Source organism: Numenius arquata, chromosome 12, assembly GCF_964106895.1.
Source record: "Numenius arquata chromosome 12, bNumArq3.hap1.1, whole genome shotgun sequence".
Taxonomy (NCBI): domain Eukaryota; kingdom Metazoa; phylum Chordata; class Aves; order Charadriiformes; family Scolopacidae; genus Numenius; species Numenius arquata.
Window position 1 is genome coordinate 39,019,680 of NC_133587.1, and position 259,428 is coordinate 39,279,107.

The 259,428-nt window shown below is 41.9% G+C and overlaps 1 protein-coding gene across 1 annotated transcript; it reads right to left on the reverse strand.

Annotated features, from left to right (window-relative positions):
- Positions 1-22,426: 22,426 nt before the first annotated feature.
- Positions 22,427-240,189, reverse strand: LOC141471274 (sodium channel protein type 5 subunit alpha-like). The gene is made up of 28 exons (XM_074157715.1): positions 239,997-240,189; positions 197,794-198,112; positions 195,969-196,087; positions 190,512-190,601; positions 186,837-186,965; positions 182,246-182,337; positions 173,896-174,126; positions 158,923-158,986; positions 145,615-145,756; positions 143,955-144,152; positions 139,966-140,148; positions 137,177-137,578; positions 128,448-128,580; positions 124,735-124,973; positions 119,736-119,909; positions 117,950-118,306; positions 97,535-98,005; positions 82,928-83,074; positions 75,310-75,430; positions 65,861-66,015; positions 61,833-62,006; positions 46,189-46,311; positions 39,766-40,047; positions 32,183-32,236; positions 30,577-30,718; positions 29,737-29,837; positions 28,982-29,252; positions 22,427-27,230 (listed from the first exon to the last, which is right to left on the reverse strand). Exons 2-28 carry the CDS (start codon positions 198,058-198,060, stop codon positions 25,996-25,998), a joined length of 6,096 nt encoding a protein of 2,031 aa, XP_074013816.1. The 5' UTR covers positions 198,061-198,112; positions 239,997-240,189; the 3' UTR covers positions 22,427-25,995.
- Positions 240,190-259,428: the final 19,239 nt, after the last annotated feature.

Here is a 259,428-nt window from a genome sequence, read left to right on the forward strand (position 1 = left end):
ACTCGTGTTTGTGAACCAGGCAGGTTGGTTTCTATCCTCAGAAGAGCATGTGTCTGTCTTTCTTAACAGAAAAATGACAGGAAGAAGCACTTATGGATAACATACATGGAGAAAGGACTCACTTGGAAGCCATAGGCATGGAGCTCTTGCTATGGGGTAAGTAAAAAAGATGCACTGTGATCTGCCCCAGCTATGATTTATGTCTGTGCCAGGGTCTAAATCACCCTCTAAAAATGCTCTAAATCGGTGTATCTTCCCTGAAACAGCTTTCCCAATATTGTTAGTTAGTTAGTTAGTTTGTTTGTTTTTTTTTCTCCCAGTAGGAAAAACACATATGTCAGACCTTTCTTAAATTGTGTTTGGACATACCCTGTTAAACAGGTTCTCTGACAGGGCCGATATTGCAATTATGGCATGTGTTGTGCAGTAGCCCTTCCTAGTCATTCCTGATATGCTGGGCAGGAGGGGTAGGGAGAAGCTGTCAGTGGTGGTGTGCAGCAGCATAACCCAGCTCCCTGGCTGCCAGCCAGGGCGGATAATAGACATTTATGTGGTAGGTGTTCCTCTGACAGGACCCAGAGAAACTTCCTGGTGCGTTTGTGGCACTGGAGCAGCAGTTTGCACCACCTCCACTGTCTATAGGTACTGCCAAACCCCTCTTGCAACACCCTGCTGCCACCTCACTTTGGTGTACAGACCTCCAGGTCTCACACACTGCACAGCGAGGGCCTCACCAGCCACCCCTCTCCTCCAGCGAGGGCAGTCCTTCTTGCATCTACTCAAGTGGTCCTTGCTTGAAGATGTGGACTCCAGCCAGAGCATGGATGAGTTTCCCTAGCACTGTGGATTTATTGCTTGAACGGGTTGCATGCCAGAACCCGTTCCTACTACAATTAACAGGCATCGGTTTAAAAGGACTAAAATTTGGCCTTTCTCACTCTTTGGTGAATTTCAACAGGAAAATTCATCTGATAGTAGTTTATAGCACACCTTCTCTGCACGGATTGCTCCTGCACAGGGAAAAATCCCTCTTCCACAGGTTCCTCAAGGAGCACCAAATCACACCAAGCTCTCAGACCTTGTCTCCAAGTTGCTAGCTGTTTCCTCCTCCTCTCAGAGGTCCAGAGGTCAGACGTCACCAGCTGTGCTCTCAAGGCATTGCAGAGCTGTCTGTGATAAGGGTGATATTCACACATGCATGAGGAAGAGCTGCAGTGGATGCCAAGCCCATGTTCAGAAGGGGTATAACCCAGGAGCTGATGGCCACCTCAAACCTCAATGTCTTCTGCTCAGAGCATCCTTCACCTTGACTTTTCCACAGCAGCAGGTACCCAAACCCTGCATTTGGTGTCCTCAAACACACTTGAGAAAAACCCGATGCCGGTGTTGTTGGGGCAGCTCTGTGTGGGTGAGAGCCACTGTGCTGATAACGGTTAATGAGTTTACAGAGTGTCTCCAGCATAATAGCAGCAGCTGCAGCAGATCCCAGGGACATTCCCCAGCCACTCAGTGAGTCGTCAGAATTGTTAATCCTGTGGTATTAGTGATCTGAGGAGGAAATGATGGAAAAGACACAGGCTTCTGCTTGGCCAGAGTCGTGGGGGGTGTCTCCCCTCAACATAAAATTCAAATACAGGAGCTGCAGAGGCTCTGCATGTGATAAGCTTGGGAGGAGTGACTGCAAACACTATACTTGCTGCTTTGTCTTGGTTTCTCAAGCTTCTGTCAGATTCAAGAGAGGATTTTGTGGGGTAAAGGACTGATTCGGGGAGGTGAGTTGTCCAGGGAATGTCCAGACCCAAAGTCTAGGGAAGGTAGATGTGGATGTTGACTGTGACTAAGGTCTTAACTACAGGTCTTGTGATACCTTCTGCTGTTCCCTGACTTCATCTGTAGTTTCAAAAGCACCGCTGCAATTCCTATCCTCTCCTCTTACATCCAGGGCTCTGTTTCTGCATTTCAATGACTACCTTAGACACCACCGTTAAGTTTTGAATTCTTCTTAAACACATTTTCCCTTCAGGAAGCTGATACACGTGGAAGTGTCAGAACAGGCACTCTTTTCCCACAGGTCATGCTAATGAGCATCGCTGAAATATCTTCACCATTGAGCCACCCCAGAAGGTGACTTGCCATGTTAAGTAGTATCATGTTCCGCAGTAGAAACAGGTGAGAGCCAGGACAGCACATAACATTCAAGTTAACGTATTCTATCTTCAGCTGATCTTCAGGACACCCCTAATAGCCCATGGAACAATGCTCTGTGATGCATGCTTCAGAGATGCTGTAGCCTCTGCTGTAATCCGAACTATTCCCGGCGTACTTCTTAGGTAAAGCTTAACACTTTAGAGGATGCCTGCATGGTGTGGCTCTACCACAGCTTTCAATTTCACCAGGTGTGGCATCTATTTGACAATTTATTTTATGAAAAGCCTCAATCATTTCAAATCCTAGGGTGCTGCAGAAAATAACTAGGTGGTGTGGTTTTTTTCTTTTTTTCTTTTCTATGGATAATTAAACTTTGCTTTATTCAAAGCCTTTCAAAGAACAGCTGGCAGAAAATAAACCTTCAAACTCCAAGAAATGAAGGAAGGGTTGCTTTTACAGAGACATCTAAATTACACACACTTCAAAAACAGAGCACTGGAACCAGCAAAAAGGAGGCATTTATATAAGGGTCCCTTGTTCTGTGGTTGCTAACAAAGACATTACTGTTACTGGACAGTGTTGCAAAGCCCTTTTTTAGCTCAACATAAACAGCCTCTTAAAATCCAAAGAAGGCTTTAAAAGATTGTTAAGTTAAGAGAAAAATTGTAACTACATTACATTGAAAGCTGCTCTACAAGCCAAGGGGAATGTCTCATGGTTTTGAATGTATTTGCTTCTGCCATCCTTACTGTTCATTTCTGGCTTACAGTTAGTTGTGCTGGGATGCTGTTCCTACCAGATGCATCTGCTGACAAGAAACAAACGGGAAGGTCTTCCCCTCCTGCAGAGTGCCCTAAGGATAACTTGTCCTCTTGCTATGCAAAAGGCAACATCACCATTTTTAGCTAATTCCTGGCTTTTGAAAACTCTGATGGTGTTCACATCAAGCTGGAGGAGGAGGAGGTGTACTAGACACAGGCTTTTTTTTTTGTGGAAAGGATTCTCCAACCTCGTGAGCCTCTGACCCTTTCCATAGTTGTGTCCCACAACTGACTCATAACAACAGGTAAGGAGCATGGAATAGATGTTCAGTCACACAGCCCAGCTTGATTTAATTAGTGGCATTTTTAATTAAACTTTACCATTAAAGTTGTAGCAGGAGGATGCTTATATAAAGACCATTTAATGAAGATTTCCTTGGCATCAAAGAAGAAAGGTGTGACTTCAGCTTAATTACTTAGACCAACAGAGGTGGAACGTGGATGTATCTGAGAATAGGTTGCAAACAGTGTTCATAATTCAACCACCAAATTAAGGCTGCAAACAAAGGCATTTGCCGTACACCCCGTAGCTGTCCTGCAGTGTTTATTAGCATGGTGGCTGTACAATTTGATGACAACTGAGATACAGCTCTGGGGACATTTTTACTGTTTACATTAAACAATTGATTAGACGCACAATTATACTGTGATAATTGCTAGCCAGGAAGAGAGACTTCTGCACTAAGCAGGCAGGTAACAGGACATACTATAATATTAGGTTTCCTTGAAATTCTCAACCCAAGAACCAGATTTATGAGTTGCCCAAATCTTGCTTACATGGAGCTGGGAAATTTGAACCTCATGGACCATGACCAGGGTCCGTTATCTCTGTTGGAGGGCCCTGTTGCAGAAAAGGAGGAGTTATTGAAGTTCCCTCTTCCTGGTTCTCCTTCCAGAAAGTGGACGCTTGTCTGGTTTGTGAGTCATTGCATGCTTGGAAGTAATGTCTGATTTGCCTGATCATTGCCAGACACATCCCCAAGCTCACCATTTTCTACGAGGAGGCAGAGAGAACAGCCATTAAACCCAGCAGTGAAAGAAGAAAATCACATGCACAATTTGCTGCCTGTGCCTCTCCCCTGGGACTCCAGGGTTTAATGCAATTTGGTGTATCCCAGCCAGTGGTGCTTGGCTGCTTTTAATTAAAAAAAAATTAAAGGATTTATGTTGGGATTAAATGGGATAATTATTGATTGATCTCTGCCTTCTAAATTGAAAAGCATTTGGATTAATCAGCTTTTAAGGAGGAAATCACTTGGCTCTGGACAGGATGCCAGCCTCAGGCCCTGCACTTTGCCTCTAGCAGGGCTTTATTTTGTCCTCTTCCCCCAAACCCAATGGGAAATATTTTCCTTTCTTCTCTTCTTCTTTGTTCATACTCCCCCCTCAGAAGAAAATTGCTTTCGTTGAGATGGCCTCTAGGTCACAAATGTTAAGATCACCCTACCTTTGCAGGTTACCTTGCTCTACCCACAGAGAACACCTGCCAGCCTCTGTAGCATCCCAATGCATCTGGCCAGGACGTCTCCCATCCTCCAAAGCCCTTATGCTGGGGACTGAGCAACCCACCTCCTCCTCCCCAAGTCAAGTCATCACTGGAATACTCCATGGGTGGAAAGAGCAGATTTGTACCAACATTGGTGATGGTAGATCTGTCTTGTAGGTCAAGCAAAGCACAGCCAAATAGTCAGCTCAACAAACAGAAAGGACTTGTAAATAAAATGGTGTAAAGCTTGCTCTTGGTTTAGTTCTGTGACTGTGTATATCACCCCACCTACACAAGCAGCTGGAAATTAGGTTAAGCAGGTGAGGAAGGTGGTAGGGCAATATGAACTAAAAATAATAATGGCATACTCAAAATAATACTGTTCTCCCTCCCCAGCTGCAGAAGTAGGCTGCTGAACTAAGCACTGTGTGTTCACGTTTCTGCATTTATTCTGGAGCAGAAATAGTGTAGTTGTGTGACCCTCATCTCCATTTGGATTATTCCACCTGCATGAAAACAAAAGTCATGTTAACTCTCAGGAAACACCAAATGGAGAATTTGGAAGAAAAGATTTGCTATTTCAGAAGAAATATTATTTTAAAAACCAGGGAGTTTCAATGGAATTTTTCAGCCTCTGAATAAAATTCCCAGTTCCAATGAATCATGTTTCCAATGCTAGAACTTAGAAGCAAGTTTTAACTTTACCCTTTGTGAATGAGGAGAGTAATGCCCACATCGCAGTCTTTGTTTTCTAATTTATATAATGTTGGAAAATTTTCCTATTTTATTTTAAAAGGTTCCTCCTTCCTCTAAAAAAATAATTCCCTTTCAAAACATTTTTGTTTTAAGATTCCCCATCAGAAGAAAGGAAGATGCCCATCCAGAGAGAATACGTTTTTCTAGGATGTATTCATGTACATTTGATGTATTCGAAATGAATACATTTTTGCTGAAGTCCTCCAATCACTGCCATGCCGATCCAGCATTGACTCATGCAGGAACCTCCCCCACAACTAATCTACTGGAGGTAGGTAACCTGGCAGTATGGGGGCAGATTACATCCCTCTGCAGATGTAAAGTAATTCATACTTGAAAGGATGATTTGAGTTCCTCACACAGTAGTCAGCTCTATATTAATTGGAACAAAAGCCCTTTCTTCAGCTCTGTGAAAGCTGCTCCTCCACAGGCAGCCAAGCTCGGAGAGCAAAGTACACATGTTGTTTCATTCTCACTCTCTGAGCATCCTGAAATTATAACCACCCTGGCCATAACTCCTGAATGATCCGTCTTCACAGCTTCAGTAGGAAGAGCATACTCAGAGCTGATCAGCCTAACTCCCAAGTGTGTCAAGAGCTACTGATGTGATTAGTTAATGATGACATAAAAATGGGTGAACTGTTATTTGAATTCTGAAGTTACTTGTCTGATCTCAATTAGGGGGAACAGTTAGTGCATTTTCTAAAGTGGCCTGATCCTCAGACATGTCTTGGGTACAGGGCTCCCATAGGATGCTTTCTAATGAACATCAACAAATGAATGAGCTCCACCAAATGTTGACCAGCTCCAGCGTGGCCATTCAAGGCTCTCTGCACCATACTCCTGGTACATCTACTGGTCTGTATTTGGAGATGACAACAAGGGAGAGCAGTTTCATCCACATGTACGTGCAGGCATATATGTAAAAGCCTATGTGCACAAGACTATGCAAGTGCATGAGAGTCATGAGGAAGGGTGGGTACACGCATTCCTGTGCGTGGTCAGCACATCTCTCCACCATGTCCTCTTAGCTATTTCCAGACATGATTTGATCAGATGCAGCTCTTGGGCACAAAGCTACACTTGTCTGTGTCTACAAAGTGCTGTTCTCCCCTGGTGCTGTAGAGCCTGTGACATGGGATGCAGACTCAAGGGGGGTCTGCAGAAGTCACTCCAGACTTAGGAGGACTTGTTGGGCCATGTCATACCCCAGATCCTTCTGCACAAAGCAGTTCAGGTATTTTCAATATTTCTGTTTATCCCAGGTGATACATGATAGTGGAAAACAAAGGGAATTTGGTTGTCTTTCTAAGAAGAGACTAAGTAAAGCAATGAGGCACAATAAAATGATTTGGTTAGAGAACATAACTGAATGTGATTTTCTGCATAAGACTCATTACATAAAAAATATATAAGAGCCAGTGACGTAAAAAATCAAAGACTAGACACTAGACAACCTACTTGGAATGCAGGCAAGAAAGTGAAAAATCGACTCTGAAGGAAGGAGCTGAAGTGCTCCTTAAAATCTTGGTTGGATCTGCCCTGAGACATAGGAGACTGGGACTGAGTTTTACTTTACCAGACAATGTGTAGTAGACTATTTTCCTTAACAATATCCTAAGACATATTTTGCCCTTATCCTTCAGTTAATGTGCTTACTGGGAGCCTGGTGTTGTCACCTCAAAAACAGGAAGCATAATCCTACCAGTCAATCAATGACCTTTTTGAATTTCCTGCTTTCCGATCTCAGAAGCCACACATACCAGGCATCAAGTCCCATTTAAAAGCCTGCTCATGTGCCAGATATTACTTTCCCTGGAAACCGAGGGGAGCAGACAACATGCTGGAGGTCAGTGCTGCCATTCAACCAGAGAAATGGGCAGACGGGAACCTCACAGATTGCAACAAGTGCAAATGCTCTTGCAATTTGCTCAGCCAGAGCAAATGCCCCAGTCCTACACCTGGGGCAGAATAATCAGACCAGCTGGGGACTGATGAGCTGGGGGAAGGCTTTGCAGAAGGGGTCCTGGTGGGTAAGGAGTTGAACAGGAGTCTATAGGGGTCCCTCATGAAGGTCTACCACATGCTGGGCTGTATGACACAAGTGTCTGGGGATGTAATTTCTGGGGATGTAATTTTTTCCTTCTCTTGAGCTTTATAAGATTATCTGGATTACTGTGTCCAGTTTCAGGCTTCCCAATTCAAGGGAGATACAACAAACTGGAGCTTGTCCAGTGGAGGGCCAACTTGATGGTTGGGGTGCTGGAGGGCACAGTGTGTGAGAAGAGGGGGGAAAAGCAGATCTTCCTCAGCCTGGAGGGAAGAAAAGGCTAAGAGGGGACCACACTGCTGTTTTCTTCTACCTGATGTGGGATCAATGAGAAAATAGAGCCGTATTTTTTTCCCAAGGAGTATAGCAAAGCAGTAAGAATCAATGGCATAATTTCCAGCAATTGAAATTTCTATTACTTATAAGGGAGGGGAAAAGTCCCCAAAAGAGTGATGCAGCCTGGAACAGGGACCCAGGGAGGCTGTGCCATTTCTGCCCTTGCTGATATTCAAAACCTGAGCAGATAGGGCTCCGAACAACCTGATTTAACATCAGGCTGCTTTGAGCAGGGCATTGGACTTCCAGAGGTCCTTTCCAGCCTAAATTATCCTATGATTTTATGGCACATTACTAACTTCCACTGGAGAAATCAAAGTTATAAATGACGGATTTTATTCTAAGAGCTCCAGGCAATCTTTCAGATGCCTTCAGCCCATGCTTTTAAATGCATGCAAGGCAGGGATGAGAGACTGTGAATCTGATTTGATATTCCCCGGGCAGCGGGGGAAGCAGAGGAGACCTCACATGTGTCCAGGATCTGGTATCACCAGGGAGATGTGTAGCACACTGCTGCCTGGGATTTCCCAAGCTTGGCAGCCCATGTAGCAGGCGTCTTGCACTGTGATAGCTGACAGGTAATAAGAAATGTTAGAAAATAAGCTGCATCACTCATCAGCAGAATGGAATATTTGGGGAGGAGACAGCAGAAAGACTGAATTTCTGGGCGACGCTTATAGAAGGTGTTGGTCGTGGTAGGAGGACACCGTTCCTCATGCCCGAGGAACCTTTAAGGTAGCAGCTGAGCCACCCCTGCAAGAGGCTGTAGCATCAATAACCCCTTACCACCTCCTTGCAGGCAGAAATTGGGGCAGGCAGCAGGTACTAATGTCTCTCCTGCCCACATCACTGTAACCTGGTCAAGCAACTGCCTCTGCCTTTAGAGCCAGCCCCGGTACAGGGTGACTGGGCAAAGAAGGTAACCTTCACCCATCTCCTAGGAGCCTCACAATGCATTTCTTTCTTCTCCTCCCCCATCGCTTTTCCCTGGAGACTGTCAGAGTTTTGAATGATTTATTCCAGCAAGGGCAAAAGCCCTGCAGAGCCCAGCCCCTTCTTCTCAGCGGCTGCTGGCTGCTTGGGACAGCTCAGGTCACCAGAGGGTGCTGCTGGGGCCCTCCAAGAGCCAGCCTGGCAGATTGAAAGCAAAATAAAGGTGCCCTTCTGCCCCTGCTCCCTTTTTTCTGTGCGGTGATCCGTGTATTTTCAGGCAGGTTGGCCTTTTCTCCTGTGCAGTCCCTACTCCTGTGAAGGCAGGCTGTGAAGAACCACCTTTCTTTGCAATGTCAGGGTTGCAGCATCCGGGGGAGAGGTGGTGTGTGCTCTCCTGAGATTTTGCTCATGCTCATTCACAAAGCTGTCTGGCAGCCCCTTGGTGCAGGAGGAGCAGGAGGGTCTGTAAGGCTGAGAGGCTGACGATGGTTACAGGTTAAGAGGGTCTTCCACCACCCCAGAGAGGAAAGGAGAGGATGTGTGTGTATCTGCGTACATTTGACCATGTGCACAAGCACGCACAGAATCCCTTAAAGCCAGTAAAAGCCAACGCATTAGTTTCATGGAGCAGCAGGGAAGTCCGTCTGGACCTTTTGGCTTCTGGAGCCTAAAGCTGCTGTTGTGACAGATTATCCTACCAGTTTCTGAGGAATCCTTGAATTTAGTCTTACATGTTTCTTTGCTATTTGGTTTCAGCCAAGTTAATCCTGGCTGTCACTTGAGTACAGTTAATGATGTTCCACTCAGAGATTTGCAATTGTGCATAATGGGGCTAAAACCCCTCCCTGTGTTCTTCACGCTGCTTTCGGAGAGCTTCTGTCGGGCACGCAGGAGTCACCGAGCAATTTTACAAAGGAGTGCCTGAAAATGAATTCTGCAGTCCTAAATGAGCTGCTTTATAATCCTTCTATCTGCTTCAGGCTGCCTCAGATTAATACTATTTGCCAGTCACTTCCCCCCCTCTCTCTAAAAAAGGCACATATTTTTAGCCTCTCAACAAATCTGACACATTGGAGTTTCCCTTGCGTGTAATCCCACTGTCACCACTTCTAAGTAATTTTTTTTTACAAGTCTTCTTAAATTCCTTGTAGTCCAGGACTGGGAATTTAAGATCAGTAGTGCAAGCAGCTAGTGCCTATGGATACATGTGCATTTATAATACTTGCAAGAGAAAGAGCCCCAAATTGCACCGGGGAGGGTGGGGGGGGGAATACAACATAGGTTTGTAGAGTCACAGAAAGGCTCTTACTAGACACAAGCTCTGTGGTTGGGTCAATGGCTCTCTCCTGCCCACGGTTTTAACGTGTCCTGCACAGGCCAATTGTGGTTGTATAATACTGGCTCCGGAGCAGATGCTGCCGTGTTGGGGCCGGCAGATTATAGCTGGCACGCACGACTAATGGAAGCTTTCTGACAAATGCAGCCATCCCCGTCGGGCAGGGGGTGGCAAAGAGGCAGCCACTCTCCAGCCTCTGGCTCGGCGCTTCTTCCCTGCCATCCCGTGCAGGGATGGGGAAAGAGACCAGAGTGAAGGATGCGATGGGACCTGGTGCTCTGCTGGGAGCAGGCAACCTTCCAAAGCAACAAAAAAACCCCCAATAAATTCAGAAAATACTCTCCCGCTCGACCCATGCATGGCTGGAGGTGACTACGGGCTGTAACTGATGGACTGTAACAGTTGTCCGGCACGGGTGTCTCGTTCAGAGGAAGATGATATAGTGCGTCCAGGATGGTTAGTGTCCTCCTGTGGTTGAGTATCTGATTGAGTATTTCTTCGTGTTCCTTTGTGATTCACCACGTTCAGTATATCGAGTGTCTCATCACCTTTTTCAGTGCCGTGACTTGGCGTTGTGGCATGTGCAGCGTAATGTCACCACGAAAATGGAACGGGCCCTTATCGCAGTGTGCTGGACACAGCTCCGAGACAGGCTTTAACACTTAAGTATCGAAAGGCTATTTTAACAATCCCAAATCTGCTCTGAGTCTGCTTCAGAGAACCCCACGCATCACCTTTTGGTGGCACGGGCTTTTTTCCAGGCAGGTAGGAGAGAGGAGGGGAGCAGAAGCAAAATCTCCAGCTGCTGTTCACAGGGGCGCTGCTCCCATCCCCACCCTTGAGAGACTTTCTATGTCTGACTGATCAATGCCAACCCCTTGGTATCCCCGAGGGGCTGCAAACGCAGCCTCCCAGGCATCCTGCAGTTTGACAGCCGCAGCCGCTGCAGCCTGCTGACGTCCCTCCCAAAACCCCGGGCTGCTGCATCGCGTTAAAGTGATGGACGAGGAAGATCTGTACCCAGCGGATTCAAACCACTCCTTGTTAATGCTTAAAGGTTGCTTCACATCTGGATCCCATTAAAAAAAACCTATCCGGTTTGGTTACCAAATAAAGCTCATCCAGGCATAAGACTAAATGAGCAAGCATTTCCAGTAAGACCAGTATTGTCTGGTTTGAGATATGTGCCACCACTGATATCCTTATGCTACCTTTACAGAAAAAGCTAAGCCTTACTAGGGATAGGATCCAACTGGACCCTTTTCCTTACAAAATAAAACAATCAACAGGCCACCTCCTACTTATCCCCATTTGGCCATTTTCAGCTTCACCTCTTCTGTTGTGTTCTGATGTCTGGCAAAACAGGCCTTTTGCTGTTTCCACCTGCATCTGAATCACGCTGGTAGATGAGAGGGGTGATACATTCCCATGGCTTATACCATGGGACATCCCATCTGTCCATATGGAGTTGTAGGAGAGCTCCCAACTCACCTCAGCCATTTCCTAAATCCTCACTGAAAAGGGGTATTTCTGAGAAGACGAGCAAAAGGAGATCTGAAAGGTATACAAGTGCTTTAAATTTGCCTAATAAAGTCCCTTGGGAAGGTCTACCTAGGAGATTCTTCCTACCTTCCAGTCTCAGCTGAGTTAGCCACCTCTCCATGTGGAGTCTTGAACAGTGAGAGGTCAGATGTGTCAGAGCCTCAACCAAGGGAGGATTGGACCTTGCTGGGCTGCAGACACACATATTAACTTCTAATTAACACTATTTGTTCCTTTTTTGCCCTTCCACCATCTCTGTGCAGACACACTCCATCCATCCAGATTCCTCAAGGAGTTAATCTGCAATGTAACCCTTTGGTTGCACTTCAGGATCTTCTAGGGCTAGGTACCAGGGGTACCAGAGCTCGCTATGAGCCTGCTGGCTTGGAACAATCTAGTTAAACAGAACAGAGGTCCAAATGGGCTGCATAATTTACCCAAGACAGCAGATGAATCAGTTCACAGAGGGCTCCGTGCTCATGTCTGTGGTTACGTTGCCACCAGCACCTGAGCTGTATAATGCCTGTCTTGCAAAGACCTGTCTACATGATGCTACAGCTCCCAGCAGTGGTGTTACCAGAATAAAATCTTGGGCTCCAGCCACTGTCCAAACCACAAAGCCTCCCTTCCCTCAGTAAACAGCAGCTGCTTCTCTTCCCAGAAGTGACCACATTTCAGCGATGGCTGTCGCAATGTAAATATTTTCTAACCCACCAGAAACACGTGGGCAGACTGTACTTAAGGGTTTGCGTTCTTAAAGTGAGAGATGCAAGCGTGGAGCCGGATGGTCTTACTGGGTTTATTTGTTCATAGGGAGTGCAAGAGCAAATGATCACGTATTTGCTGTTTAAGAGCAGTGCTGTCAGCTGAATCCAACCACAAATGGTTCACTCCGTTACTTACACAAGAATATTAGAAGCACTGAACCGCAGGAGGAACGGCAGTGATCTTCTCAGCAACCTAACTGTGGCAGAGGAGTGGCAGCTCCACGGCGCCAGGTGTGCACAGCACTGCTGGCGCTGGGGAGCCCATGCCACACGTCTGCACCTCAGCTCCCTGTGCTTCATTTGGAAAGCAACAGGAGATGGAATTGCAAGTCATCGTGACTGCACAGTACCTGACGGTCCCACATTCCCAGCAATATCCAGAGAGGCCATATTTCACTGTGTAGCTGGAAGGACGCTATGGAAGATATTTTTAACATGACCACTACCACCAGAATCTTCTAGGAATGTGGTCATTTTCTTAGGCTGCTCTGGGGAGAGGAAACATGATAGAGGGCCAAAAAATGCTATGGTAAATCAAGCAGGCTTCAGGTAACAGCTTTCAGTTGCTGCTTTACAGCAGGATACTTCTGAACCCCCTTTTTCAAATTTGCATTAAGTTGGACATAGTTCAATTGTTAATGGCATATGAAGAATATCTGCAGTCATTTGAAGAGATATTAGATGACCAAAGAGGTTGTGGAGTCTTGTTCTCCTGAGATATTCAAAACCTACCTGAATGCATTCCTGCTCTAGGTGAACCTGCTTTGGGAGTGGGGTCGGACTAGATGACCTCTGGAGGTCCCTTCCAACCCCTGCCATTCTGTGATTCTGTGACCTTGGTTCTTCACAGCATCAGCTACCTAAGGCAAAGGCTGTCTTTATTCATGGCCCGGGTTGGGCTTGACATATGGAGTCCAGCAATGCATTTGCAGAGGAGCCATCTAGATCTGGGAAGATCTGGGGTAAAAACCCCAATGGGCAATGGAGACTCTCACCTCCAGGACAAGGTACAGCTTCAGGCTGTAGTACTACTAGAGAGGAATTAAATTTGTAGCACCGAAAGTAGTGCCAGGGACATCTGACATGAGCTGGATGCCCAAGCCTGACCAAGGCTTGAAATTCTTGTAGCCTGAATCTTAATGAAACAAAAGGCAGATAAAGAAACAGCGCATTCAGAGAGAAAACTGCAGAGTCCAAATATCTGAGCATGGTACTTCAATGTGATGTCTTCAGTCAAAGCTGCCCTTAATAAATATACATGTAGTTTTTGTTCAGTCAAAATGTTTAATATAAAGTTTACCAAAACATTTGAATTTGGGACTTTGTTCAGCTGTTGAAAGACAAACATCTGCTGGCTGCACTACTCTCACTGAAAATCAAGGAAAGTCCTGGCAGAAAATCATTATTTACCAGCAATGAGCTGGAGACCTCCATGCTGAGAGATGAGATGGAAAGAGAAGAGGAGCCATGGTGTTTCTGGAGGGCACGTCAGCGTGGCTGATACCCCTGGACTGACGTGTGGCCTCCTATGGAGCGTCCTGTGGCCAGTTAACCCTTGAACACTGGCCACGAGCATCACGGGACATCAGTTGTCAGTGCTCTTTGGTGCGTCTGCCCTGTGGCTAGAGGAAATCTTTGTGCTCTTCGGTGTTCTTCGGAAGGCATCTTGTATAGAAAAGGGGAATCCTTGACTTATTTCCCCCTCTCAGAGACCTGGCTCTTGCCGATCATGCAATCTTTATAGACTCCAAGCGTCAGCAGAAACCTAACTCCTGGAGCTTGCCCACTGCTTCTCACGCTGATTTGTGGCAGAAGATTACATGTGCTCTACATAAAAGCCTTTGCTTGTGCACAGCTGAATGATTACCCATTTTTAATGTGCTATGACAAGGACGACTGGGTCTTGAACCTTTCGGCCCTGCTGCAAGATCACTTTTAGCCTGCAGAGCAGTTTGAGTTTTCCTGCTGAGTGTGGCAGGAGACATACCAAGATTTCTCAGATGCCTTTTTGCTCTGAACGGAGGGACAGCTGCTGTTACGAGAGATGCCCAGAGCATCCTTTATGGATCAGCAGTAGTCATGCTGCACGCAGGGAGAGGAGGAAAGCTGATTTACTGCTGACTCAGATGCATTTGTCTCACTCTGGCCTTGGGTCCTGTGACGATGTCGCTGTCACTAGCCTGATGAGTTGTTTCTAGCTCAAGGAACCTCCTGCCTGCCTCCGTGATCCCCTATAAACAAAAAGGAGGGATATTTAGCAAGCAGGAAGCAACAATAACAGCAAACTGCACTTACATCTTGGGTCGTCAGCTGCTTGGGGCAGGTTTCTAGCCCAGCAGGTTTTCTCCCCAGGAGTGGTGACAGCAGTAGCCAGACTGTGCTTTGCATTCCTTGTGGTCATCTTCTTGCAAGCCAGCAGACATTTGAACTCCACCAATATTAGATTTTGTGGTCACTTTGTAATGCAAGTGTAATTGAGCCCTTCTGTGGTTTTGGCTTCATTAACGTTGCACTCATTTTTAGAGTATGAAATAGCCTACCTTCTCCATTCTCTAAAAATGAAGAACGTTTTGGCTCAGACAAATATCCTCAGAAGCCCAGGATGGAGACATGGAGTCCTCTCCAGGTAAATTGCTCTCAGAAATTCCTCCTACAGCTGTGTATTTCCATGCACACACACACGCAGAACTTCGCTTTTCTGCTTTTCTGGTTTTATTTTTTACAACATGATGAGATTGGTTAGACTTGTGAAAAAAAAATAATAAAAAATCGTCAGACATCCATTCCCCAAAGTCCTCAATTCCTAGGAGCCTACCAAGGAAAACTCTCAAACCGGAATATACCACACTTTTTGGTGACTTGACAAATCAGCCCGGTTTCTCATCGGGACTGAACAGATGGAGCAGCAGCCTGTCTGGGGAACTTCCCGGGTTCCTCCCCAGATGTGCGAGCCCTTTGTCAAAGTGATTATTCACATACCACTAAACGAGACATGGCCAGGCACAGACCTCAGTGCTGGCACATTATCATCTTCACAATAAAATTGCTCTGAGCCCTGCACTGCTTGCTCCCTCTGTGCTTTATGGTAGTTGTAGCAGCTTGGTGGTGTCTCCAGGTCATCCTGTGCCACCCATAGTCAGTCCCCTGTATCCTCATGCCCCTTCTCTTTTCTCACTGATATTCTCCCATAATCAGTTGCCTGTCCTACCTATGTTTCTTTTCCCAGCAGCTGTTTCCCCTCTTGGAAGGTCTTGAAGCTTTGGTGGAAGCTGGTCTAGCAGCAAGCCCTGATAGGTGAACAGTGAAAGATCCCTGGAATAGTTCTGCTTGGGGTCAACCTGCACCTCCCAAACATGTTTTTCAGGGTTTAGACTGGCTAAGGGCTGCTCCAGCTAAGCAGGTTGGAAGGTGAGATGTCAGAGTTCAGTTCTGCCATGCTGTTTAGCCTCTGGGTAAGAAGAACCAGCACAGATGTTAGCTGTATGAATTGGAAACACAGCCCAAGATGTGGTCCAAAACTATTGATGTCTGAGGTTAACAGGGAGCATGTTTTCATTGTGCTCACCTAAATCCTACAGCAAAGTGTGTGTGTGTGGGGGGGGGGGGGGGGCGGTGGGGAAGGAAGTCAGAAATTAATGTAAATGCTTACAAAAAGGGAAATCAGCAGAAAACTAGTTCTTGGAATCAGTGTAGGGAATCTCAACCATTTTGGAGGGGTGGGGAATGAAGTGTGTCTCATGCTGGATGTGTGTCATTGCCTTGTGCACGATTGTATAGCAAATGCTGTAAGCCAAGGAATGCTTGATTCATAGTGAAGGGACCACCTTCTCATAGCTCTTGTCAGTGACGTGACACCCTTAAGAAAATCCGTGTCTTGCAGGCAGACCTGTCTGACCCCATTAGCTTGGGAGGCAGATGAGTGTTTGGAAATGGAAACTCTTATCTTGACTCTTTCGTAGTCCAATAAGACAGAGCACCAAGGTGCAAACATCAGAGTGACTCACAGCAAGTTGAGCTGAAATAGAGATGATATCGAAGCATTAATAACAGCATCTTTGCACCACAGCGTTTAGAAAACCAGCTTTTGTGATGGCAAAGCAGAGCAGAAGCAGACATAGAGGGTAAAGAAGCTGGTTATAAGTGGGTATGACTGGAGAGCATGAAGTCTCCCTCTTTCAATAAAGGGATTTATTTGCTGAGTAGGTGATAACATCAAACTGACACTCCTGGAGAGAGAGCATCCCAATTTAGGATAACATCACGAGTATGTTTTGCCAGTCGCTATGAAGGTATTTACGTGCATTTAATCCATGCAGTCAGCTGGTGCAAGAGTCAAAGCTCTCAAATTAGAGCTGGGTAAGGAACTTAAGCTTCGGGCTCCAGGGATTTGGACACAGCTCTGAGACCAGAGCCGTGAGACTTGCAACCATCAACTACCTACTACATCAACTACACCAAGAACGAAGAGGATTACAAAAGCTCGGATTGTTAATTGCAAACATCGTCAGATAAAAAGAGTCCTACAGGATCATGTTTTACTTCATTCTTTACTCTGGGAAGCTCCCTTTAACTTTATTTGGAGTTTGGTCCAGGACAGTTGCCACATCCTGGTTGCATTCGTGAAGGTGAATAATATGGCTTTACTGAGAATCCCCTGTTTTGCCCCACACCAGTTCTGAGCACGTGGACTAAATTCCTTTAAGAGGAAACTAAGGAGGGTGGCCCACTTCAAGCATGAAGGGGTGTGCTTTGTCCACCTTTCCCAATACACATTTTGACACTGAACTGACTTGAGAGGTGTAAGCCAGCAAGTCACCCCCCACTCCCCCTGTCACGTACAACCTTATAAAGCAACAGCCCTACTACCCCTGTTAGATTTGGATAGGGGCCATGTTTACCACCTTCTGGAGCTTCAGTAGCTCTTCACCTTCCCCCTGTCAGTGTCCAGGAGTGTTTCTATGCCAAACACTCCAAGAATGTGAAGGCTGACTAATCTTCAGGCTGATCTTCCCACCCTTCCCAGGGAGGCTGAGGTGTGAGGAGATCGCAGCTGCCGGGTAACAGGTTCACACTCTGGCCCCCAAAGCTGTTAAGTCCTTGAGATCCTACCCCAAAATAAGCCCTGCAGCCTTTGTGGATTATGATTCCCAGCATATGCACACCATTTGTGAAATGCAAGACCTTTTCATGGTCTTGCAAGATCACGGGTCAACAGGGGGGTGACAAACTGGGGCTTTATCCTTGGTGGTCACACCCGACCAGCTTCCCCTTGCACCATGCACTCCTGTTTTTCACCAGGGACAATTTATCTTCAGCTACGCTAAGGCAGCCCAATGTCAGGGTCAGAAAGCCCACTTCACCCAGTGAGCATTTCCCTTTCTGGTTAACTCCTAAAAGCTTGCAGCAAAATGAAGAAGACCTTCCTGGAGCCTAGTAAGCCTCCATGTGAGAGAAGTTGGGTGGTTTCTCTGCTGGCCTCTGTTGTTCTCAGTAGAGAAAGTGGAATCATTCATTTAGCCTGGTTCTATTGCAAGCAAATAGCTGCAAGGAGCTACTACAAGGCATGCTCTTGGCAAAAGAAGTTTCACCACGGCTTGAATGACAAAACATTTAGGTCTTAAACTAGGGCATTTTAATTGTGGTTTTTCTTTCTTATCCTCTATCAACATCCAGCTGTGCAGTGTGCCCTATTTTATGGAAAGGAGAGAAACAGCTTGTCTTACGACTAACAGGGGTAGCAGCACTGGGGTTGAATAGTACACGGTTTCAGAGGCGCTTTCCTCCGACAAAGACAAGAACAAGGTCCTCAAGAGGACTTGAATCCAAGTCCCCCAACACAGCTCTGAGTTTAAAAAGCAAAATAATGAAAGAGGATCTTCTTTCCCGTGGATGTATTTTCTAGCCCACCTCACCTTCTCTTTTGACTTACTGTGTCACAGTGCTTTGTGATACACTTTCTGGGAGGTGAATCCAACCGTTGGAGCCCCACGTGCAAGAGCATGTCCAGATTGCTGCCCTCTGCACCTCCCTGGGATAAATGAATACGGAAGCACCAGCCTTGCAGATAAGCAGTTATCTGCGCTGCTCACATGGAGGCACCCGTCGTGGCGCTGCAGGCAACCCTGAGCTGCTTACTAATCTGCATCACCCCTGATGCTATCGAGATGAGCGTTGCCTGTTCCAAGAGATTTATGCCAATGTCATCACCCCTGAGCTTACTCCCGCACCCACCCAGCCCACTATTCAATAACTGCTCCATAACTGCTCCTACCAAAGAAAATCAAGGTACTTGTATACTCCTACCCCCCACCTTGCTTCTCCCGATATTTTCTCAACTTCTCAAACTTCTGATGAGAAGCACTGCACTGAAGTGGAGTGGGGGAGGGCAGTACAGGGCTGATCTTACTTCTGAGGTGCATAGCCATCTTACCAGCTCCTCATGGAAAACAAAAAGTACAATAACTTCTGTCTCAAACACCTTCCAATTCGACAGTGAAGGCAATCCGAACAAATCTCAAAGCAACAGAACTAACATCTGATTTTCCGTGTTTCTTGCCATGGAATTGATGGTCCCTGGTGGTTAAGAAAGTGCAAATTAATTTTTCCCCCTACAAATTGAGCCATTTATAAGATCTGCCCTCTCTATGAAAATGTTCTGTCTTTCCTTGAGACCTGAGCTCTTTTTACAACCTTTCCTGTTTGCTGAAGCCTCACAGTGGATATCTCCCCAGCCACTTATTTTCACAAAACTTGTCGGAATTCACTTATCTTTGAGGGTCTCACCCCTCCATCAAACCAAACTGAAACAGGCCAGGGGAGAGACCCAGATGCCCATGGACCCTGTGAGCACATTGTGTCCAAGGAGAGCCAGCCAGATCCTCAGAGGCACCTGCCCTTCTTTGATGGCTGATATCACCATCAGTCTTCTCCTTCTGGGTAAGGGGGTCCCTTCTCTTGCTGCACAGGGGAAACAGCTATCTTCACCCCATTTCAACCACAGGCTTTAAAGAAGACCCCGCACATCTGCAGCACTTCAGCACAGCGCTGATGAAGCACTTGTCGCAACTACAAACCTCCTCCTGCACCACCTCCTGACTTTTCTGGTCCAAAAAACCCCCCAAAATTCCTTTTCACTCCAACATATCACTGAAGCCAGCAAGGGCTGAATTGTCCTATGCTGCATGGGGGCCCCTGACTCCAATTTTGTATCCTCTGTAGAAACCCTTATCACCTGCACAGCTTGTCCCCGAGCTAAAAATGCAAATTATTTTATTTGTGCTTTGTCTGCAGGTTTAAGAAGATTAAAAATTAAGACAAATGTGAGCAACCGGGACAGTCTATATGAAAAAAAAGGGCTGGAAACCTGTCTCCCCTAAGCGCAATTGCTAAATTCCCTTTGGCTTTAGAGTAACCAGGATTTCGCAGAAAACACAGATGTTTTAAAGTAAGGTACATGGTTCAAGTCATGGTTCAAGGTTTTAGCAGAGAATCACATTTCAACTCCTTTTAGTTTTTAGTCCTTTTAGGTTTTATCATAAGTTAGAATCACAAAAGTTAGAATCATAGAATTGTCTAGGTTGGAAGGGACCTTTAAGATCACTGAGTCGAACCATTAACTACTCAGTCTTTGGTCTTTTCCTCTTAAAGTGCCAGGTTTTATCCTAACGTAGTTGTTAGAAACACAGAAAGTTTGAAAATATGACCAGGACATACTTTTGTAGTTTGGGGGAAATAAAAATATAGTAGTAGTAATAATAATAATAATAGTAATAATAATAAAACGCCTCAAACTAAGAGATATTCCTTTTGAATTAAATTCTCACTTTTTAAGACATTCTGGTGGTGGTTACGCACTGGATCCTGGTTTCTGGGACTGCGTAGTATTCAATATAGTCATTTTCTAGGGGCAAAAAGACCCCCTGGTGCCCTGGCCTGGCAGGGACTCACTGCCCGACGTAAAGCAGTGAGACTCTGGGTCCCAGAAACTTTGCTGCGGCAGAAGCACGTGGGTCCAGGAGCGTTCAAAGCCCTGTTTGTCAGCTGGCTAAAATAGCTCGCGCGGAGGTGCTGACAAACCCATACCCACACCACAGCCCGACACCTCCAGCCCTCGCGGGGTTATCGGTGACGTTTGACTCCGAAGCATCTTTTTTTCTTTTTTTTTTTTTTTTTTTTTCCCCGCTGGCTGCCAATAGCTATTCCCCTCAGACTATTTGCTTTCGCATGCTTTCCCTTTGACACGGCTGCTATTTCTTTGCAATATGTAAACACTCAGAAGGATTTCCATGTTTGTTCTTCGCCCGGCGCGGCCAGGCTTTCACAGTTCGCTGGGAGAATTGACATGAAGAAGCAGCCGTTTCGCAGGCGCCTTTTCTTTTTTTCCTTCTTTTTTCCTTTTTTTTTCTTTCCTTTTTTTTTTTTTTTCTATGTACTCCGCTCCTGTCTGTTTTCTCTTGTTTTAAATCCAGTCCTGCTCTCGTCTCAGCACCCCGGCACACAGCAGAAAAATGCATTGCTCTTGTCAGAAATATGACACTTATTGTCATCTTACATGGGTGTCCTTTAATACTAGCACCCAGCAGAGGCTTTGCGCTGTAAAGCATTTATTTTTTTATTTCTCCTCTTCCTACAGCAACTTGTGATGATTATAAAAATTCTCTTTAAATCCAAAGCAAGCTGCTATTGTGTGGCTTTTTCTAAGAAAACTGCCTGAGTTTCCTGCAGCCTGTGCTGTTGTAATGCTCTGTCGTAACACAAACTTGTTTCCAAAATGATCCTGGCATTTAGTGAGACAATTTACATCAAAAGTAAGAAGGAGCTGAAACCACTAAAAAATCTCGAGATGAATCTGAGAATTGCAGGCCTTGACTCCAGTCTCATGGATTTCACAGGAGTTTGATTTAATAGATCTGTGGCTTTATAAAATCAACATAATTTGACTGATGTAAAAAAACAACCTATAAAAACTTGTATTTACTGAGGAGCCTGTCCTGCAGGTTCCTTGCTAGGGCTGAAAAAAAAGAAAGCCCTTTGGCAAAATATTTTAAAAATTTCATCCTGAAAAATGAAAAATCCGAAAGCCTTTAGAAACTTCTCCAAGATCTTCATGAAAATAGGGAGACTCCTGTAACCCAAAGCAGCCCCTAGCACAGTGTATAGGAGTTATGCAAATACATGTATAGGAGTTAAGTGATTCTGAGAAAAATCTAGACATGGAAATTTTCATAGTAGGGATTATGACCTTGAATTTCCTTCCCATGGGAATTTTGACCACAAATTCTAACCAGGAATTTCCTTAACTAACCTGCCATGTCTCCACAGAGAGCTCTCATTTCAGCAAACTGCTCCTTCCAACCAGAGTATCTTGCTGCAAATTTTTCAGACAGATTTATTCTATACACACGATTACTCAGAAGTCATAGTATTGTATGACATATTTTAGCAAATGCTTATTTAAAAAAAAAGTCTTTTCCAGAAGTCAGACTGCCCCAGGTTAATGTAAGACATGATTATAACCTGATTTTATTAAACTAATTCAAAAGACTGAGTGGACTTTTTCATTGCAGTTTAAACCAGCTCAATTTTGTTCTGTTTTAATATGATTAGGAACCTGCCACATTTAAATAGAAATCAGAACGCTGAAACAGGGTAACCAAATTGGTGCTAGCCTGGGTGAAGATAAGACTGATTCAATCATTGCTGATAACAGCTAAGGGTCATCCGTGTCCCCTCTGAAGCTCCTTCCAGGGTTAAGGATGTCACGCTTTGTTTAGTACGAATTTTAACATATAGTTAATAAAATAATAACCCAAATGAAAATCAATATAATCAAACTGGAAAAATAGCCATATTGCTGTTAAGAAAATCTTGTTTATATATATGTATATATTTTAATCTCTAGGTGGGATGCCATGTTTCCAGTAAAACCTTTCCTCCTCCAGCTAATTCTACTGGGCAGGATGGCTTGAAATATCAATGCTGGGCTTATCCAATAAATTATTATCTTTGAAGCGAAGCCTTTGAGTCTGCTTCAAACTCATCTGAAGTACCCAGAAATTCATCCTTTAATGCCTTGTAGCTAGCCTTACAATGCAAGATGATCTGGAGGGGTTTTCATTGACTGGCCTTCTAACAAAAGTCACCATGCACTTCCAAACAGATGTGCTGAGAAAGAGTCAAAGAAATCATAACATAAATGTTGATAAAATAATAAAAAAAATATATAAGGCACAGGAAATATTTGTTATCCTTATTTATTTAATAAAGAAACATAATAAACTTGATTTTTTTCCAGGTACAAACAGCTTAATATGTCCTATGATATTGGCTGATATTTTCCTTGCTCTTTTCGTAGCTTGAGTGATTCATGTGGTAGCCTTTATTGAACAAATCAACAGAAAAAATGGTAGCACTCACCATGCTTATAGACAGTGTGGGCCAACTATCGAGTTAGTGTCTTTAACTAAATCACTGCACCGGGAGGTTGTACCACTGCTAGATTTGGATCGGCATCTCCATTAATAAAGATCTGCAAGTGAGGTTATTTGAAGTTTTTGAGGGGTGTTCTGCAAACCATACAAAGATACCATTCCCTCTTCAGTTCTAAAGAAATGTCCCACAAAACAATAGAAAACCCAATAGAAACTCAACCTTCCAGTTACAAAGGTTTTGAAAGTAATTTACATTTCAGTTTTAGAAAGTTGCACTGTAAACATCTACAGTTAAGACCCTCTTTCAGAATTTTTTGCATTATGATTTTTTTTACAGGTTTTTGGGTAGAAGACAGAACCGTTTGTGATTGCACCAGTACTATAGGGTCTCACAGTAAGGACAATAAATTGTTCAACTCAAGGGTGAAATGACCAGAGGAAGAGCTCTTCTCTAACATAATCAGTGACCAGCTAATCGTCCCATTACATCCCATTCATCACTGGGCCTGACTCTTAATAAGAATATCAGTTGAATATTTTCTAATACAAATTGCAAATAATCAAAATATTTTTAAAACAGCATGACCGACACTGCTCTGCTGAGTGCAGGCTGGGCTTTGCCTTGGGTTTTGAACAGTTTATATTGTATGTGAAAAAAATCACATAAGAAATGCTTCTTTTTCTTAGTACTTTTCCCTCTTTTTTTTTTTGTTCTAAAGCTTTGAAAGGAAAATAATTTTACCAGTTGTCAGCCAATAAATGCTTGTTCAGCGAGCAATGAATGTACTATTTTCTAATTAAACAGTTTCATTATAGGCAATAGCTTGTTGCTAATGATCAATAAATCCCATTGAGAAGAAAACATTTTAATCAGTAAGTCGTGTCCTCTGAGTGTCAGCCACTCCATAAACTCACAAGATACATATATATGTATAGATATAGGTATGTGTGTATATATATATGCATATAAATATAAAAATCGCATACTCTTTCTGGGTGATATGTACAGTCAGAATAATATTACAGCATAAATACACAGGGAATCTGTATAAAGTTTCTCTAATTTGAGAAGCCTTGAGCAATTTCTTTTTTTGGGGGGGAGTTAGGGGTGGGGAGGGAGGAAAGAATTAGTGTTTTCACTTTAAGGAACGCAGAGTAGTTCCCTCAAGTTAGAATCTAATTACATACAAGATTTAGAGGCAACAAAATCTCCAGAGGAACAGCCCTATGTTATACACCACAGACATGGGGTTAAAAGGGCAAGAGAGCATGATTATAATAATACTTATATAGTACGTTTCATTCCCTTATAGCACTTTGCAACCAGAAAGTCTTACAACACCCCCGTGAGGTAGGTAAGTATTATTATCCCCATTTTACAGATGGGTAAACTGAGGCACAGATGGGTTAAATTATTTGCCTAAAAATCGTGTAGTAAGGATCAGGAATAGACCCCAGGAATCCTGATGGCAAATCCTCTGAATTAACCGATAGACCACTCTCAAGTGAATGCCTGAGACACCTCTCAATGAATGGAGAGAATATATTAGCCCGTATTTACACAGATACATCGTTGTCCTTTTGACATGTTGTCTTTACATATTCTGACTTGTTTAGAGGACAGATAACAATGGCCGTAGATAAACTTGACTGTAACACGTCGCTTTAATTCTTGTTGCCAACCCCATGTGGATTTTGACTCTTTTACAACCTGGGATGTAACTAAATGTCAGTGACAATACACCTTAAATACATTCTTGATATCTTTGCTTCTCCAAGGTGAAAAGCACAATTACTCTTCCTTAAAGTGCAATGGCTCATTACAGAAATCTCAGGATTTTCCATGAAGCCCAACCAAACCCAAATACAATCAGTCTGAAAGTGAAAAAGAAATAACTTGTCTGTAATGATGGAATTGTCTCTATATTCCATAAATGCTTTCTCACATTCTATCGAGGCTGAAAGTTTAACAATAAATAATAATCTATGTTAGTATGTAAAACCTCTAATACTTTTCTATAGCCTCACATCCACCTTTCACCCCATTGTCATTTCTTTGGCCTGAAGCTGATGGACAAATCAACTGTAAATATTACTTTGCCTACAGAAACAAGGATATATCTATTTTCTAGTAGATTCTTTTTATTGGTTCCTGTATTTCTTGTCTTTCCCCAGTAATTTAACTGTACCATCTGAGAAAATGAAAGATGAACACTGAGTAGAAAGGATTCAAAACCTCAAAATTCACGTACAGATCCAGAGGCAATTCCCCTCCCACCTTCTTGGTCACACTGTCGCAGCCGCTCTGCACGATCCAATTGCCGTTGGTTTTATTATTAGTAGTATTAGTATTATTTTTTGAGTAATATTGATGCTCAGAATTTCCAATAAGGCTGCTTAGCTCAGTGTTCCTGGGGAAAACATATATCCTATCCCACTACCCTAACAGAAACTTTGCCAGCGTAGATGGTGCTTTGGAGCACTACACACAAACGTGATGCACTACTTCTATGGCGAGTTTGATTGTGGTATTCAAAGCAGATTCTTGAAACATACTAAAAAATTAGTGCTTTTATTAACAGTTTTACAAACAGAATCCATTACTGTCTAGTTTCCTGAAGGATAGAACAAGCCATTTCTCTCCTTATTTTGACATTATTTCCTTCTCTCTTTTTTTTTTTTTTTTTTCTATTTCTGCTGATGAGCAGTTGCAAGTCCCAAGAGGGAGGGCTTAGTGTAATAAACAGTTAAAATGTTGCTCATTTGATAGTTTACTTTGCAACAACTTTCCTCTTCAAACGATGGGAATCCCGCAAGTTCCTGTTACCTTGACTCAGAGTTCATCATGAAGAGTGTAAGGATCATTAATCTCCATGGAAAAAGAGAGTTTTTTTTTTTTTAAGTAAAAAAATATCAAATATAATAAATTTATGAAAGACCATTCACAACATATACAGTAAGTGTTACATTTTGCTACAGCAGCTGTGATATTTTTTTTTTTTCTTTTTAGAATGCAAGGTCATACATTGCCATAAGTAAACACACTAATATGAGTAAGACCTTAAATGAATGTATACAGCCAGGCTTTATCTGTGGATAGATATACACTGTGTTTACTGTTTTACAGTCTAGCATATTCTTATTCACACCATTGATATAACAGCTATGACCCTGCAAAGATTCTTCCTGTGCATATATAAATATAAATATTGAGCCAAGTCAAAAAGAGCAGGGTCAAAGGTTATATGACTTATTAGACTCCTGTAGTTAAGGGTAAAAACTCCATTTTTTCTTTTGCAACTAACTTTTAATAAGAAGGCTGCTTCAATCATTGTGTAGTTACAGCTTTACATTCTGTAAACAATATTTTAAAGCATTCTAAACAAACATTTAAACAATTGATTCTTTATCCTTGTCCGGTGAGAGAAGACAATCTATAGCCTCATCACTTTTGCTTGAGTCCGTCATCTTCAGCTGGAGATTATCACTCGTGCCTCTGGTGACGCTGTCGTAGGATGGAGGGAAAGACGTGGAGGACAGAGTTTCTGATTTGTCTATTGGCCTGCCGTAGTTTTCGTTCATCATGAACGCAATAAGACCCTCCTTCTCGGGTGCATCATCCTCGAGGATGCTGCCGTCAAAAGTTCTGTGCCGATACAAGTAAGACGCCTGCTTCATGGAGCGCCGAAACAAATGTCTCCTGTAGGCCCGCTGGATGATGATGGCGGAGACCTCTTCTTGTTTCCGCCTGAGAGTTGTTGTAATCGGTTCATAAGAGATCTTAGACGGATTTGCCGCCATGAACTTTTCTTCCATCTGTATTTTAAGGGCATCCATCTCTCCGGATTCTCCTAGCACCCTTTTTGTAAAAGCAAACAAAATATCCAAGCAATGGATCCTGTCTCCACTGACCATGGGCAGGTCCATTGCTATGAGTTTGATTTTGTTTGGTTTCGCTATGCGCAAAGGTTCTGACAGCGCGTCTGCAAAGTCTGAAAGTGCAGAATACTCAATAAACTGAGTGGCTTCAGGGTCAAACTTCTCCCAGATTTCATAGAACATATCAAAATCATCCTCGCTTAGAGGCTCTGTACTTTCCTCAGTGGCTACACTGAAGTTCTCTAAAATAATGGCTATATACATGTTTACAACAATGAGAAATGATATAATGATATAAGTTACAAAGAATAAAATCCCTACGGCAGGGCTTCCGCAGTCTCCCTTTGAACCATTTGCATTCGGAAGGTTTGGGTCACAATACGGTGGTCCGGTGTTTAAAATAGGATTGAGCAGACCATCCCAGCCAGCTGACGTGGTGATTTGGAAGAGACAGAGCATGCTGTTAGCGAAGGTTTGGAAGTTGAACATGTCATCGATCCCATACTCCTTCTTAACATAGGCAAAGTTAGCCATGCCAAAAATGGCATAAATGAACATAACCAGAAAAAGCAAGAGGCCAATGTTGAACAGAGCAGGTAGGGACATCATTAAGGCAAACAGGAGAGTTCGAATTCCTTTGGCTCCTCGGATGAGTCTTAGGATTCGGCCAATCCGAGCCAAGCGAATGACTCTGAAGAGTGTGGGAGAGAAGAAATATTTCTGAATGATGTCAGAAAGTACAGTGCCTTGAAAAGAAGAGAGACAAACAGCGAGTTAGTACATGGGAAATAACCCCAAGCTTCCCTTTAAAGCAAACACAAAGGATTATGGAAAAAATCAATGAAAAGTTCCCTAGATTGGAAGACCCACGATAAAGGGAATGGCACCATCCTTAGTGTTTTCATGCCCATTTAATCCATGCAAACTTTGTTGAAACTATGAGGAAAAGTGTCAATGGTAGTGGCAGTTTTACTAAGGGAAAGCTTGTCTGTTGGGAATGAGAGACCAAGATCCACTCAGACAGGACACAGATATCTGCAGCTTTTGGCCATGATCCTCCTGAGAAATTTACCCTGACTATAACTTGTCAGTATCTTACTAATATGACAATATTTTTGTCTGTAAAACATTAGCGAACCAGCACTGAAACGCTACCACCAGAACAGTGCAGGTTTCTACCAGAAATTGTCCTGTTTGGTTGTTTGCTTATTGATTTTTCCAGTTTCCCTGATGGGCTGGGAGGGAACTAAGGGCTAAGACTAGCAAGGAAATGAGCTTCCATCCCTGTAGCTAAACTCTTCCTGCAGAAACAGAGCAGCTTGCTCCAGATTGTCTAATGCCTGCAGTTCTGGCTGCACTGAGCTGCCCTGGGCTCATGTCTCCTAGCCCAGCCTGGGAGAGGGCTCACTGGCATGGCCTGAGTCCTCTGACACTGAAATGACCTGGTTGATCACTGGGCAGCACTATGACCAAAGTGACAGCTCTGGTTAACCGGCTGCTATGGGCATAGCCAGAGCGTCCAGCATCAAGGTTCTAATGACAGCTGCATTGTAGTGGTGTTCCTGGGTGACCCATGTCTCTGAAATCTGGGTGATCTTGGATGATTGAAGGCCCCCAAAACACAGCCTGCTCTCTGGGCACCAGAGATCTTGTGCACTGGGACCTTGCAGGCTCCCCAGTCCACCAGAGACATTTTAGAGCAATAGGAGCATCAGTCAATAGGGAGATGGCTCTGTTTTCCTAACATGACACTTTTTCATTCACCTATTCCCTCCTTCAAAATGGAAGCTTTATTGGAAGAGACAAATTTCTGACTTCCTTCTGCTCAATGGGTCTGTTGAGCATCTTCCAGTTGCTCCTTTATTTCCAGCTTTAATGAAAACTCTTTTGGCAAGGTTTCAGATTCACGTTTGACCTGCATTTCTGTAGCACCTCACATATGATCTATGGCTGGGGCCGCAGGACAGCAAAAGGCACAAATTAACAATAAACCTGTGTCTCTCTGTTTCACCCTTGGGTAGATCAGGATTCGGAGCTCCAGAGACAACAGGGCCGAGAACAGCCAGACCCACTGCACCAGCCCACAGCTGCCCTGAAGGGCTATTTCACACTGATGTAATAAAACGTAAATAGCAAAACAACATCACTCGGCATGTGTCCTCTTCACGTGTCTTTTTTACTTCTCTGTCTTTCGCTGTTATGCAGAACTGGGGTTAAGTGTATGGTGCCAGTTCTGGACCACGTTTTATCACCAGTAACCTCTAAATGTACATCGAAACCCATACTGTGGTGTGACAAACCTCATCATTTCACTGATCACACAAGTTATTGTTAGGCAGTATTATGAAGTATTATTTAAACTTTAAAAAAAATGCTTAGGATCTAATTCTCTGAGCTGAAAGTGTATTTTATTGCATGAAGCCTTCAACTTTTCCTAGTAAAATTTATGTCTGCCTTTTTAACTTTGGAGCTTGGGTGAAAATTCAGATTCACCTACCTACGATAGACAGAATCACGACAACGAAGTCAAATATGTTCCAGCCATTGGTGAAGTAGTAGTGTCGCAGAGCCAGCATTTTGATGATGCACTCCCCAGTGAAGATGGCAACAAAAAGCATGTTGATTTTGTGGAGGATGTTCACTTTTTCTTGACTTTGGTCATCTGTTTCCACCATCATGGTGATCATGTTAAGGCAGATGAGAATCATGATGGAGACATCAAAGGCTTGTTTTGAGACAACATCAAAAATAAAACCTTGGTATTTGTTCTGGAGGAAAGAAGAAGATTTAGTTAGGAAATTTGAACACTGTCAAAAGCTGAACATTATTGTCTCCTGATTCATCAGAAAGTAAAGGAAAACACACAATGTATTGCTGCTGATTAGAACTTCATAAAGAAGATGAAGAATGGCTGGATGATAGTGTTTTCAAATCCATTTACTCATAATGTTTCTTGGAATTACTGAAAAAAAGACCTTGCACTGGGGCCATGAATTCATTCAATGCAGGCATGTGGGCACTGCCACGACTGCATATGTAAATTGGACTTTCAGTCAATATGGCAGAACAGTGGGAATTCTGTACCACAGAGGTCACTGCACTTGCAAATACTGTCCAAAATCAAAACTTGTAAATACTAAGTGGCTTTCACCTGGGAGTGATCAGCCTTCCTACACTGGGAAGTTGAATTGCATTCATTCTATTAGATAAATATTCAGCTCACATAATTCAGCTGAATTATGCCATTCTTACCAGTGGCCTTGGGATTGGCTTTTGAGGTTTCTTAGAGCCCAGCTTTTTCATTGCATTATAATACTTTTTCTGTTCTTCTGTCATAAAGATGTCTTGGCCACCTAAGTATAGGGTGAGAACAAAGCTATTACTTTTGATGAAAAGAGCTCCTTTGTCTCCATCCAAAGTTCAGGGCTGCATCTTCTTTGATTTTCTTATTTCCCTTTTCATGTAGCTTTCACCAAAATATCAAAGAAAGGTTTGAAGAGATGCAGTGCTGGGAGCTGCTTATTGCATGGAAATGAAAGGCAGGAGACACAGAGCAGTGCAGAGAACTGAGGAGGAGCAAGACTCAGGTTCTGTCTGCACTGGAGGTAGGTCCAGGTTGAGAAGGGTAAATATCAGAACTCAGCCCTTTGCTTAGAGCCTGAAAAGCAGTGAGAAACACAGCTCTTGGGCTGCTCTTCCCTGGCCCTGGCTGCACCCTGGGGTGGGGAGGTGATGGGTTGAGGACAACAGGTTGCACCTCTCCAAAGCATGGTGGTGTTTGTGCACGGGGGACACCAGGGCGGTCTGCGTCTCTGTGGCAGAGTTTGTGCCAGAGATCCCATCTGCGTGGAGCTGCTTCACTGCTTTCTGTGGGGGATATAATCCCCCAGCCTGTATTTTCAGGATGCTCACCCTATGGGGAGATAAGGGGCTGCTACAATTGTGCTCATGTAAAAGTCCTGCAAGACGGTTTCTGTGGCTTTTCTGTCAATACCAATCTCAAGGCTAATGTGGCAAAACCGCTGCCTATAAATCTATCCCTTGTCCTGGTCTCTGCAGCAATCACAGGGTGATGTGTAGTATATGCACTACTTATCTTTTTCTTTTGTTGGTTAAAATTGTCAATGATGACACCAATGAAGAGGTTCAATGTGAAGAAAGACCCGAAGATGATGAAAATCACAAAGTACAGGTACATGTATAAATTACATTCCCATTCAGGCTGCTCCTCACACTGCAAAGGGAAAAGGGAAGAGGCGAAAATGACACCATCTCTGCACATACCACAATATTAATGTAGTCAAAAGAAAACTATCCATTGGCAATAACGATTATGAAACAGGAAAAACAGTGTAACTCCCATTAGCAGAGTCAGCGCTCCTCGGTCTCTGAAGTTTACTACTGGCATCTGCAATGCCACGGTCATTTCAGCTGCATTTCACAACACTGCTTCAGAAAGTGCAACTTCAGAATAAATCCTATAAAATGTTCTCAGTCTGAATCCAGAAGGGGAAAAGAATCAATTTTCTGATTATCCCTAATCTTACATGAAGCAATGGTACTTATAAAAAGCAAAAGTACGATCGCAATATAATTAAATGCTACTGAAAAACACTGTATTGAGAGTCAGTGTATTTAGAAGCACAATCTTTCTTTTATGAAGAGTAGAAAATAATAAGATCTCTTGCTGAAGGGCTGAGCAACACAGTCTAATAGCCTCAAATCACAGGTATCAGGTTTGGCAAAACTGCTCAGATTTGCCCCACCAGCTCCAGGTATCTAACCAAGATGCCAGGAGCTTGCATTTCCCAAAATGCTGTATTTTCTTGTGTGTAACCCATGCATTTCATTCAACAGCAAGGATACTATGTAGCATGAGAATAAACCAACACCATGAGTTATGTTGTGCAAACATAGCTCTCTGCCCCTATGATGCCATTTTCCAGCCCTTATTCTTCCGTTTAGGGCTTGACTCCTTGTTACTCAATTCAGCCTGTCAAATTCACAGTGGCTGACAGGTACCTCAAGAACTAACAGTACGTGCAATCTTGTTCCTTTAATATCATTAAAAGAGGGAAAGGAGCCAACAGGTCATTCAATAAAAAATAACCAACCACTTTTTTTTTTTTTTTTTTTTTTTAGGAAACCTGAAAGCTGAACAGGTAAGAACCGGGTGGTCACAAGCACCCAGAGCTCCAGCACACCTCAAGCCAGAGCTGGAAGCAGGTTGCAGAGAAGAAACTCGTTCAAAGTGAAGATACAGGGAGGAGAGAGCATGTGGGTTACAGGGGAATATAATTTAAACCCAGTGCTTTTAAAGGGGTTCTATTATCAGAAGTTAGATCCGTGGAAAATATGGCAGTCAACAGGGAGAGTGGAAGAAAAAGAGAGGACAATTTAGGGTTTTGGTGGACTCAGTCTCAGCCTGGAGGTGCCGCTCTGTGCTGGGAGTTTTGCAGTATGAATAGATAAATCAGTAAATCAGTTGTGTAGAACTGAGGGCTACCTTTGTTTTAATCTCAGGGTCATGATGCTTCAGTATCAGCTGCAAAAAATAAAGGTCTGCAACTGTCTCAAACAAAGTAAGACAGGGACTGGCAACCTGCGTGTATTTTTTTTAAATTGCAGTTGTTAAACACTGTGAATGTTACAAAAGTCATTGGAAAAGGAAATTATTCATTTCCTTGGTGTGACCTACCTCTCGTGAATCCACTGCTGCATACATAATATCCATCCAACCTTTAAATGTGGCCTGAAAAACATCCCACAAAATACATAATTAAGCGTATACAACAAGCATATCTTGAAATTATGATATCATCTTTGTGATGAGCTTTCAAAATGCAATGTTGAGCACGTTCTTCACAGTTAAGGAATTGCCTCTCCTTTAAAGCAATATCTATATGTGAATTTATGTTCATTTAGACATTTAAATTCAATCCAGAATGGTTTTCTCCTGGAGTCTGTCTTTCATGTTTTCTGATTTTCTGCAGTTGTAGAGAGAAAACAGAGGTTTTTTAAAGAGATTTTCAAGAGGAGAGAAAACTTGGCAATTAAATCTTTGGAAATTTTGACCTTAAGAATTTCAAGTAATGAAGAGAGACAGCTACACAAGACAAAGACTGCTGTCCTGTGCAAGTCTCGGACCAGGTAGGGATGGATCCCATCCACATTCCTTGTTCAGACTGATGGGCAGTGACTACACTGTAGGATCCCACTGAAGCTTGGATTCTGTCCCCTTTTAAAACAGGGTAAATCAAGGCAAATGTCAAAGCCCAGGGAGTCACATAAATCACAGCTGACTTGAAAGGAGCAAAGGCAATCAACATCTGCTGTGAGCCTGGCCTTGGAAACTCAATCTTCTTTACTGTTCAGATTTTATTTTTTTAAAAAATCAAGGTTTTTAATTTCTTTTTTAAAATCGTTTAAACAAGGAGAGTTTCCACGGAAGTCAGTGTCTCTTACTGGAACCTGCCATGGAGAAAGGGCAGTGACAACATTGCTAGGAGAAACAAGAGCAATTTTTACTATTCTGTAGCAAAAACATGACTCTTTGCTCTCCATATATGCCTCTCATTAGAAACAGCCTGATGCCAAACGTACCTGACTTTAGGTCTGACTCTGGCCTAAGCTACATTACCTTTGTATTAGTTCTCTGGGGTTATTTCTCATTTGACTACTGACCCATTTAGACTTACCCTGGATTTCAAAATCTGTGTTAGCAGATAATGAGGCGTTTTTTGATTTATTTTTTTAATCAGCTTTACACTAGCGTGCATGAAAGACCCACGCCCAGTATTTTTTTTGCATCCTACTGACACTTAGGTTGAATTTTCTCCTGGTGTTTAGGCACGCAATTCCAGATAACAATGATAGGAATTTGGCCAGTGGTTCCCAGGAGAAATCCAGGTATTTGTGTTGAGCTAGGTAGATCCAGTGGTTTTAGAAATGCTCCATTATACACTCTCTATTATTAAATTAAATCCTGGACGTAATGCTGCTTTCCCATTTCCTTCTGAAGGCTACTGAGCCAAAGGAAAATGTAGTACAAGAGGTAAACCATATTTTTCATGAAAGTTTGTATTAAATAATGTTTGAAAGGTTGTATTCATTTTTATCTACTGGTTGAAAGAGATTAAACTCCCCAAATCAGAACCCTTTGGAAAATCTATTCCATGGTACTGCATGTTAAAAACCACTTTGGATGTAAAGTGTTTATGGGAATGATCAGCAGTTTTATTGAAACAAATTATTTGAACGTGTCATGCTGATCCTCCTTAACTGTCCTAATATTTTCCTTTTTTGCTGTTCTCTCTCTAATCTGATGAAAGATTTTCTGGTGACATTACAGTTGCTTGCAGCTTCCAGTTCAAAGTGTTGTTCAGGGGTGCTGGACAGGATGGAACAAGAAATCCTTTCCCTGTGGCACAAACCGATATGATCTTAGCCTGTACTTTTCTCCCACTTGGGAGGAAATCTTTTCTCTTGAATAGCTATTTTACCCCTTGATGTGTACCGCAGACACGAGAGACTCTACTGCAAGGCACAGTGGTTTATAGTGCTAACAGATGATGAAGTGATCTGTCAAAAATAAATATTAAGAGAATGAAGTACTGTGATTTTCTGTGTTTCCCAGATGTCCAGAAGTAAGAGAATTAAAAATCTACAGGGCTTCTGGAAAGCTTCCCTAGACACTTCATCTGCAGAGGGTAAAAGATACTGAGAATGAAAGAAATATAACACTGGGGAAAGAAATTATTTATCTGGAATTAGTAACCACTTACACTCTGGATAAGGAAGTGACAAAATCTTCATGGGAGTGTTTGTGATATTATCCTGCCTGGAAGCCATCCAGTGAAACACCATTTTCTACTGAAACTGTCATGTGATGAGATTATCTACCGATAAACTCATTTTGGGATGGGATTACATTTTGTTATTTGACTGGTGGTTAGAGCTGCAATGCAGTAAATCGGTGGGGAGGAGGATAGGTGGGATGACACTAGCTGCCCTCAAACCATTTATTGTATAACCAAATGGTGCCTTAAAATAAAACAAGCCTTTAAATCTGTGAGAATCTGCAAGGTTTTTTTTTGGTTTTTTTTTTGTTTTTTCCTAGAAAAGGTCTGCAATAGTGCAACAAAAATGGCTGCTTTTGATGGCACAAATACTGGTCTTCGCACTTCTGAAATCACAGAATGACAGAATCACAGAATGATATGGGGTTGGAAGGGACCTCTGGAGGTCATCTAGTCCAACCCCTGCCCCTGCCAGAGCAGGTCCACCCAGAGCAGGTTGCACAGGAATGTGTCCAGGCAGGTTTTGAATGTCTTCAGAGATGGAGATTCCACCACCTTTCTGGGCAGCCTGTTCCAGAACTCTGCCACCCTCAAAGTAAAGAAGTTCCTCCTCATGTTTAGATGGAACTTCCTATGTTCAACTTTGTGCCTGTTACCTCTTGTCCTGTCACTGGGCACCACTGAAATAAGACTGGCCCCATCCTCTTGACACCCACCCTTTAAGTATTTATAAGTATTGATAAGATCCCCCCTCATTCTTCTCTTCTCCAGACTAAAAAGACCCAGGTCCCTCAGCCTTTCCTCATGAGAGAGATGTTCTAGTCCCCTCATCATCTTCGCAGCCCTTTGCTGTACCCTCTCCAGCAGTTCCCTGTCCCTCTTGAACCAGGGACCCCAGAACTGGACACAGTACTCCTTTAAGCATTACTGTTAGTGAGAGAAACTTCTGAAAGCTAGAACTGATTTACGAGCTCAGTCATGACTTTGAGCCTGGCATGAGGGATTGATTTAACTCTACAGCTCCTGATTGCTCTACTGGTCCACTGTTATCTTCCCATTCCTTATCTGGAGTCCCAGAGTGACAAAGAGTTGCAGGACATATTAGATGTAAGTCTGTTCCTGTCTAAGGAGAACTTTTCCAAGCAAACCAGATAGTACATGAGAGACCACTTGTTTTCTTGGTGTTCTTCAACAGATTGCTGAAAGTTCAAGATGCATTGCAGTAAATATGTGGGGGTGATCAAAACATGAAGGGAGGGATTCTGCAAGGGAAATGCAAAGCTCCTACTGGAAATTTAAGATATTTCTTTGTTCAGCTCAAATACAGATTTAGAGAACATAGGTGCTATGATCTGCAAAGCAATTCTGGGAATATAGAAAAAGCATTACTGAAGCACTGGGTTGTAGCAATAATTTTTTCCTAATAGATTAGGGTGTTAAGGGTGTTAAATCCCCAGAAGTGTGAATCATTCTTCTTGCAAATTAAAAAGTCATGATAATAAAGATCCCTGTGAATGATGCATTTCTCTCACTTGTAGAGTGAGCAGAGACTACCTACTATTTTAGTAATCTGTTGTGAGACGGTGCTCTTGTTAGTTCGAGAAGGTTGAAACTTGACTGACCACTTCACACGAGTGTTTTCTCAGACTCATTAATTCAAAGTGGCATCTTCAGAACAACCTGATGTATCCTAAACAAGGTATGAAAAGAGCAAAGGATATTTGGGGAAAATTTCATGCAGTTCTTAACTATGTTGTCAGAAAGTTTGGCTCTGGATAATAGTAAGCCTTAAAGCTTCTGTAGTAGCAACTTCTCATTTCTTTCAAGGATGCTGTAGAAGTGAAGACAGAACATTAAGCAGAAAGATTTGTTTTATGTATTTCCATTTGGATTTTCAGGCACATTCAGGCATCCAAAGGTAACTTCAGAGTCACTTAAAGAGTGTATTGAAGCAGCTGAAAATGTCAACAGTCAAAAGCCAAGCCCCACTTAAAAGCTCATATTTTTGGATCCCGGGGGGTTGTAACTGAAATGCTTATCTCATCATTGCTGCACAGTGCCTCAGCGTGCACATGGATGCATGGATCTTTCTGTCTCTTTAGAAGAGCTGAGCTGTTAACTGATCCCCTGCAATTCCTGTGGTGGTTTGCTCATGAAATGTGACCCCATATGGAGCGTATTTGGCAAGGAGCACCTGTAACCGACACTCCTTGGCTGGAGTTGGGCAAAGGAGATCCAGATGTTTGGGCCCCTTCTCTGTGGGTGTCATCTTTACACTTTATTGCCTAAGACTGCTGTTAGCAGCAGACATAAGAGATCCAGGTGCAGGATGAAAGTTAAAATCAGTCCCCTGACAGCATCTGGCTCCTGTCCTTCCTCCTGGAAGAAGGAGCCAGCATGTGCCATAGAAGCTAAGCGAGGTTTTAGGGCTTCCTCATTTCCTGCCATAATCACTTTGTCCAGCCTGCACAGACTCTACATTTATGGCACTTCTTTTGTACTTCTGCGACTAGAAAACCTACTTCTCTGCTACCCAAGACAGGATCACAGGTTTGAAAGAAACCTGCAGGGTCATCAAGTCCATTTCCAGCTGTAAAACAGACGTGCTAGACCGTTCTTTCATAAAAGTGCTGAGATCCACCTTACGACCATCACTGATCCCAGTAGAAGGCAGTCCCACCTGCTGAATGCAGCCAGCATCACCAGTGCCAAGTTCCCAGGAATTGATATTGCAGAACAGTAGAAGAGACTGCTTCAGGATACTCCTTAGGCAGTGCCAGCTTATGACAAGTTGCAGATTTTCAGAAAGCTGGAGCTTTGAGTCTTATAAAAGAAATGGTGAAGGAATAACTAATACTCTGATGGAGATTTTTTTTCACCAAACAAACTAGGCATCTGCTATGCAGTCATGGAGGAGATAAGAAGCTTCAGGTGAGGCATAGTATTTTAAACCTGGAAATTTTTGCTGAGCCAGATTGGGTGTTTAAATAAAAGACAAAGAAAGCACTATATAGAACAGAAAATCTAATTAAAGACATTCAAAGTGAATTAATCAACCCTGCATGGGTGAGCTGAATATCATAATTATATGCAAAAGATAAAAGCTCTTGCTCTCAGCAAGTTCAGCTTTATGTCATGGAATGAACCAGAAGTGGTTGTGCCCATTCTAACCTTTCTGCTTTCCAGAGAATATGAAAGAAAAGACTCGATGGACAGCAGTCAGAAGATCTCAAACTCAACTGTATGTGTACCAGGAACAGAGTGTGTAAGGATAAGCATTTCTACGAGAAAGGAAAGCTACTTCATGGAGCTATCTCATGTGCCTCTAATAAAGAAAAAAAGATCTGGAAGAAAGCAAATTTGCATCACAGGAAGGAGAAGGGCTGGCAGATCTGATGGGCTACCTGTGGGAGGCTCATGCCCTCTTGGAAGAGCAGCTGGGGCCCTGGGGCCGTACCTTACTGCATTGCAAAGGGTGGATGTCTATATGTGACAACTGAGTTGAGCTCCCAGCATGCAAGTTTCTTTCCCAGAAGCAAGGAATGCCATCAATGGCGCTTCAAGACAGTCACCTCCCTGTCCAAGGACGTAGCAAGGGACTCATTTCACTCTGTGTACATAAAATGCAACACAACAAACACTCCTAGTGCGTATCCAGCCCTTGTCATCATTAGGCTTCAGAGTAAATTAGGAACAATGGAAATAAGTATCATTACCACTATTTTACATGATGACCCCATGGACTTGAAACACAAAACAATTTGTCTAAAATCATTCAGCAGTTCAGCGGCAGAGCCTGGACAAGAAGACAGAGTCTCCTGTGGCTCTATCCGATAGGCTGTGCTGCATCATAGATTCATAGATTCATAGATTGGTCCAGGCCGGAAGGGACCTCCAAAGGTCATCTAGTCCGACCTCCCCGCAGTCAGCAGGGACACCCCCAACTAGACCAGGTTGCCCAGGGCCTCGTCGAGCTTCACCTTGAATATCTCAAGGGAAGGGGCCTCAACCACCTCCCTGGGCAACCTGTTCCAGTGTTCCACCACCCTCATGGTAAAGAATTTTTTCCTAATATCCAATCTAAATCTCCCCTTCTCCAACTTAAAACCATTGCCCCTCGTCCTGTCACTGCAGGCCTTTGTAAACAGACCCTCCCCAGCCTTCCTGTAGGCCCCCCTCAGGTACTGGAAGGCCGCTATGAGGTCTCCCCGGAGCCTCCTTTTCTCCAGGCTGAACAACCCCAGCTCCCTCAGTCTGTCCTCATAGGAGAGGTTCTCCAGCCCCCTGATCATTTTGGTGGCCCTCCTCTGGACCCGCTCCATCAGGTCCATGTCCTTTCTATATTGAGGGCTCCAGACCTGCACACAGTACTCCAGGTGAGGTCTCACCAGAGCAAAGTGGCAGAATCACCTCTCTGGATCTGCTGGCAACACTTCTTTTGATGCAGCCCAGGATGTGATTGCCCTTCTGGGCTGCGAGAGCACATTGCCTGCTCATGTCCAGCTTCTCGTCAATCAGCACCCCCAAGTCCCTTTCCTCAGGGCTGCTTTCTAATACCTCATCCCCCAGTCTGTATCTATACTGAGGATTGTTTCTTCCCAGGTGCAGAATCCTGCACTTGCTTTTGTTGAACCTCATGAGGTTCATCTGGGCCCACCTCTCCAGCATCATGACACAATAAATCTCGGCGCATACAACCTGTTTATCCATGGTTTACATTTGCTGCTGAAAAAGATTGTAAAAGTGGCTTACTTCTGTCTTTATAGATTAAATATTGCCATCATCTTTGAACCTCAATGGTCTTTTCTCCAATATGCTCTTGCCATCTTTCCAGAGAGACCAGGCTGCGTGGAGATACAGCAACCTGATCACCACCACGTTTCATAGTTAGGTTCAACCTGACTCATTATGTTTAGCAGGTGGAAATGAGGTGAGGAACCAAAACGAGAGGCACCTTCTCAAACATCTCCATGGAAGGTGAGCAGAGGACTGTAAATTAAGCTGTGTCTCCAACTTTATGCAATAACTTCAGCTGAATAACTGAAGGTATTGTAACTTCATTTTTCCCAGCAGGGTATAGTGAAGTCTCAGGCTATGAAGTCCCAGGAGATGAAGGCCAGTGCACCCTGTCTGCACAAACAGTCCTTCCTGGACCATGACTTTTTGTTGCTGGAACTGAACTTTGCTGTAGATTACAATATTGACAAAATGATCTTTAATTCACCTCAATAGTCCAATCTCCTCCTGAGGACTACTTTAGTGATGCACCAGAAGCTCAAATTAAAACGAGAAGCTGCCATAAATATCTCTAGGCCAAATTAATATGCCAAATATGACTCATTTACACTTGAGGAAAGGCACTCCCCTGATGGGTAAGACAGAAAACCCCAGAAAAGTATAGAGATTAACCCGAGTCTACAAGCCGATGATTTCAATAGCAAAAAGCAACATTTGCCCGTTAGTTTCTGGTGATCACACTTACCACTTGTAGCAGAGCCAGGTACCCAGCACCAACATTATCGAAGTTAACTTTAACTTTCGTCCAGTAAAATGTGCCTGTCACGTTATAGAGTATACAGTCACTCATGTTGTTAATAATTTTAGGGTCTAAAGGCATATCTCCTTCTGTCTTATTAATGCACTTCCCAAACTTCCCAGCAAAGAGGTTCACTCCCATGATGCTAAAGATGAGCCAGAAGATGAGGCAGACAAGCAGAACATTCATGATGGAAGGGATGGCTCCCACGAGGGCATTGACCACCACCTTGGGTGAAACAGGAGAGAAAAACAAGAGTTAATGTCAGCGCTTACATAGAGACTTTCGCTAACAAGTTGTTGTGCAAACTTGATTAACTAGGCTGAACATGGTGATGGGTGGATAACTACTAACACTACCTAAAGAGTCAGACCACCATTAAAGACTTCACACGTTATTATTTTTTCCTTCTGTAACTGAAGAGGTCATCTGTTGGCATGAAGAGAATTCTTTTAATTCAGGACCAGTCTGCGAAGTCATCATGACCTCTCAGACCCTACTGGATAATACACTTCAGGATCTAAAAATCATATGATTAATTGGAAATGGCCAGGGTACATCACAGGGTCTTCTCAAAATAGACCAAAAAAGATTTCTGAAATCTTTTACTGAACTCAGGCCTCCCTAGTCTTTGAGATGTGAACTCTAGCTGTGACAAATTTTGCTTATTTAAATAATAACTGATTGAGGCATAATGTACTAAAACAACTTCCCCTGTCTGCTCAGTATGCTTGATTAAAATGGCGAAACCATTCTAATTTCACAAAAAAATGCATTATTCTTTTTCCATGACATGCTGCAAAGTTCCTACACACCAACCCGGGCAGGGCTGCAAACCCCTGTGTAAAACCATACATTTTCTGAGGGAAGAGCGCTATCACAAAATGTAGTTTCCCCCTTCCTGTGTCAGCATGGTTTCTCCATATTCACAGCTTTTGGAGATTCTGCCAATGCACAGTCCGGGCAAAGCTGCCTGGTAGCATCGCTGGGGACACCAGCCCCACTATATGAATTTGTCTCCATCTCTGTCTCATGTTTTTGAGATTAAAATCTGGTAGGCAGACACTAGGCTCTTCGTCTTATCCATCTACATTTTTGAAACTGAGACAAGGTGATATTGATCCATAAAAATTAAATTTTATTCAATCGTGAATCTGATTATGGAAAATGTCAGCTCTTGTTTTCTCTCGTATTAGTGTCCAATTTTCTGACAAGCTAATAACATAACATTCGTTTCCCCATCATTTTTGCATTGCTGAGGAAGAAAAACACCCGGAAGAGTGAAACAGTTTTCATGCATGTATAGCAGCAGCTTCATCTACAATATACAATACAAAATTATGTAGATCTTTCAAAATCCAGATTTATATTTTGCGCATTTATGAATGAAGCTAATTTGCACACAGGAAAAGCTGCTTGACCAATTTTTTTTTTAATATCTTTTTTTTTCTGTATAAGCCCAATCCTGATGACTTTTCAATTTCTTTCTTTTTTTTTCTTTTTTCTTCTAATTTTATCCCTTAGGTTTTGATGTTAACCAATTTCTAACTTCATTGTTTTAAGAGCAAAATTATCGTGTTAACCAAAACGATGAGTAATTTCCAAATCAAGAAATTGGATATAGCCTCAGCCCTTGTTGAAGCTTTCATTTGGTGCTCCGTGGGACAATATTTTTGTTCAATCTTAATCTTTGCCAGCACAAAGCCACTGCAATTATGTCGCATATGCTGCCGAACCCAGCTCCCACCCGCAAGCCCTGTGACAGGACACAGACATCCAGGTTTCAGCAGCGCAAGCGATGGCCCTGCCTGCGTCCTGCTTTTTTCCTTCTGCTGAATTATGCTCAATGGCTTGTAGATAACAAAACACGACGTGAGGCTGGAGCAAATCCTGTAACACCTCTCTGAATGAATTATTAACAGGGGGTTTCATTCTTCTCCCACTGCTTCTGCTCTTACACCAAACTTCTTGGTCTCCTGCTTTGCACTGAAATGAGTGAGAGGACTTAAAGACCTGAATACATAAAGGCAAGATATTATCATAAACTCATGCTAAAAGTTCATGCCGCGGAAAGGGCTGAATTTCCGTTGCATCTAGGAACAGCAACAGATATAACCACACACAAGGAAAGGTTTCATACCTCTTGATTTCCATCAATAGCTTTATAGGTGAAACCACCTTCCAGGTGACTTCTTTAGGTGTTGCCTAGAAACAGAGTCACCCTCTGCCCTAAGTCACAGTGGTGCAAATCTATAGCTTGTGGTCCATCTATAAATTTGGTAACCCAGCTCTCCTGATCTCATGGGCCACCTTTTCAGCCAAAGCTGATTCAGATTTTAAGTCCAGGAATGGACTTGTACGATGCGTTAGTCCTCCCCTTGCCACAGCAGAGCCCACCGGACTTCCCGCAGTAATTTCAGATTTCAGGCCCAGGCTCTAACTCCTACTCAAACCTGGGCACAGCTTTCACAAAGATGCCTACTTTACAGTGTCATGATTTCAAATGATGGAGAAATTTTTCTTAGTAGATAATCTCTTCCTGGTGTCCTTTGCCCTCACTGTTAGGAACAAGTGCTGTATTTTTAGGTTGAGTTTGTTGAACTTGAGGCACTAGTCATCTGGTGTTAGACATCTCCTATCATCCCAGCCTTCACTGCAGGTTAGCTGCCACTGAACAGTGCTTTGGATAATTAAAAAACCAGAGCTTCCTTCTGTTGTCATTCCTTAAGATTTCCAATCATTCTACAGAGACTTTCCTGCTTTTAACATCCCATGTCCAGCAGTTTGGTGGAATTCCAGTACTGAAGCACTGCTCTCTCCCTCTGCTTGCTGGGTTACTTCTCTGCATATTGAGGGATTATATTAGTCACGTCATTTATGGGACCTGCCCAAAAGCTTGTGTCCTGTTGAACAGTCATCCCAATCCCTAAGTCCTTCTCAGCTGTTGTTTTCCAAGAAGCATCCCCCAGAGTGACCTACTTTCCTCCTCCCAAGGTGTATGATGCATGTGGTTTTATTAAAATGCATGTTGTACCATTGATCTGTTTTTCACTGTGATCCAGATCAGTCAGTATAATTCCCTTATCCATAATATCACTTACTACTCCGCTCACTTTGTGTGTTGTCAGCAAAGATTTTATATTTTTTTCCAGATGCTGTTAAAATCCAGATTAAGGACAATTCTTATTCTGAAAGATCCCTCACCCTGAGACACTCATCACCAAATTTACAGTGTCATCACTGTTTACAATTACTTTTCGAGATCCATCACCCATTTTAAATTAATTTAAAATATGTTTACTTGTCTTGGTACAAAGCCCATGTTTTCATCACAATGTCCCACGGTATCAGATTCCTCTCTGAAATCTAAGGATATTATATCAGTGCAGTTACCGTCATCAGCATAATTTGTAATCAAATCAAAGGACCATATCGGTTTTACAAGAACTATTCCCATGAAATCATGCTAACTAGCATTAATTATGCTATTTCTTTCCTGCATGTATCTTGTAGCAGCCTCACCATGACTTTGCCTGGTATCATTTTCACATTAAATGGTCTATCATCATCCCACTCATCCTTTTGAAATACTGCAATAACCTCCCTTGCTGGGAAGAAACTTGTAGGGAAGTGGCACCTCTGAAATAATTCCCTGATGGACAACAAATGAAGAGACATGGGAGACTTCATGATTCGGGACAGGCAGACCTAAGTTAATTTATGCTGGGCACTATTATGGCCGGGGAAGAGGTGGGTGATGCAGGGTGGTGGCACGTGCATGGCACCCCCAGGGTCTGCAGTGACTGTCAGGTGGGATACTGGTCTTACTGGGGTCTTTTGGGGGACAGAGGGGCAAGATGGCAACAGTTCAGCCTTATTTTGCCGACCTCTCATTGGATGGGAGCTGCTGAAACTTGTCTCAAACTCAGACAGGTCCCAGCCTGTTTGAAGACAGGGAAAGGGCTGAAGTCTAATGGTAACAGGTCCTCTTGGCCACCCAAGTGCTTCTCTGTGCCCTTGCCTCAGGATGAACTGTTTCCCAAATTTAGGTACAGCGTCGATGAAACTAGTTTCTTACTGCAGTATAAACGAGAATGTGTTCCTCTTCTAGCCTTGCAGAAATCTTCCAGTTATTCAGGAAAAAGACATTATGATAGAGCAAACTATTATTATTTTCTTACTGTCAGTGTTTGCTTCTCAACATTATCATTATTTAATCCATCACTGTGCTGGCAATTTTCCTGTGCATTTTGGAGCATATGAACTCTTAATAATGAAAGGTCTAACTGTCCCTAGTCATGTTAAGTGTGGTTAGACAAACTAAAAATAAAATGATTTGATTTTCCAATAGCACGTATTCTCAATTACAGTTTATCATAGCTTACAAGCTAATTCACTACCTCCAACAGACTGAATATATTTCATCTGCAGCAATGGTACTGGGAAGAAAAGGGATGTTGAGTCAGGGACCAGGAGATCCTACAAGTATGAGCATGTTAGGACGGAAACTTGCTGGGCTGATTTGTTTGTCTACACCATGTAGGATCTCCACCAGAGCTCTAGAAAGCCTCTTGATAGAGATGTGAACTATTTCGTGTTATTTCTTTCCTATTTCAGTCGCACTTTTCCAATGCTTTGGGCTAGTCTTCCCATTGCTTTTTAGGTTTGAATCCAATTTAGTTAAACTGATACAAAGTCATGAGTGAACATTCTTATGTCAGCTTAGAGTATGTTAAAGAGGTTTCGCCTGAACTTGCAAATCCACCAGTCGAAGCTAAGCCTTCATAAGCCAGATTTAAATTGATTTGAGAGAGCCCATGCACAAATCACTCTGGTGGTTAAACTAGTGCAGCTTTTGCTGATATCAATGTTTGCTCGATTTACGTATGTTTAATAAAGACTTGGTGTGAGGTCATCAGATGACATAGGAGTGACAGCTTTAATTAATGTCAGTAGTGCAACATCACTTTGTACTAGCTGAGGATCTGCAGTTGGCTTTTGTTTTGTTTTGGGAATAACCTTTAAAATTTTGCCCTGGTTGCTGAAAAGAGTGTGATGAGCAAAGAAATTCAGGTTTGGGTGCCCAGATGAATAGAGCCTCTTGAATCTTTTTGTCTTAGTACTAGCACAGAGAAGAGTGGTGTGCAACTAGATTTGTCTGCTCTCCATCCACAAAAATGATGTGATTTAGAAAATCACAAGGTCTGTGGGACAAAGCCATAGACCCCCAGTTCTGGTCATCCACAGAACTGGTGAAGTATGGGTACAAGGTTTTCATAAATTGCTCTATCACCATATTTCCTGGGTGAGCTCAGTCGTTAGGCTCTCTAGCCTTCAGCGTGTCTTGCTGCAAGGGTGTTGCAATAAGAACCATTAATTGCTAGGAGCTCAGTGCATGAACTACACAATTTAGTCACTGATGATTCAGACCAAAATTTTGTCTACAGGAAAGCTTTACCCTGAATATACCTCAGTATGAAAGCTGTAGCATTTTCTTTGACCTCATAGAGAGATTAGGGATCATCAAACAATGTAAAATGTTTTACGTGTAATTTTGTCACAGATTTGCTTTACCTTACTATACAATCTGCAAGATTAGCAGTAACCTCCGCTCATACAGAACACAGTTGTCATCATCTGCAAGTCATGCATGGTGCAAGGAGTTAAATAACGTGCTTATTTAGAAAATAATTGATTAGTGTAGCAGTTAGGCTTAACAAATAAACAAGTATCCTGTATGGATATAGCCACACCAGCAAAGGAATGCAGAGGGGAAAGAGATGGATGCACAAGATGGATCAACAAACAGAAGCCACATAGTTTTAATGTAAATCCTGACATTCCATATTAAAACTGCAATCTGTTCAAAGGAAAAATTTTATATAATCATTCATTTGCTTTCCCTATCTTTAGCATTTCTAATTTTTCCTTTAATTATTAGTGAAAATGTCCCTAAGAACTTTCCCAATCAGTCTCATTTTAATACATATCAAAAGCAGGGAGTAAACTTGTAGCTTGGTTATTCCCCTGATACACCTTATAATTGAGAGGTAAGTGTTAGCCAGATGCTTCCTTGGCCAAAAAGCTGTTTTTTGAAGCACAACATGACAAGTTAGGCAGCAGGATTAGTTTATCATTAAATCCACTAGAGGATAGAGCTGTAATAATACAATTGCAATCAAGACAAAGGAGGGATTTCTGATTTTGTTGTTTTGATACAGCATTATCATTCATTTCCTTTGGCAGAATGAAGACAAAATGAAGACAAAAATGTCTTCCAAAATGAAGACAAAACCACGTGTAACTGTTCCCTGTTACGTGTTTCGTGTCACACAGTTGAGCTTTGAACGATGCTTTATCTATTCTTACCCTCATCCCTTCAAATCGTGACAGGGCTCTTAGCGGTCGCAGGGCTCGGAGGGTCCTGAGGGATTTAATGGGACCCATCTCGGAGTAGCCAAGTGTGTTGGCCACAAGGCTTATTAAAGAGACCTGAATGGAGACACAAAGCAAAAATACAATCTGTTAGTACAGTCCTGCCACTTTCTTTCTCTTCTGACTTTCCTTCCTGAAAAGAAACAGATGGTTAGCTGGAAACAGCTGGAACAGTGGGAAAAAACACCTCCACCTTAAATGGAAGACATTAAATTAGACCAACACAGAAAAAAGGAGTTTTTACACCCACACATATACAGAATTCTTACCAACTCACAAAACCTTTGTTCAACTTTAATACAAAATTTATAGAAATATAGACTTTCAAAGACATCAGTTTTCTTTTAACTGAGCACACAGAAACCCTCTTGCACAAAGTGGATGAGAAAAGTGATCACCATTACTAAACTACCTCTCTGTGATGCCCATGCTGGAGGTTTCCTGTACACTCCTCAAGGTGTGTGTATCTTCCACTATTGATAATATGAGTCACATAAGTGTTATAATTTAGGGCTTTCTGGGTGAAAGCACCTGTAGGAACTAACCATTTCCAGCAGAGATAAAAGATTTTAGCATTACCATTCAGTTGCCGATCTTAAACTTACTGATTAGAAACAAGTCTCCTGGATTGCTGATAGACACGACTTTATACCACAGGCTCTAAAAGAATGATGTGCATGACCCTTTGATTCTGTACTTTTTCACTTTTTCTGGTTTCTGCACAGCCTCTAAGGCAGAAAGAAACTTGAGAGGTGCTCAGCGTTGAGGTTTATACTTCTCAAAGGCTATTTCTTTGAAATAAACTGTCTGTTTCCAAAACTGGAGAAAGCATGGATGGGTTCCAATACTCTTCATGTTCTCACAGCTTTTGTAGTGCCCAGCTGGTCAGCAATGGTCCTATCAGGCACAGGACTGGAGTCTGGATGGACTCAATGGCAGTGGAGATTATGGGTCAGGTTAAGAGACACATGGAGCAATTGAGGTTTCCGTGCTCAAATCCATGTTCACAGCCTGAATTCTTACCGAGCTGGGAGTGAGAAACAAACAGCTCTCCAACACCACAGGTATCGTGCCAATTTACATGTATTAAAAAAGGATCCAAAATCAATCCCCACATATTATAAAATATTATTTTCTTAGAAGAGAGGGACCTGTGCATACTGCTTATCACAGTTCCCTGACTCCCATCTTACTTTAGCTGTTTTCACAGCCTCAGTTATCTTGGTATCAAATTATCTCACACTTACTAATATGAGCGTGCAAAACTTATCTGGAAGCAGTGTGCTTTATTGCCATTTTAAAGATAGAAGCAAAGTCTAAAAGTAGGGGTTCTTCTCCGCTATATAAAAAATAGGTCCTTAATGTAAAAGGAAACTCTAGGCTCCCCTGTAAAGACAGCCAGCTCTGGTGGGAAATCTTCCTATTCATTTTAGGGTAGGATGATTTTTCCTCTGAACCTTGCTGCTGGCTGACCAGCCCGGCATCACCCATGAGGTCTGTGATAAAGCAGGATAAGATGAGCCTGGTTCCCTAAGTCACAAGCTCATGTCCTCTACGGAGCGACCTTCCTCCTGAATATGCTTTCGTTTATGTACAAGCGCTGCCTGCACAGCTAAGCATCCTTGTAAAAGTTGCTCAATTTGCTAAATTATTTACCTATTGATGGCTTTATTGTGGCATGTGGGTGACAGCGAGCCTAAGGGCGGGAGGTCTCAGAGACACCAGGCCTGGGCTGGATGCAGCAGGCTGGATATCTGCCGGGTTAAGACAGCCCAGATTTGCAGACGAGGAAGTGGCACAGAAGCTGACTGTCACGCTTTAACATGTCGCTCTTTAACAAGGTGTGACACAAACTCACCTCTTGTGTACAGACCCGGTGGCTTATGCTGAAGGAAGGGCTTGATAAACACTTCTGCATTTTAGGGGTGAGTGTGCTGTAAAAACATCACAGTGGACAGGCAGACTGGATTCAAAGTCTGATGTCTTATGACTCTTAGGCACCGGGGAGGTAAAAATCACCAGTGAAGCCTTTGCTTCCATCTCTAAGATCTGAACCCATGACATGGGCATGCATAAGAAGTTATTTTAGAGTAAGTAATGCTATATGTTTGACATATATTCACTAGTAAGGCTTCTTTCACCTCAAGCCTGCTCAGTCAATGCTCACAGTTAAAGATGAAAATCTGGGTTTGACTTCAAAACCATCTTAAACTCACCAACGCTTCCAATTTTTCTGTCTTCCCTATTTCTTACCAGCCTTGATTACATCCTGTACTCTGAAGTTGCATTAACATACAGGCCCAAAGCCTTCTCCTTTCATTCACTCTCCCCATTGACTTAATGTTGCCTAAATAAGGAGAAAGGGCTGAAGGATTTGTCTAATAGCAGTAAGAAAACGTGCAGCCATTCAACTAAGTCATCTTAAAACTCTAATACAATGGGCGATAATGAGTTATCATGATAGGATTAACACTGTGGCACATGTTTCTGCCTTTGGTGGAAAGTTGAGTGCAGAAAATGGCCTTAACCTCACAAAGCCTTGGAGCTTCCTATCTAGCAAGGCTGGAGGTATGAGAAAAACAGTTCAATGATAGCATGTTCAATGGTAGAAACCAAGATCTCCACACTCACATATTTCAAGGAAAGCTCATTCATCTGTAAAATTAATGCACCGATTTAAAAGAAAATTAATCAAATAGAGAGCACCTGACGCCCATTTTTGCTAGCTTCACCCACAATGACTGAAAGTCAGATCTTCTCAAGGTCTTCAAACCATCTTGGATCATGCACCTGCACGCTTCTCCCCTCAAGTCCTATTACTCCCTTTTCTCAAGGCAGAAGATATTCTGTTCAAATCCTGCAAGACCAGACTTCGGATCTGAATAGGTTACCATTTTCTTTAAAGTGCCGTAAATGTCACCCTGAAACACATCACAGGTGCTGTTTTCCTCCTGACACAGATTTACACAGCATTAGCTATCTCTTCAGAGGATTAGGACATGAAGCTGAGTGATATTTGGCAATGATTTACAAGGCTGGAGTCAGAACTGAGTTTGAGACAACTTGTTTAAATCCTCAGCAGTTGGTTTTGAAGGTATCCCCGTCAAATTTTATTTATCGGAGAATTACTAAGACAGGGAGTTGGTCATTTGGACTTGATTAAAAGTGACCCAGAAGGCTATTTTTAGGAAAAAAAATCAAGCAGTTTTCAAAATTGGTGCTGACTGCCCCACATAATCACAGCAAAAGGTGAAGTCAGCTGTTTCTGTTACTTTTTTTTCCTGTTACAAGGCTGTGCAGCCCAGAGCTACTCCAAGGTTCTACTTTGTGCTCTGCTTGGTATCAGAAACTTGCTGGCACCCAGAAAACACCTCCAGGGTCAACATAGCCTCCAGATTCACAATATGGCATGCGTTTCTAATCTTTTCTGTTTGCGAAGAGTTTTGTAGGTTTTTCAGTAAAACAAATACCCCTAAAGACCAGGCAGCACTGTAACATCGTGGAGAGCAGGTGACTCCCAAGGAGTCACTATCACCTGGAACCATTTCCCATAAAACGCATAACCTGCTGTTGGGCTTGAGCTTTCATCTCACCTTCACCTTTCACATGGCATGTGTGCTAACAGGTAAGCTACAGAGTAGCTCATCCTCCTTCGCCCGTCCTTCTGGCCCAAGAAGCCTTATTATTGTTCTTATTTGCAGATGCTTTGCTTCCAGCATCTCCTTTGAGGGTTTTTCCAGAAACTGTTAGATCTTACTAAGAAGCTTTCACAGCTTACTGTCTAAGCCTTCCTTCTCTTAACTTAATCAAGTAATAATATCCTCCATGTTAGCTCTAAACTATTCCTTATCCCCTTGACTTGCTGTTTATTCAGCCCCTCTAAAGTCCCCAGGATGATGCCCTCACTGGAATGTGTTATCTAGCATGAACCCCAGCGTACAGCCTGGCCAGCAATAAGGGTCTCTAAGGTGGGGAGTGGTCCTCATAATTCAGTATATGCAATCCTGCCTCCACAGACATTAACGGCAAAAGTCTCACCAACCACATGGACTAGGATTTAAATCATGTGGCAGCTCTTCCCTTTTGCTCTCCTCAGATCACCTCAGCACAGCCCAACAAGAGCACAACACTTGCAGCCACTTCCCAAAATTTATTCCACCCTGAGTCAGCAATTACTGCCTGGCTCAATGGTAAGAGTTTCCCAGCAAAGCTCTGGCTCCAGGCAAAGCCACGATGATGTTACCTACACACCCTGGCTTCTTCTTGCCATTGTAGACAGGCAGGGGATATTGAGCTCTCTCTGATCCTGGCCTTTAAGGAAGTTTGTTGCCCCTGTTCCTTACTTTCTTTGCCCAGAGATAGTTATAACTATGTATCTATATATCTCTCTATATAGATATCTATAAATACATACTATCTATATACCTGTATTTATATACCTGTATTTCTGTGTTTCTATAGTCCGACATATTTCTACATGCAAGTTTATCTATACAGATTTTATAGTGTTTTGTGTGACAGCCTCCTGGAACTGGGTAAAGGGAGAGATAAATGAACTCCACAGCTTTAATTTTTGCCATTTTCAGTGTTATGTTCAAGAACAAAATGAGAGCTTTTAAATCTTGTGACTGCATTGAACGCTAGAAAGACCAGCCATGGGGATTACCAGGTGTTTTAAAAGCCAACCTCCTGTCATCTGTGTGACTTAGTGGCATTAGCAGCTCAGGTCTAGAGTGCCCTGTTGTACGGAATTCATATGTGTTTCCAGGGCAAAATCAAGAAGAATCAATGAATTTAGCCTGCTAGAACACAGGCAATGATCTGAAAAGAGACTTGCCTTGCTGATAGCTGTTCAAAGTTATTACTTGTATGTTCTAATGAGATTAATGTCTGAATTTCTTAATTGTTTTGACAATCCACTACTAGATATATAATATCTATATATAGATATATATAGATATATAGATAGATATATAATATCTATATATGGCCAAATATAATTTGGACAAAAAAAAAGTCTTGTCTGGGAATCAGGACATTTTATCAGTAGCTGCCACTATTTTTTTTTTACTATTTTAATGTGAAATTATCATTCTTGAGATGAGAAATATGCCTTATTTAGTGTTAGGCTGCCACTGTGCTCAGTGTTGTGTCTACGTACTGGCCATGGTGTGCCATGTGTACACCTGGTAGAAGAAAAAGCAGGGGGAGAACAACAGCAAAGTGAGCTCTTTTAAAAATGTTTCAGCTTCTTGTCAAGAGTAGTCTTTATATGGTGCATTCCTTTAAACTTTCAAAGATTTTAAAATCCTTGAAGGATCCCATAGGGAGCACATTGGTGCTCGCAGTAATTCAAGATTTAGGCAGCATTTTTTTGATAATTAAAATTGTTCACTATGCACGCACAGAGACAAAGTTACACATTAGGTATATATGTCTTCACTATCTGACGGTAACATAGGAAATCAGTGTTGTAAACTAGCGCAAACCCCAGTAAAGTTGTCAAAAGAGAATTTTAAAGCTACAGAAAAACAGTTATAAAGGAGGAAGTGCAATAATGCAGCTTCCTTTTAGCACACACAGGGGAAAAGGTCTTTAATCAAAAGATCACAGACTCTTTTTCCCAAGGAGCAATTGCATTTATAACAGTAATGGTGTTCCTTCCTATATACATACATTTTTATTGCACACACAGACTCCCTGGCCATGAAATTATGCTGGCAGCAGTAATCCGAAGGGCGCATTCTTCGGGACCGGTGTTGCACCCGAGGCTGGCAGTTTCCTATAAAAAGGAGGTGGGTTTGAGATGGAATAGGGGCCATTCCTCTCTTTTTTGTGTTTCTTCCCACCAGCTGAAAAGCACATCATTTCAGATAACCAGCCAGCACCCACTGGACCGAGCTGAAAGCAGACCTGAGCAGCGCCATTCAAAGACAGATGCTGCTCAGCATAGACTGCATTTTTGAATTAACCCCAGATCACCACTGAGATGAATTAATAGCAGAGCCCAGGGAACAAGGAGTTCTTCCTGGAAAATGGTGAAAATCCTCCTTGGCTGGTCATATAAATCCTAAAACCCATGAGAACAAGAAGAACCTCTACTAAACGTCTGCCTGCTGCAGCACACAGCTGCAGAAGAGGAGAGCTCCTTCCTGGTTTGGGCAACAGCACATGTTTTATGCAGCTAGGGATTTCATCAAATTAACCTGCTCCTTCACATTAGAGGGGAGGGAGGGGGGGAAAAAAAAAAAGGATATCCGAAAGGGAACACAGCAGCTGAGTTGAAAGCTCTGGCCACTTATTTAAATAAGCAGTTTCTGCTAATGCAGGCCCCCAGTGCTTTCAAAGAGCTTTTTGTGTGCCCCAGGAACACCTGTCTCTCCCTCTCTAATTGTGCTTTTTTTTTTTTACAAAAAAAAAAAAAAAAAGTAGAAGAAAGAGAGCTTGGATTACTTAGGGTGCCTCTTTTCAATCCAGTCTAGTTTCTCCTGTCCATTGCTGCCAAGGTCAGCGTTACCCAAAGAGCAGATCTTCACAGCCTGAGCAGCAGCCCGCTGGCTTTAAAAGCCAGGCCTGCAGTCCCAAGTTGCTCCCCTTGATTTAAAAAGGAACAAAATTAGGTTTGTACCTCAAAATGTAAACTGGAAAAACTACAGGGAAAGGGAAATATGCAAATAAATTGAAATACATGGAACTTCTTACTGCCACACTGAAATACTGCTGGGTGAAAAGGGCTTGTAATAAGGTCAGTATTCCATTCAGCATCTACCATTTCTCAGCAGATGTTTATTATCACCTTATTTTTTTTTTTTAATATCTCTTTAACCTTTCATTCTGACATTGTATTTTCTGTCCTATAGATGCCTAACCGTATAACTGCACCTGCCTATCCAGAAATTGCATGTTATGAATGAAGGGCATAAAGTGAAAGTCTTAAAATTAGGACACTAGGGAGAGACTCAGGTGACTAAAACCAAATTCCCACCTCTGCTACCTGTTTCCTTGAATCACAACCCTCACGTTCAGGTACAGACTGCGAAGTTCTTAAGGCTGCTCTGGAGTTAGTCCATGGCGTGGAGATGAAAGCTTGTCTGCAAATGAGTTAATGAGCAGCTTCTCTCACCGGCAGCGGAGTTCATTACTGCTTGTGGAGTGCTCTCATGTACAATAATATGATGGGCTACACAAGTGCCTGGATTAATTATAAACAAAAATTATCTCCTGGAAAGCCCAATGCTAGTTCATATAACTTGGGTTTAAAAAGGCTTTTACATCATGTTTTTTCCTCCAGGACATTTCCGCTCCTTTTTTTTATTTTTTTTTTGTTTCCCCCATCAAATACTCAAACTGAGGCTGCGAAATTCTGTTAATATTCCATCTTCTCAGCTTGTTTCCTGTTCCTCGTGTCCATGCTTTTCAAGGCGATGTTTCCTTTTCAGAGGGCAGCCTTGTTGCAAACAGCATGTGCCACTCCTGTTGGCTTAAATGCTTTTAAATAAATCATTCCTGCATCTTAATTGCTTCCTGGCGGTTTCCAGAAGAACCTCTTTACGTCTCGCTGTTCTCTTAATCTGTCACCTCCTTTACACCTGCTCTGGATTTTCTAACAACTCCAGTCAGTTCCCAAGGCAAATGGCTGCAAATCAAGAATTAAAACTCAGCTAATTTCTGAGGGCGAGTCGAACGACCTGCTGCTGCGAGCTTACATCCACCGAGACGACAGCAAACTGACTTATTGATCTGCAGTTTTCCCACCCCACCCTTTCCAGATGGATTTTCAGCCTGCCTCGATTCACCTTTTCTCTGCAAACAGACAGACCTTTGCCAGACTTCCATGTCCCATTTATCAGCACTGGGTAGGGATGGCAGAGGGATCGCTGTGATTTTGGGGGACGACACGGCACTCCTTGATCGGCCAAACCTTGGCCAAGGCCCAAAGTCTTTCTCCTTGTTGCTGCAGCAGTGGCTGTGGGGGTGCAGCTGCCTTGAAAAGTCTGGTATTTCTACTGGGATTTAGAGCAAAAGAATTTCTTCATCATCAACTACATTCTGCTTCTCATCCAGACGTCGTGTGGAGACAGCCTTGTTTTCGGGCAGCTGAAGAGGAAAGATATTCTCCCCTTAAAAAGATCTCCAAAAACACTGCACAATTCATCCCAGGATTCCTTCTTGATGCTGAATGCTGTTGTCAGGAGTAGAGGGGAATATGCTTGATTATTATTTATTATTTGAAGACAGCGTTATAATGCCAGGGGTGTGCATAGTGATTACTGTGAGAACATTCCCCTGGGGACTCAGCCCCATTGACTCTGCTCCATTTCCATCCCAGATGGTGGGAGTTGAGGTGCTGAGCTGAAGGCATGCTTATTTCTGGGCAGGATTAGGATCAACCCCACTTACATATGACGTGATGCAAAAATAAAAAATAAAAAAAAAAAAAAAAAAAAGAGAGAAAAATCTTTTGGGGCTGTTTCCACAAGGTGCTGTTCTAGATTTGCTCGATTCCCTAAAGCATTTATTTAATCAGATGTTCCAAATCAATATGAAAAATACCAAGTTGATGTGGCAAATATGACAGTCTTAGCTTGAAAATCATCTGTTTCATTAGATTCTTGAACCTGAGTTGATCCCGATATTGTATTGAATATGCTAGGATGGAGAGGGACTCTGAAGACTTATAGGTTCCCTGATTTCTGCCAGAAAGGATGATGGTACAAGTGGGAGTCCTCCATACTACAAGCACAAGTCCTCACCTTCATTTGTCTCCTCCCAAAGCAGCTCAAAGCCAGTCACACCAGGGTAGGAGGCCAGCACAAAATCTCTATGCCAGTGGGGCAGAGCTTTCAAATTTCATCCCAATTCCTTTGACCTCTCCCCCCACAATAAAGAATTCCTGACCCCTCTGCAGGCTGCATCTCTCCCTTCACTTCTTCTTTCGCCCTTCTCCTGCCACCAGCCTCTTGAGTAGCCCTGGCCATCCTGGATGGAGCCACAATGGTGGTGGGAAGAAGGGGTTGCAAAGGTCCTCAGGGAGAGGACCTGTAGGACAATCCTCCTCTGTCCTTGCAGAGCATGTAGGACCCTGTCTGGACTGTTAAATACAGCCTACATCTCTGCCTCAGCTCTGATCCTCTGTGCAAGGGAGAACATCTCTGTATAAGGAATTTGGCTGCTACACTCACAGCAATGGAAAGGGCCAAGCAAGATGCATGCGAGAGCTCAAGGGTTTTATTCATTATTTTCTTTTCAAGCATATTCTTCTAAAAAAGGTCACTGAAATGTGCTCTATCTCTAAATAACTTCAAGAAATAAAAATGGCTGGTAAACCTAGTTCAGCACAATCTGAGTTGAGGCGGGTTTTTTTACACCACTTTGAAAAGTTGAAATTCTCCCTCAGTAATTGAATTTCTTCAATAATTGCAGTAATTCTTCCTATTGCAACTGTTTTGCAAGGGGTTGGCAGGCAGTGAGCTGTGCTTGCTGCTGGACTTTTCTCCTCACCTTCATTTACTGTCCCTTTTTCCTCCGACTCCAGTGTGCTTTGTCCTTCTGTGCCTTGTCTGAGACCGACCTTGTGCTTCCACTTGGCAAAGCCTGGTTGCTCTCCTTTTAGCATCTATGTGGTAACTAACATGAGGTGTAACCCAAGATAAGACAAGGCATTTGGATGTTTTTGCATGTGTTATGTTGAGATAAAGCATGGGGAGGCAGAAGGGAGATTTACAGCGTCCGCTGACCTGCTAACACACATTAAAACCACTTATCTTCATGTGGAATTTTTTTTTTTCGCTTATCCTGAATTAGGCAACATGTAGTAAACCACCATTTTTTTCCTTTTCTTGTTTGGCTTTTTTTTTTTTTTTTTTTCCCATAAGCAGGCTCCCTGGCTTCTGGAGAGGGATTCTCTTTTCTGTTAGTTATCTGAGAGATTTATGTCATCAGCAGAGGCCCAGAAGAATGTGCACTGAGACATCTTCAAAAATCCCACATGAGCATTTGCCTTGAGGAACTGGAAGAAAACTAGTCAAAAAATGAGCTCTGAAGTAACAGTACCCCGTTGTAACCCATGGATTTTTGATAACTCACAGAGAGCACTAATAAGTTCACTCTTGAGATGCTTCTCCAAGTGACAAGCTATATTATTTTTACTTTGCCTTGGCTGTGTTTTTGTCATTCTGTTCCTGTGTGCTTTTCTGAACAGAAAGTAAACGAAATCCACATGCTTTTAGGGTAATTTCCCAAGAATACAAATTGGATTTCAGTGCTGTTTGGGAACAAGTCATTACAGCAGATTGTGTAATTACTGGTAAAGCAAACAGAAATCACCTTGCTAATCAACAGGGAATACAGATGGAAAAAACAATTAAAGTAATCAGAAGCCATCAATATTTACTTCACACAGCAAGTTTTTAATTGTCATTTAAAGACAATCCAACACAAGGGCATAATTTAATTCAATTCAATTTTTAACTAGGGATAGAAAGACTGTTTTGAATTGTTCATCTCAAAATCAGAGATTATTAGCTGCTCTTTAACTTGTCTGGCAGTGAAGTATCCTAACTAGAAATCTTAGAGAATGTGCTTTCCAGGAAACTATCTTGGAAAATGTAATATCTCTATTTTTTTAAGCATTCAGTGAAAATGATGGTGCATTGAATGACTGAACATCCACGAGCAGTTCTCAAACAAGCAAACGGGCAATTTGGCAGTAAGCAGGAAATTAATAGAGCTGCTCAATGGAGAATACAGAGCTCTAGGCACAAACTCAGCAGCTCCCGGCAAACACCAGGAACATGTTCTGCTAAAACCATTCACAAAAGATATAGGGAGGGGGGGAAAGATACATATTCTTTTACTACCATAAAAGCATCTCCAACATCCTGCCTAGTGGACTTGTTGAATAACTCATTTGAGATGTCTGGCCTCCAAATCCATTGCTGAGCCTCACTTGAACTATTTTGCAGGCAGATACATTGCTTAACGCTGTTGTGAGCCCCTGCCTCCACGGCGGCAGAGCAGCTCTCTGGGAAAAGGGAGGAAAGGAGCAATCTTTCTTTGTGATGACTTGCCTGGAGAGAAACTGGTTGGGGCATCAGGGCAAAAATTGAGAACTAGAGATGATCTTCCCCTCCCTGCTGCAGGACGTAGCGTTAGGACCCATTGCTGGAGACGGCTGAAGGGGAAGGAGGCAGCCAGCATCTCTAAAAAAGCAATTGCTTAAGAAAATAGCTTTCCCCAAGTATTAAACCTTGAAAGATGGGATAATCTTAGAAAGAATTGGTGGAGAAACCCTCATCTCCCCTCATCTCCAAAAACAGTAAATGGTTTTTTTTAAGCCTGGATTGGGACTAACGTTTCGTCAATTAAATTGAACACAAAAGCTGCAATGGAGACGATGGATTTGCGATAATGGACTTTTGCGGAGAGATGACATTAGTGCCCGTTTAAGAGGATTTTTCTGGGTATGCCACAGGCAACGAAACTTGGCTGTCACTTTTTTTTCTGGGCATTCTTACTAATGTGTTAGGGACTTTACATTGCTTTCCTAACAGCTTTCTTCTGACGACTTCTGTAGGGTACCAGCATCTCTCCTCTGCCTTCAGTGCACAATCAACGAGCAAAGAAGCTGGTGACTGCAACACCTCCAGTCTTTGAATGATGCTAAGCTCCAGATTGATGCCTTTCCCGAACTGACCACTGCAATAGAATAATCCATCCCCTGTCAGCAGAGACCGGGACATAGCGCAGAATTAGTTGGCTGAAGCTCAAACTCGATAAGCTCAAGATAATATTTATAGGTCAGAGGAAACAATTGAAAGGAACATCAAACATGACACCAGTGTGCACAAACGGTATTTATCTGCCTCTTGTTTTAAAATCCAACTGCCTCGGCCTGTCGCAGGACATGCCTGATGAGGGCAGTTTTCATAAACATTTGTTTTGAATGCCATGTGCCTCTGTCTCTGGCCAAGTTCAGACTCCTTGTTTAATCTGCTTTGTACAAAGAGGTTTTGATTGCACGAATGCTTGGAAAATATCTGTTCTTTGTGAAAATATTTGCCTGTGCATCCTAGCAAAGAGGACTGTGCATAAACACCATTCCCGATGGTGATACTGATGGCTGTCTGCACTTCAGATACACTGCAGTCTCTGCTTTTCCCTCATTTGAAAAGAGCTGTGAACTGAGTGCCCACCACTCCAATCCATGTGCATAGAAAAGCTTTGTAGAAGGGGGTTACTTTTAGCAATATTCTTGTCATTTGCAGGGAAGTAACATGTACATTAATGCTATTTGTTCAGTATATCCAAATTTCAGCAGACATCCAAGGCATCTCTCCCAGGTGCCCTAACTTGAAATTTCACTGAATTTCACTGAATTTTTAGAGTTGGAAGGGACCATAAAGATCATCTAGTCCAACTCCCCTGCCGAAGCAGGATTGCCCAGAGCATGTCAGAGCATGTTACTCAGGACTGCATCCAGGCGGGTCTTGAAAATCTCCAAAGAAGGGGACTCCACAACCTCCCTAGGCAGCCTGTTCCAGTGCTCTGTCACCCTCACCGTAAAGAAGTTTCTTCTCATATTTGAGAAGTATGAGCCTCTATTTTGTGGGTCGATTACTGCTTTCTCCCTTCCTCCCAAAGAAATCTGTTGCAGCGTTGTTGATAGGACTTTATTGTTTTGCAATGTGTTTAAAAGCACTCTCTTAGAGTTTTGCTACACTAGCACACTTCTTTGAGATGCAGAGAAGCCCATTATCAGAGATCATCCTATAGGGATTCTACATCCAGCAAAAATAGCTCTCTGTTTGTGGATTACTGTGTGTTTTGATGTTCAGGCTTTGCAAGACAGAATTTTCTTTAGTAATCCACAATTGTGAGATGGAGCCTTTGCTGTTCCACAGGCCCAAATCGGTGTCAAAGGTCTTTCACAAGGCAGAGTAAGTACAAAAAATAATTTAAAAAAAAAAAATCAGCAGCAAAATGCTTATACCCCCTCTGGGTTTGCTTGCCATTTAGAAATCGTGAATACTTGTAAATTTTGAGCTGGTTTTATGAATTATTCACAACAGAAAAAGGATTCTGAGTTTCATTTGTACAATGAGAAAACACAGATGATAGATGGTTTCACATGTCCAATGAAAAATCAACTATCACAGCTTAAATTTTGAATACCAATACCAAACTGCTAATGAATAATTTGCAGATCAGGAATTTTTAAGTGAATAATTTTAAACAAATAAATTTGAGAAAATCAGACAAGTGGTTCATCTGCTTCTTTTGGAGCAGCTAATTCACCCATTCAATCCCTTCTGCAGCTCAGTTGCAGTGATTTGGTTCTCAAAGGACCAAAAAGAAAATGTAAATTGAAATAAAAAGTGTGCTGGAAAAATGATAGCATGTTACTCTGCCAATTCAGAGTGGCCGGGTGTGTGAGCAATAGGGTAGGAGAAGAGCACCTGTTAAACTCGCTAAAAATATAGTACCGGGTTCTCATAATCCGCATTGGGAAATGGCTTTGAAGAAAATGGGGCATGGGGAAAAGCTTTATTCACCAAGAACACTAAAGGGAGAGCAATTTTCTTGAGTCAATTACTAACTAAAACAATTCAGGGATGAAGCAACTTTTTGGCTAGCTCAGGGGCCTGCAAAATATGGGGGTTAAGAAAATAAAATCTCTGGGTCAGTAAAAAGGCTCTGGGGTGGATTTGCTGGAAATAAGTGGAGTCCCAGGAGCCTGTGGTCCCCTTTCCCCAACAGCACTCTTTTATGCCAAATGTGCTCTGGATATGTGGCAGGGGAGGCTGAAGCCCCTTTTCCCAGCCCACCTGTGACTGCCTCTAAAATCTGTCATTATACGCACAAACCCCACTAATAAAAAGCAAACGTGTGCCTAAATTTTGGGATTATGTGCTGACTTTACATGCTCATGTAGTTTCTGTTCCATGGGGCCTTTTCACATGGAGGACAGGATCTAGCTTAGTTTCTATTTTACTCACTTATTGTGCTATAAAGTACATAATTCTAAGAAGTGGGAACTCATTTCAAACTTTTAATGATGCAGCAGGTCTCCAAACTACTTCAGCAAATTCATGGTACAAGCTGTTGTTCCCATCAGGAAGACCCCTACTTAAGAGTTGTGACAATATCAAGCCCTCATCCAGACCTTCTAGTCTTCAGAAGTTCATTAAAACAGTAACTCCACTAACAAATTCCTGGAAGCCTATACAATACTTTATGTGAGTCCTATTAGTCCTGAAACCAGGAAAGAAAAGCCGTGTCACTCGACCTAAGCCACAGTAAGCAGAGTTTTTGGGGTTGGGCTATAACTTAGGAATTGGTGGTTTCCAATTTTGTGGTTAAATAATTAAACCAGGCCTTCCTCTTCTATTGAAGCTATTCTGTCAACAATGAGTGGCTTCCCTTTAAGAGGTTTCCAAGCCTGTATGCAAAGAGGAATTTATGACCTACAATTTATGTAAAGAACTTCCTTTTCATAAATCAATTTATTAAAGCTCTGGAGAAGCTTCCAAAGGCTCTGATCCAGCAGCGCACTTAGACATGTCCATAACTTCAAACAAGTAAATTGTCCCATTGAAGTGCTTTCCTGGACCAGGGCCAAAGAAAGCGCAGCTCTCCCCTGAGTCAAGGTTCAGATGTAAAATGGGGAAAAATAATTTATCAAAAGTTTAATAAGTTACACAGTCATGGCAGAGCTCTGCCAGCCTTCCACATTAATATCTCAAGCTAATAAGAAATGGCCTCAGGGAGATAATTGCCTCCTTATTGATAGGCTGTGATGAAACCTTAACCCTCATCAGGAGGATGTGGTGTTGCTGGCTTATCCTGAATTTGGCAGATCCCACATCCAGGCAATGTGAAACTTTGGAGGGGACATGCCTGGTTCTAGCAACGCTCTGGGCCATGAGCTCCTTTTTGTTCAACTATTACTCGCTTTTAAGGATTATCCTTGTTATGGGAACTAGGCATAGTGATATTTCAAGGATTTGGAGTATTTTGTAAGGTTTTGTAATAGTGAAATTGCTTTAACAGGAGGACTATTAACGCCTTCTTCTGGACTCCTTCAGTGGTAAATACTTGGGAGATGGTACTGAACATAGTGTTATGTGCCCCTGGCAGCCTCACCGGGAAACTACGCCAAGGACAGCTTCTCTAATCTGCTGAAAGACTTGTGTGTCGAGGTCATGTGTGGAGCAGTCGGAGGTAACTGGACCTTGTGCTAGGCGGGAGTGTGGAACGAGATGTTAAATGCTAAAAGAAAGAGCGAGCTCCTAGGGCCGAGAAGGGAATGTGACTCAAATTAGCAGGGTGACACCTCTGAGCAATGATCTCCTCTGCTCTGGCACGCTGATTCCTGGGGATGCAGGGTTACAGATCAAGTCTCCAGGCTTCCTTTAAGGTTAGCTAGGGTTGTTACTCAGAATGAGTGATGGCTGTCATTTTGCAAACACAAAGCCGCCAGACTTAACAGCCCGTTCTTATGCATTACATATAAAATATAAATACATTACATATAAAATCCAACACAAGAAGCACTGTAGTTCCAAAATGATACTTACATCTACAATTAGGAAGTCAAGCCAGCACCAGGCATTGGTGAAATACTTCTTGAAGCCATAAGCCACCCATTTCAGGAGCATTTCCAAGACAAAGATGTAAGTGAATATTTTGTCAGCATATTCCAGCATGGTTTTTATGTTTTTTCGATCTTCAAGGTAAATATCTTCAAAAGCCTGAAAGTACAAAAGACTGATTACAAACTTCTGCTAAGCTGTGTTGGAAAGCCCTGGTGCTGCGCTACAAGTCTATAGAATCATTTGTACTGTCTGTGATTTCTGATATATTTTAATGTTACCATCACAATGAGTGCACAGGCACAAATAGGACTGACCCTAACAGAGGTCTGTTCAGCTTTCCCTTATCATAGGCACATGTTTAGCTGTCTCTCTCTCCAGCCTCTACTGGCTGTATTGAGTTGACATCCTTTGAGTGCAAGAGGAGCTCAAGCACCCTAGATTTGGGGACACGCATGTGTGATCAGGATGCCACCCCAAGCTGCCCGAGGGCTCCTGTTGGCTGTGCCACTGCTATCGGGGCACCTCAGGTGCCCCAGGGCATAGGATGCTTGTCTTTAGGAGGCAGAATCTATTGCATTTAGTCAAATACATCTTATTGCTAATGATGACAAATTGGGTTATTAACCTGCTTAAGCCTGCGTTATAGAGTACCACAGTTCCCTGGCTTCTGTTCAGCCATCACATTTAGGGTAGCTACAACTATCTGCCTCAAGAAATACTTGTTACTATTCACTTAACAGAACAATTATGTTTTAAAGGTCAAGGTATCTATCTACCCATCTCATCTGTCTCTCTAACTAATCTTATGCAGGGCATCATCAAAGGACTTTCAGTATCTGTATCAAGTACAAGCAACTTAATAACCCCGTTAAAATATTTAAGATATAAAGCAATATGCCCATGAAAACAAAACAAATAAAGTTGTATCATAATTTAGCTTTGACTTTAGAATATATATGAAATAAAATGCAGGATCCTAGTGTTAAGGTTGCATATATATGGCCCATTTGGGGGTTTTAAGCAGTGGTTACAGTCTGCTTCCCCTGCTACTCAATCGACCATCATTACACAAGCTGCTCCCGTGTCCCTGTAACCTGGATGACCCAAGCTTTGATATATACTACTCTTGTCCCATCGTGTGACCCGGAGCACTTGGCAGCAAGAAAGCGAAATGCTATTTGAGGGGATCTGGGCTAATCTTCTTAATTATCTGCATTTACATATTTCAAGATCTGTAGCTGCTTTCTGAGGAACTTCAAAAAGTTAGCAAACACCCAGTGCCTGGAGATACAAGAAGTGTGTTACTTGTCACTCAAGCAGTCACACTGCTCTTTTGCCTGCCAGGGAACAGTAATTAAACTGACAAGAAAGCTTTGGCAGCCTGTGCCAAAGCTTGTCCATTTGTCCCCACACTTTGGGGTGACGTTTTCACTGCAACTCTGTCTCCTATCTTGCCTTCAAAAATGATATTTCAAGGGTGTGAAAGAGCTGTTGGAGAAAGCCACAGAAAACAATACACAGAGAGATGATTGGAGTTTATCACTTCTTGTAGGGGCTCACTCACTTTGTCAGATGACTTGCTGTACTTTGCAATTACTGCAAAAATAACAACAAACTATTTAAAGCGATTTCCTCCTCTCCCTCCTCTGCTCTCCCTATTTTCTACTGACTTGTCAAAAAATATAGTGTGTTTTGTCTACTAAAAGCACACTGTGAGTCAGGAAGCAGCTTAATAAGGGATGAAAAATATACTACCTGCATGCCTCAGGTGCACTGTACTTCTGTATGAGCTATGGATATTACCCAAATGACAAAACTCTGGTGCTTTGCATTGTTTTATGGTACAACAGATGAAATCGTTGCAATATAAAACATCATTAAGGGTTATTTTTCCTGCTTTGCTTTGCGTGTTGAAAAAGAGTTAAACAGGATACCTGCAGTGTTATCCACAATTACTATTAAAACACCGAATCCCAGTTAAGGTGCTAATGGCTTAAATGCATAAGAAAGGGTTTTGGATCTTTTGCAGCAAGCTATAGATATATTATGATGGTTTAACTACCACACACGAATATATACTGGCTTTTAAACTCCCTTAAGAACTTAGCACGTCCCAGGGATGTAGCCAGATGAGCTCAGTTTTTGGAAGAGCTCACCCAAGACTAACAGAAGAAAGAAGTTGCATATTCCCTTCAACATCTTCCATCCAAATACAGAAGCACAGTGCTGATACGTGAGAAAATGCAGCATAATTTACCCTTATACAGAATTGCACCGGTTAAATTGAAAATCCCCAAAAAAGTAAATGAATACATGCAATGGAAATTAAATGAGATTTATATTGCAGTGTTCAGTATCTAAGGCACTTTTAATTACATATGTAAGGAAGTGTATTCATCTAAAGTGTGTTATAGCAAGTGACATGCCTCCTTTAAAATGTGTTAAAAAATTAACATGCTGATCCTCAAACTGGTACAAAAACTGACAGACTCCATTGATTTCAGCAAAGCTATGACACTTTTCAGCAGCCTACTATTTACCCAGTTCTTCAGCTTCTTGCTTTTCATAGTAAAATAAAATCCACTGGGTGAAATTTCAGCCCATCCCTGGTGGACCTGGAGAATCGTCCATTCCTTTCCTTTTCCATTAACATTTATGTATTTTCATCTTCTTGTCTCCCTGCAGAGACTTTCCTTAAACTACATAAACCCAGTACTTCTGTTTTTCTCTTTTTTTAGGCCACTGATAATTTGTGTTGCTCTCCTCTGGATTTTCTTCAATTAGCCCATGTCTTTCCCAAAGTGCAATGCCCAGAGCTGAAGCCAGTGCTCCAGCTGAGGCCTCCTTGATGCCAACTGGAGTGGAAGAACATGCTTATTTATACAGCCCAGTGGGGTGTTCGTCTTTTGTGCGGTGCTGTGATGTAGTTTACTCTTATCCTGTTTGTTGCCTGTTCTCTCTCCAGCTCTTTTTACTAAATTTTACCTTACCAGCCATCCCGCATCATGCCTTTCTGCCCATGATTATTCATGAGGAGGTGAAGCAGGAACCTTTCTAAGATAACGTTACTCTTACTATTTAAGGCAGGTTCATCTGTTTGGCTGAAGTTAATCCTCACCTCCAGAAATACATGGATAACCTGTCCAAACATGGCACTGCCTGCAAATTTAGTAGATGCATTTCTTACTCTATCAGGGAGAAGAAGATCAGCAGCCACCAGACCAAAGCCTGGAGAACTCTTGATATACCCCTTTACTCTATGCCCAGATAAAAACCTGAGACAAATCCCACCAACTTCAGTGACATTCCTGACACGTAATTAAGCAACATAAATATATGCTGCCACCGCTACAAAGAGCCCAGGGCTGATAATACAGAGAGGATAATCCCAGTATGCTGTGGGATCTCAGGAGGAGAGGATCCCTTATCAGAGTCCTGGGCAATGACCAACCAGCTTCCATGCGTACACATCCATTTGGATGGAAGCAGGAGCTTTCTGTGCGGTCAACGTACAGTGGTTTAACAAAACATGATTGGCACCCACTAGCTCCATGTGTATCACTGATTCAGTGCCCGCTGTGTCTTCTGTGATTTTGCTTTGCTGGCTACAAAATGTGCTAAATTAAAAAAAAAAAAAGCCAAAATCAAACCAAACCAAACCAAAAAAAATGCCATCCCTGGAGCAAAACACAAGCCTCCAGATGGGAACAACCATGGAGCAGTTATGGGATGCTGAACAGTAACTCTGGGATACTTCCTCTCACAGACTTCCTTAAAGATTTGCTTTTCAACACATGTGCACATCATAATTTTATGTTATAACAGAAGACAGCCCCCCTCCCCCCACCCCAATATGGTAAAAGCAGAAGACCTGTTTTAGCCCCAAATATGCTTTGCTTTGAGAAGTGAGCAGTATGGGTTCATAAAGTCTTAGAGACAGCTAACTGGAGAACACCTTCCCTGAGACCCACGTCCACTTTCAACCAGCTAGGAAATCCTGTAACGTTTACCAGGGCTCCGCTGCTCAGCAGGATCATGAATATGATGAAAGTTTCAAACCAGTTGTGTTCGACGATTCTGTAGCAGGTTTTCCGCAGCCTCCACCAAATTTTTCCTGGAAATTTTGTGATGTCCACTGAACAGCACGGGAAGAATCGCACACAAACTGAAAAGGAGCAAAACAAAAACAAAGTAATTATAAAAAAAAAAGGCCATTTAATTCTTAAAGCTGAAATAAGGAGCTGCAAAACAAGATTTCTTCTAGCAATAAGCTGGAGTCTAGTCTTCTAGCAATTGCATGGAGTCTTCCCTCCCTTGCTTTTTTCACCAACCTCTTCTGCTCTGCCTTCCGTTTCCTCCTCTCACTCCTCTACTAAAAAACATTCCAAATTACTTAAAATGTGCGCAAGTGATTTCTTCCAATGATTTTTATTATAGAGAATATATTGGCCATGAGTCACCAGCACCCCAGGTTGATCACATTGTGTTAGCTGAGCTCAGGCAGCACCCCTGGTCAGGACTAATGACTCCAGCAATAGTCTCCACATCCTTCTGAATGGAAAAAGGATATTTTCTTGGTATTATGGTACCACTAGAATTATTGATTTAAAGTGGAAATCTGATGAAAGGGAGATGAGGGGAGGAGGTGGTGCAGTGCAAATGGGACCAATGTACTGAAGAGGCTCAGACTGGAAAAGCAGGAGCAGATTTTAATCTCTTGGACTCTCATGAGCTTAAGAAAATCATTAGAAAAATACTTTTGGAAAAGATATTTAGGTGGTTAAATCCAGTTTGATGTCAGCAGAAATTTAGATATCCAGTTTCTGCCCATTGAGGGTTCCCCACAGGTGTTTCATAGCACTTTCTGACCTTCGTGATAAATACTTTGTGATAATTAAATGCTGTGGTGGTGATGGGGACCACACATGGATTTCTGATAGGCCAAACCATGGCCATTTTTAGTCTTCTTAGCAACATCCATTGGTAATGGACAGATCTATCTCTCCCATTTTAAAAAAAAAACCTGTACTTTGCCTTGTGTTGGGTAAGAGCTTAAAATTGTGTTAGAGGACACCCTGGTAGCCAGGACGTGTCCTTTTCCAGGCTGGCCATTCAGCCTTAAGTCACATAACTTGACTAAAATTTCACAATTTCAATTTGCTGGTGAGAATGACCCTCAGAAACTATTTTCAAAAAGCAATGGTTTTACCCTACGTTTAATAAAGGTGTTGTATAGAAAGAGATGAAGCTATGGAGCTTTATCAGTCCCATCATGAGAAAAAAATCATGGGCCAACTGCTTCCAAAGCTGAACAGTGGTCAGGGTCACTAACATGTCTTGAAGCATACAACAACTGCTCAGAAGTGACAAGGGAGGACATCTCACCATGGTGATGTAATGCAAAGTTATCGCAAGTAGAAATAATATTTAGGCAGGGAAGCTGGGGAAGGAAAGAGGGTGAGTGCCAAGGTTACGCAGACAGCAGAAGCTGTTAATTCAAGGTGGCATAACAGAGGCGCTTGAGCTGCATGTGATATGTGAGGAGATCAAGTGCAACTCCCGGGATGCTGGGATTCCCGAGCAGCTGGAACTGGGGCTCTGCTGCCAGCAGGCTCTGCCAGAAGGAAGAGAGCAGCTAAGTCTGCTGTGGTCCTCCCGGCATTTTCTTTAATTTTTTTATTAATCCAGATCCCTGCTATGGAGCAACAGAACTGTAGGATGTTTCATACATGAACCACTCCCAGATGTCCCCTTTTCCCCACGTTTCTGAGATGTTTGGTAGGTGTAGGCTCTTGGATGTATGAGGTGTTGGTATGGGACTAACAGGACAGTAAATCATTTATGCAAAGGTAATGGGACAGCGATGTAAGTAACTACCTGTCCTCTAAATGCCTCCATCACACAGACCCACACCAGTTCCCAGTTTACCACTGTATTCTGGAACTCAGAGAATTCTGGGCTCAGTTGAAATACTCTAATTTAATCAAGCTATTTGAGAAGAACATAATGCTAGGAGAAGTTAGAAGTGTAAGAACCAGCTCTCTGCCTCTTTGTAGGTCAGGTACCACTCCAACAAAGGAAAGTTTTATCCCTATAAGCACATCAATGCTGAACACCAGAGAATCATGTCAAGGGATAAAGGGATATCATGTTAGTCACTACTTTTTGCTAAAACCAGTACAGTGCTCAGAGATGGTAATGCATGTGATCTGGGTATATTTATAGGAAGTAGGCACATGGAACAGACTTCAGGCATGGTACCAGGATCCCTGAGCTCACAAACTCATATAGCAGCTCTGCTTAGAGATGCCCAGGCGGTACAATCCCACCAGCATGACATGACAGAGGTGGCCATTAGTTGCAGTGCTGCCAGAGAACTCTTATGCTACATCTTCCCCCCACCACCTGTGTGGTCATTACCAGCTTTCACGTGTCTGGTCCACACTCTGTGCTGTTGTGCAGGTACATGGGTCACCTTACTGTCAACCAGATTTGGATCAGGAAGACCAAAGACTTGGCCTTAGATCCCTTATTCATCATGTGAACAGCCTAATGAGCAGGCTGTTCACTATGTAAGTGTGGATTTCTCATGGGAAGCTGAAATACCCCTTTGCACCAGAGGTAACCACCATTTCTAGCAGAATAAAGTGACAAACTTTCCCTGAGCCTACCTTATTCTTATAAACAATTTCATTTGGAAAAAATCAGCATTTTTCAGACTTAAAACATTTGTCCAGAAACTTTCCCCTCTGTTCTCCTAAGTTACTTTCTACTTGGCTTTTTAGTCTCTTAGATGAATGCTTAGACTCTGCTAGTAACAGGTATGACATGCTCTGTCATATTCTTACAGAGCAGAAGTGCTCTGTAAGTGCAGAAGAAATGCTCTGTAAGTACCGTTGGAAAAGGTTAGGATCTTCAGGAAGTGGTTTTCCCCACTGTAAGATAGCTGGAGGAATCATTCCCTGGAGGAATCTGTCTTTCCATTACACAGGGAGCCTGATTACCTGAGCTCAGGCACAGTTAAAATTAGAGAATCACCTTCAAATTAAATACTAATGAGCAGGGCACCATGAGTTCCAAAGTCATTTCATTTGTGATGGAAAATACTCAATAAATGGTAAAAGCAGGCTATTGCTGATTCAGTCAGCCTCCATCTGATAATCTACAGGTACAGAGAGGTATTTTTAAAGACAGAAAACCAGCTAGGACTACTAATCTTTTTTTTTTTTTTTTTAATGCTCTTTGACGGCTTTCATGCAATTCTGATCTGAAAAAAACCAGTCCTAGTTACTGACAGTAATACCTTGAAAAATCCAAAATAGCTTCTCAGATGAGTCAGCCCAAAATCACAGCGCTATTAAATCCCATGCTTTTGATTAGGCCCAATTCAGAAATGTTTAGACCAGATTCTGATACAATTACTAATGTCAAGTAGCACTTCCATGAATAATCATGCCGGCTGCAATTCAGACGAAATGCTATATTTAACTATCCATATATGAAGCAGAAAAAAAAAAAGAAAACAAAGAAAAACAGAAAACTGAGAGAAAAAAAGAAAACGGACCACAAACAGGTCTTTTAATGAATCAGTAAAGTTCTATTTCCATTTCAAATTTTCTGATTTCCCTCACTGACTGTTATTTTATGCCTGTGCTTTTCTGAACTCTCTCGTAATTCTGGTATCTTACTCTTCTGGTGACCTTGGCCCAAGCTTAAATGCTGAATTAGAAGCTTCACATACCCAACAAAAAAGTTTACCTGATGTTGGTCAGCATTTTAACAGGGTTTGTTTTTTTTTTTTTCATTTCTGTGAAATCAAAATATCAAACCCATTTCAATATGTCTAAGGCATGACTTGGTGAGGGTCTGAGCAATCACAACTCCAGCTGGCTTCTACACCAAGGCAGGTGGTCAGCAGATCCCAGCTTCAGGTTTTGAAAGCTATTTTACGCACAAGACGACGACTATTCATTAACACCTTTTAGCACAGCAAGTGACAAGGCAGGAGTAAACGCTTTGGCATTTCTTATAACAGCATTACTCATACTGCCTTGTCTCATAGATTTGTGCTGTCCCCCTGAAATCAATGCTAGTAGGGAACAGGTTGTGCAGAAGAAGCTGACCACCTTGTGATTTAGTCAGGACTTAGTTTTGCCACCCTAATTCATGTTGGGCTACATCTTTTTTGAGGAAAACTGACTCATTTCCACTAAGGCCTTTCGGGTAACAGGTTACTGCTCGACAGAAACACAGAACAGAAAAAATTGCCCCAAAGAGTCAAGCTATTTGCTGGTAAACCAGGAAGCTGCATTAGTGGCCAACATGTCCAAGACAGATGTCTGTTTTCAATTCACATTATGTACCATTTCTCATGAGACAGAGACCTATTAACCAAGAAACCTTTCCACATGCACTGGTATACCATGACATTATTTCGGTTTTGTTTGGTTTTCATAACAAAGGATTTGCTTCCTTCAGTCACTGGGATGTCCTACAGCACAATCAAAACCTGAAGATTAAAATGGGTCGTAAACTGCAGTCTCCACTGCAGGTGTGACAGAGAAAGCTCTTACCTAAGCATCTGCCACAATGATAAACAAGTTACCAAAAAAAAAAAAAAAAATAGCTGGAGGAATTTGATTTACAATGCATTTTGTGTAAATATTCCTTTGGTTCCACATTCACATTTTCTAGCCTGGTGCGTTATAATCATGGAGTTGTCAGACTTGATTGCATTACTTTGATGCACTGGGAAAAAAAAATCCCTTTATAAGTGTGGGAGCTATATTGCAAAAACTTCCTCCATGCATGACAGCCAAGCCTATTTATTTCAGGCTTATGAGTAAAGACTTTACAAATCCACTGCTTGTTCACACCAATATGTATATTTTAATTTACATAAAATGAGTAGATATGTTTTGGCTGGATTGGGCTGCTGATTCTCTTCAGTAAACCAGGAAGACTAATTAATTTCTTCTATAATGTGGTCCAATATGTCTGGTGCCTTGCGTTCAAACTGCAGTAATTCTACAGTTACTTTTACACAGGAATTCCCAATTACTGGGACACAGTTTTAGAACAAAAAGATATTTTTCTTAGCTTTGGATGCTGGTTACAGCATTGCTTGGTTTGACACAAAGGAAATACAGCTTCCTCAGCATAAACTCAAGCAGGCAGGTATTCATAATGTGTTTTTAATGTATATATATATATATATATCTCTGTCAATTTGGATTTCTAATGACCAGTCTGGCTTGCTGTGTACGCTCAAGCAAGAAAGCAAGCCTGGCTGTAGTCCCTTCCCAAGACATCAGTATGTCCCCATGCATGGCGGGAACATGTTCTTTGCAGACCCTCCTTATTTACCCCCTTTTTCATCTTCTGGTCCCACTAACCCACTGGCATGCATGGCTGGGATTTATATTGTGCAGCTCTAGGACTAACAGAGAAGAGATTTTCCGTCACGGTCTCCAGCATTCGGGTACCTGAGACACACACGGAGATTTGAGTCTTTTCTTGTGTGCTGCAACTGGGTGCTGCCAAGAGAGCATCTGACAAAGCCATGGTCTGCCAGGTGTTTTTACTCTTCCAAGGGCTTTACAAGGGTACATTTCTTGTTTATCTGCTGCTACTCTCCTCCAAACATATCCTCTCGGAGGCCACTACAAACAACGATGTGATGCCTTGAAGCAAAGGCAGTGGGCAGCCTGGTCCACCACCAATGTCAGCCCTGCTTTGAGCGAGGGGGTGGATGAGTTGAAATATAGATGTCCTGTCCAACCCAAATTAATTTAAATCTGAACACGTGATATGACTGTAAGAGTTTTATGATGTCTAAAAACTAGATACAACAAAATACTAGCATGTCCTTCCTGATGGAAAAAACCCCCACTTTATCTCAGATATTATGGCTAGAGAAAAAAAGGTACCTTAAAACTTGTTTTTGTTCTGTGATTTTTTCCCTAGGAAGACAGTTAACATGTTTTGTTGGGCTTGGTTTGGTTTTACTCAGCTTTTAAACATTATGTGGTGGTAGTCCCCATCGTTCAGTTTAGATTTGTTCAGTTTTACGTTCCGTTTGAGCTCCTCTTTGCTTTTTCGTTTCTGAACAGCCGCTAACTGCGGCTGGGGAGGGCATGACACAGATCCCCCCATTAATCAGAGGAACTTCACTTTAGCGAATGGCATTTTCCAGCCGCGATAATTGCTCCTAACATGGTCACATGAAAAACTGTTTGTGGCCGTCCTCGGTGTCACGAGTTGCAATCAACCGCGCGTTGAGCAAGGTAGCTCATTCTCACACGACCATTAGACGATGTTCTTTTGAAAGCTTTGCCAGCGGGCTCTGTCCGGGGAATTACGCTTGAGGACTTGGTGAAACCTTTCTCCTATTAGGGTCTGGGAGAGAGGAACGCGTTGGGGCCAGGGGGCTCTGTTTGGACGACCTTCTAGGAGACACAGAAGGGAACGTCCAAACAGATAGCAATTTTTGATGCAGAGAACACATACCAATGGAGGTAACAGGACTGGAGTGTTGCAAGGCATCTGGAGGAAAAAATACCCAAATAGCTGGCATTGCCTAGATGTTGCTTTCCCATCAACTGGCAACAAGAATGATCTCTCCATTTCTATCAGGTTTTTCCCAGCAATGCTTTCTATCTGCCAGAGTTGTGACCCTACCTTGGCTTCACATTTCCTGACCCTAGAATATTCCCCGTTGACCCTAATCAAAGCTATTTTGAGATGATAACGAATTAACAAGTCTCCCCAAGAAAAACGACCTATGGTTTATCTGGGTCACCCAACTCCGGGAAAACTGTGACCTCAGCAAACTTTCAGCAACTATTTCAAGAACATGCATTATCTTCATTGCCTTTGTTATCTGAAAAAGGGGGCTGAATCTGGAACATATTTGTTCAGGACACAACCTATGCTGGATGTATTTAGAAATGTCATAGTTTGAATTTAGATAGCTGGTGAGCTAACAAGGTAAGAACTTAACCCTTCCCCCCGCTCTTTCTCTTCATCTCACCTAACCTCCTTCTGTCACAAGTATTAACTGGTCATTCTCCCAAATATACCCAATATTGTTGTATCTCTTTATACAAGCCAGTAAAGGAAACACTAGATAAATTTGCCCAGTGCTTGCCTTTCAATAATTCCACTTTAATAGTGTATAACCTACTAAATATCTTAGCTAATGAGACCGTTGTTTGTTTTTTAACTAGACTGAAGTGACAACTGCATGAGGTTTAATTGCAATGGTTAAGTTTGGATAAAAATATTGGAAGGCATTTAATAGAAGAAGATTATGGGAAAACACTTTATTTCCCTGCATAAATAAAAACAAATCTTAATGTCACGACGGTAAGAATCATTTGGACTTTCAGTTTATGGCACTTTGACTTGAAATTTTATGAGCGAACATTCGCATGTCAAGTTTACGCATTTTTGCCAAATTCATGAGGAATGCAATCGCGTTTAGCCTACACAGTAGCCTCTGAAAAATCTGCACGGATATGTGCTGCACAGGAAAGCAGAGCAGATATGTTGGGGGGGACACCACCTGCAGCTGCATCCCCAGTGCCCCCCGGACACCCTTCACCGGGCCAAGGGCTGGGGGCAGGTTTTCCTTCAATTCGCATGCAGAGCTCAAGGCTCAGCTGGCCATGCCCTGGGAGAAGAGAAAAACACCCTGACTTGAACAGGGACTGGTGAGGAGCTGGGAGAGATGAGGAATAAAAGGCGGCAAAAGGCAGGAGCAGGAAAGTTTGGGGGGGAGGGAGTAGGATCCAGCAGGGTGGATGTAACCCAGGACAAGGTTGGGGTTCAGCCCACAGTGCTTTCGTTTCTACATTTCTCTGCTGCCAGGAAGACAAACGGGCTTCAAAACTGGCTTAATGCTTCCAGCGATCCATCTGGAAGAGTGTCGCTTGCTACCCTGTGTCCCATTAACAGCAGTGCATGTTCTTGAAACAGTTGGGTTTTTGGAACTGTGTTGGTACTGATGTGGTCCTGCATGATGGAGTTTCAGGCAGTTCTGCTTATTTTAAGACAGAGCAAATTACGGCTCAGTCCCCCCTACTGCCCTGGGACTGAATCAGGGCTGTGCACTGAATGAAGCGGTGGGTTGTGTGGTGTCCGCCTTATTTCTTTTAAAAATTGGAAGCCGATCATGGCCAACCACACTTCCAGAATTTGTAAACTGGCATATGACTAGCACTGGTCTTACAGCACTGGCTTGTTTAAGCAATTATAATGTAATTTCTCACTTTGCAGTGCACAACATAGTTTGCTGCTCACTAGCCTCATTAAGAAATATATTGTGAAAGAATGAAAACACCAGATCTGATTTCTAAATGTTATTCTATGGGCCAGAATAGTTACAGCGTAGTACCATGCATTCTTCCATCAACTGCATTAATTTTTGGCTACCACTTTTAAGCAGAGCTGCCAAAAAAATGTTTAGATCCTAGGGACATTTGTAAGCCCTGCAGGGCTCCCTTACCTCATTCAATCATCTTTCTCACACATATAGAGATGCACATTTTTGCTGACTTCAGGGGCATTCATATACCCAGCAAATCATCTCTGTCTGATCCCATCTGAGCAGCTCTGTTTTTATTTATAATAATCCTTGAATTTTCAAGGGAGTATACTAACATTCAGCTAACCCTATTTTTACTAACCTAGATTTAAAGAAAAAGGAGGAATCATTTTTGGAGCAGAACACACTCTAAGAAGAAATAATTTAGGATGTTATTTGCCTTATGGATTGACTTAAAAATAGATCTTCTGATGTAATTGTGTTTTAAACCTGTGTTTTGGAGCAGCTTGGTGTTAAAAAATTAATAAAATACTGGCTTATTCAGATATTAAAAGCAATTATGTAAATGTGAATTGTTGTTATCTAAAATAGTTAAGTAAAATACCCTATACAGCACACTCTTGATCAGATGACAGCTACTGGACATGCTAATCTTAATGCACTTTAAAATAAATGGAAGAGAGTCCTGGAACTCATGAACTCTGCAGAAAGTTTCCTTTAGCTGCCTATACACATTTCAGCCACAAAAACATCCTGATCTGGTTACTTCGCCACCAAATTTGATCTTGCACACATATTGGAAGGCAAAAATCTTCACTGGCCAAGTTAGAAAAATCGATGTATTAAAAAAACCCTGTATGGCACAATCATGACAAAAAAAGCCTAGCACATTAGAAGCTGCACATTTAGAGCACACTTTTGGCTTATCTTGCCTTGTAAATCCAAAGGCTAATGTTAACAAGCGATTCTGAGTACGTGTTTGGAGCATCACAGTATCTAAGAAATTAACCGCATCCAGTGAAATACTACTGCAAGCAGCCAAAGCAACGTGGTGTGAAGGTGGAGAGATGTTCACTGAGAGAAGAGGAGGATTCTTGCCTCAGCAGTACAGTGAAATATGCAGGCCCTTACCTTCAGGGAAGCAATCTTCAGGCTCCATCAGCTCCTCAGCAAACTCAGGGATCTGCTCCAGCAGTTCTGCAGGATTTGTCAAATCCACTGTGCTGCCTTCAGAAAGACTGATTTCATCAAGCTTGTTGTCAACAAGAGCAAAGATGAGGAAAACAAATTGATCAATTGCCCCGAAGGAAGTAGCTGAGTTTTTATTCCACTAACCAATATCCCAGCTAAAGCCACCACAACAGAGACATCGCCATGCACTTCACACGGTGCCCAATCCTCTAGTGACAGCTCTACCTACCCTGTGGTGAACTAACATTTGACCCATCAAGAAGAACAAAAGTTAACACGTAAAACTTACTTTTTAAAGGAAAAGAGATGCAAACCATAAAAAGATTGCGAACAGCCACTGAATATTAATGGTAGGTGGAAGTTTGGAATGACTGAACCACTCATGATTTTAAGGCTTGCATGTCCTGAAGGCTCACACCGTCGGATGGGCGGGATTAGAAGTGGGGACCTAGTTCCTGAAATGCTGAAGGACGAATTTGAGGACCTGTGTTGTGTTCCTGTCTCTGGGGCCTCATTCCTGAGGCTCCTCACTCTCAATTGATGGGTGAAATCTGCACCTTGTCAGGCAGGACCATGCTCTGCTCCCTGCTGCCACAGCTTCCCCACTGTGATGAGTTAAGTCTCTCTATCACCAGGGTCTGGTCACACGCTGCCACAGGCATGTGCGTGTGAGAGGGCTCTTCCACCTGCCTCATCCCAGGTGGGATGCCTGGGATCCACCCCTGCCTCATCATTAGATTCCACCACAGTATGTGGCCCCTAGCCTTTTAGCTACATACTTTTGGTCCCTAGGTGACGTAGGAAGAGGGACACACGGCTTTTGAAGGCCTTTCAGAGGCTCTACTGCTTTCCTGAAATATTTGACACCACCACCTTAGGCGCGTTGTTTAAATTCAAAGTTTCTCAAATTCTCCTCTGGAAAATGGGGACAAGAATAATCCAGCTCCCTGAAGCATTGGTTGTCTTATCTATTTAGAGCAGGAATCCTCAAGTAAATCTGGATAAAAATTTCTGGGGCATAGATTATTTTCAAAAATTGTTTTAAAGTCTATGCAAGAAATTGGGCTGAATACAGCAAAGGAACTTGATAAAAAACTTATGGTGTAGTTGGAAATTTGGCTGAATTTGATATTAAAAGAGATATGATACGTGTTTAAATAAGTCACCCAAATATGAAATAGAAATTTCATTTCAGGTCAAAACTTCATTTTAACAGAATTAAAGCATTTTCTTTAGAATAAAATGGGATTTCCCCCATAATTTATTTTACTAAAAAGATTAAAACATTTCTGTTTTGTATTAATCCAAAATTATATTTTACTTGATTATTCAGCTTGGCCACTAAAGTGAAAGATCTACTAGTTGCCAGCCCTGCTCACAGTTTGTTTCTGGCTGTATTAGAGAACTACCTGGCACAAGTGGGCAACACCAAAGCTGGTGTCTTCTATGTGTCATATCAATGCAAAATAACCATAAGCAGGAGTCAGGAGAGGTGGGTCATTTGTTAACTGCCTTATTCTGTTCTCTGAGTACGTATTGAAGTATTTTTGTGCTTTATCTTCCAATAGTATTGTCTCCATTTTAAAAAAATGAGGACAATTATACTTACCCATGCTTATAAACAACCTGTGAGATAGTTATATGAGAGATGGCACGTACACATAAAATATTATTTTCATGAGGACGATGGTGATGGAGTTAGAGAACAGGTACAGCTTTATATATTTATTATTAATGTGGAAATGGGCCCTCTGTTTTCCAGTATACACAGTCGATGCAAAATTTATAGCTGAATTCAGAGAAATGCTGAACCTGGGGTAAAATGGGCAAGATTAAACATTCCAGCAATGCTTGCAAGTGGGGATGGAAGCTACTTGTTTGCAATTAGCTGTAGCATCCAGAAGGTCATAGTCTTGGCTAGGGTTTTTAATGCTCTACTCAAAAAGAACTGCAAACAATCGAGAAGAGACCTTTTAAAAAGAGAGTCAGAACAGAAAGCACAGGTCAAAGACATGGATAAAGCTTCTAAAAAATCCATATTCAGAATGCAGCTGTCGTACAGAGCCCATTTTCTACAGACTGCCAGCAGTATATGATGGTGGAAAAAAATGTCATACCAAGTTTTAGCACAGTCAGAACTTTCTGATACTTTTCATTAGGGAATGCATTTAGTCATTATCTGTTCTGTTATGAAGACGTCAAAACACACATCATTGAAATAGTCCTAAATCATATACAGCTGTAAGATGTAGAAAATAGGGGTTCCAATGAGAAAAGAAGCCTTGTTGGATATAATTCCTACCAATAGACAGAAATCAAAGAAAACTGTGGGAACAACGTCAGCTCGATAGCATTGTCAATGAGAGAGCTGTATTTAGCAGAGACAGGTTAGGAAATTCACAGAACACAATACAGTGCAATTATAATAGACTACGAGGAAAACATCTTAAAGAATCAAGAATTGTCCAGAGTTATTTATCAGGAGCGGTTTTCAGAAAATATTAGAATCCATCAGCATCAAAGGGAGATGGGGAACATGCAAAACAAACCAGGATTTCTTCTGAAAAGCTTTCAAAGAAGAAGAGGCGAACACTGATTCAGAAAACACTAGACAAAGGTTTGAGGGTCTGAATTGGGACTAGAAAAAAGAGGGAACCATATGTATGAGAGAGGAAGGAAATATCAGGAAAGCTTGTAGGAAAGAAGCCAAGGTTACTCTTTGCCAAAAAGGTTAAAGGGATTAAGAACATTTTCATGAACTCAGTAATGGAAAGAAAAGGGCTAGAGACATAATAACAATTGATGAGGGAGATGTAACTAATCAAAATTCAGTTGCCTAAGAAAATAAACTCTTTTTAAAAGAATCCAACAAGGCGATCAATAAAAAGGCCGGGGCGGGGGGGAGAAGCCTGTTAGAATTAGTACTAATGTAAGTAGAGAAATATCTAGAAAGCCTGAAACATATGTAAATCAGCAGATCCAGACAAGGTGCATTGTAGGGCATAAAGAGATCCGATACACCAAGTTAACACACCATTAGCAATCAATAGCGAATGCTCATGGAAAACTGGAAACAGCCCAGGAGAGCAGCAGTGGAGTAAACACAACACTGAGCTTAGAGAAGAGGAAAAGGGAATAATCATGGGAATCACAGATCACTAAGCACTTGCCGTAGCCTGTGATTAAAGTAAATTAAATAAAGACTCAGAGGAGAAAAGGAGAGTGCTTTATTGGAGTGAAATGTCATAGAGTCGTAATGGCAGTGAGGTGGCTCTCCTGTCTGCTAACGGTACTGTGCACAAACGGGGTGCAAAGAGGACAATACAGAATCTCCTCTTTCTTTCTTGGAGTGAGTGGAGGAGGTGTACTAGTCAGAGGCAACGGGACCCATCAGAAGCCCCTTTTTGGAGACCTCCCACTAGTGCACAAATTCACGCTGCAGAGGTTAGTTTTTAATGAGTTTCTGGGTGGAGCGGCTGTTTTAAGTACCCGGACAGGGCTTCCACACCCATTGCTTGTGTCTACAATAGCGGCAAATTGATCTGAATGGGTCTTTCAAAACGCCTTTAGCAGCGAGATGCTGAAATATCATTGAAAGTTTGATGTTTGTTCAAGGCTTAACTCTCTTATCTCCCTTCCTCTCTCCCTCACCTATGAAGATCACAGCCTTAATCTATCAAATTGACATATGATATATAAACCTTAAGAAAATATCTGGATGCCTACTATAGAAAAGTCTACTTTTGAAATAAATTGTAATTGGCTTGGATTCACCCATTGCTCCGTGGAGAAAAGCCATCCTAAGGACCCAAATATAACACAAACTTTGTCTTCAGAGGAGGAGATCTGTAGGGATTAGAGTCAGCATTATCTTCACTAAAGGTATAGAAGAGGTACTGACCGATACAATCCTCGTGTTAGCCGATAACATAAAATTGGAGAGAGTACTGAAACCAAGGAAGCAGAAAGGAAAATAGAAGTGAAACATGGAGAGAATATAGCACAAGGGGACTTGACTCAAAACAGTACAAATGAGAGAGCTCCAGGAAAATTTCAAGGAAAATCCTGGAAACCTGGAGTAATATTAAAAAATTAGACGCGATTTTGCAGTGGGATATACTAATGCAGAAAATCTATATGAAAGCATCTTTTCTAGATAACGAGATGCTACTTCCTCTCTTTATGTTTCTATGAAAGTTGTATTTGGAATATTGTGCTTACTTCTTGGCAAAAAAAAACCCTCCAAAAAGGACCAATTGAGGGAGTTGTAAAGAAAGAGGTAAAAAAAGTCAAATAAAGGGCACAGAGACACTAATTTACAAGAAATAGTGAAATGAAAGAACAGTGGCATGTGATTTCAGGGGTTAAACCAAAGACAAAAGGAAGCAAACAACAGTCTATTAAATTAAGTGATATTAATTCATAAAAACAGAATGATGGATAAAATTGGTAAAAGACAGTAATGAAATGATACTTTGAAAGGGAAAAAATAAATTAAAAAAAATGGCTGGTTAATAAGGCAATATACTCAGCCATAAAATTTTTTTCCAAGCAAGTCAATTGTTCGCTTTGGCAAATGAAGAAATCTAAGTTGCCTGATACGTTTAAAGGTAAATTCCACAAAGCTGTACAAAATATTTTATGGGACAGCGTTTTGGTAGAGAAATCAACCTGTTTGTTCTCTGAGGTCTTATGCACCTGAGACATCAATGATTTTATTGCTATGGTGTCTTTCTGGTGATTTATATTGGATTAATTTTTAATCATATAATGTATCCTTTCCTGACATCAACAGCGTTTTATTCAGAACGCATTCAGTGCTTCCTGTTATTGACTGAATCACTCAAAGCCCTGCCTCTTGGGCATACCAAATCTGTTAAGTTACTTCCTCGCAGTTGCTGGTTTTATTTGGCTAGTCACAAGTTCTTGGGGCATTCATCAAAAAGATGATTAGCATGTCTTTGTGTGCCGGCACAAAGATTACTTCTGAATAGGAGGACTGTAAGTATGTAATATCCACGCAAGATCTGGCCCTCAAAAATAGTATCCTTTGGGCTTTGCCCTTTCATGTTGGCATTCATAGCCTCATGTGAACTTCCGTTTGACTTCAAGTCATCCCTGGATTATTGCCATATTCCTCCACCTCTTTCTAAGCAGCCACAAATAGAATCAATTATACTCTACTATAGAAAGGTGACATTTGTGTCCCAGGACCCTTTGAAAGTCGAGGGAGGAAATGGGGATTATTTCTTTATCACGATGTTTCTGAATATATCAAGGCTAGAGTGTTCCTGTTTTATCATGACATTTCATTATAGCACTAACAAAGGACATAGTTTTCCAACCTCCGTATTAGGATCACAGGGTTTATTTATCTCAAAAAGACGTTTAAACATGAAGGATACCTAATCCCCTGAGAGAAAAATTCCTGGAACAGTCTTCTGATTTCTCCTAGTTACAATGCTTCATCTCATTATTTTAAAGTTTTGGGTTTCTTTGGTAAATATATAATTTTTTTTTTTTCTGAGACTGGCATGTCAAATATTAGACATCTTAGATACTAGAAAGAAATTCTTTACTTTGAGGGTGGTGAGGCAATGCAACAAGTTGCCCATAGGAGTTCTGGATGTCCCATCCCTGGAGGAGTTCAAGGCCAGGCTGGACAGGGCTTTGAGTGACCTGGTCTAGTGGGAGGTGTCCCTGCCCATGGCTGGGGAGTTGGAACTAGATGATCTTTAAGGTCCCTTCCAACCTAAACCATTCTATGATTGTATGATTCTATGATTAGAGTTTCCTTCCTTTAAAGTTTACCTCCTTTTCTTTCTGAAGATGAAGTTCAATATGCCAAGAAGTATTCTGGCAAGGAGGATTGCTCCTTAAAGAAATCCTTCATGGCTAGAGGATTTCTGGTTACTGTGAGAGGAATTTAGCTCACCTAAGTGCACAACTCATCTAGTTACCCTGGGCTCCCTTTATAGTCAATGGAGAGAAACAGGCACTTTTAGAAGATGATTCATCTGACCTAATTTAAATGTTGATTTCGGTCGGAGATGAGACACATTTAGCTAACTACATTGGCTCCAGATCCTCATTGACTATAAAGGGGCCTCAGATGACAAGTGCAGATGCAGGTGTCTACGTTTAGTTCAGTAAATTCCACGACAATATGAATCAGCTGGCCTGGAGAATATGAACTCTGGCTTTTGTGATGGGTCTGTTTCCTGGTGTCCTGTCAAGATTTCTCCATGGGACTGCTCCTGCTGGGCACAAACTTGCCAGCAGTTTTATAGCAGAATTGGGAGAGGTGTGATGCATGTTGAAACTATGTCATCCTTTCCCTTTCATTAATTCAGTCCCCCCAAATCACCACTGGTTCCAATCTCAAGGAGCTGTGGAGTTCCCCAGACTCAGAATCACAGAATCACAGAATCTTCTAGGTTGGAAAGGACCTTCAAGATCATCTTGTCCAACCATCAACCTAACTGACAAAAATAAACACCCACAAAACAACAAAATGCAACACCATCACTAAACCATGTCTCCCAGCACCACGTCAACCTGTCTTTTGAACACTTCCAGGGATGGTGCCTCAACCACTTCCCTGGGCAGCCCATTCCAATGTCTGATAACCCTTTCAGTGAAAAAATTTTTCCTAATATCCAGCCTGAACCTCCCCTGGCACAACTTGAGGCCGTTTCCTCTTGTCCTGTCGCCCGTGACTTGGGAGAAGAGACCGACCCCCAAACTCCCAGGACATCACCCAAAACCTCCAGTTCCTGATTTTGAAGAGAGGAATCCATCACTCTCTAATAATAAAAGCAAAGTTATACGTCAATAAAATGCTAAATCTGAATGGGAAAAAACCCTAACAAGTCAGCAAGCAGGACACAGGGAATTTAAAGCCTGGAGTCACTCATGTATAGTACAAACACATACATTTTTAGTGTTCATGTTTATAAGGACAACATCATCCTACAAATTGAAAATAAATGTCAATGTGTACATATCAAGAAACAATGAGTGAGCTGCACTTTGGCAAACATCAACTGAATGATACCAAGGCTTAGTAGTTAGTATCTTCACGTCAGCTACTTAAACTGTTGCACCTTTCTTGGGTCTATGTGCTAACCCGAAAAGAAATGGTAATATGTGACAGATAGCAGATGCCTTCCAGTGAACTCCAGGTAGAGATCTGCCAAGTCAGCAGATGCCATACTTAGAGCTCCTTCTCAGTGAGAAAACACACTCATATTTGCTCCTAAAATAAGACAGTAACATTACAGATGATGTTTTGATATTTTTTTTTTCCCCAAGCCTCTTGGAATCCCATCTTAATTTATAATGCACATTTTCCAAGCTTTCCAATTATTTTTATAACAACAAAATCCTCTCTGTTTTTTACTAAGACCGTAATACCCACTACATACTTTTGCTTTTCTACCACTTGACAAACATGTATTTTTACAAGCCATAAACCCCACATAAATCAGTGACATGCACTACGGAGATGGTGCAATAGATCACATGCAGTATCAGGTAGGAAAGTTGTTTCTGTTACCTCTTTTTGCCCTACTGGAGGTGGTGGCTCAGCCTTCAACTGCTTATCCACGTGCAACTCACTTAACTCTTCACAAATATCAGAGTTCTGACTCCGGACGCCTGGGCTTTGGCATCGCTGCCCCCTCAGCTGCAGCTGTTTTTCCTGCTGGAAATAATCCTAGATGGGTTTATTTTCTTTTTCTTTGATAGCATGCTTATTTCTTAAGGAGAACTCCCCGGCTAGAAGAGAAAATAGCCTGGACTATACTTGTCAGAGGACAACAACTTAAGGAAAATGGCAAGAAACAAGATAACACAAGCTTATAATGTAACTCTTGAGGTTTAGCAACTGGATATGTCAAGATATCTGGATGTGGAAAATGGAAATACAAATAAGCCAACTTTTTTTCTGAGCTGTTGTTGCTGGATAGGAGGAAATTCCCTTCCAACCTCTACTTTGAGTCTGGTTTTTGAGACACAAGCTTCCTTCAGTGACCTGAGGTGCACAGAAAGGTGTTTGCAGTTCAGTCGAATAACCGAGGGGTGTACTCTGAAGCCACGGTGATACTCAGGGTTACAGTTGGGGAAAGGCAGGAGTGCAATACCCAACGCTCTGCTGCGAGTATGCTTGAAACAGTGTGGAAAAAAATGCACCCAGAGGAGACGAGATACACATTGAAGGGGAGGAAAATGCAAAGTTCTCAGGAAGAGATAAAAGGTATTGAAAAGTAGATATGGAAAAACTGCAGATAAACATGTAAACGTATGCGGCTCCTATTCACCAAAACACTTAAGACTACTTTGCACCCACTGATGCCAATGAGACTGAACCACAGGTTGAAAGGAGAATGCATCCTGAAGCACTTCGCTAAAAAGGGATGGACTCTGGAATCAGAGCAATAATTTTTTTTTCCTACAAACACATCTGACTAGACCCAGTGCTTGCTAGTATGAGTGGTGCCATTAAATTCACCCACTTCTTCCTGGGGTGATGATTATTGCTGTTGAGCTCTCTAGAAGTACTCCCAGGACTAATGGCAGAGGAGAGTATATTTGCAGGGTTGGTCCCTACGTCTGGAGGCCCAGGTTCTTTGCTGGTGTAAATCAGTGTCAGTTTATTGATTCACCTGAGGCAGGGGTTTCTCTGAAAACTCCATAGCCCATCACAGCACTACCATCGTTCATGCCATTACTAACGCTGCTACTAAAATATTAATAAAACTCTAGCTGGTTTCAAAGGGTTGTGCTGAATTGCTTACAGAAGGACTTCCATGCTGAGAAAAAAAATTACAAGCATAACAGGATTTCAACAGTAGTTATTTAAACCTATTTATCTTTCACCTGTCCACCTTTTTTTTTTAACTTGGTTTGACTGACATTCAACGTTATTCATGTATTAAGTGAGTTTCCCTTCCCCAGGGAGCCTCAGCCTACCTGCCTCAGTTCTAAAGCCACATCGCCACAGGAAGTCCCTCAAGAGGTACTAGGAGCAGAAAAACACTTTATTCCAAATATAACTATCTGAAAGAACAGATGACACAAAGGAAGCAGTTGGTTAAGCAAATTGCTCTCCGTATAAATGCTTTCGGACTGTCAGGTTTGTACCAGTCCTTTCAAATGTCGTTCTGTGTTTCTAGCAAATTAATTTAAAATCAAATTACTTGTTTCCTGCTTCAGAGGGCATGTGGTCTAAAATATATTCTAACTTTAATAAATTAAATTATGCATGTCCTAGCCTGTATCCTCTGCATAAGAATGTATTACATACAATTTCTAGGCACAGTTTAGCACTGATCTTCACAGGCCAGAGACTGCTCCATAATCATCGAGTTACAGTTCCATTCCTGTCAAAAAGTAACACTCTTTAGGGCGCATCTTTGGAAATAGTGTAATAGTCAGGGGAGAAGCTAATGTGGAACACATAGTATGCGCAAGTAAGGCGCTCAGCCATAAAAAGGGTTTTTTTAATGCAATGTGCATACAACATAGCACCAAGTAATCTTAATGGCATGGTATTGGTTATAGCACTAAAACAACAGAAACAATTGTTTCATGTTAAAAGTGCAATGCAATCTGAGGTGACATCTCAAGTTCATTTATGCAGAAAGGTTGTGCACTCAGATTCATTAGAAACTATGCAGTGTATGAGAACAGACTGTGTAGATCAGTTGATCTGACGAACACTCAAGTTGTTAAACAAATTATTGCACTGAACTAGAGTCAAATGCCAAACTTACACTGATTCTCTATTTACTAACCCCTCTGTGTGGTACCAAGGCTTAGCAACACTTTCCTAGAGACTAAACTCCAGGAAACGTGGGCCCAGCTACTTCCCAGAAATCATACTTGTACCAAGTATTTGATGAGTTAACATTAATTAAAACTGATGAAATGTATCCTGTCAAATTATCCAATGGGAAAAACAGGCGCATGAGCTCAGACAACAATTTTTGTGCATCACCATGTGTTTTCAGACTTGTCTTGCAAATTTATAAGGTGGGAGAAAATCCTTAAGAAAAATAGACTCTTCAAAAGAATCTGGTTTTACAGATTGATCCCAAAAGGAGCATTAGGGAACCAACTGAGTTTTCGCAAACAACTGACACCAGCCCTGGTAGACCACTCTCACGGGATGCAATGGTCTCATTTCCAGCACACAGCACCTGACGGTCAGTGGAGACCTGTCTGGGGAAAGGTGCCTTTGGTTTACGCTGTTTAACTTTGAACTGTTTGCTTTTGTTCTGATTCCAGATGATTCGTTCTTCTGGCAGCAACGGCAGCAGGTTTATCTCCTGTAAAGCTCCTCACCGTGGGTGGTTTATATAATTTGTTTTTAATTTTTGAATCAAGTGCCATGTTGCCAAGGCAATACACATTATGTTAATATTTATTGATTCAGTTGTTTTCATAATTTATAAAGTAAAACCATTCAGCTTCGCAAAAACTTTGTGCATGCAAACAGAGGGCTGGGAGCCCAGGAGAGACCTCAGCCCCTTTAAAGCATGAACCAAAAGTTTTCTCACCTCTGCTCTGATCTGGGCCATAAAAAGAGATGATCTGCCAACACCACACCAGTAATTAGCACATGGAGGAGGACGGACCCAGTGTTGTCCCCTTGCATGCTGCAGGTCAGTGGCAGCACCAGAAAAATAGCAACCAGATTGAAAATAGAGCATAATCCGGGTGACATCTCAAGTGTGTTTGTGCATGGACCCACATACTTGTTTGCTGACACAAATAAATACAAAGGCTCCACACTGCATTCTGCCTCTGAAAAGCACAGATCGGCTAATTGTTTCAAGCTCAAATGGAGATTAGTGCAAATGCCGCTCCTTTGGAAAGAGGACTTGCTGTTGGCAAAACAAGACAAATACCTGTCATCAGCATGGATTCACTTTACTCCTTCCCTGTGGAAATATCATTTTTTCCATCCTGTGCAAATTTAGAAAGGGGATCCTAGGACCTGCCTTTCAGACAGTGATCGGCTCAGATGGGTTCTCCTGATGCTTCGTTCACTCCCCAGATCATGACCCTGGCTTGTAACATTTGTTCCCTGATTCCCTGGCCACAGTTGTTGTGGGAAAGATGATGTGCAAAGCCTTTGATAGCAGGAAGCTTCCTCTCCCGAGCAGGTGTGGAGGGAAGAAATGGGAATTGGCTCTGGAGCCTTTCCCCCTTGCAACTGTCACTGCAGAGCCAGTAATCAAGGATGAAGGATTTGGCACGATAAAGTTACTTTAAGTTATTTTATGAGGTGGACAGGGTATCCCCTGTCTCTGGTGAACCAGTGCAAATTCAAACTGCCCTTCACACAGTCCAAAGTGTAATGGGAAGCTTCAACCCTATGCATCTTCTCTGCTTCCCACCAGGCTCATGCATCCCTGTCTCTCTTTGACAACCAATTTTGAGACATGAATGAGATTTCAGGGATGTCCAAGTTCTTCAGTCATTTTCCAGGAATGAGATGGTCAGGACACTTCCAGGAGCAGACTCAGAGCCGCTGGAGCTTCTCCTGGTCACCCCACCTACAAGTCTGCACACACTTGGCCATACAGCTGGGACCCTGCTTTCCCATGGGACACTGCCCATCAGAGGAAGCATCAACAACAGACAAGGATGCTGGCAGCAGAAAAATAACTGCTTTAGCCATTCATAAATGACTGACGCTATGAAATTGAGCCTTCCTGAGAAATGCAGCTCAATAGAACAGCAATTAGTCCTTTAATAGGTGACAACATATTTTAACCTGCAAAGCTTCCTATAGCCAGTTTTCGGATATGAAAACCATAATAGGAGTCAGAGGAGCTTTTCATGTATAGTAAAACCAGTTCAGCGGTGTGTGACACACATGGTTATGAGGGGACTGTTTACTCTAAAGAGTAATTATTGATGTTTATGTTCCTCCTTGCATACAGCTATGGATTTCATAAAATTACCATGCCTGGTAGCAATTGGCATCCTTTCTCAGCAACAGTTTGTGTCTAGTAACTGGCACCCTTCCTCTGCAAAGAAGCCAAGAAGTAAATGATGGTGAAAACTGAACTGTTTATATCCTACCTCTGCATAAATGGAGAAGCAAGCAGATTGCAATGCTGCTGAAATATGGCGAGCTTGCATTTCTGCCTGGGTGGCACCTGTTTCGTGTGTAAACAGGAGACTACAGTCTGCAGAGCTGCCGGGCTGACAACTCTCAGATATGCTGAATTCGGTCTTTCTGAAAAGTCTTGAAAAATCTGAGCTAAAATGGGAGAGAAATAAATAACCGTGAACCAGGGAAATGAATTGTGGATTCTTATTACCGGAACAGATCATTTATGATTTTGGTTCTCCTCTTCCACAAATAAATGTAAATCCTTGTAGCACCAATAAAATCAGTGGATTTATCTTTCTGCACGTTTAGCACGAGAAGAAAAATCACCAAATACATCAGGAAAATCCCCTTGCTTCCTTAATACGAGAAGGGGAAGATTAATATCACTTATTCTGCTAGGAATAAAAAAGGGCTGGTGTGCAGCTGTCAATTTTAAGTGTGCACATTTAAGAATCTCTCTAACCCGCTTTGAAGAATTGCTTCTGTAAAGCAGAGTTGCTGCTACTCAATTTAATGAGAAATCAGAGGAAAACCTGAAGCGATACCACACCACAGCACTACGATTATAGCTAAAACACAGAGAGGACTTGTGCTACACTACTTTCCTTTACAAGGGCATTTTATTAGCCAGACTACAGCATTTGCAAATACTCATGTAAAGTGTGTGAAGTCCTACCTTGAGATTGCAACACAGGTACATAATTTAAGTCCAGCAAATTCCTCAGCGAGGGTGTGAAAACAGGAAAGAGAAAGTCTAAACCTGATTATTTGAGACTGCTCATCCCTACTCTCCACCCTACGCCACCTGGTCCATCATTCCACTTCAGCAGAAACAACGAGACATCAGGCTAGCTTAGTAGACTGATTTTTTTGTTCAGTTTTTCAGACCCCTCACAGTCTTTTCACTTGCCATTCATCTATGCAAAAGCCAGAAACAATCAGTTGCAAAGGGAGCAGTCAAATGTCAGACTTAGAAGGTGCTGCTCATATTTGTCGCGTGAATCCATCTGGATTTTTTTTTTCTTTTTCTTAATGACCCAGCCTTTTTAGGGACCCTGATTATTAAAACCCAAATCACTAACACATGCATGCAGAAGAGCAACATGGGCAAAACAGGTTAAACACAATAATCTCCGAGTTCAGAAACTGTTGCCCAGCTCCTGGTGAATGTACCAGTAGATGAAGTTATGCCTCTCTAGTTGGATGTCTGCAGGTCCCAAAGGAGTTTCCAATTGAGCTGTCATCTGTCAGAGCTAATGCCATTGCAGTTTGCACTTACACCTATGCAGCTAAACACAGAACTTGTCCTCCTGGTGCACCTCAGAAACACATTTCCCCCCCCTGAAAGTTGTAAGGTGTTTGGAAGGAAAGTGCAGTACTTGTTCTAAAAAATAATGCACCTGCGAGTACTTAGCTGGATAAAAATACCAGAATCTGGCCTTTAAAATTCAGAACAGTGAAGGCTGAGACTGGCCAGAAACCACAGCTGCTCAGCAGAGGCTCTTAACAGCAAATCCTCCCCTGGAACCAGCCTGCGTTGGTATTTCCTTTCATTTTGAATAAAGGTGAACTAAAACTTTGCCAGACAAACATCATCACAGCCACTAACTGCTGGTCTCTGCACAAGTGCTGGATGCTTTGCCAGATGTCGTCCCAGGAGGAGGGAAATAGCAGTTTAGCAGTGCTCCTTCATGGATTCATCCAGAACATTTTAAGTGTTTGAACTCTGACCGCGGAGGAGCGAGGCACGTTATTTCTAATGGCTTCTGCCTTGCTGGCCTAAGATCTTTTCCCACACTGACTGCCCATAATAAAACACAGATTCATTATTCCAAGGGTTGACTCTTAAAATTAGTCTAAGTGGGAGAACTTGGCAAAAAGATGGACTGCCAAAGTTAATTTAGCCTGTTATCAATTCAATAGGCTTAAATAGGCAGTGAAAGTGTTTCATAAGTGTTCATTGTTCAGAGTTCAAGCTAATACCTTCTGCTAAATTGCATTTTGAAGTTTAATCACAATCTACTTTATGTTTCTTTTGGTAATTGGGATCTCTCCGCAGTATAATATGAAGAACTCAAACTAATGGGCTCCTCTGATGGAAGTTTAAATTTTGGAAGTTTGCCTCAAGGTACAGTGAGTGAAAGTGCCTGAAATAACCCGGAACCTTTCACCCAAATGAGGCATTAATATTTTGATCATTAAGGAAGTTTCATATTAGCACAGGCAATAACAACAAAATAACCATTATTTTAAATTTTGCTATTTTGGACCAAAATTAATGGGAGTAATTTCAACCCCCTGACACACGCACGCACACACTGTCTCATTTGGCACAGGAGCCGCTGGCAAACTGCCTGCTGTTCATTTTGTCCAAAATGTTAAATGTCGGCATTTTCTTTACCAAAGGGAGAAACAGTGAGAAATGCTCATTTCTGGGCAGTGTTTTGCTCCAGGGAGGGATATGGATACTGGGAAATGGCACCCAGTAAGCTGTGACTGACGCGTAGTCCGTGGTCTGGGCACTTGTCCAAATGCATGTTGTCAAGTCCGCTACGCCTGATATCGGTTCTTTCAATGCCAGGCGCGCTTTTTTTTTGGTAGTTTTTTTTGTTTGTTTGTTTTTATTTGGTTTTTTTTTTCCCCTCTCCCCTCTTTCTCTCCTCCATCAGCTCCCTGTGTTTCCTGCACCTTAGGCATTATGCTGTGGACAAATATATTTCCCTGCCATCGCGCACTGAATAAGCACCCTAAAACCTTTGTTTGCAGTGTGACTGCTCTAATCACGTCAGCAGAGATCTGACACGAAGTCTTCTTCTGCCCCATCGTACTGAAACAAAATAAACACAGATATCTTTCTATATGTAGAAGCAAAGATGAGGACATAGGTGCTTTAGATCTGCTGCAGTGATTTACAGTCCTTTTTCTTTTTCTAATGGCCTTGCTGCTAATTTTCCAAAGACAATAAATGAGAAATGTTCTATTTTATCGCTAAAAATGATTAGCAAATAATTGAATTCTATGCAGTTTTCAAGAAATGCAAAGCAAAATATACAGTTTAAAAAAAGGAGAAGTCCAGGCAAACTCTGTATGTAAAAATAATGAAAAAAACCCTGCTATCTTACTCAATGATTAGTAAAACATTGGCCCAAATAAAGCTGACAAGAAGGATGCTCTAAGATTTATTGCGTGCTGCATGCATGTATACGTGTGGGCTCACTCTCCTGCCAGTAGGAATCGGGGAGTCATCCACAGAATTCAAAGATATTTTATCCAGTTGCACTAAAAGAGAATGTGTCCCACAGACTGGAACTGAAAACAGACAGAATATAAATACTGTTTGAAAGGGCATTACAGTTCTTGACAATAAAGTATATTTCCTGCAGTAAAAGGCTGAAATTAATGCACCCTGTCAAATAAACACATGACTTCATGGTATCTCTGATTTATAGACGTTAGAATTATCAGGAGCATAAGACATTGTCACAAACAATTTTATATCAAAACCTTTATGCACTGACATTTTAATAGCAATTTTCAATAATTTCGGCTACATTGTCAACCTGGAATAATTCTATTGACTTTTATAGAATCACTTCAGGTTTAGGAGCAGGTCTGTAATGCACAGAAATTGTACAGTAAAATTTCCACTGTATATAAAGGAAACAGATGCGTTTCCAGATGCAGATGGTGAACTCTCTGTTACCTGAGACATTTCAGTCTTTTTTCTATCTTACAAATGATGTATCATAGCTAAAATAAACTTACAGGCTCTGTGCAGAAATTAGTGGTTGAAGTCTTTGACCCAGTGTTATGAGAAAGCTAAACCACGATGATCCCTACGGCCCTCTCTGACCTCAAAATTATGAAACTCTTACTGGTAGAAACATGCAAAAAAAGCCATCAGCAACCGTTTCACCTTGTCAAATGAAATAAAATGAGTCAGTAATTCTGAAGTAAATACAGGGAAGAGGAGAATAAAAGCGTGGGGTTTGGTACCACTGAATAGAAGCTGTGGTGGCAGCCAGCCCTATCGGTGATGTGTACAGAGGCAGTTACTCATCTAAAGTCTGGAAACCTGGTTTTCGTGGGAAATGCATTTGGTGGAGCCCAGACAAGGTTATACTCGAGGGGAGAAAAAAATCAAGATGAAAAAAGGTGAATATGGTTGAGAAAGCAAGGCGTGCTCTGGAGCAACGAATACTCATTTGGTGTGCAAAATCCAGGCAATGTACGCCCCTCAGGTCCTCTGTGCAGACCTAGACCCAAACCTCTTGAAAATCATAGCAAAAGTGCTGCTCTGCCTTGGAGGGGTCTCCGAAAAGGACATTCGGAAGCACAGCTGGTAAACTGGGAAAATCTGGGAGGCAATGAAAGACGTGGTCCCCTTCTCGCAGGCAATATTCCCTGCCAGGTCACGGGAGGGTGAGCCCCAGGAGGCACAGCAGCAACCCTCTGCTATTTAAGGTTTTCCACAACCAGGGGTAAGCCTTGGGCAATCAGGATGGCACAAATTGGGTACGGTGGGAGCTGGGACCTGGTGGCCGTGCATGGAAAGGCAGAGATACCGTGGCGTGTCGTGCCTGATGTCGAGGAAGGGGTAAGAAGCTGCAAAGCATTCCGTCCCGGCAGCAGGCAGCCAGCACTTTCCATATGACCCAATTAGGCACTCCGTCGGAACAAATCAATAATGGCATTTTCTGAAGACAAGCAGGCAAGTGCTGCTGGCTCGGCACCGCGCTGCATGTGAAAATACAAAGGTGTTATCTCTGTGGAAAGCAGCATCCGTGCCTGGCTTTGTCACTGCAGAGGGGGCAAATGCGAGATGCTTTTCAGACTGCTGTCACCAAGAGCCACAAGCCACCGCAGCATGGATCTCCTCTGTGGCATGCTATAGACAGATCAAGTTGAGGGCAGTCATTTGAGTAAGGCAACACATGTAGTAATTAAATTTAAGAAGGGGGAGAAAGCAATAACAGCCCCGTTGGCCTGACTCAAACAACAAGGAAATGGCAGAGCCATTTTCTTAGGTTGCACTAATAAAATTTGCTGACTGTAGGAACTCATCAATGCAGAAAAGGATCCAGATAGCGTGCAGAAAGACCTGGATATCACTGAGGTCTGGGGTAATAGAAACAAGACAGAGTTCAACAGTATAAGTGCAGGACACCGTACTTTGGGGACTGATTCCGGACACCCAGCGTTACTCATCTGGAACCTCCTTTTAGTTCGTTAATCACAGGATTCCTCTGAACCACAAAGTCATGTCACTGAAAAAGGCACACACTGTGCTGGGCTACAGCTGTGGGCACCTTGAAGGTTAAGCAATACTGAAGTAGGAATTTTGAAGATTTAAGCTTCGGACTTACATACCTAATGTAAATGGTACAAACCCCTCTGATGCCTGAAACTGTCAGTGGAGTTAAACTGCAGGTAAATTCTGGCAGAATCCACTGTGTCAGGTGGACTAGACTGCACACACTGAATTGTCCCATCATTTTACTGTCCGCATAATCTGGTTCTTACTCCTTCAGGAAACTGAAAGTTGATGTCACATATGAAAAGATGGTGTTTATAAGCAATTACAAGACATTCTATGGACGTCCAAGAAAGCCTTTTCCACATTTTAATCATCTAGGAAGCCAAAATAAGAAACTCAAAGAACCTTGAGAAGATGCACCCAGCATGTTTCTGTGGCTGATGCTAAGCTTTTGGGAGCTGTTTTCCTGCTAGGACAACCCACGTTTAAATTATACGTCTCAAAGAGAGAGGAAAAATGGAAGACAGTTATTCTTGTTCTCAGTATGAGGCTAAACTTATCATCAAATCCTAAAGCAATCTTGTGGACTGACAGGGAGAGACCTCCCCACCACTATGAGCAGGGCAAGGACGGGGGTTAGATAAAGACACAAGCTAAAACGTTGCAGTGACCGGCATCAACACACGCATCCCACAATAATGACAAATGAATTAAGCTCAAGGCAGTCCTTTCTCAGCCTCTCTCCTCTTCTGCCAGTTTGTTGCGCCTCTGCTGACTTTAATCGTTCAGCTTTTCTTTCTCATCCCTCCACCATATGTGTGGGCTACAGGCACATGTCTCCTGGCTCTCTCAGCCGGCAGAGCATCTCACTTGCATCTCAGTAATCAAAGGAGATTTAGAAGCTATCAGGTGGGCTCGTTCCTTCGAACCCCTCTCAATGACAGTGCCACAAATTGGTAGCTTTCAGGAAGACGGCTGCTGCCAGCGTAAGCTTTGATAATAGAAATGGCAGCTGAATTTAAAACTTAGACATTTCTATTACTCAGAGGAAAATGTGCAGTCACAGAAGGGTTTCTCATCATCTGAAATTTCAGACTGCTGCGTGTGTCACTGTGGGGCCCATTTCTCACAGCCACAACGGCTTACTTTAGAGTAGTTTGGTGACTTTTCGGGAAGAGAACTGGTACAGGAGCTGTAAGCTCAGCTGATCATCACCTTAAAATACCCCATTGGGATCAACAACTTTGCAGTTCTGCCCAAGACCAGCCTCCCTTTACCTCTCCACCACGATGAATGAGCCTGGACTTATGCGAGCGCAGGATGAACAGAATATGGTCCACAATCTTCTACCGACAGAGGAAGTGTAAAGGACCCATAAGGATTATGTATGTCTACCTAGCTGTGCACCTGAGAGACATATATACATATACTCCCTGTTTATGCATCTCCTTTCACCTCCTCTCCCCTGCTATTCCACAGAAACCTACGTGCACGAGGAGGAAGGCAGGTTCTGGCTATGTTGCCAAAGGGCTGCTAAATTCCAGGTCAGCCAACAACTTTAAAGGGAAACAGGGTACATTGTTTTCTGCCGAGAAGTAAATATACATACACATTCTTGTTGAACATGCTAAAATATTTAAATATGTAAAAATATGGATTATAATTAGGGGAAAGTTAGAATAGATTTGAATGTTTAGCATCCCCTTGGTAGTTTCTGCGTGATGCCCTCTACACAGAAAGATACTTCACAGTAATTGTGCCCTTTCAGTGCAATCATGTAAATTTTGCTCTTGTTCATGTTGTTCTTCCTTTGCGAGCTCTGCCGTGGTTATCGTGGACATCCTGGAGGGAAGGAGGTGAGGACTCCCACGGAGTTGGGGCTCGCAGGATTAAAGCATCTAGGAGCGAGTGGGAAAGTTTATTCCCCAGGGCTGCCCTTGATGCACAGGTTAGCAGGCTGTAACGCCCACAACTCTACATCCAGGGAGCTGGGATTTCATAGTGATCTCCAGGTGCAATAATTTCTTTTGCAGTAGCCTAGGTGTTGACCAAGAGAGTATTTTTTGTGGGTCCAGAGATCATACGCCTTTGGAATGGGCACTGTTAAAATGACAGATCTTTGAATTGTTTGGGATCTGCTTTCTTGTGGCTCTGCTCCTTATGGAGACATTTACAGCTGCACAAATTTATGAGGGTTTTGCAGGAAATCGAATGCAAAGCTCATCACACAATTATAATTTCTGCTGTTGAGCTTCTTCCTATTTTTGTTTATTTATTATGTCAATGCATTTTGAGTCTTTGAGTTGCAACCCCCTTGCACACACACATTTTTCCTCTCTAGAAATTTGATAAAATTGTTTGTTGGATTTATGAACTTGCTTCGTGTTTGGACCTTTTCAGCAGCAGACCCCTCAGGCCTGCAGACAGAGGTTGAAAACCATTGATCAGGGCTATGCACAGGGGAACAGCAGTGACCTGCAGCAGCTGTTTGTCAAAGCCCGGAAAACACTAGTGACAAAGCTAATTAATACATTTCTCAACTCCGTGCCTTCTATTTAATGCACATGCCAGCAGTGAACTGTATTATTTCACTGTAATCCAAATATCTTCTAGTAATGTGACAATGGTACTCTAATGTTTATTGAAAATTTCATCTTAAAGATACAGTGTGAAAACAGTGTTTTGGTTTGCTTCTCCTACTGGGTTTTGTTTCCTCCTATTTTGTTTCACCTTGAATCCTTGATGTTTATATTACATACGATAATGTTTCAATATTGTTGAAACAAAGGAAGAACAACAATAAACAATTTGAAGAAGTTTTGTTAATATTTTCAAATCCACTGTTATTCATAATGTTCCGTTTCACTAAAATGCTTATTTTTCTCCATCAGTTCCCTCCCTCATGACTCTAATAGGTCTCACTAAAGGTCTAATTCCGCATTTACTTGTTGTACAGAATAAAACGGATATCTACCTGTTCCATCTACTAATATACACACCAGCACCTACATGGACACATCGTGCAGCTCAATAGAAATCCATATTTTTATACTTTTAAGGTATGGTAAGAAGTAAAAATCCCAAACCCTCCATTCTCTATGCTGCAGTTCATCTTACAATTATGAAAGTTTCTATTTATCTTCAGGAAGGGGGAATACAGTCATGCAACACTCACACACGTGTGCATACGTGTCACATGCTTCCAGGACTCATGGACCCTTATGTGCATAGTGTCAACAAACTTTTGCTTTGCACTGTGGAAGAAAAATCTGAGAGTTTTTAAGATTGTGACCCTCTGTCAGATGCAGCAGAAAGGTGTGTATATTTTTTAAGGCCAAAAAGAAAAAAAAAACACCAACAAACCCAAACCTCCAGAACTAAACACATTTATACGCTATTAAACACATCTATAGTAGTCAGTACTTGCAGATCAGTTGATAACAAAAAAGCCATCTACTATATTCATATTTCACTTTTCAAGTGTACTCTGCTTGTAGGTTCAGCTAATACAACACTGGGAATAGACAAGGACTTCAAAGAAAAAGATAGATACAAGCCATGCCACCCACACTGATCCACAGGTCATTTCAATAAAAGTATTCCTTAAAAAAGATACAAAAAAAGTCCCTAAAAGTGTTTACCAAAAACTGCAGGCTCCTCTTTTTGTTACCTAGGAGTCTATTTGGATGGTGGAGTTTAATGATAAAGTTTTCTGACCCCTTGCCCTTCAGCTCCCAAAGGGGATGATCAACGTGCAAGACTTGCCGGTGAGCAGATGCACCAACACCGAAAAGATTTCCACAACAGAGCAGCAGAAATTAACATTAGGAGCCGATTTGTGCCCGCCTCCTGACACAGATTCCTTCCTCGGGGCTTTTTTAGGACAGCCCTTCTCTAAGGGCAGTTTTGTTTCAAAACTTTCTTCCCCTTAACAGAGAGATCGGAGATCCCTCCTGACAGCTGGGTTTGAAACAGGAGCTTTGATCCAGTTCCTGCTGAACTCCACGGGTCTCAGCCAGCATCAGAGGATGCTGGATCAAGGCTGGAGGGTCTGGAAAACATTAACTAGATATGGTATGTGGAGCCGAGAGATAAAGCTGATAGAAAGGGGAGAGGGGGAGAAGGAGGGAAAGAAAAGCGTTCCTGCAAAGACTTTTCTTCTCCGTTTTACACCAACACCTTGAACCGCACAGGATTTTTCAGCCGTTACTACAGGGTACTCTGGGGAAAACAAAAATCTGCCATGTCACACCAAATAACAGGCAAATAACTATTTTTCCTGTCTGAATACATACGACTACACATCTTCTCTCTTCCTCTGGTACCTTATCATATCAGCCTTTGCCATGTTGTACTTTTAAGAGAACTACCTGGCCCTCACTTCTTGCTACACAAATCAAACCAAGCCACTGCCCATTTTTGCACACTGAGAAAATTTCCTGTCATAGTCACAGGGCCTAAGTCACAGGGCTGTAACATTCCCATGATTCAGCTGAAAGGAAAAAAAGAGAACCCGCCTGTGTGAGAAAGGGTTTAATTGCTCTGGTTAGAAGAGTTAATCTAGACAAGCACAAAGAATACAAAGAAAAGGAATGCCTCTTGTTGGAGACTGAATTTTGCTCTTGGATATGCACCTGTAACTTCTTCTGAAGTTAACAACATATCAAAGGCAGGATTAGGCCATAGGGCATTTGCATCACGAGCCATGGATCCAGAGCAAGGGTGGGAACAAAGGCCCTCTTAATAAACCGTAACGAGTAAACATTTTAGTTGCCTACCTGCTCCATTTCAGTAAAGGTGCTCTGCTCCTCATCTTCCTCCTCGATATCTGACTCTCCCACAGCAATAGGAACACAAATGGACAGGTCAGGATTGGTCATAAAATCATCGTTGTCTGTAATTCCTAGGTGTTTCTCCCCATTTTTATTCATCCCATCCTCAGCGTGGTTCTCTTTGTGATTCTCCATCTCTTTGCCGAGCTCAGCCGCCGTGAGACTGTTCACACAATTATTAAGGGCACCTGTATTCTGGGCAGCAAGCTTCATCATCGCCTTCTTTTCAGCTGTCGTCTTGGGGTGCCGGAGGACATTGCAGCAAAAATTCCAGGTCGTGTGTTTCACATACTGAAGACCCCTGTTGATCCGAGCAAAAGCAAGCTGGAGGTTGTTCATCTCCCCATCCTCGTCTGGTGCCGAGAGGTTGTCAGCACTGAAAGAGCTTAGCAGCAAGGCAAGGAACAGGTTGAGCACCTGAAACCAATAAAGTTAAAAGGGAATCAATGATTAATTGTGGAGGAAAAATGTTTGGTCTTGGAAGTGGGAGGGACTGAGTCTCATCTAAGCTGTGCCACTGTATCACCACCAGTGTTCATGGAGCTACCTCTAATTAGAGGTGATTTCAGTAGGAAAAGGAGTGAAGACATTTCCAAACGCTTTAATTACAGCTGCAGAAGTTTAGCATGGACAATAACTCATTCTGACATTCCCTTTTCCCCTCCAATACTCCCAAAACGCAAAAAAGAAAAGGCAAAGCTCAGAAACAGAATATGGGACAACATTTTCATTGGAAGATACATGGTGCAAATATTCTCATTAAGTGGTGGTATAATGAATTTCTTGTAATTGCCAGTATTCCATCTTGGAGAAAATCACTAATTGCAACACTTAATGACATTTAGAAAGGTACTGCTTACATGTAGAAAAAGACTGTGAGAAGAATGTTTTCAGGACCTTTTTGGTTTTCACTCAGTGTGAATATTGTTATTTACATTTCGTAGTACATAATAATATACATATCCATGGACTTAAACCAAATAGCATATTTGGAAACATTTCTAAACATTTGTATGTATTTTCATGGATAGTCTTGATTTAAATATACTCCAGATCATGAAGAAAATCTATTGTGACTGTGAATAAACACCTAAGAACCTAAATAGTTTCAAAACCTTTGCCCCCGGGAAAAAACAAGGCATCTAACTCAGGATTAATGTGGCTAAATCTGAGCAGGGCTCACCCCTAAAGCAGGCTTGGATCTGGAATTGCTGCTACTAATCAGGAAAAAAACTATTTGAAGATTTTCCCTGATGTATGGGAAGATCCAAACTGACTGGAGACCATAAGTTGGCTTCCTCTTGTTCCTGCAACTTTAGAACTGTCAAGCTTTTCTGGTAGTGCACTGCAAGACCAGACTCAACTACACATTTGTGTGACATATTTGGCGATTTAAACCTCTTTCTGCCTTCTAGGATTTTTTTTTTTTTCTCCCTAATAAATACAATTATAACCAATAAATAGAAACAGTTTCTTCTAGAAGGCTGTTCCCAGTAATACATCTTGCAGGCTGATCACCAGCTGCTGTGCATGGGACATTACACCTGCTTGTGGTCTGAGAAGGAATGAATTACAGCTTTCGTGCCAGATTGACAAGGGCAAGAAACTCACACCGGAGGTAGATGCCTGGGATGACGGGAATGAGGCAAAGGTGACTCAAACCAATATCAGCTAAAAGATATTTACCCAAAATAAACTAGGAGCAAATTGCCCGGTATCAACTAATCTGCTGCCTGTACAAGGTGGGTGGGTGCCATCTCTGTGGCGCTGTAAAGGAGAGATCAGTGCTGCCGTTTGAGCAAGAAAATGGACTTTGTGAAGATATTTTCTCTATGATCTCTTGATGCTGCCAGAAATACTTGTAAGTCCCCTGGTTTCTGTCTTTATGAAAGTACTTTAAATTGATAAAGTCTACCAGGCAAAAATAAACAGTATAAACAGCACTGGGCCTTACCAAAGAGCCAAAGGCTTTTGCTGTCATCCCCACCACTCTGTTTCCCATTATTTCAAATCTTCAGAATATGAGAGCTGAAATTTGGAAAACTAGCCTTGGTCTTAATCACTCTGGTGACACAGCATTTGAAGTGTCCTGTCAGTTCTGTTTTGTAAAGTACTCTTTGCAATCACCCTGATTATAAATGAAAGCAGTTGGTAGCACAGCAGATGCCCATGTCCATTATGAACTGCTGAATAAACTATTGCTGCACAGAGCACTACCCTGCTCTAAAGTAAAGTGAGATTAAAGCTAATTGTTTCTTAGCTGGTCCATCATACTGGAGTGTCACTGATAGCTTCTGTGGGTCTCCTCTTAATCACTGTGGCGGTCTGGTGTGAATCAATCTTCCATTACATATCCCACTCAGACCTATTGCAAGTGATGTTGTTTGATAGGTAGCTGAAAATCAGAGTACTGGATATACTCTCAAGCCAGTGGGAGCCCATCGGCAAAGGATTCACTTGGCAGAATCACTTTAGACATTTCCAACAAGATTTGATAGAGGGGTGAGGTCTCAGAGATGACAACATTGCTACAAGCATCCTGAAAATAAGCATGTGGGTAAAGAAGAGACGCTGCCCAGGCCACCAGGGCAGACAAAGCTTGGAACAAGCAAAACGTGTCTCCTTCCCAGTGGCAGGTTAGGGACATGGGAAGGAGCTGGAGGAAGGGAGGGGATAAAGAAATCAAGAATAAAAATCATCTGGACTTTAAAAGTTCGATTCAGTTACCTTAGCAGAGGTGTCTACTCTTGTTTGAGGTTATCTGAGACACCCGCACCAGACCAACAGCAGATGAGTGTCCTCCTAAATCTCCAGCTACTGTCCAACCAGGACACAACAGAATATCGCAGCAGGCAACACTCTAGAAGTTTTTAGGGAACTCAATTGTGCTTCAAGGATGGCAGCTGCTTCCAGACTTGAACACCAAAGCTTGAGGGTCTAATGAGGCATCTAAGCCCCATTTCAACCGAAAGAAATTCATCATATAGACACTGGAGCCTGACCAAATACAGGTGACCACGTAAGAGCTGCATGTAGCTGTCAATATGTAGTCATCTAGTGCCAGTTGACCCTTGGATGCCCAAGTCATCCAGAGGCAACTTGCCAACACCACACACTATTACGGGAGATCTGTATCTAGTTGAAGGATACCCTACAGTATCCCCAGTGGTGCCAGACAAAACTGAGCCAAGCCCTAGATCTCTGCAGGCTGTAGTGGTAGCTCAGACGTCTTCTCTATACATTAATATCTCCATGTAGGCACCCAAATTCTGTTACCTGAAGCTGAATTTCCTCCTATACTTCATTAATTCTGCAGTTCACAGAATGACTTGTTTGAAATGCCTTGTTTTACTTTTCTGTATTTATTTCGTATGTCAAACTACAGTTACGCAAGTTTAACCAGATACACCTGCAGGTGCATATAATAGGTGGTAACATTCTTAGTGTTGTTATTTACCATGGATTATTAAGGCAATGTTGTTTACTTCCCAGAAATGCAGCTGACATTTTGCACAAAAAGCTATTTGCACTTCATGCTTTTAGCCAAAAATAAATCTCAAATATCATTCCCTCCTTCCTTTATGAGCAGGTAACCTCAGAGGTGTATTGCTGGGCGTTCAAATAGAGTGAACTGCGGTATAAGCACTTTATGTTTACTTATTCCCCCCATTTCACTGTACACTGCATTTTCCAGAAAAATATATGCTCAACCCATGACACACCACATTTCCTGTAAAAGGTTACTAATAATATCCAGTCCTCCTGGTTGCTAACGCAATGCTTTCAGTTTAAGTAAAAGCAAACTAAAGACTAATTCAGTTTTGAAAAGCAATGACAGATTTGTATATCCATATGGATCCCCTTAAAAAGAAATCTGCTCTCCGGTGACACCGAGCAGCCAGTCTCTGAAAGCAGGTCACTTTTTTTGGTCTTTGGGGTTAGGAATCAAATGACAGATGCACTCAAAGAAATCCCAACTCCTTTATCATAATGATGTTAAGCATTTACCCTAATGACAATACAGCGTGCTTTCATAGGCCTCCTCACTTTTTAATGCCTTTCCAAAGCCTAGTGACTATGGTTATGCTGTTATAAGGCACAAAGCATCAGATTCATCCAACCGTATGTCAGGTGCTTAAGCTGGAGGACTTTTTCTAGGATATTTGTAGATGATGGAGACAGTCTGAAATCCTAGGAGATGCTGAAGAGCTGAACCACCTCTGGTGGTGACTGTTGAGGCCTAGGTTAGCTTGGGTTTAGTATCTCGCAGCTAGATTAAAGCTGGCATCTCCACTGCAGGGACGGAGGGTAGGAAGGACAGTTGAGGCCACCTATGAGGGACCTGCATCACCAGAGGGTGCTTCTCTGTGGAAGAGGAATCATCTAGGAGCCAGCTAAGCAGGTTTTTCCAAAACAGTAGGGTCCAGAGCAGAAAACATGCCCCATCAGTGAATTCCTTCATGCAAAAAAGAAAGCAGCTAAAAAAAATTGTATCCCTGTGGGAGCACATTGTCACTGCTGTCACTCAGCTGCACAGAAAAGCCCAGGTGGAGCAGCATGGTGACATATCTGCCGGGATCATCAACTACTCGTTTGATACTTTTTTTTTTTTTTGTGTGGATAGAATAGGACCCATACACCTCAACCTGTTCAAACCCACTTCTCCGTCAGTTCCTGTTAGACACAGACCAGCAAGAAGCTTTTCAGGCACTCTCTAACCAGTGGAAGAAACTGTTTTTCTTCCTTCCTGTTTTGTTTTCTGATGGCAGTGGACATCTGCACTGTTCTTTGGCTATCACAGATGGGAAAGACACAGTTTTCTCTTTGGAGACCTTGATGATTTCTAGCAAGCCTAATACAATATGTACCAATTATTTTATTTTCTTTACTGTAGCAAAATCCATGAAGCTGCAAAGAAAAACTGCTCATAAAAAGGATTTCACTGCATCAAGGAAGTGTGAGATTTAAGTTTAAGCCAGAGACCTGCAGTAATAGGTCATCTAGTCCATCTCTGCTACTGGAGGATTATTTCTTTCCTTGGAAGAATATTTTCCAATCCTTTGTGCATTTTCATCCCAGGGCAAAATTTACCAAGGGAGAGTACTCCTGCAAAAAGCAATTTATATGATCAGTTATTTTCTATTATTTCAGCTATTGGTGCTTGGTTAAGAAGCTTATATCCTCCCAGCCCAGTTCCTCTTTATCCTGTAGTCAATCTCATAATACCATTCCCATAATATCTTGGTTTCTTCCCGTCAAAATGATCATGATACCACAAGTACGGCATGTGGCCCTTCTGGCCAGGGGCAGGTGGGAGAGAACACAGGTTAGAGCAGGATGGATCTCCTTCACGTTTCTTGCCCAAGATCAGCTAGGAAAACCCATGAACATGGGGATATGGATTTCCTGTCTGGTAGTCAGACATATTCCCAAGCGGACAGTGTTTGATCCTACAAAGCAGGCTAGAAGTTGTAGATGAGAGGTTTGTGGGGCACTACAGTACCAGTTTGTTGCAACAGGAATTTTTTTCTTATCAACTCCATGTTAATCTGTTTAGTGAAATAACTGTTTTATCTCTTTAAATATAAATAACAATATAGATAAATATAACATAACAAGAAAATTAATAACAATATGCCAAATTTGGCTTATTTCCTGTGTAAGATTCGTAAACTACTTTATGATGGTAATGAGAGCGGATGTTCTGCACAGGAAAGAAAAATGGAAGTAATATGGTAGGAATTATTCTCTCATATGCAAATACAAAAATGGCTATAAATTCAGTGATTTCATGTAAATTATTTCCATTTTCCCTAAGAAAGAAGAGAACAAGGCCTGATTTTTTTCTCCGTAGCCTCACAGCTACCATGTGCATCTCCCCTGCCTGTGCAGAACAGCACTTGCAGAGAGTGCGCTCGAAAAGCTCAGCCTCGGGGCACGGCTGGCACTCACACTCCCTTTAGGGGAGTCAAAGACATCTAGGGTTCCCTTTATAGACAGGCTAGACCCAATCCCTGTGGCAAGAGGAGCATGAGCCCGATGCGTCCCATCCTAGAACTGATAGCTGCACCAGGTGAGATGAAATGAAGGAGTAAAAGTGCCTTTTCTCTCCGTTGCCTGTGGAGAATAGGTAGGGTGGACAACACAGCTGTAGTAGACTCTAGAAACTGGGCGAGATGAATGTTCCCTCCTATCCCACTAGTGTTTTTGTGGTATTTACCATAAGGCTAGGAGTTTTGCTGACTGTTCTCCACTTCTGATAGTGGTATTATGTTCCCAGCAGTTTCAGTGGTTTCTTGTGCAGCCGGTTGTCTTTAACCAGTACAAAGCAGAGAAGTGATGCTGGATGGCAGCTGTGCTCACCCACGTTTGATGGTGTGTGCATGGGAGGGGGGAACGGTTACCCTATTTCTCGCTTCAGAGTTTAAAGGGGTATGTATAATTAATGGGACAGATTCCTCGGTGCTGTTCTCGCCACTTTACATAGGAGTAAATCTCCTTGAGTAATGGAAGGGTAGATTAAGCCCATTAATTACACTTCACAGCACCTTTGTGTCACACAGGAGTTTTTTGAGGTCACTTTACACTGCCATTCATCCCTCCCCACTTTCAGTGGAGCTATGGAGCTGCACTAGCATGGGGTACGTCAGACCTGACATGGGTACATCCTTTTGAGACGGGGGGGCAGGCAAAGGGCACCATGTCAACATTGGTCTTGCTGCAAGTCTGACACACTGGACCACACAATGAAAACGCCTCTTCAGAGAGGGAGGCTGATCTGGGAGGGGAGGCTGGTGCTTCCCCAGCTCCTGTCTCGCAAGGACCAGCCGCTAGCCTCTGCCCCTCCTACCTCCCAGCCTCGGCAGCAGACAAAAGCAGGCAGAATGGGGGGACCTATGTTCTTGTCACTCTGAAACACGGACCTGAGGCAACCCATTACAATTCTTACAACAACCCTGGTGGATCCCTCAGGTTGCCAAGTATTGTTCATTCGTTATCCACCTACATGGGTATAAACGTGCACACAAACTGTATCACTCCACGTGCTGGTCAAGAACTACTGAACTGAAGTTAGATATTTTATTTTCAGCTGATGACTTTCAGTGTTTTTTGAAATTAAGTCCCTTAAAAGTATCAAAAGATAAGTGTCTGGAAACCAAGTGCTTCCTGATCTGAAAATCTTAGTCTCCGAGTCATGTATGAGAGGGGAGGGTGGGATGGTGAGTAGGATGGCAGATAAATTCTAAAGCTGCAGCATAAAACCAAACATGTTCCTGCAAGTTTTTCATCAGATATCAAAACAACACTAATTCACCAGCGTAGCAAGAGCTTCATCAGAGCTGCTGAGGACTTCTCAAACCACTGTCTAGACAGACAAAACGTGCTATCAGAAAAGTCCAGTTGCAAACCTCTCCCAGCAAGACAGCTGGGTTCGTGATGTTAAAGGCTCAACATACCCAAAAAGCATTAGGGAAACTATGGAAAATTTATTGATTACAAACCAAGAGACAATTAGCTTTGTGCTAAGTCAACAAAAGTGTTTAGCTGTCATGGTGATGAGGTTGTCAAGACAATTAGACAGACAGACTGCACAGGCTTGGACTGACCGTACACACTTAAGAGTCTTTGCTATTGCTGCTCCCAGGAAGGAGTGATGATAGGTGAGAAACACCCATGTTATCCCTGGAATATTTTCATTACTCGTATGCAAACATCACTTCATCAGCTGCTCTACCAATTACTACACAATGACAAGGCACAAGCAAAAAAACTAATTTGGGAACTTTAAGCTTGGTGGTTTTACACAGAGCCCTAACCCTGCATGGCTGGGCTCACATAGAGATCACTGCCCAATCAAGGCAGAGTGGGATCCCTGGAGTCATCCCTTTAAGACTCAGATCCTACAGCTCCCCTGGGTGGGGGACACCCAGCCGTGACCAAAGGCTGCACTAAATTTTGCACTCAGTCATCTACTGGCCACCATGTCCTTTGGGCAGTCAGGACTGGAGATCAAGAGAAAGAGGTAATTACCGTTCACACATGGCAGAAAACAACTGGGCAAAGGTAAGCCATAGAGAACCAAAAGGGTAAAAAAAAACTTGCTGGAAACAGAATAACAGAGAAAGAAAACCAGTGATAATGGCCACAGTAGAGTAATGACTTCCCTGGGGCCAGTACATTACACCAAAGCAAAATCAATATGAGGGTAGGCCCAGAAACTAGAAAATGAAATCAGAGAGTCAAGAAATAATTAATATTAGCTTTGCCTTTTTTTTTTTTTCCCAGTCAGCAGCCTTTCCCCTTTGGTCTCTGGACTGTAGCTGCAGCTTCTTCTGCAGGTATCTTAGTGCTTCCTAAAACCCCAGGGAGATACCCTTATTCTTTTGCAGGGAGAGGAAGGAGGTGGATGTCCTTTCTTCCTGCAGTGTATATCTATAGGATAAAGCTGACTCTGAGCTGTGTTTTTCAGAGAAGAATTATTAAAAACATAAGAAAAGCTCTTCATGGAGGACTGGCTACCAGCATCCTTCAAATCAAGTCTGTACTCAACTCCATGATCAAAGAAAACTCTTCTTTCCAGGCACAATGACTTCATCTTTGACTACCTTCTTATATCAGGAAATACAAAAGGTATTTTGCTGATGTGAAAATTTGAAAATTATGTTATATATTAATTGTATTCTGTGTGCCTGGCTGAAATCCCAGGAACTGGGGTTGCTCAAAATCTTCTCTAGTGCAAGATGGACATAAAATTGGGGAAGCAAAGGAAAAAATCTGTGGTGTAAGTTGTCCATAAAAGTATTTTTATGAGCTTATGCTCACTAGAGAGAAGAAAGGAAGAGAGAGCTAGGCAGCTAGTCCATTTTATGGTCTAAAAATTGCTTCTGCAGTAGTAAACAAAGACAAGCCAAGACCTGTTCTCCATCCCTGAGGTTAAGCAGCTGACCTCCCTTCTCTGCTCTTCCCCGAGGCAGGATTGCTTCCTGGCTGCTGTCCCCAGCCCCTGAATGCCCAGGCACCAGCTGGGATGGGGTGGCCAGGGAATGTGCTAACCAAGAAAGAAGAGTTCACGCCCTGGCCAGTTTACAGATGCAGCCACCTGCCTGTGTTTTCGAGCAGAGAGATATCAGCAGGCTTGCTGAACCTCCCAGAAATGGAATGGCATGACAGCTAGATGTGGGAGACGAGATTATAGGAGAGGAGAAGGGACATGGAAGTCCTCCTGGAAAAAATACCCATATGAACACATTTGTAGCACAGTAAGCATGAGTGCTCTCAGTCGAATGGCTGCAACAAACGAGTGTATGTGAGAGGGGCCAGAAAGAGAAGGGAACTGGTGGTGAGGAGGATGCAGCAAACAGAGAAGAAGGGGGATGAACTGAGACTAGAGCTGCTTGAGAAGTGTCCATCCCCAAAGACAAATATAAATGCCTCTCTTCATTTCTGTGAAAATTCAGCACAGAAAATATCAACATTTTTAACAGTATACTTCAATGCAAACCTTGACATCAGTTAGCATATACTCATTTCCTGAGAAAATACAACAATGACCCACAGAAGGCAGAGCTTCTGTACAAAAATTGGCTTGGTCAAAAAATAAAACCACTTTTGCATTGAAATAATTACCAGATTTTTCAAGTGGCTTCAGGACAGAGACTTGAAATTTGCTTGTGCATTGGGAAGGGTGATGAGCTGGAGCTTGCAGAAGATGTCATGAAAGGCAGAAAGCTAAAGCAATGTTGAAAGAGGAGGAGATTTGCTCAAAGCATGGGACTAGGAAGACTACAGCAGAGATATGTGGCAAAAGAAAGAGGGAATTACTATAATCAAGGCCAGAGCTGACCAAAAAGAAAGAAAATACATCATAGGTAGAAGAAAAATTCAATGAGAACTAATTTAAAGAAGAGTGTGGCTAGGGATGACCTAAACAAAACAAGAAGAAGAAAAGATAACACATGAAATCTAGAGGAAGGGAAACAGAACAAAAGAGACTTAAATAGCAGCAAAGAAAGAAAAATGTTAAGAGGGAGGAAAAAACAACAGTTCTGATTCTCCTTTCCTTTGCATCATTTGCAGTAATACAAAATTGATGGAGTAGATCCATATCTGTTGGAGATTCTTCTTGGCAAATGTGGACCAGTGGTTTTATTGGATTTAGAGGAGTTTCACAAAGTAAAAGCCATCCAAGCTGATTTTTGGGAACAGAAGGAAAGATGGGATGGTAGCAGGAGACCACAAGCAGGATCTCTTTGACCGCAGGAACTTCTTACTGTTCAATAAGACCCAAAAAGGCAGGAAAGTCGTATCTAATCCTGAGTACTACATTTAATTTACCAAATGTATTCTTCAGCCTATTTCCTTGGGAAGCTACAGATCACGTTGCCACATATAGGCTAGGTGGAGAAATGCAGATATGAATATGCACTGTACATGAAAAAGATAAATTCTAGTCTCTTAAATATCATACACCACCTAAGAAGGTTAAGGTTGTCATGACTAGCTGAGTGTTTCACATATCCCTTTTAACAAGCTATTTCTAGAGGCAACTGTTAGAACGAACTGCTTACTGCTTAGTTTTGGTGGGGAAAATATTTTTAACTGATTTGTTTTAAAACAAAAGTATAAGATATTTAGGAGTAATGAATAATGTATTAAATTTATGCCACCTGGTCCATTTTAACATTAAAACCTTGCCCTTCCTTCAACACATGCTAGGAAGAATTCTGTTGTCATTACCCTTTCAATGACATCCAGACAACTCGCACAGTAACATTAATAAAAAGAGACACATTTAGTTGTACCTACCTTTGCACACTCTTGTCCAATTAAATTTGACTCAGTGTCTTCTCGATTTTTAATAACTACACAGCTGTTAGCAAGAACTTAACCACTGACCAAACCCTACTTACACTATTAACCATGGACAGATGTAGTAAAAAAAATGGGCAGTATTTTAACCTACTGATGCCTGCTATATTAACAGTGCTGTTGTTTTTATTTTGAAAACTCAGCTCCTCTTCATCTCCCGACTACAACAAAATCTCAACAAACAATTCACTAGCATAATCTTCACAAATAAAATATACATACATACGTATATATATATATGGTGGATCCTATTAGGAATATTTCATCTTGTCAGTAGTTCATACAATGGAGTCGATGCTTCAGCAATATGCTTCAGCAATATATTTAAAGAAATTTCTCTTACTTGGAAACAAAATTAGAACAAAAGGCATAAGGATGGTTTCCAAGGGGCAGGTTGATTGAACTAATGTATTAGCCGCCTTCTTCCTCCATATTTCTTAGCTGTCTCACACCCATGAAGGTTAATGGGAGATAGTTTCATATTTCCTTATATACATACCTACAGAAGAGCACTAGCATTATTATCAGATTTTATTCCTCTCTGATACATCCTAGTGACTCATTTATAGATCAAGAAGTAATACTTATAATTCTACTGATGAAAATCTGCACCAAATGCCAAAATATGTCACAGCCCACCAATGAATCTGGTTTGGATTATTGCTTTTGGGAATTCCTTATTTCACAGATGAAAAATGAGCCTTAGTCCAGTTTTTGTTTTCAGCCTCCTTTGAGCTGCATCAGAAGCAAAAGGTCACTCCTCTTCTGTACACAACTTTTATTAGGATTTTTGCCATTTATATTTAAAAATATCTACCTTTCTGTGGATGGATGTTGCAGGGAAAAAACTGGCAGATTTTAGTGTATATTCCACATGGAAACCATATAGGACCTTGAAAACAGGAACTAAACACACTTGTCCCCTAATACAAGATGTGTGCTCAGATTTAGTCACCAAGTGCCAAGATTCAACTCTTCAGAAGAAACAACTGAGCCTGTGGCAGGATACAGAAACTCATAAATCTGGAGTGACAGAAGGAAGCAGATTACTTTTTAGAAGTACATTTTGAAAGTAGTTTCTCCCCCCACCTGTTCTCAGGTGCATTTCCCTCACATCTCTTGGGGAAAGCAACTCGATACCTCCTAGCTTTGAATGGACTTTACTTAATCTACCATACAACGGCATTTTGGAAACCCAGCAGTCTTTGACTGTTCATCATAAATATCCTGAGGTTAATTTCCCCAGAATTGTTAGCACCAGCATCTGGTGTTACACACGTGGGTGGGATATATTTACTCAATAAAATATAATTATTTATGTAGGCATTGATAAATCACACAATTTTTAAAGCCCGGAGTCATAGGCCAAAGATTTACCTTTAAAGTTACACATACTAGGATGCAAGCTTTCCATCTCTGCTAGAAGTCATCAGAGGCAACTGGACTGATTGATGGTTGATGTCAGGATGAATCTTTTTGATCCATCACATGGTGCTATCTGTTTCTGGTGGACCTTTCATTACTCTTGGGGTTGTTTAATACTTAAGCAGATACAGCCAAATGTTTGCTCAAAAACATCAGCTACCTGAGTGCTCTGCTTCCCAAACGCTGCCCAAGCAAGGATGGATAATGGGGAATACAAATAGCAAAAATTGCTTTGGGACACACGGGCTACGCTGGAAACTGGCGTGAAAAATATGAAGGCAGAAGCTGGGAAATCTGCTGGGGTTTAGCTGCTTTCCTCTGGGGTTTGAATTCTCCGGTATCACACTAAATGTACCTGCTGCCAGCCGTAAGGTAGAAGCAAAAAGGGTGGTAACATGCTGACAGTTGTTTTGACTCTATTTTGCTTGTGTCCCCAAATATGCTTATTCAGGTATTCTTGGCTGCTCTTCTGCAAAGCTCCATGTGACTTGAGAAAGAAAATTCGCCTTGCTTATATAAGTGTCCAAGTTGATGAGACAGACTCAAATGACACTTTCACTTCTCGCTAATGATCCCTTGGGCTCCCTGGCTTCTTCCACACCCTCTAACTCTCCACCCCCCTTCTCCAGTATTACCCCAGCTCTCATTATGGCTCCTGCAGCTTTCTGATGACTCCTCCTCTTCCACAGAGTCTCACACACACTCCGGTCACCACTTTGCAGATTTTGTGTGTCCTGACGATGACAGTTACTGACATGCCTATTCTTGCCTGTTTGTCTAGTGGCCTTCTCAGCTGACACAACCAAAACACAAATGCACATTTCCAGAATGTTGGGAGCTGCTGAAAGAGCAGATAAGGTGAACAACAGCATCCAAGACACAAACATGGGGGTGCAGAGAGAGCAGAGGGAAGGCAGTGCTCATGCAAGACTTGGGACAGCCTGAAATCTTCTTTGAATCTCCTGTGTGTGTACATTTCCTTGAAAAACACTGTTCGCCAGTTTTACATAGTTGCATCTTATCCCTTCTTCCTTCTATTGTGCAAGAAGTGGACCTGGTGGGCTCCAAGGAGAGAACCTGCTTGGTGGTAGAAGTACAATATACAAAGCTTGAGGACACAGACCTCTACTGTGGTTTGAAAATTAAAAATCTAAAACGTAAAATGTTGCAACTTGGGCTTGTAACACCATCTCCCCAAACTTGCTTTTATTTCCAGCAAGCAGATCCAACCCAGTATTTGCAATTAGAAGGCACACAATATTTTAAAATTCCAATTAATTTATATTAATCATCAGGTGCAATACAAATACTACATTTCCCTCCAAGGAGATTAACCTTTATGCACAGAGTGGATGTCTTCAGTGGCCTCCATGAATAAGAGCATGCTTGTCATTAAATGCAAAAATAATTACTTGATTCAGGGCAGCAAGTCTCGCTGCAACTCTCGAGTTGTACATTTCTCTGAGGATAGACAGTAAAAAACATGAAAATGGGGCTTCAGTAGTTCTAGATTTGTACATAATTTGAAAAGAAAATAAGGAGGTAGCTGGAAAAATGCTATCATATGTCATCAGTGTTCCATTTTCATTCCTTTATTGGCACAAGAAATCTTAATGAATGCGCCTCGTTCCTTTGGGGTAAAGCAACCCTTAATCACTCTGTAAAAAGTTTCATGGTCTTGAACCCCCCTGGTGTAATGCTTCATGCCTTTTAAAAGAGTCAGAGTCTTGATCTAGCTTCCCTCAGTGACAATCCAATCACATCAGGCAGAAATGCAAATCTCATCTAAAGACCTACTTTGGCTGTCTGAGCTCCTGAGATGTAAAATTGTAATCCACTTTTACCTAGGCCTTATAGATGCCTAGCTATTTTGCTATTACTTGTGATTTTACCACAAGGGACAGTGATAGTTCTCCATATCCATTTCATTTAAACAAAGAGAAAATCTGACACGTTACCATAAACCTCTTTCAAGCCTCGTTGTGACCTGCTGAGAAATTTGTAGTGATGGAGATGTATCAGTATTGGGTGAGACAGGACTTTATGGCTACTTTTACACTAATAAATTAAATGTGCCCAGGAACATTTTCTGGCACTGAGGAAAAATGCAAAAGTTCATCTTGCTCCATGTTATTAAACTTCTTCATACCCTGCACTGACCACAGACTTCCAGCTGGAATAGTCACTTGCCTGTTAAACTCCTCTACAGTTGGCCAGCTGATGGATTCCCACAGGGTGGGCTACCAGTTCTCCTACACAGGTGGCCACATACACTCCCTCTTATGCTCCTTGATTAGAGATCACGGTGTTCAGGTAGTAACACTCAGTAATTAACTCTAGGAAATGTTTTTATATAGAAACAAAGCCCTCATGGTGAAGGTACAATCCAAATAGCAGCCCCATCTCACACGTTTATACATTATACATCACAGTTATCTCTTTTGGGAGTTTTTTGTTCTGCTTTCTTGGCTGCAAACACCAAACTAAAGGCAACACTAGCAAAAAAGGGAAAAAAAAAACCCAACAAACAAACAAAGCTAATCAGAATTAAACATTTATCATATGCATTTACTTTGTTCTTAATGTTAAAAAAATAGGCAGAAAAGAAAACAATTGATGTGGATAGACACAATTTGCAGGCACACATAGAAAATTATTTTACCTAACTGTAGGACTACAGCCATAGCTACTAAGTATTAGGTAGCCACATGGGTCACAATGACTCTATGTTACTTAGGGTCTGCCACTTAGTAAAGTGACTCAGGACAGGAAATATCCGTGAATAGACTAAGCTTCATATATACCTGTAGTCACTTCTGTTCCCCACCCAAACCATCCTCCCCATCCCAAATCTCTCTCTTGCACATCTGCCAGGCCAGGATCCATACTAAATGGCCCTTCATTCCTCTCACCTTTCTCCTCCCTCTAGAACATCTATTCCTATCCAGGTTGTATTGGTGGTGCTCAGGACAACTTTCTAGTGGTAGGGAGAGAGACTCTTGTGGAAGAATATTTTGAGGTGGAAATACTAAGAAGTTATGCATTGCTCACATTCCTCATAACCTGATTTCTTTATTTCTTGCCCTGCTGCAGAGACATGTCTCTGTCAGTATGGTTCTGGTAATATGTCAATTTATCAACAGACTTTGGCTGTTAAAGATCGAAATGGTGGTGAATGAGATTTAATGAGGTTTTCTTGGAACCTGACCAGTTTGAGAATCTACAGATTTTAACCTGATGGAGGTTTACCAGCACTTTGCCAGAACATCTCTTCAAGGAACTGTCCTACACTAACTTGTAGGAAAGGCATCTAGGGAGGGACAAACCTCTTATTTCCAAGAATGTGGCATTTCCAGATTTCTGTGTGTCAGTCATGGGCCATGTTAAAACAGAAGAAGTATCCATTAAGGCTTCCTGAGATGTTGAAACAGAATAAAAGGAGGGGTTCCAGATGTATCTGACTTTTTCAGAGAAAACTTTCCCCTGAGTTTAACCAAAGCAGGCCACTCCAGTTCTCATCCAAACCATGCTGAGCAGCTCTGCTGCCAGGCACTCAAATTCTCATAGGAAGACAGGACTGGAAGGTCCTCTCAGATCACCAGGTCAAGCTCCCTGCTAACATGGGCTGGTCCTTCACAAACTAATCAAGCTCCATCTCACAGACTGCCGGTTTTGCGGTAGTCAGTCTTGCTGGAATGTCCTCCTAAACAAGCTCACTGTGCTGACAGTCAAAAACCTCCTTTCCAATCCCAGCCTAAATGTTCCTAAAGTGATTTATACTCCTTCGTTATGGGATGAGCAGTATCTTGAGATAGTAAACTACTCTTATTTCATGCCTAGCTCTGCATTCCCCTCATCAACTTCATATTCCCATAGTGTGCTTTTCCCAGCAGTGCTTCATCTTCCTTGAGCATCGTTAATGGGGTGCATTGCATATCCAGTATCGCAGATCGCTGTGCCACAGCACTGATACTCTCCTTTCTCCTCTGTAATTACCTTTCCTGATATGTATTAGAATCTCATTTACTTTTTAATGGGTGCAATATATTGGCGCATTGGTACATTGTACTGGCTCTGTAAGCCAGAGTGATACGAACTTTTGGATATCTACAGCTGAGTTTTCCTCCCAAGACTTCAGGGACTGAAATAGGAACTTTTGGGGTCTATTTAATCTGATGTTAAAATACAGACATTAAATGTCTTTTTGGGTAAGATATTTTATGACTTCACAGGCTCCATTAACCAGATCTGGCTACAAAGGCGTCTCCATGCAATTATCTCAGATGTAGATGTCCACAGTGAGTGATACGTATACTTTTATTATCCTCTCAAACGTTTTCTGTTGATAAGCTACTTGTTCATAACATAAATTCTTAAATAGGGCTGAGTGCATGGCCTTACACTTTGTATTTCATAATTCCATGCATCATGCATTAATTCAATGATAATGGTTATGCAATTCTTCCTACAGGATACCCTGATACCCTAGGAATTGGTGATGCTTTCTACTTTTGTGTTGTCAGAAAATGCCATTAATATTTTTCTGAGTGAATAACATTTCCATGGACAGTAGACAAGAAAATGCCTAGGACTGATCCTGAAAGAGTGCTTCCAGCCTTTTAATTCACCTTTCAGGAAAATTCTGAAGATGTCACTTCCCTGGATACAGACCCTACACCTTAGCATGTTTGTGACTCCGGGAAGATGAAATCCACCATGGAAATGCAGCAGTGAATTACCAGCTTGTGGTGGATCGGGGAACGGTGATGGATGTGCTGTGGAGGTACATGGGGATGTAAATCAGGCAGAGGTGAGACAACAGCAGTCCAGAATCTCACGGTGAGTTAATGCATTGCGGCTGTTATATTGAGTTAACACTAACCGGTGCTTTTTGGGTGCCGTCTGTGTCGTATACAGCCGAATTGGAGCATGGGCAGAGACAGTGAGTGCATTTCTGCCCTTCATTTAGTGGCATTCCAGGAAAAGCTGGTAGAAAACAGACTTCATCCAGGTGGTTGGGAGAAGAATGAAAGGGTGGCTTGGCCAGCGTACGTCATGCACACACAATGAGGTTGGGAGGTTGCTCCTTCTGTGATTGAAGTGTCAGTTTTATTCATGCAGGTTGTTAGCGCCCATTACACACAATTGTCCCCTGAGAAGTGGCTGGTGTCACACTCCTCTCTCACATAGGCTGACCCGGCAGAGCAGGGGGCACCGGGAACTGCCTCGCCACCCAAATTCCTCTACATCTTCTTAATAATTCCTGTCCCAGTGATTTTCCTTATTAACCTCAGTAACATAGATGAACATAGGAAATACGTTAAGCCCTTTATAAAGCTTAACAGTAGGCATAATTAATTACTCAGTTAGCAATTTCAGAAGCTCTTTCTTACAAAGGAGTGAGAAACTATTTTATTATCTGTCTCATTTGGCTCTACCTTCCAAAGCAGCTTCAATGACTCTAAAAATGCCTTCTGACAACAGTAGCACAGTCTTATTGTGCAAAAGGCAGTTACACAACACATGATTTTCCAACTGTGCTGTAAAGTTTAGTTCTTCGAAGATGACTCAAACATCAGCTGACCAGCAGCAAACACAGCTTCATGTGGCACTGCACTGGCCCAACACATTTTGAGGATATATGAATACAAACCAAAGAGTTAAGACTTACTAAAATTCCTTTCAACAGCTGGACTGCTCTGTAACATGAAGTTGCCCAGGGCACATACTAACTCTCCTGGCTTTTCTTCCACCATGCCTTCGAATTTATGTCAGTGAGGCTCGGTAAGACCTGCAAACCAAATCGCTGAACACGCCACAGAATCGCAGCAGTTATAACTCTTCCAACACCAGTTTGCAGCCCTTACTTTACAGTAGTTAAAGAGCGGGTCTGTTCCGTAGTGCATAGCCTTGCAGTTGGTAAAGTGACCCCAGACACTACCATAAGTACTGGCATATGTGACAGATAAAGGTATTTAAACTAGATGAGCGTGCAGATCTGCTACACTGGGAAAAATGATACAGGATTTCTTCCGTGCCTTCAGAGACTAAGAAAACATTCAGAGTCCAAATGAGATACCACCTCAGGATAATATTTTTCTTATCTCTTGAAACTTGACTCTTAAAACTCAGAGGAGGAGCAAGGATCTCAGCAAGTTAAAAGAGAAGTTTTGCTTGCACAAAATGCAACTGAGTTACAGGTAAAAGATTTAGCACTTGTATCTTCTTATTTTAAAGGGTTTATGGTGCTTTTCGGCTACCAGAATTTTTGTGCCTGATGATGTTCAGCAAACAAGTGAGTTTATGAATTCAACCCACTCTCACTGAAGAAAGCAAGAATTTGGCTGATGCCAGAGGAATGAGAGGACTTTATCTCTACCTGCTAATCAACATCACGAAATCTTGGTGTAGGGCAGTTGACTCTGGATGAGTCTGATGATTCAGAATCTGTTGTTCTTTTCACACCTATGAATCATTTGAATCATTTCCTTTTTTTTTTTTTTTTTTTGAGTGATCTCCAGACAATAATCATTCCTATTCACCAGTCATTGCTGCATGCTTACAGAACCATTGGCTGAAAAGGATAAAGCTAGCATTTTTGCTTTCAGTTGACCAGTAACTTCAGCTTTTCCAGGCTGACAGAGGTTCTCAACATACGGTTTTACACTTGGGACAGTCTTATTTGAGCGCTGATGGTTAAATATATGTAGATAATGTCAGTGCAATCTCCTCTGAATCAGATTTTATATTTAACAGAAGTTATGCACACTGATGAGTGTTAATATCTCAGGGAATCAGATGTTGCAAATTCACATCTTTCAATAATCCATTAATAATTCAAATGTTAACATTTTCCCCAGAATTTATTAGGTATTATATTCAGATTTCACTACCATGCACAGAATCCATTGCCTGATGGCAGGGGGAGATTAAGTTTCTGGATCTCAGGCTAAACTCTCAAAAAAAGTGTGCAGAAAGTAATGATTTGCCCTACTCTTCTAATCACATTTAGTTCCCAACAAATCTATAGAAATGGGAAGTTAGGGAAAAAAACATAAGTATTCTATCACTTCCTGAGTAATCATAATCTTTGATTTATATAAAAAAACCCTATAGAATATAATTTGCTCTTTCAAACAACATTTTCAGTGCAAATTTAACTGTAAAAATCTAAATTAATGTAAACAAAAAAATGTGCTTTGTTTTTCTACAAGCTCTTTCAAGAACTTTTCTATCCCAGCAGCTGAGAACCAAAAAGTCGGGTACTTAAAAGGAAAACAAACCACTAAAAGCAATCGGTAGCAAAATCCAACATTATAGCAGCATCTACTATTAAACAACTCACTACATAAACAGTAAGCCCATTAGAGTCACAATGTCAAAGATGCTCTGTAAGCTTAACAGGCAAAATGTTTCCACAATGACTGCAAGCCAGCAAAGCGTTCCATAAGATGTCGACAGGGAAATACAATTCAGTCTTAATAGGTTCAGAGCTTATGTAAGCCGTGCTTATGGGATAGTCTATTAAGAAAGCAAGCGAGCAAGTGACATTACTGTAAACACAACCTGCAGCTTCCTAGAACATACAGACTAAAGGCATTCAAAACTCCACTCAAAGACACTGTACTAGCTGTAAAATTCACATGTTCTGGACCAAAAACGAAGGGAAATAAAAATATCTTCCCATACAGTGACAGCTGAGGTGATATTCACTCATGTATAGAAAAGATATCAGGAATCCTTTTAGCCTCATGAATGGCTTAAGAAATAAAAGCATTATAATAATTATTATAAGCATTATTATTATGTGCCTTTCTTCCAGTAAAACATTATAAGTTTTTCTGCAAAAAACCAGTAAGCCTTCATTCCTAATGAGAAATGCAATGCTAGCAATTTTGTATTTGGGATATGAACAAGTTTCTCTGAATGACAACTTGGTTCATTGAATTAAAGCCAGGCAGCAATGTGAGATTTGACGTTTCTGAATATAAAAAAAAAAAAAAAAAAAAGGTACATTTGCACACACCACCAGGAAAGGAAGGAAAAAAAAACGTCTTGAGAACTCACCACCAGGTTTCCTATCACCATGACCAACAAGAAGACGAGAAGGCACAGCGGCTGCCCAGCTACCTCCATGCAGTCCCACATGGTCTCAATCCACTCCCCGCACAAAATTCGGAAAATGATGAGGAACGAGTGGAAGAAATCGTTCATGTGCCACCGCGGCAAATTGCCGGTTGTGCTTATCTTCTTCACATTGTCCATGTAGCTTTTCCCAAAAAGCTGCATTCCTACCACGGCAAAAATAAAGACGATGATTGCCAGCACAAGAGTGAGGTTACCGAGGGCACCCACTGAATTACCAATGATTTTAATGAGCGTATTTAAGGTCGGCCAGGACTTTGCCAATTTGAAGACTCGCAGCTGTGAACAAAACATAAACAAGTGTCAGTTCAGAGAAGCAACAGACATTTCAGCTGATGAATTATTAAAGTGGGTAATGTGAAAGACGTTAAATGCCACAGTGTGTGCAGTACAAGGTGATTTTAGCCATACTTCCTGTTAACCTCACTTCATCTATTAATAAAATATCAGTTGGGCTTCTTGGATGAGAATTAAGTTTTCCAGAGCTATGCCCTGCCTTATTAGATAGACATGCTTTTAGAGGCTCCTTCCTCCAATATCATGGTGGGCGGAGAAGGGGAGCAGGAAATCTCAGGTCTTAGTATTTTCCTTTCCGTTGTTTTTCCTCCTCAAATTAAACAGCCTGGCAGGATCTGGGGGGAAGGGGTTTAGGGTTCGATCCTACAAAGAGAGAAGCAATTCCTGTGTGTTTCAGAGCAAGCCTCAGCCCAGATTCTATTAGCTGTTAGCTCCCAGGGTGAAAATCACCTCTGTGCTGAGGATCACGCTGTCTGTGCACAACCCACGTCCCACTTAAGACCTATTTTAAGGACATAAGCGGCTCCTAGCCCTTGTGCTGTGTTTTCAACTGAAGGTTTAATTTCAGCCCTATCGAAGAGGGATTGCTCAGAAACTGACAGGAGAGTCTCAGGACCTAGCAGCAATGGTGAAAAATTTGCAATTTTGAGCAGGCCAGAGAATTTTGGAAAAAAAAAATTCTTCCGCTCAATGTAACCATAAGGGCTTATTTTCCTGGTCTTTACAAGTTGCGAAGCCATATCATGGCCAGAATGATCAGCTTGGACATCCTAGTACATGAAGTGCAACACAAATGTCAGGCTGGCAAGGAAACTACTTTTCTGTTCCAATATGTCGACAGTCTCTCATTAATGGAATACCACTATCCCATGCATAACAAAGGAGCTGACAGCTAAGGAGTTCCCGTGAAAGACAGATGCTATGTTATGCTGATCAGCTCTAGAAAAAAAAAAAAAATTACTCTGTGAATAATTCAAAGACATTTTCTTTTGACAACATTTAAAAGAACGATGGCATGTTTATAACATAATTTAAGGAATAACACCATCTGAAATGACAAGTTACTGGCTCTTACATTTCTTGGGCTATCAATTATCTGTCGACTATGCTAACAGGTGTACAGGTATAAAATGGCAGATTTTTACTACAAATTGGAATTCAAGCATTTTAAAGTGTGCCACAAGTACCTGGCACAGCTAGAAGGAATCAAATTATGTTCTCATTTACCCTGATGTAAATCTGGAACAATTACATTTATCCCGCAGCCTATAATTAGTGTCACGTACTGTTCACCAGTTTGCAGCAATTAAAGTCTTTATCAGCAGATGCGTTTTTAAGAAAATATGTGGCATTCATGTCAGAGTTTATATATAATAAAAGAAGAAGGGTAAGAACAGAATAAGACTGTTACCAAGCGAAAGGAGCGTAAAACAGACAGGTTTCCCATGCTGGACAAACCCAGTTCCATCAGGCTCAGTATAACAATTATGCTGTCAAAAATATTCCAGCCCTGCTGAAAATAGTAGTAGGGGTCAAGGGCAATTACTTTGAAGATCATTTCGGCTGTAAAAATCCCAGTGAAGACCTGCAGAAAGAAAATATGGAGTCAAAGTAACCTTTTAAGCACACCTCCTTGCTTGCAGACTTTCCACTGATACAGGTGAATACAGCGGAAAGCCAAGAATATTTTGCAAGCAAATACTTTATTTTTCATGGCTGATTCTTTATCAGTATTACAACTTAGTCTAGTCTTTTCATAATAACATTTGATACTGCTATAAACCTACAATGACATGTGTGTTCAAGCTCTGGATTGGAACATACATTTCTATCTCCTTCCGTCATCTGAATAATCCCAGTGGTAAAAAGCAAAGTGTAAAGGTGCCTTTTATAAAGGTTAAATCTATTCACTTCAGTGGAGAAACTCAAATGAATGGAGTGGGAGTGTTAAAGGGGTATTTGGGTTGTAGTGTACCTGCTGTACTATCCCTTTTTATTTTGTTATTATTATCAATACCAAGGCAACGCAAGCCCCCAGTCTTTCTGAGGTTATTGCTGGCACTGAAGGCGATTAGAAACTCTAATTTGAGTCCTAGTCTTTTTTTACAAATAGTCACGGCAATTTTCTTTTCACAGCAACTTGGGAACACATTGCTTATTTATGATCCAGTTCAAATGTCATATGGTGGAAGTTCTAATTGGAACATTTTTCTTTAAAACAACATATAAATATTACCTAAGAGGCAGAGGGAGAGGGAAAGAGAAAGCTGCTGACAGAAAATTCAGTTTTAACACATTCCTGCAAACTATCTCAGAGAATCAGATCTTGTCCTTTCATATACCCTTCTTAAGTACCAGTTTAAATGCACAATGCAAGGCTACAGTCAACTTAAAATGACAAAATGTGGGCATCAGGTTCTTCATATACTGATTTGTTTTTGTTCCAAGTCCCAGTACAAAGTGCACAGAGCTTCATGTTTCTGAAAAACTCTCTATTGCACTAATATTTTAAAGCACATGGTCTTCCACAAAACAGCCAATACCAATGCACTGTGTAGGTCAAAAAAGAGTGGGGAATCAGAGCTCGCATGTCAGTAACATACAGTCAAGGAGAAAGGTTTTCCTTCCAATTAGTTAAATATTTGTGGTATTATCCCAGCAAACCTGATCAAGTCTGATGTACAAAGTTGAGAAACCCCTTAAGATGTGGAAAGGAAAAGTTAAGATTATATAATTAAGATATTAAGGAGTAAAAATAAATTATCATCGCCTGCATTGGCAAAGGAAGGCTTGGCTTTACTTTGGAATGCTTCGGGAATTAATTCTTCCAAGCGGATATTTTACACAATTCTTTATGTAATATACTTTCTCTTTCTCATCAGGAAAATAAAACCTTGGGCTGCCACAATTTGGACTCTCACCCCATCACTGTCTCATACCAGGAACCCAATAAAACCACCTGTCTCATATTTATAATTAACCAACAATTTCTGAGTCCCAGGGGTCAGAGAGGACCAAAGATTCCCACCAGAATGCTCCAGTTTCCCTTAGGACAGAGAACAAGACAAAACTAGATGTGTGTGAAATTGTATCCAGGGGACTGCCTTAAAACCCACGGTACCACGCTGCGTACATTATGCAACCGTCTCGCAGAGAAATGACTCAGGAGGATCACTTTCTTTGCCTGAATCATTTTAATCAATAGCCTTCTGAGAAGGAAATGTCACAGTAAGATAGCAAAATGTCTGAGCCTTCCTGAAGGCACCGGGAATCGCGTACGTGCACCAGCTACGAATTTCAAACGGCAGTTGTCACATCGCCGGCACCTGGCACGCGGCGACTGCGCTGGTACAAGAGGCTGGACACTCGATACGATAAAGGCTGGAAAGAAAACAAGTAACTTAACATCCCACTGGTGCTAAATATGCCGCTGCTGATTTGAAGGACTTTGTCTTAAAAAACTTTGAAAAAGCTCTGATATTGTATAACAGTATCTCAGTTTCTAAAGGAAAATAAAATTTGGGAGAATCTTGCTCTATCTACCTATTTTTTAAGTGGTGGCACTGCAAAGGCAGACGAACCACGTAAAGATGTATGTGTGCTTGGCTGGTCTTCTGCTCACATTTGAAAATGTTGATTCCTGTAAGCGATGAACTAAAGGAGTTTGAAGGTAGCAGATGCTGCATGAGTAGATGGACAATCAGAGTAGGAGATCTCCGATGACTGGCAGCAGACGAAGAATTGCTCTCGGAGAAAACAAATCCATATTCCACTTTCATCCTTTCATTTCTCTCAGAAACACTTGTTTTGAGGAAAAAATGCCAAAGATCTGCCCTTTTTAATATCCCCCCCCCACGCACTTTAATGCTAGTGTAATCACTCAAAGAGGGTTAGATGGAATGGGAAGACGACAGCTAGCCAGCGTGGGGGCAGAGGAGGGGTCTGGCAGTCTGCGGCTTCGGGGATGCTGTCACCTGGCAGCCTGCCCTGGAGCTGGGACTCCTTTCCCTTTCACAGGGGATTGCAAAAAAAAAAAAAAAAAAAAGTCAATTTTCATTACTAATGACTTTGCAAAATCCTCCAAAAAATGGAATTACCTTTCTAACCTGCTCTACCCGCAATCAATCCAGTTATGCAGGGGTTTAGTAAAGCTGGCGAGGGCGACCTGGGATGGTCTGGCCTCTCGCTAACCCATCCTGGGATCTCAGTAAGGGGAGCCCCATGCCATCAGCTGCTACAAAAAATATTAGCAGGCTGTTTTGCTTATTTTACACTTTAGCACAAAGAGGAGAAATAGCTCTAAGCAGTGCTGAGAAAATCACAGTGAGATAATTTTTTTTTTTTTTTTTTTTTTTTTCCAAAATTTGCTTTGCAATTCCTTCCCCTGCTCGTTGTCTCCATTTCCTTGTTGTCACCTGGCCCAGACACATTTACTATCCGGAGTGCCAGAGGGGGAAACAGCAGCATTGCCACCTGCTCTGATGGATAGTGGGTCCGAAAGAGTTTTTTAAAGTCTTCTCAGAAGGCCACACATTGTTGAGTGACAACCCCACGACTTGTTGAGCAACAACCCCACGCAAGAGCTGGCTGCAAAGGGGAGCTGGATGCAGTCCTGTGAGATGACTGTCTGAGCTATCCTTCTCTACTGCTTTCCACAGAGGGCAAGAACATGGGTTTGAAGCAAGAGAGACCCAAACAGATTTTTGCTTAGCACAACAAAAGAGGGAGATTTGCCGAAACACAGCAGCTGAAAAACTGGAGACTGGTCCCACAGACTAGGAGGAGAACCTCAACCTGCCCAAGAAGGCCCAGAGCTAAAAATAACAAGGACCAGGGTAAAGAAGAAAATCCATATGGGATGTACCACATATTCTAGGGCTGATACAAAAAATCTAATTATTGCTACTGTCCACCTAAACCTGCCAGCGTAGGATGCATCTCACTAAAGAGACGTCACATCTGTAGTGTCTCTGTGTACAACCACTATAGTCAATGTTCACTGCAGTCACTGACCTCCAGGACACAGTTCACCTTATCCAAAAGTAAATGTCTTTAAAACGTCACATTAATTGTGCCTTAAAATTGTCCATTACTCTCCACTGACTTTAAAGGGTGACAAAGGCAACCAGCTCTGTCAGAGACCCTACGCTGTAAATACCTAAAGTTAGGCAAGGTGAATCCGATTTTGAGTTATTGCAGCTTTCTGTTTTATAGAAATAAAGGTCTTTTCTCTTCTCCACTATGAGCTCCTCCAATTCAAACTTAGCAGCATCCACATTCCAGGGTACTCCAGACTTATTTATGGTATCTTACAGGATATCTCTGCTTCTACCGCTAGATCTTAGGGGCGATTCCACCACGCCATAGCTAGATGGCATGTGCCTTTTCCAATACAGAGCATTCTAAAATTAAAAGGGCTTTAAACATTATGTTTTAAAGCAGTAAACCACGGTAACTTTTAAACATAAACACAGAGAAAGACAATTAAAAAAAGCTTCTGTTTTGTAGTAGCTGCAGAATTTTAGTGGCCCCCCGGGTTAACAAATTGTACCACATCGCCTCTGGAAAGGCTTTTCTGCTGTCCCTGCAGCTTGGCTGTAGATCTGTCAGTCTGCTTTTCCTCTGAGAAGTGCGGTCTCTGCTTACTTTGCAGCTCTCTCTCCGGCTGCTCCAGCTTGCACATTAAGAGTTTCCCCTCGAAGAGTTTTCTCTTCCCCATTAAGAGTTCCTGATGGGAACCTCGAGTTTCCCATCAGCTGCGCTTTGTACCCTGTCCCCTCTGCCCTGGGGTTTTGGGGTTTGCACGGGACCCAGCACATGCCGCTGGGCAAGGCAGGGAGGCACAGCAGGGCAGAGAGGGGCATACAGCAAATGTACCATAGGCACCTTACCACATACGTATCTACATATGCTCAAATAACACTCTTCTTCCCTTTAAGATCTTGCCTTGGTTTTTTCTGTGGTTTTTTTCTTTTTTCTTTTTTAACTTAAAAGTCACTATTAGTCACCAAGAACTGCTGCCTTATCATTGCTTTAACAGAAATCCCAAATAAACCTCATTAATCTTTCTCTTATCTCAGTTCATTAAACAGTTACAAGCCAGATACCTACCAGGAGCAACCCAGAAACATGGCTTTAATGCCTACTAATAACATTAGAATATGTTAATTTAATTAAAAATGGACCCTTGTCCTTCATTCATCTCTCTTCACCCCCAGAAAGAGGTGACTATGTGGACTTGCTTGATATGTCGTAGGCCAAGTGATGCTGACAGCATATCAAAAGGAGGCATTCCCAAGTCGCAGCCAAAACTTATTAAAAAAATAAGCAATGTTTGTTTTTTTTCTCCTGCTTTCCACAAAGCAGGAAATCCACTCCTCAGGTAGCACTTCAAGTTCCCGTTCACTTACCAAATTGCCTATGTAAAGCATGTGGTCAAACTCCTTTGTCATCTTGTAATGCTCCAAGGCCATGAAGAGCGTGTTCAGCACAATGCAAAGGGTGATGGTGAGGTCAGTAAATGGGTCCATTACCACGAACTTGACAAATTTCTTGATTAAAAGCCAAAGCGGGCAGCAATCCCAAATGAGAAATTTAACAGCAAAGTGGTTCCAGCAGGGAGGACATTTCTGGTGTGATTCCTCAAGCTCTAAGTCACAAGCAGTAAAGTAACAGTCAATTCACACTGAGTTATATGACAAGAGAACACTTAAAATGACTCATAATGTAGAGGAAGGCCCCTGAATTACCCCAAACTTTTTTTTAGGATAAAAATATTCCTGTCCTAACAGGCTAGCAAATTACACACTTTGAGGTTTTTGCCAGTTGACCTGCACTTAGCAGAGAGTGACCTATTCTGAAAGTAATAACCTTTTAAAAGCGTCACAAGCCAAAAGGGAGAATCACACTAAATATGTAAAGTCTAGTAATATATATAGGCTCAGATTCTTACTCTGTTTTCCATTTTGGCAAGCTCAAATGGATAAGAATACACTATCTTCATTTAACATTCCCAAGTCTCATTTTAGAAGTATCTTAAGTAATACCTTTTAAAGTGGTTAAGAGATGAAAGAGCTTAAATTCAATATTTAAAGCTGATTTAAGTACTTTTGAGCCAAAGTATCAGCGGTTATCAATAGGGATTCTGTTCTTGATGTGCAATCCAAAAAAGCATTAAGGTTCTCATTTCTTCTGAAAGGCCCAAATACAAAACCAGAGGAGTCCATAAGTCAGTTTTAAAATGCTGCTAAAGCTCCAATGTGCTTTTTAAAGGTGCTTTTAAAATATTACCTAAAATACAACTTTTATGTGTTCATTTTATTTGAGTACAAAAGAAGTGAAATAGCTTCATAAGTGTAATTTGTAATAAATGGTGAAAAAGAAAAGCTAAAAAAGACAGTTAATGGCTGAATGATAATGGTTAGCGGAATTGCTTAATGCTTTCCTTTTCTGATTCCTTTATAGGCATGGAATGCCGTATAACGGTTTTAGTCTATATAATTAGAACCTGCACTGATAACAGGAAAACTTCAGCCAAGGCTGTTATTTCAATCAGTTTATAAACAGCCTCCTCTCTCAAGCCAGGATGCATTCACTGGGCATTTTCCTTCATTGGCCAACAGAACTGTGGTATTAGGTGTCTTCTAGCAAGCTTTCTTAATATCAGATGATGTCCTCCAGCACAGATTTTGCACAAACATCTACACTGCTCCGAGATCTCTAGGAAACCAAATTGCTCCCAAAAAATAACTGTGTCTTTCCGGCCTCCAAACAGAGTTGACAGTTAAGTGCCTAAAATGATGTGAGAACCATCCATACTACAAACAATTTCTATACAAAATCCTAATTTTACACTTTTTTAGAAACTCACCTCGAAGCAATAAAGACTTCGGGGCAGTTACTTCCTAAAGGACATAATTTTCCAGGTAAATCCAAAAGAACAAATCTATCTATATCTATATTCCTCATAATCACTTTCAACCAACCCTGTTTATTCCACTGTTAATAATTTTGGGACCTTCATGATTGACACACATCAGATGTGTGACTCTTTTCCCTGAGGCTCCACACTTGACACAAGCCCCTTTAAGTCCAGGTTGCTGCTAAAAGGGGTAGTTTCATCCCTCTGAGCCTCAGCCACATGTTACTTCTCTGTCTTTTTGACAGCTTTTGTGCTCCTGGAGCTTCTGGTTGAGCTGGTTTTGCTCAACCTGCAGCTGCCGAAAACCAATTGCTTGTCTAATCAAACTGCAGGAACACAGCAAAGGGAGAAGGAGGGTGTGACTGTCCTCTTTTGTCAGCGATGTGGCATTAAAATGGTTTAAATCAATCAAGAACCCACATCCTTCTCCCACCATGACCGACCTTTGGAAATCACAACAGATTTAATAATTTTTGAAAGACATCTTCAAAAGGAAAAGTAAAATGAAAGTCATCTGGTGTCTTTTCTGCTACTTTATATTGTTTTAAAAAAATGGTCAGAAAACCACAAAGTTTGTGTTGGAGGTATTTTTCCTCTTATTTTTAAATGAAAAAAAAAAAAAAAGCCTAGGTCCTTCCTTGTCTGCAAGGCTTTGCAATGTCTGGAAGAAGAGGCAGGTGATGACTACCCAAGTGCCAAGAGCAGAAACCAGGTAACTAAAGGGGAAGGGATTTCTGGCCTGGCTGTTTCACACAATTTGGCACAAATCATACAGCTATTATTATAGTTAAAGTCTGTGATAAGTTTTATTCTAATTTGATATTCCTCTTGTTGTTAACGAGTATTCAATTTCAATGACTAATCAAAGTCTGGGAGTCAGAAAACCTTTCATAAGGGTTGAAACAGTTTTCTTCTCTATGAGGCTAAAAACGCACATCCTCTGAGTTACCTGAGACTTGATGGTCTCTATTTCTGTGGTAAAAAGTAATAGAAAGCACCATTAAATAAATAAGCAGAAGGAAGGCCTTTTAGGCATTCTTAACACATTATTAAGAAGCAAATCAGCCACAAAGCTAATTGCTAAAACCCCCACAGAAATAAAGTAAAACCTTTGCAGGCTACACTAAACACTGGGATACACTGAAGTGATTATTTACCTATTAAGAATACAATTCTTTCTTTATTTAAACGTATATATATGTCTGTTTGGCCACAAAACTGCTGAATGTAACCATGGGGGATGGTAAAAAGCTGAGGAAGAAGGGCTTTGTGGTTACGTGCTGGGCTGTCTCGAAAGAGTTAGGTTCAGTCTTTTTCTGTAAAGTGTCTCCCAGAGAAGTCCCTCCATCTCATCTTGCCTTCCTATTCATCAGTGACACAGAGAATAAGGCTGCAGGAGAATCCAGAATTTCCCTTGCTCCACACTGTGTCCTTGACAGACGTTCTTCTATGCTCTCAGTTGCTACCTCCTATCTTGTCTCAATTTACAATGTAGGAGACGCGAGGAACTACTTTCATGCTGCACGTAAAGAGCCTAGAAATGCGATGTCTTGCTATGAGTTGTCAGCTTGCTATCAATAAACTTGTGAAAGGGAAATGCAAGTTCCTGAGTATGGAAAGGCAGGGAAGGGAAATCCTCCTGCATCTAATGAGAAGCGTAATGAGCAATGGAAAAATTTGCTGAGAAATATTTGCATGGACAAATGGGTCCTTTGAGCCTCTTTAAATTTCACTGTGGGATTCAAACACTCATCAAACTGTTGTGTCCCACTAGCTGCTCTGCAAGGAGGAGACTTTCCTCCCCCACAGCTTGGAAGTTCTGCACATAGCTGGTGACTGCACATGCCATCAGCTCCAGAGAGATGAGATGTAAATGTATGTACAGTCACCCAAACAGTCTGGCGTTCCACGACCCTGCATCTTGGTTAGCCTTGTGTCAATTAAATGACACAGAAGCACAAAATAGTACCAGATCTGACTTTTTGATTATGTGGCCAGCATTTTGTCAGAATTTTTACAAGCACGAGTAATGCAGGGATACTATTACCTTCTGTTACAGCTTCAGCTATATTGTAGGGGTTGGAATAACTATCTATAATGCCTTCTAGCAAAACAGCAAGAGTTTGGTATTAGGATCTTTTGTGTCACTTGTTCCTGCCAGTCAACGTGGCTTTGAGTTGGGGAACTAAAGATGTGTCTTACCTTCCAGGGCACTGGTGATGATGCTGACAGCGCTCACTGCCCTCTGCCTCTGAAAGGGTTCGTCCGAGTGGTCCACCGATGGGCGGTGGGGCATTAGAAGCTGCTTCTTGCTCGCCTCATCCGAGGGAGAGGTCTGTTTAAATGAACACATTGGATTAGCAGAATAAAAGCCGGGCAGATATGGGGTAGCATTTTCAAAATGGCCTAAGCATTATTTTTCCCACCTGAGAAGTCCAAAGATCACTGATTTCCTAATTACGCACACGCTGATGGGGGGGTACTGGTTTTGGAAATAGCACTTTGAGTAATTTTGGAAACTTTACCCTGCCCTTTACCTTCATCTAAACAGGTGAAAGATGCAGGTGAAAATAAAGAGATGCTTCTGATGCTAGAGAAGCAGCAGTGCTGCTTTGCCATGCTCTTTGCTTGTGAAAGAAGCCCTGCTTAATTACATTAATTATTCCATTATTTCTGAAATGTGTTAACTGTTTAATTATACTGCTAGAAGAGGAAAAGGGGCGTGGGTAACAGCTCCATTACAGGCCTCTGATATCATACCAAGCAAACTGACTCCTCAACACATGTTTTTTCTTGTTCTGAAACACTGCCAAATCTCAGGAACATATTGTCATTCTGGTGATCTTTGGTGTCACGGATTCTGAAGCTCCATAATTAGGGGAGAATCTCAGCTTATTTTTTCACAGGAAAAAAAACAACAACCCAAACTATCTAGTTCTCATGTTTCTCAAGCAAAAGCTAAAAAAAAAATCACCACAAAGAAATCAAATAACAGAAAAACAGACATGCCAAACTGTCTTTATTTAATATTTCATTTTAAATTAGTTTTATGCTTTTTGAAGGATTGGGTTTCTGAAGTCAGCCAGAAACACAGTACGGCTGCAGACACACACCATATTAAATACTTTATGTTGTCAGCTCACAGGAGCAAGATGTTAAGACTTTTATTATTACAAGCTCCCACTTCACACAGAGACAACTCCCTCTTGCTTTACTCCTCCAGCTCTCCCACAGGTGGGAGGAAGGGTGGTAGTGGAGATGTAAGGATCTGGGAAAACCAAGTTCAACGTCATTGTCTGTCACAGACCTTCTGGTCAAGACAGTCTCCCAAATTAAATGTTTTAACAGCCCCTGTCCTGCTCCTCCAAGATACAGGCTGTGAGGTCGGAGGCACCACATAAGCAAGAGTCAGGCACTGGAGATAGGCGGGTCCTGATGGCTCTTGCAATATAGCTCAAGGAAATGTGAAAGGAGAAGAAATCCCTACGAAGATGATAACCCTTGGTTTATACAGATATCAGAGTAGCTGCTTTTGCTTCTCCATAGTGAAATGAGCTACAGGAATCAGATTCAGTCTTCCGGATCTTCTCTCATCACCTGGGTCTGAAATGGCCCTAACCACCCAGAGCAGCACCCAGGATGCCAACCGAGACGAGCCATAGGCAGCAGCTCCACCGCTCTGCTGTCTCCTGACATGTAGCCAGAGGGACTCAGGATCCCTTCTCTTCACCATTTCTCTGTCATAACTGCTCTTCAAGAAAGGGAATTCCATGAGAATGACAGGAGAAAAGCACTGAAGCTCTTTGAGCTGTCTTTCTGGAGCGTGACCTCTTCAAGGCAGGGGACAACCCCTTGTCAGGTGGCTGTAAAGGACAAAGCCATTTGGCCACTGGCTGAGACTTAAAATAATAGCTAGTATACTGGTCCGAGGTCACTTCAACATATTGCAGATAAAAATATCAATCACTCCAAGATCAGAGAAGAGCAAGGGCTTTTAAAGTAAGCATTTAAAACATTAGTTAAGCCAGAAAAGCAGTGATGCTTCAAAAAGTCTTCCCCAGTCCCCTAACCCCATCCCCCCCAAGATGTTCTCTTTTGTTAAAACAATTGGCTTATTGTCCATTGAGTTATTGACAGAGTCATGTCAAAAGAAGAGGTGTAATCAGAACCCATTCAAAGAGAATCCTACTTGTGCACAACATAACAAGAAATCACTCTATTGTAGCTTTGGAGCTGGGAAACCAGGAACAATATTTCAGATGCATTAGTTTGCTTGATTCCCTTCCCCTCAAAAACATCCAATAAAAAGCCAAAGAAAAACAAATGTTTTTTAATGAAGAAACCATCTACAAAATTGCATAATCATTCACACTAGTTTGGAGCACATAACAAATATATGGGACTGAAAAGAAATAACTAGAAAAAGAGAAAAAAAAACAAACCATGAGGGACACAAACTTCTGAGTAAATAAAAATGTAAAAGTAAAGAAATAGGAAAAAAAGCCAAATAAAAATCCAAGTCTTCCAGTTCCCTCTGCCTGTAGAATGAACCATAATAAAACCTCAAATTTAAAATTATTCTGGATCATCTATCTCTTTTTAAACTGTACCATCTTCCCATACTATTTAACTCAAAGCTTAGGACATCCCAGTAGCATGTCTTTATACAATCCCATCCCCAGAAGTCCCAGTTTTCTCACTGTCAAGAAAGATACTGTATTCCTGTTCATGTATGCAGAAGTGCTTTTGCAGAAGCTATGGGTTGGTGGCCTTTATCTGAAAGCCTCCTTTTATTCACAGGTGCAAAGAGAATTCACTGCAGAGGTAAAAAGTCGAAGGAAAAACATTCAGAGATTCATTCTTTCTATATTTTTGACTCAGCTAAACCAGGGTAAATGAAAAGTCCAGGTTGGGCATATCCTTCACAAAAAAAGCTAGTAGGGAACTGATGTTTCCCCTAGGTTTGATGTGATATTCCTATATCAAAAATGCTTTTAAGTCACTGTATTTTTCTTTCCATTCCAGCATCCTCAGTCCTGCCCCCTGTGTCACAAGAAGCAGTCCCCAAGACTTCAGGAGTCCTGCTGGAGTCAAGGGGACTCTTTGCGGCATGCTGTCCTCTGCGTGCAGAGGGGTATTTCTGAAGGAGATAAATGCATGGGTCCTTCCTTCATCTCTGGAGGAGTGAGCTGGTGCACTTTGTTGTTTTGAACCATGTTCAAAGCAAGTGCTACCGCACGTGACAGCCTCCCACCCACCTGGCAGCACGTGCCCTCACCAGAGGACAGAGCCCAGAGCCCGCTGCTTCCCACCTCCAGGGAGGTGGTTCTGCCCCTCTACTCTGCTCTGGTGAGACCCCACCTGGAGTACTGTGTCCAGCTCTGGGGTCCCCAACATAAGAAGGACGTGGACCTTTTGGAGTAAGTCCAGAGGAGGGCCATGAAGATGATCAGAGGGCTGGAGCACCTCTCCTATGAAGACAGACAGAGAGAGTTGGGGTTGTTCAGCCTGGAGAAGAGAAGGCTCCAGGGAGACCTTATAATGGTCTTCCAGTATCTGAAAGGGGCCTACAAGAAAACCAGAGAGGGACTTTTTACAAGGGCATGCAGTGATAGGATGAGGGGTAATGGCTTCAAACTGAAAGAGGGTAGATTTAGATTAGATATCAGAAAGAAATTTTTCACTCTGAGGGTGGTGAGGCACTGGAACAGGTTGCCCAGACAAGTTGTGGATGTCCCATCCCTGGAGGTGTTCAAGGCCAGGCTGGATGGGACTTTGAGCAACCTGGTCTAGTGTCCCTGTCCAGGGCAGGGGGCTGGAAATAGGTGATCTTTAAGGTCCCTTCCAACGTAAACCATTCAATGATTCAATGCTCCCTGCCAGCTGCTCAGCAGCAGGCACACAGAGGAGGTTCGTCCCCACAGCCAGGACACAGTATATGGCAGGCAGTGCAGGGGTGTAAGGAATACTCCTGTGCTTTTTCGGGAGAACATGGTCTCTTTCCCAACAGAGCAGTAGATCTGTCACATAGTCAGCTTGCCATTTACTATAAAGTATTTGTCCAGGAAAGAAAGTTTCCGTCCAGGTGAATTGCTTAAAATTATTGAAGTTACTTAGGGAAGCTTATTAGCTTTTGTTCTTTGTAAAGAATAGATATGTGAGTGTTTTTATTATTATTATTTATTTTAGAATAGAGATAACTAATAGTCACACAAGGAACTGGCAGGTTTTGCACTCTGAGATAGAGAGCAGTTCCAGGAACTGGACAAACAAGGCATCATAAAGGCTATTATCATTACAGAGAGAATATCCACGGGCACTGTTGTTCATCATACTTGTATTTCTACAGAAATTAAGCAAAAATAACAGCAGTCCCTACAGTTATGCAAGGAGTCTCCTTAGGATCCAGATGAGAAATCACGATGGAGCTAAACATAGGCACCTCCAGCAGGACAATATTATTTGTGTTGCTCCCTGATTGACTGGAAATATTTCTCCTTTGGATTAGGCAAACTCTATAGGGACAAACATACCATTCAGTAATTTACATGTAAATGAAGCTACATAACACTGCAGATTTATTTTCTTCTGAGTGCCTACAGTTCTGAGCTATGTCAAAACTGTTATGTGAAGATGGGCTTATACATGGTAGCATTTTAAAGACCACATTTGGGAACTGGGACAGGTTTAATTTTCCTTGTACAGTAAAAAGCTTTTCAAGCATAAGAAGAGGTGGACAGGCCACACCATGAACAATGGACCCAGTAAAGCACTAGCACAAATATTTAATGAGATTAAAGGTGACCATAATAGCACACAGTCTATTAAAAAGAAGCTATTTAATTTTGTGGATGCTTGATTATTTAAAGAGATGCGCTGTAAACGGGAGCAGCTTGCAATATTTGTGCAAAATCTGAACGATTTGTGCTCAAAATGTACGAAAATAAAGTTTGAAATGAGCAGAAACTAGAGCCGCAGTGACAAATCTGTGTGTGACAGCGGCAGAGGGCTAGTGAGCTTTTGCCCACATAACTTATTGGCAGTGGTTTTTGGATGACTTATTTTTTCGACCTTTTCTCTGAACATGGAAACTGATAACACTTTCCCTTTATACCAGTCCTGTGGCAAAGCAAGAAGGGAAAAAAAGAAATTTTATCTCGGGGCGGTTCTAGGGTCAACAAGAAAACCTCAAACCAATGTGGTCAGCAAAACCGTTTTATGCTTTGCAGCAACAAAAGCCAAGGTCTTTTTTTTTTTTTTTTAATGAAAAAGACCGAACAAAAGTTTATCTAGAGATAAGATTCTAAATCCTTAATTGGGCACCTCGATAAGCAACCTAGCCTTTCTTAAGGGCTCACTCCCCACCAGTTTTCACTCCTGTCAAGCTACCAATACTCAACATTTTTAATTTCCAAAAAGAAAAAGCATACGTGCGACCAAGAGAAATTTCAGGAAAGGTTGTATGTGCAAGACAGAGACCCCAGATACTCCAACCTCAGCCTTGTTGCCCATCCTAAAGCCATGTCACGGGTGGCCCCACCCTGCTCCTGGGCTGATGGTGAGCTCTGGTGGGCTGGTGCCCCAGGGAGAGCAAAGCAGTGGGGACCACCAGTTAACAGGCCACTTGCAAACAACCACCTCCTCAGTCCTGTGTCCATTTCTCTGCCGCTTCTAATCTCCAAAATAATTGGAAAGTGAGGCTAAGCTAAAAACCTTGAGATTTCCCTTCAGAGTTACAGAAAGGGCTCCAGTTGGCTTTAGGAGGTGAGAGGGGGTGCTGTCATGTGTATTTCTTAACCTTCAAGAAATTCTTGATAACAGGTGACATCTTACTCATCCTCCTCAGATCCCATGGATAAATTGAGCTCCAGATAACAGCTCATTAACTTAATCCAATTCTCTTCAAACAGATCAATACCTTGTGAAGGGAGATGTTATTCTAACCTCTTAACTAAGAAACACCAAGACACAACAGAACAATACATAAACCTTAGGAGTGCCCAGTTTGAAATCATCTACTGAAACTATGGTCTGCTTAAGGGCTGCAGGTTGGAAACTCAAAACCAGAGATCGTCACGTCTTGTTTGATGTTTACTCTGCCTTTTAAATCAGAAATGCTCTTCCAAGCTTTTGCCAAACCAGAATTCAGTGGTGTCCCTGCTCAGTAGCAATCAGACAGGTGTTACACTCATCAGATGCTACTGAGCATCACAAAGGCGCCTAAAATGTGTTTTGCCAGCTCCATCAACTCAGATGTTGTGTTTACATGAGTGAAGCCACACTTACACCTTAGGAAACTGCGAGTCAAGGCTTAATGCATATTACAGTGATGCCTTTTCATGGACTGGTTCTTCATCTCTTCTTCAGGGAAGATACAACAGATAGCACAAGTGGGTCCTTTTTCACCATGAGCTTAGACTTGTACGAAATAAACAGCAGCAGCAGGGTCAGTGGGGTTAATGAAGTAACTACAGCTTTCCCCTGCAACATCTTTCTTTTGCCTCCTCCAAACATATCAAGAGACTATAAAAACAAGCCAGAGCTGCTAAGAACAAACTCAACTTCAAATTTTAACAAGAAAAAGGTGAACATAATCAAACACAAAGCCCAGAAGCATGTTGATTTATCTCCAAGCACACTGAGGTGTCGGATTTGCTATTTCCTTTCGCCTGCGCTCCACAGCTGAGGCTGCACGTTTCTGCCCAGCGCTTATAGTTCCTGTAGCAAATACATCTGTACAGCAATGGGCTTCTTGCCAATTAGCTTTTAACTCCAGGTCACATTTTCTGGATAGATTAGATACCAAACCTGTTTTGCAGGAGACACAACATCCTTCACATTGCATCACTGAACGAGCATCTGTTACTATAGCGCCTGACTGTTATTTCCTAGATGACCAGGGAACTGCCAAGTGAGCTCACCCACCCAGGCCGTTTAATTTTCAACATCCATTTTTTAAAAGGCAGGAACCTGATAAATGAACAGAAATGCCAGCAGAGCTCAAAGCCTCCCTGTCACCTCAGGGCCCAATCCTGTAAAATACCAATATTTCCTGTGAAAGGCTGAGTGCTCTCATGCTTTGTTAAGCTTTTTCTGACAGCTGGGAGAGCCTCAGCAGCCAGCAGAGCTGCTCTCCTTACACAGAAAATGGGGACATCCGCTGCTCATCTCCTGAAGCCTTTTACTTTGGTTCAGATTATTTTATTTCTTTTTTTTAAAAGAGGTGCAGAAACTCTTTCTTCCACAGTTTCTTTTTTCCACAGCTTATTTTGCACCGAGCTAAGTTCACTAAAACTCCGCTATCTACAAATAGTGTTTCAGTTGCTCAGCTGTCTAAAGACTGAATTTCACTGAATTTCACTGAATTTTTTTTTAGAGTTGGAAGGGACCATATAGATCATCTAGTCCAACTCCCCTGCTGAAGCAGGATTGCTTAGAGAATGCTACTCAGGACTGCATCCAGGCGGGTCTTGAAAATCTCCAAAGAAGGAGACTGCTCTCAAGACTGTTCTTCCTTGTCTGCAGAGAGCAGAAATGGGAGTAGTAAAGTCCTAAATGAACGAAGGTGTGAACATCTGAAAAAGCAGCAACAGCCTCAAAACTGTCAACAAAACAGATAATTCTCACACCACACAGCTTCCCACGCGCAGCACGGGCCTTCCCTCTCACGTACAGTGTGAGAGTTTATTTGCAGGACTACAGGGAATGCCCGGATAGGTGAGGAAAAAAATTCAATCCTAAACTTGAAAGGGAAGAAGCTGCCTGGCTCTAGAGAAAGAAAAACTACTTCTCAATTTACTGATAATCTGACACCACGGCTGGGATCCATCTCACTCGCCTTTCTCTTCAGGAAATACCTTGCCCAATACATGTTAGAATCACATTTGCTTATTTCTCCACCAATGTAACCCGGTTTTGGCACCTTGTTACTCTGAGTGGGTTTCATCTCTCCTGACTTAAGACACGCGCAATACAGAGTTATTAACCTTGGGCTCCCCTTGTAGTTAAAGTGAACAGAAAGAGGCACTTTTAGGAATAGAGGTTGTTCTGACCCATTTTAGATCTCTAAGATGAAATAAATCCTGCCCACACTGACTGTGGTGACTAGATCTCCGTTGCTTTACAGCCTGTTGAGAGTAACGAGCTCCAATATAGATTATCTACATGAAAAGAGATAAATTCCCACCATATCAGACAGGCAACCTGCCCAAATTGCCCTCCTTGTGTAGCAGCTGTTTCCAAAACACCATCCCATGGTTTTCCATGTGAATTCATGCTTGGGTCCTAATGGTATCAGTCTTAATAGTCTTATTTACAGACTTATTAAATATTTTGCAGCAGTGCTGCTTTGCAACAAAGATCCTGGCAATCTGCAAAAGACTTGAAGTCTGTTGATCATCTCCTCATCTTTCCTGGGTGTTGTTTGAACTGGATGCTAAATCCTTCTGGGAGCTACCTTTGGACTGTAAAGACAGCCCTCTGCAAGTAGCTGTACAGAAGACCAGAGGTTAGATGCAAACAGATAGCAACCGGTGGGAGAAAACACAGCCTCAAGACGCTAAGACTCACACCAAATCTTTTTAAAAACATCATTTTCTAGCCACTGGACAATGTCAGATATTCAAACATCAAAAGAAACCAACCTAAAAAAATGTCCCTACAAGAAAATAAAATTTATATCAAACCCAAGGTATACGCCTCCAGCCAGCTCTGAAGGGGAAGTGTCAGCAGAAGTCATGACCCTCTCTTATGCACCACAAGACACACGTTGCTGTGTGAATTAGCCTGTTGTCTTCCCACCCTGCCTAGGATGGAAGGTCTGGGTTTCTCACTGCAGACTGCATATCGTGTAAATCAATTACAGCAAACTCCAACAACATTTAGAAGGAAACAAGAGCGTGAATCACATACAAAAGTTATAAAGTACTCACCAGGTCGCCTGTCCCAGGTTTTTCCATAATAACTGGGGGGAGCAGTAACCCTGCAGGAGAAGTAGGGTCTGGGTTGAGTGCCCCGGTGCCTCCTCCTATCAGGGAAACCACACCATTGCAATCCACTGAGCTGTTCCTTTTGCCCGTCTGGGTGTAGTTGGGAGTAGTAGGGTGAGAACTATGGCTCACTTGACTTTGCACGCTCGGACGCCTCCCAGATCTTGGAATTAAGAGAGAGCCCCGGTGGCTTTCATTTTCCCCAGCAGTGCTGATCTCATCATCGGCAAAATCTGTTTCGGAGCCAGTGTCTCTACCACGGAGTCGGAAACTGAATATGCTTCCGTGGCTGGTTCTGCGCTTCACCAAGTTTGCACTGGGACCATAACTAATGCCAAGGAGAGTCTAGAAACCCCCAGAAAGGAAAAAGGGGAAAGAGAAACAACATTTTGCAACATGTTTTCAGGAGCGAGGAAGGTCTGGGGAGAGCAGTAAGTTCCATTTTAAATCAAGTGGTTCAGAGAAAGACTTAAATACGCGTACTCAACCTTCACAAAGTTAAGAGGTTGAATAGTCATTCCTAGCCATTAGGTATTTGTCTAGTACTTGACAGTTAAAGATGTACTAAAATAGGAAGGGTCAAGGTGGCATTCGCCTCACAGTGTGATGCTCCCTTTGCTTCTACTCCCTCCACAACTGGTAAGTGCCAACGGACCTGGGAAGGCAGCACAAGGAGTGGAAGACAGGAGCAGGGAAGGGGATCCAGCTCCAGTTTACTGCGTTATCACACATCTTCGTAACAGCTAGGGAAGGAACGTTGCAGTGGAAGAAGAAGAGATAAAGAAACAGGGCAGGAAATGAACTGCAGGGAAAATGAGAAGAAGAGGGAAGAAGAAGAAGAAGCAGAATACGACGGAAGAAGGTGATAAAGGAAAAAAAACCAAAACAACAAAAGCAAGAGCAAGAAGAGGGATATGGTTTATTAGTTTGTAGATTGATTATCCCAATGCATATGGCTGCTTTAAGGTGTAGGTAACAGAAGTCTCCCTTATACCCAAATATCAGCCTCGACGATCCACTCTGACATCAGCTTGTGAGAGTGCAACCCTGACAGAGCATCAGCAAGACATAGCCAAGCACTAAACACACCTAAGCCCCGGCAGAGTGAAAAGGATGTTCAGAAAATGCATAAGGAATTCAAGTCTATCCCCTTCCCTCATATCTGGAGAGGAAATTATTGGAATAAGAGCATTTAGGCAGAACATACTTTTGATTTTATGACCTGTACAGAATTTTCAGCTTCTTCAGAACTTTCTCATGAGCAAAGTATATATGAAGAGAAGTCAGATCTCCACAGCATCCACAAACCAAATGAAGCCTGATTTAATTTCACACCGTAGCTCACACCACTGAGTTACGTAATGATGCTATTTTGTGACACTGGTACAAGGAAGAGTACAAAAACCAGGCCCCTTCTGACTAAAACCAACCCATTTGGATTGCTACCAAATTTTAACCGGTCAAAAATCCATGCCTGGGTTTCCATGGCAGAGTCATTGAGACTGATTTCTGATGGCAACACACTTCCAGCTGCTCAGATTGCATCTGAATGATGACTCAGCCTTACTCCCTCCAACCATGCCAGACACAGCCTTGCAGAGAAGATTTACTATAAGCTTTGAAATGTCTCTCCCATGTTTCTCATGCATATGACATCCAGGGGTGAAAAGTGAAAACAAGATATATTAATCTAAGAAAAAAACTGGCAATGAACAGCTCCAATCCATGGTCATTCTGGTACGTGGTGTCTTGAAACCCACCCAGAATGAAGCTAAAGCACAATTCTAGCTTCAACAAAGGTGTAATTTGTAATGCAACCCACTCCACCAATGAGACAACAACAAAAACTATTAGATTAAAAAATGCATGTCATTTACAGAAATCCAGCTCTGTGTAAATTTTGTGAGCTGGGGAGTCATTAATTGGTCACATTTACTTACATCACTTATATGTTTTCTATGAGCTTTTTATGGCTGCCAAGTATCCCTAAATTCACTGACAACAAAATATAAAGAGACTTAGCCCATTACATGGCTATTCAAAAAAACAAAATAAACTGATTTAAACTTTGCCCTCAGTTAAGCAAAGACAAATTATCTGAAGCTATTTATGGTCATTTGATACATACAGCATGTGCAGATTCATATTCATGCATGTCAGTAACATTTACATAAAACCCTATTTAACAACAGTCTCTTTCTATTTTCTTCCCTGCAATAGAAAGTAGAAACATGTGCCACAAAGTTTTGACTTGAAGGCAACTAGCAAAGGAATATAAAAATGTTAATAACATCTTTGTATAGCATTTATAAAAAGCCCTCAGAGACAAGTTTCCTCCTTTTCTCCTCTCTTTTCATTTTAAGCTTTGCAGGTTTCTTCTAAGAATTTTTTTATCTCTAGTAGGGATAGGATAGATATAATCAGATGAATGAAATTAAAGTAAGAAAATAAACCAGATTGTGGGTAATCTTGAAGCAAAAAAAAAGCAAAAAAAATTGAAAATAAATAGACTTGTAAGAATGTTTAATGGGCATTTTTAATTCATTTTGAAAAGAAAGTGATAATATGTTTCCTTCCACTGTTCTGAAACAGGTTATCTGCAGGTCAGTCATTATATTAAATATCTAATTCTTCACTTCAGCTGAAAATTTCAGCTTTAATTGCCTATTCAGAGCCTGGTCTATTCTGCAAAGTGCAGTGTGGAATAAGTGATGTTTCAGACCATGGCTTACCATTCTCCTCTGACCATCATCGTAGTCACACTTGGGATTCCTTTGGTCTTCCCCATACTCTTCTGCCCCCAAAGATTTCTTTTTCTTTCGCTTATTTCTTCTTTCCTTGGCATTTTTGGATGCTAAAGGTGACATTTCCAACGAACTAAGTGACATTGAATCAATTCCTTTAGCAGCTAATGCCTAAAGCAGAAGATGGTAGAAGGTGTAAAATTTATTATTTGAGTTAAGGAACTCAGTGAGAACTAATAATTACTCTGCTCAGCAATTACATTTTACTTTAAATTTTAAGGTTGTATAGGAGATAAGTTTAAAATTTCAGGTGGTCATTAATCATAAAACTATCTCACATGGTGGGAACTGGTCTTAACCTGTTTCTAACCTCTACGTTTAGTCACAGGAAAATGTTCCCAGTACAAATACACACATGCAGGTTGGCTACCCAGATCCTATGATGGAGCATTAGGAACGGCTGTATAAAATAATGTCTATGTAGAGCTCACACACAAGATGGTTTGACGTTTCACAAGAGGAACAGCCTGTGTGCACACACCTGCAGGTGTACGCTCCACACACATCTCAGGAGGAACATTTCTCATGCCAGTTAACAAAAAAAAGAATCTCATGCTGAGGGACCTCAGACTTCAGCCCCTTGGACCAGGAGAGCTGGACAGGAGGGCAGCCAAGTTGGCTGCTGTGATTTCTCCTCCCCTGTCACGGGGGGATGTGAGGAACAGCAGGCAATTCAGCTGGCACATCTTTGTAAACACCTATCCTGAGCAGCAGCACAGGCAGCTATGATGAGGGATGCAAAGAGAAAATCATGGGCTTAACCCGAGATAAGGCGGACTTTGCTTCGCTGTGTGCTTCAGTGCTGGGCTGGCTATCTGGTGGGATCGCTGCAGGAGCTGGCTGATAACGGACCAACCGCTGGAAACCCAGCAGAAGCTGAATGCGAAAGCCTGAGAGCGCACAAAGCCACAGCCTTGGAAGCAAATGAGCAGCCAGGAGGAAGAATCGATACGCACAGGGAGGAAGCCGCAGCCCACGCCAGCACACTGGGTCCCCATCCCTTCTGCGGGCAGGAGGAGCGAGGGGGCTCCGAGCACAAAGCACGGGGTCAGGTTTGGAGGTGGCCTGGAGACAAGCCCATTTGTAGAGCCCCCAGCCGAAATACATAAAGCGAGTGAATTACCAAAAAAAAAGAAAAGCCTCTCCAGGAATAGGAGAAATGGATGAATCCTCAGTGCTATTGTCTGTAAGCCACTAGAATCAAACAGGCAATCAGCTCTCCGCAGCAAAATACTCCCTTCCTCCCACAGGCATCAGTCCAAGGAAAGTGAAGGCACTTAACAGTCGTGTAAAGAATCAATCATGTATTTCAAGCGGCAGCTCTATCAAGCTGAGAGCACAACAAAACTTAATTCCTGTGGGAAATATCTTTCATGAGCAAGCTGCTTAGAGCAGAGAGGAGGAGGGCTCAGACACCAGTCTAGGCTGTTCTATTTTTTTTTTTTTCCCCGAGTCAATTGATTTAATTGCTACGCTGAAGTGCTTTCTCTTCATAAAGATTCAGCAAGTCTTTTGGTGTTAAGTTCAGGTTTAGGAATGTGTTAGACCAATTGTGCAAATTGACTGATAGTCCCCAAGCAGGCCTATCAATTATATTTGTGCTTTCTTTATTCTGCACAGTGTAAAAGATGGTCTGAAGAGTTTTGGTTTTCCTTTCTGATCGTTGTCATATTTTATTGATCTAGAAAATATTGTTTGTTGTGCTACTAAGCGTGCTGTTCCCTTACTGCAAAATAAGCTAATTTTCAGTTTCTTAGCATTTTCTTACCTATTGCTTGAGTTGAAATAATCTGCCCTGCATACCTTTTTCAGTTGTTGAAAAAGGATTTGGATTAAATTGTTTCTCAGGGCACAGAGGATGTCCTCATGTCCTGCCTATCTACCCTTTCTCCTTGGGTTCCCATGGCTGGACCATGTCCTGCCCCTCAGGCACTGCAAGCCATAACCCTCCACACTGACTCCCAGGGCAAAAAAGGAGCTTGGGACCAGGCACATCTGGGATGGGTGATGGGTGAAGGATGGGAGAAAAGCCTAGCTCACATGAACCTTGACATGGGGATTATGGACCACAAGAACTTAACGGTAGAGTGAGAAAGTCAAAACAAAAATCTTGATAAAGGCTTGGAGAGCAAGATTAAAACTGAGTAGCTCTGACTGGGGCAAGACACACGAGAAGGACATCTGAAAGCTACATGGTGCAGCCACCCAATTCACTTTCCTGAGCTGCTTCTTCCAGATGTCTAATTTGAAATGTTGGGGTTTGATTTCCAGAATTACTGGGCTTCACTGGTGAACACGATGGACCCCAATCACTTTACTCCTAAGTTTCCTTTCCATAAGATTAGGGTAATTCTCCAGGAGTACTGCAAATACAAATGAGTATTTTTGAAGCACACGGAGTCTAAGCAGTGACAAGAGGCACTGAAAAACCTCTGAGGACGTTAGTCATTTTGTCTTTGAAGTAATCTTTGAATGCCTGAGTTGGGAAGTCTGCCCGAGCTGGCCTAAGGCTACAGAACAAATGATGAGAAAGCGAAGAGCTGCTCTTGAGTCACGCACTGTCCACCCTTTGTACTGAACAGGGCACAGGAAAAATGAGACACGGCTGGCTGAAGAAAAGACTATGTTATAAAGCATATAGACAAATGGGAACAATTTAGGTTTTCATAAGCAACCTTCATTTTGACACATTCTGACTTTCAGGGCTTAATGTTCCTTTTTTTTGTGTGTGTGTACATACAGGCTTAACTAAAATCAAAGCGTTCAAAAGAAAATTCTTAAATATCTTTAATTATAGCTGGGGCACCAAAGTTGACTGTTATTAGGAAGAGCTCAGCTGGAGTCAAAACACATGAAATTTTGTGTAAAATAGGTACAAGTTGGAGCTCAGTTTGCTCCCTTAGGTTATGGCAGAAAGTTACTCTTTTCAAAGTGCCTGTATATGGACTAAATTACATTTACCTATTACTTAAACCAGCAAAGAGGATCTTTAAAAGGACTTAAATGATGTATAAGCCTCTACTAGCACTTTGTCAAGGGTGAATTGTGTTTTCTACTTTCTTTCCAAGGATTTGAATGGGCTTTGGATTAGACCCTGAAGCCAGATGTACGCAAAAGAAAATTATGTATATTAGTTTATATTGTGTATCAAGGATTTATTTCTCTCAGCTACAGTGCTACATGTTATTTCAGACTAATTTTCTTATTGTCTTCTTGTTCACAGCACCTAAAATGTTCTCTTTGGCTGTTTAATAAGGGCTTTCTACCCCACACAAACCACAGGCAAATTAATTAGTGCTATTAAGGCTATATGGCTACATCCAGTATTTGGCCTCCCTGTTTTGTTTAAATTTATGACATAACATTAAAACCATATCCTTTGTATAATTTGCAAAGCTTAACCTCAAGATCTGCTTGTTTACTTGTTCAGGAATGAAGCTGTATGTGTGGCAAACAGGTTATCCTACATCTTTATCTTCATTATTAGAGATAGGATATTCATGGCAATTTGAATAAGACAGTGAGAAAATGAACACCAGCTGAAGTGGTGGTGGAAGAATGGAGCTATGGCTGAGCTACCAAAATAGCTGTTCTGTGCTCAAATGCAGATGTAGTTATATCATCATTAAAATGTCTTATGTGCCAACCCATATAGTTTCCTCTGCTGCCATATCTGGTACAGTTAAACCAGCACAACTCTGGATATGTAAACCCTAAATGGCCCAAATCCTAGTAGGAAGAACCATCATTTTTCTTTTAGAAAATATTGTAATAACTCTGTCCAGGACAATAAACATTAAGTTGCTTTCAAGCAAACTCTTACTTTGATTATCACGTAAATGTAAAATAAAGAGAATGTGAATTTCAAGGTACCATCTGTTCAAGTTAGGGCTAGTCATGTCACATAGTTTACTGACCTCCTGCTCTTTCTTTAACATCTCCATGGCTTCCCGAAATTTTCTTTCCTTTTCCTCTGTTTCAGCAATAGTGGCTTGGTTCTGCTCTTCATACGCCATGGCCACAACAGCCAGAATCAGGTTGACCAGATAAAATGAGCCCAGAAAGATGACTAGCATAAAAAAAAGCATGTAGATCTTCCCAGCAGATCTGAGAGTCTGTAAGCATGAAAATAAAATCACTAACACTCGTTTACAATGCTTTTTAAAAGGAAAAATAAATTAATTATTTTTTTAAAAAAACCCTTAGATTTACAATATAATTGAATTCAACCTTTATTACTAGCCCAGAGTCCTTTTGATGACAAACAACAAACTCCTGCAAGGAAATAAACTCCTCACCAATAAATTTTTATACCTTGCTCAAAAATTTTGTGCCTTGCAGTAGAATTCATTTTTAAAAGAAGAATGCTTTCCTTCTTTACCAAGCATCTCTGCTGGTTTTCTTTGAGAATGGATAATCTTACAATCAGCTGCAGTGAAAACCTCCCCCACACAGCTCAATCTATTTTTGTCCAGTGCATAGAAACTTTCCAAGCAGATTCATGCTGTATCCCTTCAGATGTCTACAGTCTAGGTCCTTTACAGTCAGTGGGGAGAAAAAGATACTTTTAGGGTTCAACTCATCTAATGTTATTTAGACGTCTGCTTCAGGATAAGAAGAACTGAACCTTGGGCGCTGTTGACTGTATTGCCTGGTTCTCCACAAGATTTGGACACAGAATTGGAGTTTAGGGTAACAGGCTGAGCTTCTATTACAGATGTGTCCCATGGTCAATTACTTGATGCTAGTGATATAAACCACTGTCTGATATTACAAGATCAAATAAAAGGAAGTGATGTTCACCCTTATTTGCCGTGACAGTTTCAGCCTTCCAGAGTCGTATGTGTAGCTCTGTGCCAAGGAAGCAAATATAGTTGTTTAAAGAATCTTCAATTTAATTGTCTTACATTTTCCATAAATGAAATTGGATAACTGGCTGCATGTGAAGCTGAAATCCTGAGTACCTTTAAAGATGTCTCCTTCAGTACCTTCAAAGTAGTATCCATCAGCACTAACGCCTTTGGTTTCCTTACGAGCACACTTGGTTTTGGCAATTTTGAGACGCAGAGGTAAATCTTCAGTGGCTTCATGAACGGAGCATGTAATTCAGTACCAAACTATCATATCTAGATCTTCAGAGTTTGCATACATTTCAGGAAATGCATGCTAAAATGAGTATTTACTAGCAGACCACCTTGCATGTGACTAAGTTGACTCTGACCCCACCGTGTCCCTGGATCTCAGGGGTCCATGATGAAAATTTTGCAGGTTTGCAGCAGGGAGAACTGAAAGGTACTCACTAGTCTTGCCATCTGCTGAATTTGTCTTCATTATCATGCCTTGCAAAACCAGATATGTCAAGTATACAGGGGTTTCTCTTGTCCTTTTTTTGAGCTGGACTCAAAAGATTAGTTCATGTTACACCAGCCACCAAAAAAATCATTAAGTGGTGACTTGATGACCTTTACGAAGTGGTGAACTCCATTTAGATTCAGGTAAATTACCCAATGGATATTTAACTGAAACAAGATGATGTGTTTGTTTTATATTCTTAAAAGCAATAAAACAGTCTCATACCTGTTGATAGAGACGTTCCCAATAATCTTGAGTCATAAGACGGAACAAAGAGAGAAAGGCCCAGCCAAAAGTATCAAAGCTAGTGTAACCATGGTCAGGATTCTCCCCAGCCTTCAGACATATGTATCCCTCAGGGCACGTGCTGCAAAACATGACAGGCAATACGTTAAATGCATTACAGATGGCTTCAGCATGGAGAAACTGATTTCCAAGGGAACATAGTGAGTGAGCTTGGTTAAGAGCACAGACCCTCAATGGTAAATTCCTTCAGTGGGTGAAAATACAGGAGACAGGTGGATGCTAACTTCACAACACCAAAGATCTTTGCCATCTTATTCTTCCTCCCAAAGGGTAAACTGGGAAATGGTAACCATAGCTCAACCTGCAATGGCAAATGGGTGCCCAGCATTTCAGATATTTGGAAGTGACTGGAATTAGGTGCCTGAACAGGAATTTAGTGCTTAAATATGATTTCTCTTGGCACCTATTCCTAATTAAAGATTATAAACTTGGTGTCTCCTATTACAGGTGTGGGTAATACTGTGATGGTGAACCTGCTTTTCAGGTTACACAGTCTGACACTGGCTGGATGACATCAGCGCGTGCCATCTGAGCACCTTCCCGATTGCCTGCTGCACCTGACCTTGCACTCAACCCCTGCAAGGACTGAATCTTTAATCTAAGAAACCCAGCCCTTTGTTCCACTCACTGCCGTAGTCTGGGGTCATGACCTTTTTTTCTGTTTCTGCCAGGAAAACGTTTTCCTTGTGTGTCTTGCAGGTCCACGTATTAAATGGCATGCAGACAGCACGAATTTCACTGGCTCTCATTAAACTTTGAGACTCTCTACAAAATTTTCTAGCCCCATATGCCAGAAAACTGTATGTGAGTACTCACTATGTGAGTACTGAATCACATCATGAGGTGAAACCCAAGGTAGAAGAGATCCCGGGTCAGTGGGCCTCCCTCTCTCCCAGAATGGTGTGATATGATTAGTCAAAATATCCCACACACCTCTTGCATATCACAAGCTGCTTTCCAAATATAAGACATGCCCCATCAGAAACTGAAGACACAGAACAGTATGCAAAGACTTACTGCTGTATGTATCATAGGAAGAGAATATGAGGTCAAGGATGTTGCCAGTGTCCTGGAGCCTTACAGTATTTGGGAATTTATTAGGTGGGAACCATCTAACTGTAAGGAGGAACAGATCTCAGCAGAACTGGCAGAGGTGCCAGATATCTCTGTTCTCCTTATGCTTCAATCGAGATGTGCCTGTTATGATTTGGTGCAAATTCTAACTGACACAACTAGGGAGGGTTGGAACAAGAGGGATTGTGAAAGCCCTTTGTCAGAGAACAGAGACGCTGAGAGAGACCAACTTCCAGGCAGTGTTCTGGTAATAGAGCAATACCCTCCGTCCTGGCAGATGATGAGCTTGATGTTCTACCTCTCAGATGGAGGAATCAAAGTTTTTCTGAACTGCCTTTGGATAGGATGGTTATTGTATTATCCAGCCACTTTAGACCAGACTTCACCAGTCATGTAGAGTGTGTCCAAATACACACACTTTTAACTTTTTTTCTCCCAGCAAAAAACCATAGAGTCTTTCAACCACTGCTATTTTTTATCAAAGTAGAATACTGCCACAAATCAAAATGCAAAGCAGTAATAAAAATAATGCAAGGTAATTTATAAAATGCCACACAAAAAAGAAATTGACTCCTGAGAAAGCAGAGTATGTCTCAGTATAAAAATCAAGGATTTTTTTTTTTTTTAAGTATGTTTTTTACTGATACAAATCAAATCTCTGCAGTACAGGATAGCAACCTTGTATTGCATGTGGAGATGAGAATACATTGCTATAGATTTTGAAGTTATACAAAACTATGGTGTCAGCCACCAACATTAGACATTCAACAACAACTTAAGAAGCTTAATTTAATATCATTAGTCAAGCACAAATTTTTAAGTAAGTCTGCTTTAAATACTGAAAAAAGGAGTGCTGAAGCATTGCAAAATGTGTGCATATCCTTGTTTGCATTAGTCTTCAGAAAAAGCAATAAAAAATGAAAAAGAACAGTTGATGTTTAATGAATTAAATGTAACACACAAGTGAGAATATAATAAGTGATTCTGCCACCTTAGGTAGACCCAAATTAATTTATATCACTTGAGAATTTAGATGATAGTAACTATATCTCACAAAGAAAGAAAAAGGGAGACACTTTTAATTTTTTCCCTACCAGCCTAGAAATACCCCCTTCTAGATCTTTCCTACTTTGACTACCTATTGTCTCCTGGTAAGAGCCACATTTGAATAAAAATTACAGTAACATTACTGAGCTAGAAGAGAATAAAATGCAAAAATCTCAGTTTTTTTCCCCTAAAATGTGCAAATGCACACTGAATCTCTCTTGTATACCCGTGTCCTTTTTTGAGGCGGCCTTTTCATTAAATCGCCTCTCTCCCAAAGGCAGCATCTGCTGTCACTCTCTGCTGTAGACACATGAGATTTCTGCTTCTGATCTGCTGCTGCAGGCAGCCTCCAGTGCCCACGATGTGCTGCTGACACTGTTCATGGGCTCTGAGAAATGGATCCTCTGGGTTCCTGAGAAGGAAACCCTTTCTGCTCGCTTGTGCTAAGACATTGTGTCCAGACAGGACATGAAAATTTTTGTAAAGCTCATTACTTTTGCCATGAGAAAATGACTGCGTTCACACACTGTGCTCAGGTGGAAACCAAGTGATCATGTCCAGAGGTGGGCAACCTTTCCCTAGTCTTCCATGAAAGACCAATCCCAAGTGGCTCCATTGAACTGGTCTCATCACTCATATTTTAACGGTGTTACTAAGGGCTAAAACATCTGAATACAGCTGTGAGAAACCTGATGCTGATTACTTTAATGGTGAACTTAAGCCTAGGCAGGGCAGTTGATTGGAAATTAGGTTTCATCTAGAATAAGCTGCCTAAAATTTTAGGCAAAATGGAAATTTTGCCAGTAATTTCAATATGAGAGAAAGACTTTCCTCTTGATCTCTTCACCATTTTGAACAAGAGAGTCTGAAAGACAGGAGACATTAGAAGCATTGCACTTAGATGTATTTTCATAGGAAGCTCTCAGCACCACAAGATTAAAGGCTACAAACTCAGTCTTAAGTTCACTGGCAATGTTGCTTCTTGGGGAAAGTCTATTTTGATGATGAACAACTTTTGAGCAACTACTCAAATAAGTTTACCACAACTACTTGGAAAGCCCTAGAACAGGGACACATCCTCTGACTGAAAATGAGCAATGGTACCTCAGACTTATATTTTCTGTTTATAATACAGGTAGTATTTTTTTCATGTTTCATTCTGTCTTTATGTGTCTCTCAAACCTTTTCCACTCAGCAATAGATTGCTGGTGTGAAAAGATCTGTCTGACTCCACAGTGAGTGTACATGTTCTCTAATATTATGTTCAGGTGTAAGAGCATTCAAAAAGGGTGTCATCACCACAAAAAGCATGAACTCCAGCTCAGAAATGCTATTAATGTTAGCTCAAATCCTTCTTACGGAGGCTAGACACTTGAGACAAAATATCTTACTCCTTATTCTTGCTCACCCTCTTTTGTAGCTGACAGAAGTGATAACCCGCGGGGTGTGAGAATGTGTTAAAAACACTGAGAGGAAAACAAAATGCTGCTTCCCATAAAAACACTCTACAGAAATTTAGGTGTAAGATTCTCACATGAGAATATTATTCTGCAACTGACACCATTTCCTCTGAAGATTTTTTTTAAGGAGTCTCGAGATTTTGCTGAAGCATTTTGGATATATAATATTAAGCATTCCCCTGCAGATATTTTAGCAAACTCTTCAGTTTCTTTTACCTCAGGGAAGCATTTCACAGGATTGCACTCTCTGATGCACAGGGATGGGCAACAACAACAAGCTACATAAATATAACATCCTCCACAGGAGCCTCACAGGATGCTGTTCAATTGATCACAGTAAAATTAGTGTCATTGATTCAGAAAAGTTAAAAGCATCAGTCTACCTACCTATCCGTCAGGCTGTAATCACCATTGTAAGCTGGCATTGGCACAGGAAATTAAAGAACATAAGAAACAGCTTTGTTTTAAATAACACAGATTGGGAATGCCAGAGAGTTGTAGCCAAGGGGCATAATTACAAAATACTCTGGCTCGAGAGTTTAATCTAGGCAAGCCAAGTAACCTGCTGATCCAGACTGTGGTAGCCAATAGGGTTGTGCAATAAAAGAAGATTTGTAAGGCAACCATGTGTTGGATTGTAACATTCAGACCCTGAAAATACAGGGAGGTTTGTCCGCATGTTACCAGAAGTTAGCATCAAACAGCTGCTAATGTCAGCTACGACATCTGGTTTAGGTTGCGAAGACACACACTATAACTTGCTATACCAAAGAAGCAATAATGGAAGACAAAGTGCATACCACAGACACACCAAAAATTAGGAAAACAAAACCATATTGTGGTAAGGGCCCCTTGGTGTTCCTGCTTAGGTCACAGCTTAAGCCCAAGAGTGCTGAACTGTTTAGAACTGATGTCTTTGACACGTGGCTAATTCCAGGGAATGGAAATCACCCTGGTGAGCGTGGTGGGATTTCAAAGCCTAGCAGGACAGGTGTTGCCCATGGCCTCCAAGGCTTTTTGGTGTGCACAGTAGACTTTTCCTTGATCTGCCTCTTCATGATAAAGTCCTTAATCCACAAAGGAAAGGCTTATATCTCCTTTAGGTCACAGGCCTGAGTGCTCTTCTCTGCACTTTCCATGTTTTCTCATTGTCTTGGCTTTGAGGGAGGAGATCAGCAGCCAAACAAGCAGAGCATGCTGTGCAGTGGTGGGGCCGGAACAGATAAATATCCTGAGACTAACATTTGCTCCTACCTGGCAAGATAAAACTACCCATTCTGAAACAGGGCAATACTTTTAAAAATGTATATAGTAAGGGCAACAGGGCCTGTAGGAGAAAGGGGCTGAAAGGCAGCAGCACCCCATCAAAAGCTGGGCATTGCCATCAATGGGTGCTCAGTCACTCTCCTTCCTCTGCTCTTTCTTGTTTTGTTATATTAAAGACTAATCATGGTTAGAGGGTCTGATTTAGAGTTCCCCATTAATTACCATTTAAGAGCCAACATTGGACTCGCAGAGGCACACTTCTGGTTGGACAGGTCTGACTAGGACCTCCCAGCAGCGCTCACTCCAGGGGCTCACTTAAGGGGTCAGAGAGCATTTGAAGGGCATTTTTTAAAGCAAGGGGTGCCAATGGTCCAAAAGGAAGGAACTGTAAGCAAATCCAACCAAACACCATAGAAAAAAGAAATAATTAAAAGTAAGAAGAGCTCAGAATAAAGAGCCAACTTCGATCAGGAGTTGAAACTGGAGGAGCAAAGGGAAGGAGATGCTTATGAGCAGTCTTGCTCACAAGCTCAGAGCACCCACTGAGCTGAGCATCCCACAGACTTGCATCCACAAAAACCACTTCAGACTCCCTCACTGGCTACTTGTTCAGGCAGATGGAAAACCACTGGTTTCTGTCTGTGTTATCAGACCCTTCCACGCACTCATGCAGGCAGCGAGAGGAAGAACCCCACCTGCTGCAATGTGGCTTTTTTAGTCTTCATGCTGCAGCAAGGTAAGCAAATTCTCATTTCTTCTCACTCAACCCAGTGGCCAGACACCAGATCTTCCAACTCATCAAACAAAATGCAGAGCAATAATTTGTCATCATAAACATAATGACAGATTAGTCCTTAATAAAGACTGTAGCACATAGTTGGTATGCTTCTCTCATGTGGCTGATGAGCTTATTAAAGCTTTGACTAAGAGGTAATATTACCCATCCTTAAGAATTGAGTGGATTTGGATTTAATCCCTACTGCTGCTGTTTAACCAAAGATATGATCTTCCAAATACACGACTGATCCCTAGGAATGGGGACAGGTATTGCTGCCCCTAAGCCTGTATGATACATAAAGTTACGGCCATGGCCCCTGCAGCATTTTCAGGTGATATACTTGCGTTGTGGTTTTTCTCATACTCAAGTGAGAGGTTTTCTCACCACAACCTCATTCTCATGTCACTGTAATCAAGACAGAGTAGATGGGAAAGTTTATGCAATTTACATCAGAATCTAGTTAAACTCATTTAAGGTATGTTGTGTAGTCTGAATGTTGGTAATAAGTAAGTTAATTTGCTTCCTAATCAGGATGCAATTAGGGTACTAGCTCTGGTAGTTTAAACGCATTTCATTCTTTCCAAAATCTCCTAACTTTGGTGACATTTGAAGAAGTCACATTTGGGCACTGTATCCCCTTCCTCACTCCCTTTCCAGCCTTTCCCACCCATCAGCCAGCTACACCCTGTCAGACTGAATTTGGTGAGTGTTACAAACACACCAGTCCCACTCAACACCACCCACTCCAAAGCTTCCCAGGAGCCCATTCCCTGAGATGGACCCATTCATGCAGCAAGTTAAACACACATTGCCAGACCACGACCTGCCTGACAGAGCTGGCTGGTCTAGACATCACCTGCAACAGGTTGTTCCTCCTGTCCTTGCCCATTGCTGTCACCTCCCAGGAGTACATATATGCAACTAAGACATCTGAGCACCATCTTTACCCCAGTCCATCCATGGACTGTACTTCTGAAATGCAAACTCGCCAAGTCAAGGTTGGGGGGGGGGTCTTCTCACCCTACTTGTCCAACATCCAACACAATACGGCCTGAATCTGGGGCTGCCTTATATTAAGACAAGAAGTAGTAATAATGATGATAATTATGATGATGGTGATGATACTACTACTATTACTACTGCTACTACTACTACTAATAATAATAAAGATTTAAGTTCAGGCAACCTAGAGCTGCAACGGTCCTGATTGCCAGCAGCAGAATAAAAGAACCTGCTGGTTGCATTACGCTCTGCTGCAGTTCCCCAGTTTCCAACACAGCTAGGATTGTGTTACTGGGCACGTTTGCTTGTAGTCAGGGGACATAGAGCTGTGGGAGAGCATGCTGTTTGACATGTTCTTCTGGTGGACATACACATTGTTCCAGCCTCTCCGCCTGCCAAGGGCTGGGTGAGAGCTGCAGCGCTGGGATGTGTAAAGTAGCATTGGTGGAAGCATCTGATAGCAGCTCTGCTCCTCAGTACGGTGCATGTTTCTTCTCTACCCTTGAGGGGAGTGATAAGCTTTTGCAAGGGACTTTAAATCACCATGTGGAGGGTGCATAAAGGCAAAGGAATGTTATTACAGCTCAGAGAGATCAAAGTGCTGCATCGCTGTACATGCCACAAGGAGTACGCTGACAGCACAGTGGAGTGGAGAACCTATCACAAAAATGTTGCTGTTGGTACTCATGGTGACTGTGAAAACAGCCATATGATGCAATTTTATATGTTGGTATTAATTACCTTAGTAAAATACCACAACACAAAAGGAAATTTTTTTATTTTTTTTTTTTTTTTTTATGATACTTTAGAAAGAGTGAGGACTCACTCAAAAACTTTGTGGAGTGCTACTCCATATGGTGCTTCCTTCATCCCTTATATGTAATAAGCTCCGTGACAGCAGAATTTACCAAACCAAATAGAATCTCACCCCACGCTGTACATTATTTTAATGTACCCTGTTAAGAAAAATCAAGGTCATAGTGAGGATAAAGGTAGCTAAAGTTTCTATAGCAACAGTTACTAGGATGCCGTTGCCAAAGGTGCTTTCCTGTTGCATCCTGAAGTAGATTTACTGGCTGCTTTTCCTTCCTGTCCACTAGTCTTTTTGGTAATATCAGTACAGACACGATGCAAATGTGCTTTCTTTGTCAGGATGATCTCGTAGACTACTCCTGCCCACGAGCTGAATATACAGAACATATCATGTGAAAGGGAAATAAAATATTAAGCAGTCTGACCTTGGGTTCTGAAAAACTGCATACTTTTCTGAAAGCCCAGCTCTATGTTGTAGTTGCAAGTGAAAAAGTGAAAAGAACGAAGATAAGTTTCTCTTTTTTTCCTGCTTGTTTACTTTGTACATTGATAGCATCTTGCCTGTTTCTCTTTCTCCTAATGGACAAATTTCCTTGTTGTTTCTATTGCTCTTCCAAACCTTCAGGCAGAAGGGGAAGAAAAAACAGCAGTACAAGCACAGCAGAAAAATATCCCTGTGAACTTACAACAGGATAAAAGCGGAAGTGCTTTAGACTTGAAATGTATCTTCCTTTTTCATGGACAGGTAATTCCACACCACTGTAGCCCCTGTAAGTCTTTGTGAGGAGGCATGGGATTCTGCAGTAGTCATAGGACGAGGGGTAACGGTTTTAAACTGAAAGATGGTAGACTTAGATTAGATATTAGGAAGAAATTCTTTACTGTGAGGGTGGTGAGACACTGGAACAGGTTGCCCAGAGAAGCTGTGGATGCCCCATCCCTGGAGGTGTTCAAGGCCAGGCTGGATGTGGCTTTGAGCAACCTGGTCTAGTGGGAGGTGTCCCTGCCCACGGCAGGGGATTTGGAAATAGATGATCTTTAAGGTCCCTTCCAACTCTAATTATTTTATGATTCTATTATTGGTCATCTCATCAAAATGAACAGCTAATAGTCATGGAGAAGGAGCAAGCCATAATTGCGTGGACAGCATGAAGCAGGTTGGTGTGGCCTGACATGGAACGGTTCCCACAGCTCACTCACTGGGAGATGTGGTCTGATGATTGCTGCAGGGTGATGGCTGGTAGAGCCACTGCTGATGTGCTCTAGCAGGATGCCTCATTGCATCTGAAAGTGGGATGAGGCTCAGTGTATCTCATGTTGACAGCAGTATCCTTGGACGCTCCCTCTCTTCTTGCCTGGTGTTGGCCGTGTCCCATTGCCTGGGGCCAAGCAAAGAGTGCTGGAGTTTGTCCTTGCTGTAGGTCTTTGATCATACCCTAAAGCATTGTGTCCAACTACAGGTCTTCCCTTTGGCACTATCACTGTAAATACTCATCTGTGGATATGTGGTAATTTTGGCATCAAGGGCCACTTTTCATACAATAATAGGGTAGATGCCTTCAAAAGGCCTGTGATGCCTGATTGCAGGCAGTGTGCAGTGCTACTTGCTATCACCTGCAGCCCTTGCAAAGCACAGTCCACTTGATGCTAAAACTGGATTTCACTAAGGCTAGAGGAGTTTTCAGCTTTTGCTCCTAGCTAAGATCCGGTAAAATTTGATCATTGTATAGGATATATACTGGACCTTCCTCAGGGCTAAAACAAGGTGTTCAAATTGGATAAGCTACTACACTGGGAATTAAATTGAAAAGCAAATTTATAGAATTTCTAATCCCTTTGAAAATCAAGACTATCTGAGCTTTCTAAATTTATTTTAATGAAATCAAATACAAGAAGCTGAAATTGCAAAGAGAACCAACTTGGACAAATCCCAGAGCTGCCACATCCAAAGAACAACCAAATCTAACCCCGAAACACATCTAGAAACATGAATAATTCTGCAAATATGCTACTTCTTTTTTTTTTTTTTTTCCCGTTAACAGAGCCTCGCTGTTAGCGCTGCTTCCAGTGTCTGACCAATCTGTGACACACATCTCAGAGCAGAGGATTTTTCCATTAAGGTGGTGCTCTGAATGTGCTTGTTGTGAAACACCGACCAGGCGTCACTAGCATTCACTTTGAGCCAAAGAACATCTTTGATCACAATCATTTGATTTTCCTTCTATTCCAAACATTACTTCTTGTTTCCATTGGACTCTCTGTTCCTTGTAAATACAAAGCAAATTCTTGCAGTACATCAAGGAGAAAAATGCTGTTGGATAAACAGAATGATAACCAGCACAAAAGTCCTGTTTGATTAAATGAAGAAAAAATCAAATTTCAGAAAGTTTCTGAGGCGTCACATGGGAAACCCCACAGGCAGGTTATTTCTTGTGCAAACAAGAAATATGGCATCTTTCCAGTATTCCTACCATGTCTCTGCAATGTAATTTTTAAAGTATCTCCTTGAGGTTGCCTGAGCATACCTAAAAACATAAAGAAATGGTTTTTTCTTCCAGTTGCCAGTTAAAGTACCAGAGACATGTTTGCTGCTGCTGAGTGACATACATCTATTCCAATCCCTTCTGAACTAGAATCAATATTAGCTAGGTCCATTACCTCCTGTTTTATTGGCAGTTTGGGTGCTTGTTCAGAAAACAGTCCCTCCTAGTAATGTAATAAAGCCCCCACCTTGGAGATAATTAGGTTGTCTGTGATATAGCATACACTGATGATCATTTCCCTGCTGATTTTGGCCTGCTACTCCAGCTCAGGTTGCAGTCTCTATCACTACACTCTCTTACATCAGACCATCTGAGTCTCATCACCTAATAATTGCTATAGTAGCTTTATTTAGATTTTTTTTTTACTCTTCTATAATAACAGCAACCAGCCAAACCTCAGAGTGTCATTAACATGCTTTTGAAAATGCACTAAAATGGTTTTGCCAATTACCTCAAGATTTAATATCCTGGCCACAACACAGATAATTCCTCACTCTAACAACAAATCCCTCCAGGAGTGCACACATGACACCACCCTTCCCCGCATTTCCTTTGAGTCCTCAGTATATCCCAAAGGCTGATAAATTCAAGCTCCAAACTGGGAGCAGAAGCACGCTCCAAAAATGTTGTGAACACTCAGACACAGCCTTGTCAACTGTCTTTCCCTACCCTGCTTCCTGGTGCCTTGATGGGTTCCCTACTTAACCATCCTCACTTGTCATTAATTTCATTTCGAATAGATGGAGGAATCACAGTCTGATGCATCCACTCACTCTTAACTCACCTCCCCTGATACTGTGATGCATCCCAAAAGGTCCCGCATGTTCAGACTTTGTGTTTTACTATTGAACACACTTGCTCTCGGTTTTGATCATTGAAGAATAAGAGAAAACAAATTCCAATCTGTTAGATATGTCAGCTTGTAAATTATGGCATCTCTGTCCTAACAGGTGGGAATACATGACTTTGCAAGTCCCCTGAGGCCTTAGGGTCATCTTCCTAGTTACCTTCATGCCTTTAAACTAACGGATGACTGGCAGGAACTCTGTGCAAAGCGTAGCAGATGAGACAACACTCGCTAGTTCTGAGCTAAAAACAGTGTAAGTAAGAATATTTATTCCCCATTTTTAGACATTTAAAACTAAATCTAACCCAGTGCTATTAAATACTTAACTAAAACAGGAAGAGGCTGAAGAAGAAAGAACTGATACGCAAAGGGAAAGTGAGTTTCCCTTAGCGGCACAAACACTGCTAGTTTTGATGTATTTATCAAAACAAGCTCAAGGATTCTAGGTGTGGAAGTGGCATTTTCCCCTTCTTGTACACGAGAGCTGGAAGTTCTCCCCTGGCTGTTTCAGGCTGTGACTCTCTCATGGGTCTAGTGCCCTCATTGGGGGCTTTCTCCAGTCCTGGCTTTTTGCTGACACACTGCAATTTATTGACTTTCTAGGGAAGGAAATACAGGTGGTTTTGCTAATATGCCTTGCTAGAACCCAACCCTTAGATCTATACCAGCTACTAATATATAGATATTCCATGGATATTGGATTGGTATTTAACTTCCCACCATTTGGACAATTCCAAAGCAGCAGTCCCTAAACTGTGCCTCACAAACTACGCATAATCTAATCAACCCTTTTGACATTGCTCATGACCTTAGCAGCTTGCCACCACCGTGCTTCAGGTCATCAGGGAGAACAACAGATAATATTTCATGAAATACTGTTGCTGTGCTGAATATTTTTTTGCTCAATACTGTTGTCTATTGGCTAGCAAAGACAGAAGTCCACCAGCATAGGTAGATTGCCAAATCCTGGGATTCCCGGGAAACATCCCAGTAGTCTTGGAGTCCAGCCTGCGCCTGGATAAATGCAATGTATTACAATCAACAAAGCACTTAATTAATGAATGCTGACACTATACCTTCCATGGAACAAACAAAGAGGAAAGCATGGCCCTCTGCCCAAGGAGCTTACAGTCTAACTGAGACTGGCAATACAGATCAGACACACAAGACATGCAGAGGGAAGGCTGACTCCTCAGCTTTCCCTTTGTTTTATTTAATACAGATATAGACAGTGGCAGCAGAAAGTAAAGCATCTCTCTCCAGGACCCCATGGCTTTTCTCGTCCTCCTCTCCATAAGCAAGTTCAGATTTTGGATTTTGTCTTCCCTTCATCTTCCTGCTGTCTCTTCACTTAAGTTCTTCCTGATTAAAACTCTTTTTTTTTTTTTTTCAACCTTTCACATTTAGTTCTACGAACTCAAAACATGTCCCTCCATAAGTAGATCATCTTGCCTCCTCCCCTCACTTGACCTAGGTCATCCATCTGCCTGGTTCAAATACTTTCACATATTTAGATCAAAAGCTCATCCATCCCACCACTCTAAAGTCTTTTCTTTCTTGTCCTACAACTCCTAATAATCCCTGCAAAGATTGTAGGCTGTTATCTCCTCTGCCCACACAAGATCCCATCTCTCTCCATCCCATCTGAACTCTTCCATTTCCATCAAGATCATGAGAACCTGTCAAGTAAAATCACACCCTTAGACAAAGCGCTTAGACCCCGAGGACTGAATGCAGGAGGAACTGTTAGCATCTACAGATGGTAGGGATATGAATAAAGTCCTTCATGCAGAGTAAGCTGTATACCACAGGAATTATTCTGGATCTCTTCACTGTTTATACTATAAGAGAATAAAACACGCGTAGTCTATAAACGTATCACGTACAAATGTAGATCACAACTCAAAACTGAGTACCTTCCCACCTCCAAAGCATGTTATTTTGGGGACTAGCATTTGTTGAGTTGTTTATCTTCCTTTGCGAAAAGCCAAGAAATCATCATCAGTCTAAATCCCTCCAGCTTTTCCGTTTCCATTCCTCCTTCATTTCCTTTAAAATACTCTCCCCTCAGCCAAAGTGTTACTTAGTTTTCACTGTTTATTTTACTGAGAAATTTGAACGTATTGAGAAAGAACTGTAATAAGGCCCTTAAAGATTTTAGACCTGAATAAGTGACACACACAAACTTCTCTTCCCCGCAGTTCAGAAAATTGTATTACTATGCACAATATTGTTATTATCCTCTCTCCTATTACAACTGACACAAGGAAGTTGAAATATCTACTTCACGCTGTTAAGAAGTGGACAGAACTGAAGGAAACATAGCAAAAAGAAAGAAAGAAAAAAAAATGTGCAACAAAACCAGGCCAGAAGTGAAGATATTTTTAAAGCACTTACCCAGCATCAGTGCTATTGCCGCACAGTAACACATCTTCAGTACCATTTTTTATGAAATAGTTCACTGCAACAGAAATAGAGAAATAGATTTTTAAAAAGTACATTCTGGGAATGATAACATTCACAAATATCACCCACCAACCGGCATATGCAACTGGGACAGTAATTGGGAGATGAATGGCATGCTTTTGCTTTGTTTTGCTAATTTTAACTTTTAGAAATTGAAAAAAAAAATATTTTTTTCAAAGCTCTTTAGGCACTTATTTTTGGAATTCCCAATCTGACCAGCTTAATAAGGTGGCAGCAGGGCTCTGGGCAATGTTTGTAGGAAACATCATCTAGCCATGTCCCTGGCTGTTCTAATCGAGAACACTGTTACGGAACTTACTATAGCACTATGGAGTGAAACCAAACCATAAGTGTGCCCATAACTTTTACACTCTGCACTGATGAGATACATATTAATTGAAATTTGTGATATAGAAATTCCTGACTCATAGGTTAAATATGCAAGCAGCTATAAGTCAAAATGTAATAATGCTAACAAAGCAGCCCACTCCCCCAATCTGGTAGATTCCGCTCAGCACAGAAAACATACAGTATAAAGCAAAAGAAACAGAAAAAATGCTCCCTGTTAAAGATCAAGCAAACAAGGAAGTATTCATAAATACAAATATTTATCAACACAGTCATCTGTAGAGAGACAGACACTTCTCGAGGGAGACTCAGAGGAGCAAGCTAAATTTAAGTGCTCTGGATCATTCCCCCGTTGACTATCAATGAGGCTTAAGGAAATTAGCATCCCCAGGCTAATGAGAGCCTTTGTGTACACACTCCCTCTTCTATCCCCAGCCAACAAAGTCTAACATTCAGAGAAACATAACAGGAGGGCAACTTCTTCTAAAAAGGATAAACAAAACCAATTTCCCAGAGAGAATCTGAAGAAAAGAGAATTTCTAAGGAGGATCTCTAAAATGATCCTGAATGATGGCATGGACGAACGAATAAAAGCATTGATCTAGAAACATAATAAATGCAAAACAGAGGCCAGCAGCTGACTGATGGAGGGTAGACACACCAGCGTCCTTTGCTGCAGTAGAGAGGATGCAATCTCCTGTTGACATAAAACATGATGGTGCCAGCCTTGCACAGCTGTTTGTGAGCAGAGGGGCCTCTGCAGATGATGCTCAGAAGAGGTTCTCCATTCTAGGCTAACCCTCTGTTGTGAAATGTTTTAAAAATCAAGAGTGACAGCTTATCCAGGCAGGCTATGCAAAGAATGCTCAATGGCACAAGCCACCGAACAGATGTGCTGTGGCTTTCTCAGTAAGCTGCAAGCAGTGGAAAAGCCCTGCCCTGTTGCATGCCAAGAGGGAATAACTGTCCATGAGCTTGTGGTTACAAGGGCATGTGATGGTGTTCACAAGTTATCAGAGTTTATATCCTGCTCAGACAGTGTGCTTTTCTGCTTTGTCTTACACGTGGGCTTTCTATGGAAAGATCATGACTGACAAGCAACACCCAGCTATTCAATATGGTTAAAGATCTGTGATCGATCACCATGGAAGGGGGAAGGACGCCGTGTCTTCCATCTCTTTTCACCCTCCACTTCTGCTTTTATCAGGACAGATGGTATCTTATTTGGGATACATAGAGTTAGTGCCACAAACCCATCAGACTCTGGGGTATGGAGGAAATACAGCACAACCATGAGAGAAGAGGTAGACAAGCAACTCCAGAGGTTCTGTGCCTTGTTATGAAATGGCCACCACATGGGGTACCCTGAATTTCACAAACGTGCGCTGCTCCCTGGGAATTGCAACTTCTCCTACTGCAAATGCTAAGACCAAGAGGACCATAGAACTCTCATTGTGTATCGACCACTTTCTTCAAGGGATGACTGTAGCTCTGGAGTGCAGTGCTGGCTGAAGCCCAAACCAACACCTCGGGGCCATCCAAATTAGAAGATGAGAACAGAGTCAGTGCACAGTAGTAAAGAGGAAAAGGAAACTGTGTGTGCCAACAAGAAATTAAAAATCTCAAGAACAGACAAAATTCTGTTATCTGTTGTTGACTTAAGCATTTATATTTCTAAAACAAGCAATACAGCAGGTGCCAAAGAGCACTATGAAATGCATGATGAGGAACCAGCGCGGAAATGATGCTGGGAGGGGGTATCTTCACCACAGAGTCTGCAACTGTGCAACCGAGTGTCACAGCCACCGTGCCAAACATCAGCCTGAGGAAGAGCTGAATTGCTGATTCCCTACTGATAAATGAAGGGGGGATTAGAGTATTAGACCCAGGGAGACAAATTGCTGTATTATCAAAAATGCGCACAACAATCAATTTGTCATTCAAAGCAAGTTGGTTTGGATTTCGATCAAGACACCAGGCAATCAGAAGTCTTTAAGAAGCAAACAGTCATCACTCTTGCTTTTAAGCACAAACCACCTTGGTATCATATTAACCCATGGCCTCAGCTTTCCACCAGTTAACTCTGACATTGACAAAGAACATAAAAATCCTTCTTCATTTACAGTAGGATTTTCCCTCTGAAACATAGACTGCTCAAACTGATCAACACCACCTGAAAACACAATGAATTTTTTGTTGTCTTAGAAGATTACAGTTAGTTTTGTTTTGTTTTGTCAGTTTTTTCACTGCAAAAGTTCAGCAGGTCCATGGCAAATAAAATAGGAAAATTAAAGTGAAAAACAAAACTGAAAACCTACATATTAGACTTTTTTTCCAATTTTTGAAGTAAAATTAACTGAAATAATGACATTCACATGCATGTTTGTGTACATAATCTTTATGCAAAATGCCATTCTTTCTAAAGGAAATTCTAATTTTTTTTCTACCAGCTTTACTAAAATGTTGATGTCAGTTTTAGTGTAAACAGTGCGTTTTAGGAACTTTTCTACAGGAATTTCCAGAATAAGATAACTACTTGATCATATTAAAAGAATTTTTAAAAAATGGTCAGAATAACACCGGATTCATATCAGTTTCTTGTCCGTCACACATTATTTACTCCATCATTGTCAAAAAAACTCATCTATTTTTCAATAATACAAAACATTTCAAGTCAGCAGTCAAAAATTCAATAGAAATATGTTTTTTAATAACCAGATGCTATCTTCTCCAAAACATATGCATATTTGTGCCTGAGCCTTATAAATGCGTACTAAGACCCTGTATCTCCAATGCTCCTGACATAGTATTACTTGTGTTAGGTTGATTCTGTTGCTATTAAATATGTGTATGATGACAACATATGCTGGTGTTGTCTTCCCAGGGCCTGAGTTTTACAGGTGCTGAGTTCAGTGAAATAATCCTGTAAAGTGAGTGCTCACAAGAAGCTTCTTACCTTCTTACAGAGTTTTGTCTACCTGCAAAGTACAGTGAGATGATGGCAACTCCTTCAGCCAAAGTGGCTCAAGCACCAGCAACAGTAAAGATTTGACCCAAACCCACCACCCCTGGTTGTGCATGGGGTATGATGAAGCTCACACTACCATAATCTCACTGCAGCTAGCACTTGTGCCAGTTAGATGGAAAACAGTAGAAGTTTACCTTCATCTACTATGAATCACATCTTCGTTGGCATTGACATTAACACACCTCTACCATCAGAGGAAACACTCCTCTAATGAATCCCCTTAATTGTTTTCAGGAAGGGGCTAATAACAAATACACATTACATTATTATGTGGTAGGGACTACTGGTGATTGTCTGTAGATGTGACATGGAGCCCAGACAGCAAAACAGCACGACCATGGAGTGGGGTAATCTCTGCTCTTCCCCACACCAGCAAATGGACCTTATACTAAACACAGCCCAGGAAATAGCGTTCACTAATCCAGCTCAGTTACATTTACATCAACCCAGAGTAATTCAATCTCTCCAACATCCTCAGAGATCCTGCCTTTCCAGGGGCACCAAGAAGCTTGGTAGCAACCCTAATTATCAGTGGTCCCTCAAAGCTTAAGTTCGCAACAGCATTAGGAAGATGAAAATACATCATCCCATTTTTCCCCCCTATAACAACATGAGTTGCTGTGTCTCCTGCAAGTTCATGCTCTGGCTCCTACACTGTTCAAAGCACACAGCATTAATCTTAGTTTTAAAGTTGCTGTAAGCAAGAAGTGAGGAGATACACAAATTCCTCTAGACTATTTTTGCAATGTCTTCCTTCCAAAGTCAATTCCTCAAGCTTCTCACCATTTCTGCATTTTGTTCTACACTTTTTCCCATTTAGCAATATCTTTCAGATTTATGCATTGCTCCCTTCCACACCAGGCGATTCTAACAAATCAAACATTCACAAGGGCTCCACCTGTAAAGTTAATAAAAAAATAGGAAGGCAAACTTCTTCAAAAAAATAATTTCTTCTAATTAAAATTATGTTCCAGCTTGTACTTTCCACACCTACATCACACCACTGAGCAGAAAGCCAGTGGGATACGTAGAGCTGCAGGGTAGAAGTCCTCCTCATTTCTGTGCGAAGGAAAGTTTCCCGTTCAGAAAAACTGAAAAGGTTAGAGTCAGCTTAGAAAACATAGTTTCTGAGTCCAGCTTCTGTTCCTCCTTTGAAGACCCAACTGAAATTATATTTTGACTCCTCTTACAACAAATTCATTTCAATTCGAAAAAAAACCCACTATATATTATCACCCTTGCATAAAGAGCCGCATTCAAATACCATTAGTCACTGCCCAGGGTAGAGTCCTCTGGCTGACTTTCTAACAAAAACTTCAGAGAGGTGTCTGTTATCTCAGACTATTTATTGCAGCCACACGGGTGCTTGCTGCTTGGAGACTTTCTTCCTGAGCTGTGGCTGGCACAGAGCACTGACAGCCACGAAACACCCCGATTCCAAATTCAAAATGCAATTCAGAAAGCCCCATCACCTTACAGTTGGGACACGTGACACAGAAGCAAAATAGATAACACCCCCTCCTCGCCCTTTCGCCCACCGGCACAAACACACCGTACCTCCTGGTAATACATAATAATTAAAATGAATCCTTGCTACACTTGCTGTGTGCACACTGTGTCACAAACGGTGAAGTCTCTAATAAATGAAATTGAGTTTGAAGATGAAAAACATGCCTCACAAAAGCGATGGAACAAGCTGTGTTAAGGGTATTATTAGGGGAGAATGCTTGGGAATAAATGGCACTGCCAGTTAGTTCTTCCCTGCTAAAAGGGGTTGCAAATAATTATAATAATCAGTTACTCTCCTGTTGCTCACCCCATGACACGGGATCTGGCTCTCCTCTGCTGTCCCCTGGCATTTTCTGCTCCCAGCCCTTCTGCTGGGTTTGCAGGCTCTCAGGTGCTCTCCCCTCCCTTCTCGCTTCCCACCCTCCCCCTCCTCTTCCCCTGGGCACTCGCTTCTGGCCCACCTCTCTCCTGACACCTTCCCCCATAACAGCCTGGAAGGACATTGTCAAAACTTCAGTTAAAAAAGGAACAGGGGGAGTTAATTTTGAGGATAGTTGGGTGGGTAGAGGGGGCAAAGATCAAGGGGACAACTTTTTTTTGGAGAATCTTATATACAGCATTGGCTAATATGTGAATTATGTGACTTTAGGGTGACTGCGGCCCTTAATTCTGGGCATGAGCTGTCCTGCAGGAGATATGGAAGGGCTAGGAGGAGGTAGTAGAAAACCATACATCAAGGTGCTGGGAGGAAAGCGGTCTCCTTAAGCTCAAGTGTCTCTGGTAGGTTCCTATCAATACTTCTCCCCATGCTTGACAGAAGCCAAAGAAGCAATTTCTCAGCCAGGGCTGAGCAGTCATGATAGCACAGAAAATAACATGTCCAATTTCAATAGAACAGCTTTTTCCCTCTTTGAGAAAAAAACACTAAAAATATCAATCAAGCCCTCTGCTAGACGGCTCCTGTACACTAGGAAGAGGCTCTGAAAAGCTCAAAGATCCACAGGACTTGGTTCATGCTGCCTGTCTGGTCCTAGGGAAGGAAAAACACATCAGGAGGGAAGGAAAAGCACATCAGGAGCATTAGGAACTGCGGACCGTAGGGGAGTGGAGAATTTAGACGTTGTCAAATTGGCTTGGGGACCATGCCAAGTCCATGAGCATCCCCGAGGAAGACGAGACAGGAGACAATGAATAGCAATAAATACACATGCTGGCTTTTAAACATCTTCAGATAATCTCCTTCCGTGTCTCTGCACCTGACCAGTCACGCAGACCCATGCTCTTAGGGCTGCAGGTTGCATAGCACATAACTAAAAGCGTATTTAGTACCACTTGTTTAGACATATGCTTCACATGAATAGGCAGCAAAATGCTGAAGTGTGCTCTCTGGAAGTTTTGTAGAGGTTTTGTGTTTTCTGGAGGTTTTTTGTATGTTTCACACAAAAGAATTAAAATCAAAAGCTGCTACAAGGGTCGAATGCATTTGTGATTACAGACAGATGCCAGAAAAATAGAAGAAAACACTCCTGCTTGTATTGTGATAAAGAAACCAAATGAATTCAATCAAAAACTGACTAAGAGACAGAAGACAAAGGTTAAGATTAAAAGTCAATGTGCAGTATCTCTGCAGGCTAACAAAGGGCTGTATCTGCACCACTTTATTACATTTATAAGTACAAGGGAAAGAAAGGGTGAGCAGAGAGGTGACAAAATCTACTATACACAGTATTTTCCAGGTAAATCAAGTCTGAGGCCAGGACTGAATGAGGGGCACTAGAGAGACCTATTCCACTTAAAGAAAAAAATAAAGAAAAAAAAAAAAGAGTGGATAAATGCAAAGTGAGATATTATGTTGTCAGAATGTGAAGCAAAGCAGAGAAAGAGAAAATCTCACCCATCCATAACCTTGCAAATTTTGAATTCCCTGTATCAGTTCAGGTAAGAAATATGGATATTATTTTTTTTTACGGATGCTTAGCCAACACTTTTATATAATATGAAGCTCTGATCAAAGAAAAGTGTCATATTGAGATGCAGGAGGAACAGGATGGAGTACTCTTCAGGAAACAACCTATAAACCAGTGGCTTGTCTCATCCAGTTCTGCTTAATATCTTTATCAACGACCTGGATGAGGGGATCGAGTGCACCCTCAGTAGGCTTGCAGACAACCCCAAGTTGGGTGGGAGTGTTGATCTGATTGAGGGTAGGAAGGCTCTACAGAGGGATCTGGACAGCCTGGATCAATGGGCCAAGGCCTGTGGTACAAGGTTCAACAAGGCCAAGTGCTGGGTCCTGCACTTGGGTCACAAGAACCCCATCCAGCATTACAGGCTTGGGGAAGAGTGGCTGGAAAGCTGTTGGATGGATAAGGACCTGGGGGTGTTGGTCAACAGCCAGCAGTGTGCCCAGGTGGCCAAGAAGGCCAATAGCATCCTGGCCTGTATCAGGAACAGTGTGGCCAGCAGGACTAGGGCAGTGATCGTGCCCCTGTACTCAGCACTGGTGAGGTCCCACCTCAAGTGCTGTGTTCAGTTTTGCGTCCTTCACTACAGGAAAGATGTTGAGGTGCTGGAGCATGTCCAGAGAAGGGCAACGAAGCTGGTCAGAGGTCTGGAGCACAAGTCTTATAGGAGCTGCTGAGGGACCTGGGGTTGTTCAGCCTGGAGAAAAGGAGGCTGAGGGGAGACCTTATCGCTCTTTATGACTCCCTGAAAGGAGGTTGCAGCGGGGTGGGTGTCGGTCTCTTCTCCCAAGGAACAGGCGATGGGACAAGAGGAAATGGCCTCAAGTTGCACCAGGGGAGGTTTAGATTGGGTATTAGGAAAAATTTCTTCACCAAAAGGGTTGTCAACATTGGAACAGGCTGCCCAGGGAAGTGGTTGAGTCACCATCCCTGGAGGTATTTAAAAGCTGTGTGGATGTGGTGCTGAAGGACATGGTTTAGTGGTGGACTGGGCAGTGCTAGGTTTATGGCTAGATTCAATGATCTTAAAATCTTTTCCAGCCTAAATAATTCTATGATTCTGTGATCCAGATGACAGACCACAGCATTGCTTTCAATAAGGTAACTGCTGGACTGCAGGGTATTGAGAAGTGGGTAATGAGAATGACTGGGAAAAGTTTAATAAAAGCAGCAATTGAAACATGGAGATCTTTCATCTTAGAAAAGAGGTGACTATCCAAGTCAAAAATAGCATGCATTCTGGAAAATCAGAACAGAGAGCTTTGTGTGCTCCTGGTCACAGAAAGCGATTACAATGTTTCTTGCCCTAAGAAAATGGAGGGGTAAAAAGAAAATAATTCAAACCTAAAGACAAAGGAAATATTTTCACTACACTTGCCATTTCAACAGTTGAAGCTACTGCTGCAGGATGCCCCTGCAGCCAAAACATTCAAAGAGAGATTTGTTTCTTACGTAGATAAGGATATCCAGAATTATAACAGTTGATGTTAATAAAAATCTAGAAAAATATCTATACTTCAGGCTGTATTAATTTCTTCTGGAATATGTGGGGCTGCTCTGTGCCACAGATGGATGCTGCTGTAGGTACACCAAGGCCAGATTGAGCCTGGCAATTCCCATATTGTGTCTCCATCTCACTTAGCTGAGTTCAGTGTTGATGAAAAGTATCAGGAGAAAATATTTCTTTACTTATTCCTCACAACCAGTGCAATTAGGGAAAGCAGCAATGCAAGCCATTATCTGCCGATGGGCTCATGGTGCACCTGAGCTGACTGTTCAGCGTTGAAAGCAAAAGCTACCTCTTCTCTTTGCAAGGCAAGTTATTGCTGAACCCGGAGCAAGCAGAAGTCCATGGACAGGCTCCAAAGGGCACAGACAAGGTCCTTTCAAATGCACATCACTGTGCAAACCAAGTGGTATATTAGTTTCGTAGTTTATGAACAATTTGAAGGTGCAGGAAAACTCTGAAAATGTTCAGTCTGAATCTTCTGTGGCAGATCTATCCTCTAGTAGATTTCTCCTTTCTGTGAGCAGTAAAGCAGTGATGAGAGCAAAAGAAAAGTACCTGGGGGACAAATCCTCCTGTTTTACAAACTGTTCCAAGATAAGAACTTACTCTTTCAGCACAAGGCCAAAACAAATCCTATTGAATGGTTGGGAAGAGACTGTACTGGATACAACTGTACCAATTCCTACAACTTTCTGATCCTTGCACTTCTGCTGTGCCTTTCTTTTTCTATTTAGCTTAAAACATTAAAGTGCACAGGTACAATACCCATGTTAATAACACATCAGAGCATTAAGGTTTGAGCATTTATGAAGCCATTTATCAAAAGATCCACAGCACCCGAACAAAGCCACAATATTTACAGTTAACGGTGGAGTAACGTGAATAGATTCCACGCTGACAAGCACAGTCTGAAAGCCCAGAGAGGTTCTTTGTCTTAATCATTGGTTCACATACAATCATACATAATAAAACACCTATTCCAGTCTCAACCTGATTTATTGCTCCCTTCTTTCCTCCCACCTCCATAATTACTCATCAAACACTCACTGTCTTCTATTACCACCTCAGTCAACACCTCAAACACTTCAGCTCTACCCAAACTTGCTACATTTATTATCTGATTTGGACATCATTATTTTCTATACAGTTTCAGAATATCTGTTCATACAGTTCCATTTCAGTGGTTCTGAAAGCAAAAATTAAGCAATTCATCAGGCAGAGCTAACTATCAGGCACAGAGCTGAGAGAAGATATATACATACAGACACACGCATCTATATATACACATATATTTCTATGCATTCACAGATACATACCTCAACATCCATGTCCATTTATTTCAACAATGCATTACACCTAGGACATCAAAGAGAAGGATGTGGAAAGGCTCTAGAATTATTTCTCATGGTTCTGGAACCGCTCCTGATCCATCAGCTCCGAGCAGCCAGACTGGCTCTGATTGCATTCACACCATGCACAAGACCAGTTGCTTCCCACAAGCCTGTGATCCCTTCTCAGGTACCCAAGAAGACCACGGTTTGGATGAGTATCACACCAATGTTCAGCAAGTTGTTCTGCAATCAAAGGTCATCTACGTAGAGCACTCACATTCCTCATTCTTAAGCATTTTACATAGCTGGTTTAGTTGGATCATCTCCCAGGGCTGGCTAGTATGATTAAGCGATAGAAAATGAACAGGCTCCTCCAGAGGCCACCTCAGAAAATTCCTTCTCCAAGTCACTCCTATTACTTTGTTGGATGAAATTGGGAGCTGGAAAACTAGGTGCCTAAAATAAGAACCTCAACTTAATGTATTTTATACATCTTTCTAAATATAGAACCTGAAGCAACCATAAGTCTTCCAGGTCTAGTTGGAGATGACAAAACAGATAGTACATTTATATTTATCTGGATTTTTTTCTTTTTAATTAAAGCTTTTTTTCCTCCAGACATTTGGTAACTACACAGTTTGACTTCAGAAGAAGAGAAAAATCACTGCCATGAAATCAATGCCAGAAACAAGTCTGGAATTAAAAAATAACAACTCTGAAAGCCCTCTTTTAAGCTATAAAAATAGCAGTTATTCCTGCTAGTTAAAGGTTAATAAAGCTTAAGCATTCTTTTATTTTATTTTTATTTTTTATTTCAATAGCTTGGACAGGATTATCTAAAGGAAATTACAGGTTTTATTTTACCTGTAATAAAGGTAAAATAAACTGGTTTTGAGAGAAAGCATATATAGAATACTTTGAAAACAAGACCATTTCAGAGTGTCCTAAGTAGAGTATTTAAAGAAAAGGAAAATACTGGGGTTTGAGACTATAATTTCAAAAGTGATTTTATAATAATTTTACTATATTTTTAAGGTTTATTTCTTACATGTTTTTTCTTATGTAGTCAGTACTTACATTGAGCCCTGCTCTACAAAAGAACACACTATTTAAACTCAGATTTCTACTTACTACTTACTGACTAATCAATAATCCATTTTAGTAATGGAATACATAAATGACATTAAAAATTCTACAATCACCAGCCACGTGAATCGACTACACTCAGTCCATTGGTACGTGTTTTCTCTCTCTAAGCCAGTGACATATCTGACATCATATACCTTTCAATCCACTTTAAATCACACATTCATAAAGCTTCTCTTCATCAAATACATCTTTATTTAAACACCCCAACCTAAGACAGGCTTTCAAGCATGCTGTTTGCAACTGATTTCCTAGAAATCTTTACAAGTATTGGAATTAAGCTTGCAGTTTTTCAATCAGCTGGTATTTCTAAACTATTACCTCTCCTAAAGATAATCGACAGCTCAATAACTTTGATATTGATATATTGATCACATAATTTTCATAATGCTATGGATATAAACTATCACTATTTTCTACCTTTATTTTCCTGTGACCACAGTGGAAGAGCAGGAGAGTTCATGTGGGTCTTGAGAGTGTAGCTTATGGAAGGAGTTCCTGAACCCTGGGGACATGGTGGTTATTTCCTCAGGGATCAACAGAAACTCAAGTGTTACCACATAACTGTGGTTAAGCCAATGATGATGAAAACAAAGTTTACAAACTGATTTTTTTCCCCATCTATAAATTCAAAACAAGAGGATTGAGAAGACAGATGAGAAAAAACTTCCTGCCTGGGGGCTGAAAGGAACTAAGGAAAGACGATACAATTTGGTCTGGATACCAAGTCAGTTTTGGATAAAAAAGCAGAGCTGAAGCTATTCCAGGCCTTTTACAAAACCAAAATGTCTCCTGTACCAAGTGTCTGTGGCACACAGTTATCTCAAGCTAAAAAGGGCTGGAAAGACTGAAAAGCCAGTTCTTATCTTTCTTTGCACATCATGACTAAGTCTCTCAGCTATTTCCTCTGCAGCACCAGGCAATTCTTCACTGTATTACCCTTTTAAGGGGTTTCAGTAATTTTTGTTTTCCATTCATGCAAAAAAGGTTCAAAAGCACGAGAGGAGGCTGATGCCATTTCAGAGACTCCCTGCTGTCCTTTAAAATATTATAAACTCTCTCAAAGAATCCAAAGCAAACTTTTGCTCTCCAAGAAGCAGAACTGGCATGTCACCCCATTGTGATCCTCTGTTTTGGTGTCCTGATGATCAGAATTAACAATTCATTTTTCCAATTTTGCTTTTGAGTGGTTTTCTCTCCTTTATTTCTTTACATCCCTATTTCTTTTTAAAGTACTATTATGAATCTCTGACAGTACTTCAGGTTTCTGTTTTCTGTTTTTCAGATTAGTATCCCTGCTCCAAACTAAATGACTCGGCCACATTGGCTTTGAAGTCTCCAAAGAGCTTTTCTAATTGTCTGCGCTCCCTTCGAGTGAACTCTACTATCTCAACATGTTGGCCAATTTTCTTCTCTAGTTCTTCTTCAGAATAAACACTGACACTACTCTGTTTCTTAATATATTCCTCTTTTTATTTAATTTGGTCTGCCTACACTTTAATCTAACTGTATGTATTGCTTAATTCCCTGCAGTACTTGAAATTCGGACTGTTATTAAATTGTGGTCAGTAGTACTCTGTTAAACAGTCACTTCATTTCACCATAATACTTATGCAAAATGAACTATAAAGCACTATCCCCTCTAGTTACAAAATGAGCCAGGCTTTCCATTTCTGAATTGCTTTAGTGCAGTAGTCAACATTAAATGAAAATCCTACTTAATATTGTTCTCCCTAGCCTAATAGCTAAGCCACCTTCTCCAGCATTTCGAGGAATACTTCATTATTCTTATTCAGATGTCAGTACATTTTTCCTATAAATATACTTTTCTTCTAGTTCTTCGGTGGCCTGCTGCACTGACTCAACACTTCAACCATTTAAATCATTTTTGCGCATCCACCATAACTGATGGCTGTTTGCCATAATGCACCGTGTCTTTATTTTCAGATATTATGAAAACATTCATTGATATTATTATTACTTACTATTAATACCACATGGTCAAACTGTAATTCACTTTAATCCATTATCTTGCCAAGTTGATTATCTTCGTAATAGGTAAATCTCCTTCAGTGATAACAAGTATATTTTCATGATCATTTCTGGATTTACTAAATGGATTTATAGGAGCGTCTACCCTCCTCCCCATATCAGGACCACACAAATAAACTTGCTTATGCTATACTGGAGCAGCTGTACAATTCCTCCCATTTAAAGCAATGCTGCAGCTGGACCTGACATTAACTATATTTTTATAGACGCTATCCAGTAGTACATTTACCCTACTTCCATTTCCAGAGAGCCAGGTTATCTTTACAGCTCCATTTCATCCCTTCACCTTTATTGCAGGGCTTTATAGTTCCAGCCATCAGTATTTTATCTCTCAAGGCCTCTAGAGAGAGGTAGAGCAGCACCTCACACAGCTCTCAGTTATCTGTGGGTGGAGTAGCTGTGAAGTGCTTTAATCCACCACAGGTGCACAGATATCTTTACTAGCTCCACGAGCACTCATCTCCAAACTGGAAGCACAGAGAGTATGGGTGGGAAAACGTTAGCAGGCTCATCACCAGCCAGCATAGGTCCAGTGTGGTTTTTGAGCTCTGGCAGCGAGCTCTTTCCCCTTGCAAGAGTATCTGATACAGGGACATCCAGAGGACACACAACCGGATGGTCAGGGTCAGTCCCAAAGACAACTCTCGTTCGGCCAGAGCTTTGTGAGCTGCCCTTCCTTAATCATCCAAAGACACCAATGTCGAGTCTTTTATTCCTTGAATGAAACCTTTATAACACCACTGCTTCCAGGGTTGCTCAGACTGCAGGGAGAGGAATTGAGCAGAGAGGTCAGAAGTCACCAGTGGGGATAGTGGGACTGCCCTTAAGCAAATCCCTAGACCATGCAGCCTGGCTGAAGAGGTGTACGTGCTGAGAAGCCAGCAGGAGTTGGAGGCAACATTTTACCAGGCATTCAACTGGAATTTTTCAACAGGAGGCAACATTTTACCAGGCAACTTCCAGGAATCGGGCACGGGGTTTTTATAGTGCAGATGGCCGGAGATATAGGATGGCAGGGTCCACACAGTCAGAGCAGAGGTACCCCGCGACACTATGTCACTTCCTCCTAGCCAAATTTCCAGTTAATGAGTTGACTGTGGGGTTCATTCTTCTCCTCAAAATAAATAAAATACCAAAGGTCACCGGTCATAAGTTCCTACCAATGTACACCAATCCGGGTTCTTCCTTCCCTCAAGACCATCACTGAATTGTTTTAGATGTGAGTCCATGTCCATTGCAATTGGTGTGGGTCCTCCAGTGACACAGAGGGCTTTGGAGCAGCAACAGCTGGGCCACTTGTTTACATTCTGAAGTTTATTTACATGAAAAGCTTATTTTTTAAAAATGTTAATAAATGAGTTCAGTGAACCTATTTCATTGTAATTCAAAGTATAGCAGACTGTAGAGTATTAAAAATTGCTTTGGCCTAGAAAACAAGCCTTTTGATAATAAACATCAGAGCACTAGATACCGCAGGATGGCCCAACCCAGATAATGAGTTAGGGCCGTAATAACATAAGATTTCCTTAAAAAAATGCTCTTGGGATTTTTCAGATTAATAAATACTGAATTGCTCTGCTGTCCTTTTTGATTTTTTAAGAACCATAATTTAAATTTTGAAGTTTTGCTAGAAAATGCAAGAGCTATAAATTGTCTTAAAGAAACTGTGTAAACTAGACCCACACCCAGAGTTGAAGTGTTCACGTGACTGCCTAATTCCAGGAAAGGGAGCTTAAAGAAAAATATCATGAGATGCCCTAAAACTGTGAAAATCATCAATGATCCAACAAGGACCTTAGTCTTTATCATAAGAAAGCACCAGAAATACTTTCAGCATGAACTGTGAGGGCATCACAGAGATCAGAAAAAGCTACCTAGATCTTTTGAAATCACATCAATATCATAAAAAGTCACACAATGCTGCATTTGTTGATTCACATTTAGATTTTGGTCAATATAATTAAAAAAACCCAACCTCATCCAACCAAAAACCAAACAAGGTAAAGAAGAACTTACCTGGATCACTAAGAAATTCCTCTGAGGTGTTCCACATTCTACCATCCAAATACAACGTGCCATTGGTGGAGTTAAACTTGGTGTAGTCCCTGACACACTTGTGTCGCAAGTTGCCCATGAAGAGCTGGAGGCCTATGAGGGCAAAGACACTCAAGCAGAAAACGGTCAGGATCATCACGTCAGCAAGTTTCTTAACAGACTGGATAAGTGCCCCTACAATGGTCTTCAGTCCTAGGGAGATAAAAGCCAAGAGTTTATAGACTGAAAGGCTGAAACATGTCTGCAGAGAGCTACTTTTCATGACAAAAATCTCCATGGAAGGGAAAATTGGAAGGGTTTCTACTACATGTTTGTAACTAGAGGGTAGAAACAAGACACAAGTCATCACTATGAATGTCTAGTTTGGCCTACTTTCATCTAGACAAAAGTCTTGGTATTACTGTTCCACAAACACTGATTTAAAAATGGGGGGAAAGAACTGGATGCAGGAACATTGAGGTACAAAAATAGTCATGGACAAAGAAAATACAGAATGTCTTTTATATTTTCATGGAGCTGCAGTAAAGGCTGTAAAGCCTAAATCCCACTGAATTTAGAGAACGTGAATTAATTTTAAATCTCTCAGGTGATTCTGATAACTTTATCCCTCACATAAACAGATGAAGAAGTACGGAAATGTTATTTATTCCCTGATTATTTTACATATTTTGGTGCCAAATCCAGCTCGCTGTCCTCATATGGATAATTCCTCTGCCTTCAATTCATTTGCTTAAGACAACAAGAATTTGGAATTAGAAATAAGACAAATAATATGGGCAATCAAATAAACCCAGTGGAAACTATTTGACTAAAACAACCTGAGGCTCCAACAACACCTGGGCAAAGTTAATAATTTTATAATATGCTGCCAATGTATATAAATCATCTTATTGCAAACACCGAAGGCTTGGGTCACACAAATTAGCTTCTCTTGTGCTATTTCACCCCATAACACTAGCTTCAGTTTATTATTCTATAAATATACAGACATAAATAATTACACTGTTTTCTCAAAAGATATTGCTTGCTTTTGAAGTGTTCCTGGAGATCAGTACTATTTGAGCCGATCGAATATTACATGAATACGACAAAAACCACTCTTTTGAGAAAAAGACCCTTCTTCTAAAGTTGTGTGCTGTAGTTGGACGTTAATATCAGTTGCACAACTGTAGCAATTTTGTTGTTTCTTTCCTATTTATATTTAATTAATACTCGATAAGTAGTAATCAGTGCTTCTGATAATCACTGTCACAAGTATGGCAGCAGGAAGAAAAATTGAGTTAAATGGAAAAAAGAAAATGCAAAGAGGAAACAGGAGGAATTCTCCTGGGCAATACTCAGAAGCACATTGATTTGCTCACTGACTATGATCATACACATTAAATCTCAGTTCCCTGGAATTCCACCCCAAGAGTTTGGCAGCCACAAAGGTTGAGCTCGTGCTGTATAATTTAAAATAATATGAAAATGTGCTTGAGGACTCGTGGGAAGGCAAAATGGGTTTTTTTGGTCTTGCTTAAAATTCTGCGTTTAGAGTAAGGGGAAGTCATAGTTTCTCAAAGGAGGATAAGCTGCTGAATGGCCAACACGTCCAACAGTCCCGGTATCTAGCAGCCTAAAATAGTCCACTCTTGCATAGGGTATTGCCATTAGGCTAACCTGTGAATAATATTATTGACTATAAAATGGCCATTTAATCAAAAGGGAGTGACCCATCAAGTGTGGGTAGCCCCCTTGCTCCACTAAATTCTTTGTTTTCCTCTTTAAAGCTAGTTTGTGGCACGGTAAAGAGGGAGAAGTTAGACAGCTCCCTGCTCTAATCAAAAATAAAGCAAAAAATATTGCAGGACAAACATCAGACAAAAGCTGGATTTTCATGCTATCTGTACTCCTCAACAGAAAGGGACTTTACAAATGAGGTCAGTTCTATTCAGGTACCTAGAAAAAGGTCAGCTTTGAACTTTTGAGTCCATCTGTAGATTTGGCTACCTATTTTGATGCCCAAATAAAAAGCGTAGCTCTTCTGATAATCTAGTCTTGGGTGAATTTTATACTTAAAGTCAAAGTAGTTTTAGTTGTAGCCCAATTCTGAAGGATTTCCTGGGGTTTCATCCTTATCCAATGTTAAGACTATAAGACCTTTAAGTCGGCCAGGTTTAAAAAAGTAGTAAGGTGGGGAAAAAGAAATATGATTTCCAAATGCACTAGAATATTTTTTATTTTCTCTGATATTCTGAAATGTTTTTGGTGATTCTCATAACTGGCTGTCCTTTGAATGCACAGATGTTTCTTCCCTGAAGTTGGTGAAACTTGGGAAGTCCAAATGCAAACCGTCTTAAGAAAGGGAAAAGAGCCAAACCACAAATTTTTTTTACTTCAGTACCTTCTGGGAAATCCCTGCAGCACATTTATTTGCTTGTAATACAAATACAAGCTTGAGGCCTGTATTTGTGTCATCTAAGTACACTATTTAATCTTACTCACATGGGCAAGGACAATGGAAGTCCTCATGTGAATAGGGATAATACTAGGAAACAAGACCTACAAAATCCTAATCACCAGTAAAGACTATCTGTTTTCAAAATCAGGACCCAGTATTGTTAATTTCCAGGTAATTTCATGAAACACATTTTTCTCAGTTTACTTGATGGGGTTTTAAATAGAACAGTAACCCTATACTCTTAGTTTTACAAGTTCATTCCCTGCAGGAGTCAAATAATTTCTTTATGAGAGGGCTTTCTGATTTACTTTCCTTTTCTTTTTTTGTTTTAATAGCATACAGGCTTCTGAACAGTTTGAGAATGTTTTAGTAATACAATTGCTGTAATTAAAGACCTTTTAAAAATAACTTGTACTCTGCCTCCCCGACCTTTGTTAAAACTTTCCAGAAAAACCATTTGGGGAGTGGTATACTTAGTCTAACTGTTTTTTCTCACCCTTTAAAAACAAAATTTGACCAGAAAATTAAGTAGCGTCCAGCAAGTTGTTTGGCACAACTCACTGCTAAACAAAGTGTTTAAATCACCATTCATTTAAACTTTCTATGCCTCGTAAACGGAAGGGCAGAGGGGAAATAAGGACACCCAGAACCTTTTTGCAGGTTCTCTGCATTTCTCTGAATCAATCCCATGTTTTGTAAAAGCAATGCTAGATCTATTCAAATTTAGAGAACTGTTAAATCTTCTAGATAAATAATCCTCCTTTGAAATAGTGCCAATGAGAGCACTGCAATATAGCTTAATAGAAGATATTATTTATGGGGCTTTAGAGGCATTTACTTAATTCTTGCAAGTCAAACATGAAACCAGGCAGCATGCAGAAAAAAATGAGGATCTGATCCAAAGCTGAGTAACATCTACACCTGCTAATGACAATGGGTGTATAGATTACTCCCTATGGAGTAATCGATACAGACTTTTCCTGAATCACTGAATTCTTTCCACAATTCTAGGCCAAATCCTGCTTACATGACATGAAAAACATCGCGAAAATCAGTGGATTGAGGGTTGTATAGGCAGCCTGATATCTGCAGAAAGCAAGAAGGATTTGGCCCAAACATTCCTGTTAATGCAGGTAGACATTACCACATTCAGAGGTTAATCAAATAATCAGTTTTCAAATGCAAATCAGAAACCATAGAAAATGCAAGCAACACCAAACAATGAGAAATGGCAAGTTCCCACAACACCATCCATTCCCTCTACGAGATGTGAGAAAGTATTAGCATAATTCAGTATGACATCCATACCAGATGTTGGCAATCACCTACAGAGCATCAGACGCTTTCATGCACAGTCTGGAAACGAGCAGGGAGAGAAAGCGAAAACAAAAAAAGAGTGTGACTTGCACCATGATTGTCCTCACCTAGCCTGCTCCTTCTCCTGAGGATACACATGCATCTTGAACATGAGTCATGTACATGAGTCATGTGCATGTAGGGAGAGAAAAGCACACTCTTGATGAACGTATTTTGTCATTAGCCCCTGAGACGTGGGGCAGCAAAGAGTTCAATAGCACGTGGGTGAACTTGAATGGTTGTCAGCATTCCTGCAGACCATCTTTGCATGGAAATGTAACAGTCAGGTCAGTCTCCAAGGAAAGGACAAATATGTCATGTACTGTTCACCTCTGGGATAGGTACTTTTTGACTTAAGTGATTTACCCACCAGAAGGATGACATTTATCTCTCTGCAGGAGGACTTCACTGAGACTGAAGCAGTAAACGAGGGTCAGTCTTCTCCACACAGTCTTAATTCTTGTGCTCCAAGATCTGTTCTGGCTATCAGTAAAGTACTGGATAACATTCACAGCACTATTTATAGTCTTTAGACTCACACTAACTTAAACGGGAGCTGGATCAGGCCCCAAAGTGCCTTGGCCCAATTTTCTATGAGGTCACCTTTCGCTGGTATCCTGTCATTTTATGTGAGATATCCGTGATGCACACGCCTGTTCCAGAAAGAGCAGTGGAGCTTCTCTGGATACAGGCACTTTACAAAATCCTGGTGATGATGCTGATGATGGCCTGCATTTTGCAGGCTTTTGATGGGGAGGCATAGGAGCGTGTACTTCAGAGCTCATAATTACCTCAATTAATTGTTATCAAAAACATTGGTGATTTCCATGCAGATAAACTATGATTCAAGACCCTCTGTTGTCAGGGGAAGGGTTCCTATTGAGCACCCTGGGACCTGGGTACGCCGGTAATGGGAGACAAATGAGTGACTTCACTGGGTCGTTCTGCTCACTGTGGTTCCTATCTAGGTTGAAAAGGAAGGAACCCAGTTGCTATGGCAATGTGCAAGATGCTAATTAATAAATAAAATCACAGACAGTTAAAGGTTTTATGCTCCCATAGAGAAAATGTTACCTATTTCTAAGCACCTGAACATAAGGGATATATGAAGAAATTAAAAAAAAACTTTTTTCTTTTAATAAGTCTGGGTAAATGGATACTCAGCCACTGTACAAAGCTTGTTTTCTCTCGATATCGTGGGGAACTGGAAAACAGAAAGAAATGGGTGTGTTTAGAACAGAAAAGGGAAAATTGAGGGGATCCGTGGAGGTCCTCCAGCATGTTAAGGGCTGCCACATAGGGCAAGGCACTGACCTGATGTCCTACACAGTGTCGGTAGGGTAAAAAATGATGAGCTGATAATGCACCAAGAGAGAGTGAGGCTGGATGAGGGTCTGGGTTCAGAGACAAGACCTGCAGGTGATCCATGGCCCTGGGGAGCAGGAGATCCTTGAATGGTGGTAAGCAAACTGAGCCCCAGATCTCCAGTGAGCGGGAAGCACATGGCTTGCTGGTAGATGCTAATACTTGGTTTGTTGAATCTGGACCTGAACCTGTCCTTCCAGGGCAAATCTTTTAATGGTGAAAGCAATAAGGTGCTGGAACAGACTTCTCAGGAGTATCATGAAATCTCCACTTTTGAAGGACTGTCAGAACAAGTCAGGTAATAAATATCAGGCCAAGTGTGAGCTATCCTAAGTGCAGCCTTAGGCCAGGGGAATGGACTCTGAGAGTGTGGGAGAACTTGAGTCCTGTGAGTCTGTGTCCCCTAAATGTCCCTGTGCCAGCCTGCGCACTCAGAAGGAGGCATCAAAGGTAGGTGAGATTTTTAAAAGCAGTAATTGTTAGCTTTACTGACTCCCTCTGGAGTCAATAGTGAAACTCATTGATTTCAAGTGAAGCAGAATGCCTTTGAAAACCAGCCTCTAAGTGCTTTGCTGGACAGAAGCCTTACACCACGGAGGACTTGGCCCGTTACTTTCAGTAAGCAATTTCACTGAGCGTGCTGAGTTCAACTATGTTTTTGCAAATATAACTACCTGATGGAAAAGTGTGATCAATTTTATTGAGGAAAAGCTTAGACATTTGCAAAGGAGAATACGTCTCAGCTTTCTTCACCTAAGATGTAAAAAAGGAAGCAAAAATAATAACCTCCTTCTCCTCTCTCTACCAGTTGAACCCAAAAATCTCATGAAAGATATTAGTGTTCATCATCTTTTCATTTTTAAGCCTATTGTGGAAAAATATTTCATCTCAGTATAAGCCTATGTTATCATTAAAAACTCAAACTGATCTCCAAATAAACCACAGCATCATGCCCAATATTTCTTTTAAAATATATGTGTCTAAATGAAAAATGAACCAACTCCTCTGAAGTTATCTGCTAACATTAAAAAGAAACCTTAGCTATGTTTTACAGACAAGTAGGTGTTCTATGGCAATTTGTAGCTCCGTTCATCTGTAATTTAAACATACTCGGGGCACAGGTAATCTTGACAATAAAATCTAAAGCCAGATATTCCATTAGCATATCTCTGTGCAGTTATGTCAGCAAATAATTTAGTAACTAGTACGTAAAAATGCAGTTATCAAAAAACTAATCAAATAGAAAGAAAAAAATAGTGTGAGTTATTATGTATTACACTAATAAATAATACTACTCATCTGTCTTTTTTTCTATTAACCAACAAATGGAACAATGTGGTGTTTAATATCACTGAAGGGCTTTGGTGTATTTTTAAAGAAAGTTTTTTCGGAATCTCAGTACTCCTTTTGTTTCCCACTAAAAAACCAACCAAAATTTATCATTTGATGTAAAACAAGCTTCAACTGCAACTCTGATATAGGAAAGCAGAAAATTACTATATATATAACTCAGCAAAATTGACAGGCTCTGCTCTGAACAATCTCAAGCTTGAGACAAGATGGAAAATGAAAGGTGTCCCCTGGAGACAGCTGTCCCTCCAAGTTAGTCTCCCAATTGCTAGCAAAGGAAGCTAGGAAACTCCAGTTTTATTTCTGATTAGCCATGACTGTTCCACATGATCTGTAAAACTGGGCTCAACTTTCTGTTTCCCAAGGAAAAAAAAATAAAAATTTCTCAATGAAAATACAATTGGAGAAAACTTAAAAAAACCCTCTCTGCTAATAGATTATTCTTTTCAAAATTGAAGACAAAAATTAAGATAGGAACTGATTTCAAGGAATACCAGATCTAATGAATCTTAAAGTATTCTTTAAAAGCTGTATTCTGGCATACACTTTCAATGAAAAATACCTTGCTCTTTCAGTAATTTCACTGATTTTCATTACTTTAATGTTCAAATGATGGAGTAAGCCCTAGACCCATATATATGTTTTCTTAACACCTTAATTCTAGATATCCATTTCTAGTTTATACTCCATGTGAGTGCTGGTGATTAGTTGTAATACATGTCCCTGTAAGTTTACACCACAGAATATGTTTAGATTTATATTATAGTGTAGATGTGCGTAATATAATGGGTGGAAAAGCCTTTCTAACCTTAAAGAGCTGTGCGTGAGAATCTGAGCAGTTCGCTTGATGTTTTCGATATTTTTGACGTGTAATTGCCAACATCTGTTCAGGATTATCACCGATAGGATCTACCATGCATGGGTTTTGCTATCTTCTCTACCTTGTCATGCAGGTTGGAGATGTTAAACACTGAGGCTGAATGAGACCTGTCCATAGATAATGCTTGGCAAAAAAGTATTGTCCTACGGTTAGTCCTCAGTGGACTCATCTCTGCCTAAATTACTTAATAGCAAATGTTATTGTAAGAAATAGTAACAGATTAGATAAAAGGCTATGAAAAAAGAGCTTCTTTCAGTACCAGATATGTAGTAAAACACTGATTTCTTTTTCATGGGGTGGGGGTGGGGGAATCATATCCTTGAATATGTGAGAAATTGTAAGTTGATGAAATGCTGAACCTTCCGAAATCAATGATGAAACTTTTTCTGATTTCTTCAGCGTCCAAAATTTAAACAGTGTTTCTACCACATGCAAATGGATAAACACCATGACAAATTAGGCTATCTATGCCTGCAGTCTTGAAAACTCAGCTTATAGCACAGTTTTAGATTCCTCTGTTGATGCGCTCTTAAACACAAATAATGCATTTTGAGGTCATTAACCTTTCATTTTTAAAAATCAATATCTGAAGACTTTAAAAGAGTTTCCTTGCCATTTTCATATGGTTCATGAATGAATACTTTAGGTATGTGATTCACGAGCCACTGCATATCACTGTTAATACAGCAGCACTCGTCCTAGCGAGGTCTGTAATTTTGGAGGCACTCTAATTCCTTCTGCCCACAAAAACAGTACTGGAAAAACATACGAAAAATGTATTCTATTGACAGGTCACATTCCCTACATTCCTCCATTTCCTGATCAGTATCTATGGGTAAGTAATTTGTAATTACTGTGTTTACTACTGGAAATGGCATGTAGGCTTTAACTGCAGCCGGAGTGTTTAACCTGATTTTCACCTGAAATGACTGAGATTGTTTTCAGCGCCCGCAGTACTCTGAACGTTCGTAAGGCTGAGACATTGCCCAGGTCCACAAATTCAGTTATGTATCTGTAACAAGGGAAAGTCACACACAGACAATGACAAAACACCAGCAAAAAAAAAAACAACAGTCAAAGGGACAAAGAGAGACAGAGAAAGAATCACTTGTAGCTGAGAGCCAAAACATAAGGATCAGGGCTTCTTACCTGGGATTACTGAAATAGTTTTTAAAGCTCTCAATACCCTGAAAGTCCGAAGAGGTGAAACACTGCCTACATTCACAAATTCTCCTACATACCTGTAGAATTAAGTCACAGTTATTTGGAATTATACAATAGAGTATGAGACTTGTCTGAATGAAGAATGCATTCATACATAGCAGGAGCAAATGCAGCCGAATGAGAGGTGCATCCACTTTTCAGGCTGTTCTTTGATGCCATTTGTCCCTAGTTTTTCATGGTACACATTATTTCAAATGTTTCTTGAACTATTAAACTTATCTAATAGGCATCAATTCTTTAAAACTACTGGGTGAACTTTGTTATCGTGCTGTTCAGCAATAAATGCTTTAAAGATTTTACCATCACGTAGCTTAACAAAAAGTTCTTTACATTATAGGAAACATTAAGAGTTATTTTGTTGCTCTTAAAAAAAAAAATAAAAGCTTCAAATACCCAAGTAATTTTCACATAATAGCTTCTGCAAACTACATATAGGACAACATCTGAAAATATCAGTGCAAATGTTTCTACTGGGTTATTTATTCTAAGATGCTGTATTCTGCGGTAAAGCAGATGTTGGTTTCAAGAGATGCTTAAAATTTTATTTTGTTTAGTACATCAAATCCATGCCCTTTGGCTGCAGGAAGATGGATTTTGATTGAATATAATTGCAATTCCACTAAAAACTATTTATTATTAAAATACCAACGCCAGCTCTTCATTGCCTTGCCTATTTTGGTAATCATGGAGATCCATGCCATATCTGAGATAAATGCTCCCAGGAGGGTCAGCTATGGAATGAGTTTTATTTTATCAGTGTTGTACAAAACTATTTGCTCCAAATAAGCCTATAGTAAAAGCATCACCACTGCATCTTCTGAACAAAAGAACTCAAGCCCTTTAAATTCACTATTAAATTTCTATTAAATTTCATTTACATATTCTACTTTGAGGCATTTGCTCGCACATGTTAAATGAAAAAACTCTCCCGGTTATTATACAAAGCCTGCTTAAGTGGGCTTTGTGCAAAGGCCTCTGGGGAGGACAAAGCATCCTCTCCATATCTACTAATCCAGATTATAACCTGAAAGAGCAGTATTGTTTTTCCTCTTCATAGGCGAGTCTGGGTAAAGATTTACCTGTTTGGTAATTCCTACCCAGGCTTACTCAGTGCTTCTCTCCCAAACTCTACTGCAGCATGCAGTGGTGGAAAAAATAATTTGGGGAGAAGCAATAGCATGGGAATATGGTTTTGCTGACCAGAGATTGGTAAAAACATATTATTAATATGTGAACAAGCATAGGAAACAAATACTACTGCTGCTTGTTCACAATAGTTAATTAAGATTTATTGTGGCCATTTCTTGGATGAAATTGCAGTTTCTCTGTACAGGGGAGCAAGAAGCAATTAGAATTACCATCCCAAATTTTCCTGTTAGCCAGGGAATTGCTTATTGACTTTAAACTTTTGACAGGGAACTTTTCAGGCCAGAGTTACAGCTGCCTCTCCCTTGCCTGCTCTGGAAAGTACTTGATTTTCTGGGAAAGAGTGATGTAAACAGGAAGAGTTTCATAATTTCACCTGAACCCATCCACAGCCGCCCAGAGGGTCTGTGTCTGTTAGCACAGGTTGGGAGAAAAGCCCTGGAGAGCTGTGGCACTTCTTACTCTCCAGTATGCTATTTAAAACTACTCTCTGTGACCCAATCTGTGCTGTTTCTGCCCAAAAGAGGAAGTAAGAAGTTATCTTGCAATAACTATGAAGCAAGTGATGGCCATTCCACTATAACGCCCACTACCAAAAGAATAAGATTTTGTGTTAGCTCAAACCCCTTCATCCATCTAAAACCCTCATGCCATCTTTGTGTCCAGATACAGAAATAACTCCAGAAATAACTCACACTAGCTACAAGCAAAGACAACATCAGAGTTACCTGTAATCAATCTTACTTTAAATTACTTGCAAATTGGATTTATATGAAGGATAAATCATATCAGAATAGAGTCCATTACCCAACACTCTGTACTATCAGCTGCTTGCATACTTGGGAAGGAAGTTTCATTGTACATATGAAGATCGTATTGCAGTCAGTTTTAACTCTCTCACTGCTGCCTATGGGCTCAAGGAAACATTTTCCTATTACTTTCTATTCCAGAATTCCAATTCTTTTTTTTTTTTTCTATTCTAGAAATGTTAATATAGCATGCCTTAAAGCAAGAAACAATAGAAACGGATGCTAATTCTGAAAAGCGCAGCCATTGCTATGTTGAGAATGTTGAGAAATGACTTTTTGCAGTTGCAGCCCCCGCCTGTTTCAGGGATCTTTTAACTAAGAGATGAAATATCATTTGGAAAGAAAATTGACATGTAGCTAGAAAAGAAAGTGCTACCTGTAGGGAGTGAATCACCTCTGGACAACTATCCGTCTCAAGGTCTGTGAAAACCTTCACATCTTTCCAGCTCCCTAAGCCCCAAACACCCACAGATAAAGTGGACAGAATTTAAGGGATGTCCAGACCTTGTCCCACACTGACTGTTCAGACTTGAATTTCAGTGACAGCAAATGAGATGCTCCCAGAGGAGTTCTGCAGAGCTGGGGGTGATGCCCCAACCTTCTCCCAAGCTGAGGAGATTAGGTGGAGCAGATGCATTGCCAAGGCTGCAAGCTGCGGCTCATCTTGTCCTTTCCTTTTCTGCCTCACTGTCAAAACCCTCGTTCCTTGCAGAATAGAGAGAACCCACGCACAGAAAATCTCCATGGTGTCCTGAATTCAGAGACCTGCAAATGAACTCGCATCCCAACTCACAAACAGATGAACCATCACACCCTGCTTTTACCAGCTGTCTGATGGACAGGAGAGCAGGCTGGTGACACTTCGTGTTGCTCTGTCCTGCCTCTAAATGTTGCAGGAGATGGGTACTCAGCACTGCTTGAGGAAAAGTTTAGCTGACCTAATGTATGCTGTCCTCCAGAAGCTCCTCCCCATCTGCATTGCAGTTTTTTTAAAAAGCTTATCACGATGGCCAGATGTCAGTTCAGCCAAATCCATAGGAATGTAGTAACAGATCCCGGGATCTGGCCTATGGCTGGCTGAGGTCCAAAGGCTGCTAAAATAAATGGGGGTCTTCCTGATGTAGTCCACATAAGTTTTAAACATCTTCATGCTGTTCCTCTGTTAAATGCTGCTAAGAATATTGGTTCTGATTCTTGCAGCCTACCAGAGTTTTGCTACCAAATTCAGTGGCCCTCACTGGTGTTTGAACTAAGTTTGGTTGTACATTTTTGACCAATTTTGGTTTCATTCAAATTTTGTGGGCCCAGGAGTTCAGGTCAAATGTTAATGCTGAGGCTAAGGCTGTCACACCTAAGGCTGTAAATTATGACGTCTAAAGAGAACAGTGAAAACTAAACTAAACCCAGAACATAATATAGCTATCATCAAGCAGGAAACAGAGATCAGATTAAACCCTTCTACTGTTAGGAAATGGGGCCTTTCAGGGCACCTCTTCTAGCTTCCCCTTCAAGACGACATGCTCTCTCCACATGCCTTTCTCTCTTCTTTAACTATGAAGAAAATCTGGATTTCTAGCTCAGCTGGAGATACCAACAGTGTCAGGCATCTGCCTTTGGCCAGAGCTTGGGCTGACCCCGTGTCCGCTGCGAGCGTTGGCTGACTGCTCCCCTACCCCTGTGTATTTTTAGCTGTCTAGATGCCACAAATCCATCACCTCCTTCAAAGCACCAGAACCCCACGTGTCCTGAGTGAACTCTAATAATCTAGGTAGAAGTATACAGCTGAGGGGGAATATCATGTTGGGGGCCAAATTTCTATTCCCAAGATATATACCAAGTTTCAGAGTCCTTTAAATTAATTCCCTATAATAAGAAATTAATAATTGCTTTCAGGATTAAGAAGGTTTGTGAAGTGAAGAACATGAAAAATAGTTTTGGTGTTGTAATGGATAGATAGTTTATAAATAGGGATTTAAATACATGGGTATTCAGTCACACTTCTAACACTTTCTATTAAGAGGTCTGAAGCTTCCCAAAATTAACATAGATAGGCAAGTATTATTACAGATATTTTACAAACAGTTCTCTCTGTGGAGCAAATAATTTCTCCAAAATAGTCTAGTGAATTGAGAGAACATAATTGAGAATTCCTCTGACTTCTTCCTCTGAAACCACTCAGGAAAATAGACTCCATCCTAATATACTTCAGCATTTTCTCATTTTCAGTACAACTTGCGTAAAAAAAAAAAAAAAAAAGAGAATAGTCAGACAACATTTTTAAAAGTTCTATTGCATACCACTGTCTTGGAAAATATAAAGGAGTGCTACTTACGCCATAACAATAACACTGAAATCCAGCCAGTTCCATGGATCGCGAAGGAAGGTGAATTCTGTCATGCAAAATCCTCTCGCCAAGATTTTTATCAATGACTCAAAAGTGTAAATGCCAGTGAAAGTGTACCTGAAGAATAAAGTGGCCAAGATAAGGAAGAGCATTAGCAAGCAGCAGACGGCAGGAATGACAGAGGCACACTCAGCCCGAACCTGTTCGCATGGGACACTCCTGACCATCTCATTGGGGCTGCTCATGCGAATCACGGCTGCTGTGCTGTGCTGTGCCGTTTATGAGCAGCTTCACATGTGCACCAAGGAACGTGTAAGAAATGAGAAAGCACTCATGACAGCCACAGGATGAAGATAATTTTCACCGCAGGGTGTACCTTGATGAATCCTCACTCATTGGGTGAAGCATGAATAATACTACACTGCTAAGCTGTGCCATGGGACTTTTGAAGCTCTACCTGCAATTGTCAGTGAAAGAGGAATGGATTTTGCCCATTCCTTGTTGTTTCTCTGATTTGCAGGTGGTTGTTCCATTCATACCTCTCATCTCTTCCAGCCCAGGGCATTTTGAAGGAGAGCAGGTCAAAAAATGTCACCACTTGGTTTTATTCGCTAAAAAGGGTATTTTTCCTGCAACTTCCTTTGAGTTTCACTATCCATGGCAAATCACACCAGCCCTCAGAGTTAAACAACAGAATTCCCTCAATGAAAAAGAGGAAAACAACTCCCACCTGAATACTATATATAGTAATTTTGACCTGCTTGACAATAAAAGAGACACAAGGGTGGTTTTTTCCCTCAGTAAGATAAGTTGTTTATTATCAACAGCCTCTTGACTGTGATGATCTTGGTTAGAACATACATCTTACCTTTTGTAATAAAGATGATACTTGTGATAAAATTTAGCTAATTCTCTGTGGAGGACAGTAATGTATCATCTGACTTATTCAGATCTGTATTCACCCAGGGCTCTACCTACTATCAAAGAGCTTCAGAAGCGTACTTCAGAGCACACAACACCTCTCTTTAAATATTTCTACCTGAGACATCTAGCCCAATGGGACTAGGTATTCTAGGCCATATCATAATAAAAATAATAAATGTTTAGTATCCACTACTGGCATTCCCTACCCCTTTTCTCCAAATGAAGCTGCAGATGATTCCAAAGCCTATTAAAAAAAAAAACACCCAACAACGAACAAACACCTAAAATCCCATAAACCACAAATCTCTAAGTCATGATGTTGGGGAATGCCACTGGAAAGGCTAGCTTGAGTTTTCTGTTCAGTTCCTAAACATCAGTAGCTATAAAGGTGCAATCACACAAAAAAATTATAACAGCTGGGATTCCTGTTTAGTAAAAAAAAAGTATAAGCAAATAAAGGCAGTAATGTGAGGAGGAACTTCACTATGCATAACAAGAAAATGTTTTCTTTTAGATGTGTTCCTCTGTCTGTAACTGGACACACACAAGGGCAGTGGCAAATCTCACGCCCTCCGGCCATCATGTCACAGAGTAGAGCTAGTTACACACATTGTAAAACCTCAGTATGTTCCTTCTTAAAATGGAGATTAGCAGGACAGTTTTTGTGCAACAGTTGGCGTTAAACATTTCTCACATCTCCTCTTTGACCATACACCTAAGCATCGTCTTTAATCCGACTTTTCACATCTCCTACTTAGTTTTGCTCTGATATTTCAAATATAGGTCACCCACGTGACAATCTCTTTAAGCATATGTATTCAGGAATACATGCAGAAAACACATGCAAAGAACTGAAAAAAATACTTAACAGTACATAAGCTCATTAAAATGATAAACCACTTGTATTTATTCAGCATGTCAGATGGTTTAATTGATTGTATAATCATCATCTAATTCTAAATGGATTGGGCAAAGTCCTCCAGCAACTGAACAGTTTCTTTAACAACAGAAGTCAGGATTTTTAAAAAAAAATTTCATGGGGGTAAGTTGAATTGATTTCTTTTTTCAAAATGGTAAGGCAAATGTTTTAAAAGAAGATCTAGGACAAACATTTGCAGAAGGTTACTCTTGTATCCCCTGTGAGTCTCTGGAACAGCAGAACAAAATGGATTAAATGTACCTTTTCCAAATCCAATATTAATCAATTTGAATTAAAGTTCATTGGGTTATTTTGCTCCTCAAAAGTACTTGCCTCTGATTTCATTCTATGTATTTGAGGAGGAATAGCTGAGAGGTATGAGGGGAAGCAGGAGAAGAGGAAACATGTAAGGGAAAGGATTTACTCCTTGCTGCATGAGTCCATTTGCATTTCTGCTCTACATTTCTTGCATGCCCTGTTTGATGCCCTGATAACTTCATCCACATTTTCCTGCCTACAGAAGACACAACAAGCACTTTGAAATTTTTCTCTAGAATGTTCAAATTCTTGGCTGTAGACCCACTGACCAAGTTTTGACTCATATGGATGAGATGTCCATGTTTCAGCTGAATACATCATGGCTATGGTACTGTATGACAGTTTTCAATAAGAAAAGGACAACATCAGGAGAAAAAAGAAAGTCACAGACATACTTGAGTATAATACACTATACAGAAATACATGAAACATCCTGGGATTAGGATGTTATTGTGATCGGATGAAATATTTGGTTCAGTGCTATCTATAATTAGTAATTTATGGCCTAGAAGATGTGTTCTGCATGATTTTATGAAACCTAAAATAAGGGCATCTTACTGTCTTTCCTTCCAGCCCTGAGTAGACCAACCACCAGGCTACGGAGCAGCAGATGGCTGTGTTTATCATATGTCAGTCAAAAATAAAAAGTGTGTTCTGATTGGTTCAATGAGCCAAAATAATTGTTTAATGCACTGTAGGTTGATTAGCTTGTGCATCTGGTATCTGTTTCTAACTGGAATATTTTAAAGCAACTTAAAGAAATGAAATGGGCTTTCTGAAGCCTGTTAGTCTCTTTTAAAATTAATTTAAAAAAACCCAAACAACCTACCAAAAACCCCTTCAAGTGGTATCTTTCCTATTTTTTTTTTCTGAAGGTTTGACAAACTAAAAAGACAGGAATCCTCATAAAAGTGTTCCCAGACAATTTTATGCTTGCTCATAAAGTAGGCCTGCCAACGATTAGAGGGGAACACTTCTCAGGATGTGCTATGATGTGCTCAGTCCAAAAGACACTTCTGCTTCCAATAAGATTCAGTGTAAGGATAGAACTAAGTATGTCCAGGAAGTATTGTCTGAAATAATTCAACTTAAACTCCATCAGCCTATTCTAATATGTCCAAGCAGCAAACCTCTTGCATGGGAACTGTGGAAGGCAGGCCAGTTTCAAATGGAGTTCTCATACGTGATCTGATAGAATCATAGAATGGTTCAGGTTAGAAGGGACCTAAAAGATCATTGAGTTCCAACCCCAGAGGTAGCATAACAAGTGCATTTCATAATAAGTACGAGCTTGGTAGACTAAAACTTGTTAGTTGACCTATTAAGGGAGTTTTTATGAGCAACAAACACCCGGCAAAATATTTTTTCAGGATAGATTTTATAGTCAATATTACCGGAGAAAAATTAGACACCAGCAAATAAGATGAAAAGACGACTGTGACAAATGGAACAGGAAGGATGAAATAGGGACAGGGCAGCTGTAAACCAGCAAGGATACTTACTCAACATATTTATTCCACGACGGAGTCTCTGATTGTGCCATGAACACACAATTAGTTAAAATAGTGCACATAATAAACATACTGAACAATGTAAATAAGCGAATTAAGGAAAACATTGCATATATTACAAGGCTTCATAATTTTTTTGTCATTTAACACAAGATGTGAGTTCACTCATAATTTGCAAGATGCTTAAAAAGGACTGTAGACATTTCTTTGCAAATGCATAAAGAAACAAATAATTATATAAACAGAAAAAAAAATGAGGGAATATTCCCTGTTTGTTTTTTTTTTTTCCTACATCTTTTACACATACTTTATAGAGTAAACAAATGTACTGACTCTGCACTTCTGAAAATACAATACCCTAAATTTACAGCTGTGTTGATCAGATGACAATGTGCATAGGTACACAACTTTGTATGAAAAGAGGGATTAGTCTCATTTAAGTATCTACGGAAAAACCTCTGTCTGCAAATTCCCATTTTATTTTGCACTCTGAAACATTTCTCAGGCAGTACAGTAAGTTATAAATCTGGATTTTCTAATCTCTCTAATGGGTTTGAGGCTTCAGTTTCAGTATAAAGATTCACCAAAAGTTAATATGAGTTTCAGAACACTAATTTTAAGACTTGGTGTGCTAACCTGGTTGGCAAATACCTGGTCTGCAAAGCTGACTGCCTCAGCTGAGGTACCAGTTTCCCTAATAGGAGGCTAAAATGAACCTCCCAAGCGTATAGCCCATGCACTTAGCTGCTAAACTGAGGCCATAAATACGAAAAGGAGCACCCTAAATCGAATTCCTGAAATTGAAAATATAGTTCACTGAACTGCTCTCCTAAAAGCACGTACCACGTTCTGTAAAAAAAATTATAAAACGTGATGGGATACTCCTGCATAAATAATAGGTTCCATGTTACTGGAGAAAGTTTAACTAATGAGTTTAAGTGGAGAGAAGATAAGGCAAACAGCCTACAACTCAGGCAATAGGTTGGGACCTTTCTCAAGGCAGAACAGTATCTTCCAAATGTAAATGTCTTTTGTCTTCTTTAGGAAAAAAAAAAAGAAGGCTTTTTGTTCACCCCTTTACTGATCCCGTTGGTGGTATTTTTTGTTTAAGAAAAGAAATCGAAGAATATTATTTCAAAGGTATATGCTGAAATGTTTGCATCAAAGTTGTCCTTTCGCAGAGCCAAAATCTCTGCTGAGTACAAAGTGGAACGTTTCCCGACGGGCCACATAAGCAATGAGGAGGTTAAATTGGTAGTAACCAACCCTCATATTCCCCAGTGCCATCGCAGAAAGCAGTAATTGAACTCAAAGGGACTGCTTGTCTCACGAACATTTTCCACTTCCGAGCCACCACCTCCTGCTGAAGAGCTGGGAAGGAGAGCTGATATCCAGCCACGTTTTCTCAAGTCAGCCTGAGATAGGTTTCTGTAAGTTGTGTCCATCTGGTTAACACAATTAGGTTGTAAGCTGCAGCTAGCCTAGAAAACACTGGCTTACTTTTTCAACTGCAGTGAAATGCCGTGAAAACAACAATAGTAAAACAGAGTGGTATCTTCAGGCCATGCCAAACAAATACTATACTTCAATTCCAAGCAAAGCGATTCCATTATAACTACCCTTTTTAGGATCACTGGTTTGATTCTTTGCTTCCTTGTGGTATAAGCCGACTCTAACAGCTTTCCCAGATGCTCACTTACAGGCGGGTGTCATCACCCTCTTACTGAAACACCAAAGAGAATATACAGGAGAGCACAGGCTGAAAATATAAAGGGTCAGCCTTGGGACATCAAATGCACTATGAATTCAAACTGAGTTTCATGACCAAACTGAAAACTACAAAGAACATAAAAGAAAGCAACGTTTCAGCTGGTTATGCACCAGAGTCAGAGATCTGGGTTAAAAGAAAGAGAAAAGAGAAATTCCTACAGAATGAAAATTTGCATTCCTACCTGAAATCTAATGCAATTATTTGCATTAGAAAAAGACGGTGATGATGATCTACTCAGAAAGAAGAAAGGAGATGAAACTGAGATAATCTATTTCAGCACCACTGTCTGTTACCTATCTTGGAATTGCTATTAATTCCAATTTTTGAAAGCCCACTGATCCATGAGTTGACATGGCTAACATGTCCAGAAGTATGGGTTGGACTCTGTTATGGACCACAAACCAAATATACTAAGCTACTCATCAGGATCCTTTCTGTAATAAATTAAACCTGTTATATCCAATTTGAAGTTATAGAATAGGCTTTGAGCGAACTGATTCTGAAAGTTATAAATTTTATCTTCTAGCACAAAGATATTGAGTCAAACACGGCATACTTCTATTCTAGACTTCATTATGATGGATAATTGTTAATTAGCAGACTGAATACTAGAGGCTCTTTAAGTGATCATTGCCAAATTACATATAATATGTGCAAGCAAAGGTTAGTCCCAATCAATAGTACATATAATTGGTGCTTCACAAGGTCTCATTTTCTCTTACAGAGGAAAGTGTGTAAAATCAGGTGGGAGAAAAGTTGCAAGCAGAAAATATGAACAAAGATTGGAAATTCTTTAAGACTTTTTTTTTTTTTTTTTTTCTAATGGGCCAGAGTCCATAATTCTAGCACCAAGGAAGGTAATTTTGGCCAAACCTCCATTCTGGATCAGTGGCAAACCAAGAGCAACTATGTATAACACCTAGAAAAACTAGGAATAGCAGTTGCTATGGATTTTATACAGACCAGCAAACTGCTTGGAGAAACTAAGGACATTACAGAACGCTCCTTGGCTTGCAGGCAAGAAGAACTAAGAGGAATCTTTTCAGCATAAGGCATCAATGAAATGTTAGCAGTGGTTTAATGTTATTAATCACTGGAGATAGTAAATAAAGATGTTAATAATAGCTAATAATGATGCAGAAGGCAAAAGTGTTCATGCAATACTTTTGTTTTGCATTTGATATATACAGGATGCAGACCTACACTCCCCATGTCTTCTGTGGCAGAAATGCACCAGGCCCTTGCTGCGGGCAGCCATCTGGGCTGTGGTCCTTCCATGAGGCCTCCTAGACTGAAGAAGAGAAATATCTAGAAGAGGTTTGGGCATATGTTGTTAATTGAAGTAATTCACATTACTAAGAGGCTGTGGATGTTTGGGGTTTTTTTCCCTTGGAAAGGTGTATTTTTGAATGACTAAACTAATCAGGCTTGGCTGGATGAGCAGTGAACATTCAGGATCTATCCTGCCTGAAGTCTCAGAGGAAAAACTCCATATACAGGTACTTAAGCAAGAAATGTGACCCCCCAGCTTCTATATAGGATGATTTTAGTCTGTCCTCTCTCTTCTGTTCTACTGCTGGCCTTCAAGGTACACTCAATGACTGGAAATGGAAATATGGCATCCCCTAAAGAAGTTGCTTCAGACACTTATGTGACAGGGCACCATTTGTTAATGCTCTTTTTTGGTTTTTGCCATGGGGAAAATACAGATTGCTTGATTACACTCACGCAAAACAATATATCTGCTTCCCAGATTCATGTCTGTGATATTATCTGCTTGAGTACTTGCAGATTCAGGCTCCTTTCTGCCTGGGATATCGTCTGCCTGCTCAGCCAATTGGCCTTTGTGTTTCAGGTTGATGTGAAAGGTCTTTATTGACCGAAAACAAATCAGTGCCTGATGCAGGAACTTCACTGCTGTTTCACTGGGACTGGAGCCATTGCCTCCCGCCTGTGCTTGCCAAAGATTGAGCTGTTGGATTTCCTGACATTATCAATACAAGGTGACAACTTGGGTCTTTCTGGAACTAAAACGCTATTTGCATTGTGACTTTCCACTCCCAAAATTTTAGACTCCTCATCTGACCATACTTCTGTTCCTGACATATCTTTCAAATTCACTCCTCTATGGTCTTTATCCTTGGAAGTAGCATAGTAAGGATTTCTTGCATACTTATCTTTTGGTTGACTGCTACCAAGGGCATGTAGTTTCTGTACATTACACATGCTTGTGACCTCTTGACTTCACCAGCCGGTGTAGAAGAAAGTGAGCAGAAGACAGAACAGGCCTCCAAAGCTGGAGCCAATATTCACGCATACACACTTTTTTTCTGAGAAGTTCAGTTTTCAAATTCTTCCCTGCAAATGCATTGACCTCAACGAACCTTAGCAAGGCTGTGTTGATGTAACTGTACCTAATAAACACTGTTAGGCTCCGGGTATGCAGCAGCATGTGCTGTACTGTTTGCATGTATAACGTGTTGATCTATAATCAACTCTCTCTGAAAAATTCTATGCTATATTCTTAGTAACCATACTAAGGTCTTGCCTGATGGCACATATTTGGTTTTGCTCAGAATTATTGTTACTAGAAGCTTCACCTATTTTTACTCTTGTTAGAATATCTGTATTCTCACTTTTATTTTTCCTCCCAGTGCATGGGAATCAGGTTTCTTTCCTTTTTTTCCCCCCCCTGAAATTTGATAATAAACCAATATTCTAGGATGCTACCTGCTTAGTATTTATTAGTTCTCTCTGGTGGACATGGGCATTGCAGATGAGGGATTTCTGCCACTAAAACATCACATGATCAACACAGCAGCATGTGGAGTCTTTGAATTATCACTGCCAGGTCTCCCATGCGCACAGCAGAGAAAGTCGGCAACTCATGAAAAAAGGTGTGTTTTTAGATATGTTCACACAAAGCTGAACATTTGGGTCAGTTTGGTCTTCCAGAGAGAAGTGACTATGTCAGAATATAATGTTTCTGTAGTTATGTTAAAAAAAAACAAGACAAAACCAACCACTACATATATCTATCTATTACATGACTTCAGAACTAGAGGAAATGAGGTATCTCCCTTCCATTGAAAGGTCGAGCAGGCTAACCTGTGCTTTCATTCCTACCTGGATAATACATTGCAATAAAAAGACTAACAAAACCCAACAAAACTATTTTCAAAATGCAAAAAAATTCAGTTCTGACACAGTTCAAAATTAAATTGTGTCTGCATATGGCATCACAGTGTCTCATGGGAGAGGTTGCTTAAATGCTCAGCAGTGAAGCTCTCCATCAATGTAGATTTCCCCAGATGTGCTCCAGCCTCCTGGTTCCCTTCTTTTCTAAGGTACTACACCCTGTTTCTTCCACTGACTCTTTACTAAACATGATCAGGCACTTCCCACCCTTTAAACCTGAGTAAACTCACCAGATTCTCCAGTGCAGTTCATATTATCTGATGCCAGTAGTATAATATAGTCATTTTCATAGCTCACATAACAATATAAAATGAAACAAACCAAAAATCCAAGCGCATTTATGCTTGTGCAAGCAAATTCAGCCAAAATATTTAAAACAGCTTAATGAAATAAAATGGTTTCTGACTTCCATCCATCTTTGAATGGATGTTTAAAAGCCGTATAAAATACACAAGAAGAGAAATCAACAGAAAGGATATGAATGTACCAAAATTTTAATTGCTGCTCTTCTGATTGGATGGAAAGGATTAAGTATATACAAGGCAGGAGTGGCACTAAATCGAAAGATTGTCTTCCCTTTGTTCAGTACTATAAATGTCTGGAAAACAAAATAGAAAATGAGAACATTCAGTATTTGTATTTATGCTCAGCTTTTCCCAGCCCATGTCCCATTGGGAAATTCCTGCCAGTATCCCATACTTCTTCCCCACTCCCTCCTGAGACCCCCAAATTCCTTTTCATTCAGTGAAGAGTTTTGTCCAAGAGCCTCCCAGCAGAGCTGTTGCCTTTTCTATGGAAATATCCCAACTATCTTTACTTCCTTCTCCTTACAGGGTCCTGTGCCATCACCTCCAGCACGGGGCTGGGAAAAGAGCCAAATCACCTTTTAAAATAAAATTGACTGGGAGACTAAAATATGGTGGAGGGACTTTTATGACGCTCGTATTTCCAGGTGTCAGGATTCTGACTATGTTGTTACTCCGTCTTCTCTACCTCGAGCACTTTGTTGCTCTCAGGCAATGTTTTTTGTCTCACTGAGTAAGAAGCTGCATGAGGCACAGCTCCACAGCAGGATCTGACCTGAGGCACTGTCATTGTACTCAGGTTAATATGAGCAGTAGAAACCAATATTGTGAGTTATCTTAAATCAAATGTGAATGGATGCTAGCCCAATTTACAGAGCTCTGAAGATGCCCCACCATGCGCAGAGGAGCTAACATTCACCCAGAGACAGGATCAGGACACCCAATAGATAAACTCTAAGCAATTCGTCCACCTTGAGTCCAAGACCTTCATGACACTAAAATTGCAAATCTGTATCCTGCTGCTTGTGCCCGGGGACAGCAGGCAAATTAAAAGGTAAATTAATTCTGGCCCTTCCAGGTAAGTAATCCATTTGTCTTTATCCATTTAACTTTTATTCTGTAATTCTTGCACCTGTTTCTACACTGTTTTAATAGAAGTAGCAGTGTGGTCATATTAATTCATTGTTTACAGGAAATAACATAGCCCAAAATCAGGAACATCAGTACCTGAAAGAACTGGAAGCTTCCTAAAAATACACTGTGCTTCCAAGCCTCATTTTGTACCCTGTGTTGTGAAATGTCTGGAAAGGGGAATGAACTGTAGTAAGCAACCAGCCCAGCTCTGCTGTCAACAGCCTTTTGACAGAAGCTGTTTGCACACTGTTGTGGCTTTGGTCCAGCCTACACGTGATTCCTCATCAGGTGATGCTCGCTTTGGGATGAAGCTTACCCTTCTGCAAAGTGCCAGCATTGCACTTGCTACTCACATCTCCCTTCGAGTCTATTTTGTTCAACTTAAATGGAGTTGGACTATCCCTCAAGCAGGAAAAGAACCGCTGCTCTCCAGGAACGGTTGTGGAGGTGCCTCCTGCTCTTATGCAGAGTGCTAGCACAAGACTCAAGTCACCCAGAAGCCCTTAACATTAAGGGCCTTAAGTGATAAACAGACCTGTGAAGAGTCAATGCTCATGCAGAAGGCAAGATAGGGTAGATAAAAACCTCTGGCTTAATTTAACTCAGCTACTGCTCTGCTCTCTTCAGGCACTGCATATTCATACTTAGAGTTATCTGAAAACACCCAAGTTTTAATTATGCTTTTTATCCCTCTTTGCTCTCCTGCTTAGATGTTTTCTGTGAGCCCTGCTCATGCTGAAACTCTGACCCTTAATCTGTAAAAAAATATTTTTACTGGCTGTAGAAAGATAAAAAACAGAGCCCCCAAAACAGAGACAGTGTCTATGCTTTAACAAAAGAAGCAGGATGGCTGGCTGGTGCTCACCTTACGATCATTGTAGAAAGGGTCAACGTCCTCCAATGGCTCCCCAATGAGCTCTGGAGGAACAGTCCCATAGATATCAGGCAGCTTCTTGCAAGCTTGCAAATCAAATTGGGGCTGAGGTTTCTCTTCTTCCCCCAGCTGCTCTCTGTATTCCTGCTTCGCATTCCTTGCAAGCTTCTCCGCAATTCGTTTCTCAATAGCAGCCAAGGATTCAGGCGTGAACCGGTGGAAGCTGTTAGTACCCGGTGGTAACAAGAAGTCAGCCATCTTTTCATCCTGCTTTGTCTTTACTGGTCTTTACTCCTAGTAGTGGAATCAGCTGAAAAGAAAAAAAAAAGTACCAAAGGTTAGTGACAGGAGCAAAGCAAGAAGAACAAAGCCACCAAAATGAAAAGAATAACCCGGATAACTTGCAGGCTATCTATTGACAGGAAACCCTTCATCTATCTTTATGTGGTTAGCAGAACATCAAGGAAAATGGAAATGACCGAAACTGTAAATTCAATAGGAATCAGTTGTGATCAGAGCTAAAAAACCTTTTTATATAGACTGTGGAGCATTCTTAAGTTTTTCAGTCACTTAAAATCCTAAATCCAAACTAAGGAGTAACTTAGATTCATACAAGCTTAAGTTTCATTGAAAGCCACAAGGATTTGGATTCCGAACTCATTTTTGAAAATGCAGCTCTGGGAGTGAGTGAACAATGTGCCCAAGATGACTGCAGGGCAGATTTAAATCAGCCGATCTCCAGCCACATGATGCAAACTCTAAAAATGCCCCAGCTGTTCTATTCCAAATTTAAAGAGTGAAGGGTCGAGTTCAGATTCTTAAATCACACAGAGATTCTTCATAAACTCTCTTAGGCCTCTGCAACATAATTTTTATTTTTCTTTGGGACAGAAAATGCCATCTTGAAGATATCTGTCAAGACTTTTGAGCATTTTCTTCTCCTTCACACCCTACAATCTGAAGGACGTTACAAGCTCAAACGTGCCTGGCAAAGCCCTGGGATTGTCACAAGAGCACTTCAAGCTTCAGAGGTGCTGAGTAGCCACTGTTGCCAGTTCATCACATCTGAAAACCAGGCTCCTTCTATCCAACCCCAGTTTGAACACCTAACCCAAACCTGTGAGGTTTAACCATCTTGAGCTGATGGTGCTTCACTGCTAATGCTTCCCATCTCCACCTGAATGAAAACAAGTGGAAATGGCCACATCTCTTCAACTTACATGAATAAAGCCAAGCGTGAAAAACACAGCAGAACAAAAAGCCACCTTGTGTCCGCACTAAACAACTTGGATAGCTGTTAAAATTAATGTAAAACTACTGTTTGAAAAGTGATGATGCTGACTCCTGTTCTAGTAGCCTGCACAAATCCATCTAAGTTAACAGAAACCTTATTTTGCAATTTAATAATGACTTTAGTGGCACTTTTTTTTCCAGCAAGAGAAATCCTCACTATGCAACAATTAAAACTCATTTCACAGAATAAACACAGTCTTTCTCTTTCTACTACCACCAGACCATTCATACTAAATCAGAATATAAGCTGGTGACAAACAAAATAGTAGATTTTGAGGTAGGCTTCTCTACTGCATTTGTCAATGTGTGCAGGACACAATTCTTTGTTCAGCCGCAATTGTTGTTTTCTGCTTTCAGATGGTATTTGTCTACTTACAGTGGATAGTTCCAGATAGTTTACTTCTATTAGGCTCTGTGATGACAGCATTTTTTTTAGCAAACAAGACTTTAACTGGACTCTGCATGACAAATAGCATATTTATTGACTCAATTTATTTGAGTAAAGTACTCTTTCAAATAACTACTGTTTTTCCTATTCTGACTTCGTTTTAAAATGAATTCATTAAATTGTCATTGATCACAGGATCATACAGGAATGATTTACTGGAGCTCGTACATTATACTCCACATTACCGCATGTTTGAACAAACAGGGCTAAAATGAATTAGCCTTCCTGGAGTTTGGGTATTCTGACATTCTTCTTTATTTAGATATTCTCTTTATTCCTTTCCCCTCCTCCCCTGCATCATTTGTTTTATCCCCTTCCTCCTGACAAACAGGAAATTAGAAGCTTTCCCACAAATTGAGTTTTCTTATGCTCAACGCTTTGTGACTCAGCACCAATGCGAGCAAATAGAATTTCACTTTCTATAAATGACATCAGTACAGGTGGCCAGAGAATTCTCAGAGTTTTTTTGTCATTTTGACTTTTGTTTCTTCCCAGTGAAAGCTGTCTCAGTGCTGAAGCGGAAAACAAAAATCAGTGGCTGGTCAGTAATTCTGGAAGGGCACAGTCTAGGTTTCTAAACCCGAGAGGAGGTTATTGTGGGCTGTTAGTTGAGGTGTAGATAATCATGAGCACTGTGAAGACAGCGAATGTGGAATGATTGTTTGCTTTTTCTCATAATAGAAGGATGGAGAAATTTCAAGTGAAATCACAAAGGAGCAGGTTTGAAACAACCACTGGAGACACTTTCCACGTGGCGCAGTTATCCTGTGAAACGTCTTGGCTGCAAATGGCAAGGATTCACAAAGCCACGAGACAAATCCAAGGGAAAAAGAGCCATTAATGGTTTTAAACACAAAGGTGCTGTCTCTGACTGAGAAAATCCCTTACCTACAGAACCTGGGTGTGTGCAAGAATGACTACTTATTTTTTTCCTGTTTTTACACTCTTCCTAGGCTACCACTCTGGAGAAACACATCATCTGCTCTTACATGCTTTTGTCCTAACGTAGCACTAATGCCAACACAAGACATCCTACACTGCCTTGGGCAAGGGCTCAATCTGCCCACCAACTGTGGCTGACCTGAGCTTGCGCAGACATGGACACATACGCAGAACCAAAGTTAATACTCAGGTATTAGCTGAGTATTAATGCTCAGGAACATGCATTGCACCACCTGCTTCCGGTGCTTTGGAGCACAGGTTGGGTGAGTGCCTCCAACCTACACAGACATTCCCTTTGCTGGAAAACTGGTGGCAGCCACCTCTGCATCACCTTCTCCATACAACTGAACTGGAGGCGTGGCCATATAGCATGAGGGACACCGAGAATTTTACTGAGATGATAAGAGAATGTGTGGAATGTCTCTATTAAGTGCCACAGTTTTCATGGGTGCTGCTTGATCACAAAAACTGAATCCTTACTAGAAAATCAGTGTCCTTCTCACACTTCCTTAATGAAGTCCTTAACGACTTCCAAAAAAAGTTATTCTGGCAACAGAATTGGTCAAAAGTTTTTTAAAAAGAAAAAAAAAAAAAGGATAGGGCAAGATGAGTGGGATAAAATAGTCAGAAAAATTTAAACAAAATGAAAAGTATTTGGTTCTTTTTTTTTTTTTGGGGGGGGGGGTTGTGGGTTTTTTTTAAAAAAAAAAGATAATTATTTTTGCTTAAAACTCTCATTAGAGAATTGAATCAACTTCAAACTTGTCAAGACCAGATCCATTCAATTTTATCTGCAAATTCCAGAAAGAAAGCCATCTAGGAACAACTGGAAAATCCTACACAGACTTTGTTAGACCTTTTGCTACCCTGCTATTTACTTTTCCTGAAAAAATTACATTTTCCAACATCCTTACAACTGAAAAATGTTTACATGTTTTGTCTTCATATTGTATATAAGTTAAAGTTCCAAACTTTAATATATATATTTAGCCTAATTCTTTTTCAATTTCATATGCTTTCAGGAAATGGACAAGATAATTTCATGGGTCTTTTCTATGTCTAATTTCTTTTAATCTATGAATTGCAAACATTTCTACAAATAGCCAGGGTTAGCCCAGATGTTTCTTAAAAGGGTAAGAAAGCACCACAACTTAAAAAGGGAAATCATCAATGACTGAATCAAAGAGCTGGAATGCCATTTCTTAAGAGATAATAGCTGTTGTGACTCACGTTTTTACAGTATGAGCCTGGATTTTTCCATTCCTCTCAGGCATATTTTTTGAAGTACAAGGCTTCAAACACATTGTTTCTGTGATATCACCATGCACAGAATGAACATTTCCCTCTTGTTTTGTCTTTGTTAAATTCAGTTAACATCGGTTCTTGCTGATAAAAACGTACTGGTTATGTAAACAAAATGTGCATATGAAAATAAAGCCCCAAGATGCGTATTTTCTATGGCATGGCAAGAAGTGAGAACAGTACAAACAAATAAGATATTGGTAGTGCCTCTATTTATTCAGAAAGATAAATGCCATTTTCCATTACAGTTTTAGCCTTACTCTCATAGGCTTCAGCCACCCCAGCCCAAAAGACCTTTCAGGTTCTCACAACATGACCTGCCTGCCCTACAAGCTTTCCCCTGACTTGCCACGGATGGGTGACCATCACCCAAAAGGCCACTTTGGGCAACAGATTGCCTGCAGGGGTGTAAATACAAGGAAAGTGGGTCCCCCTCACATCCACCTAGCTGCCCGCCTGCTCTTGTGTGGGCTTTGTGGACTCAGACCACCACCCTAGTGCCTACCAACCTCTTATCATGGCCCAAGAGGCTGACACAAGCCAGCAAGGAGGTCTCATCCCCCAGGAGCAACAGGGGAAGCAGAGGCTGAGGTCCTTACTGTGCACTGCAGCTGGCTGGACTCTAACTTCAGAGAAGCCACAGCTTGTTGCACCTCCATCTTCTGCTTGCACGATGGCATAGGATTGCTTGCCTGGCGTGGTATCAAGGACACGCCTGCATATATTTCAGACACTTGGCAAAGATAATAAAAGAGCCAAACTTGAAGATCAACAATGTGAAAGCGGCGCTTACAGGCTAAAGGTTAGATACCATCAGACATGCTCACCTCAAGTAGGATTGTATTCATTTAACCCTGCTGATTTCCATGATGCCCCTCAAGAAGCTACTACTCATCATGGGCTGGGAAGATGGATGATAGCCCGTGGCAGCAGGTATGTTTCCACTGCAATTCTGCTAGTCTAAATCTTACAAAATAACAATCAGGAGTCCTCAATTCTCCTTTTGTTTGAGAAACATTTGTGACTAAATATAGATCTTCCATTCCTAACTGTTGTGGTAACAAAAACAGTCATGAGGATGGGTTTCTTTTAAATGTTTGAGACTACATGGACTACTGTTGTCTTCCCCCCCACTCCCCCACCTCTTTTCCATGTAATCTCTTTGGCATTTTCCTTTGACCTGCAGAGCACTGCAAAGTATAAGAATAATAGGCTGGGGAAATACAATGACACATCTAATTTAATGTTAACTGGCCTAGATTCAGACATTCTTGTGCATAAATTTGCACATACACACTAAAATTTTATGATGTTTAAAAAGACTACAGGGTGATACAGGACTGCAGGAAAGTTTTATTCCAGCCATGAAATAATGGCTTCATGGAGAACTCCTGGTTTTAATTAAGATCAAATAAAGACCTTCTATATAAAGATACATAAAGATCAAGAGGCTAAAGAAGTCTAGGTGACTTAGACAATCTTCATAATTTTACTGACGTTCAACAGGGAACCTTTTGAGACTTAATTCACTTATATTTATACCACACTTCAATTCCACAGCTAGGAGGTGTCATGGGAAATTGTCTTTTATCTGAAAAATTTCAGTTGCTGTTAATACACACTCTGAGTGTCTGTGTGCTCACATCACAACAAGGGGGAACTGAATAATACAGTCCTTGAAATTTTATGCAGCACACATTACTTCTGCTTAAACTGATATCTGGCTTGTTTCTTTTTTTCCAACAGGCGTAATTTTGTCAAGACCATAAACAATGATTTTTTTGTACTACACATTCCTAACAAATATAATCAGCCACCTCTCCAGCTGGCGCAAATCAGCACAGCTCTACCCATCCCAGGGAAGTCACAGCAGCTGGGGAAGTGATCTATTAGGACCAGGAATATTCAGATAGAAATACTTTCTTTAAAGAGAGTACCTTCATACTAGGGTATGAATATCAAAGAGCGTGTAATTGAGGATTTAAAGTAATGACCTAGAAGGTAACCAAGCTTGCAGGGAGCTGGAAAACCCTCAATATTTTTGCAACATGTGAAGGCAATCTGCAAATGTTTCTTCATCCAGAGACATCCTGTTGGGTGAGTTCAGAGTCAAAGGTGTGAAATGGGGTGCTGCCGAAGACGGCAGAGACTTTCAGAGACACTGGTGGCTGCCGGGGACCAGGCAGGAAGGGTTTTCTATTCCACGAAAATCTGATAGAAACAGCTGCAATGCTTAGATTTCGAAGGAGATCTCTTAGGAAAAGCATAGTGTTGAAATCCGCCCCAGTCTGACGCAGGAGGAGCTGTGAGACAGAGTTCCTCTTGCTGCCCACGTCACAAGGCAACCTGCAGGTTGATATGACATTGCATAACACAGACTTTCTAAAATAAGCCCTGTTTGTCCACCATGCACGCTGACCAGGGGCAGAAATAAATAAGTAAGAGAACTCATTGCATTTACATCATTGGGAAAAAAAAACCCCGACATAAAATGTCCAAACCAAAATCTCAGAGTCACCGACCCATGAGCTTTTCGTCACAGCCAGCACTGCCTACACCGTATCTTCTTTTAAATCCAGTTTAATGAGTCTTGCTGGCACCTCACTCATCAGAATCACGGCATTCTGATATTACCAATGACTTATTGATAAGATAAAGTCTTCAGAAAGCTACCATGTGCTAAAAGGAAATGAATTCAGAAGATTTCATCCCGATAGTGAAACAGTATTTGGGGATGACAAATGTTATGCCAAGAATTAAATGCTGGCACTAAGTCTTCTCTTATGATAAAATATATATTTTTAGTGAGCTAAAAATATTCTGCTTTCTTTGCAGGTGTTTTTATTTCAAATTATGTTGCAACCAGATGACATAAATAAGCAAGAGGGAAGCAGAACATTATAGTTACCAGTGCACATCTCTACATTTTGCTGAAAATTATAATTCTCTGCACCCAACAGGTTTTAACGTCTATTTTAATTAACTAGAGACTGGCCTAAGAGTTATTTTGCTATAAACTACTCAGCCTTCAGATACAGGCTCCTTTGCTACTCTAAAGCAACAGAGCTTGCAAAGAGCTACTAATAAAGAGGAATATTTTCAGCTCAGGATGCAGTCACTAGGTTTTAAACAAGAAATAAGAAATCTACAAGAGAACTCCATGTTGTGCCAAACATAATGTACACTACTCTCACCATTAGGTGCTTTGAATGCCCACATGAATAAAATATATAAAATCTGGTCCATTTTATTCACGGAGTGTTTTGTAAAGACATTCTAACGGATATAGGAAGTTGTAAAATAGCTATTAAAATATATTCTGAAGCCATTATGGGATAGTTGTGCTGCTGAGAAGGCAGGTTTTATGCTGGCCACCAAAAGTTTGGCTGCGTGCTTCCAGAGGAGAGGCAGCCACAGCTGGAAAGCTGTCTGATATATTTCCACAAAGTTATAGGTAAGGCATCGCTGATCCCTGCCATTTAAATTATGGAGACACATTTCATCAGCAGGGAAAACCAGAAGACTTATAAATGCTATCACAAGAACTGGCATGTTTCAATTGGAAAAGATCGATGAAGCTCTATAAGCAAAGTTGGTGCCTCTCTCACAATTTTAGTGCTGAACATAAGAACTGGACACCATTTTAAGCAGTAAAGAGAGCAATATAGGTGTTCCTCCTGTCAGAAGACAGAAACAAAAGGGACAGAGGTGAAGGGTCAAAAAACACTAGATGTGAAAGGCTGGGAGAGACAGAGCCAAATCAGACAGCGTTGAGCTGTGAGAGGTGGCAGGTCCCCTTTCCACATCCCATGAATAGGAGGTGAGACAGTAGGTCCTGCCAAGTCTGCAGTATCAGGAGCACTTTGCTCCATGATCAGCATCCTTCATCCTTCACTGAACTCCACCCCATTCCGTAAACCTACACCTACACCCAGCTTCCCATCCTTCTCCACTTCTATCCCTTTTCTATGCATTAGCCAAGAAAATTATCTCACCCTTCCACCTACTCTATTCCAAGTCAACATAACCTTTCCACAAACCTCTCCCTGACCACTGTGATAACTCTCAAGCGACATCCACACCAATCCTATGTGATTTTAGCACAGCTACTTTATTCTCCTCTTTGTCCTATGCAATGCATCACTGTCTAGCATGGTAAGTTGCCCTCAACGCAGGGGATGCAGGGTCCCTATCTATCTATGGTTTTGGATGCTGTTTGGTGCTAACAGAGCCTTAGCAATGGGCAGGCCTTTTCAGTGATTTTGCAATAAAATACACAGAAGAAAAATCAAAAGGCACAGATTTAGAAGCATACTGGCAAAATTATCCTGCTTGGTAATGGAAATACAGACCCATGAAGGACAAATTGAATGGGGATACTATATGGGAGTAGCTGGTTGCTGCTTGCTGGGGTATATTGAAGATTTGATTCATTATTCAGTGCACTGTAAATTTGACAATACTGTTTGGATAAAGCTAGTGGATCTTCCACGCTGATGTAAGAGATTTCCACCCCCCGGAGAGACAGAGAGAGATTATTACTGTCCAAAGAGGAGGGATATTCAGCCCCTTTGCAATCGAAAAACCCCTGGGTTTGGTTGCCAAGCTTAAGAATCAGAGTTAAGAGCTTACATGGGCTCCGGGGCTGCAATCCTCGGCTCATGTCAGTCAAGGGGAATATTTTGTGTGACTGCAATAGGTCAGACCTCTGGCGTCGTAGAGGCAGAATTTTTTAATTTCCGTCATTCCTTTCAAGTACGTTTACTTCAGCGACTCAGAGTAGCTTCATGGAAAAGATGCAATGGATGCTGGTGCCGACTGACAGTGATTTGATTTGAATTACATAATGCTCTAAAGCATTATGTAAATGAGGCCAACGGAAGCAAGGGGACAGAGATGCCGGGGACTTTTCATAGTATTTTTTTTAATACCTAGTAGTCTTTAATGCTAGCACCAAGATTGCCGCCTTCTAGCTACTACATTGTTCTGGTATGTTAGTTGAGTTAAACTTTACTTCTTCTGACACTAACCAAAACCTAAAGTTTTAGAAAATGATGAGGAACATCTAAAGAGGGGCGAACATGGATGATTTTAGAGGTATATGAGTAAGTCACATTACCAGGAGTGGTTTTGGCTACGTCCCACGGATGTCAACAAGACTCAAGCTTCTGAGAACCCTGTGGCTGTCCTGAATATTCCTCCTCTCCTCCCCTGTATAATTTCCTCATCCTTTTACATGGAAGAATTTCTCAGAGTAAATAACACATTGCACAAACAATTATTTTCCAAAAGTCATGACATTTTCTGTTAATTAGCAATAATATAATCATCCAAATAAAACTGCTGGGGACATTGCATTTACTAACAAGCTACATCGAAATATGCATTTATGTGTCAACGGTGCATGCTTGAGTGGTTGGTAATACTCAATTGGGCCTGAGGCGCAATGCACTGGAAGCCTACAATAGTGGCCTAGCATTGCAAACCCTGTTGTGGCTTCTTGCTTAATTTAGCTTATGGGACCAAACAGTCAATGAGTAAACCAGAAAATAATACATCAAGTGGCCTGTGAAAGAGAAACATCTGATGATGGTATCAATACAGGATGTTGTCTAAATGGAAAATGCACTAGCACCATAGTTTGGGAACTTGTTTGCACTTCCTGAAAGAAAGAACACCATTCCCAAAAATAACTTTATTATTACTAATAACAGTGATAAACAGCAAATGCATCAACAGATCATCCAATATCTTGACCCTAATTCCCTCCTATAGCCAGGGTTCTTTCTATGCTAGAGACCCACAATAATATATGAATATTGGGGGCAAGGTAAGAGCCCCCAAGGGATGTTGCATCTATCAGGCATAATAGCACCTACTCTGATGTGGCCTTAAAATTAAACAAAAGTGGCTACACTGCTCAAACATTCAGTTTGGTTTTTTCTCCTTTCTCAAGAGAATTTCAACTAAAAATAAAAGTTTGTCAAGAAAATGGAAGATTTTGGTCAGATCTCTTAATTTTTAATTTGCCATGTTAAGAGGCTGATAATTCACATACTGCCTGCTCCTCTGTACATTCACCTGTATCTTTATCCATCCTGTAGCCTAGGATGGATATCCTATCCATTCCTCAGATTAGTCAGGACAAATAATGTATTACAGAAATTTTTAGCTAAAAAAGCTGTATGTGATATGCAACTCTTGTGACATAGCCTCATACACAGGATTGAATGAATCAACTAAAATCTAGCTTCTCTGATGCATTGGAACAGATTAGCCAAACCAAAGAAATGCAGGATCTTAGACATTCAGGGAGTAGACGACCCTGTTAGGACATGAGTCATCTGTCCTGTTTTATATGTCTACTTCAGTGAGATAAACTACGCTTTAGACCCTAGCGAAGGTCCTGATGATTCATTTTGTTTATTAGGACATCTAAATTTAGGTGCTGGTATGTACCTGTAGGTAGGTACCTGTGAACCTAGTGTCTACACTTGCACGTCTGCTTTTCTCTGGCAAAGCAGGGGCATCCAGACTGAAATCTCTTCCCCCCCAATTCAGAGCATTATGGAATATGATCCAAGGCATGTGATGTGTGTTAGCTTTTCATCTGCTTGACTCTTCTCAGAAAAAAGGGACCAGCTACCTCTACATGTATAGTGATACAGGAGCAGAGCACGGAGCTATTCCAGCCCAGCATGTGGCGAACTCTAACACTCCTACAACAGCTTTCCAGTGCCCACAATTAATTTACAGCCTGAAGTATGGATCTTCAGCTTCAACAAACTGCACACATTTAATTAGTCAACGACAACCACGTTATTGCCAGAAACACGATCAACCAGGTTATCCTATTGCTCTCAAACTCACCGTGGACTCACAAACATGGAAAATATTTCCTGTTTTATGTCTTGTTTCTAAAGGGATGTTTGAGATCTGGAATGTGCAGTTACATGGGCAAAAGTTGTTTTGAGCTAATATTTTTGAAAGTAGAGTGAAATACCGGCTAGTGACTCCTAGGGAACCATAACGAAACAACCCAAAAAAGAGCTGAAAACACACATCTGTCCCAGTTCACAGCCAATTTCCTACTCCAGTCTTGGGCTTGTCTACAGCTTATGTCAAAGTATATAGTGATGCGAGAACAAGTGAGATGGCACAGTTCCTTTCTTCCCACATAAGTGTTTAGACTGGCTCCAAAATATGCTTCCCCAAATCTACTTCCCTTCTAAAAATATTCCACAAACTTGTAGTACTAACTCCAGAAGAGCTGTCTGGGATCCAAATTCTCTCCTGCCCATCCCTACTGCCAGACAGAGAAGAGAGAAATGCAAGTGGAGGAAATAAAAGAGGAAAATTTGAGTGATGTTTCACAAATTCCCCTTGTCTATGTCTCCACAATACATTTCACACTCTCTGAGGGTCTAATAACCATCTTTTATATAAGCTGGTTGCATATTAACTCCCCTTTACTTAACAACCATCTGTGGTGGGTTAACCCAATACGAGGAGGGGGTAGTGAGAGAGCAGCTTGGTAGGTACCTGGCAGCCAGACAAGGTTAACCCAGGACACCATCCTTTGTGGAAACTGTTTCTCACTTGGTCTCCAGGTCAGTGAGCTGCAGAGAAGTTGAAGATGATGTCCTGGAAGAAATGATCACAGCAGACCAGATTGCAGCTTTGTACCGCAGCCTTGGGCTACAGCATGACTTCTCCTACCTCCCCTTTCCATCATCCTGAAGTGATGGAGCTGGTAAAGAGAGCCATGTAAAATGCTGTCACAAAACACAGAAGAGAGCCTGTAAGCCAGCCCTTAGGTCCAAGCAAGAAGAATATGTAGCCTGAAAGATCAGACCATTAAAAGCATTACTGATACTCTCAATTCTTACAATTAATAATATTCCCAGGTGAATCTAAATTAAATTGAAGATTCACATTAAGAATGTAATGGGAAATCCCACTTCACATGCTTAACATTTACTATCACAGCAGCTAACAAGAATAAGATAGTCCAGGGCAGAGTTCTGCTGATTTATCATAACTCCCTTCTTACACACATGAAGCTGAACCACATCTCAGTACCTCGTCTACTTGTAACTATTATTTTGGTATGGCCTGATAGCACAGACCTAGAGCTCCTGATACCACCTCTATTTCATCCAATGCACACTGTAATGATCCCAAGATCTGATGGTTTAATTGTGCTTTGATTTCTGCTGGTGGATACAGATAGGCAGGCCCTCCCTGGTCTTTAAGTCTTTCTGATGTAGCTAGTGATGCCACCACCTCCATCCATCTCATATCTCACTCACTGCCTCCTTCTCCCTGCCTTGGGAAACACAATCTGGGTTCATCTTCTTTCCAAAACTGGGTCCAAACTCAGGGCCAGGACTCTTCATCACACTGACCCTGCTTCTCCTGCTCCTTCTCACATCTCTGTCTTCCTCTGAAGGCTCTGACTTTAACATTACTATAAACCAAATAGAAACGTTTTACTGCGCATGTCTAAAAATAGAATTGCAATCATCTATGCTTCCGTTACTCTAAAACTAAATTTATCAAGAGATTATTCTTCCGTGAGGTTTAGCGCATGAGAAGTCTTATGTTTTAAAGTTCAATCATTTCACAGTTATTTATGAGCAGAAAATCTTATGGATTAATTTTATACAGAAGCACAATCAGCCTGGGGATCAGCTCTTCTTTCGGTGTAAATGGTGAGAGTAAGTCTGCAGCCCACCAAGACAGTTTTGGGCTTTTTTTTTTTTTAATATTGTTTGCTATATTCACAAATAATATGTAGCTGAGCACCAATAAGATAAAATATAAGGGTTACAATTCTGTTTCAGAAAAATCTTCCAAGCAAGAGTTAAGACTCCTATGACTGAATAAGGAGAGAGAAAAACACTCATATATTTCTCTGGGTTTTTTTATTAGTTTAGTTTCTACATTAGACAGTTCTGTGAGTGCAATTGATTTTGTAGTTTCCTCTGTAGTTTCCAATTAATCATTCTCCCTCTTTGTGAGGATGTTTTACACAAAAACAGGAGACAGGAAAACATTTTAGAATAGGAAAATGTGCTTATAAAACCACAACACTGGCAGAGATATGCAGAAGTGCAGGTTCTGTTTGAAACCACCCTTTCGAGAGGAATTGGGAGCAGAGTTGCCTGCCGTATGTAACAGCTGACTGCAAATTTCCTATTGAAACTCTATTTCTATAGAAAAATGCTTTTCCAATAAGAGAAGCATTTTAGTAAAGAGCGTCTACTTTGAGTTACAAATTTCTTTTTACAACAAAGAAGCCTCCAAACTGAAACGAGAACAGATTTGTCAGAGAAAATCACAATTTTTCATGGGAAAAAAAATAAATACTTTCTCTCCAAGAATGATGGGAAACAGGCCAGAAATCACCCTAATGACATGCCATTGCTGGTTCTCTCACTGGCTTGACATCCCTGTGTTTGTGTTTTTAAAAGATATGAAAAAATTCGGAACTTTACATAGTCATTTTGATCTCAATATAAAAATGTGTTTTAAAATTACTCGGTGACCAGTCAAATGACTTCTTGTTAAATCACAGAGCAATAAATGTGACAATACATATTCAAAACCAGGAAAACACGCTTTTCTTCTATAAGTCACCATTAGATTCTCATGCAAGCATAAAACTTTTGACTGAGGACAAGGATCTTTTGGAGCTTTGAACGAGTAACAACGGGATTATTACAGAAATAAATAAAAGATGAGCAAGCTGCCACTTAAGCTATGGATTTCCCACTGAAGCAGCTTCAAAACTTTCTTGAAACACAACAAATTAAAAAAAAAAAAAAAAAAGAGGCAGACGGTAAAGCTCTGTCTAACTGATAGCATGAAAACATCAAGCACTTTGATTCAGATTAATAAATAATGATGGCGTGTTATCCAGGAAACAGTGCAATGCCAAGTCTGTTTGATCTCAGACCAACTGTTGGGTAAAAGTATTCTGAAACGCTCTCTTGGGCAAACGGGCAAGTTGCATCTCATCTTTGGGACTTTGATTATTTAAATGGGGCTTTTATTAAAAGAAGGAATTTCATCCTAGAAATTTTATACCGTATCACCTTCCGAAGGGCAAACCTCAGCCTTCCCTGGCTCATTTAGAGGACTGGGGTCATAGGAGTGCAGGAGCTTGGAGCATCCTCTGTTTTTGCCCTCCTACCTCCTAAGTTGAGATGTGAAGCAATGCAAAAAGAAGAAAAGAGGGAGACTTGCAAGCCCTGCCCCTTGCATTTCAGGGATGTCCCTGCAGCTCCCGTAGCCCATGCCATGAGCTGTGAACCCCTGGGAGCATCTCTTCCTCCTCAGCCCTGTACAGCAAGGACCATGGCTGGGAGCACATGCCAGCCTGGCTTAGGTGTGCAGGGATGTTGTTCAGCGCCACAGCACAGGGAGTGGACAACAAGAGTGGGGGTGGAGGTGCATCCTCAGCACTCCTGAAGCCTTCTCCTAAACTGGCCACATGGCTGAGACAGATGAACCAGCTAGAAACTCTCCCCAGGTTCCAGCTGCCATATAACCCTCTCCGTTGCAAGCCGTGGCTCCAAGCCTGAGTCCAACCCCTAAATGACATCCCAAGGCTGCAGGTGAGTTCATTGAAGTCCACTTTCAGATGGCAGAAAGTGCTGCTTTCCCCCAGGTCAGTCTGCCACAACCCACCTTCTCTCCAAGAGAGAGACTGTCATCTCTCAGGCTAGCACTTCCATTTCACACCCAAGTCTTACAGGAGAGTTATCTCCCTGTCTTTCTCAAAACATCTAAAGTCCCTCTAAGTTTACAAACATCCGTTGCCCAGGCAGGTGTTTCTGGATTAGTTCACTTTTTTTTTTTAGCATAGTCATTCCCCCCATGAAACACTCCACTGGACACATGGCTCTTTCCCTACCAAACAGGGCCTTGGCAGCCTGAGAGCTCAGCTGAAAAAAACCCCAAGCACTAATGCAGGAAGCGTAAAGACATCTAATAAATGCTCCAAAGCTTCAGCTTCCAATAAGCATATGAACTATAGCAACTGCCAAGAATTATGACTGCATGACATTACATCTAGCTTCTTGCTCTTACTGAAAAGTAAGCATGGGTATCTGATGTGCAGATGGGCAGTACCACACAATCTGCTCTGCTTCACAATCTGTGTTTTAATGGGTGTTCGTAGGTTGTCACAAAGCAAAAGTTTTCATCTTAAGGAAATGTGTGAAGTGTGCAAACAGCTGCTTGTAAGGTTCTGTGTAAGAAAAGGAGCAGAAGTGAGTGATCCCGGATTTTCGGTCAGTTTTTGTATGCTCTGAAATGAGATGTCTTCCAATCTCTTTCCTACTGCAGAAAATATAATGGATTCTGATTGCTAATTTTAAATAGAGGAAGGTAATTTGCACATTTTTTGCAAGTGAAAGTTAATATTTTTTGAAAATGCTAAACTGATGAGCTTCCTCTTGCCTGCAGAGCATGGGAAGTGACAAGGTATGATCCTTGGAAGAACAGCATGATTGCCGAGATACTCCACTCTAATCTGAAGAGATCAGCTCTAGCAAGATGAGGATTGTTTTACATTCATAATCCCTGATTTTACAAAGTGTCAGTTTACTCAGTCTGCATTGGGTGTAGGGCTATTGAGATCTTTGCATGATCACACCAGTAGCACTTACCCTCAGTACTCATGGCTAATAACAGAGAGGTGATGTTTTGGAGACCGTGAATATTAAACTGATTTTAGTCTATCAAAAACTTTTGGCACTATTAGCTGTAACTCTGATTTAGAAGAAAAATATTCTGTGCCTTTTTAGTAATAGTTCTGATCTATCTGCCCTCAAATTTCCAAAGCTATACCTGATCCAAGGTGAGACAGATGGGCAAAGAGGGATATGGAGAGAGTTGTAGGTAGGAAAAATTTGAATTTGGCATCCTCTAAAAACAACACCAGCCTTACTGTGCTGTGGGATCCACAATGCAGATGCACTGCCAGTGTCAAATTTGCATTCCCCAAATTTCTCTTCTGGAAACACACTTCAATCATGTTTGCCCTCACTCTGAGTAGTAGAGCTATAAGTCTTTGAAGAGACTGCTCAGATTTTCGCCTTGCTTTTATAGATGTTGTTCCTTGGTGTGGTTCTTAACAGAAATAGGGCAGCATCATTTATTAGAAGTGATGGTATTTTGATCTGTGACCATCAATAAGTCTGTGGCCTTCAGACCAAACGCTATTATCAAGACATCCATTGAACTGGAAACAGCATTAGAGAAGAGACAGCTAACTCAGTGTTAATCAAGATTTTCTGTTCTTCCAGTATCTAAATATCGCCATCAGGCTTTCTGATAATACCAAACCTCTGGCAATTCTAGGCGACCACACACTGATTTATTAAGGTGGTCACATAGACAGGTGACTTGCGATACTGCACTACAAGGATAACATCCCAGATTGACAGTTAACATAATCGTTTCTAGGACCATGCACAGCGTTCACATCAGATTTTGCATGTCAAAATTCAGGAAACCCTGCAAATAAATGAGATCATCTAGTCACAAATTTGTCTCGCTCTACCAGCAACAGAAATTAGACAAGGTACAGTATACATTTGGAGACCAGCCCAGTCTCTTGAACATCTCTTGAACGATCTAGTGAAAATCGTCAATATAACTAGCATGTTTGTTTCTCTGCCCGACCACAAGATGCTACCCATTTACCATCCCAGCCAAAACTTTATTTTAACCAACATCTACAGGCTTTTAAGTCTGGAGCTCAGCTTGCAGTTGTGTTGGTCAGCTGTAAGAACAGCATCTCCATCAGTGTTCTGCACAAAGAAATTGCAAGTCTGGCTCTTTCCGCCTTTCTTAATATTTATGTATCTGGTCTGGCGGCATCCATCATTGGGGTAGCCTTTGTAGGTGCCCCAGAGGGATGAAATAATAGCAATTGCAAAATGAGACACAAGACGAACGGGAAGAAGGAGGGTGGGAGGGAGCTAGTATCAGTACTCTTTCAGAGTTAGGTTATGTGAGGCTCTCTCTCTTACAGCACAGGAAGTAAAAAAGCCACCACAAATTAGCAACAAAGGAAAACAATGAATCTGAGCTGGTTGCAGTGGGGGTTGGGGTGGGAGAAGCATGTGGTAAAAACCTATACAGAATATACATTGCCAAGGGATCAAAGGCTGGGTCGAGGCATAAAGTATTTTACAAGGTGTCTTGCATTCCTGAGGCACGGAGAGTCACCCGCTCCCAGACAGCACAGTGCCCACCCAAGTCTCCTGTAAACCAACCCAACAAAAGTAGGGGCAGCAATTATCCTCAACTGCCTCTGGAGAGCAAAATGCCAAAAGGCAGCTGCTTGGCAGTCCCCAGGAGAAGAAGAAATGTCAGACTTCAGCTGGGAAACAGCTTTCTGACACCAAGCCATCTTCAGAGCTTTCTCTGGCTGCGGTGGGAGACTGTGGGGCTTCCCCCCAACTGCACACCTGATGCCACCAGGGTAAGGATGGCTTGGTCCCTCCCAGAGAACGGGCTAATGAATAATGACACTTTCAAGTGTAATGCCTCATTACACACTCCAGATTAATTCCCTCCTCCCAGACTTCTCCAAGAAGCAACTTGGCTAAATTTTTTCTGCATAGTCAGGGGCTTTAGATTAACACAGACAACAAAGAAAATTACTAATCCTGAAGACTAGGCATCGTACCAAGTGCTCCTTCACAATGTTAAGTGTCCAGCTGAGGGGGAAGGGCCGGGAGGGATTTTCAAGTGTGCATAAATTTTCTGAGCCTTTAAGCTGAAGCCCAGCCCCAGAAATTCCTGTTGCTATTTTTCATTCTTTGACAGTAGCACCCAGAGGCCCCAAATGAAATTACTTTGCTGCTAGACGCTGGAAAAACACACTGCGGACTGAGCGAAGGGCAGGAAGGTGTGAAGTTATTTGCATCTTCCACCAGCAAGACAGAGGTACCCCAGCTCTCACCAGCTTTACCCAGCAGTCCATCCTCTGCCTCCCATGCAAGAAGTGCAGCTGCACAATGACCTGGGGTGAGACACACTCAGAACGTCTGAAAGCCCAAGCAAGCACCAGATGAAACCTTTTCCTTGGCAGGAATGAACTTCATCTGGTGTCCACCACCTCAAACAACCATGTTGTCCACCAGCTCATCCAAATTCCTCCAGAGTTCAAAGCACTGATTTTGAGCCATAAAATCTCTTCTGCTTGAGGGTGTTCAGAAGTTAGCAGACCCCCAGCCCTACAGGTGCAGGGGGGAAAAACGTGGTCTCTCTAGGCTGTTGTCTGGAGCTCATTCCCCATCCTGCTATGGAAAGCTGCCTCGTGGGCCTCAGCACTGCTCATAAGAGCTCAGGCATGTTGTGAGGGCTGAAATGACGGGGATGTCAGAGGAGCAGGGAGGGAGGGAGGAGCACCGTAGCCCAGCTGGCTCGCTGGATTTGTGTGTGTGGGCGGCAGGTTCACAACCAGCTATTCCTTTTATTTCTGGATTTGTGTGCCTGCTTGAAAATTTGTACCAGCTCTGCTACATAAACAGGAACATAGGAAATTGGGCTAGAAATGCCAAGATAACCCAGAATCCCAAATCTTAACCTCGTACCCTTCCTTCACATTTCAAAATCCATCTCCCAGAACATGCCTTTATTTAGCCTGAAATTAAATTCCAAGTCTTAATACCTTCACAAGCTTTAACTATTTCTCTTCTTGCAACAGAGGCTGGCTTTCATCCCAGCACCCTTCTCTCAGATGAAAGGGTCCATTAAACCTAGCCCCTTTCCAGCACTCCTCCTGGATCATGGGATCACAATTAACACAGTTTGCTCTGAGATCTGCATGGGGATCAAAGGGTCATTGGCTCTGCTGTACACGCAAAGTGGCAACCTCTTATCTAGAGACCAAGCACAGCACCTCAAGGACTTCCCCACCTCCCAGTGTCTGCAAAATTGCTTTATAAGGTAGACTGGCAGCTTCTAGACAGCAAAATGTTGCCCACTGTGAAAGGTGACAGTAAAATACATATTTGGGGCTGTGGTGGGCACAGCCTTATATCCCTACTCAACTAAAATATTTTCATGTTCACACCTAGACTGAGAAGTAGGAAAGTCCTCATCAGCTGCTCGAGGATATAGAATGAAAAACCTGTTGGCTTGTCTTACAGCTCCTCAACAGACAGTGACTAGTCTACGGGGCTTGTCTTCTGGCAGTTAAATCCTGTTTTGGGCAAGGCAGTGTTCAAATATGGATAACCCAGAACCACTTCTCATACACACATGACAAACTTCAGCTGCCGAGACAGAGAGGACTGATGCCACATCAGTGGGCTGACCACATTCAATATTGCAGGTGTAATGTAAACAAACACTCGGAGCACAGGAGAGTGGCACTGCTGTATGTGCTGCATCACTCATTTGTAAATACTTAGAGCTTCTAGTACTAACTACCACAGATGCTGAAAAAAACAGGATGTACAGAGGACATCGCAGGAGTCCTTGCACTAGATTTTTTCCCTTTTTAGCCTAGTTTTCTGAGGAAACAGGCTTATCTGATCATGCTGTCTGTCTTTTAATCCCCTCTAATAACTTTTGAATCCATTGGCCAATTTCAACCACACTTGAGACGAAAGTAGACATTTCAGATACACTAAACACCCACTCATCCTATAGAAATGAAGAGCTAGTGACCCCACTATGGTGAAGCCCCAATCCCTTAACTGTTCTGAGAGAAGGCAGTCAGCATGTCAATCAGTTTAGGGATGCAAGCGAATCCTCAATAAGCCATTGCACACATTGCCACTAACCCCCAGAAGTGGTCAGGAAAAGACTACGGGCTTGGAAGGGCAAGTTAAAGATAAAAGAGCTAGATATATGGGAAACAATGCTAAATTAGTTTTACTACTCACAAAGCAAGAGGCGCTTTATTTTTCCTGTTTTAGAATAACAACATTAGAAAAGCAGAATCAATGTGGCTGTGCAGGGATTAATATTGTGGCATCCTCTCATACCCTCTTCTGCCTTGAAATAGTAAAGTCTAAAACTTAGCTCCTGAAGAAAGAGGAGGAAACCAATACTAATCACATGATTCAGTCCTTTAAAGCAGCACCACGCAGAATAGTGAGACCATGAAAGCCGTTCAGCCTCCTTGGCTGTGTTCAGTCCTCATTTTAGTTCAGGGGTAGTAACTTCATGAAAAGCCTCTGACCAAAGCAGCAGTGAAAACTTCCCCCGGGAGCCTGATTGTTGGGCTGAAATCCTACTCTCCCAAGAGCAGCATATGGTACACGAGAGCTGCAAAAGCAGCCTCTGAATTTACACACACTTTTAGCTCTATTTCCCTGGCTACATGCACCACATCGTAGATCTGCACCTAGAAACGGGACCTAGGTATCTTAACAAGAGATCTTATCCATGCATGCACAGTGTGCTGAAAGCCAGTTTTAAGCCAGGAGCAGAAATGTGTTCCTAAAGTCATGTGCCCTTGCTACAAATGGATGCAGACAAGCGAGGGGCTAACAGGACTTTTTCCCACGTGGTAAATTCAACATGTTTCAAAGCTTCCACCAAAAAAAAAAATCTAGCTCAGCTGCTCTGTATCATGAGAAATGGCTGATGCGCCCAGCAGACTGGCAGACTGCCTGGCTACCAGCTGTGGTCCAATTTCTAACCCTGCTAAAAACAGAGGTCTGCCAGTGGACACAGCACCACAAAAAGCACAGGAGACAAAGCCTGCCTTGGGATGTGTCTGCAAAACTGCTACCATGGCCAAAGAGATGCACGCAAACCTGTGCGCAACGCATTAGGCAGCTAGGCTCTCTTCACTATGGCTAGCAATGACCTGGCATCCTGGAAGTCAGTAGGAAAACTCAACCCTGGATTCTGCCTGGAGGGCAAGAAGTTCAAAGGACTCCAGACTGGCCTGTGGCCAGACTGAGAGGAGTGTTTAACTGGGTGCCTGTAAGAGGCATTTCAGACATTCCCATAAAAATGCCATTTCCATGTAAGTCCTACACAGGCAGGCTTGTTCTGCTCCTCTCCCAGTCAAGGAATGCAGCAATTATGCCCACAACGGGAGGTCATCTTCCTGCTCAACAGCCAAGCTGCTTTCTCATCGGCCAAGCTCTGGTTCTAGAGGCAGCTCTAACCTCAAAATCAGCATCTGACGTGCAAACCAGAGATGCTGGCTTTGAAAATTAGAAGGACAAGGTACAACTTAGGTGCCTGGGAGGCCAAACTGGACTTGGTGGAATTGCTTTTTGTGGGTTGGTCAGTGGAGGTCTAAAAGATCAGTCTCCATGGTTTCTAGATATCTCGTGCTCTGTCCCTCTCTCCTTCCTGCATAAGCACTTCCCAAGCAGCCTGTACACACTCTTCTGACATATTAATCCATAATTATTAACAAGTCTTTGATTTTCAAGACTAAATCTGCTGTACCCATCTCTGGGATTCAGGATTTACCATCTGCATATCCTGCAAGTCTTGTTTTGAAGGCAGCTTCAAGGTCCCCATCAGAAAGAAAGGTAGTTAGAACTTTTTCCCACACAATAGTTCAACTAATTGTTCTCCCTCTGTTACTCTCATCTCTGTGTTCCTTTATCTTGTGAACAGCTTTGTTCAGGTCATGACACTGAGAAAAATCTGGGTTGCAAAGTTATATCCACCTTAGTTACATAGTTCCACCAATGAAAGCAAATGACACTCCATTTTGCAACCCTTTTCCAGGTGGTGCAGCTCACTTGTCTCCCTGTTCATCCAGTTCCTGGAACAGACAGGAACCTTGATGAAAGCCAGGTGATTTTACCTTAAATAAGATAAATCAGTGATGTCCAGCAGAGAACTACCTTCAAGAGCTATTAACAAGAGTAATGCGGGCTTTCTTCATCCTCGTCTTATTCTTTCCAGCATGTGTCCTCTGGGTCATTTGCAACACGAGGGATTACTTCTGGCTGCGCTGCAGAGAAGTGCCTTTCTTTCATTTCAGAGGACTGTATATACCTTCATAAAATGGAGTTCTCACCGAGTTCATCCAGGTCTCTGCAGTTTCAAGGTTGCACTATTGCAACACGCTCAACTTTTTAAAACTGTTTTGTTAAGAATCTAGCAAACTGCAATGAGAGGCTACTCGCCTTCTCAACAAACCAGACCACCCGAGTGCATTACATGTGGGATACAGACATGTCTGACTGCTAATTCTCTCCTGTGTGTCGTTTGGTGTGAAAGACCTTAGCAACAAACTCAAAGAAAGGTTGGAGCCCCAGCTGTACCACTGCTCTGTGATAGAGCCGAGCGGTGTCTGTAGGACAGACTCTACTTCTGGAATTCAGCCATATTGGGAAAAACGTCTCACCTCCACACTGGTTGAGTTCAGAGTTAGATAAATAATGTCCTTCTATTCATTTGCAGCTGAATGCAGGTTTCTCCTTAAACTAATCTCGAAGCTGCCATTTGGGATCTGAAGACAGCTGCTGTTGTGCCCTGCCCAGTCCTAGAATAAAGATCGGTCCTATCTTAACTACAGCAAAGTCAACTTCAGCTGTAAGGTGATAATCATCTTTTAAGTACTCCTAGCAAAACAGTAGATAATACTACCACTTGGGACTTGATCAACACCCAGTCCAGAGGAGGTGGGAAACAAAGTGTGACCCCAATTCACATCTTCACCGTTTCCCCTATTTGCTTAACAGTCATACATCTGTGCAGGCAGTAACTGGTGCCTAGTTTATGTGCCAACATGGGCCACGGCTCCCTGTGCTCACTGGTTTATTGCTAATGCAACAAATAGCCTTGGGTGTGCAGTATTTGTTGTGACAAGCTGGAAGAAGTCCATGCATCAGATGATGAAGTTGTTCTTGCTACAAGCAGGTACAATTGTCTTTTCTGCTGAACCAGCAGCACACTTTCTTTTCCTTTTGCTCTTAACTTTTTCCCCTTTTTGTCTACTTTTTAAATATTTTACAGATGTTGTACACCCATGGCTAAGCTCTCCAACACATTTTCAGCAGTTTTGTTGAGTCTGCATTTTCAGAGTCTATACAGGGCTAGGACTGGGGTTAGAACTACTCATGCCAACACACTTTGAATGCTCTGTTATTCCTACAGCACAACCTCAACATGCATGGTAAATTCCACACAGACAGAAAGCTAGGCAGGACCCCAGTAGAGGTCCATTTCAAGGACTGAAGAGCAGCATAGACCTTGGCTGAAAGACTCAGCATCCCTTTTTTGAGCTTGATCACCTAAGCAGCACATTTCAGCCATCCTACTTCAGCAAAGCACATGGTGAGAGTGCAGATACTCTTGGTTCACATGGCACCAGTGCAGAGACAGAGGCACCTCCAGGCAATGTCTGAGGTCATACAAGAGCATTTCCATACAAGTTGTGTTCTCTCTCTACACCTGATTAACTGTATCACGCATGCTCACACGCAGTTCCTGTTCACAAAAAGCCTAAATCCAGTGCTGTTTTTTGGGAGGTGCTCTTGCTTGCAAGGAGGCAAAAGCAAGGCAATGGGGAATGTTCTCCTAAGCAGAATTCGAGGCAGGAGTGGGAAGGGTCTGGAGAAAAAAAATAAAAATGGTGGTGAAGACAGAAACTCTGGGGAGCTGTGGATCCTTCATCAGGCCCCTGGGACTGGGAGGTACATGCTGGGGCTATCTGTGGAGGTTTAAGGAGGTGGTCCAACAATTCGTTTGCTACTGTAGGGAACAGAGCCAACTCTCTGCTGTGCAGTTTCTACAGGACTTTGGGCATGCAATTTGCCCTCAAATTTGCCTCTGTAAAATGAGAGAGAAGGCGCTCCCAGTGGTGGAAGGATGTTGCCTAAATTGTCTAAAAGGGATTTTTGGTGGTGTTTTTCTTTTTTCTCTTTTTTTTTTCCCCTCAAGTAATTTGTTTTCTCGTTATTGAAATCCAGTCCCTTGATTTTCCAGCCCAGTTCAGCAGTGTTGCCACATGCCCAGGTACCTCATTCAGATGACTCAAAAGCACCCAAGGCAAACATCACACTCAGGGTGATCTCCACTTTCCATTCTCAAGCAGACAGAGGTTCTCCTCCCTAGAGACATGGCCCTTTCCTCCAAAATTACTATTCCCTTTGCCTCAGCTGCTGCAGCCTTTCCTCTGGAGGATGTCTCAGCCCAGCCCAAGCTTCCCTGAGGCTGGTTGAACTGACAGTAACTGCAGAGCTTCCCAGCCCAAATAGATCAGTCTTTGAGAAGCTCTGTCTGTCCCTCACTCCAGCCCCATGTTCAGTCTGTCCTGTGACTTCACTCATTATCCCCACCCGGAGACACAATTTGAAGTGTCACAGACAGAAAAAGCCAGGAATAGTGTTTGGATGATCGAAGTCCTGCCCTTAAAAAATAAATTTAAAAATAATGGCAAGTAACACGTATGAGTATGTCCTTTGACTTCAAGCTAAACACTTGTGCTTGTGCTCACAGCACCCAACAGTAAAATCCCACTGTCATCCAAAGCTTTTACCTCCATAATACAAAATTTTTGCCACTTCCAATATGAAATTACACTTTGGTAACAAAGAAGTCCTTAGGTTTTCAAAATGCAAAGCCCCCATGGGTTATTCAGGCATAAAAGTCCCCATTTACCAACATAACGTTTTCTCTATATGTATTTAAGTATCTCAGAAAGAAACTGGCCTCACAACCAAGATCTTATTGCCTGGATCAGCATTTTAAACATGGGGGAAAAAATAAAGTAGAAAACTGTACCAAATGTAAAATGCTGTTAACTGTCAAGAAACCATAAAAAGCAAAATAAACAGCAAATGCACAACAGGTCAAAACTAGCAACACCAAAACACACAAAACATAATTTATATTAATAAATACACCTCTGCGGTAAATGCTTAAAGGGCTACAGATAATGTTAAAAGACATTATTTTGGCCACGGGAACAATTATAGGGCGGGGGGCAGTTCTGGTAATGGGTCAGGATGAATGAGAGCTCTTGCCCTCAGCAGCACTCTCTGCATGTTCCTCCACCTCATCCTTCCTCTCCTCTATGAAGGATCAACCCATCAGAGGAAGATGATGGTATGGAGTAGAGCATTCGTGGCTGCAAGACTCCTGGACTGAGTGGTGTGGGGGACGGTGAGTCCAAGAAACCATCCTGTGCACATTTCTGATTTGGATGCTGTCGGGTTTCCCATTAGCTCCCATTAGTCAGCAGGGGATGACTCACTCACTGCCCACCAAATCCCCTGCACACCAGTGTTTGGACTGAAATGCTCTGCACACACACATGCTGACTCCGCAATAGAGCAAAAGAGGAACCCGTGGCCTCATGTGGTGATGGGGACCACAGAGGTGGCCCTCCCTCCAGCCCCTCCCTGGCATCCCCCAGTACTTTGCAGGATCCAGACCACAGCATAAGGTAGAGCCGGCTGCTGGCCTAATCCTCCCAGCACACAGTGGTGCGATAAACCAGCTTTCCCAGTGCAGGGGGTGGTGTCATGCTGAGCACACCTAGGTCATGCAGTGCAGAGCCCCGTTAGAGATCCCTGGACCAGCTCCAAATGAGTAAAAGCATCCACAGCACACAATACAGCAGCACACAACGATAGTAGGTCAGGTCCTAGAAGCAATAAAACCACATTAGCAGCATGTAAAACTATGCTAAGTAGCCTCTCCGGCTGTGCCGTGAAAAAAAATAGCCTCCTCTGGTAGGTCTTTACTGCAACCACTTAGATGAGTGCCTGTGATCTTTTAGGTGCACAGCAAAAGCTCTCGGAACATGGACTGCCCCTTGGGCACAGTGGGATGGTGAGGGATGATATGGACCCTTCACAGCTCATGCAAAGAGCCTAAATTCTTTACACAGAACCTGTTTCTGCCAAAGGACACTATCCTACAGCTGAAACCAGGATGAAAAGGAACCCAGCAGAGACTGCACTCGTTACACATTTTTCCAGCAAATAACTGATTAAAGTTTGCATTCTGAGTATAGCTATGCTGTAGGCTTATGAAAAATCTTCTCATTTGAAAGTCATTTTCCTCCCTGCATCTAGGACAATCAGCAGCATAAAATAGAAAATAGTAATAAATAAATATGCATCAGCCCAGAGTTCACTTTCAGTCAAAGCCAGGAGGCCTTGTGTCTCTTGCTAAGGGACCCCAGTATCAGTGGGTTTGAAAGACTGAATCCTGATACTTTCAGTAAATGGAAGAAAATATCACTGGCTTGCAGGGATTCAATCATGATTTGGGAAGTTGTCCTTCTTCCTCATAACCCTCAGCGTTCGGCTCATTGACCCAGTGCTATAGCTCACCTCCCAGCCTGGGCTTTCCCAGAGAGCAGAGGGCTTCTTCTGAAGTCCTGGATATTTCAGCCCAGCAAGAGCATGCTGAGGTCACTCACTATCCCAAGGATGCTGTTTTGTTGCAATCTCAAGCTTAAGATGAAGTGAGAGAGGAGCAATTTACTGCCTGGGTGAAGAAAGACAGTGGCTGTAGGATGATGACTCTGGTTTTGACCCTGGTATCATTTTCCTACATCCCAGTTATGTGTGAGATGTTAGTAGAAACACAGAAGAAAGCAGCATGATATTGCAACCACATTTCAGGGGGGAAAAAGACCATATTTGCAGTTGCCATCGTGTGATATGATATGGGAACACATACCAGACATCTCTGTATTAATGGCTGGGGGCTTGTAGCCCTCCTTAGCCTGTCCTTTATTAGAAGGGATGCATCAAGGTTTGGTGATGTGACAAGGATCTGTTTTGCTGAGGCTTTTTCTGCAGAGAAAGTATTTCACCCTTAATGAGATGTTGTGGGATTTTCCCTTTCCTAATTTCCCAGCTCTCTCCCACGACTCGTTGCATCGTCCCTCAAATCCCATGTTGGCCATGTAGTACTGAGACTGTACAGTCACTCTCCCTGGGCACTGAAGGGCTCAAAAAAGTTTCTGCCTCCTATTTTCTGTCAACCAAAACATCTTCCACAGTGCAAAGAAACACTCCATAGTGCAAAAAGCATTTTTTTTTTAAAAAAAAAAAAAAGAATAAAAGGATGTCAAGAATAATACATGTAACTCAGATGCTGGTGATAGAGTAGAAAGACATAGTGAGAAAACTGTAGCTAGAGACATTGCTGGACTTTTTAAGGACAAGAAGAAACTTTTTTGAATACATAAGGAACAAAATGTATCCTATAAGTACTGTCAGGCACAACACCATGGAAATGGCAGAAATATTCAATACATATTTCTGTTCTGTACTTGGGAAAAATCCATGCGACGGAGCAATAATATGCCGAGAATGACATTCTTTCCAATTTAAGAGCGATAAAGAAATACAACATACACCAGCTTCTTTAACTAGACTTTTAAAATCAACAAGTCAGGATAATCGCACCCAGGAGTTACTACGGACTTGGCCAAGATGTACTCTGAATATCAATGTTGCTTTCCTAGGTATTGGGACACTGCTGTAAAACACCAGAAGGAAGCAATGGTTGTGGCAATATGTGATAGGGATAAAGAGGAAGACCTGAGTGACTGCTGGCCTCTGCTTTCTGGGCAGAAGAGCAGGATGGCCGATGCAGGGCTTGGTTAATTGGGGCCCCAAGGACAGTAATATAATTTGATGGGAACATTACCCCTGTAGAGCGTTTCAGTTCTGATGTCCAAAGCGGAAGGACGATGGTGACAAGGAAGTATCACTGAGGAGAATTATGGGCTGGAAAACAGGCACATAGTAAATGCTGCGGAGAGCTCAATCACACCAAAGAGAAAGTAAAGGGATGAATTAATCACTGTAGCAGCACCCTTGGACAAACACGGCTACGATAATACTACTACATGTATTACAGAGTACTTTGCAGTCTGTCAGACTAAGATAGAAGAAATCCAGTGGCCAGGAACCGGAACAAAAGAAATATAAATTAGGTGTAATGTGCACACTTTTAAGAAAATAATTTGACCATGATTTACCAAAGACTGAAGGGTGGAAAATCCATCCCCCTCAATTCCTCTTTTCTAGACGGTATATGCTGTAGCTCAAAAAATAACAACTTATAGGGAGCCATCTGCTATTCTGGAGAGAGAGTAGATGATCACAGTTTTACTTTATGGCTTTACAATTTGAATTATGTTAGTTTACTATTTAAATTATGGGGCTGAACCTGAATTTTATGGCCTTTTTTTTAATCCCCACTACCGAATGAACAGAAAGGCACAAGCCGAAATCCCGTACTTGGGCTTCAAAACACAGTATGACACAGTATGTACGGAGCTTTGTTATAAAATGTGATAGGAGGGACAAGAAAGCTATCCAGTTAAAAATAAACAGATGCAACGGTGAAAAAATAAACATTGCTGCAAAACTAGACAGGCTCGGGGTCCCCTTGCTGCAGAGAGATGGCTCAAATCTCCGCTCCTTTTCTGCTCCAGCGCCTGCCGCTGCCCGGCTGCCGTCGGGGCTGTGTTACAGCCCGGCCAGCGTCGCCCTGCGACACCACCTAATTGGCACCCAGCCTGCCAGGGAGTGGGAGATAGTCAGCCTAAAAATAGGCTGTCCTCTGTTTTGGCTCTTCCCTCCCTCCGTCCCCCCGTAAAGGCACAGGGATGGCGGTCCAGGGAAAAACATCCAGAAAAGCAGCAGCCTCAGCAGAGGGAGCCGGGTGATATTTTTTGGAGCTGTAGGAGCGGGATGGGGTGATGTGGGGGTGATGCAGAGCACCACGCAGGGGGTCTCTGCCTCACCTCCTGCTTCTGGGAAAGAGTGATTTCCACCACCTTTAGCACAGGTTCTGCAAACTGAGTCCCTCCAACCCCCCCGGCCTCGTTGGAGGTGTGGGGACAGAGCGGAGCCACACGGCCTGTCCCTGCCCTCCGGGATGCTGTCCCCAGCCGACCCACAGCCAAAGCAAAGCAGCTGAACTTGGCTTTCCTGGCAGCTCCCCCGTTGTTCCCCACTTGGAAACTCTCTCCAGCCATCCCATTATCCTGCGGAGGCCTTTGCTTCAACAGTCTGTGCAATTTCGGGTTCAAGGAACCAGCATTTCCAGGCAGCAAAGCCTCACAGGACAGTTTTTAATAGGAATTTTGTTGGCATTGAAGATCCTCATAGGACTTTGATGAACACTTGAACTTTAGTCTGACATTTAAGTGCCTAAAACTCTGTATGAAGCCCAAATTAAGAGATCTTATAATCTGCTATTGATGCTTTCTCTTGTATGCAGCTCTAAAAAGCTCCTGAACATCAGTAACAATCCAGAAAGCATTGGTTCTGCTTTTAACTGGATACGACAAGCCAAAATCAATTAGAGATTGATCTCAATTATGCTTTTCTTTAATTTATTTTTACTGTGCAGTTCAGTAACCAAAGTGAAGGACTGCAATCAATGAAGCTAACTCACTTTTTAGCAAAGCCTTTGCCTAGATTATAAGACGTTTTGCAAAGTTTCCCAAGCTCGTGAAGGCAACTGTGTAAATAATGTGACTTATTGAATTCTGTGGAGTGCTCTAACAGCAAGAGTGATGGCTAACCTAATGCATTGTGTAGTTGCTATAAGCAATAATCTCCCATGCTAATCACAACTTTCACATTCATTAACATTATAGCAACCTCCTGAAAGAAATCATGTACCAGGGAACCATTCAAACATATTCAAAGCTAGTTATGACTATAAAACCAGCTTTCAAACTGGCATTGGGAAGAAAATGCCCAACATATTTTACATCCAACAGACCTAAATGTGCGAGGTGCTGCTTTTTGAGTCCTGCAACTGTGTGTGTTCAGCTGCCACAAATTAAAATGGTCATGAAGTGATGGTGCTCTGCATTCAAGGTGGGACCCTGGTCCTCTGGAGTGAGAGGAGAAAATGCCCTTGCAAGAGCATTCCTCCACGCGTCATTGCTCAGCTTCCTGCCTGCCTGAGCAGGACTTTGGGTTAACACTGGGGAGGGATAACTCAACCGACTCACAGAAGTTAAGGCAGTGTTACTCCTTGGCCACCCTCAGGGACCATCTCACCATAAAACCAGTACAGCTGGCACAATCCCCACCTTGGAAAATAAACCTGTCATCAACCACAGGGCTGATGGGGCTGGTTCTGGGTAGCTGTATGGCCAGTTAGTGACACTCACTGCTTTACAAAGCTGGTATTGCCCAGGGATGAGGTTGAAAATGAAGGTGCCCAAGGGGAGTGTGTGGGATGAGGAACATCCTTGAAAGGGCTTGCCCACACACAGGGAAATACCCTCTGCATTTTGGGGCATGAGGACTGCTGGAGCTGATGGGGACAATGCTGATGGTCCCTCCAACACCTTCCTCCTGGTCCTGGCAGACAAGAAGCCCTCCAAAACAACCTCTTGAACAGAGATAAAACTTCTTACCTAGGCCACCCAGTGCAAACCAAATCAAGGGAACTAGCTTGCCATCAATATTTACCATTTTCGGTGTTGGGTGTGCACATACCTGTGTTTTCCCTGGTTCCTTGTGACCTTAAAAACTCCAAAATAACGATGCATGCAATTCTGTCCTGCTCCTTTCCTCCTGGAGAAGGTTCGGTGAGCAAGGACAGTGCAGAGAACTGGTCACAGATCGTTACATGCCTCTGCATTGGATCTGCCTGTGACAACCTCATGACGGTTCACGGCCTTGCGCCATCATGATTTATCATTTGGGGTCAGATGACCCTATTTCAGTTTATCAAGAAAAAAGGCAGCCGGCACGCATGCATGTCTATCTCCCAATAGAAAGATGACTATATACCAATTGTTAGCTCAGAAAGCGCACCTGGCCTTAAACACCCTACACAATGTATAGGGGGGAAAAAAACATTTTAAGCTGCAACCAACTACAGAGGGTGGGTTCGATTTATCAGGGCAGGCAAAGGCTGTTACAGAGCGGGGCGAGGAGGAGGAGGGCCCCGAAGGTGGCTCTCGGCCACTTCCATGCTCTTTGATCCCGGGGCCATGCTGGCCGCTGGCCAGTCCCCACTGTGGGCTGTGTTAATCTGCGCTGGCCGCGGGTGCCTCCCGGGAGGCTCGGTAGCAGCTGGGGATTAGCGGGGTCAGGGACACCCTCCATTTTCCCTTCCTCGTACCACTCGCAGGGATGGTCAGGGCAAGGGCTGGGGGACAAACAGCCGCAGCCTCGCTGCAATGGTGCACGTGTAGGGGGTCTCTTCAGCCTACCCCCTGCTGCCTCCCATCCCAGTTTGCACCAGCTTCTTACAACAGCTGGGCACACACATCCCATCTGACACCACAGATATGCCAGTTCCCAGTAAGATGGGGAGTGTGCAACTGGTGGAGCTGGAAATGGCATTTTCAAGATCACTGCTCCATTCCTGATTTGTTTATATATATATATATATATGTGTGTGTGTGTGTATATGTGTGCATATATAAATAATATGTATTTATATATATGCATATGTATGATTATTAATCCATGCACACCAGAGGTCAGCAGTGCCAATACAGTCAAACATCACACACACACAGAGGGACACCCAGCTGTAGCAGTGCCTGGGACAGGATTAGAGCAGAGGGAGGGCCATGGTCCTCTGGGACATCATCCTTGTCCCCCTTTCACCTCCTCCAGCCTTTTGACAGGACCACAGGTTCTCTCACAGCTGTGGGCTGAAATCCCAGGGCTTTGTTTCCCAGTAGCCTTTAAAACGACACAAGTCAAGCCTTCACCTGGCATTACCTGACCTCATGAACCTGGTTGATGTAGGTTAAGCAGTCACTGGCCTGGTAATGGGACACTAAACATAAAATACTATAGAATACAGTATGGTATAACAATAAATATATTGTGAGCAACCCATATTACCCAAGTAATTCGCGTCCCTGTGGATCTCTGGTGGATTCATTGCTGTGTAGTAGGGTGGCTGAGTCACCCTACAGTCACTTTCCTATATATGACACTCCTTTGAGTCTCTCTGCTCTCTATCCAGGAACACCCTTTGACAGCACTTGCAAAACCCAAACAACTTTTAGCCCTGAACTTCTAAATCAAATTGTCCAGTGGGTTCAAAAAGTACGGGATAGGACAAATGCATAATGAGAGCGATAGTAAGCCCACTGAGAAACCAAGCAACAAAAGATGATTTTCTATCACTTGCCCAATGAATGACTAAATACATAGAAAATTAGAATTTCATGTGCAACAAAGTAATTATGCTATTTCATTCTTGTACTTAACCACTCCAAGCACTAAAGGGATACAAAAGACATTACATCTGGCATAAGAGTTAATCAAAAAACACCTAAAAGACAGCTTTAGAAAGTTCCACAGAAGGAATGATGTTTCAAAGTGTAATACCACATCCAAAGATACGGCTCCTCAAAAGGAGCTTTACCTTTGGCTTCACCAGGATCTGGATCAGGCCTTTAAAATGTTCTGGAAACGTTCCAGAAAACTTATTTCAGCTACATTTAAGCTCTGTGCTTTGCAGCTACTCAGTAATTTTCACTGTTAGTGTTAAACTGTCCAGGGGACTTTTACGCTCGTAAACAAATCCTCCATCTCCCTTATGTTGTTTTTACATTGACGCTGCATCACTGACTTCAATAAACAGTCTCCTGATTCACCGTTATGAGACAGCGAGCAGAATTAGGCACCAGAGATGTGTCTAAAAGCCTTGGTTTCAGGTTCTGAACATCACTTTAGCTAATTAATAAAAAAAAAACCTCACAGCCCAGAATCTTTCAATGTTTTCAGACCATAACCTCGTATTCAGCCACTTGTTCTGTTCCCTGGAGCCTAGAATCAACAGGACTTTTTTTTTTTTTTTTTTTTTTTAATTGTTATTGTTCTTATTATTTTAGGGGTCTTTTTTTGCCACTCTCCATATTTTTTAAAGAAAGGCAATGTGTGACTCAGTGCAGCTTTTCTAGGTTCTTTCTGGCCTGCCCTGAGAACCAGCTAAAAAGCAGAGAGCTTCACTGGGTCCTGACTACTGAGCTCACAACACACAGAGCAGGACCTGCCCAGCACCACTCAGGTTTCACAAAATGGGAAAAAGCTGGGGAAAACTGGAGGAATCTTTTAAGAAAAAGAACAAAATTTTGCAGACCTACCAGCACATAAGGAACAGTGCTGGATTTCATGGCTAAAGGAGAAAGCAAGTTCTCCAAGCCATCCTGGGCAGCCAGAAGGGCATCTGTACACCTTGCAGATGCTTGTTCAGAGCCTCTGTGGTCATGACAAAACTTTTGGGGGGGGGTCATCAAGTTTTGGCAACTTCATAGAAACACAAACGCAAGGTAACTCGAGCAAAATTTCCACTAAGAGCAAAGGAAGCCAAGAACTCGGAGACTTTCCTAGGAAAGCTTCTACCCTGATTTCATCCTCCCAAGAAGAATTCAGAACCTCCATTCAAAACAGCCTGAACACAGCAGGAAGAGGAGCACAGTGGACCTACAGGAAACTTGTTCTAGACTAAAGAACTTAAAGCTCTTTAGCTAAAGTACTACTACAGAAGTATCAAGAAAGAATGGGACAAGGGGGAAAAGCACAGAGAGGATTTATTCTGCCTTTTCCTTCCCATATTCATATGATGATTCCTTTTTTTTTTTTTCATTTTAGCTATGACGTACAGTTTCATAACGACTATTTACTTTTCTCTCTTTATCTAACAGCTGTCTGCTGAGAAAGATGGAAAAACAAACTAAACATGTAAAAAATGAGAGAAAGTATTCATATGCAATACATAATTGCATGCTATATTTAAATCCTCGTACATTATCTTTCAAATTATATTTAGTTTCAACAGGAGGTGAAAAAAATCCCTCTTACTTTCTAAAATTAGCAATAGAATTTGTATATTGTTTTCAAATACAACCGCTCTTCCACAGAAACTTTTGCCAGGGAATAATTAATGGTTGGAGACAGGGAATGCAACTACATCAGATGTACTTTGACATCGGCCCGCTAGCTGTCACCTACAGCAAAAAAACGGGGAAGTCCTCAGGGAAAGGGCTGTGCAAATCTGGATTAGCTCTGCCAAAGTCAAACACAATCGATCTGGATTTACGCCGGCGGAGCCGAGCGCAGGATTCGTCCCTCTGTTTGATGGACGCAGGGAAGAAAAGAGCGACGAGGACTTCAGCAAACCGGGGGAACTTTGCCACGCGCCGCGACTCCGAAGGGTTTATTTCCCAAGAGACACACAGAACACGCCAGCAGCAGCCCCTGCCCTCACATGAATGATAATTACACGCACGCATCGAGGGAGATTAGACCTCTCGACGTGAAACACTGTTGAAAAGAGATAAAGAGGAGGAAAAAAAAATAAAAAAATAAAAAAAAATTCTTAAGATACTTGCAGTGCTTTCCAGACCCTCTTGCTGCAGACACCGCTGGCAACACCTCTGGCCCCTCCGGCAGCATGGGAACCGTGCATAGCTCGATGTTGGAGGCTGGAAATTGGGCTGCAGAGGCAACGGAGACGATGTGCTCGGCCCCGGGGAGGGAGAGAGGGTGGCTGCGTCACGCCGTCACGCTGGCTGTACTAATATGGGGAGCAACGGTGGCCAGAAATCCCCGTCCGGAAGGAAAGGACAACCCCCATAAGAGGAGAGCTGGCACGGGAGAGCGAAGCGGGGAGCAGACATACAATCTTGGGGGGCTTTGGAGGGATTAGGACTTCCACAAGCCAAGAAGACGGCACCGTCGACTGCACCCGACATGGCAGGGAGAGGAACAGGCTTTGGTGCAGGGGGGTCCCTTCCCCGCAGCACCCAGCTCCATTAAGCGCAGCATAATTACCCTGTTATAATCAGGCAGGTATTTTAAAGAGGCTTTAGTGTGATTTTATAATTGTTCATTATGTAACAGCTACTAATGTGTCAGGCCTCAGACAACATTAAATGCCGGTCTACAGGTCAGCCTGTAATACTTTAATAACGCGTTTCGGAGCTGTTCAGTCTGGGCTGAAATTCTCCTGTTATTTTGCTCTCCCCTTCCAGCCCCAGCCCCAGCCCCATCCAGGGGCTTCGGCTGCATTCTCAGCTTCCTCTCGTCGCCAAAACCTCCCTCCAATATTTCCTCTCCCAAGCCCTGTGTCCAATTTTGGTGCCTACATCACAAGGAAAAATGAAAACTTCATCATGGAGTTTCCCCTCTTAATGAGCTTTACATAATGGTGAGGGGTTTTTTTTGTTTATTTAATCATCACTGTTTTTTTTAAAGTTCATGTTTTTCGGGATTCCCAGGGTCTGTGTCTGCCCTTGTACAGCCCGGCAGCAGGGATGCTCCTTGGAGGACTGAAATGGGCCGACAGTGGGGCATAAAATCTGAGCTGGCTCCTGCAGGGGTGAATTTTTGCTCACATAAAATCACTAGAAACAATCACTCTGTTGCTGTCTTGTTTTGATTACCCAGGACCAAGGTTCTGTAAACCTGGAGTCGGGATGCACACAAAGCTTGTCAGACCCTTTTCGGCACGCTGTAAGCCAGCCAGGAGGAACGGTGGCGTATTCAGCCACCGAGACACTAACAAACCCGTCCATCTCTTTGGATAAAGTGACCATTTCATTATGAGAAGAAAAAGAATCTTGGAAAAATCACTTTATAAATAATACAGTCTTTGAGAATGGATTTTGTTCTAAAAAGTTAATATCTAATCTATCTCCAGCTAATGGGCCTGGAAAGAATTTGTCCACAGTCAAGTTTTTCCATAACTTCCTGTTGCTGAGATTTTTCAAGCTTCTCTAAAGCCTTTAAAAACAACAAATAAACCCCACAAGTCCCTCCTCAAAACCCCCAAACCTGGTTTATTTGTCAATATCAGCCTGCAAATGCCATGAATATGGAGAGAAACTCCTTGCTTCTAACACACACACCTTACTCCTGCCCAGGGTCTGAGTTCAGTTACCGAACTTTTATGCACTTAAACATGAACCTGACATCAGTAAGACTTTTTTAAATAATACATACTAATCCCAGAGTTGGATTAAAATTAGCAAAGCACAATTTGCAGATATCTTTCAAATGATAACCTGGATGCAGAGCAGTTTTAGTACTTTAGGAATCCAGCAAGCTTTAAAAAGACTCTATAACCTATTGGTAGGGCTCTCAGCATTGCGGTATGAAACCTCTTTGGCAGAAGTTTAGTGAACCAGGAAAGTTCAATTCAAGCTGAAAGTTGAAAAAAATAATCTGGTAAAGAATGGATTTATTTTTTTCAAAGATAGAAAAGACAGTCTCGTTTTAAAATAAAATACAAGAAGGCAAAGGGAAAACTCAAGGCTTAACAGAATTTTTAAGTTTTCCACACATTTTGGTACAACGTCATTATTTGATGTGTGATATCTCTATATTTAAAATGCTCTTGCAATATTATGATAAAAATAAAAAACAAGCCACTTCTGTCATGCAGAATTTTGATTTAAAAGGCTTTGTTTGTTACAAAGAGCGGGGAGGCATGTTTTTGCCATGAAAGATAAGGGATCTTTTTGACACCAATGAAACTTTTGCACACCAAAGACTCGCAAGGTGACCTCCTCTCAGGAGGCCAAGCCGCACCTCCTCAAAGCTGGGCGTGTTAGTAGAGAGGGAAATTTTGTGGTTCATTTGCCACCTTTCCTGGGAATACACCTCCACCAACTGGGAATGGTAAGAAACCTAAAACAGAGGGGTACAAACGGCAATCATGAGAGCCAGTACTACATGAACTTCACAAACCCAGTGTGTCCACCCTGTCCTCAGCCTGCTCAGGGACTGGGATAGGGGATGACTTTGCTAAACATCTCCTCATTCTTCTCCCAGGCTGAAATCTGGGATCTCACTCCCTGCGACTGAGCAGCCCAGAGCTGGTCCAGTAACACCATCCTGGAATGAGTGGGAAATAAACGAGGAAGCATTATTAATCTAAGGAAAAGAAGGTACATTTGTAAGAGTGACCATATCACTTGCAGCTAAATTTAAAGGAAGTCACTGTCTGGATAATGGAGCAAAAGGATCTTCCACAGCAAACTTTGTCAACTACCTGTATCTCTTCAAGTGACACAAAAACCACAAGAAGGAGAGAGGGGTTAGGGACATTCCAGTTCTGGAAAAGTTTTCTTTTCCTCATTATTAGTAACTCTAATTACTTTGAAAGAAGAGCAATGAGACAAATCCTGCAGAGCCAGAAATGTGACCTGATTTCCTTCCTGAATTAGAAACTGTCACTTTGCAAGAGAAACCCAAAGAGACAGAGCTGTGTCAAAGTGGGCCCATCAGTTTGGTGTGCAGAGTAAATAATAAACTGAGATCAATAGAAATATAGTCAGAATTTTCATTTGGTAGATATTCATCAGGACAATGGTATTTAAAAGATAAACACGTCTTTATCTGAACTGCTTGCAGTCATACATGACACTGTGGAAGAGATATTCACTATAAGCAAACAGGAATATACCCGATTTCATGTATTTTCCTCCAGGTTAGACAGTAAAAGTAAGAAGCAATGACAGAATTTCAAATATAAATTGTTTCATACTACGATTAAGGCCCTACTTCAAGGCAGCATATAAACAAAAAGCGGAAAAGTCAAGCGTATACTTAAGACTGATGCTGCTTCCGTGATACCTGAGTTTTATTTAATAGAACTGAGAAATTACTTGTTGTCACCTTTTAACTATCACAGCTATAATTTTCCAAAGTAATTCTTGAGGACAATTGGAGACAACTTACAAGGTAGTAATTTTGAGGAAGAACTGAGCACCCACCCTCTGAAAACAACAGGTCTCTTCTATGATTTTCTGATTGAGCTTCCAAAAACTAAGGCATCCGAGATGATAAAAGACAATAACCTGTTCTTTCTGAAAAGCATGACCAGGATTTCTGAATGACTGCCCAACATGCTTTGATACACAACTCAAAACATTCTTTCCTCACATACGTGCCGAGAAAAGAGAGAGGAGAGAAAAGAGGAGAGAAAAGAGGAGAGAAAAGAGGAGAGAAAAGAGGAGAGAAAAGAGGAGAGAAAAGAGGAGAGAAAAGAGGAGAGAAAAGAGGAGAGAAAAGAGGAGAGAAAAGAGGAGAGAAAAGAGGAGAGAAAAGAGGAGAGAAAAGAGGAGAGAAAAGAGGAGAGAAAAGAGGAGAGAAAAGAGGAGAGAAAAGAGGAGAGAAAAGAGGAGAGAAAAGAGGAGAGAAAAGAGGAGAGAAAAGAGGAGAGAAAAGAGGAGAGAAAAGAGGAGAGAAAAGAGGAGAGAAAAGAGGAGAGAAAAGAGGAGAGAAAAGAGGAGAGAAAAGAGGAGAGAAAAGAGGAGAGAAAAGAGGAGAGAAAAGAGGAGAGAAAAGAGGAGAGAAAAGAGGAGAGAAAAGAGGAGAGAAAAGAGGAGAGAAAAGAGGAGAGAAAAGAGGAGAGAAAAGAGGAGAGAAAAGAGGAGAGAAAAGAGGAGAGAAAAGAGGAGAGAAAAGAGGAGAGAAAAGAGGAGAGAAAAGAGGAGAGAAAAGAGGAGAGAAAAGAGGAGAGAAAAGAGGAGAGAAAAGAGGAGAGAAAAGAGGAGAGAAAAGAGGAGAGAAAAGAGGAGAGAAAAGAGGAGAGAAAAGAGGAGAGAAAAGAGGAGAGAAAAGAGGAGAGAAAAGAGGAGAGAAAAGAGGAGAGAAAAGAGGAGAGAAAAGAGGAGAGAAAAGAGGAGAGAAAAGAGGAGAGAAAAGAGGAGAGAAAAGAGGAGAGAAAAGAGGAGAGAAAAGAGGAGAGAAAAGAGGAGAGAAAAGAGGAGAGAAAAGAGGAGAGAAAAGAGGAGAGAAAAGAGGAGAGAAAAGAGGAGAGAAAAGAGGAGAGAAAAGAGGAGAGAAAAGAGGAGAGAAAAGAGGAGAGAAAAGAGGAGAGAAAAGAGGAGAGAAAAGAGGAGAGAAAAGAGGAGAGAAAAGAGGAGAGAAAAGAGGAGAGAAAAGAGGAGAGAAAAGAGGAGAGAAAAGAGGAGAGAAAAGAGGAGAGAAAAGAGGAGAGAAAAGAGGAGAGAAAAGAGGAGAGAAAAGAGGAGAGAAAAGAGGAGAGAAAAGAGGAGAGAAAAGAGGAGAGAAAAGAGGAGAGAAAAGAGGAGAGAAAAGAGGAGAGAAAAGAGGAGAGAAAAGAGGAGAGAAAAGAGGAGAGAAAAGAGGAGAGAAAAGAGGAGAGAAAAGAGGAGAGAAAAGAGGAGAGAAAAGAGGAGAGAAAAGAGGAGAGAAAAGAGGAGAGAAAAGAGGAGAGAAAAGAGGAGAGAAAAGAGGAGAGAAAAGAGGAGAGAAAAGAGGAGAGAAAAGAGGAGAGAAAAGAGGAGAGAAAAGAGGAGAGAAAAGAGGAGAGAAAAGAGGAGAGAAAAGAGGAGAGAAAAGAGGAGAGAAAAGAGGAGAGAAAAGAGGAGAGAAAAGAGGAGAGAAAAGAGGAGAGAAAAGAGGAGAGAAAAGAGGAGAGAAAAGAGGAGAGAAAAGAGGAGAGAAAAGAGGAGAGAAAAGAGGAGAGAAAAGAGGAGAGAAAAGAGGAGAGAAAAGAGGAGAGAAAAGAGGAGAGAAAAGAGTCAATCCCTGTCTAATATCATACATAGGATTTTTTTAAAGAAATTAAAACTAGCTATATTTCATAAATCTTCTATGCCTGTCAGGATGTCATTTCCTATCAGTATGTTTTAAAGTATAATTTTGACTACACATTTTAATCAAGAACACAGCAACTACTCAACATTTCTCTGCAGCCTGTGAAAGTCCTGGGAGGTGTTAGCTGGTGCCACAGGTGTTAGTCCATCACAGCGAGAACCAAGGCCAGTTTCTGATTCAAAACAGGAATATAATCCTTTCAACTCTGATGCAGTTTTAAAGTCATACCCATAAGCTGTCATTCAGGGTCAGGAAGCCTTGTGGTCTACTTGCACCCTTCATGGTCAAGGTATTTAGGCTACGTACCCAATGATGCAACTGAATACCTTCGTGAGCTCTGACGAATGATCGAGGGTATGAAACAATATCAGTTCTCTACCATACTGTACGGGGTTTTTTGCCTGCTTTAAATCTGCAGGACTCTTCACAGCATAAACTACTTCTCCATGCAAACAGGGGCATTAGAATCTGACCCTTTATGTTTGTAAAACCCTTTGAGAGTCTCAGACAGAAGTACAAAGCTGAACTATGAATGGATTCAGAATGTGTGTCAAGAACTGAGAAAAAAAACACGTTACAACATCCAACTGCAATCACATCCAAGCTAAGTAACATATTCATCTATGATTATTTCTGGCAATACTGTGCTCTGCCTCATGCTAAAGGTTACATAAACTCCACTACTTAAGGCTGAGACCTTTTGGCACATTAATCTAAAAATATCACAACTTGCAGGACAGGCTTCCATTGCTTAAATGTTGAGACACTTTCCACCAAAAGACATGCTTTTTTTCTAAGGACCCTCTATTTCTAAAGCTCTTTGTTAACCCCATTTGCCATTTGAAAAGGCTACACCAGAAAAAAAAATAAATTACCAAAATCAGTGGACATCACTCCAAACCTGTTTGCATCATTCCTGTCCCATCCTGACACTGAGCTCCTCTAAACTTTTTCGGAAACAGATATCTCATCAGAGGCAATGCACTCATACCAACAGCAGCAACACTCATAAAACCACCACTTTCTTAGTCCATTAGAATAAGGGGGTTTCACTCCTCACTGCTTCGCAGCTCTGACCTTTCCAATTCTCTGCCACCAAAAGCTTATAGGATCTGCCGGATCCATCTGTGGCTCCACCTGGCCTGCTTTCCCACGCCAAAAGGACGGATCAAATATACGTGTCTGAAAACACATCCCCGCTTTCACTTCGTACCACCCGGGGGGCGACCCCCCCCCCGCACACCGGTTTCAAACGAGAGGAAGCCTCCAAGACCACTTTCTGCAAAGCCCCGAAATCCTCAGAAATCGCAGCAAAAAAAAGAACTTCAGCACCTTGGACAGGACACAGGGACAGAAAATGGCGAAATCGTGAAATCGGCCCTGAAAATGCTGTGCCTGGACGTGACCCTCTAGGACACATCTGCGGGCCTGTTTATTTTTAGTATTGACAAATCCTCTTTGAATCGCCGCGTTTATTCCACCATCCGCCCTGTATTTCGGGAAGAGCTGCTCGCCAGCCCGGCGGTGGGAGAAATCGGGGCCACCAGCTCCAGATCCGACACCCGACTGCAAGACCAGAAGCTGCCCCAGTTGCAACTGCAAAGGCTCAGCTCAAGCACTCACAAAGCTCAGCTCATCCTTTCCAGGCAAAACAAGACCTGTTGCCAGAGGTGCGCATGGTTCCTGTGTGTCTCCGCTTTCTAGAAGCTCATCTCCACCTCCTCACCCAAATCTCCAGGAAAAAATAAAACAAAAAGCTCTGATTTATTCCCATTGCAGCCACACTTCGGTCGCATAAGTTTTGCTCTAATTTAGCTTTCGTTCTCTCTTGCAGTGCTCCCAGTATGACACTGTTCCCCTCGGGGCTGCCTCAATACAATCATGATCACCTTGCCGGAGTGCAGCACAAGCACAGCTCTCCCCGTTTTTCTTTTATTTGCATAAGCCAACTCGAGTTTTTAATTTGTGCCAGTGAAAACTCCAGATCTTTTAAGCAGATGTATTCTACAAACAGCTTTGAGGTAAATGGTGCCATTAAGATATATACTTAAAACATGTCAGCTCTTACAACAAGTAATACCGGTAACATTCTCACGATACAGGAGAGTGATATATTTTCCCTGCCATCACAGAAATACCCATTCTAGTTCATTTCTTCCCTTCAAAAACGTGCCACTAAATTTCCTCTCCAACACATCTGGCGCCACATGACATTAACCAAACAATTTGCAGAGTATTTTCTGTGTTGTTATTTCTTCCCGGCACTTTTGGTTGCGGAAGCGAGATGGAAACTAAACCAATTCCCCGCCAGAGTTACCCTGCAGCAGCAAAATATATATCTATCTATATCCTCCGCTTTTACATCCCGTCGCAAGCTTTACTGATCTAACTTCTCTCTCCTCCAGCCCCCGGCAGCCTCTCCGCCACCCTGCCCGGACGGGACGGCCGCGGTGCCGGTGCCACCGCTCCTCCCGCCTCGAGGGGAAAGTTTGGGGAAGGGAAAAGCCCGGCACTACCCATTCCTCCTCCACGACACGCTCAGAACCGGACGTCTTTTTGACTTTTTTTTTTTCTCCTTTCTTTTTTTTTTTTTTTTTAAATTTTATTATTTTATTAACAAGCAAACAAAAAAAAAAAAAAAAGAGAAAACTTACATTGGTTTATTTAATTTTTCCTGCTAAACCAAGAGTCCCAGAGCCACTTCATTGTATCCACAAGAGTTTTTAGTCCCCGAGCGGTACCGTCCCGCGGGAAGGGCCCGGCTGCTGGGCGCGGAGCGCATCGCATGGCTCGGAGCCGCCGCGCCGTCTCTGCTGCGGCTCCGCCGGAGCGCAGCCCCGGCCGGGCGGCGGGGGCGGGCAGGGAGGGGAGGGGAGGGATGGGAGGGAGGGGGGAGGCACCGTCCTCGGCACCGTCCTCCCCTCCCCGCCCCATCGGGCCCAGCCGGGCCCGCAGCGACCCCTGCAGCCGGCGGAGGGAGGGAGGGGGAGCTTGGAGGGGGTGGGAAAAGGAGGAGGACGAGGGGGGCTTGGAGGGGGTGGGAAAAGGAGGAGGACGAGGGGGGCTTGGAGGGGGTGGGAAAAGGAGGAGGTGGAGGACGGAGGGATGAGCAGGGGCTCTGGGGGTGGAGGGAGGGGGGAAGGATGGGGAGGAAGGATAAGCAGGGGCAAAGGAAGGAAGGAAGAGGGGTGGGGAGGAAGGAGGCACAGGGAAAGGATGGGAAAGAAGGATAGGCAGGGGTGAGGGAGGGAAGGAGAAAAAGTGAGGAAGATAGAAAGGTGGGGAGTAAGGCAGGGTGGGAAGAGGATGGGGAAGGATAGGCAGTGGTGAGGGAGGGAAGGAAAAAAGTGGGAAAGGAAGAGGGGTAGGGAGGAAGGAGGGATGGAGAAAGGATGGGGAAGAAGGATAGGCAGCGGTGAGGGGTGGGGAAGGAAGGAGGGAAGTAGAGGGCTGGAAAGAAGGGTGGGATAGGTAAGGGAAAGGATGAAAAATAAGGAAGGATGGAAAAGGCGTCAGGAGAGGGGATGAAGGAGGGTTAGGGAGCAACCTGGGATAAAGAAGACTGGGGAGAAAGGTGGGAGGGGGAAGAAGCGGGGATGGAGCTGCAGTGGAAGCTGGGGGTTGCCCTGAGAAGCTTGAAAAGAGCATTTGACCAGGGGTGAGGGGGTGCAGGGAGGGGAGAGGAGAGGCACTGGGGAGTGGGGCACAACAGAGGGTCCCCAGCACACAGGGGAAGAGGGCAGGCATGAACAGTGCTAAAACTGGACCCCTCTGTTCACCCCACAGACGACCAAACCCAACGCCTGCAGCTGCCGCCTGCCCCAAGTGCCTCAGGCCTTCAGGAAGAGGTGCCTGGGTCGTGCTCACAGGGCAGCAACACCTGCAACCCCCCAGAGAGCAGGAACAGCAGCTTTTACCAAAAACAAGCTGCCCAGCAAGACTGGGAAGGTCACAGATGGATGGTCATAGGTGGAGAGAGAGGTGGCAAGAGTTTGCTGTCAATATGGAAGCATTCAGGGTGCTAAAATTGGAAGAAACTTCTGAAGAACTGTAAAAAGACCTCAAAATACCGAGCAAGGTAAAACAGGGTGTACAGGGGAGATGGGCATTGCTTTACTGGCTCAGTGATGGGCTGTGAAGTGGCTGTTACCACTCCAGAAACGGAGTCTGGAGCTTTAATAAACACTCCTGTGAAAGCAGCTCAGGGCTTGGTAGCGACCAAAGAAAGCACTGAGAAAGGAGCGGATTATGTAGGAAATAAATAAGGTGGCTACAAAACAGTCCAAAAAGGTAGCAGTGCCCCAGAAAGGCAGATGGAGAGCAGGTCTCCATTCAACAGCAACCTCGTGCTCAGAAAAATCATCAAGTGAGAGATTCAAAGCAAAGACTCAGAACTGGAAAAGCAGCAGATGAAGGAGAAGCGTATCATGGGGAAGAGCAGTGTGGGGAAGAGGAGGAGACGGAGAACTGAGAAGAGGGGTAGAGGTCAGAGACTGGAAAACAAAGACTACAAATGAAGGGAAATGGAAGAGAATGAAGACTAGGAAAGGCAGAGGAGGATGGACGTGAGCTCCCTGGTGGGAAAACAGCCTCTGAAAGCCTAGAGCAGTGCAGAGGCGCAGAACAATACGTGAGGCAGGAGATAAAGGAAGACAAATCCTCAGGGATTTAATCACTCAACGTGAAGCTGAATGGTGACTGTGCAAAGGGAGGGATGTTCTCAGGAGGACTCAAAGTGGGCAGAGGACAGGCACGTCTTCAACACCAGATAAGCAAAACTGAGTCCTTGGCAGCTCAGCCCCTGCTGTTGAACCCCTACTGCTGTGCTGGCACATCTCTGCAGGACACCCCTACCTTACAAGAGGAAGAGCTTTTTTTGTTGGTTTGTTTTTGGTTTTCTCCAGCAGAGTTTAATGGATTTCCAACACCATTTTAAGTTCAACCTGTAAAAGGAAGTCACACCAGAGCAAAAATTCTGTGTAGGGATTGCTGTGGGCCTGAGACCAGTGGGTTGGGATCATTGCAGCAGCACAGCCCCAGTGGAAACCTTCTACTCTGGGATGGCCATGGTATGGTCCCACCATGCAGATGCTCTCAGCAGCCAGAAATACCCCTTGCTCTGGGGCAGAAGGTCCAGCATCATCACAAGGGGCTCAGAGCGATGCCTCAAGTCACTTCTGAAAATGGTGCTTCTTCCCCCAAATCACCCAAACAGCTAAAAAAAACTATCATGAGGGAGCCAGGCTTGTGCAAAGAGAGGACAGGTGAACCTATTGCTTCTTCCCATGGAGGAGGCATTAATTAATAGACTGCCTTGGCTGTGTCGTAGTGGTCTCCATGCTGATGACAGGTAAAGATGTACGTTTTGGGGCTGATTTAGATGTGTATGTATTTGAGGGAATTTGGGCATTGGAATATCCTCATCTGTGCTTTCACAGACCAGAGTTTGCCTCTGCAGGTTGATGTTACACAGACATTGCTGGAGCTTGAACTCAGATTCAGGAATTCCATGTGGAAAAAGCCTTGACAGCTGAAAGTAAATATTTTAGTCTCTTCCATCCTGTTCTTGCTCCGCTCACAATCCATGAATGAAGATCCTCACCTCTGTCCTCCCTCCTTCCTTAGTAATCTCAGCAGTGACTGTTTCAGGGCTGATCACAGAAATGAAGTGGGAGTGGACCAGAAGAGCCAGCAGGGTCTCAGTGGCACAGATTTAGTGTCACAGCCAGTGAAAGGAGGGGAAAGCCCACGAGCTTTCACTTACCATCCCATCCACTGTCCCATCTCTTGTCTCTCTTTTGCAGTCTGTAATACGTAATGCTATTCTAAATTTTCAACTCTACTGCTTGTTTATGGAGGGAGAAAATACTGTTAGCCCTGATGAAGCAGGAGGAAGACTCCTCTCTGTTTCATCTGTCTTTAGAAATTGAGAAATTATTCCTAATTCCAGCAAATCCTCACTCCATGAGAATGAAATCAGTTCAGGTTGAACCCAGCTTATAGAAAACACAGAGCAATATCTATGAAAGAAACAAATAAGATGAATAAAAGGTAGGATGAAGGACAGGAAGGGAAAGCTGATATATTTATTCCATGCCAGGAGCAGGACTGAGAGGTCCCCCCCCATTTCCTATCCCCTAGTTCAACTTGGAGCCCAGAAAACCACCTTTCCCCCAGTTTTCAGTTCAAATATGTACACGTTATCTGGGTTCTTGTTTCTAAATTACCTCCCTTTGAGCATCGCTTCAGAAGATACAGAAATGTAACCAAGAGCATATACTGAAGGCAGCGCCTCAGGGGTGGGTTCCCAGGTCTGTGCAGCATCAAACTCACACGGCCAGTAGGAGCATCCTTGGCACAGGAGCAACACGTAATGCAAACACTAATCAAAAAGCAACCAAGTTAATTGGAACTCTATAGACAGACTGATCAGAGAGAGGAAAATTGATTAAACACAGGCTGTCTTGCCAAAAATTTTCCTTTCTGCAAGAAACATTCAGGTAATGCTGGCTTACCGAATGTCTGAAAAAGTTCAGGCGAGTCAGCTGAAACGCAATGAATGTGCATGTCAGATGGAAGCCAGTACCAGCAGGAAAATAAATACTATGCAGGAGAACAGTTGATGTCATCTTTCTATTCACTTCTCTCCAAAAACATACCTTTTTCCCCCACAAAGCAATCACTGCTTTCTTAAAGGGATTATAGACAGCAGTGCTGGTTGCAAAGAGCCATTTATTCTCCCAAGATGTTTATAAAGGCTCTTTCATGCTATACCCTTACACATTTGTTGCAGTCTTTTTTAAGGAAACAAAGAAATTGAAAAATGTGCAGTTCTTGAAACTGCGAGAGTTTGGAGAACAGTTTTAGTTTAACACACATTCTTTCTTTGTTTTCCTTAAAACAAACAAACAAACAAAAAACCCAAGCTTCTTCAGAATTCCTTTTCTTGCAAAACTTCATTTGGCAAAAAGAAAAAAAAAAAAGTATTTTTCTTCTCAATTTGAAAGGTTTTTCCCTGCCCTCCCACCCTGCTGGCGCTCAGCAGAGTGCATTTGATTTCCGCAGACCCCGGCTTTCTGTAAAGCCTTTTACTATCCCAGATAAGTGCTGTGAGAAGCTCCTTCAGCACTAGGTGCCATGAGGCTGTTGCACACAAAACTCAGTTTAGCCAATACTTCCCTCTACCGGGAAAGAAAAATACTGCGATCTGTTATAATCCCCTTTGAAATAAAGGGAGATAACAGGACAAAAAGGGTTTTCCTGTCTAAAGATGACAGGATATTCAGGGTGCCTAGGATGCAGAAAGGGCATCAGATTAAACATATCAGCGTGTCGCTCATTTATTAGCCCGGCAAAGGGGCTTTGGTTATCCCATATTGAGCCCCCCTTCAATGAGGCTCCCCCACAAGCTCCCTTCCCCACTGGCTTCCCAGCCCCACTGCAAGGGAACGGAGCGAACCTGCAGGGCTGGTGCCCCTCCACATCCCCACCTCTGGGATACGGGACACTTAAGATCAGGCCATTATTTGCACCAGGGCAGAACCGGTTGCTGGGTCACATCAGGGATGGTGCTAAAGCATCACTGTATAACATCGGCTGGGATCTGGGCTTGTTCCTTCCTCTGTAATAAAAAGCCATGATTTCTTCTCATCCCCCACTTCAATTTTGATAAAGAAAGAGACCCTGACATAAACCCAGCTGCTGTGTCAGGATACATCTGTATCAGCCTTCAGCTTCTGTCTTTTAATTAAGTGTATCATCCTCATGGAGCTTCTCTCATCAAGCATCCATGGGGAAATCCTGTAACGCCTGGCTAAATTGCTACATTTGTTCAATCAGACTCAAAGATATAATCCTAAAGTGAGCTAATCTAATTTAACGGGGAAAAAAAAAAAAATTACAGGCAGGCAGCGCCTCTGTCAATGAACGTGTCCAAGTGTGAAGAAAGCATTCAGTGCCCTGATAGACACGTAACAGCTCGCATCATTAAAGTAAAATTTATTTCATCTCCCCAAAATGGCTCCCCCCCACCCTGAATTAGGCCACTTGTGTCACACCAGAATATAGCTGCGTTTTAATTTAGAAGGGGGTGAAGGTTATGCTGTGCTGAATTATGTCCCATTACTGCGCTCTTGCCGTCTGTGGGCAGCACAAATATTTGGTGATTATGCAGTTCAGAGAGCAGAGAAACGCTGCTTCACTAAGTGGGGAAAGCGTTTACATGGAGCTTAGTGATTAGCAGTGTCAGAAAGGCAGAGCCTGGCTTTCCAGCAAAGCTTTTTCTTCCTCCCGTGTTCCCTGCATCGTAACGAACTGCAGGCTGGATGAATTTCTGACACCCAAGAGGTAGAAAAATTCACCTCACATGAACTTGCTTTTGCTAACTCCCTCCAAAAAGTTACCCAAACCTTTTCTTTCCTGGGTTAGGCAAACCATCCTATGAGGGAGCAGTCACACATTGAGCCTTTGCAAAGCGACCTAGAAATATAGTTATATTCCCTCCTTTTTGGGTCAAAAGCACCAACTCTGACACTGAAGCTTTACCCCTGTGACCTCTCTAGCAGAGGACACTGCCATCTCTCCAGTGACTTTGAGGAACCGCAGGGCTTAGTCCATGGAGGGAACGAAGAGAGCTCCTAGGTGCAGCTGGCCTCAGGATACCCCAGGGAGATGTTTTAGGAGGTGAAATCTAAGCTTTACCAAGCTCCATGGGAGTTTTTTTGATGTGATTTCCATAGGAGAAGCATTTCAAAGCAGACCAAGGAAAGGTTAACCATTTCTAGAAAAAAATTCCATATAGAATCTAAAGCATTTAGACATGTTGGTGCCTTATAAACTCTGCAAGGTCAACCATAGGCGATGTAAAATCACATTTGATTTATGGCAAATCACATTTGCCGCACGTTTTTCTTCTCTTTGAAGAGAACAAATTCTCTTGTTCTCTTCTTCTTGTTCTTCTCTTGTTCTCTCTGAAGAAATCCTTGCCTTACTTTTGCCTCCAGAGCCACCCCTTGTGCATTATACAGAGGATCTCCAAGGTACCTCACTGCTGTTTCCAGGCTGAAACTAAAACTGCCTTGTTCTTTGCATTTCAATGTGTTAAAGACCACACACACACACAAATCTCTAACAGAGTTAGAGCAAGTTGGTTGGTTGGTTTTGGTCAAACACTACCTGCAAGCCTGCAGTTAGAAGTGTGCCTGTGGGTGCATTGTGCAGGCACAGCTAATGAGAAGATCCCCACAAGGAATGGAGGGAAATTCAAAATTATAAATTAATTTTCTGCATTTAAGAAACAAATCCCTCCTCTTTCTTTCATTGCATTCCAGCATGCCCTCCCTTCCTCCATTTTAACACTAAAGTCAAGCTTCCTTCCAGTACATTTACTTAATATTTTACATGAACTATGAAACATTTCCCTTTATTTTATTTGAATCTTCTAATTAATTGCAACGCCTGTTAGCTTGTATTCAGACACTGCTATGTCAGTTTCTGGGAAGTGCTTGGGGTAAAAAGACCCAATGAAGCTAAGCAATAAAGACGACAATGTCTTTCAGCACAGAAATAATCCCCTGGACTTCCTTAGGTCTGCTCTAGGCCTATTGATGCTCACATGGGCAAGGTCTTGGGCAAATCGTGGTTACAAGTAGTTAAGTGATGCAGAATTTCTGATAAAAGCTTGACAAATCTGAAGGAAATTAAGCTGAGTTATCCTCCTGTTCCTTTTCTTTTAGGGTTTCCTTTAAAGTTTCTATATCAGCTTTATCCTTCATTACCCTTTCTCTGGCGCTCCTTAGTAATGTTTTCATCCTCATCCGGAGTTGCATATCCAGGGGTTGGAGGCTGCAGGGTTTTGGCTGCCCATGTTATTTAACTTGCAAATATCTCAAGCCCACCAGATCACTTCTTTCTGGTCACCTTTCCCTAGGATACCTGCTTCTCCACCTATTTCTGACTGCAAGTCTACTGCAACAGCATGGTTATGTGACAAAGCAGACTTCCCTTCTGAAAAGAGGAAGGCACGACTGAATTCAGGAACTGTCATTAGTATTTTTTCAGCGTCTTCAAGCTGAGCAGCTAAAGGAGCCCTGGGTGGATATGGGGCCTGCCCTGACATTCTTTCAATCTAAAACTCTTATCCTGATGCTGCATGTACATGGGCAACTTGTCTGAGTCCTATTGCCTTTGGGGGTTGATCACATGAGTGATAGCACTCATCCTCCTGGTGGAATGAAGGCACAAGGAGGATGGGTGGTCAGCAAAAGCCTGGGTGGAGGGTTATAAGTAGAAGAGGATTCAATGACAAACAGGCACTCACAAACTGGTGGTTGCGTTGGGCTGACCCATTCCCTACTGGGGGAATACAAAAGGCACCAACAAGACCAAAGACCAGAAGACAATTTCATGTGCAGATCTCCACCCTCCACCTTTGAGCAAACTCTACACAACCAGAATTAATTGCCAAATATATCCACAAGCTGCCTCTTCTGCCCAAGTGAAGACTCAAGTGCTAGCCCTCCCACACCTCTTTGGGCTTTCTCCTCTCCTTTGCCTGCCTGTTTGCAAGCAAAGTCTGCAAACATCTCACCCCTCACCTCCTTAGTCCCACTTCCAACTTGAAACTCCCATCAGGTCCCATCACAGATTTTCCCCTCATCTTCCTTTCCCCAGCAAGCAGTTTTTAGAGCAAACTATCAAGACTAAGTTAGAGCCTTGCAAGAGAACACTCCAACACAATCACCTGTAACCCTGATGCCTGCCTGCCCACCCACAATAACAAGAAAGTGCAGGAAAAGGACAGCATGCAACCAGGATCTGGCTGCTAATGCAACAGGCCCAATTGCCTGTTGGGATAAACTACAGTAAAGTCACCAGGTCCTCCAAGCATCTGAAAATTTGCCCTGTTAAAAATCAAGGAATCCTTCGAATCTTTCTGGTTTGCCTCTTTGGAGAAGATTTTAAACAAAGCTATAATTGCTCAAGGCTCTCAGCTTTTCATACTACATCCTTAATGCAATATCCCACCTCTGACAAATGGAGCCTGTAAGAACCATACTGCCCTTGACTGGAAATCTAGCATTAAAGCACATCAATGCTCACGCTGAACAACCGCATTTTGCTTTCCAAGCTGACCCCCTCTGAGTGCAGGGTCAGACCATTGCTGGGTATTGAATGCTTTCCTCAGCATCAAGCAAAGTCCAATTTTTTTTTTTATTTATTTTTATTTCTGCAGAGTTTGAGTGCTCTCTCAGAGAGGTTTTTTTCATTTATTCTTTCATCCATTTTCAAGCATTGATTTGGGGGTGACTTTAAATGGGACAGGACTGGGGCTTCTGCCAGGTATTTTGAAGATAATTGCTATCCTCAACACAAACAGAGCCACCCACGGACAATAACACAGAATCCTAACAATTGACTTTGGTCTCCAAAAGAGTTGGATGGGTTGAAAAGTGGCCTCTCTTTGTGGGGGTTTGGGAGTCCAACAGAAAGGATGGATGCTGAAGAAGCACTTCCCACTGCCTGCCACTTATCATATTTTGCTTTTTCTAACTGATTTTAACTTCTCTACTTTTTCTGCAGTCATGTTCATATCAAAAAAGAAGGGAAAAGCAACACAAAACCTGGTTTAAATGGATAGTTTGAAGCAAAGGAAAAGTTGAAGTAGAAATATACATAAAAGGCAAGTACCCACTTCTGATCTGAGTGAGTTTACTGCATTTTTCTTACAAATGGGGTCACCATTTTATGATTTTTATACAGCCATTGACACCAGTAGCTCACTCATGTCTGTCCTTCCCCAAGAACATCCCACCACTCTGCAGTCTCATTTCACATCCCAAGTTTAGTATCAAACACAAAGACAAGTGCAGCTATGAAACCCAGCCTGTACAATGGACCAAAGCTATGATTTATAAGCAAACAAAAGCAGCAATTTCTTAAAAAAAAAAAAAAAAAAAAAAAACACCCAACAAAAAAAAACAAGGAGGATGAAGTCTCCAAATACACATGCTTTGAACACCTGGCTCCAAAATGTCCCCAGCAAGGACTTCTCTGAGAATTTAACTGAATTTTTAGAGTTGGAAGGGACCATAAAGATCATCTAGTCCAACTCCCCTGACAAAGCAGGATTGCCCAGAGCATGTCAGAGCATGTTACTCAGGACTGCATCCAGGCGGGTCTTGAAAATCTCCAGAGAAGGGGACTCCACAGCCTCCCTAGGCAGTCTGTTCCAGTGCTCTGTCACCCTCACCGTAAAGAAGTTTCTTCTCATATTTGAGTGGAACCTCCTATGTTCCAGCTTGTGCCCGTTGCCCCTCGTCCTCTCACTGGCAACCACTGAAAAGAGTCTGGCTCCCTCCTCCTTCAACCCACCCTTCAGATACTTATAAGCATTGATAAGGTCTCGAAATACAGCACAAATACCTTTCTCAGCCCTATTATCTCATTAGATACAGAAGCCATGACTGGCTTAGGGCAAAAATGTAGCCCAAGAACCCCTGAAACTGAAAGGGTGGAGGGTACTCACTAGAGTAAGCAGCTTTGGGCTCACTGCAGAGTCCAGGACTTTCTCCCAAAATTAAACCCATCAGAGGTTGGGTTTTACAACTATGAGGTTTGTGTGTTTTTTCCAATCTTCTGTGAGTTATAATGGGATTCATGTGTTCACACTAAGGTGTCTAAAAGTTAGACAAGTCCAAATTTAGCCCTACCAAGTTTAGACTCCCTGCCAGGGAGTCTGCCGACAATGTGTGCTCACAGCCCAGAAACCCAACCGCATCCTGGGCTGCATCCCCAACAGTGTAGCCAGCAGGTCAAGGGAGGTGATTCTGACCCTCTCCTCCACTCTGGTGAGACCCCACCTGCAGTGCTGCCTCCACCTCTGGAGCCCCCAACATAAGAAGGGTATGAACTTGTTGGAGCAAGTCCAGAGGAGGGCCATGTGGATGATCAGAGGGATTGAGCACCTTTGCTGTGAGGACAGGCTGAGAGAGTTGGGGTTGTTCAGCCTGGAGAAGAGAAGGCTCCGGGGAGACCTTATAGTAGCCTTCCAGTACCTAAAGGGGGCCTACAGAAAGGATGGGGACAAACTTTTTGTCAAGGCCTGTTGCAATAAAACAAGGAGCAACAGCTTTAAACTAAAAGAGGGAAGACTTAGATGAGCTATAATGAAGAAATTTCTTGCAATAAGGGTGGTGAAACACTGGCACACGTTGCCCAGAGAGGTGGTAGATGCCTCATCCTTGGAAACATTCAAGGTCAGGTTGGACAGGGCTCTGGGCAACCTGATCTAGTTGAAGATGTCCCTTTGCATAGCAGGGGGGGTGGACTAGTTGACCTTTAAAGGTCCCTTCCAACTCAAACCATGCTATGATTCTATTCTAAATCTACATCATATAACTTTCTCACTTCAAAGTGTCAGTGGAGAGATATATGTGATTACTCATCCCTAGATGGATAAGACCAATCAACCTCCGGAGGTGCCTTTCTCCCCTACATTGACTGTGTCATGAGTCCAGAGCTGAGGTTGTGCTGCATTATTGATAAATTGTATTGGGTTTCCCTTGCCACATAGATCCAATACATAAATACACAGCTCTTCTATAGGGTTCTTCCTGCCTGAACTGACTCATAAGCAATAAGATGTAAAGGCACCCAGTCCCTGTTCTCCCACTTGTTTTCTATACCTTGAAGAAAGTAAGAAGAAAGAAACCTCAGCATCATTTTTATTGCTTTGTTATGTGTTTCAGATAAGAGTGTGTGTACAGGGCTTTTTTTTTGTTTTAGTTTTTTTTTCTTGACTTCAGCAAACCCTTACACCAACAATTTCTTCACTATAGGTGCTAAGGAGATCAGTTCTCCTAGAACGGCTAAATTCTTGCCATAAGCAGGAAGAGCCCACTTAGAAATAGCCACTGCCTGACCAGTGCCTACTTCCTAAAGATTTTTCTGTCATTTTGCTGTCTGTAAGAGCCACCATACTTAAGACTTTTCTCAGGAAGGTGTAGGTAGTGTCCTCCTGAGCAAAGCGCAGTGCCTGAAGGTCTAATCTAGAAAGAGACAACAGGAGCACGGATGGTGCCCAATAAACCACACTGCAATCAGTTTATTTGTATGAAGACAAGTTGTTTGGAGGAGATGTTGGGGCCGATGTCAGATAATGGGATGCTAAGTCTTGCACAAAGAAAAAAAAAAAGGAAAAATTGATTTTTGAAGGAAGCTTGCAGAATTTAAGTAATAGAGGAGACAATAGTACTTGCTAAAAGGCTTAGTAGTGCACATAAGACTGCCTCAGAATACAGTTTAATGAAAATGGAAAAAAGAAATTCTGGATTGTTTTTAGTGTATAAATTTGATAGTAGCTTGTCTCATAACTGAGAAAAAAAAAAAAAAAAGAAAAGCCACAAACAAAAAAACACCCCACAAGAATCCAGCTCAAAAATCCCATAACTTTGGGTTTACTTCCTGATGATTCTAGCACACAAGGTCCTCAGCTGGCGTAAATGGGCTCAACATCATCAATCAGATATACCAGCTGAGGACCTCATTCAGGAATTGCTTGAAGAAATGAAAAGTGGATAAAAGTTTTCCAGACAAATTAAAAAGTGAAATAACAGCTGAAATTAACTTACTTCTGGGTGATGGTGGGTATCACTACCATTTTTCTTGCTACTGTGCTGTAGCCTCAATGGAAGAGGGAACTAATTGCCATATGAACCTGAACATTCACCATCTGCCTTTTTCCTGAAAAAAACTGTCTGAAAAATAAATCTCAAAAAACTTCAGGGAAGAACAGGGGGTGGGGGGAAATATTTCTGGAAAGAAAGTATTCAAATTGATCAAGATCTTTGTCCTTAGATAAATGAGGTGTGATTAGAGTTGTATTTTGCACCTGCTACACATAATGCAGATGGGGATGGGTGCTAAGCACCCAGGAGGGACTATTTGCAGTGGCTCTCCCCTCCCACCAGCATCTGTGGAGCTGCCTACAGGTTTATGTTTACATCAAGTGCTCCACTTCAATTAAACTTTTTGATCCTGCAGTCAATCCCAACAAACACAGTGTGCAATGTGATACCTGATCCAGTGAAACATTAAAACTGTCAATGGCTTATAACACATATAGGGGATTGGAGACCCCCATGTCACTGTGCTCTGTTAATACTACAGCAGGAGCATCACTGGGGTTGAACAAATGCACACAGGTGAGGTTGTCCTGCAGCTGGGTATCAGCAGAGATGCTGTCATTACATCACACATCTCTTAGCATCATTTCCCAAATCCAACTATCTGACAAGGTCACTTCTCTCCTCTGCCATTCCCAAGATATCTGTGGCAGAAGATTGCTCCCATGTTGAACTCTGTGATGTAATATCACATCAGACTCCCAGTTCTCATTTCAGAATAAAGCTGCAATTCACACAGTGAGAAGAAACTTGAAAGTACAACTTGAACCTCATGGAAGTAAAAGACCTGCCAAAAAAATGTGAGCCTGAGGTGAGAACTGCATCACGCATATTACTGAGATGAACTCTGGACCTAGCTGCCCCAGGGACTCTTGCAGCCAGTAGTGGGTTTAGCCATTGACAAATACCAACCCAGAACAAGGGAACAGATCTATTTGATACCTTCCCCATTTTGGGGAAGCTGAGGTGGTGTAGAAGTTGCGTGAGAATGTGCTTGAAGATGACCAAGCAGAATGATCTAAAACTTCACTAAACGAGTGCTCCCTATATCAGTAAAGATTTTTTCCCATCCAAAATTCTATGTTGGTTTGAGGGGAAAAAGTATGAAGTAACCCAAACACTTCCAGGTTGCTAATCTTATGCTGGCCATGGTTGATTTAGCTCCTTCTAGATATGTGGAAACATACATCATTTTGCTTTCCTGCCTTTAGGTTAAATTAACATAGGCTAAAGCCACCACTAGAGCAGTAAACAAGCCCAACCACTTCTTCTCATCATGCTGCTAGCAGACATCTGTTTTCCGGGCTGGCTCAGACTCAGCCTGGCCCCTCTCATGGCACAGGGTCATCTCCTCCCACCAGGGAGTTTGAGACCAGAATAAAACATCAAGGTACTCCATAGCTCATCATGGGTAGATGGGTCACCTCCTTGAGGCCAACCAACCCACTCACCATAGCTTACACCTTACCCAAAATCACCCAGATCTGTTAAACCCATACTAGTCTTCCTCCAGCTGATAGTCCTCAAACTACTTCTTCTCCCCTCAAAACAGCACCCAGCTTTCCCACATCTTACCTTCAAAGCTGAAGCATCCTTCTTCCCAATATTCACCTCAGCCCCAAGCAATCACTTCCTCTCTTTTATACCTTTTTTTTTTTTTACCTTTTATACCTTGCAGCTGACTCCTGATGGCTGAATGAATTAACCCTTTCCCTGCCGCATCCAATAAAGCTCCTGACAGTTGGTTCCTGCTCTTCAGCTTCCAGGAGAGGGAAAAATTGCTGCATGCTGTCAGGGTTATAATGATCGTGACAGGCAGCAGCTATGACATTGGTGGGTCAGATACAGGAAGATGCTGAAACGAGCCAAAAGATTATTTGATTGATGAGAAAAATGTCTGTGTGAGTTGCTATAAGAGGTCATTCCATTCACATTAAAATAATAAATAGACAGGTGATAGTGAATAAGTGCCTTCATTGAATGAAAATAGCAGGTACTAAAGAACTTTTTAATGCATTATTAAAAGTATATCAAGAACCAGTGCTTTGGAGCTGAAGTCAAGCTAATTTAAATGAAAAGGTAGGCTTGTGATTTTAGTTGAAAGGCTAATTAACTGTGAAACAAATTACCAGGAGGCAGACATTCTTCTTGATGTCTTCAGGTCAAGAGCTGTAACCCCATCTGGACAACTTATTTTAGTCAAATGCAGCCCACCACTCACCTGCAAGATATTTGGCAGCCTTTAAACCTGTATTTCCAGTTCTTTTCAGTGGAGACACGACATAGTCATAACATAGTGACCTGCAATAAGGTTGGTTTGTGCTCATACTATCCAAAAGTAGACCCTCTGGGTCTGCTTTTCATATCAGCTTGCACAAACCTTAGTTCAGTACTTCTCCAAAAAGCTTCTGCATCTACTTGCCTGCAATTATATTAGCACTTGTCCTGCACGTGACTTGTGAGCATGCCAGCCTGCTCTGCTACACCCTATACCCTCCTGCAAGAGTTACTCTGCCTTTGTTGCAGGAAACTCTCTTTCCACTTTCTGGAGTTGCTGTTCCAACACATCAGAGGTCTCAGGGACCATCTCAATTGACTGGGTGGGATATGCAAATGCATTTTGTATGATTTGGTCTTGGTGTCCTGGAGAAACTTGTACTCTAAGACCAAGTGGGTATGGATGACAAATTTTCTAGGTGCATTTTCCAGCTTTTCTCTGTGCCTGAGACCTGGCCTGTAGCCATGGTATCACGGAAAGCTTCCACAGGGAAAACTCACCACAGGGAAACTGCACCCCTCCTATGCACTTGGGAGGAAGGGTAGTTTGCAGGCTGTATTCAAAATAAGCATTGCTCAGTGCTCTGGTTTAACCCTCACTGACATTTGTTCCCTTCTCAGGAACAGTCACGTCTCGCCTCTCGACTTTCATTTTGCAGGATTAAACAAGCTAGGCTTTCAGGCTTCCTTCTAAAGCCTTTCTAATCCCCTGTCTGTGCTAGAAACCCTTTAATTCTTGTTTAGTTCGTATGAATCTTTCTTGAGCATCATTTACCAATGCATGCACGGATGCAGATGTGACCTCACCCGTGCTTTCCCATTGCATTAGGGCACCCTGCGCTCCACGGACTGTGACTCAGCTGATAGATCTTCACTCGCATTTCTCCGTTTCACAATTGCATCACGTTACTCATCACAACAGTTCTGATTCAGTAATTTATCCATTCTTTTTCAGTGATCTATCCAGGTCTTTGCAGTGCTCTGCTGTTTCCATCACCTGGTAGAAAATGGTCCCCATTTGGCCCCTGGTAGAGGACTTTATGCCCTGCCCTATTGCATTTTGTTCTCAGTCCAGTGTCTGAGCTCATCCAACAGGATTTCCTGCTCCTCCGGCATGTTCCAGACTCCTCCCAACTTTAACTCACTGAATTACTGAAGGTGCTACCGTTTTTGTGCTCAGGTTATGGCTAAAATATTGCTAAATCCAACTGATGGCTGTGAGAGCTCTCTCACCAGCAGGTCTTTCACAAAATGAGCAGAAGCAGTTTCCCCTCTACAAATAGCATAGCTCTTGCATAAGTGCCAGTTGTCTTCAATTCAACTCTAGCTCCTCATCTGACAGGCCTTTCTCAGAATACCCCTGGATAAGATCTGCCACATTCTTCTTTTTTACTAAATAGATTTCAAACCTATTTTATTCAATTTTCCACTTTCCTTCAAGTCTTTCATTATTTCCCTTTCAAAATGTGTTTTGTAGCCCTGCAACTCACTCAGTTCAGATTAGCAAATCTTTTGATTGCTTGAACTGCTTGTTACCTCCTTTTCAAATACAAGTATTGCATTTGGTTTGGGTTTTGTGGTGGTCTTTTTTTCCCTCCTGCTACCTTTCCTGATTTGATAGATTCTTATAAAATCCCTACTGGTAGATCTGCAATTACATGTGCCGGTTTTCAACAGTGTGTTTGAGGGTTATTCTGCCACTGACTCCATTGCTTTAATTCCCTTCTATGGTCATCCGTGAATGTACTCACATTTCCATTCAAACATTTCTTGTTAGCCAAGGAAAATGTAATCCCATATTGCATATCATCTTCACTGAAAATGAAGGAGACTATTTGCCTGATTTTTATTGTATATAGAGAGGTAGATTATCTTTAACCCTAAAACTGTCCAAAACCTCTTCCCTAGCCCATTTTAAGTCAATCACACATCTTCTTTACTTTTCTTCTTCTTTCTTATATAGCCAATGAGATAGTTATTACTGTTTCTGTTTCCTCTTCACGGTGTAATTCTCTTTTACACTGGAAACTCTCACTCATTTCGTTTTCTGACCTTTGAACTGTAGCTTTCTTTTAGCACAACCCTTTCTCCCACTCCCTATAAGCTGTCTGCTTGCTGCTAATATATTTTTAAGATCGATAAGTATCTGTTTAGGTTTCAATCTCTGTATCACAGACAGAGGCCCCAACTTTTTTTGCACTCTGAATATGTCATTTTGATCTAAATCCACTAGGAGGAAGCATTCAACAAGTTTCACTGTCCTGTTGCAGATCCATGTCTTAATTTTATGACATTCAGAGAGTTTCAAGCAGGAACCAAGGGGTCACACATCCCCTAGAAAGTGCTGTGGCACCTGATCCCTTGAAGAAACCTGTAACTATTCACCTTTTGGTCAGACTGGCTCCTCTGCTCCCTCTGCATGACTCCATTCCCTGAAGAACAGAAGTCACTTCTAATTTTTAGGCTAAGTTTTTTCCTAACTATTCTATTTTTCTTTTAAATGTTTTTCTCCCTCACTCATCTTTTCCCACCCGCTTTATTAACTGAGAGTTATGATACATCCTCTCAGCTGTTATTTCCAGGCTGAACAAACTAAACTCGGATCTCTCACCATAACATAGTTTGTTATTCATCCTAGTATTGCTTCTTTGCACTTGATCTAGTTTTAATTCACAACTGTTGAACTGCAAAGGGAGGAAAATGGGAGGAAAAAGCTTCTCTTTTCTTTAAAGTGCAGTTGGAGTTCCATGCCACGCTTGGAGATTTCCCCAAGAGCTGAGAAACACTGAAATAAATTATCAGTACAGTCCCATTAATAATGATTGTCTCAATGGTAAAGTTAGTCTAGCTTATGCTACAGCTCCTGATTTTTGCTGAAGAAAATAGCTTTTTATTGGTTAGTTCCACATAGTCCTTTCCACCCCACCTTTAAGTCTTTGAAGTGGGGTGCAAATATTCAAGGCCTTTGCATTACTTTGATTTCCTGTGAAAAATGTGTGTGCTTTAGGTAGTGAAATCAAGCCCACTACAGAGAGGTACAGTTGTTCTGGTATTCTCATGTCCTTCACTGCTATATTTGCTGTGCTGTTTCACTATCAAAAGAACAGACAAAGACATCATGTTATTGAGCTGGTGTTTCTCGTGGCTTGTCAAAGGGAAGAGCTCTCAGCTCTCATGTTTTCTTTGTCTCTTGTCCCGCTTTAATCCTCTTTAACAATGCAATAATTTGGGGTAAAATTTGTAAGTGATACATATGTTATGGAAGAGGTAACTGTTGAAGAGACCAGGCTGTTAATCTAATGCTGTCAGAATAGTGGATAAAAGGGGGCAAATACATAAAACATTGTTTAGTATGACCAATAATGATGGTAATCCATATGGAAACAAGACTGTATGTCACACAGCCATCACAAAAAACTGGGATTTTAGTAGGATATCAATAGGATCCAAAATTAAGTGGGTTCAGAGGAGAACCAGAATGATTAAAAAACGTCGCAAGGGCTGAAAACCATATCACCTTTACTCAGAAGGGTTTCTGCAGAAGGTAAAATTCACCCTAGGAAGTACTTGTCATTTCTTGCATCAATAAACAATTCACTTTAGGTCCCGATTATTTTTTGCATCTGATCTACACTGGTGGAGCAGCTCTGACTCAGCTTCAGTGAGGCTTGTATGTAGCTGACTGTCAAGAAACTATTCTTACAATCAAAAATGCTTCTTCCTGGCACACAACCGGGCAAGGATGAATTGTTCTACCTTTGGGTATGGATGTGTTTAAATGCATAATCTGCCAAGAGGATGTGATGTCAGGACTCAAGTTGTGGCAGGGGAGGTTTAGATTGGATATTAGGAAAAAAATATTCACTGAAAGGGTTGTTAAGCATTGGAACAGGCTGCCCAGGGAAGTGGTTGAGTCGCCATCCCTGGAGGCTTTTAAGAGCTGTGTAGATGTGGCGCTGAGGGACATGGTTTAGTGGTGGACTTGGCAGTGTTAGGTTTACAGTTGGACTTGACAATTTTAAAGGTCTTTTCCAACCTAAATGATTCTATGATTCTGCAACTGTTCAGTGCACACCCAAATTAATGAAATCAGTGCATGTGGCTCGTTACTGTTTCTCAATGGACTCTGCACATCACCGGAATCAGACATGGGACAGGCTGGAGCTGGGAAACGCCATCTCACAAGTGGGAGGCAGTCAACTCTAAACTGTTGTGGATCACAAACTGGGCACGTGGTTTAAAAATAATTTTAGCCAACTAAAATCACTTTAATAATATTAATTCTTTTGTAGTTGTTGTTAGTTTTATTTTTTAGTATATAGGAATAAAGTCCTCTGGGTTCCAGTGACACAGAGCTGTTGACTTCTCTGGTATAAAGAAGATTCACCGTGCACCTATCTTAAAAATCTGAGAAAGACAAATTAAAGATTCTACAATGGCTAGGAGGAGCTAAAGGAATACCACAGAGGAAATTGAAATTAAAAAATATTATAAATATTATTTGCAATCAGTGTTCAGACAGTATTAACTGAAAACAGTCTTGTTAATAAGGTGTCATTTACTGTTCATAGTAAAAGAGGATTTCTGTCCAAAGAGCTCACAATCTGAAGAGATGAAGAAGAGAAAAGGAAGGTGACACAAGACAGGACATATAACTGCTACTGTAGAGAAGGAATGTTGAAAAGAGTAGGAAGCTTGCTGTACATTGCAAGTGGGGGGTACAGGAGTCCCACAGTCACAAAACCTAGTTTCCTTTTGATTCAGTCACTTTCTGCCTGAAATCAGTGTGGAGGGGAAAGCTCACCCAAACCTTGCCAGAACCTGCCAACCCCAGCAGTGGCCACACAGCTACAACATTGCAACTAAGAAAAATAAAGAGCATCTGACGCTGACTTGAATGTAACGTGTTTGAAGTTTTAATATGAAGTTAAAATGTCAAGGGTAATTTATGGTTGTGTCTAGTGCATGACAAGGGATAACACAAGTCATTAGACAGCAAAGGGCATCAGCTGGAAGTATCTTCAAAAGTACATGTATGAAAGAATGAGTATTGTTTTTCTGAGAAGAAGCTCAAGCTAGTAAAGGCATGAAGGACCTGTATAAGGAAAATGTGGTGAAGATCAAG

Bases quoted from the DNA above. Each gene is read 5' to 3' on its own strand.
- LOC141471274 (XM_074157715.1), bottom strand. From the start codon at position 198,060: ATGGCTGACTTCTTGTTACCACCGGGTACTAACAGCTTCCACCGGTTC. The intron at 62,007-65,860 runs GTAAACGTTACA...TTGTACTTTCAG, and splicing joins TGCTGAGCAGCGGAGCCCTG to GCTTTTGAAGATATTTACCT. The intron at 30,719-32,182 runs GTAGGTCACACC...TTCCCTTTGCAG, and splicing joins CAGCAGTGGATTCACGAGAG to TGTGAGGAGCAGCCTGAATG.